We start from the raw sequence: 284,197 nt of genomic DNA, 5'->3' as shown, positions 1-284,197 counted from the left end.
CATGTCTTATTTTTTTCTAGTTTGCGGACAAGGATAGGCATTATTACAATGGAAAAAAAATGCGCAAAAAAAACGCCATACGGAACTAGAAAAAAATAGGATATGCACAATTTTTTTGCAGAACAACGGAACGGACATACTGATGCGGACAGCACACGGTGTGCTGTGCGCGTTTTTTTTGCGTACCGATTGAAATGAATGGGTCCGCATCCTATCCGCAAAAAAAACGGATCGGACACGGAAAAAAAATATGGTCGTGTGCATGAGGCCTAATACAGAGGATAAATGGGAGAGCTTCAAATCCACATTGAGTAATTGCACTAAAAAATGTATCCCTTAAGGTAACAAGTATAAACAGCTAAAATTTAACCCCCCTATGGCTTACAGCTACTGTAAAAAGAGCAATAAAAGACAAAAAGAGGGCATTTAAAAAATACTAATCTGAGGGGTCAGCTGTAGCGTTTGAAGATTACAAATGGCTTAATAAAATCTGCAAAAAGGAGATAAAATTCGCAAAGATACTGTCACGGAAGGTGTACAGGGAACAAGACAATACAAAATACAAAATACAAAAATATATGACTCACTGGATCCAAAACTAAGGAACAAAAAGGGAGACCCCTGCATAAGACCTGGCACCCTGACTGCTCAGCCTATGCGAACATCCCAATGGTAGATGATCGCATATCCTCGTACCTCGACTGTATAACACCTGAACACCCTATAATAGTGAGGGGACACGACCACCGCTCCCTACACTAGACACGGAGGGATACAGGGTCACCTGGGATCCAGCAAACATAAAATCACAAATGAATGTACAACACTTATCTTGTAGAAGACTGGGAAATAGGATCAGCATGCACACACACTCCAGGAAGTTGTATAAACCGCACACTAATGCATTATGGGGAGGAATTTAAAGGGATGCAATCAGTCCAACTACAAGACAGCTAAGAGAGGCTAACGAGATGAGGAACTGAAAACCAAAACAAAGAAAGCTCAAGGAGGAGGTTCTGAAAGGCATCTGTCAGAGCTTCTCAGATGTCTGGTTGTGACAGATACAAAATGAACAGCAGGTAGCAAAAGAAAGCAAAACAAATCCCAAAATGTTTTTTAAATATATAAATGCTAAAAAACCTAGGTCTGAGCAGGTAGGTCCCCTAAATAATGGTAAAGGGGGGTAGTCACTGAAGATAAGGAAAAGGCAGAGTTACTAAATAGTTTGTATATGTTTTTTATGTATATACAAAAGAAGAGAAATGAGCTGATATCTGTGGCACCGGGGCTGTTAGTACATCTAGTGATATACTCAATTGGCTAACTGTAGATATGGTCCAAGAGAAGTTAAATGGGGTAAATGTGAACATAGCTCTGGGTCCAGATGGAGTACACCCAAGAGTGATTAAAGAGCTCAGTTCAGTCATTGCTGTGCCCCTGTTTATAATTTGTAAGGATTCTCTAGGGACTGGTACAGTGCCAAGTGATTGGCACAAGGCAAACGTGGTGCCCATATTCAAAAAATGATCAAGGTCCTTCGCAGGTAATTATAGACCAGTTAGTTTAACTTCTGTTGTGGGAAAAATGTTTGAAGGAATCTTAAGGGACTATATACAGGAGTATGGGACTATAAATAATACTATAAGTGATAACCAGCATGGGTTTACCAAGGACAGAAGTTGTCAGGCTAACCTGAGGAGGTGAGTAGTATCCTGGACAGAGGGGCGGCTGTGGATGTAGTGTTTCTGGATTTTGCAAAGGCTTTTGATACTGTCCCTCATAGACGCTTAATAAGTAAAGTAAGGTATATTGGCTTGGAAAGTATAGTTTGTAATTGGATTGAAAACTGGCTGAAGGACAGTGTCCAGAGAGTTGTGGTCAATGATTCCTATTCAAAAGGGTCCCAGGTTATAAGTGGTGTCACCCAAGGTTCAGTGCTGGGCCCTTTATTATTTTATTTATTTATTAATAATATTGAGGACAGGATTAATAGCACTATATCTATTTTTGCAGATTACACTAAGCTGTGTAGAACTGTACGGTCTATGGAAGATGTCCACAAACTACAAGCTGACTTGAACACTCTGAGTGATTGGGCATCAACTTGGCAAATGAGGTTCAATGTGGACAAATGTAAAGTTATGCATCTTGGTAGTAATAATCTCTGTGCTTCATATGTCCTAGGTGATGTAACACTGGGAGAGTCACTTATGGATAAGGATTTGGGTGTCCTTGTGGATGGTAGATTAAATTACAACATTCAATGTCAATCAGCTGCTTCTAAGGCCTCCAGGATATTGTCATGCATTAAACGAGGCATGGACTCGCAGGGCAGTGATGTAATACTACCACTTTTCAAAGTGCTAGTGCGGCCTCATCTGGAATACACAGTCCAGTTTTGGGCACCAGTACATAGAAAGGATGCACTGCAGCTGGAAAAAGTACAGGGGAGAGCGACTAAAATGATAAGGGGCATGAAGGGTCTTAGTTATGAAGAAAGATTAAAAATGTATTTAGTCTTGAGAAGAGACATCTAAGGAGGGACATGATTAACCTATGCAAGTATATAAATGGGCCATACAAAAAATATGGCAAAAAGCGGTTCCATGTAAAATGTGCTCAAAAGACAAGGGGGCACTGCCTCTGACTGAAGAAGAAAAAGTTCAGTCTCCAGAAGCATCAAAGCTTCTTTACTGTAAGAACTGTGAATCTATGGAATAGACTTCCTCAGGATGTGGTCACAGCAGGAACAGTGGACAGTTTCAAAAAGGGTTTAGACGAATTCTTAAAAGTGAAAAACATAAATGCTTATGAAAATGCTTATGAGTCTCACTTTCTTCTGAGATTCACATCCCCACCTATCCCTTGGATGAACTTGATGGACGTTTGTCTTTTTTTAACCGTATTAACTACGTATGTAACTATAATACTGCACTCCATGTACAACAATATAACTACTATAATTCTGCCCCTATGCACAAGGATATAAATACTATAATACTGCTCCTATGCACAAGGATATAAATACTATAATACTGCTCCTATGAACAAGAATATAACCACTATAACATCACTCCATATGTACAACAATATAGATACTATAATACTGTCCATATGTACAAGAATATAACTACTATAATACTGCCTCCTATGTACAAGAATATAACTACTATAATACTGTCCATATGTACAAGAATATAACTACTATAATACTGTCTCCTATGTACAAGAATATAACTACTATAATACTGTCCATATGTACAAGAATATAACTACTATAATACTGTCTCCTATGTACAAGAATATAACTACTATAATACTGTCCATATGTACAAGAATATACAGTCCTGATCAAAAGTTTAAGACCACTTGAAAAATGGCAAAAAAATCATATTTAGCATGGCTGGATCTTAAAAAGATTCCAAGTAGAGCTTCAACATGCAACGAGAATAAATGGGAGTGAGACAAAACATTTTTTGAGCATTCAATTGAATAAAAACAACTAATTAACTGAAACAGGCTGTTTTTCAGCTGATCAAAAGTTTAGGACCACACCTCCCCAAAAAAACGAAACCCCCCCTAAAACAGAAATCCAATTTCCAAAAATGAACTCAGTAATGAGTAGCTCCGCCGTTATTGTTTATCACTTCAAAAATTTGTTTCGGCATGCTTGATGCAAGCGTTTCCATGAGGTGAGTGGGAACATTTCTCCAAGTGGTGAAGACGGCCGCACGAAGGCCATCTACTGTCTGGAACTGTTGTCCATTTTTGTAAACTTCCCTTGCCATCCATCCCCAAAGGTTCTCAATTGGATTTAGATCAGGGGAACACGCAGGATGGGCCAAAAGAGTGATGTTATCCTCCTGGAAGAAGTCCCTTGTCCTGCGGGCATTGTGTACTGTAGCGTTGTCCTGTTCAAAAACCCAGTCGTTACCACACAGACGAGGGCCCTTAGTCATGAGGAATGCTCTCTGCAACATCTGGACATAGCCAGCGGCCGTTTGACGCCCCTGCACTTCCTGAAGCTCCATTGTTCCACTGAAGGAAAAAGCACCCCAGTCCATTATGGCGCCCCCTCCACTGTGGCACGTAGAAAACATCTCAGGTGGGATCTGCTTGTCATGTCAGTAACGTTGGAAACCATCAGGACCATCAAGGTTACATTTTTTCTCATCAGAGAATAAAACTTTCTTCCACCTTTGAATGTCTGATGTTTGGTTCTCTCTTGCAAAATCAAAAAGAGCAGTTCTTTAGCGTTCAAGGAGACGAGGTCTTTAAAGATGTTTTTTGTTTTTGAAGCCCTTCAGTCTCAGATGCCGTCTGATGGTTATGGGGCTGCAGTCAGCACCAGTAAGGGCCTTAATTTGGGTCGAGGATTGTCCAGTGTCTTGACGGACAGCCAATTGGATCCTCCGGCTCAGTGCTGATGAAATTTTTTGGGGTCTTCCACTTGACTTTTTTGTTCATTAACCCTCAGGATCATTTAAGAATTTAAGAAATTCCAAATGATTGTCTTACTGCGTCCCACCTCAGCAGCGATGGAGCGCTGTGAGAGACCCTGCTTATGCAGTTCAAGTTTAACAACCCGACCACGTTCAAAAAGGGAGAGTTTTTTTGCCTTTGCCATCACAACATGTGACTACCTGACAGAAAATGACAATGAATCCACATCTTTGCACAGATTTAGCCTTTTAAAGGCATGTGGTCCTAAACTTTTGATCAGCTGAAAAACAGCCTGTTTCAGTTTATTCGTTGTCTTCATTAAATTGAATGCTCAAAAAATGTTTTGTCTCACTCCCATTTCTTCTTGTTGCATGTTGAAGCTCTACTTCGAACCTTGTTAAGATCCAGCCATGCTAAATATAATTTTTTGCCATTTTTCAAGTGGTCTTAAACTTTTGATCAGGACTGTATATACTATAATACTGTCTCCTATGTACAACAATATAACTACTATGATACTGCCCCCTATGGACAACAAGATTCATGATAAATTAGATTATTTGATAAGTATGATGAAAAGGAATTGGAGCTGCTGATCACATTGTTCACTGTAATTCTATTGGTTGGTAAATCTGGTATATTGGGAGAATCAACTAGAAAATAGGATTTTTCATCCATATTGGGCCCACTCTGCTGTAGATTTTTATTCACTATAAATATATTGATATATAAATATACTAGATATTCTTATCAAGAATTTTAACACGTCTCTATGGACAGCTATGTTCTCTGCATTTGTTTGGTGACCTCTTGTGGTCGTAGAAGGATCACTGCAAATCTACAAACTGCTGTAAACTCTGTTATCCATTGTGACATCAGGCGCTGTAGAAGTTTCCATCCTTCTACATTTTTCTCTACGTTCATACGTTTTACCAGTGTTCCTCACAGTGTACAGCATGCACTACATCTATATCAAAGTCTTATGAAATGTGTGCACACGTTCTGATGCTGATAGCTGCCCCCGATATACAGTCCCTGAATAAATAATAATGTATCGTCAAGTACTAGACAAATAGTGCAGATACAACACTCATATAGGGATGCATTACGCATGCACATCATCAGCACAGCAAAGCGGTCCTATAAAACTATATCTACTTTATTGCAGCATATCCATAAAGCGCAGTACACAATACAGCAGACTAGAACCTGCTTACGCATTTCAGATACTAGTTATCCTTAATCATAGCCATAGTCTAGTACAGGAAAAGGTGCCTTAAAAAAAACTCATGGGAAATCATGTGACCCTGGTACCTTCCCTTGGGTCAGGGGGCTAATCATGTAAAATGCCATAACACATGCTTAAAGGGGTTGTCTCACTTCAGCAAATATAATTTTTTATGTAGAGGAAGTTATTATAAGCCACTTACTAATGTATTGTGATTGTCCATATTGCCTCCTTTTCTGGCTGGATTCATTTGTCCATCACATTATACACTGTTTATTTCCATGGTTACGACCACCCTGCAGTCCTTTAGCAGTGGTCATGCTTGCACACTATAGAAAAAAGCGTCAGCCTCTCTGGTGGCCGGGACCTTGGGAGCACACATAGGCTGGTGATCTTTCCTATAGTGTGCAAGCACGACCACCACTGATGGATTGCAGAGTGGTCATAACCATGGAAATGAGCAGTGTATAATGTGATAGAAAAATGAATTTAACCAACTTAGGAGACAATATGGACAAACTAATTTATTGCGAAAGTGCCTTCTATTAACTGTCTCTACATGATAAATGCCATTTGCTGAAGTGAGTACTTCTTTTAAAAAAAAAGGCTTAAAAATCAGCTAAAGACGCATGAACAGATATTATCAAAATACATATTATTAATGTAAATAACAGAGGGGCTTAGACATACATAGTGCATGCCTATACGAACCAACCCCCCATGAATAATACCATAATATACTTATGTAATATATCATAATAATCATGAATCTTTATTATTACAAAAAAATTAATGGACAAGGTGAAAACTGAAGAAAAATGGGAAGGGGACAACTAGATCTCCTCACTCCTGATACCCCTGATAGAGGGAATCGCACAGGTACTCAGCTGAATGTAATAATGATTCACACTGTGCATTGTGGGAGCTATCTATGCATGTTTTACCCAGGGATATTTTACATCATTATTACATTCAGCTGAGTACCTGTGCGATTCCCTCTATCAGGGGTATCAGGAGTGAGGAGATCTAGTTATCCCCTTCCCATTTTTCTGATATTATCACGATCGGCGTAACTGTCACATACGTGACACAGAGGGAGGAAAAGAGGGAGGCCCTGCCCTAGTGAGAGGGAAGGTGGTGACCCCTGACTCACCTTGCGACTGGCGCCTGGCTGCCCTGTCGTCCCTAGACGGGTTCCTCACCCGTACGCCGATCACGTGCCTAAAACCCTGGCTTTCCCTAGGATGAGCCCTAGATAGTGAACAGGGCGGTGGGAACACTAGTCCGCACCACTAGCTCTAAAGGAAAACACCAAGGGGAGGACAGACAATACAGACTCAACATATAATCCCAGGTGGGCGACAACAGGAGACAACAAAAGCCCAACAGGGATCCGGAGGGTAGCACTCTGGAACAACAACCAGATTCTCAGCTCCAGTGGGTCAGTATAGATGTCCAGGCAGGAAGCTCTATAACTGGCAACAAGAGAAGTGTGAGAGGAGAATATAAGGAGTTTGGGAGTGGCAGACAAGAAACAGCTGAGGAGGAGAAGCTACGGATCCCTGAGTGAGACAAAAAGGATAGCAAGGCAAACACAGAAAACAAACACTAAGAAACACCGTGATCTTTAGACATAGAGCGCGCAGCCACCCGCTGCGACTTCCTGACCCCGGGTATAACGGAGTCAGACGTGGCTCTTGACACCCTCATGACAGTACCCCCCCTTTCACGAGGGGCCTCCGGACACTCAGGACCAGGTCTCTCCGGATGAGAGACATGGAAAGCCTGAATCAACCTGTTGGCGTTTACCTCTGACGCTGGAACCCACATTCTTTCCTCGGGACCGTAACCCCTCCAATGCACCAGATACTGAAGAACAGCGGGTGGGGATTGTTATTTCCCTGCTTCAGGGGGACCCGCAATCCTGGGCGTTCTCGTTACCCCCTGGTTCCCAGGCTCTCCGGTCAGTGGAGGGATTTTTTGGGGCTTTGGGTCTCATATATGATGACCCTGACCGTGTCGCCCTGGCTGAGTCGAAGTTACGGAGACTCCTACAGGGAGATCGGCCAGTTATAATATCACGATCGGCGTAACTGTCACATACGTGACACAGAGGGAGAAAAAGAGGGAGGCCCTGCCCTAGTGAGAGGGAAGGTGGTGACCCCTGACTCACCTTGCGACTGGCGCCTGGCTGCCCTGTCGTCCCTAGACGGGTTCCTCACCCGTACGCCGATCACGTGCCTAAAACCCTGGCTTTCCCTAGGATGAGCCCTAGATAGTGAACAGGGCGGTGGGAACACTAGTCCGCACCACTAGCTCTAAAGGAAAACACCAAGGGGAGGACAGACAATACAGACTCAACATATAATCCCAGGTGGGCGACAACAGGAGACAACAAAAAGCCCAACAGGGATCCGGAGGGTAGCACTCTGGAACAACAACCAGATTCTCAGCTCCAGTGGGTCAGTATAGATGTCCAGGCAGGAAGCTCTATAACTGGCAACAAGAGAAGTGTGAGAGGAGAATATAAGGAGTTTGGGAGTGGCAGACAAGAAACAGCTGAGGAGGAGAAGCTACGGATCCCTGAGTGAGACAAAAAGGATAGCAAGGCAAACACAGAAAACAAACACTAAGAAACACCGTGATCTTTAGACATAGAGCGCGCAGCCACCCGCTGCGACTTCCTGACCCCGGGTATAACGGAGTCAGACGTGGCTCTTGACACCCTCATGACAGTACCCCCCCTTTCACGAGGGGCCTCCGGACACTCAGGACCAGGTCTCTCCGGATGAGAGACATGGAAAGCCTGAATCAACCTGTTGGCGTTTACCTCTGACGCTGGAACCCACATTCTTTCCTCGGGACCGTAACCCCTCCAATGCACCAGATACTGAAGAACAGCGGGTGGGGATTGTTATTTCCCTGCTTCAGGGGGACCCGCAATCCTGGGCGTTCTCGTTACCCCCTGGTTCCCAGGCTCTCCGGTCAGTGGAGGGATTTTTTGGGGCTTTGGGTCTCATATATGATGACCCTGACCGTGTCGCCCTGGCTGAGTCGAAGTTACGGAGACTCCTACAGGGAGATCGGCCAGTTATAATATCACGATCGGCGTAACTGTCACATACGTGACACAGAGGGAGAAAAAGAGGGAGGCCCTGCCCTAGTGAGAGGGAAGGTGGTGACCCCTGACTCACCTTGCGACTGGCGCCTGGCTGCCCTGTCGTCCCTAGACGGGTTCCTCACCCGTACGCCGATCACGTGCCTAAAACCCTGGCTTTCCCTAGGATGAGCCCTAGATAGTGAACAGGGCGGTGGGAACACTAGTCCGCACCACTAGCTCTAAAGGAAAACACCAAGGGGAGGACAGACAATACAGACTCAACATATAATCCCAGGTGGGCGACAACAGGAGACAACAAAAAGCCCAACAGGGATCCGGAGGGTAGCACTCTGGAACAACAACCAGATTCTCAGCTCCAGTGGGTCAGTATAGATGTCCAGGCAGGAAGCTCTATAACTGGCAACAAGAGAAGTGTGAGAGGAGAATATAAGGAGTTTGGGAGTGGCAGACAAGAAACAGCTGAGGAGGAGAAGCTACGGATCCCTGAGTGAGACAAAAAGGATAGCAAGGCAAACACAGAAAACAAACACTAAGAAACACCGTGATCTTTAGACATAGAGCGCGCAGCCACCCGCTGCGACTTCCTGACCCCGGGTATAACGGAGTCAGACGTGGCTCTTGACACCCTCATGACAGTACCCCCCCTTTCACGAGGGGCCTCCGGACACTCAGGACCAGGTCTCTCCGGATGAGAGACATGGAAAGCCTGAATCAACCTGTTGGCGTTTACCTCTGACGCTGGAACCCACATTCTTTCCTCGGGACCGTAACCCCTCCAATGCACCAGATACTGAAGAACAGCGGGTGGGGATTGTTATTTCCCTGCTTCAGGGGGACCCGCAATCCTGGGCGTTCTCGTTACCCCCTGGTTCCCAGGCTCTCCGGTCAGTGGAGGGATTTTTTGGGGCTTTGGGTCTCATATATGATGACCCTGACCGTGTCGCCCTGGCTGAGTCGAAGTTACGGAGACTCCTACAGGGAGATCGGCCAGTTATAATATCACGATCGGCGTAACTGTCACATACGTGACACAGAGGGAGAAAAAGAGGGAGGCCCTGCCCTAGTGAGAGGGAAGGTGGTGACCCCTGACTCACCTTGCGACTGGCGCCTGGCTGCCCTGTCGTCCCTAGACGGGTTCCTCACCCGTACGCCGATCACGTGCCTAAAACCCTGGCTTTCCCTAGGATGAGCCCTAGATAGTGAACAGGGCGGTGGGAACACTAGTCCGCACCACTAGCTCTAAAGGAAAACACCAAGGGGAGGACAGACAATACAAACTAAACATATAATCCCAGGAGGGCAACAACAGGAGACAACAAAAGCCCAACAGGGATCCGGAGGGTAGCACTCTGGAACAACAACCAGATTCTCAGCTCCAGTGGGTCAGCATAGATGTCCAGGCAGGAAGCTCTATAACTGGCAACAAGAGAAGTGTGAGAGGAGAATATAAGGAGTTTGGGAGTGGCAGACAAGAAACAGCTGAGGAGGAGAAGCTACGGATCCCTGAGTGAGACAAAAAGGATAGCAAGGCAAACACAGAAAACAAACACTAAGAAACACTGTGATCTTTAGACATAGAGCGCGCAGCCACCCGCTGCGACTTCCTGACCCCGGGTATAACGGAGTCAGACGTGGCTCTTGACACCCTCATGACAGATATATCACATGAGTATATTCTGGTATTATTAATGGGGGCTATTGGGCTGGTTCGTGTAGGCGTTACATATTATTAATACATATATTTGATAACTACAGATGAGACTGTGACAGTAATGCATACCATGGGGCTGTTTTGAGTCCAAAAGGAAAATCCCTTCCAAGGAGTTTTTTTTTTTATTCGCAGATCACCTCCACAGACTGGTCACTTCCCATAACTGAGAGAAAACATCCCCCCCCCCCCCCCCCTGGAATTTATCTAAAATGTTTTTTTAATATGAAGACATTAATTACATTGTTAGGCTACTTTCACACTAGTGATAATGCTGGATCCGGTTGTATTATCTTTAACATACCCAAGACGGATCCATCATGAACTCCATTGAAAGTCAATGGGGGATGGATCCATTTTCTATTGTGGCAGATTGTGGCAGAGAAAACGTATCCGTCCCCATTGACTTACATTGGGGGTGATGACGGATCCGTCTTGATCAGTTTCACAGGACGGAAAGCAAAATACAACATGTTGGGGTTTGCTCTCTGGTCTGGGAACGCAACTAAATGAAACGTAATGCATTTTGGAGCACTCCATATTGTTCAGGTCAGTTTTGTCCCCATTGAAAATGAATGGGGACAAAATTGGCAACATCATTCAAATGTTCAAATTCAAATGAATAAAAAAAAGAGAAGTTGATCTGTCCTTTATACAGTCTCTTTTTATGATTAGCTCCTAATTTTGGCTTCCAAAACCAAATGCAGAAACCTGACCGTTTGGCCGTACCCTAAGAAGTAAACTCATTGCGAGTTTGGATACGATTAGACAGTTTACATCTAAGACACCAAACTGTGGAAAGCCAAGTTTTGTGCTTGACTAGATCTTATAGAAAGTAGACTGGGAGATAAAGTTGAAGCCAGAGTAGGAGCTTTTCTGGAACCCACCGTAATACCCAGTACAATCACTTCTCTCATGACGTCATTTGCATTAAAGGGTATTCTGACTTTTTTTATACTGATGAGTCCTATCCTCAGAATCAGTATCTGATAGGACCCCCACGAATCAGCTGTTTGAGGAGACCGGGGTGCTCTGGTTAGCGCCACTGCCTTCTCTCAGCTCCAAGAGCACAGTGTCGTCCATTGCATAGCAGCTGTGCCTGGTATCGCAGCTCAGCCCCATTCACTTGTATAGGGCTGAGATGCCCCTAGGCTACGTGACCGATGAACGTGATGCCATATGGCCTAGGAAAAGCTGTGAGAAGACCTCTGAGCGCAGCGGCCTTCTCAAACAGCTGAACGGCAGAGGTCCCTGGTTTCGGACCCCCGCGATCAGATACTGATCACCAATCCAGAACGTACAACTCGTATGAATACCTCTTGATTATAGTCTGTTTATTAAATCCTGCAAAAAAAATAAAAAATAAGCAGTTCCAGAGCAATTTCTACACAGTCGTGTCATTTCCCTTCAAAGGGCATGCTGTTGAACATGACGGGTGCCTTGATGAAGCTATCAGTGTGGTATTATAGTGTAGTATTGGTATTGTGGAAGGGGTTGAAGGCCGATTACAATTAGTGCAGATTTAAAATAGAAAACTAAAGGCGCATTTACACGGTCCGACAATCCGCCAGATAATAGCTAACAAGCCTTTATAGAAGCAGTGTAAATGTGCCACCGATCACCCAATAAACGAGCTAAACGCTTGTTTATCGGATGGTCCTGTCGTTCATGCAGTCACCACTGATCATGGCTTCTGGCAGATTGTGGGGTCTAAACAGCGATACCATGATTCTGTACGAGAACGAGGGACTGCTATTGGAAGGAGATCGCTGCATGTAAATGTGTGGTGTCCTTCATTAAATGAGCACCTCATTCTCGGGAAGGAATGCCCATGTAATTCCAGCTTTAGTCATACTCACCTTACCGATTCCCTGCCACTTCAGTTCCAACACTTCATGGTCCTTCACTGGTTTCTACTTCCTGGTCAATCTTGACACCCAGGAAATTACCACTTAGCCAATTACAGGCTGAGGCGGGTCATCGCTAAGGCCAATGATTGGCTGCTGAGCAGTTTCTTCCTGTTTGGAAATGCTACACCTTACTACACTCTCTCTCCAGACAACAGAGGAAATGCATGTTTCCAATATGGCTGCCCCCAGGGACGTTTCTAAAATGAAAAAAATAAAATGTTTAGCTACAATATTTTCAAAACTTCATTTTTTCTCTTCTACAGACTGATCTCTATTAAATGGTACTAAAATTTAGCATGAAACGTGCCTTTGTCGTTCAGCAGTGCAGTTATATGTCCTAAAGCCCTTTTTGCCATGTGTTAGTGGCACAAAAAAAGTATTTGCCGTTGTGGGGTGAAGGGAGAAAATTACAGCCCTTTTTGGCGTGTATTAGTGGTAAAAAAAAAGGGATTATTAGCCGTTGTGTCCGTTTTTTGGGGTGTTTTAATTTCCTTTTTATTTATTTATTTGATCTAACAGCATGTCAGACAGAGAAGTGCCAGGTACTTCACAGGTGAGTGGCAGAGGCCTAAATGTTTCTGGCACAGGCAGAGGTCGCAGCAGAGTAAGGGGGTGTGGCAGCAGGGGTCGCAGCGAGAGGCCTGAGCTCCCAGTGTCATCTAGCGGTTGTGTCTTGACCAGCAACTTAGCGGTTGTTGAATGTTGACTCGGTCATCCACTTAGTCCCAAGTGACATCAGACACCCCCAGCCAAGAGTCGGTGGGTTTCTCTGCCACAACGTTTATTTGGCATGGCCCGGGAGCAGGCCCTGTGCCCCCACCTGTCCTGAACCTTCCTCTGTCATTTTCAGTTCCCTCACCGCGAGAAGTATTATATGCGGTAGGACGAGCTACTAGAGGACAGTCAGCATCTACTGCCCAGCCAATATCTGGAGGAGACATCTGCCGCTTCCTCCGGTAGGTGGGCAAGTAGTGATGAGAAGAGTGGCATTGAGGAGGACATCAGTGACTTGGAGACAGTACTCGATGATAATGTAGCTGATGGCACTTGGGAGCCGTTTGATGAAAGGGTTTCATCATCGGGAGAAGAGTGTGGCAGCTTGCACATGAGGCAGCAGTGGAGCCAGCAAGTCGCTAGCGTAGCCGGAAGTAGACCACCCGCTTAGTGGGAGCCTACTTGCCCGGGAAGTAGCAGTGCACAGGTCCACAGAGGCAGCAGCAGTAGCAGTCAGTCAGTGGGTAGTGTTGGGGGTAAAATTACCTACTAGGCGGTGTGGCAGTGTTTTGTTAAGCCACCGGAGGAGGTGAACACCGCCATATGTAGAATCTGTGGGCAGAAGGTGAAGCGTGGCCAGAGTGCCAATGTTGGCACTATGGCCCTGAGTCAAAATATGCAGCATCGGAACCGTGGCTCTGATGTGGAGGTCCAGCCTGCCACAGAAAATGCTGCATCACCCAGTGGCACACACCCGGTTTCAGACAGTCAAGGCTCCCCCATCTCAGCCGAAGGGAGCTGTCTGTCTTTCCAATCTTCTACTGGTCCTGATGCTCCTGCTCTTCCTCCTCAGTCATTCCATCAGCAACCGATCACCGAAGCGATTGCCAAGAGACAACAGTATGCGTGCACTCATCCAACTGTGCAGAAGCTGAACGTGCTCCTGTCCAAGTTGCTGGTGCTGCTGTCCCTCCCTTTCCAAGTGGTGGACTCTGCACCTTTCAGAGAACTGATGGCTTGTGCCAAGCCGAGGTGGAGAGTCCCAAGCCGTCATTTCTTTGCCAAAAAGGCAGTACCAGCCCTGCACATGTATGTAGAACAGAAGGTGGGCGAGTCCTTGAGTCTGTCGATGTCTGCCAAAGTGCATGGCAGCGCTGACGTGTGGAGCTATAACTACAGTCAGAGACAATACATGTCCTTTACAGCCCACTGGGTGAATGTGGTTCCTGCACAGCCACACCAGCAACTTGGCCAGGTGACGCCACTTCTGCCTCCACGTTCTCACGCCGTTGGTCCTGCGACAATGTCCGCTTCTGCCTCCTCATCCTCCATCATGTCCTCAGCCTCCACTGCAGGGACAATTCACAGTTCTCCTCCAGCATACCACATGTGCAGGGCACGGCGGTGTCACGCTGTTCTGCACCTCGTTTGCCTGAGTGAACTGAGTCACACAGGGGAGGAACTGATCTGTGTTCTTCAGCAAGAAATAGAATCTTGGCTTTCTCTGCAAGAACTCAAAATCGGAACCACGGTGACCGACAAAGGGGAGAACATGGTGTCGGTGCTGCGTCAAGGAGGGCTGAGCCATGCGCCCTGCAAGGCACACGTGTTCAATCTGGTTGTCAATAAGTCTTCCACCCATCTGCAAGACATCCTAAAAATGGCCAGGAGACTTTGCAGGCACTTCAGCCACTCGTACACCGCAAAGCACAGCCTCCTTGAGCTGCAGCAGCAGAACGACATCTACCAACATAGGCTGATATGCAACATTTCCACCCGTTGGAATTCCACCCTCCATATGTTGGACCGACCGTACGAACAGAGAAATGCCCTAAACGATTTCCTGATGATCCAAGCGGACAGGAGTACTCCCCTGTGTAACTTCGAAGTCAGCCAGTGGCAGCTCATGTGTGACACCTGCCGTTTCCTCAGGCCCTTTGAGGAGGCCACGTTATTTGTCAGTCGCCAGGACTACGGGATGAACAATGTCATTCCACTGCTTCATGTCCTGTAACAGATGCTGGTAAATCTGGCTGGTCAGAAGCATTCCGCTGTGGGAATTAGTGGCATCAGGGTTGGCCTAATAACTAGGAGGAACTCACTACATGCATCAGTTCCTCTTAGTAATGGCTGCATGCTCCCAGATTTTACCATCTAATTAAAATAAGGAAGATTATAAAATCATCATCTGTGTAGCCTAATGACAGTCTGTCAGCAATTTTGACAATGCGAAAATGCTGCAGTTAGGGGCTGGGAAGAGAAAAAAACATACATTTTATGAAGCTTTTATTATCAGGAGTGGTGTGAATATGAAGTTTTATTCTATCAGATTCTGCTCCTGCAATTGCACTGGAGGTAGTGTTTCATTGTGACGTGCTCTCTGCTTTCATCTGTTTCTCAGCCACTGTTCTCTGCTCTAAGCGATACTTGTAGTGGTCTCCTGGTTGATGCCACAGTTTATTAGTCAGAATAGGGAAGGCCTGTGAAGCAGCTCAATGCTTAGAACAATTTACAATGAAACACAATCTCCAGTGCACTTTCAGGAGTGGAACCTGTCAGAATCAAACTTAATATTCATAAAAGGCAGACATACTGCCATAGCGGCTGCCACGGGGTCCATAGTATCACTGGACCTGCCAGTACACAGACACTTTATGATTACTGTGTTTGTGTGTGTACTGACAGGCGAGGGCTGGGCCATAATAGATGAAAGACACATTTGGTCCCGAGTCTGGCTGCTGTGTCTGTAATCCATTATGGCCTAGGCCTTACTCCTTGCAGTGACATCATTGTGTCTGCTGGGCAGAGGATCATCCCCCCACCTATGCACTCTCCTGCTTAGCTTAGCAGGCACAATGATGTCACTGCATCATGCCTGGTGCTGGGGAGGGCATGATGTGCTCAATTCATTGGGGGAATGGGGCTAGGTTAGTATTACTTATTTTTATTAATACTGCAGAGGCTTCACTTCTGTAAAGGGGCAGCATTACTGTAAAGGGGCACTTAAGGGGCATAACTACTGTGTGGGGCATTAAGGGAGCATGACTACTGTGTGCGGGCACTAAGGGGCAATAACTACCATGAAGGGGGCTCTTAGGCTCCTTTCACACTAGCGTTCGCAGGTCCGCTCGTGAGCTCCGTTTGAAGGAGCTCACGAGCGGACCCGAACGCAGCCGTCCAGCCCTGATGCAGTCTGAATGGAGCGGATCCGCTCAGACTGCATCAGTCTGGCGGCGTTCAGCCTCCGCTCCGCTCGCCTCCGCACGGACAGGCGGACAGCTGAACGCTGCTTGCAGCGTTCTGGTGTCCGCCTGGCCGTGCGGAGGCGTGCGGATCCGTGCGGATCCGTCCAGACTTACAATGTAAGTCAATGGGGACGGATCAGTTTGAAGATGCCACAATGTGGCTCAATCTTCAAGCGGATCCGTCCCCCATTGACTTTACATTGAAAGTCTGGACGGATCCGTCCGAGGCTATTTTCACACTTAGCTTTTTTTTTGCCATTTTAATGCAGACGGATCCGTTCTGAACGGAGCCTCCGTCTGCATTATTATGAGCGGATCCGTTCAGAACGGATCCGCCCGAACGCTAGTGTGAAAGTAGCCTTAGAGAGCATTTTAATATGGGAGGCACTAAAGGGTCATACAGGGTCCAGGCAGCATACTGTTAAGTAAACTAATGACTAAACTAATATTTTTTTCATGACTGAATGGGTGGGGGTTGTATGGCAAGCATAGGTTGTATGGGGCAGGTGGGGCCGTTCAATAATTTTCTATGGGGCCCAGCCTTTTCTAGTAACGCCCCTGATATTCATACTAGTCTTGATAATAAAAGGTGCACAAAAAGTATATTTGTCCTGCCCTCCCCGTCCCCTACTTTTCATGATGAAAACTGCCACCTAGTCCCCTAAATCCCCCCAAATAGTAATCATTCCCCCTTTATGCCACCACACAGTAGTTATGCCAGCATTGTGCCCCCTTCACAGTAGCAATACCTACATATGTGCCCCCTCACAGTAGCGATGCCCAGATATGTTCCCCCTCACAGTAGTTATGGCCAGATATGTGCCCCCTCACAGTAACGATGCTCAGATATTTTCCCCCTCTCAGTAGTTATGACCGGATAGGTGCCTCCTCACAGTAGCGATGCCCATATATGTTCTATTTCACAGTAGTTATGCCCAGTTATGTGCCCCCTCACAGTAGTTATGGTCAGATAGGTGACCTTTCACAGTAGTTATGGTCAGATAGGTGCCCGCTAACAGTAGTTATGTGTCCTGTTAGTAATATGCCCAGTAAAGTGCCCCCATACAGTAATATGCCCCCTGATAGTAATATGCCCAGTAAAGTGCCCCCTGACAGTTATATGCTCAGTAAAGTGCCCCCTGATAGTAATATGCCCAGTAAAATGCCCCTTTCACGGGCAGTAAAAAAAAAAATATAAACTCCACATACTTACCTTGTTCCCCAGCAGCAGCATGACACACGGAGCTCCTGTACGCAACCCCCCCCTTCTCGTCCCCCTGTCACGTGCCCTACCCAGACCCTCAGTGTGGAGCGCCAGCAGGGGGGAGAAATGATGAAGCAGAGAGCTGACTGATGGCTCTTGCTTCATCATTACAGGCAGCTGTTTCTGAGGGGCAGCTGTCAGAAAGTGGGACATGCCTCCACCATACTGGGACCGCGGGACAGCCACTGAAATCCGGGACTGTCCCACAGGATCCAGGACAGTTGGGAGGTATGTTTACAGGGTACCAGGCCGCCCTCCCCCATATGACTTCTTATGTGGCAAAGGTGCCTTTAAGACTTGCTCAGTCACCAGGAACCAGGTGCAGCTGCACCCCCTATAGCTACATATCTGCGTCATTGTGATGCCTCCCCCATTCCCCAGGCAGCTGCTTCTCCCTCCTACCCCTTGTCCCTTCCCTGATTGTCATCAATAAGTAATACTGCATCCCTGGTTGCAATTTATAGGAGCCTCTCGGGATAGCTTGTGTTTAGTGAATGTCCCCTAGTCATTAAATGTCTGTCCCCATAGGCTAATGACAAGTGCTAAGTGCTGATTACTGCGCTTACCGACTCCCCCTCCCCCATCACCCTCGTTCCCCCTTTACAAATTAACCTGTGTATTAATCATCATTGTGCCCTACATAAAGAGACCTTTCAAGTAGCTCATTAAAAAAAATAAGCTTGTTTATTAATCATGCTTTTCAGTTCAATTACCTAGTGGAAAATCCCAGCCCTTTGTCAAGTTTTTATTTTATTTTATTTTATTGTTTTAACACTGTCAGTTCCAGTCTAGCAAGGGGAGTCTCAGATTGTATTTCTAACACAATAGGCCTGACCCAAGCGAGGTCAGAATGTGGAGATAAGGAGGAAGACTGGAGCAGCTGGTCTGCAGGGACAGAGGAAAAATGCATAATATCTGCGAATAATGAAGGCGAGGAAAATGCTTTCAATGCAATCACTCTGACACTTAAGACGCAATCATAGGCTGATTCTGCCTCCTTGCAGAACAGCTTAAATCCTTTATTTGTTAAGGGACCTGTAACAATTCACAGCAAGGTTCAGCCGCTCTATTGAATATTAAATACCTGGAACAGCATCTGTTGCTTTGAACAAAAGCCTTGCGTGCAGCCGTAGAAATCTACCGGCAGGTTCTCTGTATCAGGTAATGCAATGTGAGAACCGGCGCATGGGCGTTCTTAAGGGATAGCACTACTAAAAAATGAAAGAGCGTCTTTAGCTAAAGCGGAAAAAAAAATGCATTACTAGAAATATATTTACCATCCAAGACTCTGTGAGTGGGTGCTGAGATGCTACGTAGGTTCAATCAGCTTTTTCCCACTTCTGTCTACCTTCACCTTTGCCTAACACCCTACCCGTGCCCTACGTTCTGCCAGTGGTCTAAGATTAAAGGGTTTATCCCATGATTAATGGAGAGAAAAAAATAAATGAAAATCGGACATCATATAGTATATGACAACCAGAGATCTCCCCATTCATTGCTCCAGTTGCTCTGTTAGATTTATCTCAAGCCGGCAGCCTCGGTGGAGTGTCCTTTCTGCTGAATCTTTCCCTGTTATAGCTCAGAAGATACAGTTAGGTCCAGAAATATTTGGACAGTGACATACGTTTTTTCCATTTTAGCTGTTTACCAAAACATATTTAAGATACAATAAAAACGGAAGGAACTGGGCACTCTCAGATATTGAGACCAACAATGAATTTATTATACAACCAATGAAGAAATAAATAAATAAAACCTAATTCTTGCCCCACATAAGGGGTAGATTAATAAACCACAATCAATATAAAATAGTGTAAAATCAGCAATATGGTATAGCAGCACAATGAGCGGCGCAATCAGGAGTCCAGCAAATCAGGATAAAATGCACCTAGTGCGTGATTGCTTGTATTGGCTTGGTCGAATCACCAATAGCAACAATGTCTCATCATTTGAGAATGCTTCACAATACAGATGGAAAATGAGCCAAAACATATTGTGAAAGCAAGTTTTTTTAAGGCCTTATTCACACGTTCCCATGGAGAGCCCGGTACATCACCAGAACTCCATAAAATGCCTTTGCCCTGCACGATTCAGCGCAGGGCAAAGGAGAGCATTGGAGCATGAAATGCTCCGATGCTCATATTAGTGGGGCTGCCTGGGTGAAACTGTGGGTATGTCCGGGTTTAACCCCTGTAAGACAAAACTTAACGCAGAGAGACCCAACTGCAGTAGAGTGCCGTAAAAGCATCGCAAAGGAGGAAACTCAGCATTTGGTTTCCATGGGTTCCAGACTTCATACGGTCACATCTACAAGGTATTAAAAATTAACATTTTATGTATGGTAATGTTAATTTATCCAATTACTTCTGAGCCCCTGAAATGAGGATATTTTGTAGAAAAATGGTTGCAATTCCTAAACGTTTGACAGGATATTTTTGTGCAACCCCTTGAATTAAACCTGAAAGTCTACACTTCAATTACATCTCAGTTGTTTCATTTCAAATTCAATGTGGTGGAATGCAAAGCCCAAATCATGAAGATTGTGTCACTGTTCAAATATTTCTGGACATTACTTTATGTCCTTTCCTAGGGAGGAGGAGACGGTTGGGTCTCTCAAGGGGCGTCTCCTTCTCCCTGGCTGTGAGCTGCCCAATTGCAGCAGAGAGCATCACAGCCAGGGAGAAGATGAGCTTTTTTGTCTCCTTGAGAAACCCAGCCATCTCCTCCTCCCAGTACAGATGCTGCTAAATAGCATACATGGCGGCAAAAGTGAACGGGGCACAGCAGGGGGAACGGAGCAGCCAATGTGAAAAAGAAAAAGCAACCTGACATCTCCTAATAAAGTTCTACACTGTCAGGTAATAATATTGTAATGTTAGGACCAGTGAAAGGGCCTCTTTAAGGGGTGTGTCTTTTCTGCTGGAGCTCTCTGCCTATCACAGCTCAGGAGGCAGTTGAATGATGAAACTGAGCATGTGCTGCCATCTCAGTGAAACGGACAAAGAAATAAGAAAAAGAACAAAGAGCGGGTGATGCTATACAGATACATTTTATTGAATAACTCAATAGCTATAATATGTTTTTAATTACATGCAATTACAAAAGTATTCAGATCAGGAGCTGGTTTAAAAACTGTCGAATATTTTTCTTGGGACAACTCCTTTAACAACAAAAGATTGTAGAGATGTCTGAATTCTTGGGCTTTATGCTTTGGATCCCACACTACCTGGGAACTTTTGACGCACGCATACTGGTAAATTGAGGGTGTACAAGGCCCAATGGCAAGTTTTCCTATGGGGCCCATGAGATCTGTGTATGCCCCTAATTACATGCAACTACAAAAGTATCCAGAGCCAGACACTGGTTTAAAAGATGTAGACTTTTCTCATGCTTCACCATTTGTCTGCACTGCACTACCCCCCCAAAAAAATATTTCAACATCCACAGTTAAGTGGGCCTATCATTTCATCCATTGACTCCTGTCCTTTTATTACTTAGTCCTCAGACTCTGATGCCTTCATTGATGAGTATCCTCATACTCCTTGCACCCTAATGAACTTCAATTCTGTATTCAATCACAGATACTGGCTGGCTCATCCAGCTTTATGTGTAGAACCATATTTGGAATAAAAGATGGAAGGACAAGACAAACATTTTACGTCTTGTGTCACTTCTATTTCCTCATAAATTGTGAGCTCTTTAGAGCAAGGCCCTCATTCCTATTCTCTGAAATATTAAAGGGGTTTCAGGGTTCTGGAATCGAACGGGTCCCACAAAGCCACCTACACCATTTGGATGGTGAGTGAAATTTCAGGATGAACTTAAAATGCACTCTAACCTTTACTGGTGAACATAATGTGACCATCGCTAAACTTTTGAATACACATGCCCAACTGTTCAATGCTTCAGTACTTTTTGCACAATTTGCTGTTCTTTAACAAGGACCTTAATGGCTTGATCCATGAATTGCCCCAAAAATGTCTTGGTTCAATTAGAATTGGTATTTAAACAGTCCTCCTCATCATGCTGTTCACATTTTGACATCATGAGACCAAGACCACACCTAACAATTAATAAACAGTACTTTGCCATTGCGGGGCTTCAAGCAGGATGTTCAGATGGGAGTAGCCACTGAGCTTAGAGTGCAACAGAGTGTCATCAGCAGGTTGTATCAGAGATACAGAGAGACTGGAAGAGTCACAGAAAGGCAGAGAAGTGGATGTCCTTTGGCCACATTCCACACTGATGACCGCTTCATTGTGAACAATGCCCTGCGGAACCGGATCATGAATTCCACACAACACCACACTTTTAAGGGAGGTGAGAGGCACCCAACTATCACGTCAGACCATTTGAAACTGTTTACATCAGCGTGGTCTGCCTGCTAGGCGACCTGCTAGGGTACCTGACCACACCACCAGGCACAGGCATCATCATCTTGCATGGGCCAGGTCCGACTTCAGGATTCCCCAGTGATCCTATAGAATCTTACCTCTCGTACGCCAGGTCATATGTCCCTTTGATCCATACTTTGTCATTCTCTGTATCCTGTTTCTTAGGATGTAGCAAACTGTCCCTGTTACATCTTGCCACGTGCTGATATGCCCTCTTTAGGGATAACAGGATAACCTCTTTATGTATTCTTCCTTTGGAGATCATTTGCTGCCACCTTAAAGTCTGTACATTCCGAGCAGTTCTGCCGGGCCCTTAAGTATTAGCCCTTGGGGATCCCCCATTTAAGTGTAATCGGGTGTCCACTATCCCACTGCAGTAAGGTATTGATAGCCGTAGATTTGCGAAATATCTTAGTTATTATTTTTCTCGATTGATTGATACTGATGGAGAGGTCCAGGAATGTGAGGTGGGTATCACTGATCTCGTATGTGAAATATAACCCCATCTCCTTCACATTCAACGAGGAGATGAATACCTCAAATTCAATGTTTGTCCCTTTCCAAAAGATGAATACATCATCATTGAACCTCATCTATAACAATATGGATGATCTCCATTGTTCCATTCCTTCCCCAAATACTATCTCCTTCTCCCACCAGCCCAGGTAAAGGTTGGCATATGTCGGGGCACATGGAGTGTCACGAATACAGAGGAGGGAAGATGCGTTTGCACATCTCTATATATCCTATATTGTCAAGACCACTACATTTTCCCCCTTGTCGGAGGGCTTAATGACAATAGTCTGATCCTTCTACTGGGCATCCAGAGCCTCATATTCATTTTGGGCCAGGTTTGAAACATTTGAGCCACTCAGATATAAAGATCTGGGTCTCTCAGTAATTACAGTCAGAAATGCATCTACAGGCGAAATAATTACTAATCGGGGCGTTTTTTCTGGAAGGTAACCGTAAATCGGTAAATAGTGCCACCCCTATATCCCGTTGTCCTTCCTCAATAAGCTTACCTGTATGTAAGGAGCGGCATGCGGCGGCCACGCTATGTTAAGCTGCGAGCATGTTATCAGAGACGTGTAGCACTTTGCTATTTTGTTTCACCTCTATGCTGGCTGATGAGAGGCTGGCTTCGTCCAGCAGGTAAGGCTACTTTCACACCTGCGTTTAGGTGTCCGCTCGTGAGCTCCGTTTGAAGGGGCTCACAAGCGGCCCTGAACGCAACCGTCTGGCCCTAATGCATTCTCAGTGGAGGCGGATCCACTGAGAATGCATCCGTCTGCCAGCGCTCAGTGAGCGGACACCTGAACGCTGCAAGCAGCGTTCGGGTGTCCGCCTGGCCGTGCGGAGGCGAGCAGATCCGTCCAGACTTATAATGGAAGTCAATGGGGACGGATCCGCTTGAATATGACACCATATGGCTCAATCTTCAAGCGGGTCCGTCCCCCATTGACTTTCAATGTAAAGTCTGAACGGATCCGCTCAGGCTACTTTCACACTTAGAAATTTTTCTAAGTTATAATGCAGACGGATCCGTTCTGAACGGATGCAAACGTCTGCATTATAGGAGCGGATCCGTCTGATGAAACATCAGACGGACCCGCTCCGAACGCTAGTGTGAAAGTAGCCTAAACACGTCGAGCGAGCAGAGTACTACATAGGAGACAGCCTGCAGAGTAACTTGAGAGGGACGCAGTAGGGACCCGGAATAGGGAAGCGCTCTGCAACTGTGAGCAGGGTGAGGCTTTGATGTGTTTATCTAGCAAGCCAATATTGCCGCTGATTTAAGTGGGCGAGTTTACAGGCTCATGATATCAGAGCAGGACAGGTGTTGGCGGCTTATCATATACACATTAGGGTCTGAGTGTGCATATTTTTTCTGACATTTTGAGATTTCATTAGGGAAAAAGCGCCAGAAAAAAAAAAAGGTGGTTCAAAATGTGCTAAGAAATGCTATAAAACTGCAAGTGGTATAGAAGAAAATGCAAGCGGTTTCTATTTCTCAAGAAGATGCTAATAGCGGCTCTCCCAAATTTCCCAAATAAGATATTTCATACAGTACGATTATTTTAATATAATCTAACTCTTAACATACATTTTATCACAAAATTATAAGAGGAACCTGCACACAATAATCAAAATGCGAGTTGGATCACCGATTGACATTTACAACCCTTTTATTTTATATGTGCCATTTACTCATTTTACCGTATTTAAATAAATATAATCTGTGTGGTAACCAGATGTAGAGTGCCTGTCTATTAGGTTTCTATCTCTATGGTGTGTTTTTTTAGTGTTAATATAACGCTAGGCAGATTCATATGTGTACGGATCCTTGGAGGCCAGACACATCTGCCAAGATACATCCAATTTTTTCGTATGCATGACTAGGACATATTACGTTCAGGATGTACAGAAGGCTGGATGTCACCCCCTTGTCGAACTATAATGGTGCCTGTTTTGGTTATGACTCAAATGACTTCATATTCATATCTAACTAGAAGAATCTGGAACTTTAAGAAAGCTGGGTGACAAAAACTCATTAGCCTCATGAGGGCTTGTTTTTTACAGGACAAGTTGTTCTTTCTAATGGCACCATTTACTATTACAGACAAAGTAGTGGGACGATGCGAAAAATTCCAAATGGGGCGGGATTAGATAAAAAACACAATTCTGCCAAAGTTTTATGGGTTTTGTTTTTATGACTTTCCCTATGTGGTAAAACTGACCAGTTACCTTCATTTTCCAGGTCAGTTTGATTACGGTGATACTACTTTTATATAGTTTTAATACTGAAAAAAAAAACAAAAAAAAACGTAAATTTAATTTCTTTAAAGATCGGAGAGTGTTAAAGGGGTTGTCCAGACTACAGATCAAAATCAGATTGGCAGGGATTACGAAACTGCGATCACCTGTTTCAGGCAGCGGCGGCGCTGAAGACTATACAGTGTACAGAGCTGAGGGCAGAAGGCTTTATACATTGTAGTGGCCATGTCAGGGTACTGCAGTTCAGGAGTTTCAGAAAGCTGTGTGACAACCTGTGTGGGGGCAGTTTTAGGTTATCACTCAGCTTTTCCAGACTCCTGAATGACACACGTGCTTAGTACTGTAATGTTGCCGCTTTATAACCCTAGATCCCCTTTAGACCTACATAGAGCTCTGGCAGGGACAGTACTGACATCAGGAGGTTTGATATATGTTATCGCTAATGCCCTGTCTTAAGGAATTGCTGTCTTGGTGTTTTTCTATTGAAGGTTTTGTGCTCGCGCTTATCTGAGCTTCACAAAATTTGACATTCACTTCCCACTGGATCACACTGCTAATCTTAATGGACGTTGCTGGTAATGAGATGTAAATGCTGTAATAAGAGAACTCTAATATATTGACATTTCCCATCTGACCTATTTATGAAAAACGGCCCCCGCAGCTTAATGTGCCTTAAACATGGCCGAAGCGTGACCTGGTGACATTGACTCCTGACTAGAGATGAGGGAATTTTTCAAAAATTCGATTTGCCGAATAAAAAAAAAAAAAGATTTGGTTAGATCCGAATATATTTGCGGCGAATTTCGTAAAAAAAACTGCTATTTCCTGGCTGCAGAGAGCCTTTAGAGTGGTGTAGAACACTGTTCCTTGCAGTAACATGCATAGGGAGTCTGCTTGGGTAGTGAAATAATAGTATGACATGCAGATGACAGGCATCACTCTTAGAATCACTGCACACTTCACTTATTAGCGCAGTCACAGGGCCAAAACTGCCCAAATAACTCAAGTATGAACTCAGCCTTACAGGTCGATGCTAGCGCCAAGAAGAAGCGCACTCCTTTTACACCGTCATCAGCGGATTCCACATAGATGTCCACAGAACCTGTTCTATTAAACGCTTATACAAGTAGAGCCCCCCCGACAGAGTGGAGAGGGTGTCAGCAGTAAGTTTGTGTTGACGTCACTGATTATTTTGCCCTTCCTCTGATTCGTCAGAACAATAAATAAAAAAACGTATCCAAAAAATGCTTTAGAACATATAACTGCATCGCACAAGGGCAAATAAGACGTATAAATATTTCCTTGTAATAAACCCTGTTCATGCCTGTATCAAACAGCACTTGCACCTAATAACAAGAACGGTTTGCTGGATCTTCCGAGCTGTATAATGGCATTTTGGATCTCCAGTCAGTGCAGCAAGGTGTAATCGGATTGTTCCTATTACCCAGGCTGTAACCTCCCCTACTGAACCTTGTTCAACATACATTATGTGGAATGATTCCTCCCTATCTTTTCCCTACACCTTGAATAATCTTTCCCTGCAAATTGTTTTTTTTAGCAAAAATGACGTTTTTTCTATCACTGTCCCTAGCGCCTGCAGACGTCTCTCCCTGCACTAAGTACACTGGAAAATGGAATCTACAATAACTGCCACTATTTTTAGGGCTGTGACATCACAGGGCTGGTTGGATACTGATTGGCTGCATGCATGGCATTATGGGTGATCCCGCCTTCCCAGTGTTCCTTTCTCCATGTCCTTACACGTGGAGCAGCCATTTTAGGAAAAAATCTGATTCGTTACTGCGAAGTGTGAGAAAATTCGGCTTTGGTGCAAATGACATTTTTCCTGAAATGCGATTTGAATTCTACTTTGTCAGCTTCGATTCGCTCATCTCTATTGTAGACATTCTCTTTGCTTTTTTCACCATCTGGCCCAAACCACCATGACGATTTTGAGTGACAACAGCGGTGTTTGTTGCGGAGACATATTTAGCTCCTTACTTCTGTAGCCATCCCTAGTTATTATAGCAACACAAATAATAGGTATATACATTACATCAACATATAGGTAGGTACATGTAGACAGAAACATAGGTACTGTATATGTGATATTTAAAGCTCACTACTTACTACTTATGAAGTGTGACAACTCGGGGTCACTTAGATCTCCAGGATAACCGTCTTCTCAGCTTTGACGGTTGGCACACCTCAAGAAGCTACTCCAACACTGCAGACTTGGGTGCAAACTGGCCACGACCAGCTTTATTGTCACTTTTACAGCAGACCAAAAACATAAATCCTCGACCATCTGGCCACTGACTACACAGTAGTTCTCCCTCTCTATCAGGATCTGGGTTTACCACCCAGCTCCCCAAAACACAACTCAGTGTTTACCCCACACAGGGTTAAAGGGTCCCGCCTCCCACAGGCCTTGGCGCAGCCTGCTCCTTCCCCAGACGGGGAGCCCTGATTGAGGAGCCTAGCCCACATTTACCTGAGCTCCTCAGCTGGCTGCTAATTACCTCTCATTAACAGCCTGGCTGATACACACAGAGGGAAAACACTATTTTCCCAGCCTTTATTCTTCTCACCCAGCTTCCTCTGGGTGAGATGCACCATTTTAATGGCCCTCATATGGTCCTTCTGCCACAGAAGTGATAACAATGCCACCATACATTCCAAGATAGCGTTTTACACATCATGGGGCAAAATGTTTGCAAGGTAAAAAAAAAAGTAAAGCAATTATTTAGTTTATACCTATTTACAAATGTGCAAAGGTATAGTATATACCTACAATGGTGCATGAAAGTTTTTTGAACCCTTCAAAATTTGCATGCATTTGACTTTTAACTACATCAGATTTTCTAAGTAGAAGTCCTAAAAGAAGGTAAAGGTAATCGAATCAAACAAATGAGTCAAAAGATTAGGCATGGTCACTTATTTATTGAGGAAAATGATCCAATAGCACATGTCTGTGAGTGGCAAAAGTATCTGAACCTTTACTTTCAGTAGCTGGTGTGACCCCCTTATTAAGCTATAACTGCAACTAAACATTTCTGGAATTATTGGTTAGTCCTGCACATCGACTTGGAGAAATGTTAGCCCATTCCTTCATACAAAACACCTTCATCTTCAAACATCTTCAACAATGTTGAGCTACTCACTTCATGGCCTTCCAGAACATTTATATTGGAATAAGGTCAGGAATGTGACTTGTCCATTCCAAAACTTTACTCTATTCTTCTTTGACCTTTTGCCTAACGCCGCACAACTTGTACATTGTGACAGTAGGCTCCTGTAACCTGATGTATAAAAGTGCCGGGTTACATTGCGATCTGCTGATTGGTGACCCATGCTGCTGCAGATCTCTGTGACCACTCTGTCATTAGTCAGCTGCGGTCACAGGGTGAACTCTTAAAATGTCCAAATTTCCCCAAATTTAGTGACTTTGAAGGGTCTTGTAATGTTTTGGTGCTGTGCAACAGTTTTCTGCCAGTACAGTGCCATGGAACCAGCAATAGAAAAATAGGCCGCTAAAATCCAAAATACGCACTAGTCTTTTGAAGTCTTGTGGTGGGCCCAGCCAGCAGATAAAATAATAAATAGCGTCAATATTCAGGGTTCAAGCTTACAGTAATGGTTCTAGAAAGGTTTTGTCTTGAAACCTTTTGTAATTGAATTTTTTTTTTAAGAAAGGAAAAATATAATTATTTTCATAATTTTCACAGTTTTTTCTTAAATATTTTATAAAAGTATTATATCCACCATCCAATGGCACAAAAGAAAGGTCTAAAGTGTTCAGTGATAGATAAAATCAAATATAAGTAGGTTGGCTCAAAATGAATCAGTTATTTGCAGTTTAATAAGCCCATTGCTACAACTAAAAAATGGCCTGGTAAGGAAGGGGGATAAACACTCCAGTAATGAAGCAGTTAACCATTCTTTAGTAGAAGGACTTGTGTGCTTTGGGTCGTTGTCTTGCTGCATGAACCACATTCTCTTGAGATTCCGCTTACGGACAAATGTCCTGACATTTTCCTTTAGAATTTGCTGGTATAATTCAGAATTCATTGTTCTGTCAATGATAGAAACACGTTCTTGGCCAGATGCAGCAAAATAGACCCAAACCATTATACTAGCACCACCATGTTTCACAGATGGGAATTCAGTGTTTTCCTTTCCCTCAAGTATAACGCTTTTCATTTAAACCAAATACATAGTTCTACTTTGGTCTCATTCGTCCACAAAACAATGTTCCATTAGCCGTCTGGCTTGCCCAGGTGATCTTTAGCAAACTGCAGACGGGCAACAATTTTTTTGGGGGGGAACAGTAACTTTCTCCTTGCAGACCTCCCATGCACACCATTGTTGTTCAGTGTCCTCCTGATGGTGGACTCATGAACATTACCTAATGTGAGAAAGGCTGGTAGTTGCTTAGAGGTTACCTTGGGTTCCTTTGTGACCTCACAAACTATTACAGGCCTTGCTCTTGGAGTCATTTTTGTAGGCTGAACACCCCTAAGGAGGGTAATAATGGTCTCAACTTCCTCCATTTGCACACAGTCTATCTGATTGTGGATTGCCGGAGTACAAACCTTTTAAAGATAATTTTTTGTAACCATTTGTAGCCTGATAAGCATCAACAACTCTTCTTCTGAGGTCCTTAGAAACCTCCTATGTTCGTGCCATTAAACACTTTCACAGATGTCTGTTGTGAAGATCAGACTTTGATAGATCCCTGTTCATATATATCTATGTACTGCACTTGTGTGTATTATATATATATGTATACATTGTACTTTCGTAACACAAGTACAATATAAAAGTACTGTTCATAAATATATGGTAGGTGGACTAGCCTGTAGCTGGCCAGCTAAGACTTGTCATAGTTTGCTAATATGCCTTATATGTGTATACAGCTAGACCTGCTAATAACTTTAATACAGTTCCTATGTTTATGTGTTAATGACACAAGCAGAGTTATTTACTGTGACATCATGTTTTGGATGTCATATAACTGTTATATATTGTCTTCACAGAAGCAGAAAAAGACAATATGCCTTTAAGATTCATTTTGTAATGTAAGGTAAGCTCAGTGACACAGCAGAAACAGAAAGCATAGTGTTAATCTGTTGTTGTTGGGCAGAGGTCTAGACCAATCACAGCCAGCTTCTCACACAGCAAGAGTTTTCACCAATCACAGTCAGCCTCACACACAGCCTGTCAGGGAATTCCCCTAGCAGGAGCTGCTGGGATCATTACTTACCAGAGAGAGGAGCTGAACAGACACACAGTTCCAGTCAGAGTCCAGTTTTATGGGAAGAAGAGGCCAAAATAGGTATTTAGAACAGTTATATAATGTTCATAATGTTAGTATTGTGATTAGAACTGTATACTGAACCAGTTATATATGTTTTTACCTACAGTTCCACCAAATTGCAAGCATACAAACCAGATTCCATACAGATTGCATACAAACTGCAAACTGCTCATACCAGATCATAAGCCATTGCATACTGCAAACCATATTGAGCAAGCAGAACTATTAGTTAGACCTCAGATATACCTCTCAAAGAGAGTGCTTGAATAACTTAACGTGAGAGTACAGATACTGAAGAGAGAAATATATCCACCATTTTACGTTGAATGACAAGATTGAACAGTTGAACCACCATCTTAATCGTACTGCCATTTTGTGATATATTGTACATGGACTATCTGCTGCTGAGGCGGCAGTGTTATATGAATAAAAGTTTAAGTTAATAAAGAAGTTATTTCAAGCATTTGGTGTGCTCTTTAAACCTACTGATTCCATAGAACGGCGCTAGAGGAATTACACAGTAATAGTCTGGTTAGACTAAAAGTCAGAGATACCAAAATTCTTCTAATGCCACAGCGCAAAAGGCCCTTCATAGTGTTGTGCCTGCCATATAGCCCCCCTCCTCTTTATCTAAAGGGAATATCTCATGTCCAGTATTATGGGGGTCTTCATGCTCCTGGTGTCACCCCTTCCAGAGGAGCATCCTTGTTTCCATAATGGTGGCACTTGTAACAAGCATCATAGAGTAGGTGCTCTGCAGTGACTGAGGAGAGACCTTTCCTTCCAATGTTAAAGATAGGGAAGCTCTTTGCCAGGACACCACAACAATGTAAAGAAAGGAGGAGCTTCAGGGGGCCTGATGAGAAGAGAAACCTCTGAAGAGATAGGAAGTTTGGAAGGAGCCATTCTTCCTCTCCAGCCCTAAATAGCAGATTATAATATGGACAATTTGAGTGGCCATGGGCCCCCCTGCGAGCCACAGGCCAGATGGCCACCCAAACTATAATCCACTACTGGGCCTGAGCACTAAGGGTATATATATGGAGGGTCCATCTTGTCAGTGGTTGGCTGCTTCTGATAGCGTCTAATGAGCAGAGAAGGTTGTGGCACCACTAATGATGCGCCTGCTTCTATGTCAGGGATTTTAAAATAAAAGCTCATAAAGAAATTTATCAGGCTGTGTCCGGAGTGTTGGTCAGGGTGTGGGGGCATAAAAACGGAGTGATTCCTGGAAAAACCAGGTGAGTTGACATTGAAGGGAATGGGAGGAGCACTGCAGTAACCACCTTTGTCCAATACACAAAGGAAGGAGCTGTAGTTCTGGAACTGCTGACTGGACGAGGCATGGGTAGTCAGACCCCCACTTATCAGATATTGATTACCTATCCTGAGGTCTGGCCTTAAATATTAAAAGAACTAGAAACCCCCTTAAACCAGGCACAATGCCTTGTAGGGCTACCTTAGCTGAATGTAGTCACACCTTTTACTTAGTGATCTATCGTCTCATTATGAAGCCAAGCAAGATGACTATGAAGGAACCTGGCACTGTCAATCTCCCTCTTAACTTCGTCTTCTACCTTCCTAGGGCTAAAAAAAATGTCTGTTCACATAGACATATAAGGTCTAGTTTTATGCACATCTGCGTTTTGCTGTCCGGTTTTGAGATCGGTCACAGGATCTCAAAACCGCAGCAAAACGATTCAGTTTTCTCCCGATTCATTTTCAATGGAGACAAAACTGAACAAACTTGAACAGAATGCACTCCGTTCCGTTTTGTTGTGTTCCCATGACGGCGTTTACGTGTGCTTCATGGAATACTGAGCAAGACGGATCCGGCACAATGTAAGTCAATGATGCCGGATGTTGTTTTTTTTCAGACACGGCTTGTTCATTTTGGAGATAATACAACCGGATCCATTCTGACGGATCCCCTGACAGATGCAGAAAAAACGCAGATGTAAAATATCCTAAGTTGTACCTTCTAATGACACCAATTAATATTGCCTATGATGTAGTCGGAAGCTGGAGAAATCCAAATGGGGTGGAATTAAAAACAAAATCCAATTCTGCCACAGTTTTATAGATTCTGTTTTTACGGCGTTAACTATGCGGTAAAGATGAGGAGTTCACTCTATTCTGCATGACAGGTCTGACCCCCTTAGACTTTTATCTTTGGGGTCATCTGAAGGCAATTGTCTATGCTGTGAAGATACAAGATGTGCAGCACCTGAAACTACGAATACTGGAAGCCTGTGCTAGCATTTCTCCTGCGGTGTTGCTATCAGTGTGTGAAGAGTGGGAGAAGAGGGTTGCATTGACAATCCAACACAATGGGCAGCACATTGAACACATTTTATAAGTGGTCAGAAACTTGTAAATAACTCATGAAAGAATAAAGTTACGTTAAAACCAAGCACACCATTGTTTTTCTTGTGAAATTCCAAATAAGTTTGATGTGTCACATGACCCTCTTCCTATTGAAAAAACAAAAGTTGGATTCAAAATGGCCGACTTCAAAATGGCCACCATGGTCACCACCCATCTTGAAAAGTTCCCCCCTCACATATACTAATGTGCCACAAACAGGAAGTTAATATCACCAACCATTCCCATTTTAGTAAGGTGTATCCATATAAATGGCCCACCCTGTAGTAATATCATATGTTTATAGTCTTTCTTGTGTTGTAATACTTTAAAGAAAAAAACTTTGAAAAAACTAGATTTTTATTTGCATCATCAAATACTCTGTCGTGCCAGTATACGATTCCCCCTGTAGTGCCAGTATATAATGTTCTTCCATGGTCCCCCCTGCAATGCCAGTATATAAATGCTTTTCCTTTCCCCTAGTTGTGCCAGTATATAATGCTCCCTTTGTACTGCTAATATATCTCGTGATCCCCCTGTAGTGCTACTGCTAGAAGTTATGAATGAATTACTAGTAGTTTGCAATGAAGGTCCAGATGGGTGTCACCAGTTGGGGGGGGGGGGCTGTCCCTGTACAGTCTGGCACTGGCAGCACTGATTGGGTCATAAGAGAAGATGTTCCAGAATTGTTATTACATGAGGAATGAAAGAAGTTACTAAAACAGATGTGTCAGGAGAGGTGACAGGTCTCCTTTAACCCCTTCCCACAAAATCACGTACATGTACGCGGAGGAATGTGGTGCCTTACCGCATTCCCACGTGCATGTACGTGATGGGATCGGGCGGGTGCAGGAGCTGCACCCGCCTGATCCGCAGCACAGGCCCGGCTGTTACCGATAGCCGGGTCCCTGCTGCATCCGCCGGCATCGCTGTATGAGGTGATTCCGGCGGATTAACCCTTTCACATGCTGCGGTCAGTGCTGACCGCGGCACGTGCAGGGTTTACAAAGAGAGGCGGCTCGCAGGCATTGGAGCCTGCCAGCTACGGAAGCCCAGGAGATCCAGCCTGAGGGCTGGGTCTCCTAGGCAACTGTCAGCGTCTTACGCTGGGTTCAGACCTGAGCGTTCGCGATGGAGCGCTCTGTATGCACGATTGTACGGGCGTTTGCAATCGCGCATACAGAGACAAGCGAACGCCCATTGTCGCGCGTTCCCGCTGAAGTCTATGTACGGGAACGCGCGACAAGACGCCCCAAAGAAGCTCATGTACTTCTTGGGGCGTCGGGCGTTTTACAGCGCGATCGTACGCGCTGTAAAACGCTCAGGTGAGAACCATTCCCATAGGGAATCATTGGTTCTTGCCTGTTGAGCGTTTTACAGCGCGTAGGAACGCGCTGTAAAACGCTCAGGTCTGAACCCAGCCTTACTGTGTAAGGGCTCTTTCACACTTGCGTTCTTTTCTTCCGGCATAGACTTCCGTCGTCGGGGCTCTATGCCGGAAGAATCCTGATCAGTTTTATCCTAATGCATTCTGAATGGAGTGAAATCCGTTCAGGATGCATCAGGATGTCTTCAGTTCCGGACCAGAAAGTTTTTTGGCCGGAGAAAATACCGCAGCATGCTGCGCTTTTTGCTCCGGACAAAAATGCTGAACACTTGCCGCAAGGCCGGATCCGGAATTAATGCCCATTGAAAGGCATTGATCCGGATCCAGCCTTAAGCTAAACGTCGTTTCGGCGCATTGCCGGATCCGACGTTTAGCTTTTTATGAATGGTTACCATGGCTGCCAGGACGCTAAAGTCCTGGCAGCCATGGTAAAGTGTAGTGGGGAGCGGGGGAGCAGTATACTTACCGCCCGTGCGGCTCCCGGGGCGCTCCAGAGTGACGTCAGGGCGCCCCACGCGCATGGATGACGTGATCGCATGGCACGTCATCCATGCGCATGGGGCGCTCTGACGTCATTCTGGAGCGCCCCGGGAGCCGCGCGGACTGTAAGTATACTGCTCCCCCGCTCCCCACTACTACTATGGCAACCAGGACTTTAATAGCGTCCTGGCTGCCATAGTAACACTGAACGCATTTTGAAGACGGATCCGTCTTCAAATGCTTTCAGTTCACTTGCGTTTTTCCGGATCCGGCGTGTAATTCCGGCAAATGGAGTACAACCCGGATTCGGACAACGCAAGTGTGAAAGAGCCCTAAGACGCTGAAAGTTCAATTCAGTACAATACATAATGTATTGTACTGAATGAAACAGGGATCACACCCTAAGGGCTCATGCACACGACAGTATTTTGCGTTCAGTATACTGGACGTTTTTTGAGCTCAGTATACGGAACATATACTGAACCATTCATTTCAATGGTTCCGCAAAAAAAACGGAATGTACTCTGTATGCATTCCGTTTCCGTATTTCCGTTTTTCCGTTCCGTTTTAACATAGAACATGTCCTATTATTGCCCGCAAATCACGGTCCGTGGCTCCATTCAAGTCAATGGATCCGCAAAAAAAACGGAACACATACGGAAATGCATCCGTATGTCTTCCGTTTCCGTTCCGTTTTTTCCTGAACCATCTATTGAAAATGTTATGCCCAGCCCAATTTTATCTATGTAATTACTGTATACTGTATATGCCATACGGAAAAACGGAACGGAAAAACGGAACAGAAACGGAAACACAACGGAAACAAAAAACGGAACAACGGATCCATGAAAAACGGACAGCAAAACACTGAAAAAGCCATACGGTCGTGTGCAATAGGCCTAAAAACGTGAAGTCCCACAGTAGGACAAATCTAACAAGTAAAAAAAAAATAATTGGGAAAATAAGAAAAGTAGACATAAAATATCACATGACCTAACCCGGAAAAAAAAATAAAAAAACGTGCAAAATTATATTTTTTTGTAAGCTTACATCACTAAAAGTGCAACACCAAGCGATTAACCTGCTCTATAAAAATAATACATGACCCAACCCCTCAGATGGACACTGTAAAAAAAAAAAATAATTATTATTATTATCCAAGCTACCACTTGGAACCGAAACCGAGTTCGGGAAATGTTTTTTTACAGTACAAATGAATTTATGAAGTTATTACGCCCTCGCTCTGCACAGTATTGTAACAAAGTTTTATGCAAATCGACTTAGTTTTACTGAGCACTAAAGATACCCGTGTGTAAGACCCAGAGGCCCCCATCCGCCTCTTCTCACCACCCCAGACCCCGACTATGGGTATGTGTCCTAACTATCACTGTCCATTACCCTGCCTATCGGACTTGTCACAAGCAGGCGTCTTCAGCGCTCAGTAGAACTGAAGACAGACTCTAAAAGTATATTACAAAAAGGTACACTATATTAAAAATAAATCAAAATGTCAGTTACACCTCATGCACACGACCGTTGTGTGCATCCGTGGCCGTTGTGCCGTTTTCCGTTTTTTTCCGCGGACCCATTGACTTTCAATGGGTCCGTGGAAAAATCGGAAAATGCACAGTTTTGCAGCCGAGGCCGTGATCCGTGTATCCTGTCCGTCAAAAAAATATGACCTGTCCTATTTTTTTGACGGACAACGGTTCACGGACCCATTCAAGTCAATGGGTCCGTGAAAGAACACGGATGCACACAAGATTGGCATCCGTGTCCGTGATCCGTGGCCGTAGGTTGCTTTCATACAGACGGATCCGATGATCCGTCTGCATAAAAGCTTTTTCTGATCTAAGTTTTCACTTCGTGAAAACTCATTTCCCACAGTATATTCTAACACAGAAGCGTTCCCATGGTGATGGGGACGCTTCTAGTTAGAATACACTGCAAACTTTGTACAAGACTGCCCCCTGCTGCCTGGCAGCACCCGATCTCTTACAGGGGAATATGATAGCACAATTAACCTCTTCAGTTGCGGCACCTAAAGGGGTTAATTGTACTATCATATTCCCCTGTAAGAGATCAGGGCTGCCAGGCAGCAGGGGGCAGACCCCCCCCCCCCTCCCCAGTTTGAATATCGTTGGTGGCACAGTGTGCGCCCACCATCGCCCCCCCTCCCTCCCTCTATTGTAATAAATCGTTGGTGGCACAGTGTGCCCCCACCATCGCCCCCCCTCCCTCCCTCTATTGTATTAAATCGTTGGTGGCACAGTGTGCCCCCACCATCGCCCCCCCCCTCCTCTATAGCAGTAACATTGGTGGCAGTGTGCGGTCTCCCATTCCCCCCCCCCATCATTGGTGGCAGCGCCGCAGCGGAGTTCCAATCGGAGTCCCAGTTTAATCGCTGGGGCTCCGATCGGTAACCATGGCAACCAGGAAGCTACTGCAGCCCTGGTTGCCATGGTTACTTAGCAATAGTACAACAGTAGAAGATTCATACTTACCTGCTTGCTGCTGCGATGTCTGTGAACGGCCGGGAGCTCCTCCTACTGGTAAGTGACAGTTCTTTAGCAATGCGCCGCACAGACCTTTCACTTACCAGTAGGAGGAGCTCCCGGCCGGACACAGACATCGCAGCAGCAAGCAGGTAAGTATGAATCTTCTACAATTGTACTATTGCTAAGTAACCATGGCAACTAGGGCTGCAGTAGTGTCCTGGTTGCCATGGTTACCGATCGGAGCCCCAGCGATTAAACTGGGACTCCGATCGGAACTCCGCTGCCACCAATGATGGGGGGGGGGATGGGAGGCCGCACACTGTGCCACCAATGTTACTGCTATAGAGGGAGGGGGGGGGGGGGCGATGGTGGTTGGCACACTGTGCCACCAACGATTTATTACAATAGAGGGAGGGAGGGGGGGGCGATGGTGGGCGCACACTGTGCCACCAACGATATTCAAACTGGGGAGGGGGGGGGGCTGCCCCCTGCTGCCTGGCAGCCCTGATCTCTTACAGGGGAATATGATAGTACAATTAACCCCTTTAGGTGCCGCACCTGAAGGGGTTAATTGTGCTATCATATCCCCCTGTAAGAGATCGGGTGCTGCCAGGCAGCAGGGGGCAGTCTTGTACAAAGTTTGTAGTGTATTCTAACCTGAAGCGTCCCCATCACCATGGGAACGCCTCTGTGTTAGAATATACTGTCGGATCTGAGGTTCACGAAGTAGCTCATATCCGACAGTATATTCTAACATAGAGGCGTTCCCATGGTGATGGGGACGCTTCAAGTTAAAATATACCATCGGATTGGAGAAAACTCCAATCCGATGGTATAAAAGAACTCCAGACTTTACACTGAAAGTCAATGGGGACGGATCCGTTTGAAATGGCACCATATTGTGTCAACATCAAACGGATCCGTCCCCATTGACTTGCATTGTAATTCAGGACGGATCCGTTTGGCTCCGCACGGCCAGGCGGACACCAAAACGACTTTTTTTTCATGTCCGTGGATCCTCCAAAAATCAAGGAAGACCCACGGACGAAAAAACGGTCACGGATCACGGACCCACGGACCCCATTTTTGCGGACCGTGAAAAAAAAACTGTCGTGTGCATGAGGCCTAAAGAGGACCTGTCACCAAAAAATGCAATGCAATCTGACCGCACCATGTTGTAGAGCAAGAGAAACCGAGCAGATTGATTTATAGTTTTGTGGGAAATGATTCCGTTAAACCTATAATTTACGGTATACATTTCTATCACTGCATTTTTTGCAGCCTTGTGGAGAGCATTGGTACAGGAGGGAGGTGTTATCAGTGTATATACAGAGATAGCTGTCAGTCACTGATACCTCCTCCCTGTCCCGAGGGGTAGTCACAGGGCTGCAGATATAAATGTATAAATTACACCGTTTACTGAATCTTTTCCCTCAAAGCTCAGCTCCTCCTGCTCTATAACATCTTACTGTCAGATTCTCTTTAAGTACCGCTCCCTGCAACTTTTTCTATTACTTGGGATAAGTGTCCTTAAAATTCATTTAAAAAATCCAAATGATGTGAATAAGAAACTAACGAATAAGAAACCAACTTCAGCCTCGTGATCAAACCACTAATGTCGAATTGCACCCCTTGTTATCCCATACCATCAAAATCACACCTACTGTTCACTTGGTAACATGTATTTTTTGTTGGGAAAGGGGGCAATCTTTTCCATGGATGGAATGGACTGGCAGGGGCAGATGAGAATGGATTTCTTCACCGCTGGTTGGAGTCTATATATTGTGAGGGGTAGCTTTCTTTCAGGGGATCATCATCATAGATTCGGCTTCAGGACACCAGGTTTAACCCGTAGAGGACTGGCACCGTACATATATGGCGCAGATGTCCGTGACTTAAGGACCAGCGCAGTACATGTACGGCGCTGTGATCGGGCTCGTGCAGGAGATGCGACTGCACGATCCGCGGCAGGGGTCCAGCAGTCACAGATAGCCGTACCCCTGCTGCATGTGCCGGCATCGGTGAAATCACAGATGCTGATACATTAACCCTTGATGTGCCGGGGTCAGCCTGTAAGCGTATTACAGTGGTAATACACTTACAGCCAATGCATCACAATACAGAAGTATTGTGATGCACTGTAAAGGGGATCAGACCCCCAAAAGTTGAAGTCCCAGAGTGGGACAAAAAATAAAGTGTAAAAAAAAAATTTTTACAATTTTTTTTTTAAGTTTCAAGTAAAATAAAAATAAATTGTAAAAAAAATAGGAAAAAAAAGAAAAGTGGACAAATTAGGTATCGCCGCGTCCGTATCGACTGGCTCTATAAAAATATCACAACCTAACCCCTCAAATGAAAAAAAAAAACGGTGCTAAGAAAAAAAAAAAAAAAAGCCATTTTGTCACCTTACATCACAAAAAGTATAATAGCAAGCGATCAAAAAGTGTTATACACCCCAAAATAGTGCCAATCAATCTGTCATCTCATCCCGCAAAAATTAAACCCTACCTAAGACAATCGCCCAAAAACTGAAAAAAACTATGGCTCTCAGAATATGGACACACTAAAACACTTTTTTTTTTCAAAAAATGATATTATTGTGTAAAACTTACATAAATAAAAAAAATATATATACATATTAGGTATTGCCGCATCCATAAGAACCTGCTGTATAAAAATATTACATGTGTAATAGCAAGTGTAATAGCAAGCGATCAAAAACTCATACACCCTAAAATAGTACCAATCAAACCGTCATCTCATCCTAAAAAAAGACAAGACAGTCGCCCCAAAAAAATCTATAAAAAGCTTTCAAAAAGTGGAGACACTAAAAAACTTTTTTTTTTCAAAAATGCTTTATTATGCAAAACTGAAACAAACAACCAAACTTTTTCCAATAATGTTTATTATGTAAAATTGAAACAAACAACCATAGTCATATTTGGTATTGTCGCGTCCATAACAACCTGCCCTATAAAAATACCACATGATCTAACCTGTCAGATGAATGTTGTAAATAACAAAAAATTAAAACAGTGCCAAAACCTTGCCTCACAAAAAGTGTAATACAGAGCAACCAAAAATCATATGTACCCTAAAATAGTACCAACAAAACTTCCACCTCATCTCGTAGTTTCCAAAATGGGGTGACTTTTTTGGAGTTTCTACTCTAGGGGTGCATCAAATAGGACATGGGTCGAAAAAACAGGCCAGCAAAATCTGCCTCCCAAAAACCATATGGCAATTCCTTTCCTTTTGCGCAATGCCATGTGCCCGTACAGCAGTTTATGACCACATATGGGGTGTTTCTGTAAACTACAGAATCAGGGCGATAAATATTGAGTTTTGTTTGGCTGTTAACCCTTGCTTTGTAACTGGAAAAAATGGATTAAAGTAGAAAATCTGCCAAAAATCTCTATTTAAAATTAATTCTTGTGGAACGCCTAAAGGGTTAGCAAAGTTTGCAAAATCAGTTTTGTATACCTTGAGGGGTGTAGTTTCTAAAATGGGGTCACTTTTATGGAGTTTCTACTCTAGGGGTGCATCAGGGGGTCTTCAAATGTGACATGGCACCTTAAAATTATCCCAGTGAAATCTGCTTTCCAAAAACCAAATGGCGTTCCTTTCCTTCTGAACAATACCGTGTGCCCGTACAGCAGTTTACGACCACATATGGGATATTTCTGTAAACTACAGAATCAGGGTCATAAATATTGAGTTTTGTTTGGCTGTTAACCCTTGCTTTGTTAGTGTAAAAAAATTTGATTTAAATGGAAAATCTGCCGAAAATCTCTATTTTACATTAATTCTTGTGGAACACCTAAACGGTTAACAAAGTTTGTAAAATCAGTTTTGAATACCTTGAGGGGTGTAGTTTCTAAAATGGGGTCATTTTTGGGTGGTTTCTATTATGCAAGCCTCACAAAGTGACTTCAGACCTGAACTGGTCCTTAAAAAGTGGGTTTTGGAAATTTTCTGAAAAATTTCAAGATTTGCTTCTAAATTTCTAAGCCTTCTAATGTCCCCAAAAAATAAAATGGCATTCACAAAATATGAAGTAAACAAATAGGGAATGTAAAGTAATAACTATTTTTGGAGGTACTACTATTATAAAAAGTTGAGAAATGTAAATTTGGAAATTTGCTAATTTTTCCAAATTTTTTGTAAATTTGTCATTTTTTTTATAAATAAAAATACATTTTTTGACTAAATTTTACCACTGTCATGAAGAACAATATGTGACGAGAAAACAATCTGAGAATGGCCTGGATAAGTAAAAGCGTTTTAAAGTTGTCACCACATAAAATGAAAAATGGCAGGGTCCTGAAGGGGTTAAGGTCCGAATAGTGCATTTATTGTGGCACACCAGCAAAAGCAAAACCGATGCGACTTTCCCAGCCAATGTCCCACAGCCTCCTGGCTGTACAGAGCACAGTACACCCACTGTCCAGTCCAGTGTCCCGTGGGGGATTGGGGCTCAGTAGACCGCCTGACTATGGCCCTGCGACCCTCCTAGGAGTCACTTCGTCCCCCAACTCCAGGCTATCTCTTAGCCTTGTGGTCCCTCAACCTTGCCCAGCTGAGACCACACTCACAGAGCTCCCAGGCCTCTGTCCACGGGTAACACACTCCCCCCTTACTGACACACTGGGAGGTGCTTTATGCCAGCCTGAGTACCTCCAGCTGGCTTCACCTGTGGTGGAATAGGGGTGTGGACCGCACTATCCACCCCTTCCTTGCCTCTAACCTGTGTGAGATCTGTCACTGTCTCACACTATCTATTAGGCCCCTTTCACACGGGCGAGTATTCCGCGCGGATGCGATGCGTGAGTTGAACGCATTGCACCCGCACTGAATACCGACCCATTCATTTCTATGGGGCTGTTCACATGAGCGGTGATTTTTCCGCATCACTTGTGCGTTGCGTGAAAATCGCAGCATGCTCTATTTTGTGCGTTTTTCACGTAACGCAGGCCCCATAGAAGTGAATGGGGTTGCGTGAAAATAGCAAGCATCCGCAAGCAAGTGCGGATGCGGTGCGATTTTCACGCACGGTTGCTAGGAGACGATCGGGATGGAGACCCGATCATTATTATTTTCCCTTATTTTCCACTTGATCGCGCTGCCCAGCATCTCGTCTGTCTCCTTTGCTGAACAGGACCTGTGGTGACGTCACTCCGGTCATCACATGTTCCATCACATGATCTTTTACCATGGTGATGGATCATGTGATGGATCATGTGATGACCGGAGTGACGTCACCACAGGTCCTGTTCCTGAAATGAATGCTCACCACAGGTCCTGTTCAGCAAAGGAGACAGAAGAGATGCCGGGCTACGCGATCAAGTGGACTAAGGTGAGTTACATTATTTTTTATATTTTTTTAACCCCTCCAGCGCTATTTTACTATGCATTCTGTATTCAGAATGCTATTATTTTCCCTTATAACCATGTTATAAGGGAAAATATTACAATCTACAGAACACCGATCCCAAGCCCGAACTTCTGTGAAGAAGTTCGGGTTTGGGTACCAAACATGCGCGATTTTTCTCACGCGAGTGCAAAACGCATTACAATGTTTTGCACTCGCGCTGAAAAATCGCGGGTGTTCCCGCAACGCACCCGCACATTTTCCCGCAACGCCCGTCTGATAGAGGCCTTAATCTATCTATTCCATCTATCATCTATTCAATCTGTCTATCTATCTAATATATATACAGTATATATATATATATATATATATATATATATATGCTAAAGGTACACTGTCCCCTGGATTTCACTTACTGAGCTGTTAACATAACATCAGTCTCCATGATTTACATTAAAATATACTAGTATTACTGCCCTGTGTCTTGTAATTTGTCTATAAGGCTGGTTTCACACGGGCATTGCGGGTGTGTTGCAGGAAAAAATGCAGGTGCGTTGTGGGAAAATGCACGATTTTTCCGCGGGAGTGCAAAGCGTTTTAATGCGTTTTGCACGCGCGTGAGAAGAATTGCCATGTTTGGTACCCAGACCCGAACCAGGACTTCTTCACAGAAGTTCGGGTTTGAGATCGGTGTTGTGTAGATTTTTTTATTTTCCCTTATAACATGGTTATAAGGGAAAATAATAGCATTCTTAATACAGAATGCTAAGCAAATTAGGGATGGAGAGGTTAAAAAAATGTAAAAAAATTATTAAACTCACCTCATCCACTTGTTCGCGCAGCCCGGCTTCTCTTCTTTCTTCTCCTTTGAGGACCTGGGAGGAAAAGGACCTTTGGTGACGTCCCTGCGCTCATCACATGGTCCATCAAATAAAGTTTAAAAAAAAGTTTAAAAAATAAAGTTTTCCCAAATAAAAATGAAAAGTTTCAAGTAAAAAAAAAATGTAAATATCATTTTGCCAAAGTAAAGGGGAAAAAAATGTAAACAATAGGGGAAAAAAGAAAAGTACACATATTAGGTATCGCCGCGTCCGTATCAACCGGCTCTATAAAACTAACACATGAACTAATCCCTCAGGTGAACAAAATAAAAACTGTGCTAAATAAATAATTTTTTGGTCACCTTACATTACTAAAAGTGCAACACCAAGCTATCAAAAAGGCGTATACCCCCAAAAATAGTACAAATCTAACCGTCACCTCATCCTGCAAAAAATAAGGCCCTACCTAAGACAATCACCCAAAAAATAAAAAAAACTATGGTTTAGAATATGGAGACACTAAAACATAGTTTTTTTTTGTTTAAAAAATGCTGTTATAGTGAAAAACTTAAGTAAAAAAAAGTATACATATTAGGTATTGCCACGTCCGTAACAACGACATGACCTAACCCCTCGGATGACCACCGTAAAAAAATAAAAAGTGTCAAAAAAGCAATTTTTTTATTTATTCACCTTACATCACAAAAAGTGTAAAAGCAAGCGATCAAAACTCATATGCACCACAAAATAGTGCCACAAGCCGTCATCTCATCCCGCAAAAATCATACCCTACCTAAGAGAATCGCCTAAAAACTGAAAAAACAATGGCTCTCAGAATATGGAGACACTAAAACATGATTTTTTTTTTGTTTCAAAAATTATATTATTGTGAAAAACTTACATAAATAAAAAAAGTAGACATATTAGGTATCGCCGCATCCGTAATGACCTGCTCTATAAAAATATCACATGACCTAACCCCTCAGGTGAATACCGTAAAAAAAATTACAAATAAAAACTGTGTAAAAAAAAAAAGCTTTTTTTTTCCACCTTACATCACAAAAAGTGCAATAGCAAGCGATCAAAAAGTCTTATTCACCCTATAATAGTACCGATCAAAGCGTAATCTCATCCCGGAAAAAAAGAGACAAGACAGTCGCCCAAAAAATAAATAAAACTACAGCTTTCAAAATGTGGAGACACCAAAAAAATTTTGTTTTAAAAAATGCTGTTATGTAAAACTGAAACAAACAACCCAAAAAATTTGTCATATTTGGTATTGTCGCATCTGTAACAACCTGCTCTATAAGGGTACATGCACACGTTCAGGATTCATGTGCGGAGAATCCGCACTGAAATCCGCAGGTGTTCGCAGGCAAAACTGTGCGGTCAATCCGCATTAATTGATGCGGATTTGCGTGCGGATTCGGTGCGTATTTTCCGCATGCGTATTTCACTAATTGAATGAAGAAAATCTGGTCAGGAAAAATAAAATAAATTGACATGCTGCGGATTTTAAAATCCGCACCGCAGGTCAAAATCCGCGCGGAAAAAATCTGCATCATGGGCATTGAGAATTTTTAATTTTCATAGAATACAATGTACATGACCTACGGTGCGGATTTTCCAAACGCAAATCTGCGCGGAAAATCCGTACGCAATCCTGATCGTGTGCATGTAGCCTAAAAATACCACATGATCTAACCTGTCAGATGAATGTTGTAAATAACAAAAAAAAAAACGGTGCCAAAATAGCTATTTCTTGTCACCTTGCCTCACAAAAAGTGTAGTTTCCAAAATGGGGTCACTTTTTGGGAGTTTCTACTGTATGGGTGCATCGGGGGGCTTCAAATGTGTCAAAAATCCAGTTCAGCAAAATCTGCCTTCCAAAAACTGTATGGCGTTCCTTTCTTTCTGCGCAATGCCATGTGCCCGCACAGCAGTTTATGACCACATATGGGGTGTTTCTGTAAACTACCGAATCAGAGCCATAAATATTGAGTTTTGTTTGGCTGTTAACCCTTGCTTTGTAACAGGAAAAAATGTATTTGAATGGAAAATATGCCAAAAATGGCAGTGTCCTAAAGGTGAAAAATGGCAGGTTTTAACCTGTGTGCTGACTTCTGTCATATTCCTCCGTTGAGGTCATTCACCTTAAGCATGTGGCTCGATCCTCACGTAAGATCTATCTAATATCTATCTATTCCATCTATATATCATCTACCGTAATATCTATTTATCTAATATCTATCTATTCCATCCATATATCATCTACCGTAATATCTATTTATCTAATATCTATCTATTCCATCCATATATCATCTAATATCTATCTATTCCATCCATATATCATCTAATATCTATCTATCTATAGATATATCTATATATCGTCTATCTTTCATCGAATCTGTCTATTTATCATCTATCTAACAAATAATGAGGCAGCACTCCAAATTAGGTCCTAACACCCTTCACATAATTTGGAGGGCTGCCTCATTATTTATTTTTTGGATATAATACATGGATTTTTGATTTTTTTTTGCCTGAAATCCAGGAGTAATTGCACCAGTTTCCATGCTGCTGTTTATTTTTGTAAATTGTATATTATCTATCTATCTATCTATCTCATATCTATCATCTATCTCATATCTATCTATCTATCTATCTCATATCTATCTATCTTTTATCTATCTATCTATCTATCTATTATCTATCTATCATCTATCGATCTCATACCTATCTATCTAGCTATCTATCTCATAACTATCTATCTATCATCTATCTCATAACTATCTATCTAGCTATCTATCTATCTCTCATATCTATCTATCTCATATCTATCTCATATCTATCTATCTATCTCATATCTATCTTCTATCAATCTATCTATTATCTATCTTTTATCTATCTATCTATCATCTATCGATCTCATACCTATCTATCTATCTATCGCTGTACATACGCGTCACACATGGTATGGAAAGCGCCAATCAAGAGATCGCCCTGTCTGACGTCACTTCGGATATGAAGCAGCTTCGTAAGGCAAAGCTGTTGCCCAGCAACCCCGGCCGCCGCCGAGTGACAGACCTGCGCATGCGCACTGCTGAAAATCCGGTCAGGAAAGCACTTCCAGGGCAGGCTACATGTGAGGCTGTGGAGAGGTCACCCGGGTAAGAAGTGGTTTTAGGGCAGATGATTAACCCGTAGCTTGCTGGTGTAAGGCATGCAGCAGTGGTGAGTGTGACGGGCTTATAATTGCAGGGCGGACTGAGCAGTTTATGAGAGGTGTCATGGTCGTTACTAGACTGTCATGCCGTGTTACTACTTGCAGAGCCGGGCACTCCTAGCACACAGACACAATGGTTCCTCCGTCCTCTCTACTGATATAAAGCTGAAAGGATTGCATCCGTCAGGTGTGCTTTACATATGGACTTCTAGGGGTTAAACTAGAGGGCACCCGCTACCTTACCCCTCAGCCATATAGGCTGCCGATATGGAACCTATGTCAGGATTGCAACCAATCAGCATTCTGGAAAACCCTCACGGTGATGCTGATTGGCCAGTAGCCTTGCGTCCGGCACCTAAATGGTGGTGTCGTGGACGTACATAGTGTGGCCAATTCTGTATAATGTCCTTTCATGTCTATATTCCCTATGAGAACATTGGGGAGCTGCCATAGTAGTGCTAAGGCCCTATTCACACCTCCGTGTCTGTGGTGACACGCGTGACAAGATGGTCACTGGTTCATCCATGCTGAATCTGTGTCATCCATTAGGCCTCATGCACACGACCGTTGTGTGTTTTGCGGTACGCAAAAAATGGATGGCGTCTGTGTGTGTTCCGCAATTTGTGGAACGGCACAGACAGCCATTGATATAACTTCCTATTCTTGTCCGTGGACAAGAATTAGGACAGGTTATATATTTTTTGTGTACCACGGAACGGTGCAACGGATGCAGACAGCACATGGAGTGCTGTCCGCATCTTTTGCGGCCCCATTGAAGTGAATGGGTCCACACTCGAGCCGCAAAAACTGCGGCTCAGATGCGAACCAAAACAACGGCCGTGTGCATGAGGCCTTACCCACAGACACTGCTAGGATAAAAACTAGTTTCCAGAGCCCCTCCTGCAAATGAGCCATGAAAACAACTGACCAAACATGGATGGCATCCGTGCTGTGCCCATGGTTTTCATGGACCAGTAGAATATAATGTGTGTCAGGGATCCATGGTGTCACCAAGGTCTGTGGAAGAGCTCTGAAGTGTGAATGCGCACATTAAAGTCAATGGATTTGTGTGCTGTCCATGGAGACCACACCTGTGATTTACTGATGTGTGAAAGAGGCCTAAGGCTGTGTTCTAATATTGCAGCGGTCGCATCATGATCATCGCGGGTGAGTGGGGTCCTGTCTGCATGGTCCGCTGCGTCATACCCTGAAGGTGGCCATACAATTCTTACGTGGCCAGTGGCTGTTCTTCTCGCCCACCACATACACATGCATGCTGGGCCCTTTCCGGTCACCACATACACATGCGTGCTGGGCCCTTCCTGGCCACCACATACACATGCATGCAGGGCCTGACTTTGGCCAATAGCTATTCTTCCTTGCCACCACATACACATGCATGCTGGGCCCTTCCTGGCCACCACATACACATGCATGCAGGGCCTGACTTTGGTCAATAGCTATTCTTCCTTGCCACCACATACACATGCATGCTGGGCCCTTCCTGGCCACCACATGCATGCAGGGCCTGACTGTGGCCAATAGCTGTTCTTCCTTGCCACCACATACACATGCATGCTGGGCCTGACTGTGGCCAATGGCTGTTATTCCTTGCCACCACATACACATGCATGCTGGGCCCTTTCTGGTCACCACATGCACATGCATGCTGGGCATGACTGTGGCCAATGGCTCTTTTTCTCAGCTACCTCATACACATGCATGCTGGGCTTCACTGTGGCCAGTGGCTCTTTTTCTTGGCTACCTCATACACATGTATGCTGGGCCTGACTGTGGCCAATGGCTGTTCTTTCTTGCCACCACATACACATGCATTCTGGGCCTGACTGTGGCCAATGGCTGTTCTTCCTTGCCACCACATACACATGCATACTGGGCCTGACTGTGGCCAATGGCTGTTCTTTCTTGCCACCACATACACATGCATACTGGGCCTGACTGTGGCCAATGGCTGTTCTTCCTTGCCACCGCATACACATGCATGCTGGGCCTGACTGTGGCCAATGGCTGTGCTTTCTTGCCACCACAAACACATGCATGCTGGGCCTGACTGTGGCCAATGGCTGTTCTTCCTTGCCACCACATACACATGCATGCTGGGCCTGACTGTGGCCAATGGCTGTTCTTCCTTGCCACCACAAACACATGCATGCTGGGCCCTTTCCGGCCACCACATACACATGCATGCTGGGCTTCACTGTGGCCAGTGGCTCTTTTTCTCGGCTACCTCATACACATGCATGCTGGGCCTGACTGTGGCCAATGGCTGTTATTCCTTGCCACCACATACACATGCATGCTGGGCCCTTTCTGGTCACCACATGCACATGCATGCTGGGCATGACTGTGGCCAATGGCTCTTTTTCTCAGCTACCTCATACACATGCATGCTGGGCTTCACTGTGGCCAGTGGCTCTTTTTCTTGGCTACCTCATACACATGTATGCTGGGCCTGACTGTGGCCAATGGCTGTTCTTTCTTGCCACCACATACACATGCATACTGGGCCTGACTGTGGCCAATGGCTGTTCTTCCTTGCCACCACATACACATGCATACTGGGCCTGACTGTGGCCAATGGCTGTTCTTTCTTGCCACCACATACACATGCATACTGGGCCTGACTGTGGCCAATGGCTGTTCTTCCTTGCCACCGCATACACATGCATGCTGGGCCTGACTGTGGCCAATGGCTGTGCTTTCTTGCCACCACAAACACATGCATGCTGGGCCTGACTGTGGCCAATGGCTGTTCTTCCTTGCCACCACATACACATGCATGCTGGGCCTGACTGTGGCCAATGGCTGTTCTTCCTTGCCACCACAAACACATGCATGCTGGGCCCTTTCCGGCCACCACATACACATGCATGCTGGGCTTCACTGTGGCCAGTGGCTCTTTTTCTCGGCTACCTCATACACATGCATGCTGGGCTTCACTGTGGCCAGTGGCTCTTTTTCTCGGCTACCTCATACACATGCATTCTCAACAGGCAGAGGCGAATAAGCAGCTGCTAGACACATCCATCATGCCTGACCCCATGGACACATTTAGGAGGCAGAATAGCACCTTTCCCAGCATACACCGTAAATGAACATGACAAATGTAATATGAGCATCACTACAGCAAATAGCATTTATCATGTAGAGGAAGTTAATACAAGCCACTTACTAATATATTCTTATTGTCCATATTGCTTCCTTTGATGATTAGATTATTTTTCTAATACATTATACACTGCTCATTTCCATGGTTACGGCCACCCTGTAATTCATCAGTGGTGGACGTGCTTGTATAATGTAGAAAAAAGTGCTGGCCTCTCTGGTGACCGGGACCATAGGAATGCACATAGGCTTGTGCTTTTTTCTATAGTGTGCAAGCACGACCATTGCAGGTTGGTCATAACCATAGAAACGAGCAGTGTATAATGTGATGGAAAAATCAATGAAGCCAGCAAAGGAGGCAATATGGATAATCACAATACATTAGTAAGTGCCTTGTAGTAACCCATTTAAAGGGAACCTGTGATCACCTTTATGCTGCCCATACTAACGGCAGTATAAAGTAGAGACAGGCGAGTTGATTTCAGCGGTCTGTCATTTATAGGTTAAAAATAAGGGGTTGCCGAGAACCAACATCACAATCATTACAGACTGGGCCTGGGAAAGAGCCACGGCCACCTGAGAAGAGTCATGGTTATCCATGAATTCCTGCTCTCCTGACCACCTGCTGATGGCTGACAGTCTTCTACCTTCCTCTCTAGGAGAGAACTGCCAATCATCAGCAGGTGGGCAGGAGAGCAGGAGATTATGAATAACCAGGACTCTTCTCAGGTAGATTTGACTCTATTCTAGGCCTGTGCTGCAATGGTTATCATGCTGGTTCTCAGCAACCACTTACTCTTAGCTCATGAGTGACACACCGCTGACATCAGCATTTCTGTCACTATTTTATGCTGCCCTCAGTGAGGTTACCATAAAGTTGATGACAGGTTCCCTTTAAGTAAGGTCTAAAGTAAGTGGTCCAACTAGTCACATGACTACATTATACAGCGCCTCTGTGGATGGCATGTCACCCACCAGTGCATTGACTGCCTTTTACACTCCTCAGTAAAAAAAAATGTGCCACCATTATAACATTTCTGGGCAGGTCGCTGGCTGGCTGCAGGCATGTTCAGCTTTATGTGGCTCTTGATCGCCATCCCTATGATCAGGCTGGTCATGGGGGATACACAAGCTGCAGGCTTCACTCTGTAATTTATAAGCGCTGATGAGAAGAGACACTGACTGTATGAGCTTACACTCTAAATTAAGGATGTGTAAACTCCAGCCGTGATGAAGCTACAGCTCCCAACATGCCCTGACAGCTTGTGGGGCAGTAGTGCTGGTGGCATGTCAGCAATGCACAGTGCCAATACTTCAGTGATATAAGCGGTGACCATGTGGGTTTCCACATGCTCAAGGAGATCCAGCGCGGTCTCCTCTAGGTGTAGGGGCCCTCAGTTTATTCTAGATGGACGGTGTGCTTCCTTGTAGCGCCCCAGGTTGGCATCTCATGGCATCATGTTTCTGTCCACAATTTTATGTGTTGCAGAACAGATTTATTCACTCTCCCATCTGAATATGATTTATTACTATCCACCTAAACTTCATGGTTGATGACTATAATTCCAGTACTGCAGTAAACACTGACACCTGCACAGGCAGAAAGTGAGTGTCACATTGTAGATCTATGACTTGCAGAATGTGTAGAAATCTGGATTACTCCCTCAGTAGGGCATTGTGATCAGTTTGAGGACCCTGTGATGAGCTGTGCCACGTTGTGAGGCTGTATTCAGCATGTACAGACCTTCATGGCTGACCATTCATGGTCTTCTGCATTGCCCTTGTGACTAATAGTCTGTGACTTGGTCTTTAAAGACCTCATAATATAATAAACGTCAATTTGGCTTCTTTTTGACATGGCAGGAATGTCTGTTAATCCCATCCTGGGCTCCACCTGGTCCTCCTCACTCCTCAGTCATGGCCGTACTGCTCAAGTGACTTTTGAAGGATTAGTGACTATCTGACAGGTTATAATTGTCAGCGTTCTTGTAAATGACTCATCCTATAGTTCACGAGCTTGAAATCCACATTGAAATCAAGAGCCTGAGCCTTAACCTCCACCAAGGCCTTGTAGGTCTGCATGGAGGGAATCTGCATGCTAAGATGGCTTCTCCTCTACATAGGGCACCTGGAAGACTCCCAACTGTAGAGGAAGCTCTATTAATATAGACCCCCTGCATTCCCAAATAACATGTTCTAGACAGCTGTTTCTCAGTTGTATCTCAGGATGAAGATGGGTGCCAACCAATATGGCCGTCTTTACAACTTCCTGGAGGATGCTGGGAATGTGCCATGTATACTAAACCAAATTTGCCATTACGTAGAGCTGTCCGATTGATGCAAGTCCTACCTCTGGGAACCTCGCGAGTTTCCAGAATGAGGCCCCCCCACATGTCCCACATGATGAGTACCTCAGGTGTTAAGGACTTGTGTTTACTGGTAACATTTAGGGAGCAATGCTCCTTTTCTGCAGGTTTCAAAGACTTTGGTCATACGGTATTAGATGTAAATCAGTTGAAGCCTCCATTTTCAGGAGGACAGGCCAACCATCTAAAGTGTATGGGGGCCTCCAGATTCTCCCCAGTTGGCAGATGGCAGGGGAGATAAAAAAAACCGGCTGTGGGAGTTAAACATTTCTGACCCTTTAGTAAAGACCAACTGCAAATATGATTTTTTTTAACATAAAATGAAATAAAAGATGCCCCCTCCCTCCATTCAGAACACATGCATCTTGGCCATGACTAGTGTATGGGGGACGCCTGGTGAGATAGGTGTTTGGCTGACGGGTATCTTGTTTATGGCCAGGCTGTGGTGCCTTTACATAGATCCCCCATTTTAAGGGGTTTTCCCACCATTAGAATGTGTGGCATATTGCTAGGATTGGTGTTGCACCAACAGCCAGAACCCCCAATGATCCAACCATAGCAGTAGTTAAAGGGATTCTCGGGACTTTAACATTGTTGGCCTATTTTTTTAGAATAGGTCATCAGTGTTTGGTCGGTGGGGGTCCGGTCTCAACACAGACACAGCAGCTCATCAGTCAAGTCACTGCATACTTGCCAAAATTGGGACATTTAAGCCCTGCCCTCTCCAAACTGCCTGGGAACACCCACTTTGCATAAACCCCACCCCTTTTTGTGTTCCTGTTTATTAAATTGCCATTTATGGTAATTGATGGTATTCATGTTCACTGTCCCCGATACTGCAGCTTTCTCATGCAGGTGAATGGGGTGAGCTGCAGAACCTCCTACACAGATACCCGTGCCCGTGTAAGAGGTGACGGGGACACCATCACTTCACCGTGCTTACCGATGAAGCCCTGGATGGCTAAACATTGCTGGCCTATCATAAGACCTGAATAATCTCAGCTTGGTTCAAGGAGTTTGCTGCGAGACAATCTGTCAGTGGTTGTTAGGCAGTGTCTCCCTAGCAACGAGACTGTCAGGCTTGCCTAAGCTGTCTTGTGACGTCACACCCCATTCTCTTCTCACTCTACTTACTAGATATCATTAGTTTTGAAGAATTACCCTTAGGTTAGAATATCCGGTGAGAGACTGTTTTATGTGTTGTTCCTCAATAATGCAGTCTCTCTTCTGCAGACACAGCTGCTTCGCCATGTCTTCCCTGTCAAGTTACGCCATCCGAATGTCTCGTCTCAGCGCCAGGATCTTCGGAGACGTAGTTAGGCCTACAAATACTTACTCAATGAAGGTAGTGAAACTTTTCAGTGAACAACCCCTGGCAAAAAGGAAGGAGGTCTACGACTGGTACCCTGCGCACGATGTCTACGCGCCACTCATGCGCAATCTGAGATTTCTTGGGCTTTACAGGTAAATTCTTAGCCATAGGGGTTGCAGTTAGCAGTTGTCCCTGGAGCCTGAGGAGACCCAAATGAGACACCAATATTATGAATGGTAGATGGGGCCTACATTACATATTCTGTATTGGGACCAGAGGCAGGAGCCCTCCCTCTGACATCCATATGCCCTAATTGAGCATATCAAATGACCTCTTTTCCAGGATGTGGTAACTTTTAAATTAGGACCCCCAGACTGTCGTACCTAGTGAAAGAATCCTATTCACCTGCTTCCACCTATCTGGTCCGACACCCTAGCTCTTTTCAACAATCTTCCAGCCCCTAGCTGGTTTAATTCCAGCTAGGCTATGGATGGGGTCACGTGCACCTCTACAGTCAATCACTGGCCACAGTGGTGTTGTGTCCCCGAGTGGCACATCACTGCTGTCTCACATGTCACCACTGAGGCTAGTCATTGGCTGCAGTGACGCACATGACCGAATGAAGCCAGGGCGTCAGACTGGAGCGGCGGGAGCTAGTAGTATAATTCCTTTATTAGGTACCACACGCTAGGTGACCAACGGGATCAAATCCCTTTAACACTGCTACACAACTGATGAGGTGAGCACAAAAGCTGGCATTTTGTTTTAGACAGTCTTCCTTAACCACCTCCGGACCGCCTAACACAGATGTGCGGTCCGGAGGTGGCAGCCCTGCGCAGAGTCACGCATATATGCGTCACCTCCCGAGGGCCGGGATTTCCTGTGAACGCGCGCACACAGGCGCGCGCGCTCACAGGAACGGAAGGTAAGCTAGTGGATCTCCAGCCTGCCAGCGGCGATCGCTCGCTGGCAGGCTGGAGATCCGAATTTTTTAACCCCTAACAGGTATATTAGACGCTGTTTTGATTTTTACGGATACATGGATCGGATCCGCAAAACACATGCGGACGTCTGAATGGAGCCTTACAGGGGGGTGATCAATGACAGGCGGGTGATCACCCATATACACTCCCTGATCACCCCCTGTCATTGATAACCCCCCTGTAAGGCTCCATTCAGACGTCCGCATGTGTTTTGCGGATCCGATCCATGTATCCGTAAAAATCATACGGACGTCTGAATGGAGCCTTACAGGGGGGTGATCAATGACAGGGGGGTGATCAGGGAGTCTATATGGGTGATCACCCCCCTGTCATTGATCACCCCGCTGTCATTGATCACCCCCCCCCCCCCCCCCCCCCTGTAAGGCTCCATTCAGACATTTTTTTTGGCACAAGTTAGCGGAAATTTTTTGTTTGTTTTTGTTTTTTCTTACTAAGTCTCATATTCCACTAACTTGTGTCAAAAAATAAAATCTCACATGAACTCACTATGCCCCTCACGGAATCCAAATGCGTAAACATTTTTAGACATTTATATTCCAGACTTCTTCTCACGCTTTAGGGCCCCTAAAAAGCCAGGGCAGTATAAATACCCCACATGTGACCCCATTTCGGAAAGAAGACACCCCAAGGTATTCCGTGAGGGGCATATTGAGTCCATGAAAGATTGAAATTTTTGTCCTAAGTTAGCGGAAAGGGAGACTTTGTGAGAAAAAAAAACAAAAAAAAATCAATATCCGCTAACTTATGCAAAAAAAAAAAAATTTTCTAGGAACTCGCCAGGCCCCTCATTGAATACCTTGGGGTGTCTTCTTTCCAAAGTGGGGTCACATGTGGGGTATTTATACTGCCCTGGCTTTTTAGGGGCCCGAAAGTGTGAGAAGAAGTCTGGGATCCAAATGTCTAAAAATGCCCTCCTAAAAGGAATTTGGGCCCCTTTGCGCATCTAGGCTGCAAAAAAGTGTCACACATCTGGTATCGCCGTACTCAGGAGAAGTTGGGCAATGTGTTTTGGGGTGTCATTTTACATATACCCATGCTGGGTGAGAAAAATATCTTGGTCAAATGCCAACTTTGTATAAAAAAAATGGGAAAAGTTATCTTTTGCCAAGATATTTCTCTCACCCAGCATGGTTATATGTAAAATGACCCCCTAAAACACATTCCCCAACTTCTCCTGAGTACGGCGATACCAGATGTGTGACACTTTTTTGCAGCCAAGGTGGGCAAAGGGGCACACATTCCAAAGTGCACCTTTCGGATTTCGCAGGCCATTTTTTACACATTTTGATTGCAAGGTACTTCTCACACATTTGGGCCCCTAAATTGCCAGGGCAGTAAAACTACGCCACAAGTGACCCCATTTTGGAAAGAAGACACCCCAAGGTATTCCGTGAGGGGCGCGGCGAGTTCCTAGAATTTTTTATTTTTTGTCACAAGTTAGCGGAAAATGATGATTTTTCTTTTTTTTTTCTTTTTTCCTTACAAAGTCTCATATTCCACTAACTTGCGACAAAAAATAAAAAATTCTAGGAACTCGCCGTGCCCCTCACGGAATACCTTGGGGTGTCTTCTTTCCAAAATGGGGTCACTTGTGGCGTAGTTATACTGCCCTGGCAATTTAGGGGCCCAAATGTGTAAGAAGTACTTTGCAATCAAAATGTGTAAAAAAAAAAATGGCCTGCGAAATCCGAAAGGTGCACTTTGGAATGTGTGCCCCTTTGCCCACCTTGGCTGCAAAAAAGTGTCACACATCTGGTATCGCCGTACTCAGGAGAAGTTGGGGAATGTGTTTTGGGGTGTCATTTTACATATACCCATGCTGGGTGAGAAAAATATCTTGGTCAAATGCCAACTTTGTATAAAAAAATTCTATTTCTATATTAGTGAGAAGAAAAGGAGGTAAAATTCATTTGGGTGGTAAGTTGCATGACCGAGCGATAAACGGTGAAAGTAGTGTAGTGCCGAAGTGTAAAAAGTGCTCTGGTCATGAAGGGGGTTTCAGCTAGCGGGGCTGAAGTGGTTAAAGGGGTCGTCTCACTTCAGCAAATGGCATTTATAATGTAGAGAAAGTTAATACAAGGCACTTACTAATGTATTGTTATTATCCATATTGCTTCCTTTGCTGGCTGGATTCATTTTTTCCATCACATTATACACTGCCCGTTTCCATAGTTACAGGCCACCCTGCAATCTATCAGTGGTGGTCGTGCTTGCACACTATAGGAAAAAGCATTAGCCTATGTGCATTGCTATGGTCCCGGTCACCAGAGAGGCCAGCACGTTTTCCTATAGTGTGCAAGCACGACCACCACTGATGGATTGCAGGGTGGTCGTAACCATGGAAACGAGCAGTGTATAATGTGATGGAAAAATGAATCCAGCCAGCAAAGGAGGCAATATGGATAATCAAATTGCATCTACTTTTTATGATATAATCCAAAATATCCCATACTTTGTTATTCATCCAGATTAAAGTGGTTAGCCACTTACTTAAAAGAATCTCTAAAACCCCTTAACCTTGTTGGCACTAACATAGGAAAACCCCAAGCTCCCCTCATTTCTTACCTGAGCACCCCCTCTGATTCTGGAGGCTGGGTGGATGCGCCCTCTGTTGTGCTTTCAGCGCCTGCGCAGATACAGAGGATATTACAGTGCATGTATCTGTGCATGCACTGAATGCTTTCAGCACAACCGCAGAAGTGGCTGCATCCAGAGCAGGGATCAAATGGTTAAATCGTTATCACGCCATCTTGATGACCATGGAGGCTACAGGCGTCACTGTCCACTGTTTACAGACCAAATCCATGGGCAGCCGGGGCACTGAACCGGGTGCTCTGGTAAGAAGTGAGGAGGCTTGAGGTTTCCTATGCTAATGTCCACAAGGTCATGGAGTTTTAGAAACTTTAGTTTTTTTTAGAAAGTGGCTAACCCCTTCATAGGAACTGTAGCTATATGGGAATCCATAGCAAACCATGGCATTTCCCCCATTTTTTTATTTTTAGCCAAGTGGTAATATAACTTGATACCATTTGCAGGGATGAACACGAGGACTTCAAAGAAGAAATGAAGCGCTTGAGACGACTGCGTGGTAAAGGAACGCCCAAGAAGGGTGAAGGCAAGAGGGCAAAGAAGAAATAGGCTGCACACGACTCAGATGCTGCAGTGACTGAAACTTAAAGGGGCGGTACTGAATGTACATATAGCCATGAAGCCGAGCTGAACGGAGTACACAAAGCCTTTAGGTGGACGAGGCGGTGTAATATTGTACAGATGTCACTTTTCTGGGCGTCCTCGTGGGGTGAAAAATAAATAAAACCATATTTGAATATTCTTCTCATTTCTCATTATAGCTTCTATTTTACAATATACATTATCTTTTTCTTTCATTCACCCACAATTACCTGACAGTTCTGTACACCCCAGACCCAGACACCAGCAGGGGTGGGGTATATGCAAATGTTCTTATTTGGGGACGTCAACTGCAGTACAGGGACAGAGCTTGGTTTCTTTCTCTAGGAGAACTCAAACCTCTGTACAGTCCTCCGTTGGGTGCTGCAGGCCCTTCCTTGTTTATACAGGCACAGCTGGGCGATAACAGCGATGCTACATTTTATATAGTTTTGCTTCAATTATTCAATTTTTTAAGGGAGGTAAAGCAACGAAAAAACTGAATTACCCATGTTTTTCATTCTTTTTCCGATGCGGCGTTCGCCGTACAGGATAAATAGCATTATAACTTGTTTGGGTATTTTAGGATGCCGCAGTGCCTATGTTTTATATTTTTTATTGTTTCTTTTTAACCTCTTATAGACCTTGCCATTTTTCACCTTAAGGACCAGGCCTTTTTTTTTTGCTAATCGGACATGTGTCACTTTATGTGGTAATAACTTTAAAACGCTTTTACTTATCCAGGCCATTTTGAGATTGTTTTCTCGTCACATACTATACTTCATGATAGTGGTATAATTGAGTAAAAAAATTTAATTTTTATTTATAAAAAAAATAGCAAATTTACCAAAAATCTGGAAAAGTTGCACATTTGCAAATTTCAATTTCTCTACTTTTCTAATAGATAGTAATAAGTCTAAAAATAGTTATTACTTTACATTCGCCATATGTCTACTTCATGTTTGGATCATCATGTGAACGCCATTTTATTTTTTGGGGGACGTTACAAGGCTTAGAAGTTTAGAAGCAAATCTTGACATTTTTCAGAAAACTTCCAAAACCCACTTTTGAAGGACCAGTTCAGGTCTGAAGTCACTTTGTGAGGCTTACATAATAGAAACCACCCCAAAAATGACCCTATTTTAGAAACTACACCCCTCAAGGTATTCAAAACTGATTTTACAAACTTTGTTAACCTTTTAGGTGTTCCACAAGTATTAATGGTAAATGGAGATGAAATTTCAGAATCTCACTTTTTTGGCAGATTTTCAATTTTTTTTCCAGTAACCAAGCAAGGGTTAACAGCAAAATATAACTCAATATTTATTACCCTGATTCTGTAGTTTACAGAAACACCCCATATGTGGGCGTAAACTGCTGTACGGGCACACGGCAGGGCGCAGAAGGAAAGGAATGCCATACGGTTTTTGGAAGGTAGATTTCACTGGAATAATTTTAAGCTGCCGTGTCACATTTAAAGACCCCGATTCACCCCTAAAAACTCCCAAAAAAGACCCTATTTTGGAAACTATTGGATAAGGTGGCAGTATTTTTGGTACTATTTAAAGGGATATATGATTTTTGGTTGCACAATATTACACTTTTTGTGAGGCAAGGTAACAAAAAATAGCTGTTTTGGCACCTTTTTTTATTTACAGTGTTCATCTAACAGGTTAGATCATGTGGTATTTTTATAGAGCAGGTTGTTACGGACGCGACAATACCAAATATGACCTTTTTTTGGTTGTTTGTTTCAGTTTTACATAATAAAGCATTTTTGAAAAAAAGAATTTTTTTTTTAGTGTCTCCATATTCTGAAAGCCCTAGTTTTTATTTTTGGAGACTGTCTTTTTATGTAGGGGCTCATTTTTTTTCAGTATGAGATGACGGTTTGGTACTATTTTATGGTACATATGACTTTTTGATCGCTTGGTATTTGTCATGCCCATGGTATGGTCGTGACTCCTTGGGAGCCGCATGCAGTTGCCCGCGGTCTGGGTGTTGTGTCAACTGCAGCTGGGGGCACTTAGTTGTTTGCCTCAAGTGCGGTTGCCGCGGACAGGTATGCATGCGGTTGCCTTTGGCTTTGCGTGTGTGTTTGTATGCACTTTCCTTGTTTGATGTGCACTGTGTCATTCCCTTCACTGGTGGCTGTCCGTGGCAACGTCTGGGTGTTGTACATGTGGTGGCAGTGTCTCAGCCTTCTGGCTGTTTCCCAAGACATAGTTGCCACGCATGTCGTTGCCTGCGGTAACAGCTGCAGTGTAAGGTTTGTTTGGACATTTCCCCTTTAAGTGGCTGTCTTCCCTTCCCTGGTGTGAGAAGGGTTAATTCCCTTCCTAGTCTGTGAGCACTGGGTGTGTCTGCGTGGGTGTGGCTACATGGGCTATTTAGCCTCAGTTGAGACCTGATGTCTGAGGGGTACTCCAGGCATGTTGCTGGAGTCATCCTCCTTGTGGTCTACCATCCTTCCAGTAAAGGCCTCCCTTGCAGTCATAAAACTTTGTCTGATGTTAGATGATGTCTTCATGGTCTATCTGTTTATTGCAACTATGGATGTCCTGGTTAGGCTACTTTCACACTTGCGCTTGATCGGATCCGTTCTGAACGGATCCGATCACATTAATGCAGACGGAGGCTCCGTTCAGTACGGATCCGTCTGCATTAATAACTTTAAAAAAATTCGTAAGTGCGCAAGTAGCCTGCGCGGATCCGTTCAGACTTTCAATGTAAAGTCAATGGGGGACGGATCCGCTTGAAGATTGAGCCATATGGTGACCTCTTCAAGCGGATCCGTTCCCATTGACTTACATTGTAAGTCTTAACGGATCCGCACGCCTCCGCACGGCCAGGCGGACACCCGAACGCTGCAAGCAGCGTTCAGCTGTCCGCCTGTCCGTGCGGAGGCTGAACGCCGCCAGACTGATGCAGTCTGAGCGGATCCGCTCCATTCAGACTGCATCAGGGCTGGACGGCTGCGTTCGGGTCCGCTCGTGAGCCCCTTCAAACGGAGCTCACGAGCGGACCGACGAACGCTAGTGTGAAAGTAGCCTTACCTGTGTGATATGTGTTGTGTGCTGTGTCCCTTAGTGTTTTGTGGACCTCAGTAGTCATGCACGGGTTCCAGTCAGCATGGCTGTGGCAGGTAGGTTTGGAACTGCTTTAGTTCTCCTGCCATATCTATATGTTGTATTTGTTCCCCTTTAATTGCAGCTTGGCCTGTGAGACTCCTGTTCGTCTGCACCTAGGAGGAACAGGTCGTCTTACCCTGCTCCTAGTTCAGGGCCACCCTGAGGGCTAGTAGGGACCCCAAGGTTTCCGGTGTATGAGCCCTCCCACCATCAGGGTTGGCTCATACGGCTAGGAGTCAGGGTCAGCATTAGGGACGCGATAGGAGGTGACCTGATCCTGTGGCCCTGGCCAAGCAGCGACCAAACATCTTCTGGTACCACATGGCTGAGGGTTTCCCCCATCATCAGCCGTGACAGTATTACACTTTTTGTGATGTAAGGTAACAAAAAAATTGCTTTTTTGACTCGCTTTAAAAAAAAATATATTTTATACTGTCCACCTGAGGGGTTAGGTAATGTGATATTTTTATACAGCAGGTTCTTATGGACACGGCAATACCTAATATGTATACTTTTTTTTTTTTTATTTAAGTTTTACACTATAACAGCATTTTTTTAAACAAAAAAAATTATGTTTTAGTGTCTGCATATTCTGAAAGCCATAGCCATTTTTATTTTTTGGGCGACTGTTTTAGGTAGGGTATCATTTTTTGTGGGATGAAATGACGGTTTGATTGGCACTATTTTGGGGTGCATATGACTTTTTGATCGCTTGCTATCATACTTTTTGTGATGTAAGGTGACATTTAATTTATCCTTTTTTTTTTTTTTAAACAAAAAAAATCATGTTTTAGTGTCTCCATAGTCTGAGAGCTACAGTTTTTTCTTTTTTAGGCAATTGTCTTAGGTAGTGGCTCATTTTTTGCGGGATGAGGTGACGGTTAGATTGGTACTATTTTGGGGGCATATGCCTTTTTGATCGCTTGGTGATGTAAGGTGACCAAAAATTGCTTTTTAAGCAAAGTTTTTATTTTATTTTCTGGTGTTCACCTGAGGGGTTAGGTCATGTGATATTTTTATAGAGCTGGGCGATACCTAATATGTCTACTTTTCTTTTCTTTTTCTCCCTATTTTTTTACTTTATTTTGGGAAAAGGACGTTTTTTTGTGTTGTGTGTTTTTTTTTTTTTTTACTTGAAACTTTTCATTTGTTTTGTAAAACTTTATTTTTTCACTTTATTATTTGTCCCACTCTGGGACTTTAACATTACAGGGTCTGATCCCTGTTTCAATGCAGCACAATACATCTGTATTGTACTGTTAGGCCTCTTTCACATGGGTGTCACGTTTTGGCTCAGGATGCGTCCCGGGTGCATTGCGGCAAACCCCGTGAGTAGGTACGCAATTTCAGTCAGTTTTGATTGCGTTCCGTTGTTCAGTTTTTATCGCGCGGGTGCAATGCGTTTTGCATGCGCGTGATAAAAAACTGAATGTGGTACCCAGACCCGAACTTCTTCACTGAAGGTCAGGTTTGGGTTCAAGGTTGTGTAGATTGTATTATTTCCCCTTATAACATGGTTATAAAGGAAAATAATAGCATTCTTAAAGGGAATCTGTCATCAGGTTTTAGCATATTAAGCTGTTACCATTGCAATGTACAATAAACTACCTTCTTTCTTTTTTTCATGTTGTCATTTAGATAAAAAAGTGATTTTTTGGTTATGCAAATGAACCTTCAAGGTGCCCAGAGGGGCGTTATTCCTCTCCTCTAGAGCCCAGTAACGCCCCCCTGCAGTGCCCAGCCTGCCTTAATTTCAAGCCCAAGCACGCCTCCTCATAAATACATTTCCTCCCACAGCCGAGATGAACAGCGCCGCCTCCTCCACTACATCATATAATATATTCAACATACGAACCTTGCTTCATCCTTTCTCGCGCAGCCGCAGTATCGCCGACTGCCTGCGCCTGTCCGATCCGACGGCTCCTGAGGGCAACAGCCTCAATAGTGTCACTGGGCATGCGCCGAGCCCAGTGACGTAATCAGAACGCTGTTGCCTCAGGAGCCGTAGGATCGGACAGGCGCAGGCAGTCGGCGATACTGCGGCTGCGCGAGAAAGGATGAAGCAAGGTTCGTATGTTGAATATATTACAGGTCCTTCTCAAAAAATTTGCATATTGTGATAAAGTTCATTATTTTCTGTAATGTACTGATAAACATTAGACTTTCATATATTTTAGATTCATTACACACCAACTGAAGTAGTTCAAGCCTTTTATTGTTTTAATATTGATGATTTTGGCATACAGCTCATGAAAACCCAAATTTCCTATCTAAAAAAATTAGCATATTTCATCCGACCAATAAAAGAAAAGTGTTTTTAATACAAAAAAAGTCAACCTTCAAATAATTATGTTCAGTTATGCACTGAATACTTGGTCGGGGATCCTTTTGCAGAAATGACTGCTTCAATGCGGCGTGGCATGGAGGCAATCAGCCTGTGGCACTGCTGAGGTGTTATGGAGGCCCAGGATGCTTCGATAGCGGCCTTAAGCTCATCCAGAGTGTTGGGTCTTGCGTCTCTCAACTTTCTCTTCCCAATATCCCACAGATTCTCTATGGGGTTCAGGTCAGGAGAGTTGGCAGGCCAATTGAGCCCAGTAATACCATGGTCAGTAAACCATTTACCAGTGGTTTTGGCACTGTGAGCAGGTGCCAGGTCGTGCTGAAAAATGAAATCTTCATCTCCATAAAACTTTTCAGCAGATGGAAGCATGAAGTGCTCCAAAATCTCCTGATAGCTAGCTGCATTGACCCTGCCCTTGATAAAACACAGTGGACCAACACCAGCAGCTGACATGGCACCCCAGACCATAACTGACTGTGGGTACTTGACACTGGACTTCAGGCATTTTGGCATTTCCCTCTCCCCAGTCTTCCTCCAGACTCTGGCACCTTGATCTCCGAATGACATGCATCAGTCCAGTGCTGCTTCTCTGTAGCCCAGGTCAGGCGCTTCTGCCGCTGTTTCTGGTTCAAAAGTGGCTTGACCTGGGGAATGCGGCACCTGTAGCCCATTTCCTGCACACGCCTGTACACGGTGGCTCTGGATGTTTCTACTCCAGACTCAGTCCACTGCTTCCGCAGGTTCCCCAAGGTCTGGAATCGGTCCTTCTCCACAATCTTCCTCAGGGTCCGGTCACCTCTTCTCGTTGTGCAGCGTTTTCTGCCACACTTTTTCCTTCCCACAGACTTCCCACTGAGGTGCCTTGATACAGCACTCTGGGAACAGCCTATTCGTTCAGAAATTTCTTTCTGTGTCTTACCCTCTTGCTTGAGGGTGTCAATGATGGCCTTCTGGACAGCAGTCAGGTCGGCAGTCTTACCCATGATTGCGGTTTTGAGTAATGAACCAGGCTGGGAGTTTTTAAAAGCCTCAGGAATCTTTTGCAGGTATTTAGAGTTAATTAGTTGATTCAGATGATTAGGTTAATAGCTCGTTCAGAGAACCTTTTCATGATATGCTAATTTTTTGAGATAGGAATTTTGGGTTTTCATGTGCTGTATGCCAAAATCATCAATATTAAAACAATAAAAGGCTTGAACTACTTCAGTTGGTGTGTAATGAATCTAAAATATATGAAAGTCTAATGTTTATCAGTACATTACAGAAAATAATGAACTTTATCACAATATGCACATTTTTTTAGAAGGACCTGTATATGACGTAGTGGAGGAGGCGGCGCCGTTCAGCTCGGCTGTGGGAGGAAATGTATTTATCTGGAGTCGTGCTTGCGCTTGAAATTAAGGCAGGCTGGGCACTGCAGGGGGGCGTTACTGGGCTCTAGAGGAGAGGAATAACGCCCCTCTGGGCACCTTGAAGGTTCATTAGCATAACCGAAAAATTAGTTTTTTATCTAAATGACAACATGAAAAAAAGAAAGAAGACCCTTGCTGGAAAGAAGGTAGTTTATTGAACATTGCAATGGTAACCGCTTAATATGCTAAAACCTGATGACAAATTCCCTTTAATACAGAATGCTTAGTAAAATAGGGCTGGAGGGGTTAGAAAAAAAAAATTATAATAATTTAACTCCCCTTAATCCACTTGTTCGCGCAGCCGGGCTTCTCTTCTTCTTCTTTGCTGTGCAGGAGGAAAAGGACCTGTGGTGACGTCACTGCGCTCATCACATGGTCCGTCACATGATCCATCACCATGGTGTTGGATCATGTAATGAGCGCCGTGATGTCATCAAAGGTCCTTTACCCAGGTCCTGAAGAAAGAAGAGAAGCCGGGCTGCGCGAACAAGTGGATTAAGGTGAGTTAAAAAAAATGTAACCCCTCCAGCCCTATTGTACTATGCATTCTGTATTAAGAATGCTATTATTTTCCCTTATAACCAACCATGTTATAAGGGAAAATAATACAATCTACACAACACCTAACCCAAACCCGAACTTCTGTGAAGAAGTCCGGGTTTGGGTCTGGGTACCAAACATGCCGATTTTTCTCACGCGCGTGCAAAACACATTACAATGTGTTGCACTCGCCTAGAAAAATCATGCATTTTCCCGAGACGCACCCGCATCTTATCCGGCCCAAAAACATGACGCCCGTGTGAAAGAGGCCTTAGTGTCTTACACTCACTTGCCTAGCAGACCCAGCCAGGGGGCTGGGCCTCTTAGGCCTCCGTACATGCCGGGCCCCAAGCTTGGGGCTGTCATGGCAACCATCGAGTTCAATACAGATACCATTTGAATAGTCAAGTTATCCCTTGTCATATAAGCTTGTTCAATGTGAAACTACAGCTCCCAGTATGGCCATCCAGTTCAGACCACCATGATGACATCTCCCAGCCACAACTTTTGACCTTATGCACACAGCCGTTGTGCGGCCGTTCCGTGCATTGGGGACCGCAATTGTGGTCCCCAATGCACGGGCAAAATCCGTGCAGCGGGCCGGACCCATTCAACTTGAACAGGTCCGCGGTCTGTCCACACCGCAAAAAAAATGACACGTCATATTTATTTATTGTGCGGAACAACGGAAAGAAACACCACGGAAGCACTCCGTAGTGCTTCCGGTGTTCCGTGACTCCGTTCCGCATCTCCGGAATTGCGGACCCCTTCAAGTGAATGGGTCCGCATTCGTGATGCGTGGTGCACACAGCCGGTGGCCGTGGATTGCCAACCCGCCGTGCATGAGGCCTTTCTCTGCAGATTTTGCTGACCAGTTCTCTTCTATTTCTTGCTTTGCCAACACATCGGACCCTATATATTAAGACAAACTCTTCTTAATGCCACATGCTGTGCCCTAAATATAATAGCACCATACACTGTGCCCCTGAATAATGTCATTGTACATACTATGCCCCCTGAAAATAGTGTCACACACATTATGCCCTCTGTATATAGTGCTACATGCTTGTTGCCCCCTACAGATAGTGCCAACACTAAAAATAAAATAATATGGTTGCATAAGTGTGCACACCCTTTAACTAATACTTGGTTGAAGCACATTTTGATTTTATTACAGCACTCAGTCTTTTGGGGTCTGATTCAATTAGCATGGCACATTTTGACTTGGCAAGATTTGCCCACTCTTCTTTGCAAAAACACTCCAAATCAGTCAGATTGCGAGTGCATCTCCTGTGCACAGCCCTCTTCAGATCACCCCACAGATTTTCATTCAGATTCAGATCTGGGCTCTGGCTGGGCCATTCCAAAACTTGAATCTTCTTCTGGTGAAGCCATTCCTTTGTTGATTTGGATATATGCTTTGGGTCGTTGTCATGCTGAAAGATGAAGTTCCTCTTCATGTTCAGCTTTCTAGCAGAATCCTGAAGGTTTTGTGCCAATATTGACTGGTATTTGGAACTGTTCATAATTCCCTCTAGCTTAACTAAGGCCCCAGTTCCAGCTGAAGAAAAACAGCCCCTTGGCATGATGCTGCCACCACCATGCTTCACTGTGGGTATGGTGTTCTTTTGGTGATGTGCAGTGTTGTTTTTGTGCCAAACATATCTTTTGGAATTATGGCCAAAAAGTTCAACCTTGGTTTCATCAGACCATAACACCTTCTCCCACATGCTTTTAGGAGACTTCAGATGTGTTTTTGCAAAATGTAGCCTGGCTTGGATGTTTTTCTTCGTAAGAAAAGGCTTTCGTCTTGCCATTCTACACCATAGCCCAGACATATGAAGAATACGGGAGATTGTTTTCACATGTACCACACAGCCAGTACTTGCCAGATATTCCTGCAGCTCCTTTAATGTTGCTGTAGGCCTCTTGGTAGCCTCCCAGACCAGTTTTCTTCTCGTCTTTTCATCAATGTTGGAGGGACGTCCAGTTCTTGGTAATGTCACTGTTGTGCCATATTTTCTCCACTTTATGATGACTGTCTTCACTGTGTTCCATGGTATATCTAATGCCTTGGAAATTCTTTTGTACCCTTCTCCTGACTGATACCTTGTAACAATGAGATCCCTCTGATGCTTTGGAAGCTCTCTGTGGACCATGGCTTTTGCTGTGGGATGCGACTAAGAAAATTTCAGGAAAGACCAACTAGAGCAGCTGAACTTTATTTGGGGTTAATCAGAGGCACTTTAAATGATGGCAGGTGTATGCTGACTCCTATTTAACATGTTTTCGAATGTGATTGCTTAATTCTGAGCACAGCTACATGCCCAGTTATAAGAGGGCGTGCACACTTATGCAATCACGTTATTTTAGTTTTTTTGTTTTCTTCTATTTTATTTTTTATTTTTTTTCCCTGTGCCCCCTGTATATAGTGCCGCTTAGCGCTCTTTCACACCTGCGTTCTTTTCTTCCGGCATAGAGTTCCGTCGTCGGGGCTCTATGCCGGAAGAATCCTGATCAGTTTTATCCTAATGCATTCTGAATGGAGTGAAATCCGTTCAGGATGCATCAGGATGTCTTCAGTTCCGGACCGAAACGTTTTTTGGCCGGAGAAAATACCGCAGCATGCTGCGCTTTTTGCTCCGGCCAAAAATCCTGAAGACTTGCCGCAAGGCCGGATCCGGAATTAATGCCCATTGAAAGGCATTGATCCGGATCCGGCCTTAAGCTAAACGTCGTTTCGGCGCATTGCCGGATCCGACGTTTAGCTTTTTCTGAATGGTTACCATGGCTGCCGGGACGCTAAAGTCCTGTTTGCCATGGTAAAGTGTAGTGGGGAGCGGGGGAGCAGCATACTTACCGTCCGTGCGGCTCCCGGGGCGCTTCAGAGTGACATCAGGGCGCCCCACGCGCATGGATGACGGCATCGCATGCCATGTCATCCATGCGCATGGGGCGCTCTGACGTCATTCTGGAGCTCCCCGGGAACCGCACGGACTGTAAGTATACCGCTCCCCACTACTACTATGGCAACCAGGACTTTAATAGCGTCCTGGCTGCCATAGTAACACTGAAAGCATTTTGAAGACGGATCCGTCTTCAAATGCTTTCAGTTCACTTGCGTTTTTCCGGATCCGGCGTGTAATTCCGGCAAGTGGAGTACACGCCGGATCCGGACAACGCAAGTGTGAAAAAGGCCTTAGCTGTGCAATATATATTCCGTCCTAGGGGCTCTATACCGGGAAAAAACTGATCAGGCATATCCCCATGCATTCTGAATGGAGAGTAATCCGTTAAGGATGCATCAGGATCTCTTCAGTTCAGTCTTTGTGACTGATCAGGAAAAAAATAGAACCGCAGCATGCTACGGTTTTATCTCCGGCCAAAAAAACTGAAGACTTGCCTGAATGCCGGATCTGGCATTTTTTTCACCACTCCTCATTACCTCCACATCCAAGAACTGAATTTCGGTTTCAGATGAAACCAATGTAAACTTTACTTCAGGGTATATATTGTTAAGAAAGTCCCCAAACTGATGCAATTCCACTAATGTACCTGTCCATAACAAGAAGATGTCGTCTATGTACCGCCACCACCCAGAACGTGTCTGAAGTTGTGGCTCACATAGACAAACTGCTCCTCCAAGTATGACATACAGATATTTGCATAATTTGGCGTGACATTTGATCCCATTGTGGTTCCACGCATTTGAATAAAAAAGTCATCTTGAAACGTAAAATAATTGCAGGTGAGTACTATCTGTAAAAGTGAAATCAGAAACCCTTTGCAATGAGCAGAATAGGGCGAGTCAACCAGACAGCCCTAACTGCATCAATGCCTCGCACATGGGAAATCGATGTGTATAAACTAACGACATCAGAAGATGCCAAGACAACATGTTCTGGAAGCTGTACCTCGCTTATCACGTTTAAAAAAATGTGTAGTATCTCGTATGTACGATTTCACTGTGTTAAGAAATGGTGACAAAACCCTATCCCAAAAAATGGCTATTTGTGAAAAAAGAGACGATAGGGTGTCTTGGTGGAGATGTAGGGGTTTATGTATTTTTGGCAATATATATATTACAAGCGTTCTCGGGCGATCCACATACAGAAAGAAGTACAATTTATCATCAATTATATCCCTGTCCTTAGTGGAATCAAGTACCGTCTGTATACATCTCAGGATCACCAGTTACCTACGGTACACTTTCATTTATGTAATCTACTGTATTCATGACAACCTGTCACGGCCTATGGTATGTTGTGTGACACTTTCCTTCACTTGGTTGTCCGTGGCAACGTGTGGTGTTGACTGCATGTGGTGGCAGTGTCTCAGCCCTATGGCTGATCCCCAGGACATGATTGCCACACATGCCGTTGCCCGCGGCAACAGGTGAAGTGTGTTTGTTTATGTGTGTATTCCCCTTTAAGTGGCCGTCTTCCCTTGCCTTGTGTTTGAAGGGTTAATTCCCTTCTGTGTGTGTGAACACTGGGTGTGTCTGTGTGGGTGTGACTACTTGGGCCTATAAAGCCTCAGTGAATAGCACTTGTCTGAGGGGTACTTCAGCCATGGTTAGCTGGAGCATCCTCCTGTGTATTCCATCTGCCAGTGGGGGCCACCCTTGTGGTCATAAGTTTATGTGTGATGTTTACTTGATGTTTTCCTTTGTTATTCGGTGCAGCTATGGATCTGGGTTCCTGTGTGTGGATGTGTGTGTGCTGAGTTCATTTTGTATTGTGTGGACTTCAGCTTGCCAGCACAGGGATCCAGTCAGCAAGGCTGTGGCAGGTGGCTGGAACTAGTGCAGTTCACCTGCCATATCCATAGGACTGTTTGTGTTCCCCTTTTCCCTGCAGCTTGGCCAGTGAGACTCCTGTTCCTCCGTGTCCAGAAGGAACAGGTCGTCTTACCCTACTCCTAGTTCAGGGACCGGCGGAGGGTGAGTAGGGATCCGAGGTTCCTGAGCATGGGCCCTCCTACCTTCAAGGTCGGCTCATGCAGCTAGGAGTTAGGGTCGGATTAGGGATGCGTTAGGAGGTGACCTGCTCCCTAATTCTCTCGTCCTGGCCGAGCAGCCGTTAACATCTTATGGCATCGCACGGCTGAGGTTTTTCCCCATCCTCAGCCGTGACACAACCACTGCCCCACCATTATCTGCCGGTTTAATGGTCAGATGAGGGTTATCAGAAAGCTCCTTAACCGCCTCCGGACCGCCTAACGCAGATTCGTGTTCCGGAGGCGGCAGCCCTGCGCAGAGTCACGCATATATGCGTCATCTCGCGCGAGCCGAGATTTCCTGTGAACGCGCGCACACAGGATCGGAAGGTAAGCGAGTGGATCTCCAGCCTGCCAGCGGCGATCGTTCGCTGGCAGGCTGGAGATATGATTTTTTTTTAACCCCTAACAGGTATATTAGACGCTGTTTTGATAACAGCGTCTAATATACCTGCTACCTGGTCCTCTGGTGGTCCCTTTTGTTTGGATCGACCACCAGAGGACACAGGTAGCTGTGTAAAGTAGCACCAAACACCACTACACTACACTACACCCCCCCCGTCACTTATTAACCCCTGATCACCCCATATAGACTCCCTGATCACCCTCCTGTCATTGATCACCCCCCTGTCATTGATCACCCCCCTGTAAGGCTCCATTCAGACGTCCGTATGATTTTTACGGATCCACGGATACATGGATCGGATCCGCAAAACACATAGGGACGTCTGAATGGAGCCTTACAGGGGGGTGATCAATGACAGGGGGGTGATCACCTCATATACACTCCCTGATCACCCCCTGTCATTGATCACCCCCCCTGTAAGGCTCCATTCAGACGTCCGTATGATTTTTACGGATCCACGGATACATGGATCGGATCCGCAAAACACATAGGGACGTCTGAATGGAGCCTTACAGGGGAGTGATCAATAACAGGGGGGTGATCACCTCATATACACTCCCTGATCACCCCGCTGTCATTGATCACCCCCATGTAAGGCTCCATTCAGACGTCCGTATGATTTTTACAGATCCACGGATACATGGAACGGATCCGCAAAACACATACGGACGTCTGAATGGAGCCTTACAGGGGGGTGATCAATGACAGGGGGGTGATCACCTCATATACACTCCCTGATCACCCCCTGTCATTGATCACCCCCCTGTAAGGCTCCATTCAGACGTCCGTATGATTTTTACGGATCCACGGATACATGGATCGGATCCGCAAAACACATACGGAGATCTGAATGGAGCCTTACAGGGGGGTGATCACCTCATATACACTCCCTGATCACCCCCTGTCATTGATCACCCCCTGTCATTGATCACCCCCCTGTCATTGATCACCCCCCTGTAAGGCTCCATTCAGACGTCCGTATGTGGTTTGCGGATCCGATCCGTGGATCCGTAAAAATCATACAGACGTCTGAATGGAGCCTTACAGGGGGGTGATCACCTCATATACACTCCCTGATTACCCCCCTGTCATTGATCACCCCCCTGTAAGGCTCCATTCAGACGTCCGTATGATTTTTACGGATCCACGGATACATGGATCGGATCCGCAAAACACATACGGACGTCTGAATGGAGCCTTACAGGGGGGTGATCAATGACAGGGGGGTGATCAGGGAGTCTATATGGGGTGATAACCCCCCTGTCATTGATCACCCCTCTGTAAGGCTCCATTCAGACGTCCGTATGTGTTTTGCGGATCCGATCCGTGGATCCGTAAAAATCATACGGACGTCTGAATGGAGCCTTACAGGGGGGTGATCAATGACTGATCACCCCCTGTCATTGATCACCCCCTGTCATTGAGCAGCCCTCTGTAAGGCTCCATTCAGACGTCCGTATGTGTTTTGCGGATCCGATCCATGTATCCGTGGATCCGTAAAAATCATACGGACGTCTGAATGGAGCCTTACAGGGGGGTGATCAATGACAGGGGGGTAATTAATGACAGGGGGTGATCAGGGAGTGTATATGAGGTGATCACCCCCCCGTAAGGCTCCATTCAGACGTCCGTATGTGTTTTGCGGATCCGATCCATGTATCCGTGGATCCGTAAAAATCATACGGACGTCTGAATGGAGCCTTACAGGGGGGTGATCAATGACAGGCGGGTGATCACCTCATATACACTCCCTGATCACCCCCCTGTCATTGATCACCCCCCTGTCATTGATCACCCCCATGTAAGGCTCCATTCAGACGTCCGTATGATTTTTACAGATCCACGGATACATGGATCGGATCCGCAAAACAATATACGGACGTCTGAATGGAGCCTTACAGGGGGGTGATCACCTCATATACACTCCCTGATCACCCCCTGTCATTGATTACCCCCCTGTCATTGATCACCCCCCTGTAAGGCTCCATTCAGACGTCCGTATGATTTTTACGGATCCACAGATACATGGATCGGATCCGCAAAACACATACGGACGTCTGAATGGAGCCTTACAGGGGGGTGATCACCTCATATACACTCCCTGATCACCCCCTGTCATTGATCACCCCCTGTCATTGATCACCCCCCTGTCATTGATCACCCCCCTGTAAGGCTCCATTCAGACGTCCGTATGATTTTTACGGATCCACGGATACATGGATCGGATCCGCAAAACACATACGGACGTCTGAATGGAGCCTTACAGGGGGGTGATCACCCCATATAGACTCCCTGATCAACCCCCTGTCATTGATCACCCCCCTGTAAGGCTCCATTCAGACGTCCGTATGTGTTTTTCGGATCCGATCCATGTATCCGTGGATCCGTAAAAATCATACGGACGTCTGAATGGAGCCTGACAGGGGGGTGATCAGGGAGTCTATATGGGTGATCACCCCCTTGTCATTGATCACCCCCCCTGTAAGGCTCCATTCAGACATTTTTTGGGCCCAAGTTAGCGGAAATTGTTTTTTTTTTTTTCTTACAAAGTCTCATATTCCACTAACTTGTGTCAAAAAATAAAATCTCACATGAACTCACCATACCCCAAATTTTTTAGACATTTATATTCCAGACTTCTTCTCACGCTTTTGGGCCCCTAAAATGCCAGGGCAGTATAAATACCCCACATGTGACCCCATTTCGAAAAGAAGACACCCCAAGGTATTCCATGAGGGGCATATTGAGTCCATGAAAGATTGAAATTTTTGTCCCAAGTTAGCGGAAAGGGAGACTTTGTGAGAAAATACAAAATAAAATCAATTTCCTCTAACTTGTGCCAAAAAAATAAAAAATTCTATGAACTCGCCATGCCCCTCATTGAATACCTTGGGGTGTCTTCTTTCCAAAATGGGGTCACATGTGGGTTATTTATACTGCCCTGGCATTTTAGGGGCCCGAAAGCGTGAGAAGAAGTCTGGTTATCCAAATGTCTAAAAATGCCCTCCTAAAAGGAATTTGGGCCGCTTTGCGCATCTAGGCTGCAAAAAAGTGTCACACATCTGGTATCACCGTACTCAGGAGAAGTTGGGGAATGTGTTTTGGGGTGTCATTTTACATATATCCATGCTGGGTGAGATAAATATCTTGGTCAAATGCCAACTTTGTATAAAAAAATGGGAAAAGTTGTCTTTTGCCAAGATATTTATCTCACCCAGCATGGGTATATGTAAAATGACACCCCAAAACACATTCCCCAACTTCTCCTGAGTACGGCGATACCACATGTGTGACACTTTTTTGCAGCCAAGGTGGGCAAAGGGGCACACATTCCAAAGAGCACCTTTCGGATTTCACAGGTTATTTTTTACACATTTTGATTTCAAACTACTTCCCACACATTAGGGCCCCTAGAATGCCAGGGCAGTATAACTACCCCACAAGTGACCCCATTTTTGAAAGAAGACACCCCAAGGTATTCCGTGAGGGGCATGGCGAGTTCCTAGAATTTTTAATTTTTTGTCACAAGTTAGCGGAAAATGATGATTTATTTATTTATTTATTTTTCTTACAAAGTCTCATATTCCACTAACTTGTGACAAAAAATAAAAAATTCTAGGAACTCACCATGCCCCTCACGGAATACCTTGGGGTGTCTTCTTTCCAAAATGGGGTCACTTGTGGGGTAGTTATACTGCCCTGGCAATTTAGGGGCCCAGATGTGTGCGAAGTAGTTTGAAATCAGAATCTGTAAAAAATGGCCGGTGAAAGACTAAAGGTGCTCTTTGGAACGTGGGCCTCTTTGCCCACCTAGGCTGCAAAAAAGTGTCACACATCTGGTATCGCCGTACTTAGGAGAAGTTGGGCACTGTGTTTTGGGGTGTCATTTTACATATACCCATGCTGGGTGAGATAAATATCTTGGTCAAATGCCAACTTTGTATAAAAAAATGGGAAAAGTTGTCTTTTGCCAAGATATTTCTCTCACCCAGCATGGGTATATGTAAAATGACACCCTAAAACACATTCCCCAACTTCTCCTGAGTACGGCGATACCAGATGTGTGACACTTTTTTGCAGCCAAGGTGGGCAAAGGGGCACACATTCCAAAGAGCACCTTTCGGATTTCACCGGTCATTTTTTACAGATTTTGATTTCAAACTACTTTGCACGCATCTGGGCCCCTAAAATGCCAGGGCAGTATAACTACCCCACAAGTGACCCCATTTTGGAAAGAAAACACCCCAAGGTATTTCGTGATGGGCATAGTGAGTTCCTGGAAGTTTTTTATTTTTTGTCACAAGTTAGTGGAATATGAGACTTTGTAAGAAAAAATATCAAAAAAAAAAATCATCATTTTCCGCTAACTTGTGACAAAAAATAAAAAGTTCTATGAACTCACTATGCCCATCAGTGAATACCTTAGGGTGTCTACTTTCCAAAATGGGGTCATTTGTGGGGTGTTTGTGCTGTCTGGGCATTGTAGAACCTCAGCAAACATGACAGGTGCTCAGAAAGTGGAAATTCACATTTTTGTACCATAGTTTGTAAACGCTATAACTTTTACCCAAACCATTTTTTTTTACCCAAACATATATTTTTTTTATCAAAGACATGTAGAACAATAAATTTAGCGAAAAATTTATATATGGATGTCGTTTTTTTTGCAAAATTTTACAGCTGAAAGTGAAAAATGTCATTTTTTTGCAAAGAAATCGTTAAATTTCGATTAATAACAAAAAAAGTAAAAATGTCAGCAGCAATAAAATACCACCAAATGAAAGCTCTATTAGTGATAAAAAAAGGAGGTAAAATTATTTTGGGTGGTAAGTTGCATGACCGAGCAATAAACGGTGAAAGTAGTGTAGTGCCGAAGTGTAAAAAGTGGCCTGGTCATTAAGGGTGTTTCAGCTAGGGGGATTGAAGTGGTTAAAGGGACACTGACAGGCCCTATAAACATATTTAGTTATTCCTATGCAGTCATAGGTCTATTAAAGTGCATTCCAATGATATAACAGTACCCCCTGTCCGCATTGTAAACCATGTAAAAACAACTTTATATTCATCTGTCAATCACATTTCTTTATGCCCAAGGGGCGTTTTTTCACATTTCTTTATGCCCAAGGGGCGTTTTTTTCTCATACCTTTGTGCCCAGTCGCGCCCCAACTGTCGTTTCCTACCGCCGCCCAGCTCATCATTATTCACTGCGCTGGGCGGCTCTTACATTCCCCGATCCTGTCAGTTCCCACACATGCCCGATAGATAATTATGGGCATCGGCCTCAATCGGACCATCTGCGCATGCGCCGCCACCCTCCCAAGCCTGTAATTGAATGCGCCTGCGTCCGATCTCTCCTCCAAGGCACTCATATCCAGCGCTTCAGAGCGCTGATGTCATCAGAAATTCAGATGGTTAATGCGCCTGCGCCGGCCAAGCAATTCTTCTCTCGGGTGACAGGATCGGGGAATGTAAGAGCCGCCCAGCGCAGTGAATAATAATGAGCTGGGTGGCGCTAGGAATCGACAGTTGAGGCGCGGCTGGGCACAAAGGTATGAGAAAAAACGCCCCTTGGGCATAAAGAAATGTGATTGACAGATGAATATAAAGTTGTTTTTACATGGTTTACAATGCGGACAGGGGGTACTCTTATATCATTGGAATACACTTTAATAAATCTATGACTGCATATGAATAACTAAATATGTTTATAGGGCCTGTCAGTGTCTATTTAAGAATCCGAAAAAGAGAAGATGGAGGCAGCATAACCGGTAAAAATCCCTTTAATGCGGGAACCGCCAAGTGAACAGACGTGCAAGTTTGTGACGTTTCGGCTGCAGCACAGCCTTTATCAAACACAATGTGCAATTAACAGATATCTCTTTAAATATATTAAGACACTCCCCCTCACATCGGAGTGGCCAATCACATTGTCAATACAGTGTTGAGGTCATCGCATGTGCGTCCTCAAGTGCTCGTGCTACATGTGTCTAATATTAACAATCATACATTTAAGATCCATTCAGCCACATACCCGACCAGCAAACATGCGCCACAGCGTTCCTAGATTCGCGGCGCGCATGTCAGGAAAGTAGGGGTCACGTCACTTCCTGCATGACGTAGGGTCAGTTGATCGCGAGTGGCTCCGCCTAGCCGTCTCGCGTCATCCCCTCTTTCACGTCACGCGCTCCGTTGCTAGGGACGCTGCTGGGCCGGTCCGCCCTTCGCCACCGGATATGTGTGGCTACTCCACCCCACCATCCACCGTGTTACCGATCGGGCCCTAGATCGAGTTATGCGACTTATAAAAAAGTCGCCGGCCATACCTTCAAATATTCTGGCATGAACGGGGGACGTGCATGTGGAGGCAGATAGCGGCACCATGTCATCAGCCGAATCTCGGCCCTGATGACATCACAGTCCCGCCTCTCCAACATCAGCTCCACCCCGTCATGCCAGTACTATAGCCACGGTCCAGTCCCGATCTCCGCTGCAATACGTGGAGGGGAATATACACACTCACCCCAAGGCTGTAGATTGGACAAAGCCCTAAAGTCTATATTGTGCCATGTTGCATATGGGCTGAAAAGGAATAGAGTGTACATTAATAAACAAAAGAAATTTTTGTTAAAAACAATACACAGAGAACAAGTTTCAAAGTCACACAGGCTAATTACACGTTTGTTACTGCAAACTCTATGTTCATACCAAAGGGTTGGAGGGCTCGCATTTCGAAGATCCACCTAAGTTCTTTCTTGCGCAAGATTCTATCTTTATCCCCCCCTCGTCTCAAAGGGCCAACCGAATCTATGATTCTAAATCGGAGTTGGTTGACCGAGTGTCCACGCTCCAGGAAATGTTTCGCCACCGGCTTATCAATTTGGGCCCTACGGATGTTGCTCTTATGGGAATTGATACGTTCTCTGGCCTCCATTGTTGTCTCCCCGATGTAAATGAGGCCACACGGGCACGTGATCATGTATATCACGTCCCGGGACCTGCATGTAAAAAAGTTTTTGATCCTATAGGGCTTGCCGCTGTAGGGATGGGCAAAGGTATCACCCTTCAGCATGTTGCCACAGTTACAGCAACCAAGGCAGGGAAAACAGCCCAACTTCCTTGGTGCCAGATACCTTTGCCCATCCCCACGCGGCTCCCCAACCTCGGTCCCCAACCTCCGATTTAGAATCATAGATTCGGTTGGCCCTTTGAGACGAGGGGGGGATAAAGATAGAATCTTGCGCAAGAAAGAACTTAGGTGGATCTTCGAAATGCGAGCCCTCCAACCCTTTGGTATGAACATAGAGTTTGCAGTAACAAACGTGTAATTAGCCTGTGTGACTTTGAAACTTGTTCTCTGTGTATTGTTTTTAACAAAAATTTCTTTTGTTTATTAATGTACACTCTATTCCTTTTCAGCCCATATGCAACATGGCACAATATAGACTTTAGGGCTTTGTCCAATCTACAGCCTTGGGGTGAGTGTGTATATTCCCCTCCACGTATTGCAGCGGAGATCGGGACTGGACCGTGGCTATAGTACTGGCATGACGGGGTGGAGCTGATGTTGGAGAGGCGGGACTGTGATGTCATCAGGGCCGAGATTCGGCTGATGACATGGTGCCGCTATCTGCCTCCACATGCACGTCCCCCGTTCATGCCAGAATATTTGAAGGTATGGCCGGCGACTTTTTTATAAGTCGCATAACTCGATCTAGGGCCCGATCGGTAACACGGTGGATGGTGGGGTGGAGTAGCCACACATATCCGGTGGCGAAGGGCGGACCGGCCCAGCAGCGTCCCTAGCAACGGAGCGCGTGACGTGAAAGAGGGGATGACGCGAGACGGCTAGGCGGAGCCACTCGCGATCAACTGACCCTACGTCATGCAGGAAGTGACGTGACCCCTACTTTCCTGACATGCGCGCCGCGAATCTAGGAACGCTGTGGCGCATGTTTGCTGGTCGGGTATGTGGCTGAATGGATCTTAAATGTATGATTGTTAATATTAGACACATGTAGCACGAGCACTTGAGGACGCACATGCGATGACCTCAACACTGTATTGACAATGTGATTGGCCACTCCGATGTGAGGGGGAGTGTCTTAATATATTTAAAGAGATATCTGTTAATTGCACATTGTGTTTGATAAAGGCTGTGCTGCAGCCGAAACGTCACAAACTTGCACGTCTGTTCACTTGGCGGTTCCCGCATTAAAGGGATTTTTACCGGTTATGCTGCCTCCATCTTCTCTTTTTCGGATTCTTCATTAAGGAGCCCTGATGAATCTTGGACTCCAGGTAGGCTGTTGCATACCGGAAGACCTCAAGTCCTGGTGAGTGCGATTCCACTTTTATATTTTTTGTTAGTGTCTATTTAAGGGCACTGGTCTCAATGGATGATAAATTCTTTTTGATCAACACCCTATCGTTATCAACTATTTTCAATTCCTCCAGATCCAGCTAAGGCTACTTTTACACTGGCGTTTCTGGGTCCGCCTGTGAGATCCATTTCAGGGCTCTCACAAGCGGTCCAAAATGGATCAGTTCAGCCCCAATGCATTCTGAGTGGATAAGGATCCGTTCAGTCTCCATTCCGCTCTGGAGGCGGACACCAAAACGCAGCTTGCAGCGTTTGGATGTCCGCCTGAAGATACGGAGCCAAACGGATCCGTCCTGACACACAATGTAAGTCAATAGGGACGGATCCGTTTTCACTGACACAATATGGTGCAAATGAAAACGGATCCTTCCCCCATTGACTTTCAATGTAAGTCAAGACAGATCCGTTTTGACTTAGACTTAGGTCCAATTCAAGCTGAAACCAGTCAATGTTCTTGGAAGGACAAAAGGAAAGCCCTTTTTCAAGGACAGACAATTGTGGAGAAGTCAACATAGTAGATGAAATATTTACCACTATTGTCTCTTCCGTGGAGCTCGCTGTGATTTCATCTGTTTTTCTTTTAATTATGACTTACATGGGGGTTTACATGTACCTCGGTTAACACTGGAGCGCCGCTGCCTTCTCAAACAGCTGATCGGTGGGGGTCCCGGGTGTCGGACCCCCGCTGATCAGATGCTGATGATCTATCCAAAGGATAGTTCATCAGTTTAAACAAAGTGTCACGTTTGTTTGTGTTTGTTATATTCCCTATTGTTGGTATCTGGGCCTGAGAAAGAGACTTCCTTTCATCCATCTGGGGAGGAATTGGTTGTCTCTGGTCCTAACCTTACTCCAGGGCCTTATAGGGAATAAAGGGCCTAGGTATCCTGCATATGAATATTCCTACCTTCAAGGTCTATTCATATTGATAGGTAATTAGGGCCCGGATCAGGGTTGTTTAGGAGGTGTCCTGTTCCTTCCCTAGTTTCCAGGCCCAGTTACTGCTCCCCTTCCCTCCTGTGTTCAGTGTAGAAGTTTTCCCCCACACTGACTGTGACAGTGGGCCAGTCCTTGAGCCTGTCGGTGTCTGCCAAAGTGCACGGTCAAGGACAATATATGTTACTTACGGCCCACTGAGTAAATGTGGTTCCTGCCCAGCCACACCAGCGACTTGGCCAGGTGACAGCGCTTCCGCCTCCACGTTCTCAAGCCGTTGGTCCTGTAACAATGTCCCCCTCTGCCTCCTCATCCTCCGTGTCCTCAGCCTCTACTGCAGGGACAATTCACAGTGCTCCTCCAGGAACTGCTCCGCGTCCTTCATCAAGAAATCGAATCCACGCTTTCTGCTTGACAACTCAAAATTGGAACCATGGTGACCGACAACGGGGAGAACATGGTTTAGGCGCTGCGTCAAGGAGGGCTAAACCATGCGCCCTGCATGGCGCATTTGTTTAATCTGGTTGTAAAGGGGTTCCTGAAGTCTTCACCCCATCTGCAAGATATCCTGAAATTGGCCAGGAAACTTTGCATGCACTTCAGCCACTTGTACACCACAAAGCACACCCTCCTTGAGCTGCAGCGGCAGAACGGCGTCCCCCAACATAGGCAGATATGCGACGTTTCCACCCTTTGGAATTCCACCCTCCATATGTTGTACAGATTATATGAACAGAGAAAGTACAAAATACAAATTGGCGTGGTATTAAAAAGCTTGGAGGACATGTCTGAGCCCGAGCACCGCGCCAAGGTTTCTCAACTATCTCGGGACCTAACGCTAAACCTACCTGGGCCTTATGGGCAATACCAGGAGCCAGTGGGCGAATTACAGGAGCGCAAGGTCCGACTCACAGCAATCTCCCAGTAACCTCCAACATGTGACCATGCATACAATGGGAGGAGGGAAAAAAGCTCTGAGCCCCACCCAAGACTGGATGATATAGCCCGGGCCTCAGCCAGTCTTGAACAGAGAAAGGCCATAAACTATTTCTTGATGATACAGGCAGACAGGTACTCCCCTGTGTAACTTTGATGCTAGCCAGTGGCAGCTCATGCGTGACACCTGCAGTTTGCTTTGGCCCTTTGAGGAAGCCACTTTATTTGTCAGTCGCTGATTCATGTCCTGGAACATATACTGCTAAATCTGTCTGGCCAAGGGACAGGAGACATGGCAACTACATCTCATGGCCACATGAGCCCTGTGGGGGCTGAACTAGAGGAGGAGGAGGACATTCGAGCACAAGCAATGCATAGAGAAATGGATGGTTTCAGAGGAGGAGCAGGAGCAGCCGGGGGAGCTACAGGGTGATGAGGAAGATGAGGCAGATGACCCAGACACACCAAGGCAGTATGCAGTGGAGATGGAGGCAGGGAGTCCCTCCGCGTCACTTGCGCAAATGACCCGATACATGCTCAATTGCTCACCACTATGTCACTGGACCACTCTGTGGTCTACTCATGCTGCTGACAGCTCACCACTATGTCACTGGGACACTCTGTGGTCTTATCATGCTGCTGCCACCTCACCATTCTGTTGCTTGGCCACTCTGTGGTGTACTCATGCTGCTGCCACCTCACCACTCTGTTGTCTCCTCATGCTGCTGCCACCTCAATACTCTGTCACTGGGCCACTCTGTGGTCTCCTCATGCTTCTGCCACCTCAATACTCTGTCACTGGTACTGGGCCACTCTGGGGTCTCCTCATGCTGCTGCCACATCACCACTCTGTGGTCTCCTCATGCTGCTACCACCTCACCACTATGTCACTGGGCCACTCTGTGGTACCGATCTCTTACAGGGGGCATTTCCCCATGAGCATGGATTTCAGGATCGTCCCTACTTCTGCCTCTTTGACTGGAGCAAGCAATGAACCCCCTTCTTCTGGGTTAAGCTGAGGCAAGTTTAAATGTTTTAGGAAGTCATCTATTACAGAATCTGCAGCTAGGTCTGGGTGTTTATCGCGGTTGTCTAGCCCATAGAGATCCTGATAAAATTTCTGAAATTCCCTAGCTATATCTGCAGTCTTATGTAATGATTTTCCTTCTCTGGATGTTATACTATACATAGAATATTTCCTTTGTTTTTGAGAGAAAAAGCGAAACTGGGCATACTGGTATGCTCTGGCGTGGCAGACATTAAGATGGTCTTTCAGTTTTGCTGAAGAAGTTCTTGCTGCGCCTTCAGAGCTTTCGATCTTTTATGGATAGTTTCTATCTCAGTGATTTGTTTAAGGAGGGAATGTAGTGTTTGTTGTCTCTCTCTTTTGACTTTGCATCCTATGGCTATAAATTCTCTCCTCATTACTGATTTGTGCGTTTCCCACACCGTTAGTAGTTATATTCTTGTACATAGGGGCAGTACTGTAGTAGTTATATTCTTGTACATAGGAGGCAGTATTATAGTAGATATATTCTTGTACATATGGCTCAGTATTATAGTAGTTATATTCTTGTACATAGGAGGCAGTATTATAGTAGATATATTCTTGTACATAGGAGACAGTATTATAGTAGTTATATTCTTGTCCATAGGAGACAGTATTATAGTAGTGTACATTCTTGTACATATGGCTCAGTATTATAGTAGTCATATTCTTGTACATAGGGGGCAGTATTATAGTAGCTATATTCTTGTCCATAGGAGACAGTATTATAGTAGTTATATTCTTGTATATAGAGGACAGTATTATAGTAGTTATATTCTTGTACATAAGAGGCAGTATTATAGTAGATATATTCTTGTACATATGGCTCAGTATTATAGTAGTTATATTCTTGTACATAGAAGGCAGTATTATAGTAGATATATTCTTGTACATATGGCTCAGTATTATAGTAGTTATATTCTTGTACATAGGGGCAGTACTGTAGTAGTTATATTCTTGTACATAGGAGGCAGTATTATAGTAGATATATTCTTGTACATATGGCTCAGTATTATAGTAGTTATATTCTTGTACATAGGAGGCAGTATTATAGTAGATATATTCTTGTACATAGGAGACAGTATTATAGTAGTTATATTCTTGTATATAGGAGACAGAATTATAGTAGTGTACATTCTTGTACATATGGCTCAGTATTATAGTAGTCATATTCTTGTACATAGGGGGCAGTATTATAGTAGCTATATTCTTGTCCATAGGAGACAGTATTATAGTAGTTATATTCTTGTATATAGAGGACAGTATTATAGTAGTTATATTCTTGTACATAAGAGGCAGTATTATAGTAGATATATTCTTGTACATATGGCTCAGTATTATAGTAGTTATATTCTTGTACATAGAAGGCAGTATTATAGTAGATATATTCTTGTACATATGGCTCAGTATTATAGTAGTTATATTCTTGTACATAGGGGGCAGTATTATAGTAGATATATTCTTGTACATAGGAGGCAGTATTATAGTAGTTATATTCTTGTCCATAGGAGACAGTATTATAGTAGGTATATTCTTGTACATATGGCTCAGTATTATAGTAGTTATATTCTTGTACATAGGAGGCAGTATTATAGTAGTTATATTCTTGTACATATGGCTCAGTATTATAGTAGTTATATTCTTGTATATAGAGGACAGTATTATAGTAGTTATATTCTTGTACATAGGAGGCAGTATTATAGTAGATATATTCTTGTACATATGGCTTAGTATTATAGTAGTTATATTCTTGTACATAGGGGGCAGTATTATAGTAGATATATTCTTGTACATAGGGGGCAGTATTATAGTAGATATATTCTTGTACATAGGGGGCAGTATTATAGTAGCTATATTCTTGTCCATAGGAGACAGTATTATAGTAGTTATATTCTTGTATATAGAGGTAGTATTATAGTAGTTATATTCTTGTATATAGAGGACAGTATTATAGTGGTTATATTCTTGTATACAGAGGCAGTATTATAGTAGTTATATTCTTGTATACAGAGGCAGTATTATAGTAGGTATATTCTTGTACATAGGAGGCAGTATTATAGTAGATATATTCTTGTACATAGTTACTAGTAATATAGTAGATACATTCTTATACATAGATACTAGTATTGTAATAACTAGATACGTTGTTATACATAGGGGGCATTTAATGATGTATTTTTACTAACAAATCTAGAGTACATCAAGTAGTAAAAAACGATTGGGTGTCAGCATGGAAGTATTAATTCTATAAATCTTTATATAATAATTTGACTACCCTAACAAATTAGAAATGGAGACAATGTTGATTTATAAAGCCCTTCCTCTATACTCTAGCCTGACATGGGGTTATCTGCTGTGGAATCATCTATCCTCATCTTATGCTCAGTCAGGAAGCATAGTAGAGAACCGTGACGTCACGGCCGCAGGGTACAATGACGTCAGAGCCGCAGCGGGGACGCGCTCACTGCACCTGAGTAGGGGGTTGGACCTGCAAGCAAGGGTTCCCCCTGCGTGACGTCACCAACACCGCTCTGGTTACGCCCCACTGCGTTCAGATTGGTCTAAGGGCAACGAGTGCGCGTACGCTGTCTGGTGGCCCCGCCCCCTCAGGTGACGCACTGGACAGCTGGGCCGCCTGTCTTTCGTGCTCGCTCCCGCGGCTCCGGATCACTTCAAGATGGCGGCGCTAAGCGGGGGATCGGCCGAGGGGCCCTCACTGCTCAACGGGGACCTGGAGTCCGAGGCCGGGAGCCTAAGCGGAGCCGGGGAGATGTCAGCGGCTGGGGGCTATCCGGAGGAGGTGAGGCGACAGCCTGTGGGAGACGCAGGGGAGAGCACCCCCCTAACCCAGCGGGGACCTGTCTGTCAGATGCTCCACACATACAATGTCCGTGCACGTCGTGACATGGGGGGTACGGAGCACTTGTGTGTCGTGATATGCCAGTGTCGTCACCAGGATTTCCCTGCCTGTGACATCTTCCATCATATTATGCGTCTCTACAGTGTAGCATTGTGTGTCTCAGATGCTATGGTGACATTGGGGTATTGTTTGCTGTATAGGTCATGACATAATAGGTGTTCATGTGCAGATGTCATGACAGTGCATGTCCTGATATTGAAGTATTGTCTGTTGACAGTATGTCTTGCCATTGTAGCTCTGTGTGTGGGTCGTGATATAATTTATTTGTGTGTGCATGTCATGATACTGCAGTCTCTGATGCTGTTGTGTCTTATCATGACAGTATTATATTGTGCTTCATTTGTCACGACATTAGAATGGCTCACCTGTTAGTGTCAGTATCCTAATGGTGATATATTAATGTTGTATCTTGTGTCATATATTAGTATATTTGTATGTCATGACATGATAGTGTTGTGTTTGTGACAAGCCTATGTTGTCATGCCATGAAGGTATAATGCAGGGGATAGAATAAATAATGCCATGTCACGATAAGCTGCATATCGTGGTATTCTGGCCACATTATTGTACAGAATGTTATAGTATTCCGAAGCTCCATATATCGTGACATTAAGTGCGGTTGTGTTCATGTCATGACATTTAGTATGGTATCCTGTATTGTGCTCCCCTGCTTTGTCATGCTATTGTATGGAGATGATATTCAGTCCTGTGACAGAACTGTTCATTTGAACCCCTATGATGCCCCCCAAAATGCCCAGGCACCACATACAGGTTATACTTACCCTGCTCCCTGGCACCCATGTTGTTCCTGATGCCTGCATGGCCGCCGCTGCATCTCCCTGTCCTATGAATCAAAACATCCAGCGATTTAGGGGGTGGCCAATAACGGGCTGCAATGGGCTAAACTTCCGCCAAACAAGCGGGTTGTTTTGATCCCCATTTCTGGGAGATGCGGCGGCTGTTTGGGCATCAGGATGTGGTGACTGGGCATTTTGGGGGGCATCATAGAGGTTGGATAACTCCTTTTTTTAAACTTGTAAAAATGGCAGCGATTACCTGATTGGTGTAGTCACTTGTAGATCGATGCTCATTCCGTGCTTGGTGTGATTGAAAACTACTCATTCTGCTGGGGGTGAAGCAGAGCTGCACTGTAAAGCATGGAAAAGAGCCACAGCCATGGACCTCAGACTACTTCAGAGGGCAGTTAATGCTGATTTCACACAGTCACTGTTGGGTCAGTGATTGTGGAGCAAAGCCTACATGGAGACCAGGTAGAAGGGAAAGTTCTCTGGTTTTGGATCACAATCCCTGACCAAACACTGTGTGACAGTGGCCTAAGGGCTGTATTACACCAACAGGTTATCTGACCAATATCCGTCCAATCAGACCAATAGTTTGTGTGTGTGTAAATGGCCATCTGACCAATGATTGGACAGATATCTGTCAGATAATCTGTTGGTGTGATACAGCCCTAAGCTGTAGATACTGATCGTAGCTAAAAATTGTGAATGCTATAGAAAATAAATGGCTTAAGAGCTTGTGCACCTTTTGCGGAAGAGGGGGGGGGGGGGACCCCCCACCCCTTGGGCAGACCAGTGAAGAGAAGACTACTTGATTCCTGGTGCTGGCTCCCCGCTCCTTCTCTCGCTCCCACAGTGTCAGCTTCCCCTTTGATGCAGCGGTGATCTGCTCCCCTTGCGTCATGTGACTTACGGGGAGCAGGTCACCTCTGTAGCTAGTGATTGGCTGCAGCAGTGTCAAAATGGAAGTTTACATCTTTGTAGCGGATTGGCCGGGAAGCGGGAAAGTATGCGTCTCTTCGCAGGTCTGCTCAACTTGGGGGTTTGACAACTGACCCCTATTTAAAGGAGTCCACCTCAGTGATTAGCTGACCCCGAAACCCCCAAAAGAGTGTAATGTGATATGCAGCCATGGCAGCTCAGTAGGTAATCCATTGGTATTCTGTAGTGCCAGGTGGTCTGCTGTCGAGGGTCATGATGTCTGCCATTAGTTACCTGATCTGTCCTAATATAACGACTTCTCATTACTACCCCTAGCTACCAATCATAGCACAGCTTTTGGGTTCAAAGCTGCTCTGCAGGGATGAAAGCTGGGCTCTTATTGGATGTCTGTGTTCATGAGGCGCGTTCTGAGACACGTAGCCTGTCGGCCAGAGCCACAAGTGTCATCTCTTGATTTTCATCACCCCATCACTAGAATCAAGGGTTTGGCGACATTTTATATCTAAATCAGCCGTACTTAGGGTCAGCTTTGTGGCCCCCTCTCAGGGTGCACTAATGGCTTCCAAGCTGTGCTTCTCCACTGCAATTCCCAGATGCCAGGGGTGGTTGTTTTACAGCGTATAATTTAGGGATAAGGGTTCAGGATGAGCTAAACGTGGTCGCTTTTTTTCTAATCACAGCACCACACTTGTCTGCAGGTTGTCTGTAGTATTGGAGCCAAGTCCCATTCACCTCTGGAGCTGAGCTGCAGTACCAGACACAACCATGGACAGGTGTGGTGCTGTTTCTGAAATAAAGCGGCCATGTCCTGACCACCTGCTTACAGCAGGCCCTGCACGGTGGTCTGATGAAGCACCTCTACCGCAATGCTGTGTACCCTAGGCTGTCAGGAAGGTGGCTGACTTCTCATGGCAGCCGAGTGGTTGCACAATCTCACCCTACAAGAGTTTAACCTTTCTAAAACGGTCTGATTTCGAAAACACTTGTTCTCTTTTTTTTTTTTTTTGTAAACTCAGGGCCCTCATCCATCAGGGAGAGTGGACCCAGTACCTCCATGTTACCTGGATAGTCCATTCATTTCAGCAGGAATGTGTAATGTTTCACTTCTCCTGTGGTGGCGCTGCAGGCTTCCTGCACTCATTACATCTGATTGTTGGGGAACTTCAGCACGAGACCCTTTTTAAAGGGTTCTTCCCATGTTCCTTTATAAAGTTATCCCTTACCCACAGGATACTATTAGATTGGTGGGGGTGCCATGGCTGGGACTCCCACCGATCATGAGAACAAAGGGCTCGTAGACAGTGGAGCAGTTGTCCCATCATATTGTTATGGCTGCCATTCACTGGACAATAATGGAGATATTTTGGACCCTTGCATGCTTGGTTTATATTGTGGTCTCGTACACCCCCAGGTCATAGATTACAATGTCACATGTACACGTCTCTGAACCTTCATCTATTAAAAGACTTGCTAATAGTTGTGAATAAGACTTTGACCATGATTGTCATTCTGACGAGTCTTGTACCTCACGCCCAAGGTGCTGGGATCAGGGTGATCCAAAACCACAGCAGCTTTAGAGGTTTTGATCATTGAGCTCTTAAAAACTTGGCTCAGCATGACGTTGGTTCTTGTTCCTATCCATTGCTATGGATTGCTGGGCAGTTACATCGTGTCTGAGGTTTATTTTGGATACAGCTGAGATGTTTTCTTATTCTGCCCTAGAGGATTAAGAAAATGTATTTGCTGAAAATACTTAAATATTACGAATATATTCCCCAATACCTTTCGTTATAATGAATCGTTTTGTTTGTGGCGCAATCAGGGGAAATATTATGGCACCCGTCCTATTAGTACACACAAAACCTGTCCTAATCAGACAGCAGGACAAGTTACTTAACAACCCTGAGCTAAAGAGCTGCCTCATCCTCCTGTCTGCTCTACTTGTCAGGGGTTATGGTCCTGAATACAGTTTAATATGATCTTCAGCTGCATCTCTGTAGGAATGGCGTTCATGAGGAGACATGAAGTACAGAGAGGTCGGACAGGACAGAGTACGGCAATGTGTGATGAAGGAGAATGGGTACAAAAGCTGCTGCTCATTACCACATCCCCGTCTCCTCATGAACTCTATTTCTACAGAGATTTATCTGAAGATGATATGTATTCATGAGAGGAGGACGAGGGAGCTCTTTAGCTCAGTGTTGTGAAGTAACTTGTCCTGTTGTGTGATTAGGACAGGTTCTGTGTGAACTAATAGGATGGCAGCCATTTTATTTCTCCTAATGATTGCTCCCCAGACACAACTAGCCATTATAACTAATGAAATGTATTTGGGGAATATAATTATAATAAAGTAATATTTACATATTTTCTTAATTCCCAGAGAACCTCTTCTTAAAGGGGTGTTCTGACTCCTGAGACCACTTTCAGTTGGTCAGCGCTACACTCGTGCTTGAGGCTGTACCTGGTGCTGCAGCAACCCCTGTTGGGTTTTTATAATATCTTGGTAGCTATAAAATGTTTTTGTGATGGCTTTACAATTTTCAGATCTACAGGTGAAACTCGAAAAATTAGAATATTGTGCAAAGTTCATGTATTTCAGTAATGCAACTTAAAAGGTGAAACTAACATATAAGAGACTCATTACATGCAAAGCGAGAGATTTCAAGCCTTTATTTGTTATAATTTGGATGATTATGGCTTGGGCTACTTTCACACTAGCGTTGTTTAAATCCGGCGTTCAATTCCGACACTGGAACTGCCCGCCGGATACGGAAAAACGTGTGAAAACGGATTACATTTGAATCCTGATCAGGATTTTGATCACAATAAAAAATGCATTGGGAAAAAAACGGATCCGCCATTTATTGACTTTAACTTTTTTTTTTTTTTTCCTTTTTCCCCATTTTTCGGGTTTGACATGCAAAAGCCGGATCCGGGTTGACTGAACACACGGGCCGGATCCGGCGTTAATGCAAGTCAGTGCGAAAAAGACCGGATCCGGCGTTCAGTCAAAGTGTTCAGGATTTTTGGCTGGAGGTAAAAATACAACATACTGCGGTTTTCTAAAAAGCCTGATCAGTCAAAAAGACTGAACTGAAGACACCCTGAACGGATTGCTCTCCATGCAGAATGCATGGGGATAAAACTGATCAGTTCTTCTCTGGATTTGAGCCCCTAGGACGGAAGGAAAAGAAAAAACGCTAGTGTGAAAGTACCCTAACAGTTTATGAAACCCCAAAGTCACAATTTGAGGTCCCCTTTGCTCAGGAGATAATGATTAATTAGATGACTAGAGTGTGACACTTTGAGCCTAGAATATTGAACGTTTTCATAAAAATTAAATTTTAAGCTGCAGTAATGCAATTCCTTTTAATTTGCATTACTGAAATAAATGGACTTTTGCACGATATTCGAATTTTTCGAGTTTCACCTGTATAGGTTAGGACACTTGTCGTCTTGGGGACATGTTAAAGCATGGCTTTCCATGAGCTTTTCAGATTCTTACTTAGCGATGAATGCATAAAGTGGGTTTGCACCCGTGTAAAAATCCTGTGCCGATTGTTGCTCCATTTTTCAGACACAAGACTTCCCATCCCCACCACTAGAGGGAGCTTGGTGTAGACATTGAACTGGATGCTATGATGGCTTCTGGAATGTTACTGTAAGGTTTATGAAACGCTTGAGAAGTATCATGTATTTCTGTGTAGTGGAAAGTATGACTGCTGGAAGAAATGGGTAAAAATACTGACAATTGATGAATGCCAAATAGTGGAACATTTACAACTCTCCACTTAGAAAAGCCTCCAATAAGGCCTCATGCACACGACCGTTGTTGTGTTCTGTTCCGCAAAATGGGGTTCCGTGATCCATTTCAGTGTGTCTTCCTTTTATTTTTGGGGGATCACCAGACATGAAGGAAAGTTAAAAAAAAGTCTAAGTCAAGTTTGCCTTGCAAATGATAGGAAAAAAAACGGACGCGGATGACAGTCTTGTGTGCCTCCGCGTTTTTTCACAGACCCATTGACTTGAATGGGTCCGCAGAAAATCACGAAAAACGGAACAACGGACACAGAATGAAACAACAGTCGTGTGCATGAGGCCTAATGCAGAACCTTCTAAAAGAACATCTTTCCCGCTGTTTCCCTGGACAGTCCATCAAAAATCAGGATTGTTGGCAGATTGAGTTCGTAAATGTTTATCAGCAGTGACTCCTTAAACGACTTGAGCTTTACATACCAAGTGCAAAACTAGATATTATGTCAGTGGATACTCCTGCCATGTCTGAAGGCTGGGAAAAGCTTTTGGGGCTGTATTGTTAACACCGAAATTAACTTATTTTTCTAAATTTGTACCAAAAAATAATTATAGAATTTACACAGTACTTCTCCAAAACTATTTCTTCTGCGTAAACTAGGCCTCAGTCAGGCTACTTTCACACTAGCGTTCGTCGGTCCGCTCGTGAGCTCCGTTTGAAGGGGCTCACGAGCGGACCCGAACGCAGCCGTCCAGCCCTGATGCAGTCTGAATGGAGCGGATCCGCTCAGACTGCATCAGTCTGGCGGCGTTCAGCCTCCGCTCCGCACGGACAGGCGGACAGCTGAACGCTGCTTGCAGCGTTCGGGTGTCCGCCTGGCCGTGCGGAGGCGTGCGCATCCGTCCAGACTTACAATGTAAGTCAATGGGAACGGATCCGCTTGAAGATGTCACCATATGGCTCAATCTTCAAGCGGATCCGTCCCCCATTGACTTTACATTGAAAGTCTGAACGGATCCGCGCAGGCTACTTGCGCACTTGCGAAATTTTTTAAAGTTATTAATGCAGACGGATCCGTACTGAACGGAGCCACCGTCTGCATTAATATGATCGGATCCGTTCAGAACGGATCCGATCAAGCGCAAGTGTGAAAGTAGCCTCAGGTCAGTGAAAAAATGAGAAAGAAGTGAGATGAAATGGGGTAGGTCGTGAAAGGTAGAGCAAAAAACAAAGCAAAACTGGTAATTTGGGTCAAAACAGGTGTAAGTAAACCAGACAGAGAGGTTGGGCACATTCTGCCGCCATTGTCATGTAATTATATGCTTACGGTTTTCATGAGCAGGTGGCCGCCACATTTGCATGTTACAGGTAGTTTGTGGCCCAATTATTCTCCGTTATGAGGCCGCATTCCTTTTTGTATCCATGTTGCTTCCACAGATACTCCCCTCAGAGATCAATTGGCACTTGGGAGTAAGGCTTGGTTTAGAAGTGCCAACTGCAGGGACTCGTGTCTCCAGGAGGTTGTGTGTTCAGCTTTGAGGTCTTTTAATAAAAGTCATCATGGGGAAACTTGCCGTGTGTGACTGAAATGAGAACTTCTGAAGACCAAGAAGCTGTCTCAATCTAATATGCCACACATATGGGCTCTGTAAAGGCTGTATTTAGGGGGATCTGGGGATGGTGCTGTTATGGGGAGGGGGGGCATCTGGGGATGGTGCTGTTATGGGGAGGGGGGGGGCATCTGGGGATGGTGCTGTTATGGGGAGGGGGGGGCATCTGGGGATGGTGCTGTTATGGGGAGGGGGGGGCATCTGGGGATGGTGCTGTTATGGGGAGGGGGGGGGGCATCTGGGGATGGTGCTGTTATGGGGAGGGGGGGGCATCTGGGGATGGTGCTGTTATGGGGAGGTGGGGGGCATCTGGGGATGGTGCTGTTATGGGGAGGTGGGGGGCATCTGGGGATGGTGCTGTTATGGGGAGGTGGGGGGCATCTGGGGATGGTGCTGTTATGGGGAGGTGGGGGGCATCTGGGGATGGTGCTGTTATGGGGAGGTGGGGGGCATCTGGGGATGGTGCTGTTATGGGGAGGTGGGGGGCATCTGGGGATGGCGCTGTTATGGGGAGGGGGGGGCATCTGGGGATGGCGCTGTTATGGGGAGGGGGGGCCATCTGGGGATGGCGCTGTTATGGGGAGGGGGGGCATCTGGGGATGGCGCTGTTATGGGGAGGGGGGGCATCTGGGGATGGCGCTGTTATGGGGAGGGGGGGCATCTGGGGATGGCGCTGTTATGGGGAGGGGGGGCATCTGGGGATGGCGCTGTTATGGGGGGGCATCTGGGGATGGCGCTGTTATGGGGAGGGGGGGCATCTGGGGATGGCGCTGTTATGGGGAGGGGGGGCATCTGGGGATGGCGCTGTTATGGGGACTGGGGGCATCTGGTGATGGCGCTGTTATGGGGAGGGGGGGGGCATCTGGGGATGGCGCTGTTATGGGGAGGGGGGGGCATCTGGGGATGGCGATGTTATGGGGAGGGCGCTGTTTTGGGGAGGGGGGGCATAAGATGCTATATGTGTCATCCACAGATCCTCTTCCCTATAGCAGTGCCATACACAGATCCCCCTCCCCATAACGGCACCGCTGCTCACAGCAGACTATTCTGGCAGTAACTTTTTTACTCAGAGCATCTTTATTACCTTACAATGAAGCTCAGGTAACGGGCAGAGCGGGCGGCGGCGTAACATCGCTCACTCACGTGATGCACCTGCTCTGCCCACTTTATGAATAAAGGAGGCGGAGCAGGCGTGTCATGTGAGTAAGTATCTGGAGGTGGTTATGTTGAAATCCAACATTTTCAATCCTTCTTTCACCCCGATATCTGCAGTTGGTGGAGTAAATACATCGAACATACACATTGGACGGTCAATTTATGTAATGAGTATCGTCACCTTAAAGCCTGAAACTTTTGATATCCGTGACAATTCAAAGGTTTGAATGTCTTGCTGAAACGAGGAGCAATAAATGCAGACACGGAGGCTCAATAGAAAACCTCTGCTCCTGTCTCTAGCAGTGAGGACAGGAGAAGTACGGTAGTCCTCTGTGCTTGTGACTTGCCTCTCCCTTTTAGTGATTGGTGCCCCTCAGTACTCGGACCCCTACTGATCAGAACCTTTGTCACTATTGGGGCTCATGCACAGGACCGTATGTATTTTGTTGGCCGCAAAACACTGATCTGCAAAAAATCCGTATTGCATCCAGTGTTTTATTTTTTTTTTTTTCTGAAACATTGTAAAAATGCCGGTGCTTGTCGGAAAAAAACAGACAAGAATAGGATATGTTCTATATTTTTTTTATTTTTTTTTGTGGAACGGACCATCGGTTACCTGATGAACTAGCAAAACACTCGTTCATCGGCTAAGGCCTGTTAAACACTTGCATTGCTCATTCTGGTTTTGAGATCCTCGCCTCACCTTTCCAAGAAATAGCCTAAACAATTATCAAAAAAGTATGTACCCCATAATACCAATAAAAACTACAGGTCACCCTGCAAAAACCCTCTTACAGTTCTGTAGATGGAAAATATATAGTTCTCATAATATGGTGACACAAAAGTAATATTTTTTTATTCGCAGGATTAGGTCAACTTCCTTTTATTCTACCCTTCACTTCGTTTTGTGGTACATTATTTGACTCTTCCACGAGAAAGGGCTATTTGTTAATTCCGAATTCATAGAAAAAAGTGTTATTTTATTTTTTATTTTTATTTTTTTTCCAAAATTTTTTGGGGAGGTTTCTTTTTCATTTCAGCGTACATTTGCCTTTAAAAATTTAATGCAAAATATTGTCCAACTATAGAAGTCAAGACAAATGATAAGAATGCCAAAATAGATAAGTAATCCGTTATCAGTTTACTGCTGCTGTGAATGAAAGATGTATGAGGATTATCTTTCAGGTAACATCATTGATGCAGACCTGGGATATGAGTGACCGCTCTATTCTCCTGATAGGCCTGGATAAGGAGGTCCACAGAAAAGCATTGGTTTGTGTGATGCTCCAATTGAGTTGCTACAGGAGGGATATCCATGGCCGCAGTGGTGGTCTGACTGAGCGAGTGAGAGGAAGTTGAAGAATCAAGACAGGAAGTAGAATTCATGGAGTGACTTTTTAAAATGATATCCAGGAATCCATACACCCGTTTATTAAAAATACTTACAATATTTACGTATAGGTTGTTGAATATGGCTAAAAACAAGCCCTTACAGCTACGTCAACAGAAAATAAGTTATGGCTTTTTGGTAGGTGGACAGGTGAACAACTAAAATATTTTTGCCAAAAATTGTCTTGAAGTATAACTGATTAAAGCCAGGGGGCTATTGTTACTGGCTAGTGACAGCAGGCGGGAATAGCCTCAGGGAGAGGGCAGTGGCGGCCATCTTAACTGAATAGTGAAATTGCAGTTTTATGCAGATTGGTTGCTAAGGGCGGAATCTTATTAAATATGGGGCAAGTCAGTCTAATAGTAACTGATTCTGGAATATCATGTTATTAGTAACTACATATATGAAAACTGAAATTGGGTCTAAGTGTGACAGTTATCCTTTAAGTTTCAGTCTGTGCGCTGCTCACCTTGAAACAGTCATCAAGCATCTGGTGACAGATCTTGTCATGGATTGGCTCCATGGCTGAATGTCTGTGGCTCCTTAATACCCAGAAAGTCTGAGTGTTAATACGGCACGTATTAACACTCAGACTTTGTGGGTATTAAGGAGCCACAGACATTCAGCCCCAGTGCAAATACCAAGTGTCCACATGTCAGTCTGACTGATGGTTCATGAGCCTTTCCATAGTAGTCACACAAGCTGTAAAAAGATCTGTCAACATCAGGTAACCTGCTTGATGCTCGTTTTCTGCCTATAAAAAATAACAACAAGATGTTAATGATATAAAGATATTAGATGATTGTGTAGCCAAAGTTCATCGACCATGGAGCTTCCCTAAAGTTAGAGCTTCCACTCAGAGAGCTTTTATATCCCTTCGGGTCACCTGGATTTCATAGAGGAGCCCCCCCAACTGAGAGTGAGTCAGGCCATCCTTAGGTTGGATGATGTCATGTGCAGCACCCTCTATTGACACCCCATCCTTATGGTGTACCGTACAGTGTCCTAATAGCATTGGTGTATAACGTGCAGCTGCGCATCGGCTCTAAATTTAGGATTGGGGATGAAAGCTTCAGGGCCCATGGCACACCTTTCAGAAGTGATGTCATGCACCCCTAAGACTGGCAATACCCTATGCATGGATCCTTAGGAAACAGGTGCAGAAGATCCACATAAATGTCCGTGTAGATTAATGTGTATTTCTGCATCCAAACCATACCAAAAACCGCAATTTCTAAAGTGTTTTTTGGTGCGGATTTGATGCAGTTTTGACACAGATCTTGCCCTTCCTTTCTTCCTTTGAAAAGGGTGAAATTCACCGCTAAAACCGCAAACATAATTGACATGATGTGGATTTGGTCAGTTTCCAGGCAGAAAAAAAATGTGCAAAGTTTACATAAGTGGTCTAATCTCATACTTTGCTGGTAGTATGCTATGTCGCGGCTTTTCCACTTTGGAGTATGGGCCGAAAATGCCCTTAATCTGCTACATGGGCATGTCATTTTAAAGGGCATCTGACACTGGCTAACCTGTTACATGTGCGCTTGGCAGCTGAAGGCAACTGTGTTGGTCCCATGTTCATATTTGCCTGCATTGCTGAGGAAAATGATGTTTTAATATATGCAAATGAGCCTCTAGGAGCAACGGGGGCGTTGCTGTTACACCTAGAGACTGCTGTGCCCTCTGCACTTTGACAGGGTCGTCTGTAATGATGTTTCACTGCCTGGACAAACTGCAGAGGGGGCAGCAGTTACAGAGAGCTGAGCTTCTATGTGTAATGGCAACGCCCCCATTGCTCCCAGTGGTTCATTTGCATTAATTATGCCTTCAGCTGCCAAGCGAACATGTAACAGGTCAGCCAGCTACATGGGTACAAAACTGCTGATAGATGCCCTTTAAAGTCGCTGAGTTTTTTCCCCAAAAACCTCTGGCATGTCAACGACACATCCAACATTTTAATTGGTGGTCTGATTGCTGAGACCCTCACAATCACTGGAACGAGGAGAGACGCTGCAGGAGACGCAGGGAAGTCTATGGGCCTCTTAGTTCTGTCTTGAGCAGTGAGGAAAGATGGTGCGATACACAAGCAGTTCTCGTCTATTTCTTGGAATCGGTAGGGATCTCGGCAATCACACCCCCGTCAATGAAAACTTTTGATATGTCTCTGACAAGTGGACAGGCAATTGTTGAGGTTGATCTAGTGGAAGCAGGAAAAATGGACACGTATAAGGCTATGAGTGACTTTGACGAGCAAAATTTTGATATCTTGACGACTGGGTCATGGCATCACCAACACGGCAGGGTTCCTCCCAGTATGCAGTGGATAATAACTACTAAAAGTGGCCCAAGAAAGGACAACTGACACCCAAGGCTTTTTGATGCATGTGGGCAAGGATCTGCTGCTATTGTCTTGGAGCCAAATACCCGAGGACAACTTCAGAGGTCTTTAGTGGTCAGAGCTATTCTGGCAAGGTGAACCTGCACAAAATAAGGCAGGTGGTTATAAAGTTAGGGCTGATCGGTGTATTCTCCAAGCATAAAGGACATTTCTCACCTGTTGATAAGTCTTGTTCTACTTGGCAGGTGTTATTTAAAAACGATTAATCCCCATGACGCCCACAATGCTGCAGGGCCTGAAACCTGCAGCACGGAACTAGTTTAGCTGGTTAGTCTCATCGGCCCGGTGTGTGAGGATGACCCTAGGAATCTGAAGAACTCAACCATTTCAGCTCACGCATGAAGTTGACTGCTCGTAATGATTCAGTTTTGGCTCCTTCGTTCTAGGCATCAGTGGGAGTCCCAGCCGTCGGACCCTCCCTGAACAGATGGCGATGTCCTTTCCTAGTGATCTGTCCTAAATGTTATATCACCTGCTCAAAAGGGTATTCCGGTCCTTCTCCCTCCCCCTTTTATTGATGGCCTATCTTAAGGATAGGCCTTCAATATCTGATTGGTGGGGTCCAGCACCCTGCTGAGTAGCTGTTCTGCAGCACTGTCTATTGTGTGTAGTGGATGGCGCTGGTTACTGCAGCAATGCTCCCTTTAAAGGGAGTCTTTCACGCCGATTGACCCTATTAACACACTTATGTCCACGGCATCCCCCCTATTAAAACTGTTCTTACCGTTAGTTCCCTGCTAGCATCATTCATCCAAAAAACACTTATTCCGTATGCAAATGAGGCTGTGAAGGTGCCCAGGGGCGGCCTTACAACGGCCGGTGCCCAGGCCCCTGGGTCATTTTCATACCAATTCACTCCCTCTCCTCCGCGTCTGCCCGCCTATGGTCTCTTCTCTATCTTTCCTCCTACTGTCCGTAATCCCGTGCATGCGCCGATGACCGCGATATCGGCGCGTGCGCATTGAATGACCACAGTCTGGCCAGGGCATCACAGTTTACTGTGCGCATGCGCATGCACCGGCCTAACTTACGTTCTTGCTGTGATCACAGCATCACGGCAAGAACGCAAGTTAGGCCCGGTCAAGCGCATGCGCACAGTAAACTGTGATGCCCCGGCCAGACTGTGGTCATACAATGCGCACGCGCCGATATCGCGGTCATCGGCGCAAGCGCGGGATTACGGACAGTAGGAGGAAAGATAGAGAAGAGACCATGGGCGGGCAGATGCGGAGGAGGGGGAGTGATCCGGTATGAAAATGACCCAGGGGCCTGGGCACCGGCCGTTGTAAGGCCGCCCCTGGGCACCTTCACAGCCTAATTTGCATACGGAATAAGTGTTTTTTGGATGAATGATGCTAGCAGGGAACTAACGGTAAGAACAGTTTTAATAGGGGGGATGCCGTGGACATAAGTGTGTTAATAGGGTCAATCGGCGTGTAAGACTCCCTTTAAGCTGACCCTGTTAATCACATATTCATGGTCTATCCTAAAGGACTGGGATACCATTTTAATCACTTGCCTACCGCCGCACGACTTTCTACTTCGGGTTACAGATAAGAGCCTACCGCCGCGAAGTATAAAAGTGTCGGGTTACATTGCGATCTGCCGTGGCCCGTGATTAGACAACTGCAGTCACAGGGAGATGTGCCGTGGCCAGCAGGAGCGGTGTGGTTGTAATACACTCTTGTAGCACTCTGCTACAAGAGTGTATTACATTGAAGTTGAAAGATGGCAGGGGACGCTTCTTCTTATGTAAGCGCTCCACCTGCTGGCTTTAAAATTAAATGGCAGCCTGGGAATTAACTTCTTCCTGCCATGACTGGCAGAAAGGGGCTACCGTAATTCACTTCAAGTAAATAAATAAAAATGAATTTAAAAAAATGTAAAAGGTATAGCAATAGTTACTAGTAATAGCAATAGTAATTAGACTATGTACACACCCATACAAACATCTCGTCCCTTTTTCGTTCATAAAAAAATTATATTATATTTATTAGTTTTAGCAATAGTATAGTGGAATTTGTGTGTAAAATATACAAACATACACACATTAGTTTATTTTAAAAATCCTAAGTATTTGTTTTAGCTATAACTTGTATAGCAGGTTTGTGTTTTTTCTGCGTAAAATATACAAACGCACGCAAAAGAACAACAAAACATAATGTCCAGATTTCCCCAAGATGAATACCTTAGGCATAGAACGTAAAAAAAAAAAGTCACTTTGAAGGGGCGTGTACCGTTTTGGCGCTGTATAAAAGTTTGCATGACACTATTATGGGGGGATCTTTGGATGGCATTATGATGGTGGGGGGGGATCTTTGGATGGCATTATGATGGTGGGGGGGGGGGGATCTTTGGATGGCATTATGATGGTGGGGGGGGGGGATCTTTGGATAGCATTATGATGGTGGGGGGGGATCTTTGGATAGCATTATGATGGTGGGGGGGGATCTGTGGATGGCATTATGATGGTGGGGGGGGATCTGTGGATGGCATTATGATGGTGGGGGGGGGGGGGATCTGTGGATGGCATTATGATGGTGGGGGGGGGGATCTGTGGATGGCATTATGATGGTGGGGGGGGGGGGATCTGTGGATGGCATTATGATGGTGGGGGGGGGGGGATCTGTGGATGGCATTATGATGGTGGGGGGGGATCTGTGGATGGCATTATGATGGTGGGGGGGGGATCTGTGGATGGCATTATGATGGTGGGGGGGGATCTGTGGATGGCATTATGATGGTGGGGGGGGGGGATCTGTGGATGGCATTATGATGGTGGGGGGGGGGATCTGTGGATGGCATTATGATGGTGGGGGGGGGGGGATCTGTGGATGGCATTATGATGGTGGTGGGGGGATCTGTGGATGGCATTATGATGGTGGGGGGGGATCTGTGGATGGCATTATGATGGGGGGGGGGGAGATCTGTGGATGGCACTGCTATATGCGTCATCCACAGATCCTTAAAGAGGGTCTGTAGTAGGCGGGGAGAGTGGAGTTACAGCTGCCTGCTAGTGCTTACTACAGGAGCGTGACGTGTACTGGTAAGTACGGTACACAGGGGGAGCGCAGTTTATATCTGATGATTAACACTACGTATACAGTACATACTGAGCGGCGGGGCCAGAGTACAGTGCCTGTACGGCCCCGGCTACTACAGACCCTCCTCACTAATACATCACAGTCTGCAATGTAAATTGCCAGCATTCGCCCCATAAGACGCAGGGGCACTTTTCCCCTGCGTCTTATGTGGCGAAAAATTATATATATAAAATCATCTAATGGCACAAAAGAAAGGTCTACGCTAAGGTGTCCCGAGAAAAATATCAAATAAATGTAGGCTGGCTCAGAAATGTAATAACTTATTTGCAGTTAGATATACGCATTGCTACAACAGAAAAACTGGCCTGCTAAGGAAGGGTATAAACATGTATATTTTTGCAGTTTCTTAGGATATTGTGTATACAGCTCCTATGCAGAACGATGTGGTTTGATTTCAGACCACAAACAAACCCTTAATAATCTGACCCTGTGTTCATATGCCCATTTATCAGTACCCTTCATGTTAACATGCATTCTGTGTAGGCTACAGAAAGCATGGGAGAGACAGAGATTGTAGTCTGTAACCATGGAGACACATAAGTCTGCATATGAGCTGTAGACACAAAGTAGATTTTTAGTTATTTTTTATTGTTGTAGATTAAAGGGTATATCTACATTTTTTTTTTTTTTTTTTTTTTTTTTTTAATTCATGTTTTTGTGCCCACTATTTCAGGCACGGACCTTTTCGGTTATCCCTGGGGGAAGCCTTTTCTGGCCAGACACTTGCGTTGCAGCATTGTCGTTCGAGTGATGACCGTCTGTTTATAGATGGACCTGGTCCACCCAAGGAGTGGTCCCTACCTCTCTCTGACCGGGATGTCCTCTTAAGACAACCCCTCGAAGAGCCTTGAGACGGGATATGGATAGCCACAAATAGGTGACACGACAGCACTTCTGCATACTATTTCCCCGGGACCACTGCCTTAATAACTCACTACTTGTTGGATCTCACAAGGACCGGTACCTTTCTCTTAAGCAGGACTGGATACGTGTTTGCACGCAATGTACTGAGTTATTGGTCTGTGTAAATGCCTCTTCTCTGTCGGGGCTAGTTGTGCGTGTGGACCCCTCGGGATGAGACTGCTCCGTGATTAATGTGTTTATTGCTTCCCTCCGTTCTGCAGATCTAAACATGGCGAGATGTCTCTTTGGCTTCAGTTTTATTTATATTGACCTTTAATCCTAGTGATTCCTATCGTGCATAACAAAGATCAAGGGTACTTGTCTTTCTACGCACAACTGAACGAACATCTGTGCAAACAGTCTTCTATTAATGTCCTTCCAAGGCTTTCATATTAAAACTTGTGTTTTAGAAGTGTCGGGAGGGGGAGACGAGTATTTAATTTCCCCTTAAAGCCCCCCACGCACACTTCCACTGATCATCCCAGACAGGGTTCAGTCAAGCAGAAAGGGACACTACCATTTTGGGGGACGGGGTGCAGGGGATTTGCTCCTGAGGGTTCTTTTTCAGACCCAGAATGCAGCTGGAGGAAAAAAAAAACGCCACAAATACAATCTGCAAAGTCGCAATCTAGCTTGAATTGGGGCATTTACTGTAACCCTTGTAGTCCGTACAGCCAGCATCTCCCTGCGGTTATGGCTGCTGTAACTCTTACCTAACCCCGTTCTGCAGTCTCTCCGCTTCTTCAGTGGGCATGGCCGCCCGCATAGTGCTGCTCCTGATACGCCACAATAGGCTTCGGCCTTCTCCTTGTTTGTAATGCCTCTGTCTTCTCGTAGGGAACGTGCTTTTTCTGGCTCTTTAAGGCTATGTACACCTTCAGAGGCACTTTTTTCTGATGGCATTTTACTCATTTTTGGCCAAAAATCATATTTTCATTTGGCCTTTAATAAAAATATTGAGCCATTCTGTCAAAGGGTTAACTGTGTAACTAGTACTTCAACTTTTAGGGTCCATTCAGACGTCCGTAGTGCATTGCGGATCCGCAATACACCCGGCCGGCACCCCCATAGCAATTGCGGACAAGAATAGGACATGACAGTGTGCTCTCCGCATCCATTCCGTCCCCATAGAGAATAAATGGGTCCGCACCCGTTCCGCAATTTGCGGAACGGATGCGAACCCATTATACAGACGTGTGAATGGAGCCTTACTTTGTGCAGCCATCTAATAAACCTCATCTCTAAACTACTGAGAGTCAGAAATACATATTTAAGCCACAAATACATTCTTATCAGTTAGATAAGAACTGAGCTATAAACTGTTTATAATGTCAGGGAGCAGAGATAAGGAGCCGGTCTGCTCCCCAAATGACGAAAAAGACAGAAGATCCACAGGCTGCTACTACAGTATCTCAGCTCTGTACAGAAAAAAGGACTTCATATTTTTAATTAAGACCAATTGAAAAATTTCTCAAAATGAGTACAACGCAATAATAATTTACAATTGGCCCCCCCTCCCCCACAAAGGTGTACATGGCCTTTAAAGGTCCAGCTCTTGGGCATTCTAGTCTTGCCAGCCTGTGGGTGGCCTTACCAGGGTATTCAAACCACCTTTACTTGTGGGGAGTGCCTGAGCAATAGGTACCCTAGATAGCTAGTTCATGCTATTTTCTGACTCTACCTCTGTCTCACTGTATTGACCCTGTGCTACCTGCCTGCCCCAACCTTAGGCCTATTAACCACCTTGAACAAACTCTGCCTGCCCTGATCTTGGCCTCTCCATTGACCACAATTTTGCCTGCCCCCTTTGTTGCCACACATCGGTGCAACTTGAACCACCAGGGACAACTGTCGCTGAACAGAGACTACTCCAAGAGGTAGCTGCCCAGGGGTTTCCCTCCAGTGGAGATGGGGTGGCCAGACGTCCAGTTTTCTGGCTTCCTATCCTCCGTCTGACGCAGGGATGTCCTCCTTTTCTGTGGCTCCACACTTGGACAGCAGTATTGCGATGTCTGGCCGTGAGCTGCAGCAACAAATTGACTGACCTGAGGCTTTTCTCCTCCCCCCACCCCCAGTCCCTAGAGCCAGTGGACATGGCTCTCTCTGACAGACGAGAGAGAGAGAGAGAGAGAGAGAATCTCCATACAGCCTTAAAACGGATCTAGGATCCAAAACGTGCTTTGCTCATCCCCAATTATAATGGTACTAGGTGGACTGCCCATAGGGTGACACCCTGCAGGGAAACTTGTGTAGCGCTGTGTCCTGATTAAACGCTGCGCATGCTAAGTGCAAAACTGGTGACACACACATGGACACAGCGCACTCACACAGGGATTTTATTATTATAGATGGAGGGGGGGGGAAGGGGGTGAAAGGGGATGTTATCTCCCTCTGTATCAGTCGTGGAGCATACCTGCTCTTTCACTGTCATATATGACTTGGGAGGCTGCCCTCTTAGATGTTGTAGCCAATATATATATAATTTCTCCCATATACAAATGTTCTGCTATTGAAAAAAATAGATTAGATACTCTACATCTGTAGTGACAATAAACGTAATACATTATCAGTCACAGTAAGCACTATAAAACGACAATTGTTTTTATTTTTTAGTTATCTTACCTGCAAAAAAAATTAAAAGAATTTAATCAAACATGGTACCGATGAGAACTACAAATTGTCCCGCAAAAAACAAGCCCTCACACAAAATGCTATGGGTCTTAGAATGTGGCCACACAAAAAAATAATTGTGTTTTATTTTTTTACACTAAACAATTTAAATTTGTTATAGTCATAATCGTACTAACCCCGAAGAATAAAAGTTTACATGTTAAAACACAGGTAATGCTGTAAAACAGATTCCCCAAAACAATGTTGAAATTGCAGTTTTCTTTAACCACTTCAACCCCGCTAGCTGAAACACCCTTACGCTGGGTTCACACCTGAGCGTTCTGAAACGAGCGCTCTGTATGCGCGATTGTACGGGCATTTACAATCGCGCATACAGAGACTGGCGTTCACACATTGTCGCGCGTTCCCGAATTTCTATGTGCGGGAACGCGCGACAAACGCCCAAAAAAAAGCTCAAGCACTTTTTTGAGCGTCGGGCGTTTTACAGCGCGATCGTACGCGCTGTAAAACGCCCAGGTGAGAACCATTCCCATAGGGAATCATTGGTTCTTGCCTGTTGTGCGTTTTACAGCGCGTAGGAACGCGCTGTAAAACGCTCAGGTCTGAACCCAGGGTTAATGACCAGGCCACTGTTTACACTTTTGCACTACACTACTTTCACCGTTTATTGCTCGGTCATGCAACTTGCCACCCAAATGAATTTGACCTCCTTTTCTTCTCACTAATAGAGCTTTCCTTTGGTGGTATTTCATTGCTGCTGACATTTTTACTTTTTTTGTTATTAATCGAAATTTAACGATTTTTTTTTGCCAAAAATTAAATTTTTCAAATTTTGCATAAAAAACGACATCCATATATAAATTTTTAGCTAAATTTATTGTTCTAAATGTCTGATAAAAAAAAAAATGTTTGGGCAAAAAAAAAAATGGTTTGGGTAAAAGTTATAGCGTTTACAAACTATGGTACAAAAATGTGAATTTCCGCTTTTTGAAGCAGCTCTGACTTTCTGAGCACCTGTCATGTTTCCTGAGGTTCTACAATGCCCAGACAGTACAAATGACCCAATTTCGGAAAGTAGACACCCTAAGATATTCGCTGATGGGCATAGTGAGTTCATAGAACTTTTTAGTTTTTGTCACAAGTTAGCGGAAAATTTATTATAGTGTATATATATTTTTTTTTTCTTACAAAGTCTCATTCCACTAACTTGTGACAAAAAATAAAAACTTCCATGAACTCACTAAGCCCATCACAAAATACCTTGGGGTGTCTTCTTTCCAAAATGGGGTCACTTGTGGGGTAGTTATACTGCCCTGGCATTTTAGGGGATTTCACAGGCCATTTTTTTTTACACATTTTGATTGCAAACTACTTCTCACACATATGGGCCCCTAAAATAAAAAATCATTTTCCGCTAACTTGTGACAAAAAATAAAAAATTCTAGGAACTCTCAATGCCCCTCACGGAATACCTTGGGGTGTATTCTTTCCAAAATGGGGTCACCTGTGGGGTAGTTATGCTGCCCTGGAATTTTAGGGGCCCATATGCGTGAGAAGTAGTTTGTAATCAAAATCTGTAAAAAATAAATAAAATGGCCTGTGAAATCCGAAAGGTGCTCTTTGGAATGTGTGCCCCTTTGCCCACCTTGGCTGCAAAAAAGTGTGACACATCTGGTATCTCCGTACTCAGGAGAAGTTGGGGAATGTGTTTTGGGGTGTCATTTTACATATACCCATGCTGGGTGAGAGAAATATTTCGGCAAAAGACAACTTTTCCCTTTTTATTATTTTTTTTTTTTTTATACAAAGTTGGCACTTGACCAAGATTTCTCTCACCCAGCATGGGGGTATATATATATAATGACACCCCAAAACACATTCCCCAACTTCTCCTGAGTATGGCGATACCACATGTGTGACACTTTTTTGCAGCCTAGATGCGCAAAGGTGCCCAAATTCCTTTTAGGAGGGCATTTTTAGACATTTGGATTCCAGACTTCTTCTCACGCTTTAGGGCCCCTAAAAAGCCAGGGCAGTATAAATACCCCACATGTGACCCCACTTTGGAAAGAAGACACCCCAAGGTATTTAATGAGGTGCCTGGCGAGTTCATAGAATTATTATTATTTTATTATTTTATTATTTTATTATTTTATTATTTTATTATTTTATTATTTTATTATTTTATTATTTTATTATTTTATTATTTTATTATTTTATTATTTTATTATTTTATTATTTTTATTATTATATTTTTTTTTGGCATAAGTTAGCGGAAATTGTTTTTTTTTTTTTTTTTTTTTTTTCTCAAAGTCTCACTTTTCGCTAACTTGGGACAAAAATTTAAATCTTTCATGGACTCAATATGCCCCTCAGCGAATACCTTGGGGTGTCTTCTTTCCAAAATGGGGTCATTTGTGGGGTGTTTGTACTGCCCTGGCATTTGAGGGTCTCCGCAATCATTACATGTATGGCCAGCATTAGGAGTTTCTGCTTTTCTCCTTATATTGAGCATACAGGTAATGAGTTTTTTTTTTTTTTTTTCCGTTCAGCCTCTGGGCTGAAAGAAAATGAACGGCACAGATTTCTTCATTCGCATCGATCAATGTGGATGAAAAAATCTCTGCCCAAAAAAAAGTGGGGAAAGGCGTCTGCCAGGACATAGGAGCTCCGCCCAACACCCATACCCACTTAGCTCGTATGCCCTGGCAAACCCGATTTCTCCATTCACATCAATCGATGTGGATGAATAAATCATTGCCGGGACTTCCATCAGTGCTGCAGCTAGTCGATCGGTTGGTCCACCTGGAAGGTAAAAAAAAACAAAACAAAAAAGAAAAAACCAGGCCGCAACGCAATAATTTTAGTAACTTTTTATAATAACTTTTGAACAGAACATATAAACTTTAACTTTTTGAACTGAACGTTAACCTTTTTGCTTACTGGTGATTATTTTATTTTCCTTTTTTTTTTTTTTTTTTTTTTTTTTACCTTTTTATAGGACAAACCTCTCCTTCCCCATGGGACAATGTGCAAAGCGCAAATCGCCCAAAGATGTGGCGAAGTGCGTTATGCACTTTGTCCCAGGTGAAAGGAGAGGTTTGCAGCTGCTCTGTGTGAATGGGCCTTAATAGCCCTGTGTGCCTGTCCTGGTGAGATGTGATCCCTATGCTAGGTGTACCTGTGTGTGTGGTATTTCCGGAAACACTCCCCCTAAGCATAGGGCAGGGTGGTCAGGGCAGTCAGGACAGAAATAGCGGGTGTCACGCCTTATTCCACTCCTGCTACAGACACGACATCTTTTTCGGGGTGACGGTTGGGTTGAGGTACCGGCAATGACATTGGGGGAATGTCGCTCGGATGGGGCCACGGAACCTCCTGGATACAGGAGGTTCTCGATGATCTCTTCCTGAAATTTGAGGAAGGATCCTGTTCTCCCAGCCTTACTGTAGAGAACAAAACTATTATACAGAGCCAATTGAATTAAATATACAGACACCTTCTTATACCAGCGTCTGGTTCTGCGGGAAACTAAATATGGACACAACATCTGGTCATTGAAGTCCACCTCTCCCATGTGAAGGTTATAGTCGTGGACTGAGAGGGGCTTTTCAATGACATGAATTGCTCGCTCAATTTGGATTGTCGTGTCTGCGTGAATGGAGGAGAGCATGTAAACGTCACGCTTGTCTCTCCATTTCACCGCGAGCAGTTCTTCGTTACACAAGGCAGCCCTCTCCCCCCTTGCAAGACGGGTGGTAACGAGCCGTTGGGGGAAGCCCGCGCGACTAGTTCGCGCGGTGCCACAGCAGCCAATCTGTTCTAGAAACAAATGCCTGAAGAGGGCAACACATGTGTAGAAATTGTCCACATAAAGATGGTTCCCCTTGCCAAATAAGGGTGACGCCAAGTCCCAGACTGTCTTTCCACTGCTCCCCAGGTAGTCGGGGCAACCGACCGGCTCCAGGGTCTGATCTTTTCCCTCATAGATCCGAAATTTGTGGGTATAGCCTGTGGCCCTTTCACAGAGCTTATACAATTTGACCCCATACCGGGCACGCTTGCTTGGGATGTATTGTTTGAAGCAAAGGCGCCCGGTAAAATGTATTGGGGACTCGTCTACGCAGATGTTTTGCTCTGGGGTATACAAATCTGCAAATTTCAGGTTGAAGTGGTCTATGAGGGGCCGAATTTTGTGGAGCCGGTCAAAAGCTGTGTGGCCTCTGGGACGGGAGGTGGTGTTGTCGCTAAAGTGCAGGAAACGCAGGATGGCCTCAAATCGTGCCCTGGACATGGCAGCAGAGAACATGGGCATGTGATGAATTGGGTTCATGGACCAATATGACCGCAATTCATGCTTTTTGGTTAGACCCATGTTGAGGAGAAGGCCCAGAAAAGTTTTAAGTTCGGAAACTTGGACTGGTTTCCACCGGAAAGGCTGGGCATAATAGCTTCCCGGGTTGGCAGTTATAAATTGTGTGGCATACCGGTTTGTTTCTGCCACGACTATGTCCAAGAGCTCCGCAGTCAAGAACAGCTAAAAAAAAATCCCAAGGCCGAACCGATCTGAGCTGTCTCAACCCGAACTCCAGACTGGGCGGTGAAAGGGGAAACGAATGGTGCGGCTGAAGTTGGGGACTGCCAATCAGGGTTTGCCAGCACCTCAGGGATTCTAGGGGGTCTACAGGCCTGTCTGTGCGGGGTAACTACTGCACGTGCCACCGTACCAGCTTCAACTGCCCTTCTGGTGCTCGCCACTTCACCATGTTGTACGGCAGTGCTGGTACTAGGTCCAGGGAGGGCTGCGCTGCTGGTGTATGCCTCACCACGTAATCCAGCCCCACTCTGCTGCCCTTGAAGCGGATCCTGCGCAACCTGTGGTCTAGCGACACAGGGCCAGGTACGCCTGGTGCTATCAGGGACCTCAGCCTCCTCGTCCGAACTTTGGGTCAGAGAGCCACTGCTTTCTACAGGTTCGTATTCTGACCCGCTGGATTCGTCAGATGAGGGTTCCCATTCCTCATCCGACTGGGTCAGAAGCCTGTAGGCCTCTTCAGAGGAATACCCCCTGTTTGACATTTGGGCAACTAAATTTAGGGGTATTCCCTGAGACTACCCAAGAAAAAAAAGCAAGCCTGTCTTACAAATGGGAGGCTAGTGAAGTACCGGAGGCCGCTGCGGTTGATAAAAAATATCAAAACAGATTTTTATATCGCTGCAGCGCTTGTAAAGTGATTGTGCAGTGATCAAAAAAATAAATAAAAATTGTCACTGGGGCGGGCGTGGGTGAACGCACGTGTGGGCGACCGATCAGGCCTGATCGGACAAACACTGTGTTTTGGGTGGAGGCCGAGCTAAGGTGACACTAATACAGGTCCTTCTAAAAAAAATTAGCATATTGTGATAAAGTTCATTATTTTCTGTAATGTACTGATAAACATTAGACTTTCATATATTTTAGATTCGTTACACACAACTGAAGTAGTTCAAGCCTTTTATTGTTTTAATATTGATGATTTGGGCATACAGCTCATGAAAACCCAAAATTCCTATCTAAAAAAATTTGCATATTTAGTCCGACCAATAAAAGAAAAGTGTTTTTAATACCAAAAAAAAAAATCAACCTTCAAATAACTATGTTCAGTTATGCACTCAATACTTGGTCGGAAATCCTTTTGCAGAAATGACTGCTTCAATGCGGCGTGGCATGGAGGCAATCAGCCTGTGGCACTGCTGAGGTGTTATGGAGGCCCAGGATGCTTCGATAGCGGCCTTAAGCTCATCCAGAGTGTTGGGTTTTGCGTCTCTCAGCTTTCTCTTCCCAATATCCCACAGATTCTCTATGGGGTTCAGGTGTCATGGACGGTGTACAGGAAATAAGGCAAAGCAACATGTATAAACGACTCGCTGGATCCAAAAACTAAGGAACCAAGGGAGACCCCTGCAGAAGACCTGGCACTTTCCCTGGCTGCTCAGCCTATGCAAAGATCCGAATGGTGGAGGTTTGCATATCCACGAACCTTGACTATAAAGCCCTGAGCACCCTACAATAGTGAGGGGACACGACCACCGGCTCCCTACACCAGATACGGAGGGAGTCAGGGTCACCTGGGATCCAGCAAACAGATATTAACAGATAAAGGTACACTTAGCTTTGAAGCAAACAGGAGGACAGATCAGCGTGCACACACACTCCAGGAAGTAATATAAGCCGCTCAGAAAAGCCTTCTGGGGAAGAATTTAAAGGGAAGCAATTAACACATGACAGCTGAGAGAGGCTGACGAGAGGAGGAGCTGAATACCACAACACAGAAATTCAAGGAGGAGGTTCTGAAAGGCCTCTGTCAGAGCTTCTCAGCTGTCTGGTTGTGACAGTACCCCTCCCTCTACGAGTGGACTCCGGACACTCAGAACCCACCTTCTCAGGATGGGACCTATGGAAAGCCCTGATGAGACGAGAGGCCTTAATGTCCGTCACTGGGACCCACATCCTCTCCTCAGGACCATACCCCTCCCACTGAACAAGGTACTGAAGAGAACCGCGGACAAGACGAGAATCCACAATCCTAGATACCTGAAATTCAAGATTCCCATCAACCATAATCGGAGGAGGCAAAGGCGAGGGTACAATGGGTTGAACATAAGGTTTCAATAAGGACTTATGAAAAACATTATGGATCTTCCAAGTCTGAGGAAGATCAAGACGGTATGCAACAGGATTGATGACAGACAGGATTTTGTAAGGCCCAATAAACCTAGGACCCAACTTCCAGGAGGGAACCTTCAATTTGATATTCTTGGTAGACAACCACACCAGATCACCAACATTCAGGTCCGGACCAAGCACACGTCTCTTATCAGCCACACGCTTATATCTCTCACTCATGCTCTTTAGATTATCTTGAATCTTTTGCCAAATAGATGACAAAGACGAGGAGAATCTGTCCTCATCAGGTAAACCAGAAGACCCCTCTCCCGAGAAAGTCCCAAATTGTGGATGAAACCCATATGCACCAAAAAATGGTGACTTATCAGAGGACTCCTGACGACTGTTATTTAAAGCAAACTCAGCAAGGGACAAAAAAGAACACCAATCCTCTTGATTCTCCGCCACAAAACAACGCAGATATGTCTCCAGATTCTGATTGACGCGCTCTGTCTGACCATTCGACTGCGGGTGGAAAGCAGAAGAGAATGACAACCGAACCCCCAAGCGAGAACAGAAAGCCTTCCAGAATCTGGAAACAAACTGCGTGCCCCTATCAGAGACTATGTCTGAAGGAATACCGTGCAATTTGACAATGTGATCAACAAATGCCTGCGCCAGCGTCTTAGCATTGGGCAAACCAGGAAAAGGGATGAAATGCACCATTTTGCTAAAACGGTCCACCACCACCAGAATCACAGTCTTCCCCGAGGAACGAGGCAGGTCCGTGATAAAGTCCATGGACAGATGTGTCCAAGGACGGGAAGGAATGGGTAAGGGAAGGAGAGGACCTGATGGCCGTGAATGAGGGACTTTGGCACGAGCGCAAGTCTCGCAGGCTGCCACAAAACCCTCAACCGACTTACGAAGCGCAGGCCACCAGAATCTCCGAGCGATGAGATCCAGTGTGGCTCTTACCCCCGGGTGCCCAGCAAGGACCGTATCGTGGTGTTCTTTAAAAATCTTGTGTCTTAAAGCGAGAGGCACAAACAACCTCCCAGGAGGACAAAGATCAGGAGCCTCTGACTGGGCTGCCTGCACCTCTGCCTCCAATTCAGGAAAAAGAGCAGAGACCACCACACCTTCAGCCAAAATGGGACCCGGGTCTTCAAAATTCCCGCCTCCCGGAAAACAACGTGACAGGGCATCTGCCTTCACATTCTTAACTCCAGGGCGGATCGTGACAACAAAATTAAACCTAGAAAAGAACAACGACCATCTGGCCTGTCTCGGGTTCAGACGCTTGGCTGACTCCAAGTAGGCCAGATTTTTATAGTCAGTAAATACGGTAATAGGGTGTCTGGCTCCCTCTAGCCAATGGCGCCATTCCTCAAAAGCCAACTTGATGGCCAACAATTCCCTATCTCCCACATCGTAATTTCTCTCTGCGGAGGAGAGTTTTCTTGAGAAAAAGGCACACGGTCGCCAATTGGCAGGAGAGGAACCCTGAGACAAGACCGCCCCCACACCCACCTCAGAAGCATCAACCTCAACTATGAAGGGTAACGAAACATCAGGTTGCACCAAGATGGGACCGGAAGCAAAACTCTCCTTGATATCAGAAAAAGCCTTACGCGCCTCTACTGACCAAGAAGAAGAAAAATCTACCCCCTTTCTGGTCATATCAGTGAGTGGTTTAACAATAGAAGAATAATTCAAAATGAACTTCCTGTAATAATTGGCAAAGCCCAAAAAACGCATCAGCGCCTTTTGATTCTCAGGAAGCTCCCACTCAAGCACAGCGCGGACCTTCTCGGGGTCCATGCGAAAACCAGAAGCGGAGAGAAGAAACCCCAGAAATTGAATTTCTGGAACCGCAAACACACATTTTTCCAGTTTCGCATATAATTTATTCTCCCGCAGGATGAGCAAGACCTGACGTAAATGTTCCTTATGAGTTTTGAAATCGGGAGAAAAAATCAAAATGTCATCCAAATACACCAATACAAATTTTCCCATCAAATGATAAAAAATGCTGTTCACGAAATGCTGAAAAACGGCTGGGGCATTCATCAAACCAAAAGGCATAACCAAATTCTCAAAATGGCCCTCAGGGGTATTGAAGGCAGTCTTCCATTCGTCCCCTTCTCTGACCCTGACCAGGTTGTATGCCCCTCTTAAATCTAATTTGGAAAAGACTTTAGCCCCAACAACCTGGTTAAATAGGTCCGGGATCAGAGGAAGCGGATAAGGGTCACGAATTGTGATATTGTTCAGCTCCCTGAAATCCAGACAAGGTCTTAAAGAACCATCTTTTTTCTTAACAAAGAAAAAACCAGCGGCAACAGGTGACTTTGAGGGTCGTATGTGTCCCTTTCTCAGACTCTCAGAGATATAAGCACGCATAGCGATCCTCTCAGGTTGGGAAAGATTGTATAAACGAGATTTAGGCAGCTTGGCGTCTGGGATGAGATTAATAGGGCAATCGTACTCCCTGTGCGGGGGCAAATCCTGAACTCCACTCTCAGAGAAGACATCCGAAAATTCAGAGAGAAAAGATGGTACAGTCTTAGTAGCAACCTCAGAAACAGATGTCGTGAGGCAATTCTCTCTGCAAAAGTCACTCCAACCATTTATTTGCCTCGCTTGCCAATCAATGGTGGGGTTATGTTTAGTGAGCCAGGGTAGCCCCAACACTAGAGGAGTCGGCAAACCGCTAAGGACGAAACATGACACATCCTCAACATGAGCATCACTCACAATTAAACGGATATTGTGAACTATGCCCTTTAATGACTTCTGAGAAAGTGGAGCGGAATCGATAGCAAATACAGGAATATCCTTTCTCAAAGCGCACACCTGGAAACCATGAGTTATCGCAAAGTGATGATCAATGAGATTGACCGCTGCTCCACTATCCACAAAAATCTCACAAAAAATGTTCTTGCTCTCTAGCGCCACCCTAGCCGGCAGGACAAAACGGGAACTACAAGCAAACGGAAAACCTTCAATCTCCGCCTCAACCCTGCCAATAGTAACAGACGGAACATTTTTCAAAGATATTTTTTCCTCTTTGTTTCTTTATTATACCCAGAGAACTGCCTGAATCTCCTAGAGGGACAAATATTTGCCAAATGATTAATACCTCCACAACAAAAACAAACCCTCCCATGCGGGCTGAATCTTCTATTGTCAGAAGCAATCAACCCCAGCTGCATGGGCTCCTGCTCAGAAGGGGCTGACAGCGACTGAGACCCCTGCGCAGAGAATGGGACCGCTGCACAGTCCTGGGACAGAGTATGACAGGAAGGAGAGATCTCTCCTCTCTCTCTAAGACGCCTGTCAATACGAACGGCCTGAGACATAGCAGAGTCCAAAGAAATAGGCCTTTCATGAAAGGCGAATGCATCTTTCAATCCCTCTGAAAGACCATGGCAAAATTGACTTCGGAGTGCAGCATCATTCCAACCAGTATCAGCTGCCCATCTCCGAAATTCTGAGCAGTATATTTCTGCGGATTGTTTACCCTGGCATAGGAGACGTAATCTAGACTCCGCCAGAGCAATACGATCCGGATCATCATATATCTGACCCAGGGCTAAAAAGAATTCATCCACTGAATGGAGGGGCCGTGCCCCCTCCGGCAGCGAAAAGGCCCACCCTCCGTTCCTCATCACCAGAAGAATGGGGAAGAAGGCGAAAATGGAGTTTGCAAGCCTCTCTAAAACGCACAAAATTCTCACTACCCCCGGAGAACGTATCCGGGAGCGAGATCTTAGGCTCAGAGCAAACTCCATGAACGCCAGCTGAACCGGTCACTTGAAGCTGAGAAAAAGTCCTGCGGAGATCAGCTACCTCCAATGAAAGACCCTGAAGGCGTTCAGCCAAAAGTGAAACCGGATCCATGCTTGAGACGGTTATGGCGGCTTATAATGTCATGGACGGTGTACAGGAAATAAGGCAAAGCAACATGTATAAACGACTCGCTGGATCCAAAAACTAAGGAACCAAGGGAGACCCCTGCAGAAGACCTGGCACTTTCCCTGGCTGCTCAGCCTATGCAAAGATCCGAATGGTGGAGGTTTGCATATCCACGAACCTTGACTATAAAGCCCTGAGCACCCTACAATAGTGAGGGGACACGACCACCGGCTCCCTACACCAGATACGGAGGGAGTCAGGGTCACCTGGGATCCAGCAAACAGATATTAACAGATAAAGGTACACTTAGCTTTGAAGCAAACAGGAGGACAGATCAGCGTGCACACACACTCCAGGAAGTAATATAAGCCGCTCAGAAAAGCCTTCTGGGGAAGAATTTAAAGGGAAGCAATTAACACATGACAGCTGAGAGAGGCTGACGAGAGGAGGAGCTGAATACCACAACACAGAAATTCAAGGAGGAGGTTCTGAAAGGCCTCTGTCAGAGCTTCTCAGCTGTCTGGTTGTGACATCAGGTCAGGAGAGTTGGCAGGCCAATTGAGCACAGTAATACCATGGTCAGTAAACCATTTACCAGTGGTTTTGGCACTGTGAGCAGGTGCCAGGTCGTGCTGAAAAATGAAATCTTCATCTCCATAAAGCTTTTCAGCAGATGGAAGCATGAAGTGCTCCAAAATCTCCTGATAGCTAGCTGCATTCACCCTGCCCTTGATAAAACACAGTGGACCAACACCAGCAGCTGACATGGCACCCAGACCATCAGTGACTGTGGGTACTTGACACTGGACTTCAGGCATTTTGGCATTTCCCTCTCCCCAGTCTTCCTCCAGACTCTGGCACCTTGATTTCCGAATGACATGCAACAGTCCAGTGCTGCTTCTCTGTAGCCCAGGTCAGGCGCTTCTGCCGCTGTTTCTGGTTCAAAAGTGGCTTGACCTGGGGAATGCGGCACCTGTAGCCCATTTCCTGCACACGGTGGCTCTGGATGTTTCTACTCCAGACTCAGTCCACTGCTTCCGCAGGTCCCCCAAGGTCTGGAATCGGTCCTTCTCCACAATCTTCCTCAGGGTCCGGTCACCTCCTCTTCTCGTTGTGCAGCGTTTTCTGCCACACTTTTTTTCCTTCCCACAGACTTCCCACTGAGGTGCCTTGATACAGCACTCTGGGAACAGCCTATTCATTCAGAAATTTCTTTCTGTGTCATACCCTCTTGCTTGAGGGTGTCAGTGATGGCCTTCTGGACAGCAGTCAGGTCGGCAGTCTTACCCATGATTGCGGTTTTGAGTAATGAACCAGGCTGGGAGTTTTTAAAAGCCTCAGGAATCTTTTGCAGGTGTTTAGAGTTAATTAGTTGATTCAGATGATTAGGTTAATAGTTAGTTTAGAGAACCTTTTCATGATATGCAATTTTTTTTTAGATAGGAATTTTGGGTTTTCATGAGCTGTATGCCAAAATCATCAATATTAAAACAATAAAAGGCTTGAACTACTTCAGTTGGTGTGTAATGAATCTAAAATATATGAAAGTCTAATGTTTATCAGTACATTACAGAAAATAATGAACTTTATCACAATATGCTAATTTTTTTTGAAGGACCTGTACTATTATAGATCTGACTGATCAGTTTTGATCACTTACAGATACTATAAAAGTACAAATGCTGATTAGCGATATGCTAATCGGTGACTGCGGTGCTAACCGATCGCTAAACTATCCTAAAACCTAACAGTCAATACCAGTGGGAAAAAAATGTGACAGTTTACACTGATCACTTTTTTTTCCTTTCACTAGGTGATTGACAGGGGTGATCAAAGGGTTAATTGGGGTGCAGGGGGTGATCTGGGGCTAAAGTGTAGTGTTTGGTGCTACTCACTGTGATGCCTGCTCCTCTGCTGGAACCAACCGACCAAAAGGACCAGCAGAGGAGCAGGGAAGCCATTTAACACCTCATATTTACTAATAAGATGTGTTAGATGGCTTCTGATTGGATTTTTTAAAAATCATCAGCTTGCCAGCCACGATCATTGGCTGGCAAGCTGATGACGTGACCCCCCTCGAACAAATGCCGGCCCGCGATGCGCGTGTGCGGGCCGGCTAATCGCGTCATCTCGCGTGACTCTGCCTGCAGCTGCCGCCTCCGGACCGCGATCCTGCGTTAGGCGGTCCGGAGGCGGTTAAGGAGCTCCTGTTTAGGAGCAGGAGAACGGAAAGGACTGAGAAGACACATAACTGAGCCGAACGGAGCCCTTAGGACCACATAGACTATAATGGGGTCCGTTATGTTCCGCTCAGAAGATGATTTTGAAGCAGAGACAAAAATCCTGCATGCACAACTATTGTCTCCACTCCAAAATCATCTTCTGAGCGTAAACATAACGGACCCCATTATAGTCAATGGGGTCCTTTAGGCTCAGTTCGGCTCAGTTAGAAAGGCTGAACGGTGATTTGAATGAAGCCTAAAACATTACTTTTAATACGAATAGGTAAAAATGAAATTTAGAAAAAAAATCACAAAATTGGTCCTCACAAACAAATAAGCCAAATGTAAATGTATATGTCAAGAGACTTCGGGGGTGGGGGGGAGCACCCCCTACCCCTAAATACAAGGAAACACCCTGATGGGACATTATAGGGTATACCCACCAAGTGTTAGTTATTCAATAGTTTTCAAACCAGCAATTGGATTTAAATCATTCTGTAATTGCATGTAACTAAAAATCTAGCATAGCCACTGAGATATTCTCAATAAAATGTATCTGTATAGGACCAGCTGCCCCACCCCCTTAGTTTTTTGTCCTGCTCACTGAGAGGGCCGCACATGCTCAGTTTCATCCTTCATCTGCCTCCTGAGCTGTGATGGGTAGAGCTGAGACACGCCCCCTTATCTGCAGCAGAAAAGACACTCCCCTTGATCTTCAATCTAGCAGCAATGTATGGGGAGATCTCTGGATCCATGTGAGGTACAGGGCTGGTTCTAGCTTTGTTAGAAAGAGGTTGTCATGTACTAATGTCCGATATTTTTATTTTTTATTTTTTTTATTTTATTTTTTTTTTTTCTTCATAATTCATGGGAGTTTACCATTAAAGAGGTTGCTGTCCCATAGACTGCCGCAGCAGAGCAGAAAGAGAAACGGGAGACTGCACATGCGCAGTGATCAGCTGATCATTGTGGGTTCCTGGTTTCGGACCCCCGAGAATAAATAGAAATAAATAGAAAAAGCCCAGATAATCCCTTTACCTAACTGTAATACCTTTGCATTTTAACCCAGGACCTTGGGGTTTTTGTTTTTCTCGTTCACATAGCTGTATAAGGGCTTGTTTTCTACAGGACAAGTTGTACTTTCTAGTGGCCCCATTTACTATTGCATACTTTTATATATAATTTTTTTTGTGTTTTTAATATTTAAAAAATGAAATCTTTGAAGAAAAATAAAGATTTATTTTCTTTGCAGCTATATATTCTGGCCTTAGTCCTTTTTTTATTTTTTTTTTATTTTTTTACGTAATGGCTATTGCAGGCGTGATGACGTTTCCACAGCCTGGTCCTGTCAATAAAGTGACAAGGGTGTGGCAGTTGCAGAGCCTCGAGGAGTAATGGTAACTCCCCCATTGCTCCTAGAGGCTCATTTGCATATTTGAAAACTTAATTATTCGCTGTAATGCGGACAAATATGAACATGGGACCAACACAGATGCTTCAGCTACCAAGCACACATGCAACAGGTCAGCCAGTTTCATAGGTACAAATCTGACAGATGCCCTTTAATAGATAACTGTCGTATATTAATAATAATAATAATAATCTAAATATATATATTTTTTTTGGGAGTATTGCATTGTGGTGATTTAATATCTCCTTGGTGACCCTATTTCAACTTTTCACTGTGTATTCAATAACCCCTTAATTCCACAGTTTTGTTCCCTGTACTGCCTACTTTTACCTGTGCTTTAAAATAGGGTTGCTAGGCATGGTCCGTCTGTGTTGGAGCACACAGCATGCAGAGTCACATTACAGACAGCCAGGGACTGTAAGTAAATGATTAAAGCCAGGTCCTCCCCAGCAGCTGATAACAGTGCCTGGGCTGTGTGCACTTCTCCCTGTCCCTGCGCTTGGCAGACGCTCCCTCACTCAGCAGACTGGGACAATGCAGAGTTAAAGCAGCGCAGAGCAGGGAAGGGAGATCTGCCGTCTGCTCAGTATATAAATGAAAGCAACATGTGGTAAGAGGACCCCTTTGTGCTGCAGGAGATTAACCCTTCAGGGGGGGAGGGCTATTATTACTGGCTAGTGAGGGCAGGCGGGATTAGCCTCAGGGTGAGGGCAGTGGTGGCCATCTTAACTGAATAGTGAAATTGCAGTTTTATGCAGACTGGTTGCTAAGGGCTGAATCTTATTAAATATGGGGTAAGTCAGTCTAATAGTAACTGATTCTGGAATATCACGTTATTAGTAACTACATATATGAAAATTTAAATTAGGGTCTAAATGTGACCGTTATTCTTTAAGTGAACAACTGCAGCGGTTTATACGTCAAAGTCCGCCATGTGAACTTTCCCTAAGAGGGTGACTGGTTTAAAGTGGTGTCTCGCGCAGCTTTTTGCGACAGTTTGATTCAGTTTTCTGCACCAGTCAGATGTGGATCCAGGAGGCCGGTGGGTTGGAGTGGAATGAGAAATATAAAGGATGGACTTCTCCTTCCTGCTGGATCCACTTCTGCTTTGGTTCAAATACTGCCACAAAAAGCAGTGTGTGACACCAGCCTTAGAAAAATACCATATTAGTTCTACTTAATTTACCCAATCAGGACATCTGTTACAAAGAAGGTCTCTTGCTCTGGAGGACCAGACATGTCCATGCATTATACAGAGGACCATGTAACAAACTTTTCTCATGATTGTGTTCCTTGATTCTTAATCCTTTTTGTTTTTTCTTTTTCTTTTGTAGATCTGGAATATCAAGCAGATGATTAAGTTAACGCAAGAGCACATTGAAGCCCTCCTCGACAAATTTGGAGGCGAGCACAACCCCCCCTCAATATATGTTGAAGTAAGTTCATGAAGATTGGCATCTTCAGTGCTTCCATATTGTGAAATTGGGGAATTATTGTTCCATAATGTAAGGAGGGGTCATGTTTCTGTTCTAGGAGTGGTTGATATACCCTATAGAGCCCCCTTTTCTCATGAGCCATTTGCAGAGACCAATTGACAACCTCTGGCTTTCGCCGTGGTGGACTCTGACCGTCCATACATTATATGGATAGCTATCATGTAATACTGCTTATCCTGGGTTACCCACTGCAGGAAGAATGAGCAGCTAGTGCTTACGTCTCCCACAAAAGTTAGCTGTTTGCTTCAGGTCTCAGGAGCCAAACCCCCTGAGCACTTGGGCTACTTTCACACTAGCGTTAATATTTTCCGGTATTGAGATCAGTCATAGGATCTCAATACCGGAAAAAAAACGCTTCCGTTTTGTCTCCATTCATTGTCAATGGGGACACAACATAACTGAACGGAATGCTCCAACATGCGTTCAGTTCTGTTCTAATACCGGAGAGCAAACCACAGCATGCTGCAGTTTTCTTTCCATCCTGGGATGCGGAGCAAAACGAATCCGTCATGACCCACAATGCAAGTCAATGGGGACGGATCCGTTTTCTCTGACACAATAGAAAACGGATCCGTCCCCTATTGACTTTCAATGGAGTTCATGATGGATCAGTTTTGGGTATGTTATAATACAACCGGATCTGTTCATAACGGATGCAGATGGTTGTATTACCAGTAACGGAAGCGTTTTTGCTGAACCCTGCCGGATCCAGCATATTCACTAGTGTGAAATTAGCCTTAGTAAAAGCCTTGTATGTGATGAGACAGCATCTATGTATTAGGGCACGTTCCATATCAGTGGGGGTTCATCAGTCTGAATATGAAACCCAAGTGCAGTAGTCTGCAACCTGCAACTCATAGCATTCTGAGAGTTTTTTTAGCTTTGCAGACCAATGCCTTATGGAAGACCACACTAAAGAGTCCTTTAGACAGCCTTAGAATTGCATAGATCATCGCTAACGAGCGTTCATAGTAACGCTCATTAGCCATGGTCTGGCGGTGTAAATGTGCCGCTGATTACTAATTGGATTGTTTGTGCGAATGCAAAAATCCTTGTTTCCCGACAGCAGATCGTGCTGTGTAAACACTATCTGCTTCCGGGAAACAAGTCGTTATGGGAAAGGGCAATGGCATTAGCGATCGCTCCTCCCCATCTCTGGAGGAGATCGCTGCATGTAAATGCAAATGTCTCCTCCGCTAGCTTCCTTCATCCCGATTTTCCTCGCCCTTCTTTCACCATTTCATTTCATAACCTGACTGTAACCCTCTGCCTGACTTTCGCTGTACAATAATGGTGGAGCGGCGGATAGATCTGTAGTACATTTGTTCCCTCAAGATACATTATTCTAGATTCTGGGACAACCATAGTATGTTGAAACCATTGCAGCTAGTCTCCAAAACTGGCCCTACGTTGAGAATGGTAAGTTCGGCCGACACACGGAATATTTTCGCCCAATCCTTTTACAATTTTAATGTGTGTCTGTTTGTGTGTCTAATAAACTTTATATACATTTTAATATTCATTGTCGGATGTGCATTCCTGGGGTGGCTCTTCTGACTCTCTCTTGGGTCAGGTTATTTGTTATGAGTCTAAATCTCTTGCCGCAGCATTAGAGACATTTAGATTCACACATGCGCTACAGGTTCTAGCTCCAAGCTAGTTTTGGCATGTGATCCTGTTGTGGCCGCTGCACGGGATCAAAATGCTACTAGATAACTCTTTTGAGGCCTCTTTCAAAAAAAATGCGCATGACGTCTGTGTGACATCCGTGTTGCATGTGTGGTGTGTTTTTTTTTTTTTTTTTTTTTTTAACATACGAGCTACATACGGATGCGGACAGCAACCTTTCTTTGTATCCTATGGGTTCGCATCCTATCTGCAATAAAAATGCGGGTCGGATGCGGACCAAAAATACGGTCATATGAATGCACCCTAACACTATGGAAAACTAATAATTGGTTCCAAAGCCTGAAAATGTCATTCAAGAGATAAGGGAAAAAGAGAAAATAAGCAGAACGAAGACAGATAAACCAACTCCTTACATATGGCAAATAGTAGATAATTTTCTATTGAGGACGGGAGCTTCTTCAGGGTCCTGTAAAATGCATACAATATACCAGAAAAATTGTATGGAGCCACCCTTGCCTGATGTCAGAAGGAGAAGTTCATCCCGGCACAGACAGATGGCAGTACACGAGATGTAGTACTGCACTGTACTGTAAAGAAAAACTACCAATACTGGTGTTTCCCCTTAGGGCTCATGCACAGGACCGTATGGCTTTTTTCATTGTTTTGCAGTCTGTTTTTTACGGATCCGTTGTTCCATTTTTTTTTTTTTTTGTTTCCTTTCCGTTTTTCTGTTCCGTTTTTCTGTTCCGTTTTTCCGTATGCCACATACAGTATACAGTAATTACATAGAAAAAATTGGGCTCGGCATAACATTTTCAATAGATGGTTCAGCAAAAACGGAACAGATACGGATGCATTTCCGTATGTGTTCTGTTTTTTTTGCGGACCCATTGACTTGAATGGAGCCAAGCACCGTGATTTGCGGACAAGAATAGGACATGTTTTATCTTTTCACGGTACAGAAATACGGAAATACTGAAACCGAATGCACACGGAGACACTTCAGTTTTTTTATTTTTTTTGCTGAACCATTGAAATGAATGGTTCAGTATATGTACCGCATACTGAACTAAAAAAACGGCCAGTATATTGAACGCAAAATACTGTTGTGTGCATGAGCCCCTAGAAATGGCCATGCTGACTGGCTGGATCTGAGACGTTGTATGTTGTCTAGTTTCACCATACGATGGCCCTGGAAAGACCATTGCAATTGAATATATTGTATCCTGAGGCTATTGCGTCTCATGGGGCCACCGTATTTCTTTTAAGTGACTGCTCTTAAACCCTGTTTACCCTACCTCCGGTCCTGAAAGCCGTTACGAGTCCAGGATTTCTCCTCTGGTTTCTTTCTCTGCATTGTGTAAACTCCGGAGCTTCCCAAACAGTTCTGCCTTATCCTTTAGCTTTACTATCTCCCCTGACAGCTTGGCCAAGCGGCCCGTTGACTGCTCACCTCCCACCTAGTCCACTGTTTTACCGTGGATTTAAAGGGCCATTACACCTCAAATCTTTCTAAAAGCATCTGTTCCAGAACCCATATGAGAGGTTCTGGATGAGTGACATAAATCATAACTGGGGACAATGGACTTGGCTTTACCATAAATAGAAATGCAGGCTGCAGGTTTACTGTCCCCATAAAGGACATTTCGGCTTGTTAGAAGTGTCTTTTGAGAGTCTTTCGCTGCCGGAAACCCCTAGATGCCTGTGGGGGAATCTAGTGGTGAATGTCCAACATCCCTGCACCGCCACCACAGGCAAAATAAAGCATTACACAGAGCCAGTTCACGTCAATGGATCGTCTATGTAATGCAGGTCAGAACGGGTCCTCCAGAGAAAGCCGTACATTGTATAGTGGCTGTGCTTGGTATCGCAGCTCAGCTCTGTCCACTTAAATGGCCCAAATAGGCCACGTGATCGATGACCGTGTTGCACTGGCCTAGGAAAAGCAGAGAGGAGGCTGCGTACCCCACCGGTTTAGTAAAAAAAAAAAAGTCTCAAACACTTTTAAAGAGTTTTGTCATGAGAAATAATGTTATGTAGCTGCGATGTGCTAATGTCAGCAGTACATAACAGTATGCTTTATAACTCCTTGTCTGCTGACGTTCTGTTAATTAAAGACTTTAACAAATATGCTAATGAGCCTCTAGGTGCTATTAGGGCGTTACTTCAGCACCTAGAGGCTTGGTCTACTCTCCCTTTGGCACGCCCAGGTCCAGTTGATTTGACTGGCGAGTTCTCCTCCCCTTCATCCAATAAATCCTGCACATTCCCGTTTTAGTATTCAGCACAGTGCGCCTGCGCCAAATACTAAAAGGGATTGCGCAGGCAGCAGGAGCGTGTCCTTCACTCACTGCGCTTGCGCCGAATACTAAATGGGACGTCGCGGGGACGAAGTAAAGGATAGGTGTCTGATAGGTGCGGGTCCCACTGCTGGGACCTGCACCTACAATGAGAACGGAGCCAGGAAATGAACAAAGGGCGCACTGCGCATGCGCAGCCGCCCTCTATTTATTTCTATGGGGCCGCCGAAAATAGCCGAGCACTGGCTCTGCTATTGCCGTCTGCCCTATAGAAATGAATGGGAGCATGGGCCGCACATGCGTGGTGTGCTCCCATTCCCTTCTATGGGAGCAGTGCTTGGTGGTGGACGGACCTTGGGAAATCCAGGGTCCTCCAGCCACAGTGCTCCCCGCTTCGTTCTCGTTGTAGGTGCGTGTTCCAGCGGTGGGACCCGCACCTATCAGACAATGGGGGCATATCCTAGCGATATGCCTCCATTGTCTGAGATGAGAATACCCTTTTAAGGGGTTAAAGATAGGAATATTCTTGCAGCCTTTCTCTCCATTTTACCTTGCTACTTTTAGTATTGGTGATGGTTTTGTCATTTCACATTAAATTAACAGGTGTTATGCATTACATTTGTTTTTGCTCCCATCTCAGGCTTATGAAGAGTACACAAGCAAACTTGATGCCCTCCAGCAGAGGGAGCAACAGTTACTGGAGTCAATGGGGAATGGAACGGACTCTTCTTCCTTATCTTCAGAAATGACTCTTTCATCAGTCCCCTCCAGCCTATCTCTAGCTCCTTCATCTTTATCCGTCCTACAGAACCCCTCCGATTTTTCCCGAATGAACCCTAAATCTCCTCAGAAACCTATCGTTAGAGTCTTCCTACCTAACAAGCAGCGCACAGTGGTGAGTGTTCCTCTGCCTTCAAACCTGCTTTCTAGTCATATGGCCAGCATAGCAGAAGACCTTGGTCTGGAGAACTCACAGTGCTGTAAGAATAAAACCATGGTGGCCAATCACTAGGGTCCTAAACTGCAGCTCTTGACCATGACTAGCTCCAGTGGATGATGCCACCTCTTCACATTATCCATGTTTGCAGACATGACAAGGTAGTGAGGAATTTGTTTGTCTTTCCAGGTACCAGCTAGATGTGGCGTGACCGTACGGGACAGTCTAAAGAAGGCACTAATGATGCGAGGTCTTATCCCAGAATGCTGTGCGGTGTACAGGATCCAAGATGGGTAAGGGTTTCTATTACAAGCAATTCATTTGCCCAAGGCTGGATGAAAAAGCGCAGTGGCCAGATGTTACATTAACCTCTTCAGGACACAGGGCGTAAAGGTACGCCCTTATGTCCTGGTACTTAAGTACGCCCTGTACATTTCTGATCACCGCTGCCTGATCAAATTATTGAGCAGGCACCTCGGCTAAATGCCCGGGGGGGGGGGGGGGGGGCGGCGGCAATCTAACCGTCACCTTATCCCGCAAAAAATGAGCCCCTACCTGAGACAATCGCCCAAAAAATAAAAAAGCTATGGCTCAGAATATGGAGACACTAAAACATCATTTTTTCTTTTGCTTTAAAAAAGCTGTTAAAGTATACATATTAGGTATCGCCGCGTCCGTATCGACTGGCTCTATAAAAATATCCTAAATGACCTAACTCTTCAGATAAACACCGTAAAAAAATAAAAAATAAAAACTGTGCTAAATAAACCATTTTTGTCACCTTACATCACAAAAAGTGTAATGGCAAACTATCAAAAAGTCACATGCACCCCAAAATGGTGCCAATAAAACCGTCATCTCACCCCGCAAAAATCATACCCTACCCAAGGTAATCGCCCAAAAACTGAAAAAATTATGGCTCTCAGACTATGGAAATACTAAAACATGATTTATTCATTTTTTGCTTCAAAAATGAAATCATTGTGTAAAACTTACATAAATAAAAGTATACATATTGGGTATCTCTGCATCCGTGACAACCTAGTCTATAAAATACCACATGATCTAACCTGTCAGGTGAATGTTGTAAATAACAAAAAATAAAAACTGTGTCAAAACAGCTATTTCTTGTTATCTTGCCTCACAAAAAGTGTAATATAGAGCAACCAAAAATCATATGTACCCTAAACTAGTATGTATGTGAAGGTTCTCATTTATCCAGGTCATGGTATATCTGTAAAGAATAAATCAAAGCAACTGGACGTACTGTAGATTTCTTGAAAACGTTTCACTCGTTCTTCCAACGAGCTTTCTCCATTCTGAGTGACTGTACAGAGAATTCTTGTACAGTCACTCAGAATTTAGAAACTTCGTTGGAAGAACGAGTGAAACGTTTTCAAGAAATCTACAGTATGTCCAGTTGCCTTGATTTATTCTTTACGGATATACCTAAACTAGTACCAACAAAACTTCCACCCTATCCCGTAGTTTCTAAAATGGGGTCACTTTTTTTTTTTTGGAGTTTCTACTCTAGGGGTGCATCAGGGGGGCTTCAAATAGGAAATTATGTAAAAAAAAAAAAAACTGTCCAGCAAAATCTGCCTTCCAAAAACCGTATGGCATGCCTTTCCTTCTGCGCCCTGCCGTGTGCCCGTACAGTAGTTTACGACCATATATGGAGTGTTTCTGTAAACTACAGAATCGGGGCCATAAATATTAAGTTTTGTTTGGCTGTTAATCCTTGCTTTGTAACTGGAAAAAAATATTAAAATGGAAAATCTGCCAAAAAAGTGAAATTTTTGAAATTGTATCTCTATTTTCCATTAATTCTTGTGGAACGCCTAAAGGGTTAACGTTTGTAAAATCAGTTTTGAATACCTTGAGGGGTGTAGTTTCTTAGATGGGGTCATTTTTGGGTGGTTTCTATTATGTAAGCCTCCCAAAGTGACTTCAGACCTGAACTGGTCCCTGAAAATTGGGTTTTTGAAAAATTTCAAGATTTGCTTCTAAACTTCTAAGTCTTGTAACATCCCCAAAAAATAAAATGTTATTCCCAAAATGATCCAAACTTGAAGTAGACATATGGGGAATGTAAAGTAATAACTATTTTTGGAGGTATTACTATGTATTATAGAAGTAGAGAAATTGAAACTTGGAAATTTGCAATTTTTTACTTAATTTTTGCTAAATTTGGTATTTTTTTTTTTTTTATAAATAAATTATTTTTTTTTACTTCATTTTACCAGCGTCATGAAGTACAATATGTGACGAAAATACAATCTCAGAATGGCCTGGATAAGTCAAAGCGTTAAAGTTATCACCACAAAGTGACACTGGTCAGATTTGCAAAAAACGGCCTGGTCCTTAAGGTGAAATAAGGCTATGTCCTTAAGGAGTTAAAGTCTGTAGTGAAATCTAAAACCTGCTACATACAGTGGCCCAGGTTTCCCAGTTCCTGTAGATAAACGTAGGCGGACTGCCTTGACCTGCACCAGATTTATCACAGGGGCTCAGGCTTTTTTTTTACCCCAGAATTGTGCCATATTTTTGGTGCAAAAAGTCATCTTAGGCCATAGCCATTTCTTACTAAGTCTCATCCCTTTTGAGGAAGTCCAAAAAAGAATAGTAAACCTATTCGTGCCACAGATTCTCACTGCAGACAAGTTGGTAAATCTCCCCCAAAGTGTTTTTTGGGTTGTGACCTTTTTGGGGTTAGTTAGGATTCCTTTTTTTACATCCAATGAGAATGTGAAAAGCACCAGAAAAAAATGCATAACAAAATAAAAACACTATGTATAGAAGTTGCTTGAATTAACTGTTTAGTTTTTTTGTAACTACCATTAAACATCCTTAAAAAAAAAAAAGTGAATAAAGAAGGCCTAAAAGAGCATCTGTCAGCAGATTTGCACCTATGACACTGGCTACATGTGCGCTTGGCAGCTGAAGACATCTGTGTTGGTCCCATGTTCATATGTGCCTGCATTGCTGAGGAAAATGATGTTTTAATATATTCAAATGATACTCTAGGATCAAAATAGGAGCTGGTTTGGACTCCTGCCATATGTAGATGCCACCTCAGCTTCCCAGACTGATCACAGGCGACCTCCAGGACCCTCCTCTATTATAAATGTATAATTTATTTAGTAGATAAGCAATGTGTGTCTTGCACATGTATAAAACTTCTACTTTATCTCAACAGGGAAAAGAAGCCTATCGGGTGGGACACGGACATCAGCTGGCTGACCGGGGAGGAGCTGCACGTAGAAGTTCTTGAGAACGTACCCCTCACTACCCATAACTTTGTAAGTACAATGGTGGCATGTGTAATGCGTATAATACAGATCAATGGAGGTTTACCATTGAAGTGTCTAATACGGTTTGTTCCTTTTTTCTGTTTGGTTGTTTGTTCTCTTGGCCGCCTCCTCTCCCTAGATGCTGCCTGCTTATAGCCCCCCTCCTTCTCCACATAGGTGAAGTGTAAGCTGCAAGTGCAGGAAATGCAGCTCTCACTTCACCCTCCTGGAATTTAGGCTAGATCATGACTAGACAAGGTTATTGGCTTTAAAACAAGACTAAGATGGCTGCTGTAGATCAGTTGTGGTCTAAGAGGCCTCAGAAGCAGTCCTCCCTATGCAGCCGCACAGAGTGCTTTACACTGCCTGATGGTCGGGCAGAATATAAAACTGCTGCTGAATACCCATTCATAGGCCTATAGGATGGTTGGTGCGGTAATCTAAATCATTTTCCAGCAGCAGATCATGTCGTCTAAACTGTGCTCTGCTGCCGGCAAACAATGATTCTGTATGTGGACGAGCATTGGCGTTAGTGATTGCACCTTCCCATACTGTGGAGGAGATTGCTACATGTTATAGCAGCGGTCTTCTCCACTGACAAGTAGGCAGTTGTTGGGATGGAACGCTTCCCGACAATCGTCTGCTGAATTGAGAATTGTAAAGGGGGCTTAAGCAACAGCCGCTCGCAACAGTATTGTTCTTTTGTGCTTGAACAAACCCTGCACAGATCACTCGGGGTTAAAGTGAACCTGTCACTTAGAAAACGCACATTAAACCACCCGCATTACCTTACAGATGTCTTCATCTCGTAAAGTTGGTTTCTTTGCTGCCTGACGTACCTAATCACAAAAAAAACCTTTATTCCCTCCCCCCTCAGGCGGTATGTGAATTGGGGTCTTGAAGTCAAGGGGCAGTGGCAGTCTTCCTTCAGGTCAAGCTCGCCGTGCCCCCACCCCCCTTTTCACCCCCTAAGCATTTGATTGATAGCCCAAAATCTCGCAAATGCGCTGTCATTGTCATTTCCGCGTATTTTTCCCTACTGCTGTGGGCTTGATTTCAGCTGCTCAATGTGCAGACGCCGCCTCACCAAACATTGAGCCACAAGCACACAGCAGCGGGGAACAAGATGCAGGAATGACGAGGACATGGAGTGTGCGTGAGATTTCGGGATGGAATCCAACATGACAAGTAAACAAGGGCCATCAATCAAACGCTAAGGGGCAGGAAAAGGGGCGCAGAGCTTGACTTGAAGAGAAAAAGCCACTGCCCCCTTAACTTCAAAACCCTAATTTCCAGTCTTTTTTGCAGGGATTAGGTACATCAGACAGCAAAGACAAAACTAACTTTAGTTACAAGATAAAGACATCTATGGTCATGCAGACGGTGCATTTTGTAGGTAACTGGTTCCATTTAAAACATTAAAATATGGTGAGGTGAGTATTACAATCTGATCTATTCTTATTCCAGTGCTTCTCGAGTCCCTCACTGGACTCTACTTCCTGGTCCCTTTCGACACAGGCATGTTACTGCTTAGTCATTGTCTGAGTGGTCACATATCCGTTTCTTGAGGAGCAACAAAGTACAGAGACTGCTGTTTGACTCGGGAAACATTGGGGCAGAAGTGGAGGGATAGGCAAGCCGAATATTACTATTTTATTCAATTGGAATTTGGAAACATTCAAAGTGTGTTTACAGAACATTTTAATGGGCAGACAACACCTTTTTAAAATGGTTTTCCGTGATCTTAATATTGATGACCTATTAAACACCCAGGACCCCCCTCTGATCAGCTGTTTCAGAAGGCATCAGAGTTCCTGTGATTGCCGCAGCCTTCTGGCCGCTTACCAAGCACACCACTGTACATTGTATTGTGGTTGTGCTTTCTATCGCAGCTCTATAGGGCTGAGCTGTGCCTAGGCCATATGACACATGAACGTGTTGTCACTGGCCTAGGGAAAAGTGAGAGTAGGCTACGGCACTCATAAGAGCGTTGCTGCCTTCTCAAACAGCTGATCAGCGGGCGGGTGTCAAACTCCCACCGATCAGACACTGAGGGCAAATCCAGAGGATAGATCTTCAGTATTAAAATCTTGGAAAAGCCCTTTAAAGCCAAAATTACAGTAACTGTCTACCAGGTTCTATGGAATTCTTTATGGGGAACGCCGAACATAGCAAAGTGCAGGCTCGGCTAATTCTGTAAAGCCCATTGAAGTGAATGAGAGTGGTGGCCGGTCATGCGTGGTGTGCTCCCATTCACTTCAGCGGCGAGAGTGCTTGGTGGTGGCTGGACTGGATTTCTCCAGCCACCACTTTGCCGGCTCCGTTCCCAATATAGGTGCGGGTCCCAGCGGTGGGACCCACACCTAAAAGGCAATGTAAGCATATCCTAGCAATATGCCCCAATTGTCTGAGATGACACAACCCCTTTTATTAAATGCTTTACCTGACTTAACAGCAGTAATGTTGCCTCAGTAGCGAAGTCATGTGGCTGTGTTATCCACTGTCTTTGGGCTGTGGTGCTGTTTCATGCTGCCATTAAGCGCTACCATACCATTTTTTTTATTTTTAAGGTACGGAAAACCTTCTTCACTTTAGCATTCTGTGACTTTTGCCGGAAGCTGCTATTCCAGGGTTTCCGCTGCCAGACATGCGGGTACAAGTTCCACCAGCGATGCAGCACAGAGGTGCCACTCATGTGTGTCAACTACGATCGACTAGAGTAAGTCACTAGGAGGAGCATGCTGCTGCCAGTGACGGCTCAAAGTTCTTTTTATTTTCTTTCTATTTGTTAGCATGGAAGAGACGCTAACAAAATTTTTCTTTTCTTCTTTTTTTTTTTTTTTTTGTTTCAAATTCTGTGCTGATTCATAGTATCTTTGTAATGGTCAGAGCTCCAAATCACCTGCATAGACAGTTAAAGGGCATCTGTCAGCAGATTTGTCTCTATAAAACTGGCTGATCTGTTACATGTGCGCTTGGCAGCTGAAGGCATCGGTGTTGGTCCCATGTTCATATGTGCCCGCATTGCTGAGAAAAAGGTTTTAATGTAAGCAAATGAGACTCTAGGAGCAACGGGGGCGTTGCCATTACACCTAGAGGCTCAACTCTGTCTCTGGAACTGCCGCGCCCTCTTCACTTTAACACTGCCAGGTGTGATGACATTTTCAATGCATGGCTCTGTCAATCAAAGTGCAGAGGTCACAGCAGTTGCTGGGAGAGCAGAGCTAGAGGCTCATTTGCATATATTAAAACATTTTTTATTAGCAATGCGGGCACATATGAATTTATGACCTACACTGATGCCCTCAGCTGCCAAGTGCACATGCAACAGGTCAGCCAGTTTCGTAGGCAAGTCTGCTGACATGCCCTTTAAATGATAGAATTCTGACTGGCTGCTGCTACCACTAGAGGGAGCTTGGAGTAGGTTTCACACACTGTACTCAATAACACTATGGTATGCAGTAAGCACCTGCACTTCCCCTAGTGGTGACTAGAGGCAGCCAGAGTTTGATCACTTACCTCTGTCAATTTAGATTTATGCTGATTCCATGTTACATTACAATTCAGGATACCCAGTGATTTTCCACAACTTAGTTGAGTCTCTTCATTTTGTTTTGTCTCTCAGTTTGCTATTTGTCTCAAAGTTCTTTGAACATCACCCAATATCTCAGGATGAAGGTCCTTTTGAGGAGGTCACCCCTGCTGTTGAATGCTACTCACACTCACCCCCTCCAGATATCAGCGGGTAAGGTTTGACCGTGTTCTTTTAGAATATAAGGCATAGATAATTGGCGGATCTACCCTGTCTCCTTTTGGGGGGGTCTCGGACCACCATGATTCTGTGTGGCAGCCATCCTCCCTTTTTGCAGCTGCCAGTGTTTATTTTACAAAGTGCTCCTTGCGCATCTTAAATAATTCTGCTGTCTTAATATAAGGAGCAGCCAAAAAGGCAATGAGCTGGAAATACTGTTACGTCTAATCTGTCACAAGCCTGGCTGCTGTTGTATAATTTGGGATTATTCCTGGCTATCGGCTGAGCTGTGATCTGTTAATAGAGCTGTGTAAATGTTGGCTTTTCTCTAATCCTTGTGAAAAAAAGAAATAATCTTGTGAACCCGGAGTTAAAACTGAAATTTCACCTTGACCCCATACTCGTCCCGCTGACTTACTTTGAATGTTCCAGAACTGAAGGTCCATCTTGCATGTCTGAAGGGTATAAAGCTGAGCTTAAATGCCTCCATTAATACTGTTTTACAGAGAGACGGATATGGGAAATTGGAGGCATACAGAAGTACAATATTGCCCATAAACTACTGTGGATGGTGTATTATGGCTCTGTGCAACATGGCATGTAAAGTAGGAGTTCTCTGCTAAAGACAAAAGGGGTCTCCCGCTTTGGACCCCATTTTAGTAGCCAGAATGGAGAGCAGACTTGAGCCATCCTTGTGTGACATGGAGGACTAAATTCCAACCACGGCAGCCCTTTTACACTTGACCATATAACTTAACCCTTAGGCTAATTTCAGACTAGCCTGTCCTGTGCAGGAATCCCATTCAGTGTGTGAGCGTGATTCCCCGTTATGGACGTTGATCACTTCGCAATGGCACACTGCATTATACTGGTTTATAATTTATATATACTGGACTTTTACAGAACTATATTGACAGCATTATGTCATTTTAATTCAGTAGATACAGGTCATGCAGGGACACACAGCATTATAAATCACTAGAATGCTGTGCGCTGCTGAGAAATGAGCAGTGTCCTTAATGGGAAGTCACACACGCACAGGGAATGTGATTACCACACAGGATGCTCTCGTCTGAAAGAGCCCTTTAGATGAGTGCACACCTAAGCTAAGTTTTGGCCAGTCCCAGGATTGCTTAGCTGTATAAAGCCCTGTTCACATCTGCATTCTAAATTTTGATATTTTGATCATAACAGAAACCAGCAAGCAGTGCCACTTTTGACTGGTAGACCAACAATGGACCCTGTTGACTTATTTTGGCTTCCTTCATGGTTTCTGTAGTTTTGATGGAAAGAATAGTACTTCATACAGTCTGTTTATCAAAACTTCTCGGTTCTGCCTACCATGTATGGGGTCAACGTCCCTATGTGTTGTTTCCTGACAGATGTCGGAAAGAAGAATTGGGCTTTTTGATTTTCAGCATGCCTAATCCCCAGGGAAATCGTCACCCCCATCACCATCATGGCATTGTGTTTTTTTTTTTTTTTTATGCGTGCAAGTTATAAGTATCGCCAGCGTTAGAACTTTACCAACATTTAAAGGGGTTGTCTAGGAGTTAAATTATATCCTGAGGATATGTCATCAGAATTAAGTCCTGGAAAACCCCTTTAAAAATGGAATAATAAAACTCTGTTCTCATTGTTCTGCTTCCCCCTTTTGTTTAGTTTGTGGTTTGGTTTTTTTCTTGTACATCTGTGTAGTGTGTAAACTGTGAAGCGATTGATCCCTTTCAGCTGCTGCCGCTCCTGTAATCCCGGCTTGTGTGCACCTGGCTCGGCAGGCTGTGGTTTGTAAAGATCAACTTCAGATGAAATGCAAATTTATTAATGCAAATCTAGATTCAACTCGTGTTGGCCATACATGCTCTATACAGGCGATCTCTTGTTTTATATTTAAATGAGACTTTTTTTTGACAGTTTTCCTACAGTTACAAAAGTATGTCGCTTTACAAAAATGTTACAGAACTGTGGGAAAAAAAGGCTCCTATGAATATACCACAACTCTAGTGATGACATCAGCGTACAGTGTCCCTATGGGGTCTGTATTTCAGATCCTTAAAGGGTTGGATAGAGATACTAATACAAAATGCAAATCTCACAGCTTTGAATCCGATGTACCGAATTTTCAAGCCCTGTCTGTTGGGTTTCTCCTCCGATTTTGCAGTTGAGATTGAGAATTACAATCCTTAGTTGACAGATCACAAGTAGTGTTTGGGAGGCTCTAGGATATTGGCACATCATGTGCGCAGTCTGTCCTCATGTAGCTCATAGTACAGCTCAAGAGATTTATTTTTCTCTTTCTAGAAAGTTTATGAAAAGCAAAAACGGATCGCTATTAGGATCCATTCTCTATCCGCAGCGGTTCCACAATTTTGCGGAACGGGTGCAAAAGATGTGGATAAGATAAGGCATTTCTATCATAGGGCTGACCATATGTGGTCTGCAAAATGTGGAACGCACACGGGCCGGTATCCATGTTTTGCGGATCCATAATTTGCAGCTGGTAAAACACTTACGGATATGTGAATGCTACTTTCTCATTATCGGCAGGCTTTTCCGGTGGGTGAACAGCCTGACTGATCCGTGCTGCTGCTAGTGCATGTGTGCCGCCGGACGTCCGCTCCAGCCCCATTCACTATAATGGGGACGGGGCTGAGGTCCGGCTGCAGCATGGGAAACATGCGAAGAGGCGGCTGGAATAAAGCTGCGACAAACCTGCCAAGAGGCGCCCGAAATAAAACTACTACAAACATGACACGTCGTAGTTTTGTTCTGGCCTCCTCTCTGCATGTTTTCTGCCCTGCTGCTAGACCTCCAGCCCACCCGCATTATAGTGAATGGGGCCGGAGCGGACTTCCGGCGGCACGCGTGCACTAGTGGCAGCGCGGATCCGGCAGGCTGTTCACCCGCCGGAACAGCCTGCCGCTAATGTGAAAGTAGTTTAAGGGGTGACCACCATTATTTTAATATCATTCAGCATGCAAAATTTCACTTTTGCACTTTGCTTTGTTACAAAAATGACCCAGTTGTAATGCTATCCATTATCATGGTGCCCCTGGTGTTTAAAGTGGTTCTCTGGGAATGAAGAAAATATAAATACTTGAATATTACTTTTATTATAAATGTATATCCAAATACCTTTCATTAGTTATAATGGCTCGTTTTGTCTGGGGAGCAATCATTGAGGGAAATAAAATGGCCATTGTCCTATTAGTACACACAAAACCTGTCCTAATCACACAGCAAGACCAGTTACTTCACAACACTGAGCTAAAGAGCTGTCTCATCCTCCTCTCTGCTCTGCTAGTCAGGGATTATGATACTGACTACAGATAAGATCTTCAGATGAATCTGAGTCCATGAGGAGACATGAAGTACAGAGAGGAGGTGGGGATGTGGTAATGAGCAGAAGCTCTTGTATACAGCTTCCGTTATCAGTCTGTCCTCTCTGTACTTCATGTCTCCTCATGAACTCCATTCCTACAGCGATTCAGCTGAAGATGATATTAAACTGTGTTCAGGACCATAACCCCCGACAAGCAGAGAGGAGGATGAAGCAGCTCTTTACCTCAGTGTTGTGAAGTATCTTGTCCTCCTATGCGATTAGGACAGGTTTTGTGTGTACTAATAGGACTGCGGCCATTTTATTTCCCCTGATTGCTCCCCAGACAAAACGAGCCATTATAACTAATAAAAGTTATTTGGGAATATGTTTAATAAAGTAATATTAAAGTATTTTCATTTTCTTAATTCCTGGAGAACACCTTTTAATCTACATAGCAATGCGCACGTCCACCTGCTGAGGTGCTAGCACATGCTCGGTTTCATCCTTTAACTGCCACCAGCCAAATTTACTGTTAGAAGCTGTGACAGAGGAAGGGAGCTGCAGCAGAAAGGACACACACCCCGAGCTGCCAGCTTGAAATAAATGTAGCAGAACTGTTGGAGCACTGTATGCAGAGATCCATGTGAGGTACAGGGCTGGTTCTAAGAAAGATTGCCATGTGCAATATGATGTAGAAATGAAAAGCATAACCCCCTTTTAAAGAGGACCAATCGCCTCTCTTACTTCAGTGAATACTTACATTCCCCATGAAGGAACACTTCTGAATCCTTGTGACTCAGAACGCTGCACTGGCATGAATGCATTGGCAACTAGGCGTTCCCTTGTCAGTAGACTGAGTCCCTTCACCATCTGACACTATTGGGCAGTGTGTAGAGACCTCTCCCAACTGAATAGTAATGCCAATTTTGTGACTTTTTTTATATGTTTTCGGGGGGCATAAAAGAAAAAAAATGCCCAAATGTAGAGTTCTAAGAAACTATTTCTAACTTTCTGGTTTATCGGTAATATGAGTGTTTACAAAAATGATGGCGGGTGCTGATCACTGCACCTTTTAAGGGGTTAAAGGGGATTATATTTGCACATCCAGATGAAGACACAGCCCTCTTGCTTTTGTTTCCTTATTCTTTCCCCTTTCTGAAACTTTCTTCTGAAGTTTCCTTTCTTTCTGTTCAGCATGAAGCCGTTAGTTTCCCCAGGACAGATGTAATGAAGTGCGGCCATTATGGGGCCGATCAGATTTAGTTTGAATTATTGCAGCAGAGTCCTAATTTGTCACAGTGACAGCTCGAGTTCCTGCTCTCGTTATTTCATTAGACAGTGCAACCTGCAAAGCCGTGTCTCATGTTTCACGTTGCTGACAAGGGCCTGTACTCCATTGCAGTCTCTTCCATGCCACAGCGCTCTGTCCTGCTCCGTTCTCAGGAGTTAGGACTTCATGCCCTCAGTTTAATTGCATCTTGAGGCTGCTGCTTTACTGCGTCTTGTCCTTGCAGTTTTTAGCGCCAGGGTTAGGGGTTTGTTGTGTGTGTGTGTGGGGGGTTTATAGCACAACTTGCTCTGGGTACAGAATTTTTCTTCTCGTTTTCCCATAGGTTGCTCTATTGGACTTGAAAGTAGGACATTTGTTGTCTCGCCAGTGCGACCCTGTTAACCCTGTAAATCAATTGCCAATTCATTCAAGGGGTTGCCTGCTTTTTACTATTGATGACCAATCGTCAGGGTAGGTCAGTATCAGTTCAGGGGGGGGTGGGGGTGGGGGGGGGGTCAGTGTAATTACAAGTATGGTGTCCCCATAAACTTTTATGGGATGGCTCCTGTCTGTTCAAGTGAACAGGAAGGATCTGTCCTATTGAAGTGACTGGATACGCCATACTTGTAATGACACTGCCCGCCACTGCTGCTAGCAGGTAAACAGAGCAGAGAAGGCATCACTCATAAGACCGCTGCCACCTCTGCAATCAAATGGTCTGCGGGGGTGCCGGGAGTTGGACCCTCGCCGATCTGATATTGATGACTTATCCTGTCGACAGGTCAGTAATAGTAAAAAGTGGAAAACCCCTTTAAATAGTTTTTCCGTGTTGGATTGAACATCCTTACCAAAAAATCTCCATCAGTCCGCTTCCGGCAAGTGAGTAGGAGCTGAGCTGCAGTAACCTGGGTACTGCTCAGAGAAGGGGGCTGCAATTTGGGTTGATTGGTGAGGGTGCAAAAAAATGGTCTGATATCGATGACCTATCCTGTCTAATATCTGTAATCCAAAAATATGGGAAATATGAATCTGAGTATAGTCAAGTTCTTTGACTTACATGGCAGCTACCTATAGGTGGCACTAGAGATAATACACTCATTTCTAAATGAGAACTAACTTACATACTTTTTCCTAATGCGCCTTGCCTGTAAGAATCCCTTCACTGCAATTGCATTTTGTAAAGCAAAGAAAAATAGTGAATTAAACCTAAATAGGATTTCCAGGATTGGAGAAACATGACAGCTTTTTTTTTTCCAAAAACTGCGCCACACTGAGCGCAGGTTGTGCCTGGATTTGCAGCTCAGCTGTGGACAGGTGTGGCATGGTTTCTGGTAATTGGTAGCGATTTTTCTTTTTCTTTTCACCCAGGCACCAGTGGTCATGATAGCCGTGGGTGCGTACATTTTGGTACATTGATATATTTGACCACTATACACCTGTTTTTGTTTCAGTAGTGCAGCCTGAGGCTTTAATCTTGTAATGTCAAGCAGTCAGATGCGGTGAGATTTTTTGTTCGGTAAGTCTCCCTTAACTCGAAGGCTGTGTGACTATTAAAGGAAACCTGTCCCCTTGAAAATGCAGTGTAATCTGCCAGCAGCATGTTTATAGAGCTGGTGGAGCTGAGCAGATTGATGTATAGTTTTGGGGAAAAGGTTCAATATAATTTTTACGTCAGTCACTTAAATTCCTGCACATTCTGGGCTTTGAAGTCATATCAGTGATTGATGTCCTCCCCTCTGACTGTGTATACAGAGAGAGCTGTCAACCGCTGATAGGACCGCCTCCTTGACTTCAAAGCCCAGAATGTGAAGAAATTTAAATGACTGAAGTACAAATTATATTGAATCTTTTCCCATAAAATTATCTATCAATCTTCCCAGCTCTGTAACCTGCAGCTCAGACACCATGTTCAATGTGACCGGGTCCCTTTAATGTAGGTACGATATACCTAATATCCCCTTAAACCCCCACAAATATAGGGGTCATTTCCAGTCTTGGTTTCTGAAGGAACTAGTGCATTTCCTTGTTTTTGTTCTTTAGGTGTCTAAACACAGTAAATTTTTCTTCTTTTCCCTTCTAGCCTCCCAAGTAGTTCTCCGTCCAAGTCCATTCCCATTCCCCAGCCATTCCGACCTGCCGATGAAGACCACAGAAACCAATTCGGCCAGCGAGACCGGTCGTCATCTGCTCCCAATGTTCACATCAACACCATTGAGCCTGTTAACATTGATGTAAGTGGCCATTGTGGACTGCTGCATTGCCCTCAACCAACAATAATTGGTTGTGTTGTGACCTTAACCATGACATCTGCTTCGATAAATACATTATATACAATTGGGTGGAAAGGTTGGCGTGCTCAGTCACTGGTAATAGCAAGATCCACCATTGAGGGTCCTCAACAGAACAGGGTCTGGTGGCTGTTTTAGAGGGACTTCTCTCATTGGTATCCAGCTCTTGATAGGAGATGTGGTTTTGCTATAGCTGAAGAACTACTGGTTGGAGATGGGTGGTGTAATACATTTAAATGGAGTCCCAGTATTAGAGCCCCTGTGGTTAACTTCTCACTGGGGTTCTGGCAGTATGAAAAATGGTTTATCCAGCAACTTATGTTCAAGGGGTTCTCCATTCTGACCAGTCACTACTTCTTGATTCTTTGATAATAAGTACATTAATAATGTTCTCCATTCTGGACACCCCCCCTCCCCCCTGAGTTTCTGTGAAGTGCTACCTCAGGGGGAATGGAAGAGCACCTGTCAGCAGGACCAACCTTATTAATACAGGCATACCAGATGGTGGGGTTGATCTTGCTGATCAAAATTATACAACACCATGTCTTGTGAAAATCGGTTGTGGCATTCTAGAGAAAAATACTTATTCTGTACGCAAATGAGGGTATAAGTGCACTTAGCCAGTGCACGAAAGATGAGGTGAACCAAAGGGCTAGGGCCTTCTTCTCGGTGCACTGAAGCCCTCAACTGCATAAAGAATAAAATTATTTTCTCTATGGAAGATTGCAACCAATTTTTACCAGTCCGGTCTCATTTTAAATGGCAAGATCAACCCTACTGGGTATATGCCTGGTTGAATAGGATTGATCCTGTCGACGGGTGCTCTTTAAGCCTTACACAGTGCTCATATAAATCAGTGGCTGCTGCTTTGAGAAATGGGCACTGATGGCGATTTTCCCCAGCCAAATTAGATGTTTGTTGGGCGTCTAGGGATCTGGACCCTCTGTGCTCAGCTAACCACTGCACCTCTGTTTCTGGATTTGCCCCTCAGTCTTATGAAATGCTCAAGAACCTTTTCTAGAACCACAAGGAATTCATCTGCATCTTTTTCACATATCTTATAGGATTTAATCCGTGACCAGGGCCTTCAGCGCAGTGAGGGAGGTAAGGACCTGTCTGCTCTTCTGATATTTCTGTCTGAAAATTTTTCTAAACACTGAATTCCTCTGTTAATCCTCCTTGAAATCTACGAGTAGTATGACAAGTGGGTGTTACCATTATCTTTTTTTTTTTTAATAGGGTTTATCGCTATACACTGTTAGACACTAATAATAAATACCTCACAAAGTGAGTGCTAGGCTTAGACGCCAAGTATGAACACCAAAAAGAGAGGCTGGCACAACTGGCAATAAATATAAACTTTATTATAATATCAGAGAAGAAAATCTCTGATATTATAATGAAGTTTAAATTTATTGCCAGTTGTGCTACCCTTTTTCTCTTTTTGGTGCTCTATACACTGTTGTGGCATAAGGCAGGCACCCTTAACAAGGACCGGTTGTCACTTTATTCATATATTTCCAGGAGAAAGAACCAAGGGACGGCACAACACAAAGTTGTGAGAGATGTTTCAGAATTACTTAATGAGGAATCAAAGTATTTCCCTAAACCAGATATGTCAGGAGAGAGGACCGTTCCTCTTTAATTATAACTAAATCTGTACAACCCACGTGAATTCACCTCCTCATGCATATTCTTCATTAGCTGTTAAATGAATTGTCTTTGTCTGCGTCCTCATGGTCTGATGCACATCAGAGGATTTATCATGTAACATTGCATTAGTCTAGGTTCCCAGACTTCCTGCCAGTCATAACCAACATATACCTGCCATTCTGGTCATATTATTTACTATTTAATCCCTTTTAAAGAAATTCCTACATTTAATTTTTCTTTTTTTTGTTTTATACCCAATTCCTTAGTTCAGAAGTAGACATTTTTACACCTTATTTACCCCACAAAATAGACTAGGTGAGCCATCAGGTTATTCTTTTAGAAAGGCAGGGTGACAGTTGGTGTGGCCACTGTGACAGCTCCCTCAGAGGAAGTTTGCCAGGGACTGTTACGGTTTTCCCAGACGCACAAGGCCGATCTGTCTAGCTAAAGGTCTTGTTGCACAACTAACCTTAAGAATTAATTTGACGTTATTAGCAGTGTTGCTAGGCAACAGTGATGCTCCTTGTCTGTCAGGAAGAAGTCTTCTTTCCGCCAGGTCAAGGACGGTCTTAAAACTTGTTCAATATGAAATGTGTTTTAGAGTCTTTTATGAAGGAGGCGGATGTGTGGTTGGCTTTCAGAGTCTGGGAAAGCTGGGAGCTGTATGGTGGCCATATCTGTTGTAGCTTGCCCTATCCAAAATCAAATGAAACAAGCAACTGATTGTAAATTTTAAAGGGTGTGTAATATTTGGCGACCAATTTGTCATCATTGCGCCGTAAAAAAAAAAAATGACCCAACTTTGCAATTGACCTAGATTAAAAATCTCCTAGTGTTTGGCATATACAACTATGTAGACCTAGGCGTCTCCATGGTAACAGACTACAACAAACTATGTGTAGTCTGATCCCATAGTCATGTTTTACTTCCATGTGTACTCTTGACTTTCAGCTTTTCATATGTATGATGGCAACATCTAGTATGACTATGACTGCAGGTCAGTCTGTAGTCCTGGAGACTGATATGGTATCTGTCAGCAGATTTGTCTTTCTCTCTGCCCTCTGCATTTTGACAGGGCCAGGCAGTTTAGATGTTTTCACTGCCTGGCACTGTAAACAAAAAATGTGCAGAAGACGCGGAAGTTGCAACGAGAGCTGATCGTCTAGGTGTAATGGCAACGCCCTTGTTGCTCCTAGAGGCTTATTTGCATATATTAAAACTTCATTTTTCTCAGCTATGCGGGCACATATGAACATGGGACCAACACAGATGCCTTCAGCTGCCAAGTGCACATGTAACATGTCAGCCAGTGTCATAGGTACAAATCTGCTGACCGATGCCCTTTAAAGGTCTGCATAGAAGTTGTATATGCAAAACTGTATTTGCAAAGTAATTAATTAATTATATATATTTTTTTAATGGATTGGACTTTTAAAATAAATGCGGACTTGCCCTTAAATTCCGCAAAATGCAGTCTTTTCTAACCCTTTGCTTATATATAACAAAGTAATTGACCCCAATTAAAAACTGTAAATATTAATGTCTGTTTATTAGGAATTTTTTGCTAATTATGTCTTGTTAATTCTGCCCTCCCACTCAAACTTCTTCTCCCCCCCCCCCCTTTCCACTACTACATTTTAATCCCCTTTTCTACTCTAACCCCCCCTCCCTATTCTCCATTTTTTTGTTTTTGCCTTCTTTACGCCTGTGTTTCTCCCGCAGCCCCCCAGGTCCAGCCGGCCCGCTGCCTTCGGAAATACCACTCTCGGAACCCCAGCCCACTCCTCCATTCTCTCCCCAGTGAAATAGTCTTTGATTTTGAGTCTGACCCGGTTTGCAGAGGTAGTTGGGCTGTGTTTTTTTATTTTATTTATTTTTTATTAGTATATTTATTTTTTTACTTACCCCCTAAAATTGTTTCCAGTCACCCCCTGATCTAGTGCTGTTTATTCCTCTGCCTCCACATCTTGCACATGTGTGCAGCACACAGGAGATGCTGGATCTTACTTTTCACTGTGTGTGCACAATCTGTAGTTTTGTGTTTTAGCCTTTTCTTGTATCCTATACACAGTGCATTATTAGACACACTCCCGCTGTATTCACCTGCATGAGTAATCTGACATTACCACGTTCACCTTTCATTTTACTAGAATGCATTTTCACTTTTTTATTCTGTCACTAACTTTCCGAGTTACTTGTCATCACTGTCGGTATTTCCATTGTGCATACTGGTATGTCCCGTGATAATTTGAATGTTGGACTGTAATGTAGGCTGCATGCCCAGGGAAGCATTACAATCCATAGCCCTTAGGTGCACCTCTATGGACATTTCGGGGTATCCGAAGATGTGGACATCTGATCGGTGGTCCCCAAGCTTCAGTAGGACAATGACCCCAATGTGGAACTCTAAACAGTTTTCTGTACAGATAGCGGGTTTATTCCACAGTCCGGAGTGGGCCCTTGTGGCCAGGTGATGTCATCAGTATAGACAGTACACAAACGCTAAACTAGAAATCAAGCACCACCAAGAAATGTATTTGTACTACACCCCACCACAAAGTATAGCTCCTATTATCAGCTGCGCTTACCTGCGCAGCGAATGGTACCCATGCATTGCAAACTGGCTATAGTTACCAGACCTCAGTCCAAGGTGTCCCTGAGATCCCACCAATGAATCCTGTGGTTCTGCAGAACTTTGCCAACCCCTTGACCTATTGACTAGAGGGATGGCTATTTTACATAGTTCACACCTAGCGCTTGCCCCAGGTAGCATGACCTTCCTATAAAGAGCAGTCTGCCAGCCATGACAGAGTCTTGTCTTTTAGTTGCAAAACGTATTTGTCACGAAAAGTTATGCAGCTCTAGAATACACCCTCTGCTTGCTTTTATTGAATTGTACTTCAATTTATGTCTACTGGCTGCAAAACTCACCATGATCACATACTGCTAACACACAGCTAGATTGCTCATCACATGATCGGGATTGTCTCTGTTCTCTGACAGCAAGCAAACAAATTGTATGTTATGAAGTTGTTGAACTTTTCGTTGCATCATTTAAAGATTCTGCCCAGTCCTACCACAAGGTGGCAGCAACACCTGATGTTAAGCCAGTCTTGCCCGCCCTTGCTGCCAGTTTTTTTTCTAGTAGCTGATGACTGGGGGTCTCCCGCTTAGGATCAATTATTGTCTGCTAGGTACTATCACACATGCAGGTTTAGTAGACCCCCACCCCCTACTAGTTGTTAATTCATCCTATTTTATATCTTCCTTATCAATTCTTTTTTTTTATTTTTTTTTTATTCTGATTCTTATATTTTTATTTTGTGATGACAGGCACAACCCCAGGCTTATCTGCTACCCCTCCAGCTTCCTTGCCCGGATCCCTCACAAATGTTAAGGCTCTTCAAAAATCCCCCGGTCAACAGAGAGAGCGCAAGTCATCCTCTTCCTCCACAGAAGACAGGAGTCGGATGGTGAGTCTGCGTGCAAATGAAAAAAGAAGTGGCCATGTTGTGGTAACCAGTGGGGCTGCTGGACTGATTGGAATCTCTTGTAGAAAACACTTGGACGCAGAGACTCCAGTGACGACTGGGAAATCCCAGATGGGCAGATCACAGTCGGACAACGGATAGGATCTGGTTCCTTTGGGACTGTGTATAAGGGAAAGTGGCATGGTAGGTACATGAGGTTTAACAGGTTTACATCTGCACTGGTAGGAATATTTCTGATCCCATTGACTTCTAAATTGGTCTAGTCGATCAGTTTTTATTTTTCAGGGCAAGAATAGCGTTGTTATTGGATGTCTGTTCTATTTTTTTTCCTCCATTGTTAAAGGGGTATTCCCGTCGTTGATCATTGGGGTGCTCTCCTCTAGAACTCCCAACGGTTCTGAGACTGTAGTGCTGCCATCCCGTCACAGTTAATTTTCGGCACAGCGAAGCTGTGGCCACCTTCTGTGCAGGGAGCTACAGTATGTCACAAGACGCCAAGAGAAGTGAAAACTAACAGAAGCTGAAGAAAAAGAGCAATGAAAGATGAAAACACGTTGAGAGATGGGGAAATGAAGAGAAAAAACATCTAAAATAATTACAATCTGAGGGGAAGGACTCGGGCCAGGCATAGAAATAGTCAGGTCCATAAATATTGGGACATTAGACACAATTCTAACATTTTTGGCTCTATACACCACCACAATAGATTTGAAATGAAATGAACAAGATGTGCTTTAACTGCAGACACTCAGCTTTAATTTGAGGGTATTTACATCCAAATCAGGTGAACGGTGTGGGAATTACAACAGTTTGCATATGTGCCTCCCACTTGTTAAGGGACCAAAAGTAATGGGACAATTGGCTTCTCAGCTGTTCCATGGCCAGGTGTGTGTTATTCCCTCATTATCCCAATTACAATGAGCAGATAAAAGGTCCAGAGTTCATTTCAAGTGTGCTATTTGCATTTGGATTGTGTTGCTGTCAACTCTCAAGATGAGATCCAAAGAGCTGTCCCTGGTGAAGAAAACGCCCTTCACAACAGTTGGCTAGATCAAGAACACTCTGCAGGGGGTAGGTGTATGTGTATCAAAGTCAACAATCAAGAGAAGACTTCACCAGAGTGAATACAGAGGGTTCACCACAAGATGTAAACCATTGGTGAGCCTCAAAAACAGGAAGGCCAGATTAGAGTTTGCCAAACGACATCTAAAAAAAGCCTTCACAGTTCTGGGACAACATCCTATGGACAGATGAGACCAAGATCAACTTGTACCAGAGTGAGGAGAAGGAAAGGAACTGCTCATGATCCTAAGCATACCACCTCATCAGTGAAGCATGGTGGTGGTAGTGTCATGGCGTGGGCATGTATGGCTGCCAATGGAACTGGTTCTCTTGTATTTATTGATGATGTGACTGCTGACAAAAGCAGCAGGATGAATTCTGAAGTGTTTCGGGCAATATTATCTGCTCATATTCAGCCAAATGCTTCAGAACTCATTGGACGGTGCTTCACAGTGCAGATGGACAATGACCCAAAGCATACTGCAAAAGCAACCAAAGAGTTTAAGGGAAAGAAGTGGAATGCTATGCAATGGCCAAGTCAATCACCTGACCTGAATCCGATTTGAGCATGCATTTCACTTGCTGAAGACAAAACTGAAGGGAAAATGCCCCAAGAACAAGCAGGAACTGAAGACAGTTGCAGTAGAGGCCTGGCAGAGCATCACCAGAGATGAAACCCAGCGTCTGGTGATGTCTATGCGTTCCAGACTTCAGGCTGTACTTGACTGCAAAGGGTTTGGAACTAAGTATTAAAAAGTGAAAGTTTGATTTATGGTTATTATATCCCATTACTTTTGGTCCCTTAACAAGTGGGAGGCACATATGCAAACTGTTGTAATTCCTACACCGTTCACCTGATTTGGATGTAAATACCCTCAAATTAAAGCTGACAGTCTGCAGTTAAAGCACATCTTGTGCTGTAGAAATCACAGGGTCAACAGGAAGTAATCGGCTAATGTAACTGAAGCAGGTAACGGCCCACTCTTGAAAGAGGTCCAGAAGAGCCAGGTGTGCATGACTGCATTTAAGTTGTCACGATGCTCGGCAATGATTGTCTCTATTCCATGCAAGAGATCATCTCACTGTTCCACTGTTCAGTTGAAGGGGAGTCACTAGACTGGTCATTCCAAGATCTTGTCAATCTGTCAAAAAGTGATGCAGTAGGCCCTTTTTAATCAGAGAGGTCCAGGTATAAGCAAGAGCAAAGCCTTCTGGGGGTGGGGGGTGGGGGTCGCCTATTTGTAGATATTAAATCTGGCCTCCCAGCAAGGATGGATGAGAGAACGAGACCGCCACATGCTGGTGTGGCCAGTACAATTACTCACAGTAAGTGTCAGGGACTGTAGGATATATTCTGTGTAGTATTTGAGGGCAACAATACTGCCAAGAAAGGATTAAGGATTGAAAATCATCTTCTGAGCATGGCAAGCAGTAGGCATTTTGTATGTCAGACTGGCAAAAGATTTTATCTTGTCTTTGAGAAGCTGATTCTCCCTCCCAAGTCTGAGTGAATGCAGACTTGTTTGCAGATACCCCTAGCAGGCAAAGAAGTAGCAGGGGAAGGAAGTGTTATTTGCCGCAAAAGGAATTCAAAGGCAAATAACGTGGAAAAATCTGTGAAGCAGAGCTGTGTAGACCCCAAGCAAAGCTTAGAAAGAAGGGACGTGGGAGGAATCTGTCATCACCTGCCGGATCCTTCAATTATCAGAGGGTTTTCATACCAGGAAAGATTCCTATTTTATAGGGAAATGCTATGTTGTTAGTTAAATAAAGGGCTCATTGGGGCAGACGTATGGAAAATTCTCCCTTTAGGTCTAGATTTGTCCCACTATGAGATGAGGTGGTGCATCAGAAAAGGGAAAATCTGACAGAGGTGGTCTATCTGGCAAGACCCAAGGTATTGAAGTGGGAACTATTGTAAGATGAGGCTCTCCAATCCCACCCATTGTTTGCTGGAGCCTTTTTGGAACTAGTCGATGATTTTGTGCAATAGGGCTGCCTGGTGATAACTGTCAAATTTGTCAAATTCTGTGAGCATGGAGCGCAAGTTCTTCTTTTTAAAGAAAAAAAACTGGACTGTGGTATATTAATCGGAATTGTCTGGAATACTGTTCATACATTCAGCCCACCAGAGTTGTGACCTATTTTTTTTTTTTTTTTTTTTTTTTTTATCGAGATAAAAATTAAGTGATTATCGAGAGGAAGAAGGCAGTTTATTTTGCCCTGCACCACTGTAACAATGTAGACTTCAGGTAAACATTGAAGAGCACTTGCACGAGCACAGTGGACCCTTCAAACTGCTAATCGGCAAGGGGGCCGGGGGTTTGACCTCTACTCATCTGGTATTGATGGCCTATCCGGAAGACAGGTGATTAATATTGGGAAACTGGCGTACTTGATCTCGTCATAGACACACCTGGATGGGCCACTCATCAGAACGTCTGCAAATCACAGAGCAAAACTGACCACGACACATAGAATAATAACACAAAATCTCAAAAAGTGGTGCAAACTGAATAACATTCCACACTTGGAAAGGTGTCTGTGAGGAGAGGTTGGAAGATAACACAATTCAGCTGTAGGATATGAACTGTTCCTACTTATCTCTTGGCTCATTGTGGGAAGGCACCCTATAAACTAAATGTGGGTGTGAAACAGTCGAGCCTGTAGCAAGGTATACAGCTCTAGGTACAAATGCAGAGAAACATGATTAACAAACCTGTAGTTTGGAGCTAGCATGAACTCCAGTAACATCAGGGAAGCAGGTGACAGTACCTCTTAAACTTAGAATTGCAGAATCTTTACAAGAGTAAAGGTGTCAAAGTCAAGATTTGGAAAGTCAGACTACCCCTTAAGGTTCTGCCAGTATCGAGAAGTGATGGAGTTACTGCTGCCTGGCCAGAGGAGTACTTGCAGTGCCCCTTTCTCCACGATTAGGTAGGAAAAAGCTCTGGGATAGCCACAATGTGCTGATCGAAGACCGATGTAAACGCTGTTATATCCACTGGTGTTGACCTCTGCAGACCTGCAACATAAAGGGGTAACCTCAAGAATTTGGTATGTTCGGTCCTTGATGCTCAAAGACTGGACAATGGGCTCAGCATTTGACTATCTGGCGAGGTCTTTAAATTTCTGCTCCGTCAAAATTAACAGTTCTTGTTGCAAGCCTGGTGTATGATCTCCTTCACGTGAACGAAATGAATACAGAATGTCATATCGCGTCAGCGCACCTTAAAGTCCACACATGCAGCACATAAATTGTCCGCTACAGTGCCTCACTGTGCTCCAATACACTTAACGGCACAAAAGCAGAAAAATCTAATCTTGTGGTAGAAGTGAGTCAACAGTAACTACTCACTCCATCCAGTACATAAAGTGTCTTCCTACTTTTATTACAATTTGCATATACAACAGCTCACAACTTAATCATGAGTTTCGGAGTTTCTTTATCATATCCTGTGCAACGTAATCATGCTTGTTGGCTCGCATTTCCACAAGTGATATTGGATAACATTGTCCTGCATTTGTGCTGTGAAGTGTATGGCAATCCATATCCAACGGTCTGGCTGGATCAGGGGTGCCGGGCCCCAAGGTGCAACGTGCTTTATCAGTTTCTTCAGGAGGTATGCACAAAAGGGTGTTGAAAATATACTGTAGATTAGGAGCAAGGTCTAGAGGGCCTTTCGCGTTAGGGAGCCCCCCGAACACAGATGATGTATTGTTGATTTCTGTGGTTGGCATTATGAGCCATGTCAAAGAGCAGTGGAATCTGGTGGAGATGAAGCTCTATGGCTAAATGGCTATATTTTTTTTGGCTTCTTTGACCCAAAAATTAAACACACCGGGGCTGAAACGGTGTGAAGGAACCCTTAGACGCATCTTTTTTTTTTTTTCCTTCCCCATTTGGGGAAAATCAGTGAAGCCAAGCTACATGTTTAACCCTGTGTAGGAGAGCTAGTTACAGATTCTGTTAGATTAGGTGTTGACAATAGTCTGATGGACTCCATCATAAGTAAATGCAAACTACGACATCTGAACAGAGCTTTGCCTAAATTGAGTTTACCACTCTGCAAAACTGCTGCCATTCATGGTAATGCATGTTTGGTTTTGCTTCATATTAATTCTGTGGTGTCCACAATGATGACATTTGTAGTGTGTGAAAACCACACTGGCATTTCCTACAATTTCTCCCTCTCCCTCTCCCTCTCCCTCTCCCTCCCTCCTCTCGGTGACGGCAGCAGGGGAAATATATTGTACACTGCAAATCAAAGTGTGAATGGGGCAGGAAACATTTGGCAAATCACGCAAGCTGTAGAATAAGATAGTAATAGATGTAATAATAGGCTGGGTATCAGTGTACAGAGAGATCAGCTTGAGAATGAAGCTGTGCAGGTACGTGAGAGCTAGTGAAGATGACAGCATCCTGGGCACACAGATCTGTCATGTATTATGGTATGTTCACATAGAGATGTTTACACTAGGATTTTGGCATGTGTTCCACATCCAAATCTGTCATATCCGCACCCCATTGTTTGAAAAGATTCTGCGTTGCCATTTGTGTGGAAAACAAGGCATCCTAGCCCCGTTGCGGCCTGAAACATTAGTGCTGGGTAACCACAAACATATGTAAAATCATTATTTTTTACTTGTTTCCAGAGCTGTTCATATATTTTAAACAAGTGCTGAACAGTCTGGATCACAAATTTTTATGTTGATGCTCCACCTCCCTCCCATTCCCCTGCTGTGCCGCACATAGCGCTGCTGGAATTCATTGAGATAATTTCTCCTTGAGTCCTCTATTATACGCACACTGCTCCAAAGTCTTGTCAATGTATTCTAGCATCGGGTTGTGGTAAAACTGGGGGTAGGGAGAGAGGATCAGCATAGAAGGTAGTAATCTAGGTTCAATGCAGTACTATTTATGTAATACTGCACTTAAAGGGGTTGTCGCATCTCACTTGGGAGTATGTTCTGCCATGCTTTTTGCGTAGCTCCCTTTCACTACAATGAAAATGTGAGCTGGGACCGCTCCTTTGATAGTGCTTGGGGTAGGTGACAGATCCTGTGATCAACTGATTGTATCTACATGAATTCCGAAAACATGACAAACTTTTATTATTTATATCCGAATAAAAAAGGGAAGTTATCCCAAATCTGGAACACAAATAATTACGAAATATAGAAACCAATTGGATAAAAGGGTGTAAGGTAGGCAAGGCTCATAGAAAGGGGAGCGGTGGAAAAAGGATGCTTTCCCTAATATTTAGTAATAGTCTTTTGGATTTGGGATGACTTCCCCTTTTTTATTCTGAGGTGACAGATTCCCTTTAAATATTGCACAACCTGGTGCCTCCTATACAGTGTACAGTAGGATACCAAACACACCCACAATTCTTCGCTGTCTAGCTGCTTCCACCTTGTTATAACCATTTCCATTGTTTCCTTTTTTATAGGTGATGTAGCTGTAAAAATGTTGAATGTAACTGCACCGACACCTCAGCAACTACAGGCCTTTAAAAATGAAGTCGGAGTGCTCAGGTTAATATGTCCGGCCTGTAATTTTATGTACTTCACATTATCGAACAGGGTTGTGCGGATCCAGGAGCCATGACTTGGTCCGATGTCAGCAACAGACACTTTATAGCTTTGTTCATGGAAGCTAATGTAGACGTGGGGCAGTGCAAAACCTGCAAAAAACTTTGTTCTAGCGGCCAAGTACAGGACGTGGTCTATCCTTTTGCGAATGGACATCCATGTGCTTTCTGCATCCGTATGTCCATTCCACGAAGGATAGAACATGTCTCATTCTTGGCGACAAAACGCAGACCACGGGGCCATTCAAGTCAATCGATCCGCCAAACAAATGAACGCAACATGGATGGTCATTTAGATTTTGCGCACCACAAAATCACCGTTGTGTGCATGAGGCCTTAAAGGGAACCGGTCACCGGGATTTTGTGTATAGAGTTGAGGACATGGGTTGCTAGATGGCTGCTAGCACATTTGCAATACCCAGTCCCCATAGCTCTGTGTGCTTTTATTGTGTAAAAAAACTGATTTGATACATATGCAAATGAACCTGAGATGAGTCCTGTCCCTGACTCGTCTCACATACAGGACTCCTGTGTTTTTATTGTGTAAAAAAAAAAAAAAAAAGCACAGAGCTATGGGGACTGGATATTGCGGATGTGCTAGCGGCCATCTAGCAACCCATGTCCTGAGCTGTATACACAAAATCCCAGTGACGGGTTCCCTTTTAAAATAACAATTCTATTGCCTTTCTTCGGTTAGTCCACCTGGAAATGTATGGGGAAAAAGTCATTTTCAGGAGGGACAGCACAATGCTAATTTTTGACAAGATTCTCCAGCTTTGTTTTTTAATATGGAATACAAGTATTTACTGAGACGGCAGGAGTGCTGTCATTTCCTCCTCTCAAGGTCTCTGCTTGCTGTCAGTAAATGGAGAAATGACTATTTACAGCTAGAGACTGAAACCTCATTCTGCTGATGTATAGCTTCCACCACAGTATCATTCAGAGATTTCCAATCACATTTTCAGGACAGATTTTATAGGCATCTGTTTGTTTTCACTGAATGGAAAGAAGCACTTGGAGATGATGAATTGTCCTTACAAGACGTAATGCAGGTTCAGATCACCCAAGCATATGCATGTCTGGTCTGGCCAAGCTAAATAGGCTTCTCTTTCTGTTCCCCCCCAGCATTACTGTTAGCAACTCACGATTCCAGATTAAAGAGGCGTTTTCCCTTGATCCGCTTCCCCAGCACACGGGTAAACCACCCTATTATCCTCTATACTTTAGAATGCCGCCACAAGGATTTTCCCTAATTTCGGTAATGTAGCCACATTTTGGCTCCAATATTACAGCGATATTACCTGGATCTCCCATGGTTCTGCCAAGAGATCTAGAGATTACAGCCCTAATGTATGAATGCTACCATGGCTGCATAATGCATTTCTGAGGACACCTAGGTAGGTAACCGTAGTTAAGTGGATTGTCCCTCCCTAAAATTTTTTAGGAATTTACCCGATTTAGATCAGGAAAACTTAATTTCATAGTTGTAATCATTTAAAAGAAATGCCCCTGTGTTTAGATGTTGCTGTTGCAGGCTTTTTATGTCTTCTCTCCTGCCCCCCCCCCCCTAGTGTCCAGTGCTGGTGGTCACACATGCTTAGTAGTTTAGTCGTGTCATGCACAAGATACATAGGGCTGGGTAATTCCTGCTATGGTGCAGGTTATCACACTGCAAGGAGCTTCTTCTCACCAGCACTGGACACGTTAGGTTCTAAGGGGGAGCTACAATAAGTGAGTGACGGCAATGGCTCCAGGCAGTAGCATTTTTAACATGTTAACCCCTTGGCAACATCCGCCTTACATGTCCGGTGGCAGTTGGGGTATTAAAAGTGGCTTCTGCTCAGGAGCTGAGGTGGTGAATTAGCTGGCAGGTGACTGGTCTCTTATACTGCAGTCACCTCCACCAGTGTCCATGATTAGAGACACCTGCAATCATGGACATTTGCCGTGGTCATTTGCAACCAAAGCAAAGTGGTCGTATACCAGGAGTGGACTACTCCAGGTGACCAAACGGCCTTCCTTTAGGATAGCGGGAGCCATTCGGTTGCTGACACGTGCACAATTCACTTAAGCTGATGCCAGCAGAAGATGGCAGCCTGCGCACGTGCACTTTACCTTACTGCTGGCATTTGTGCAGCTCAGTTAATGAGGCCACTGTTGAGGCATCTTGTATCGGCACAGACGGATCCGCACCAATAATGCAAACGCTTGTATCCGTTCATAACTGATCCGTTTGCACTATTCATAAAAAAAAAAGTAAGTCAAAACGGATCCGTCCTGACTTACATTGAAAGTCAAATGGGGGACTGATCCGTTTTCAATTGCACCATATTGTGTCAGTGAAACCGGGTCTGTCCCCATTGACTTACAATGTAAGTCCGGACTGATCCGTTTGGCTCCGCATCGTCAGGCGGACACCAAAACGCTGCAAGCTGCGTTTCTAGCGACCGTCTAAAAAACGCAACGGAGACCAAACGCAGCCAAATTGATGCATTCTGAATGGATCCTTATCCATTCAGAATGCATTGGGGCTTAACTGATCCGTTTTTGGCCGCTTGTGAGAGCCCTGAAACTGATCTCACAAGCGGACCCAGAAACGCCAGTGTGAAAGTAGCCTTAGCAGAAGGTAATAGACTGTGTGGGCACACACAACAGAATCGTGCGCCTGCACAAGATTTGGAGCGGCAGCATGATGACGTCACCGCAACTAGAAGGTGGAGAGAAGGGGAGGAGCCTGCTTCAGCTTTATTGCGTAGAGCTCCTTGGGCGCTCTTCAACCTAATTTGCTTATTTATAAAAACGTGTTTTGGGGGGATCGTGAACCTTGTTCTGGACATAGAGGTATATTTGAAAAAGGCTATCGGAGAAACAGTGCTGTATGAACAGTCTAGGGTGGTGACAGATTCCCTTTAATATTTTTTCCATCTTCCCAATACATTGTATGGAATATTAAACGGAAAGTATAACTTGTCCCACAAACTACAAGCCGTCATATGTCTACTTGAACTGATATGTAGACAAAAATATGGCTCTTGGAAGGCAGGGAGGAAAAAATAAAAAAATTTGGGCTGGTTCTTTAAGGGGTTGTCCTGTTTCAGAAGGGAACCAGACAGTACATGTGATCCTCCTGCAGTAAGGAATAGTTGCAATACTTGCCCAGCTGATCCCTCTTCTCTTCTCCCAGTTGCAGCAGTTATGACATGTTGACAAATTGTGGCCATGGCAGCCAATCCCAGGCTTCTTTGATTCACTGCTGAGGCCAGAGACTGGTGCAGTGGTCACATGTTGTCGATGTGCCGTCACCACTGCAGCCAGGAAAACAGAGCCCTGCTGGGACAACCACATTGGCATTGTGGGAGCTGTTAAGTAACAATATATTCTTTATTGCAAGTGGATCACATGTGTTCAGTTTGCTCCTGAAACTGGACAACAACTTGAAGTGGTTAAAGGTATAGGCCACTATGTATTCCCAGCTTCTAGGAACAGCACATACATGCAGCTAGTAATATTATTATGTAATATTCCTAACTCTTGTTTTTTAGAAGGTCCTCTTAACTCCTTGCTGGCCCTTCAGTCCCACAATAGCTGCTGATGGTGGGGGTTGTGTGACCAGTCCCAACCATTGGTGGCGGACTTCTCATGTGCTAGTTTCCCTGTCCATCCACAATGTAAGTGAATGGATACCATTTATGGGTTTGACTAGTGTCATGACCCTCCATCAGTCATTTTGGGACTGCAGCACCAGCAAGCAGGTAATGGGCCCTGCTAATAAACATGAAATAGGCATCATAGACATCATTGAGCATGCTGATGGTTTAAAAAAACGCACGTTACCTACTGCATTTATGTGCTGTTCCCAGTACATGTGCAGCTAGTAATTTATGGTGGCCAACCCTTTTTAATATGTTGTGGGACAAGCCCTTTGACTAGTACTGTTAGCTGATTTTATTATGTGCAATGGTTTGTACTGATTCTTTGACTCTCTTGCTTTCTAGGAAAACTCGGCATGTAAACATCCTGCTTTTCATGGGATATTCTACCAAACCCCAGTTGGCAATAGTGACCCAGTGGTGCGAGGGCTCCAGCCTCTATCACCACCTTCACATCATTGAGACCAAATTTGAGATGATTAAACTGATTGATATTGCACGGCAGACAGCACAAGGGATGGAGTAAGTGCCTCTGCCAAGACGTCTCCTGTCTCCTCTGTTGGATCTTGTAGTAATTAAGTCCTTCTCTCTTCTCAGCTACTTGCACGCCAAGTCGATCATCCACCGAGATCTGAAAAGCAATAGTATCCTTTCCCCAACATGCCAGGACTTTAAGAGCTCTCGTAGAGTCCTCAGACATCAGCAGGTTAAATTGGTTTAGTAGCCACAACTCATACAACTGTCTGTCCTTTAGGAGAGTATTAGCCTCCCCCTTCTAACAAGTGGGGCTATAATATCACCAGTGATCACATAGTCTTTCTCCTGTTTGGTTTGTATCTCTCCTTAACCCTATACTCTAGATATTTTTCTTCATGAAGACCTCACAGTAAAGATTGGTGACTTTGGCCTAGCCACAGTGAAGTCTCGGTGGAGCGGCTCTCACCAGTTTGAGCAGTTATCAGGCTCCATTCTGTGGATGGTGAGAATCTTATCATATGTAGTAATATTGTCAAAGGTTAGAAAAAAAGGGTATTTTGTCCCCCAGAGACTGTGCCGCTCTTGTTTATAGGCTGAGTCTAGTATTGCAGGTCATCCACATGCAAGTGAATGCAATACCAAACCCAGGCCATGGCCAAAAATGATGCTCTGTCTGGGGAGAAGGAACACATTCCCTTTTATTACAACAGTGCTAATTTTCAGAAACAGAAACTGCTAATTATTGCTGCTTAACTCTTTTTAAAGGCAATGCATATGCTTTGAAATACCAGTAGATTTTGTACAAAAAAAATAATAATCTACTACAGCTAATGTGTACACCTGGGCATCTCCATGGTAACAGACAACAAACTAACTCTGTGTAGTCAGATCTTGCAGTCAAAGTCCATCCTGTCACCTACTTCTGGCTAACCTACCAAACGTACATTAGCATAAAGTAGGATAATAATGGAAGAAATCATGAGACTGCAGAATTTGTTTGTCTCCTGGCACTTCTGCTGATCAGCTGTTTGAAGAGATTGCAGTGCTGCCTTCTCTTCACTGTGCGATGTAGACCGCGAGCAGGAGTAATTAGTTCCTCCATCCTCATTCAGTTCAATGGGAAGGAGCAGTTGTTACGTTCAGTCTGCTTTCCATTGAAGTGAACGGGGACAGTGGAGCTGCAATTGCACCCGCAATGATATGTCAACAATATAGGAACATAGCCTTTAACCGTTTTGCTACTGGAGCGATGGGCAAACATGGTGCCTCCTCACACATTCAGTAGGCGTCATGCGCTGCAGGTCTCTGCTGTTTCAAACAGCAGAGACCTGCGACTAATTACCGCGACCGACAATAATGCCGATCGCGGTAATTTAAAGCCTTTTAGATGCCGTGAGCAAGTGAGATCACTGCATCTAAATGCGCAAAAACCCGGACAATCGCGCTTCCGGGGGTGTTACCGGCATCCTCTGTGGCCATCCTCGCTGAAGAGGCTGAGAACATTCAAACTGCAATTCTTATTTTAGCTAGGTGGCAGGCCAACATAAGAAATGAGCAATAGACAGTAATAGTTATTTTAAAAATACATGACTGTTTGAATTAAAAAATAGATTTTGCAGGCTCAAATACGAGCTTCAAAATCATGACAAAATATATATATATATATATATATATATATATATATATATATATATATATATATATATATTTAAATCGCTCCCTTTCCGTATAATAAAAAAAATGGATACCTAAATAACAAAAAATATAAACATCATGGGTATCGCTGCGACTGAAAACTCCTATACTATTAAAATATGTAATTTTTCTAATATGGCGTAACGGAAAAGTGTCAAAATGGCCAAGCTGCCATTTTTTCATTGCTTCTCTTAACCCCAAAAAATGTAATAAAATGTGATCAAAAGTTATGCGGGTCAGAATATGGTGATGTAAAGTTTAAATTAATTTTTATACTATCTAGACAGAAAAAAAACTATACATACGGGGTATTGTTTTAATCGTATTGATAGAGAATGAATGGAATGGGTCAGTTTTGCCTCAAACGGAACGCCGTGGGAACAAAACCCATAAAACTGAGGAATTGCATTTTTCCAATTCCAGCCCATTTGGATTTTTTTTTTACCGCTTCCCACTACATTGTATGCTATAATTAATGGTGGCATTAGAAAGGACAACTTGTCCTGCAAAATATAAGCCCTCATACAGCTATGTAAGCGGTAATATAAAAAAGTTATGGCTCAAGGAAGATGGGGAAGAAAAATGAAAACGAAAAAACCCTCTGGTATCCTAAGGGTTAAGCACTATGATCAGCACTGCTATCTGAAGTCTGCATACTTCTGCTATTACTAACATCTTTTCTTTCTGTAGGCCCCTGAGGTGATCAGAATGCAGGACAAGAATCCCTACAGCTTTCAGTCAGATGTCTACGCTTTTGGAATAGTTTTATATGAATTAATGACGGGGCAGCTACCTTATCAGAATATAAATAACAGAGATCAGGTAGGAGTTTACTCTGAGAACTTATCAGGGAAGATTACGGTACCTTGGTATTTAAAACAGACAATGTGACTTTTTAGTAAAATCATTATTCTGTTGCGAGGAAAATGATTGGTAATGCGCCACCCATCTTAAAGGAAACCTGTAACTCGCAGAGACCCACTGCTAACGTCACGCAACACATGCATTCACCACTAGAGGGAGCTAGCTCCCTGCAATGGGACTTGATTAGCTCCAAATGAACACAGTAAGGGTCCATTTCCACGTCCGTGTGTGTTTTGTGGATCCACAAAACAGATATCGCCGGCACTTAATAGAAAATGCCTATTGTCCAAGAATAGGACATGTTCTATTTTTCTCGGGATAGGAATTGCGGACCCGGAAGTCCGCATCCGCAATTCCAGATCCGGGCAGCACATTGTGCTGCCCCATAGAAATGAATAGGTCCGCAATTCTGTTCCGCAAAATGCGGAACGAAATTGCGGACGTGTTATTGGACCCTAAGGGCCAACCATGCTCGTATTGCGGCCCGCAAACGGAGGGTCTGCAATATACGGGCACTGGCATTCTTTGCACCCCATCATTCACTTGAATGCGTCCGCAGAACAGGGGCACGGAAGCGCTACAGAGTGCTTCCGTGGGGTTTCTCTCCGTGCCTCCACACCGCAAAAAATACCTGTAGAACATGTTCTACTTTTTTGCAATGCAGTCAGATCACAGACCCATTTAAGTTGAATGGATCTGGATCTGGATCTGCAGCTGCAGGGCTGTTGCACAGGCAACAAATTGTGGTCCTCAATGCACGGAAAGGCCAGGCAACGGCTGTGTGCATGAGCCCTAAATCATTATGTAGCAAGCTCCCTCTAGTGCAGGGATGTCAAACACGTAGCCCTTCAGCTGTTGCACAACTTCAATTCCAGCATGCCCTGATAGCTTTAGACTGTCTGGACATGATGGAAGTTGTAGTTTTGCAACAGTTGGAGGGCTATGAGTTTGACATCCCTGCTCTAGTGGAACGAGAAATTATTTTATCATTTAACTTGAGCCCCTCTAAATGCACTAATATATATAAATTATGCAATTTTTTCAGATTATATTCATGGTTGGGAGAGGATATTTATCTCCAGACCTCAGCAAAGTTCGGAGTAATTGTCCAAAAGCAATGAAGAGGCTTATGGCGGACTGTCTAAAGAAGAAGAGAGACGAGCGTCCCTTATTTCCACAGGTAATTGCTGTTTGATCAGGAAGGTTTTTCTGCGTCCTGTTTTATAGGATTGATAATCTTAAAGTATTAATGAGAACAAAGGTGAGATGAATTAAAGGGACTTATTCTCCATAGGCTGTGCATTTGAATCAGTCATCTCAAGCTTGCAGAATTCTTTTAATAATAATAGGGGAAATTTATCATAACTAGTCCTGGCAAAAGTGGAGCAGTTTCCCATAACTGGTTGCTGCTATCATTTTCTGGAAGCATCTCATTGGTTATTCTGGTTTAGGTTAAGTGTTCTGTGGTCATATAAACCGACTCTATATTCGCCACTGACCTGTGGATGGAAGATGTTTTACATAGTACTTACTCGTCCCTCGCTCTGCCCTATAACCTGTTAATGGAAGATGTTTTACATAGTACTTACTCGTCCCTCGCTCTGCCCTATAACCTGTGAATGGAAGATGTTTTACATAGTACTTGCTCGTCCCTCGCTCTGCCCTATAACCTGTGGAAAGAAGATGTTTTGACACCGGTTACTTACTGGCTTTTCTGCCCGGGTCCTGACCAGATGTGGCTGCTTCTTTTCCCGTTAAGCTGCAATCACTACTATGCAGATGCTCTGGAAAGGAAGCGGGCCTATCCGGTCAGGACCCAAGCGTAAGACACCTCATTCTGTGTCGGCGCAGCAGAGACTGCAGCATCAGCAGACAGAGGGAGTAAGTACTATGTTACAGAGCTTCCTTCCACAGGTTAGGACTGAATAGCAATTAGGTTAAATCAGCGACCTCCACATCACATTCTAAGGATGTTTTCACACATCACTGGTTTGCCTATGGCATATTCAACATATCTGCTCAACCCTGAACAATCTGTTGCAGAAAAGCGAAGGCTGACACTTGGGTTTGTGCTGTAGATGCACCAGCAGATTCACATGAGTATTAACCTCATTCATGGGATCTGCGTGAGGGTACTTTCACACTTGCGGCAGTGTGATCCGGCAAGCAGTTCTGTCGCCGGAACTGCCTGCCGGATCAGTCAAAATGTATGCTAAGTGTTCCCGATTTTGGGCCACAGTTAAAACCGTAGCATGCTGTGGTATTATCTCCGTCCTGAACAGTCAAAAAGACTGACCTGAAGACATCCTGATGCATCCTGAACGGATTGCTCTCCATTCAGAATGCATTAGGATAAAACTGATCAGTTATTTTCTGGTACAGAACTCTATGCTGGAAAAGAAAAACGCTAGTGTGAAAGTAGCCTTATATGTGCAGAATTTATTTTTATTTTTTTCCACTGGGACATAGATTTTTTTTATTTTTTTTCCTCTTGTACATCTGAATGGGGTATAACATATCCCATTTATTTGCACTGGAAGCAGAATGTTAGGAGACTTGAAGAGAATTTAGGTGGAATCCACAACTACATTCTCGTGAAATTCTGAACGGGGCCTAAACATCTCACGTCTACTAGTTTTGTTGCTCCATGGCAATTGGTTGTAGTTGTCTTAGCTATGTTTCTCGTAGGCACAGCTTTCCTTGCACCCTTCTATGGATGAATGGAAGTATGCCCACCACTGGTCTACACAAAATGTAAGCAAGCCTTTTCTGAATAATTACCCTGTTATTGTCTTCCTTAGATTCTTGCCTCCATTGAACTCCTGGCCCGGTCATTGCCAAAAATTCACCGCAGTGCATCTGAGCCATCGTTAAACAGAGCTGGCTTCCAGACAGAGGACTTCAGTCTGTACGCATGTGCTTCTCCAAAAACGCCCATTCAGGCCGGTGGATATGGTGGGTTCACGATACACTGACCATACAAGCCTCAAAGTTCCTCAAGGAAAAAAAAATATATATATAATTACTTGCACCCCCTGCTGGCAGGAATTTGTAAATGTCTGTGTGCCTGTTTGGTGTATTGTTTTGTATGGATAATGTATATTGTATAAATAGAATGTTGTAAGACTATATGTTCTGTAAGATTGCGGTCTTCAGTATTAATGAATATTTTTATTTTTTTCTGTTCTTTTGGGCTTAATGTGACATAAATAAAAAAAATAATAATAATAATTTGGCCAGGGTCACTGCAATTCCACTACTACTTACACCAATTAGAGTTCAAATCATCCACTCTTAGGGGGGTGATTTATAGAGTTTGTGCTGTGCTGTGAATTGGTTTGTTCGTTCTTACTGCTTTTTCCCCCAAATCAGCGCAACACCTGTCTACAGGTTGTGTCTGGTATCGCGGCTCAGATCCATAGTACTGAATAGGACAAAGCTGTAGAGCAGTGATGGCGAACCTTTTACAGACCAAGTGCCCAAACTGCAACATAAACCCACTTATTTATCGCAAAGTGCCAACACGGCAATTTACCTTGAATACTACAGTCCAATATCGAATATCTTCCATGTACTTTATTATTTATCTACAATATCCTGCCTACATTCAGTGCGCTGCCTGTGCTGTTCATGGTGCGCCCTGCGCTAATGACTGACAGGAGAAGTATAAGGCATATCGGTACAACATAGATGTTTTCCAGGGTGCGGGTGCCCACATAGAGGGCTCTGAGTGCCGCCTCTGGCACCCGTGCCATAGGTTCGCCATCACTGCTGTAGAGTAACACACGCCATGGATAAGTGTGGCAATTTATTTTTTCCTTTTTAATGAAAACTGCTATGTTGTTCCAGTGTTGTACAACCCTTTAAAGTGTACCTAAGCATATAGTTTGTTAAGCTAATGTAAATGCCGTAAAACAATTTTTTTTATTATGGACTTGATTATATTTTTTTATGTGATATAGGCACCTGAAGTTCAGGTACGGACTCCCCTGTGGCCAGTTTGAGCACTGTATAGGCTGGAGCATTGCTCCTCCTGCCTGTCCCAGAGCTGCTGTCCTAAAGCCTGGCATGGATGTGCTATGCCAGGCTTTAGCAGAGCGGGCACAAGCATAGAAGTGATGTCCTATGCTGAGCTACTTCCCTGCACCATGCAAGGCTTCAGGAAAGTGGCATAAATGGGAGCAGGGCAGGAGATCAGCATAGCACATTGCTCCTGTGCCCGCTCTGCTAAAGCCTGTCCTAGCACTTCACTGCCAGGCTTTAGGAGAGCAGCGCTGGCACAGATGGGGGCAGCAATGTCTATAAAGCTGCTACTTGTACAGCGCTCAGTGCGGCCACAGAGGAATCCATACTTCCATACACAGCAGTGTACGGGAGTATGGATTGTAAAGGGCTATAGGCAGCTGAACATTTGATGCCTATATTGCATGGAAAACAAAATATATAAGAAATAAGTTATTTTATGGTGTTTACAGTAGGTTTTAATAAACTTTATTTATAAGGGTAGGTACACTTTAAGTTCCCCTCTGAAACCAACACCTTTCCATTTCCTTTTGTAATTCGTACATGGGTACAGGAGAATTAGGTACACATTTGCGACTGGAGTATTCTTAACTTCTAATGCAAGTAACGCTAGTGTATCCAAAGCTCAGCAGGTAGGCAGCCTCATTATCCAGTAGAGACAGAGGTCATGAAAGATGGCATGGAGCTCCTTGTACAAGAGCCAGTGCATAGTCCCTTTGTTTGCCAGAACCGCTTTTTATCTATCTATCTATCTATCTATCTATATCCCCCCCCCCCCCCCCTCTCTCTCATTTGTCCGGTTCCTTTTTCCACTGGACCTTGACATTTAGTAGATCCCTGGTATCTATGACAAAATGCTATAATTGTTACCTGATCTGTAGCGGGTAACCAAAACTTTAACCACTTAAAGGGTAAGGGTGGCTGCTTTAAAGGCTATATACACCTTTGGGAGCAACTTTTTTTAAAATTTCATTTATGCATTGTACTTATTCTGATCTAAAAAAATAAATAAAATTTATTGGTCTTTATTAAAAATATGAAATCACTTTTTGTGTACCTAGCTGAGATGCTGTAGTAGCAGCATGTGGATTTTTTTTTTTGTCTTTTCCGTCATATAGGGAGCAGACTGACTCCCTATCTCTGCTATCTTACCTCCTAAACACTCATTATAGCTCAGTTCTTATCTTACTGATAAGAATGTGGCTTAATTAAGTGTTTGACATCTTAGTAGTTTAGCGATAAGGGTTATTAGATGACCTGCACAAAGTGAGAGTAGAATGCACACTGCTAGAAAAACTGTTCACCCTTTGTGACAGAATGGCTCAATATTTTTAATAAAGACCAATTGAAAAAATGACTGACTTTTTCCAAAAATTTATAAAATGCAATCCTTAAAGGGGTTTTCCCATCTCAGACAATGGGGGCATATCGCTAGGATATGCCCCCATTGTCTGATAGGTGAGGGTCCCACAGCTGGGGCCTGCACCTACAATGAGAACGGAGCCAGGAAATGAACAGAGGGCGCACTGCGCATGCGTCAGGACGGATCCGTTTGGCTCCGCACCGCCAGGCGGACCCCAAAACGCTGCAAGCTAATTCCACAAACTTTTCTGCTTCTTTGATCTTCATAACACAAGACACTTGCGGCAGAACTGCAGTTATTTGAGATCTGCTTCCTACTTTGTGATTGGCAGTGGTACCGCATCAACACTAGTGAGGTCTAGTGAAGTGAGCCTGCCTATTGATAAGTCCCATTCATGGCGTTTCCACTGGGCTCATGACCCCTTTGCGGATTCAGAGCAACTACCATAGGCTGCTTTTCTCTTCAGTGGAGAGGTGGTTGCATTTGGCTCTCTTGAAGTCTATGGAGGGGGGCAGAGTTGTTATAAGGAAATGGCAGCGCAGGTAGTGATCCACCTCTGGGACCCTCGCCTATGAGGCGTTTACAGCACATAATAGAGAATACCCAGGTCAACACAGTGGTCTATATTTTTTATTTTATTTTTGTAGTTTAGTAAAAAGAATAATTCTCAAAAAACTCCTTTTGTAACCCTTCAGTTTTAACCTTGTGTATAGACTGTTTTACACCTCACTGTTTGAATATCTGTTGTCTCTATATGTCTCTGTATTCTTCGTGCTTGCACTAACCTGTCTAGCTTGTGGTTACAACAAGCATCAGACCTGTTCTGCTTTTTTTAATAAACTTGATTTCTTTTGTACTCCCTCTGCAGGAGAATTTACAGCCTTCAAGTAACGGCACAGTCAGCACAAGCACCTCTGTTACTACTTTAAGTCTCGTGTTCCTCTAGTTTCTTAGCACTGGGACTACTTTACAAAACATGCAGATAATGCACCCATATTGTAAGAGGGAGCAGCATGAACCATCAAAGAAAAAATAAATGGGGGGAGGGGAAGGGACCAGCTGAAACACCTGTGTTCCTCTAGGGAGTGGCCCAGCACTGCTCTTCAGCATGCCCCTACTGGTGCACACACTGCTGAGGAGAGGCCTATCTTGGCAACGAGAAGGCGGATCTTCGTTATTGCAGAGACTCCTTTTGTCTAAAATACTAACACCGATTTCCCTCACATTCTTTGTGGATCTTGCGCCAATCATGATGGGGACTGCCTGCTAAGAATCCTCTTTGTCTTTTGGGAAATAAAATGCTGGATCTCCATATCCCCACACAAGTAATTGCCTACTAGTATGGTACAAGTTCACCCATTCATACGGTTACACATCAGCTAGACCAGCAATTAGTCCTTCAACTGATTAAGATCTAAGTCGTGGCACCATAAGGCCACGGAGTGAATATAGCGGAGCTGCAATACTAGATACAGCCCATGGACAAGAGTGGTACTGTTCCTCGGAGGCCAAAAAAATTTAAAAATCTATTTTTCTAATCTCCTACAAATTCATTAATTACTCTCCAAGGAGAGGAGGTATGAGATTAGATTTCATTTGGAATCATTAAGCTGCTTCCTCAACCCATCCTTCTGTGCACTTAATGTATTAATGCTTCCAATCAACTATCTTCAAAATTGCAATTTGCGGTCCCGAATTCATGGGCCACGTCCGTGCGGCAGCCGGGACGGATCGAGACACATTCAACTTGAATGGGTCTGTGATCTGCCCGCGCCGCAAAAATATTTCTATATTTTTTTTTGTGGTGCGGAGGCACGGACAGAAACAAGACTGAAGCACTTTTGTAGTGCTTCCGTGGGGTTCCGAACCATGCTTCCGTTCCGGATCTCCGTGATTGCGGACCCATTCATGAGTGCACACAGGCCGGTGCCTGTCTATTGCAGGCCACAATGCGGCCACGGGCACACAACGTTCGTGTGCAAGAGGCCTAAACTTGTGGTCTGGAAGATCATGTAATGGTTTACTACTGTATGGAATGGAGATTCTGCATTTTATTTGGTCTAACACTTTATAAAAGAATGGAATGAACATTATTGCATTAATGTCCATTAGTTTTTTTCCTTTAGGGAAGGGTCTGGGAGGAGTCTGTGGCCAACCTTCTCTTCTCTATTCTGCTCTGGTATTTCATTCCTTTTGCTGAGGCCTTGCATGGACTGAAACTGAACTGTTTGTGTTTCTAGACTTTTTGGAATTTAATTTATTTCCTACATGGTTAATGGGTGGCACCAAAAAAAATAAATGAGTTTTACATATCTTGCTGCGCAGCACATGATCACAATAAACTCCTCCGCCACTTATGTTCTTTTCCTGGTCAGCAGCACCGCTTCTCTGTCTTGTGCTGTTACTTTGGAATCTCTAAAAGTTGGACCCTGCTAGAGTAAATCATGTAATTCCCGCTTCAGTCCATAATTCAACCAACAGGAAAATGTTTTGGCTTGGTGAATTTCACCTGTAAAAGACTGGCCAGATTTGAGCGCGTGTGAGCGTACGTTTGAGTGTTCACGCTACTGGTATTAATGTTACAACTAAATGTTTATACTCCAAAGCCTAAACCAGTAGCTGCTGACTAGGTCATATTTTCTTTTATTTTTGTACAGTTAGGTTTTTCATTTTTTTTTCTTTTTGTTTTTATTAATTGCTATTTATTTAATTTATTTTGCTATGTAAATGTGGAATGCTTTGGAGTTTGGCCAGAGTTTTGTAAATGAAAACTAGACCAGTGGCTTGTGTAATGAACTACCGACCCCCTCCCCTTCCACACTGTGCTGTGGCCATGAAATAAACTAACCCAGTAACTTATGTACATATCTTTTTTAAATATTCAGATATTCACTACATTGAAACACATTTTAGGAAGAAGAATCTATTTTTTGTTGTATTTAATCCACCAAAACGCCAGATTATTATTTTTTTCAATACCAAATTGTTGGATGAGTTCACATAATTTTTTATTTTTTTTTCCAAACCCCTCTGAAAATTTTGAATCTTTTTGTTCTGTATAATTCAATATTGGGGATGTGTTCAGATGTTTGTTTGTTTTTTTGTTTTTTTTGTGTCTTTTTTTTGTTTTTGTCTTGCTAATAAAATATTAGTAGATGGGCTCATATTCTATTTCTTTTGTTTTTCTTTATTCCTCCCCATCCCCAAAATCTATCCTTTTTGTAGAGAGACTGGTTTCAACAGTTTTTATTTGGTGGTGCACCAAAACATTTGCCTAATGGCTAGTGTCATTACCAGACAGTGATGTTTGATATAAGAAGCATAGCCAAAGACTGGGCTTGAAAATTGGCTCAGTGCAAAAATATAATTGACCCTATGGTTCAAATAGTCTGTAGGTACTATAGATCAAATCTACAGTTAAAGTACATCTCTTTATTCACTACGGTTGGGGGGGGGGGATCTAACATACTAAAAATTTCCATCTGTTTGGTCATTCTTATATACTTATTTGTTTTTGTTTTTTTTTGTTTTGTTTCGTTTTGTTTTTTTTGGACAGTCCTGTAGATTTGAAACCAGAATTTTTTATTTAAAATTGTATATTTCTCTGGAAATTCTGTATAAATTATTTATTTTATAATTTTAAATTCAAACATTTTGCAGTCATATCCCCTAGGCTTCATAGAATAAATAACAAGTTCTACAGTCTTCTTCCTGTGTGTATCTACATAAAGCACGTCTCCAGCACTGGGGCTTGTATCAGAAGGTTCCAACAGTAGTACTGATGATGATGATAATAATGCACCCATATAAACCTAATGCTATGTTGCTGTACATAACTGTCAGTCACTGACTTACAGTGCACATTCAGGTTGGAACTACCGTGGGGGGGGGGATCTGTAAAAAAAAAAGTGGTGTGTAAATTATAATAAAGACCATATTTCCAAATGTTTACACTGTGTCCATTACCCCACAGTTTAAAGTGCACTCTTCTCGAAGCTGAAGTTTTTTGCTTATATCATTTCATGAATTAATATATTTTTTCAGGTATAGGTTCTTTTCATTCAGCGAACATCTAACAATAAACATTCCAGATGGATTCTTGTGCTTTTGTACGTTCTTTGCTTAATTTTTTTATTTTTCAATTTATTTTTTTTGGTAACTTTTTCTCCTTTTTATTTTTGGTGTGTGTATATATATATATATATATATATATATATATATATATATATATATATATATATATAATATTTTTTTTTTTTTTCTTCGTTATGTCCTTTCCTATTGCAATCTGCTAGATTTTTTTTTTTTTTGGTGAAAAAATAAATAAAATAACTGCTACCAAGCTGACTTACCCCTTCTCTGCTGTCGGCACAGAGTAAATCAGGTAAAAGAGTGGTTGCTATATAAATACTGCCTAACAACCTTTTATATTTTTTAAGCCTGTTATATGGGGTCGTCAAGTATTGCAACCAATTTTTCCCACTTATTGCACTGAACTAAAAGCAGAGAAGGGCCAAGAAAAGCCACAACTGCAGATTTTTATCTGTTAGGGCTTGTTCACATTTGTGTTGGAGGCTCTGTTCGGGTCCTCCATGGCAGATTCCATTAAAAAGAGTGGACAAAAAAGTCCTTCATGCAGGACTTTTTTGTCCGGATAAGAAAAACAGGATTTCGAACGGAAACTGAATGCACTCCATTGTAGTCAATGGAGTCTGTTCAGCTGCACTTGGTCAGTTATGTGCCCGATCCAGCACTCGTTATTTCCATGGTTTTACTCCTCTAACAAAGCTAAACAATGGAAATAAACAACGTTGATGTGAATCCGGCCTCACTCCCAAATTATTTTAAATGTGTCATATTCTGCAAAATAAAATCTGTACGCAAATGCAATTTATAACAGTTTATCCACTACCACCTAAGCCCATCATGCTTTGCTTAACCGAGAGAATCAGAAGAGAAAAATTTGTAGTAAAAAAAATAATAATTTTGATCCACAAATTATGCAAAAAGCTTGTAGAAAGATGTAGTTAAAAGTGACTTGTGCCGTTCTGTTGAATCCAAGCTATTATTCTATGTTATCAGTCGTTTCAGGCCTCATGCACACAACCATGTTTTCGGTCCACATCTGACTCGTGGCCGTGCAGCAAACTATAGAACATGTCCTATTCTTGTCCATTTTGCGGACAAAAATAGGTATTTCCACAGTGGGGCCCGCTATTAAAGTGCAGGATGCACACAGACTGGATCTGTATTTTGAAAATCAACGATTTGCAGACCGCAAAAAGGATATGGTCATTTGCAGGAGGTCTAACTAGGGAGAGGCTACATTATGTCTGCCACCCTGATCCAGAAAAATTGTGAATTAGTAGAGACCATAGGTACCATAGACCTCTCATGTAGTCATGAACGATAATTGGTATACCTCTGGTCAGCTTCTCTTCTCCTATGTAAGCCTAAGTAATACCAGCTCTTGGGCAGCAGCCTGGCATTGATCACTAGTATTCATTGTACTTTTTTATGCATTTATATATTGTTCAATCACCCCTTCACTACAGTGGTCAAAAGTCTTGTGACAGAAGGGTCCCTGCAAGCAACTGCAAGGAAGTTGTTACATCTTTTGGTTTTCTTTACTTTTCTAGTACAATTGTAAAATGTGCATAGGGTGTGGTCTGGAGTTCCTAATAATTTTTTAAAGCATTTTGGTTGCTATGGATTATGTTACATAATTTTGTATGTTCTCATTGTTCTGTGTACATTTGGCCTTCTGTATCATAAATGGTCTCAGGGAGAAGCACCTTTATTGCTCACAGCAACCAAGTAGAATTTGGATTAGCAACAAGGGTTGAAAAAAAGACCTGTTTTTCTTTTATCCTTGATGCCCATTCACACATTTTTCTTGTATTTTATACGTCTACATTACCATCACTTTCTATTGCGTCCATTAAGCTGTACTAGTGATTGATCATGCTCTGACTTTAATATATGTTGGAAATTTTTTACATTTTGTCTTTGGAATGTATTTGGCCCTATAGAATCCTTTTAATTTATACTCCTTTTATTCCTAATATTGTGTGTTTTAGGAAAGCTGGATGACAACTAATATGGCTGCCTTTTCCTACTGGTCCATGCAAGAGCTAATTATTTTTTAGTCTCTGAAATTAGAATAGGGCATATAATCACTGCATAGCAAGATAGATTTTCTTTCTGGAAGTCTGTTTATGTTGTTATAGCAGTCATATTGCTTATAACCCAGCTTTCCCAGCAACAGAAATAAGGACATTTCATGAAATGTTTACTGTTGATTCATTGTAATTTTTTTTTTTTGTTTTATGAGGAAAAGTTCTTAAAAGCACCTTGACATGGGGGAGGTAACCCTTGTTACCATTATTTTACCTTTTATTTTTTTTTATATCAATGTAAAATGTGTATATAGTTTTCTCTGTTCATACAGTGAAGTTTTAGTTTAGCACATTACTACAGCAAGTGCAATAATTTGCAAAAAAAAAAAAAACTGTGAACAATTAAACATTCATGTGCACCATCACCATTGCCGTCCATTCTTTCTCATTTCATGTAATAGAATTTTTAAATAATTTTTTTCTTTTTTGTTTTAATTAGTTTTGAACATCAAGGTCAAACATTTATTAGAAAGTGTTAGAAATCCAATCTAAGCAAATAGAGTGATCTGAATCGCAAGTCTCTTAATTTCATAGCAAAGCTATATTGGTGTTCTTTAAATGGTCGTTTCAACAAACTTTTGCATTAATCAATACAACCGATGCATTTATAATATATTTTTTCAGAGAAGAATGTTTCTTTGTCCCCCACTCCCTACTAAACTAACATTTTCTGCTAAGTCCATCTTGAGCAAAAAGAGGACTTTCAGCTCACTGAAGGATCGTATTACATGCTGCCCATGAAAGACTGAGAAGAGGTCAATAGCAATAAGCTTCAGTGAGAGAATAAAGACAGACGCATGCTGCCCATAGATGGCTGTGGGGAGAGGAGAAAGAATGCTGATATTGTGAGCAAAATGCATTTTTCTCTGATTAGATATATTATAAACTTTCTTTTATTCACATGTACAAATGATTTTATGCAAAATTTGTAGGAATGATTGTGACAATTTAACATTCGTATTTATACTGTGCAGTAGTACTGTTTTAGCCTTATGTAACAATGAGTCTGCCATTGATCACCAGGGTCCAGCTGCAACAGGTATCTCAGCAAACCCCCCCCAACCCCCATAAAAAACAACAATCTGTGTCCTGGAGAGCTTAAAGGCTATGTACACCTTTTGGAGGCAATTATTTTATTATTCCATTGTACGTATTTTGAGCTAAAAATATTTTTCATTTTTTATTAAAAATATGGAATCCTTTTTTTGTGTACATAGCTGCCTGAGGATTTTTTTTTGTCTTTTCCTTTATCTGGTGAGCATTTATCTCTGCTCTCACATTATAAACACTCATCAAAGCTCAATCCTTATCTTACTGATAAGAATGTGGCTATGACCTTTTAGTATTTTAGAGATGAGGGTTATTTGATGACAGACACAAAGTGAAAGTACCAGTCATGTAGCTAGAGAAACGGTTAACCCTTTGTGACAGAATAGCTTGATATTTTTAATAAAGGCCAATTTAAAACATTATTTTTAGCCAAAAATGAGTAAAATGCAATCATAAACAAAAATTGCCTCCATAGGTGTTAATAGCCTTTAACTGATACAACCTGACTACATGTGACTGTAGTCAAAAACCACTAGTTCAAGGATATTAGACTTAAAGGAGTTTTCCTATCGCAGACAATAGGGGATATCGCTAGGATATGCCCCCATTGTCTGATAGGTGGAGGTCCAACCTCTGGGACCCGCACCTACGTTGAGAATGGAGTGGGAAAAGGTGGTGGTGGTGGGTGCATGCGCAACCCTCCTCTTTCATTCGTTTCTATGGGGCCACAAAAACAAATGGCTGAGCACTGGCTCAGCTATTTCCGTCCGTCCCATGGAAATGAATGGGAACGGTGTCTGCGCAAGCGTGGTGCTATCCCATTCACTTGTATGAGGAGAGCACTTGGTGGTGGCACCCCCGGAAACCTCCTGGGGTCCTCCAGCTACCACTCTCCCCGATCCGTTCTCGGCATAGGTACAGGTCCCAGAGGTGGGTCCTAGCGATATGCCCCCATTGTGTGTGATGGGAATACCCCTTTAAGCTTAACATTATTCAAGTTTCACATTTGAGCTAAAATCTTCCTCTGCCAAAACAACATGCTGGAGTTCATTGTATCCAGTATAGCCAGACACTACCTTTCCCTGATGGAACCCATCGACTATAATGGGGTCTGGCATTAGTGCTGGGATTTGGATGGACAAAAACTGTTGCTAGCAGTGCTCCAGCCCTTTCCGGCTATGCTGGATACGATGAACTCCATAAAGCTGTTCCTGTGCTGAAACAACCCGCCGGAAGATTTTAGCAGATTTACTAACCCTATAAATGGCGTAAACTTTGCACCAAATTGCAAAACAAAAAGGGCCAGTTTGCACCAAAAATCTATTTGTACCACGTTTTGATTCAATTTATAGCAAGTTCTAAGTGTACTCGTTAGTATAATGAATATTGCCATTAAAGGGAACAATACAATGTAAGTGTATTATTTAAAGGGTTGTCCAGCAGCAGAAAAAACTGCTTATAAAATGTAACAAATTTAACTTACAAATATACACTCACCTAAAGAATTATTAGGAACACCATACTAATACGGTGTTGGACCCCCTTTTGCCTTCAGAACTGCCTTAATTCTACGTGGCATTGATTCAACAAGGTGCTGATAGCATTCTTTAGAAATGTTGGCCCATATTGATAGGATAGCATCTTGCAGTTGATGGAGATTTGAGGGATGCACATCCAGGGCACGAAGCTCCCGTTCCACCACATCCCAAAGATGCTCTATTGGGTTGAGATCTGGTGACTGTGGGGGCCATTTTAGTACAGTGAACTCATTGTCATGTTCAAGAAACCAATTTGAAATGATTCGAGCTTTGTGACATGGTGCATTATCCTGCTGGAAGTAGCCATCAGAGGATGGGTACATGGTGGTCATGAAGGGATCGACATGGTCAGAAACAATGCTCAGGTAGCCCGTGGCATTTAAACAATGGCCAATTGGCACTAAGGGGCCTAAAGTGTGCCCAGAAAACATCCCCCACACCATTACACCACCACCACCAGCCTGCACAGTGGTAACAAGGCATGATGGATACATGTTCTCATTCTGTTTACGCCAAATTCGGACTCTACCATTTGAATGTCTCAACAGAAATCGAGACTCATCAGACCAGGCAACATTTTTCCAGTCTTCAACAGTCCAATTTTGGTGAGCTCGTGCAAGTTGTAGCCTCCTTTTCCTATTTGTAGTGGAGATGAGTGGTACCCGGTGGGGTCTTCTGCTGTTGTAACCCACCTTTCTGTCCCATTTTGATAATCAGTTTGGAGTTCAGGAGATTGTCTTGACCAGGACCACAACCCTACATGCATTGAAGCAACTGCCATGTGATTGGTTGACTAGATAATCGCATTAATGAGAAATAGAACAGGTGTTCCTAATAATTCTTTAGGTGAGTGTAGGTATATATAAAATCTGCTGGGATTTCAGATTCCTTTACCCACCATCCTGGACCTGGACCCTCTGTTCTGCGTTTTATTCTGGCACAAGCTCAGTCAATGAGGTTAAAGAGGGCTGTGTGTCTGGCTGAGCAGTAGCTAAGCAGCAACCATTACAGCTGATGCAGAGCAAGAATATTACTAACCGCTTTATTAGAATGACATCAGAATTGAAAGTTCTAGGACCAAACCAGGGACTGAGTAAATTTTGAAAAAGTAAAATAGTAAATTCAGTTTTTTAATCTCATAAACTTTTATTTATTTATTTCAAAACAAGATTTTTCAACCTAATATCGGAGGCAAGAGTCTGTTCTTGTGAGAAACAAAAATAGACTGAGCTGAATACATTTTTTATGTTTTAAATTTATTTTGGTATCCCATTCATTGGGAATGCAAACATAATAATAAAATGAAGTACTTTGTAAGGTACCTTTTGTATAGTATATGTATGTTGTATTTCTATGGCAAGACTATTTAATCTGAGAAGAGGTACTAAGCTACGAGGAGTTCAGTTTGTGCAATGTTTTGGGAGTAAATCTACAAGTAATGGAAATAGGGACTGTAGTAGGGTATTGCATTTTTTTTCCTGGCTACAAAAAAAAAAATATATATATATATACAGGTCCTTCTCAAAAAATTAGCATATTGTGATAAAGTTCATTATTTTCTGTAATGTACTGATAAACATTAGACTTTCATATATTTTAGATTCATTACACACCAAATGAAGTAGTTCAAGCCTTTTATTGTTTTAATATTGATGATTTTGGCATACAGCTCATGAAAACCTAAATTTCCTATCTAAAAAAATTAGCATATTTCATCCGACCAATAAAAGAAAAGTGTTTTTAATACAAAAAAAGTCAACCTTCAAATAATTATGTTCAGTTATTCACTCAATACTTGGTCGGGAATCCTTTTGCAGAAATGACTGCTTCAATGCGGCGTGGCATGGAGGCAATCAGCCTGTGGCACTGCTGAGGTGTTATGGAGGCCCAGGATGCTTCGATAGCGGCCTTAAGCTCATCCAGAGTGTTGGGTCTTGCGTCTCTCAACTTTCTCTTCCCAATATCCCACAGATTCTCTATGGGGTTCAGGTCAGGAGCGTTGGCAGGCCAATTGAGCACAGTAATACCATGGTCAGTAAACCATTTACCAGTGGTTTTGGCACTGTGAGCAGGTGCCAGGTCGTGCTGAAAAATGAAATCTTCATCTCCATAAAGCTTTTCAGCAGATGGAAGCATGAAGTGCTCCAAAATCTCCTGATAGCTAGCTGCATTGACCCTGCCCTTGATAAAACACAGTGGACCAATACCAGCAGCTGACATGGCACCCCAGACCATCACTGACTGTGGGTACTTGACACTGGACTTCAGGCATTTTGGCATTTCCCTCTCCCTAGTCTTCCTCCAGACTCTGGCACCTTGATTTCCGAATGACATGCAACAGTCCAGTGCTGCTTCTCTGTAGCCCAGGTCAGGCGCTTCTGCCGCTGTTTCTGGTTCAAAAGTGGCTTGACCTGGGGAATGCGGCACCTGTAGCCCATTTCCTGCACACGCCTGTACATGGTGGCTCTGGATGTTTCTACTCCAGACTCAGTCCACTGCTTCCGCAGGTCCCCCAAGGTCTGGAATCGGTCCTTCTCCACAATCTTCCTCAGGGTCCGGTCACCTCTTCTCGTTGTGCAGCGTTTTCTGCCACACTTTTTCCTTCCCCCAGACTTCCCACTGAGGTGCCTTGATACAGCACTCTGGGAACAGCCTATTCGTTCAGAAATTTCTTTCTGTGTCTTACCCTCTTGCTTGAGGGTGTCAATGATGGCCTTCTGGACAGCAGTCAGGTCGGCAGTCTTACCCATGATTGCGGTTTTGAGTAATGAACCAGGCTGGAAGTTTTTAAAAGCCTCAGGAATCTTTTGCAGGTGTTTAGAGTTAATTAGTTGATTCAGATGATTAGGTTAATAGCTCGTTTAGAGAACCTTTTCATGATATGCTAATTTTTTTAGATAGGAATTTTGGGTTTTCATGAGCTGTATGCCAAAATCATCAATATTAAAACAATAAAAGGCTTGAACTACTTCAGTTGTGTGTAATGAATCTAAAATATATGAAAGTCTAATGTTTATCAGTACATTACAGAAAATAATGAACTTTATCACAATATGCTAATTTTTTGAGAAGGACCTGTGTGTATATATATATATATATATATATATATATATATATAATTTTTTTTAAATTTATTTTTTTTTAATGGAGACTGAGGTTCTCATTGTTAACAGGTTTAACTGCTTGCTGACCACCCATTAAATACATTTGTCCAGGTGGTTGGCCCTTTTCTCTGCAGACATTTTTGCATGTCCTTGTAGAGTTTTCAGCTACATGCTAATCATGCATCTGTGGGACTTTTTTTTTTTACCACCCCGCCTTCTCCATCAATGTGCACTGTGTATACAGATCAGGAAGTGGCAATGCCACTCCCTGAAAAGAGCCTGGCCATGTGATAGCATGTGTATCTGTATGAGCTGTTGGGTCATAGCAGAGCCAGATCAGCTATGCAGTGAGGTTGATGAGCCTTGTAGAGCCTCTCTGGGGGGGGGGGCTGTATTTCCTCTATAACTGGGGCTAATACTGTATGTCAGCCCTAGTTACAGAAGAAGGCAATAAAAATAAATATTGTATGGCAATATGGGGTAGGGTGCACAAAGTAAAAAAAAAAATAGACATAAAAAAACACTACATATTCCACTCCAAAGCTTATAGCCCCTATAACCATTAAACCCCAATATCCAAATGGGGACATAATAAAAAAAAAAAAGTAAAATAAATAAAAATGACCTTTTTATATCACTGAAAAAAGTGCAAAATTATTTACAAGCTGTAAGTGGGTTATGGCTTGAAAAGATGCATGTACTAAAAAAAAAGCTTGTCAGGAAGGGGGTAAAGACGGATTTGTTTTGAACACCATTGAAAGTCAATGGAGGACAAATCCATTTGCTATTGTACCACATTGCGTCATAGAAAACTGATCCCTCCCCATTGACTTGCATTGTGTGTCAGAACGGAACAGTTTGGCTCAGTATCGTCAAACGGATACCAAGCAGCACTGCAAGCGACGTTTTTTGTGTCCGCCTCCAAAGCGGAATGGAGATGAAACTGATGCATTCTAAGCGGATCCTTTTCCATTAAGAATGCATTAAGGGCAAAACTGATCCGTTTTGGACCGCTTCTGAGATCCGTTCAGGGCTCTCACAAACAGAAAGCCAAACTGCCAGTGTGAAAGTAGCCTTAATTAGTAATTGATATTTATGTGCTCCAGGGGTGTTTCTTAGGAGCACATCCCAAAACGTACTGTACCCCAACACGATAGGCTTATATACGCTGGCTCAGCAGTAAACTGCCCCTTGATATTACTTTGTAATAAAGTTAGTTCTGTAAGTACCGCAACCTTATATCAGTCCTTAGCGCCCAATAATATGCCCCATCATTAAAACTAATCAATGCATGATAATATGTGGCTCAATATATACAGTAATACAATTACCACATAGTGTCTGAATAACACCACCCTAATGTTACTATATAAAAATCACTATACAAAGATGAACAGCTAAGCTATACAATGACCATATAGTGGTGGATATAGCGGAGGCGTTCCTCGGATCATACTTGTGATTACTAGGACGAGACTACAATGACAACCACTTCATGACTTGAATCTGCAGTTTGCTGCAGCTTTGAGTTTCTTGCACCATCGCCACCTATTCCTCCTTTTCTACCCACATTTCCCATCCTGAAGTCCCTGTACCATCCTACTACCCAAAGTTACATAGTAACAGAGGGGGAGATTTATCAAACTGGTGTAAAGTAAAACTGGCTTAGTTGCCCATCGCAACCAATCAGATTCCACCTTTCATTTTTCACAGCTCCTTTGGAGAAAGGCAAAAAACATTCATGAGGTAGAAGCCAATTGTCCTCATTTTAGGGGAAATATTTCCCAACTCCAATCGGAATAAGGCCCCTTTCACACGTGCGAGTTTTCCACTCGGGCGTGATACGTGAAGTGAACGCATAGCACCCGCACTGAATCCTGACCTATTCATTTCAATGGGTCTGTGTACATGAGTTATTTTTTTTTTCCTGCATCAGTTCTAAGTTGCATGAGAATCGCAGCATGTTTTATATTGTGTTTTTCACGTAGCCCTGGTCCCATAGAAGTAAATAGGGGGCTTCAGTGAAAAACACATTGCATCCAGCTAGCGTAGTTGCTCGGAGATGTTTGTTGTTTGTAAACCTTCCGGTTTTTTATCACGCGCGTGAAAAACGCATCAAAACGGATTGCACCCTTGTGGAAAAAACTAAACCACTGAACGCAATCGCAAAGAAAACTGACTTGCTTTCAAAATGGTGCGAGTTTCACTGGACGCATCCTGAGCCAATCCATATAGTTCATGTGAAAGATGCCTAAGGCTGGGTTCACATGGGCGTTGCGGGAAAAGATGTGGGAACATGCAAGATTTTTCACCGCAAGTGCAAAGTGTTTTAATGCGTTTTGCACGCGCGTGAGAAAAATCTGCATGTTTGGTACCCAGACCCGAACCCGGACTTCTTCACAGAAGTTCGGGCTTGGGATTGGTGTTCTGTAGATTTTATGATTTTCCCTTATAACATGGTTGTAAGGGAAAATAATAGCATTCTTCATACAGAATGCTTAGTAAAATAGATCTGGAGGGGTTAAAAAATTAAATAAAAAATTAACTCCCCTTAATCCACTTGTTTGCTTCTCTTCTTTCTTCTTCTTTGAGGAAAAGGATCTGTGGTGACGCCACTGCACTCATCACATGGTCCATCACATGACCCATCACCATGGTGATGGATCATGTGATGGACCATGTGATGATCGCAGTGACATCACCACAGGTCCTTTTCCTCCTGGACAGCATAGAAGAAGACAGAAGAGAAGCTGAGCTGCGCGAACAAGTGGATGAGGCAGCGGTGGATACAGAGTGGGGGCAACGGGGCACAGGGATATGAGCGCTTACATTCTGGAAGCGCTCATCTCCATAGTCATATGTATCGTCGTCCTCAGGACAGCGATACAGAAGGCTGTGCGGAGGAGCAGGGGAGAGGTGTGTCCCTTCCCTGTTCCTCTGATAGGCTGCCGGCCTAGTGCCTGGAGCCTATGAGAGGCCGGCGCAGGCGGCACGTTGATGTCATCACGCCGCCTGAGCCGTACAGCGTGGGACACAGGCCAGAAGAGGCCTGCATCGCATCGCTGCCAAGGAGATAAGTATAAGTGTTTATTATTTTTTGTATATATATATATTACTTTTACTGGCACATTTGGGGGGGGCTGTTATTACTCGCACATGATTGGGGGGCTGTTATTACTGGCACTTGATTGGGGGGAGTGCTTTTATTACTGGCAAATGATGGGTGGGGGGTTATTACTGGCACATGATTGGGGGCACTATAGGGGCATCTACTGAGGCCACAAAGAAGGTGTATTTTATATGGGGGGCTCTGTACAGTAGAATTTTATACTGGGACACATTATGGTGGGTACTATGGGGTCATCTACTGGGTATTTTATACTTGCAAATGATGGGGGACACATCTACTGGGGCATTTTATACTGGTACATTATGGGGGCACTGGGAGGAAGGAGGGAGAGGAGCACTATGGGGGCACTGTATAGGGGTATTTTATACTGGCACATTATTGGGGCACTATGGGGACATTAGCTCAAATGGGGGCATTACAAGGCGAATTATCACATTATAAGGAGAATTATTTCTACTGGGGGGGTCATTATGGTGGGCTTTATTACTCCCCCATGGTATGACCCCCTAGTAGCAGCACCATCCTCTCCCTGCTCTGCTATCCCTCTGCCCCTTCTCCAAATCCTTATTATGAAATCTTTCTCATTAGGATAAAACGCATCAGCTGCGCCGAGGCCCCCGGCCAAGTGTTGAAGTGGTGTCGGAGATCCCCAAGGGCCAAGCCAAATAATTGTAAGTTTTCATGTGAAATATGTTTGTTATACACATATAGCATACACTGTGCCACACAATATACAGTATACCTCTACACTGTGCCACACAATATACAGTATACCGCTACACTGTGTAGTCTGTTCTATAAGCACTATTGTTTTGTGGCGGCGGACAGAAAATAATCTGGAAGTGCCCCTCTCGAGACCAGGCACTGGATCCGCCACTGGGATGAGGTGAGTTAAATTATTATTATTATTTTTTTTAACCCCTCCAGCCCTATTTTACTTAGCATTCAGTATTAAGAATGCTATTATTTTCCCTTATAACCATGTTATAAGGGAAAATAATAATGATTGGGTCCCCATCCCGATTGTCTCCTAGCAACCATGCGTTAAAATCGCACCACATCCGCACTTTCTTGCGGATGCTTGAGATTTTTACGCAGCCCCATTCACTTCTATGAGGTCTGCATTGCGTGAAAAATGCACAATATAGAGCATGCTGCGATTTTCACACAACGCACAAGTGATGCGTGAAAATCACCGCTCATGTGCACAGCCCCATAGAAATGAATGGGTCCGGATTTAGCGCGGGTGCAATGCGTTCACCTCACGCATTGCACCCGCACGGAAATCTCTCCCGTGTGAAAGGGGCCTGACTTCCTGGATCAGCGACCTTTCTCCAGAAATCTAATAACTATTACCTGTAATATTATCATCCTCTAAAAATGCATCCAGGGCACTCTTGAACTTTTTTAGGGAGTTTCACCATCACAACATCTTCTGGCAGAAAGTTATGTAGTCTCACTGCTCTTACAGTAAAGAATCCTCTATGTATGGTGATGTAGAAACCTTCTTTCCTCTAGGCACAGAGGATGTCCCCTTGTCATGGTCACAGTCCTGGGTATAAATAAATAATGGGAGAGATCTCTGTACTAATAGTTATTAGATCTTCACTTAGATGTATTTTTTCTAAAGTGAATAACCCTAATTTTGATAATCTTTCTGGGTACTGTAGTCCACCCATTTTATATATCCATTTAGTTGCTATCCTCTGAACCCTCTCCAGCTCTGCTACGTTTGTCTTGTTCACAGGAGCCCAGAACAGTACACAGTACTCCATGTGTGGTCTGACTAGTGGCAGGACTATGTTCTCATCATGTGCATCTATGCCCCATAATATTATAGGCCTTGGCAGCAGCTGCCCGACACTGTTTTTTACAGTTTAGTTTGCTGTCCACTAAAATTCGTAGGTCCTTTTCCATGTCAGTGTTGCCCAGTGTTTTACCATTTAGTATGTACGGGTGATTAGCATTTTTCCTTCCCATGTGTAGAATAGAGCCCAATACTGAGTACTTACTGTTAAAGGGGTTGTCCACTTTCTGGTTACTGTTGACCAATGTGTTTATGAGATGATTATATGGCACTTACTAATATAGTCTCTGTTGAAATTCTGCACCATTTTCTATATTTCTAAGGTATACAAAGCCTTTTGTGCTGTCTACACAGAGTTCCTGTCCATAAGATGGCCGCTTATGGAGGGTCATGTGACCAGGCAAATCGGTTCATGTGATGCCTCCTCCGTTCAAATACACTGCACCTGTCATTTGGACTTGTTCTTTTGAGAGTTTAGAGCAAGTGTAGTGTGTTTAAATAGAAGAGATGTCACATGAAGGTGATTTACCTGCTCACATGACCCTCCGTCAACAGCCATCTTATGGACAGGACCTCTGTGTGGACAGCACAAAAGACTTTGTAAACAAGGGGACATATCTGATAAAATATAGAAAATGGTGCGGAATTTCAATGAAGACTATATTAGCAAGTGTCCTATAATCATCTCACAAACACATTGGTCAACAGTAACCAGAAAGTGGACAACCCCTTTAATAACCACCTTCTATTTTATTTCACTAAGACAGTTACTTACCCACATACAGACATTTTCTCCCAGTCTGAGCATTCTCATTTTGTATACAAACCTTTTTATGTGGCACAATATCAAATGCTTTGGAGAAGTCAAGATATGACATCCAGTGTAGGGATCGACCGATATTGATTTTTTAGGACCGATACCGATAATTTGTGAACTTTCAGGCCGATAGCCGATAATTTATACCGATATTCTGGGAATTTTCATTTTTGAAAAAAAAATAAAAATTCCCACAAATCTGCTGAAAATTTATGTTTATTGTTAATGTGTATTTTTTTTTGTAAATCTTTCTTTTTCATTTATATTTAATATTTTGGTGGTTTTATTATTTTTTTTTGTAACTTTTTTTTTTTTAACTAACTTTTAGCCCCCTTAGGGACTAGAACCCTTGTCCTATTCACCCTGATAGAGATCTATCAGGGTGAATAGGAGCTCACACTGTCCCTGCTTTGTGCTTTGTGCACACAGCAGCATGGAGCTTATCATGGCAGCCAGGGCTTCAATAGCGTCCTGGCTGCCATGGTAACCGATCGGAGCCCCAGCATTACACACTGCTGGGGCTCCGATCGGAGGAGCAGGGGAGGAGGGGATCCTGTGGGGGGGGGGGCGCACTGCGACTGGGGTGGGGGGGGGAGGGCACTGCGACTGGGGTGGGGGGCCCTATGCGCCACCACTGCTTAATACTGGGGGGGAGGGGGGGCGCACTGCGCCACCAATGCTTAATACTTGGGGGGGGGGGGGGAGGGCGCACTGCGCCACCAATGTCTGATACTGGGGGTTTGGGGGGGCGCACTGCGCCACCAATGAAGCTTAATCTCACATTTATTCATATACAGGAGGCGGGAGCTGCAGGATCACATAGCCGGCTCCCGACCTCTATGAGCAGTAGCTGCGATCCGCGGCACCTGAGGAGTTAACTACCGCAGATCGCAGCTACAGCTCATAGAGGTCGGGAGCCGGCTATGTGATCCTGCAGCTCCCGCCTCCTGTATATGAATGAATGATAGATTAAGCTTCATTGGTGGAGCAGTGGCCATAGCTCCTCCCCTCCTCCTGTCCCCTCTCCTTTCATTGGCGGCAGCGGCAGCAGCAGCACAGGGGGAGGAGACACTGCTCCTTCTCCCCTGTGCTGCTAAGGGGAACACGGAGAGCGCTGTCAGCAGCGCGATCTGTGTTCCCCATACACTATCGGAATATCGGCAAAATAGATGCCGATACCGATAGTGTTCAAAATCCTGAATATCGGCCGATAATATCGGTAAATCCGATAATCGGTCGATCCCTAATCCAGTGACTCACCCTGGTCCAGTCTAGCACTTACCTCCTTATGGAAACTGATATAATTAGTGTGACATGACCGATGCCTAAACCCATGCTGATACGGTGTTATACACTTATTTTCATTCATGAACAAGCGAAAGGAAGCAGCACTCCAGTGCAACCAGAATGTTTATTCACCCATTGACATTGGGTACATAAACATCCTTGTTCCACTGGAGTGCTGCTTCTTTTCGCTTGTTTATGGGCTGGTGAGAGTTTGAGTTGGGTCTTCTGCACCCACTATCTGCTTTGACCACAGTGCTGCTTCATTTTCATTAAGATAGTACAGGATAACATCTCTTAGAAAAACCGTTAAGCAACCACAACAGAAGTTAGACTTACTGACTCAGAGTTTCTCCATTCCTACAGAGATTCAGCTGAAGATCTTCTCAGCTGTATCAGGATCATAATCCTGACACATGACATGCTGTCTCCATCTTTTGTGGTCCCACTGAAATGAATGGGTTCACATCCATTCCTCAAAACTGCAGACCCATAAATACAGTCATGTAAATGTAGCCTAAGTATTTTCATTTGTATTTTAATAATTCCCAGGGAACCGCTTTAAGTATCAAAAATAAGGGTCTGTCTCTATTACATGACTTAATTCCCTTAGAATCTGGGGGTGTATGCCATCTGGATGAGGTAAATTGTATAGTTTAATCTTTTAATCCCTTTATGATGCTGGTGCACTTGTGGCCTTGTCTGACCCAGGAATATTTAATGGGGAGTTTATTTTGACACTGCATTTTATCTGAAATTTACTTTTCCTCAGTGAATACAGGTCATCAGTACACATTTCTGTTTATTATAATTTTAAATTTTTTAAAAAATATGTATACTAGGATAAGAGCTAAGCCAAAATTTGTGTTTGCTTTTGAATCTTTTAGATTAACAGGTGTTTTGCGCTGTGTCTGTTCCCAACATTTACTTTTTCCAATACACCAGCACCATTAAGTGGGTTGTTTGGTGTGGAAAGTCAATTTTTATTAGACTGGTTCAACAACAATTCACCATGATCTATGAGGGAACATGGCAGCAAGTGTTCAATTGCAATGTAGCACCAACACAAGGTCAATGAAGCATTTTACAGTTCATAGTTGGAATAAATGGGCTGTCTGGGTAATGTACAGATGGGCTGTGTCTTCCAGGGAGAGAGAGATGCCCTTTGTAAGCACTCTCAAGAATAAAGGGGAGTCGGGTAGGGTAGCACGGCTACACAGCATGTATCCCTCTTGAACCCTGCCCAAATTGAGTTGTCCCTTAATGAATATGTACATCAATCAAACATAACATTTAAACCTCCTCTGTTGAGTAGGTAGTCCTCATTCTGCCAAAATGTCTCTTACACATCGAGGCCTGGACTCCACAAGACCTCTGAAGGTATGCTGCGGTATCTGCCACAAAGATACTGCAAGGTGGAACTTCCATAGGTCAGATTTGTTTTTCAAATCCTACAGATCATTTGGACTGAGATCTTGAAATTATGGAAGCCGAGACAACTAGAGATGAGCGGACCCGTGGATGTTTGGGTTCGCCGGGTTCAGCTGAACTTCGAGTCAAAGTTCGGGTTCGGGACCTGAACTTGACCCGAACCTCATTGAAGTCAATGAGGACCCGAACTTTGGTGCACTAAAATGGCTTTAAAATAGTCGTAGTAAGGGCTAGAGGGCTGCAAAATGTGGGTAAAAGCAGGACAGTTGCACTGCAAACAAATGTGGATAGGGAAATGACCTAAAATAACATAGAATACATAAAAAAAATAATTATAATCTTGAACTAGGAGGCGGAGGTAAAAGTGGAGTATTAGGTTGACGTGGCGGTGTAGATGGAAGCGGTGGTGTGGTGGAGGAGGTAGCCAACACTTCTTTTTTTTTTTCCTTTTTTTTTTATTTAATTTTTTTATAAATTTGTCACCCACTGAACTAACAGACGGATTAACTATATTAATTTCCCTGTCACAGATGCAGTGAAGGTGTAGCTCACCCCAAAAATGGGTATATGTCACCCATCGAACTAAGACAAATGAACTATTATATTTTTATGTCAGGGGTACAAGGATGGTGCATTGCACCCACAAAAAATCGCTATAGATCACCCACAGAATTAACAGCCAGATTAATTATTATATTTCTTTGTCAGGAGTGCAAAGCTGGTGTATTGCATCCACCAAAAAATCACTATAGGTCACTCACAGAATAAATAGCCAGATGAGATTCCTAACACTCTCCCTCTCCTCAGCTGCCTGCTTCCTGTCCCTGCACTACTCAGAGCTGATCTCACCATCCACCGTTGCAGGGATCAGCAACCTCCGGCACTCCAGCTGTTGTGAAACTACAATTCCCAGCATGTTCCATTCATTTTTAGGAGAGCAGAGCAAGTATGCATGCTGGGAGTTGTAGTTTCACAACAGCTGGAGTGCCTGAGGTTGCCTACCCCTGCACTATAGCTTTGAAGGTGAGACTACCATCATTTTATAGACAATCATCTTGGTTATCTGATATAAATTGGGCTTGCAACTATTTAGCATACTCACATATAGCTCAGCATTGAGACCACCATCGATCCTGGTCAAGTATTCAACGCCTTTGGCTATGAAACAACCCAATATCATCAGGCTTCCACCACCGAATTTGACAGTTCCTTCAATTTCTCTATCCGTTAGCCCCCTTTTCCCTTGTTTCTTCCAGACTATTGAACCCATCAGAGTCCAGTCTGTTTACATTTGTCTCATTGCTCCAAATCACCCATTTCCAATTTTCTACCTCGCTGCAATATGTCCCGATTGTCTGATAGGTGTGGGTCCAACCTCTGAAATGAAGCCAGCAAAGTGGTGGCCGGCAGTGCAGTGCCGGGTCCGGCCACCACTAATCGTTCCTATTGGCAGCCCAAAAAAGCCGAGCAGCGTACTCTTCTATTTTTGGAATCCCCATAGAAATTAATTGGGGCACACTGTGCTTGCACGGCCACAGTTTTCACTCACTTTTATGTGGCCAGCGCTTGGCTATTTTCGGTGGCCCAATAGAAATGAAGGTAGGAAAACCGCGCATGCGCAGTGCCGTCCTCTTTCACTTTGCCAACTGGATTTACGAGGTACGGGTCCTAGAGGTGGCGCACCCATAAGACAATGAGGGGCATATCCTAGTGATATGCCTCCATTGGCTGTGATGGGAAAAACCCTTTAATCCCATCTCACCTTAGTAAGGGCAATATAAGACCACCCCTTTAGGCCCCATTCACACATCCGCAATTCAGTTCCGCATTTTGTGGAACGGAATTGTGGACCCATTCATTTCTATGGGTCCGCATTTCCGTTCCCGAAAAAAATAGAACATGTCCTATTCTATTAGTGCCGGCGATTGTGCGGTCCGCAAAATGCGAAACGCACATTGCCGTGTCCATGTTTTGTGGATCCGCAAAACACATTACGGACGTGTGAATGGACCTTTAAGGTGAGAGTTAGTTGGCTGTAGCTCTCTAATCTAATTCAGTGGATCAATATTTACTGACCGGACAGCCCTGGATTAATTACATTGGCAGCTCTGATTTGGAACATCTGTTTGAATGTAATAGTTGTCGCTTGTCGTCTTTTATCGCCTTATGATACATTGCTCCATGTGTACGGATGCTTTGATGTATGAACACATTGTACTCTTAAATATTCTGCTTTCTATAAAGCAGATATTTTGTTCATTGTTTGTGTATTCCTTTTTTTCTCATTTTTTCTGTAAAACAACGATCCCCTTATTTGGGGTATACGTTCTAGCAGTTTTTGATACTGTTCTTGAAATAAAAATTCAATAAAAAGTTTTGAAACGAAAGTCCCTCAGATCCCCATGCTTACCTGTTTTTCCTGCTTCTAATGCATGGGAGGACTGATGCTGAACGCCTTTCTCTTCACTATGTAAAAACACTGCATTGTCACACAGCCACCGTTGATTCTCCCTAATTTTGGCTTCTAGTAAATTGTAACTGCATAAGTTCCTATCCGCTGAGCTCCCCCTAGTGGTGGCTGCAGGCAGCCAGCTTTATTATAAACGGGAAGAGAGAGACTTATCATTGTATTTTGACAGTTTTTGCCATATTGAAAAATATGGTGGTCAGAATGAGCATCATATTTTTTAAGCACCTGTTCCACTTTTGCTATAAAGTGGGTGCGGTGGTGGGAGACTTTTTTATTAAAATATTTTTAATTAAAATTTCTTAGGCTTATAAAAAAAACTAACATAAATTTGTCAGGAATTTGGAGCATTGCACTTTGCATTGCCTGGGAGTGATTGTCGCACACATTCTGAGAAACTGTATGGAGCAGGGGGGTCCATGCTACGTTTTGCTATGGGGCCCTATGAGGTGTAATGCTGTTTTTGGAAGAAATCAGCCATATTTTTATGATCCTGGACATCCCCTTTAATTGTGTCTACAAAGACTAGAGACATATACCAGTGGTGCTCGGTGTTAGCAGTGTCACTGACAAGGACGTTGTTTGGGTCTCAAAAGATCCGTGGCCTAAGCCCCAATGAATATGGCCCAACTCTCTAAGTCAACCAACTGCCCCCCCATCCCCCCCCCCTGCAAATACTAGCACTGAAGACATTTTACTGTACTTGCTATACAGCAGCACATAACTCTCACATCCAGTACCTCTCAGGTGACGTCTCTGATGTAGATCTTCTCTGTCATCATATTCTCCATTCAGTTCGTACAACTTCTCTGCGCCGCCTCGTCTCTGCAGAGTGCAACACACGGACATCTTAGCTTAGTTACATTTCTATCTTCATCCCCCAACATGGAGCAGTGTTATCCTGTTGCTCGCTGTGCTCCCCAATACCCCCAAATACTATTCTGAAGAATAATGAGTGCCAGACAGATAATCTCCCCCATAGTAATAGTGCTTCTCATAGTCCCACCAATAGTAATTCCCTTCTAGAATGCCCTCATTAGCCCCCCTACAGTGCCCCCAACCGTGACAGTGCTTCCCAAAAGTGCCTCCATTAGTAGAAGAGCCCTCCAGTATTCATAATACCCTCACAGAGCCCCCAATAGAAATAAGGCCCACTATTGTTCCCCCAGTGGGCTCTCTACAGAGCCCTCAGTAGTAATAAGGCCCCCATAGTGCTCTTAGTAGAAATAAGGCAGATCTATAAGTCCCTCCTTTAGAGCCCCCAGTAGTGATAAGAACGTCTAGTGCACCCAGTATTTATACTGCCCCCTACTGTTAGTAATAATGCCTCTACAGTGCCCCCAGTATTTATAATGCCCCCTACTGTTATAGTGCTCTCCTTGAAGCTCCCCCAGTATTTATATTGCCCCCTGCTGTTATAATGCTCTCCCTGAAGTGCCCCAGTATTTATATCGCCCCCTACTGTTATAATGCCTCTACAGTGCCCCCAGTATTTATAATGCCCCCTACTGTTATAATGCTCTCCCTGAAGCGCCCCAGTATTTATAATGCCCCCTCCAGTCCCCACTGTAGTTATATTCCTCCCTTTAGTGTCCTCAGAAATTATGATTCCTCAGCACCTCCACCATACAGTCCAATGTAAATAACATTATTTCCCTCCCTCCGCCATAGAGTCCCATGTAAATACCATCACACCAACTCTCCAGCCCACTCCAATATAGAGTCCCATGTAAATAACATCCCTCTCTATCTACAGCTTCCTCCAAAATACAGTCCTATATAACTAACATCACACCATCTCTCCTGCCCCCCTCCAAAATACAGTCCCACATAAATAACATTACCCCCTCCCCAGCCATCTTCAACATTACAGTCCCATGTAAAGAATATCACCCCCTCAATATTCAGTCCCATATAAATACCATCACTCTCTCCCCCAGCCACTTCCAACATGCAGTCCCATGTAAATAACATCACTCCACCCCACTGTCCCATGTAAATAACTTCTCTCTCTTCAGTCCTAACAAACAGTCCCAGTTAAATAACTGCAACTCCCAGCATTGCTCTGCCTCACCCTTAACTTACCTCTCCTCTTGTAGCAGACATCACCACAGCTTCTTCCCAGGAATTCTCTTCACTGTTGATCTGTCCTCCCCTGTACTGGTCACATGATGGTGACATCGCTGGTCCTTTTCAGCTACTGCATTTAGAACTGATCACATGACCTGTGATGTCACCACAGGTCCTTCAGCTCTTTCAGGGCATTAGATTCAATTGTATTGCCCTCCTGAGGACGGCAACACACTTGGATCTATCTGGCAGGCAGGATATTCGGGGCCTGCGACAAAATATCAGGGGCCCAGGCCCCGAATGTTTTAACCTAGCAAAGCCCCTGGTCACTGATATATACATCTCAAGAAATATATTTGGTTCTCCCATATACGTAATTATCTGTAGAATAAAAAAAAGTCTACATGATGATTGATGAATGATGCTCCCATACTTTTTATCACTCTTAGGCCTTTTTCACACTACCGTTTTTTGTTTCCGTTTTGTGGACCGTTTTTTGCGTTCCGTATGCTGAACCATTCATTTCAATGGTTCCGCAAAAAAAAAACTGAATGTACTCCGTATGCATTCCGTTTCCGTATTTCCGTTCCGTTGAAAGATAGAATATGTCCTATTATTGCCCGTAAATCACGTTCCGTGGCTTTATTCAAGTCAATGGGTCCGCAAAAAAACGGAACACATACGGAAATGTCTTCTGTATCTGTTGTTTTTTCTGAACCATCTATTGAAAATGTTATGCCCAGCCCAATTTTTTCTATGTAATTACTGTATACTGTACAGTCGTGGCCAAAAGTTTTGAGAATGACACAAATATTAGTTTTCCCAATGTTTGCTGCTAAACTGCTTTTAGATCTTTGTTTCAGTTGTTTCTGTGATGTAGTGAAATATAATTACACGCACTTAATACGTTTCAAAGGCTTTTATCAACAATTACATTACATTTATGCAAAGAGTCAGTATTTGCGGTGTTGGCCCTTCTTTTTCAGGGCCTCTGCAATTCGACTGGGCATGCTCTCAATCAACTTCTGGGCCAATTCCTGACTAATAGCAACCCATTCTATCATAATCACTTCTTGGAGTTTGTCAGAATTAGTGGGTTTTTGTTTGTCCACCCGCCTCTTGAGGATTGACCACAAGTTCTCAATGGGATTAAGATCTGGGGAGTTTCCAGGCCTTGGACCCAAATGTTAACGTTTTGGTCCCTGAGCCACTTATTTATCACTTTTGCCTTATGGCACGGTGCTCCATCGTGCTGGAAAATGCATTGTTCTTCACCAAACTGTTGTTGGATTGTTGGAAGAAGTTGCTGTTGGAGGGTGTTTTGGTACCATTCTTTTTTCATGGCTGTGTTTTGGGGCAAAATTGTGAGTGAGCCCACTCCCTTGGTTGAGAAGCAACCCCACACATGAATGGTCTCAGGATGCTTTACTGTTGGCCTGACACAGGACTGATGGTAGCGCTCACCTTTTCTTCTCCGGACAAGCCTTTTTCCTGATGCCCCAAACAATCGGAAAGAGGCTTCATCGGAGAATATGACTTTGCCCCAGTCCTCAGCAGTCCATTCACCATATTTTCTGCAGAAGATCAATCTGTCCCTGATGTTTTTTTTGGAGAGAAGTGGCTTCTTTGCTGCCCTTCTTCACACCAGATAATCTTCCAAAAGTCTTCGCCTCACTGTGCGTGCAGATGCGCTCACACCTGCCTGCTTCCATTCCTGAGCAAGCTCTGCACTGGTGGCACTCGGATCCCGCAGCTGAATCCTCTTTATGAGACGATCCTGGCGCTTGCTGGACTTTCTTGGATGCCCTGAAGCCTTCTTAGCAAGAATTGAACCTCTTTCCTTGAAGTTCTTGATGATCTTATAAATTGTTGATTGAGGTGCAATCTTAGTAGCCACAATATCCTTGCCTGTGAAGCCATTTTATTGCAACGCAATGATAGCTGCACGCGTTTCTTTGCAGGTCACCGTGGTTAACAATGGAAGAACAATGATTTCAAGCATCACCCTCCTTTTAACAGGTCAAGTCTGCCATTTTAACCCAATCAGCCTGACATAATGATCTCCAGCCTTGTGCTCGTCAACATTCTCACCTGAGTTAACAAGACGATTACTGAAATGATCTAAGCAGGGCCTTTAATGACAGCAATGAAATGCAGTGGAAAGGTTTTTTTGGGATTAAGTAAATTTTCATGGCAAAGAAGGACTATGCAATTCATCTGATCACTCTTCATAACATTCTGGAGTATATGCAAATTGCTATCATAAAAACTTAAGCAGCAACTTTTCCAATTTCCAATATTTATGTCTTTCTCAAAACTGTTGGCCACGACTGTATATGCCATACGGAAAAACAGAACGGAACGGAAACACAACGGAAACAAAAAAAACGGAACAACGGATCCGTGAAAAACGGACCACAAAACGCTGAAATAGCCATACGGTAGTGTGAAAGAGGCCTTAGGCTAACAACAATGAACAACAATAGGAAGTAAATACGATTTTCAGGAGGGAACCCAGTAGCAGATTCTGACTTTTTACAGTTAATCCATTTTCTCCAGTCTAAATACATCCACAATTCTGTACTGTATTTTTTTTATTTTTTCATACTTTCCCTCATACAGCCATAGAGTGAAATAATTAAATTCTGCCTGCCTAGAGCCATGACTAGGGGCCGCTTAAAGCACATATCAGCAGGATCAACCCTTATCACACTGTATAGGCTACTTTCACATTCGCGTTTTGGCTTTCCGTTTGTGAGATCCATCATGGGCTCTCAGAAGCGGTCCAAAACGGGTCAGTTTTGTCCTAATCCATTCTGAAAGGAAAAGGCTCCACCCAGAATGCATCAGTTTGCCTCCGATCAGTCTCCATTCCGCTCTGGAGGCGGACACCAAAATGCTGCCTGCAGCGTTTTTCTGTCCGTCCTGGGATGCGGAGTCAAAGGGATCCGTCCTGACACACAATGTAAGTCAATGGGGGCAGATCTGTTTTCTCTGACAATAAAAAAACGGATCCGTCCCCCTTTGACTTTCAATGGTGTTCATGATGGATCCGTCATGGCTATAGAAGACATCACACAACCGGATCCTTTCATGACTAATGCACGTGGTTGTATTATTGTAACGGAAGCGTTTTTTCAGATCCATGATGGATCCGCAAAAAACGCTTATGTGAAAGTAGTCTTATGCAGATCAGTTGCAGATCATACGCAAATAAGCAGTTACGTGCACCAAGGGTGGGCCAAAGCCAATCTGTGCACCCTTGCTCCTCCTGCTTCCTTGGCTGGCTCTTCCCACTTCTTAATTAACAGGGTCAGATTCCGGCTTTGTCATCTCATCTGACCGTATTGATTAGGAAGGAGAAAGAGGGTCTGGCAGGCGAAGCAGGAGGGCCAAGGGTGCACAGAGTGGCTTCTGTGCACTTAACTCCGCAATTGCATATGGATTAAAAAAGTACTTTTTCACAAGAATGAAGCAACCGATCTGCATAACAAAGGTATGCTTTTAATCAGCAGGATCAGTCCTAATGGGAATTATACCGTTAGGCCTCTTTCACACTTGCGTTGTCCGGATCCGGCGTGTACTCCACTTGCCGGAATTACACGCCGGATCCGGAAAAACGCAAGTGTACTGAAAGCATTTGAAGACGGGTCCGTCTTCAAAATGCGTTCAGTGTTACTATGGCAGCCAGGACGTTATTAAAGTCCTGGTTGCCATAGTAGTAGTGGGGAGCGGGGAAGCGGTATACTTACAGTCCGCGCGGCTCCCGGGGCGCTCCAGAATGATGTCAGAGCGCCCCATGCGCATGGATGACGTGCCATGCGATCACGTCATCCATGCACGTGGGGCGCCCTGACGTCACTCTGGAGCGCCCCGGGAGCCGCACGGACGGTAAGTATGCTGCTCCCCGATACACTTTACCATGGCTGCCAGGACTTTAGCATCCAGGCAGCCATGGTAACCATTCAGAAAAAGCTAAACATCGGATCCGGCAATGCGCCGAAACGACGTTTAGCTTAAGGCCGGATCCGGATCAATGCCTTTCAATGGGCAGTCATTCCGGATCCGGCCTTGCGGCAAGTCTTCAGGATTTTTGGCCGGAGCAAAAAGCGCAGCATGCTGCAGTATTTTCTCCGGCCAAAAAACGTTACGTTCCGGAACTGAAGACATCCTGATGCATCCTGAATGGATTTCACTCCATTCAGAATGCATTAGGATAAAACTGATCAGGATTCTTCTGGCATAGAGCCCCGACGACGGAACTCTATGCCGGAAGAAAAGAACGCAGGTGTGAAAGAGCCCTAAATAGTATTGATCCTGCTGACAGGAACATATTATAGAGTTCAGTGAGAGCTGTATAAATCTGTCCTTGGTGGTCTCCCCCTAGTGGAAGCATATGGCAAAAACACTAAGTAATCCCATATGCTGTATACTGAACATTACCATAAACTTTTAGGCAAACGGTGTATTCAGCGAGTACAGAATATTAATACACAGCTCAGTTTAACCTTCACACTTGGCCAGATATCATTATTGGCACTGATGACTGAAGGACGACTGGTTAATGTGTAATAATCCACCAGGTCTGGTGTGTATAAACCACCTGGAGCTCCGATCCGCAGGCAGCACCTCTACCGCCCACGATTCTTTCGAGTGCCCCCTCCAGCCTTGTCACCATGCAGGGGATTCTGGGCCTGCTACTGTGGATCACTGTGGTTTCTGCAGATCCTCCAGGTAATGTTCATGCCTCTTCTATGCTCCCTACATAGCAACGATAATAACAGTATATTCAACAGTGTCCCAATTTCAACAGGAAGTGATCCCTTTACACACTGCAGATATGCGATGGATGTTCCATCATGGAATTACAGGAAGGAAATCCACAGTGGAGATTGACCCGCAAATCTGCAGCATGACAATTTATGATGCTGATTTCCACCTTTGCAATGCATAGTGTAAGATGCGTGACCTATCTGCATGTAACACATGCAGGTTTTTCCACAGATTTGGTGTGTAATTCTCCAGCGGAAAATCCACTTCATATGGCCGCACCCTTGAGGTTGTACACGTGCCGTTTACGGTAGTCTGTATTTTGCATACCTCCCAACTTTTGAAAATCGCAAAGAGGGGCAATATGTGCGGCGTGCATCACAATTTTTTTATACTAGGCCACGCCTCTAACTCCGCCCAAAGTAGAATTACTGACTCTATCAGAACTGCAGCAGCCGGGGATCGGTTAGGCGAGTATAAGTTCCTTTATGTTTTTTTACAGTATTCGGAGCCCCTGGGACAATTTTTTTTCTTGCACTTTAATATTCATTTAAATATCAGCACATAAATCTTCAGATTATAGATATTTTAAGGTCCAAATTATCACCAAATAATGAAGTTATGGCCTACTATACAGGTAGAAACAATGCAGACACTTTATTAAGGAGCAATTTAGTAAATGTATGAATGCACATTTATGCGTTATTTTCCCAGGTCAAAAAGAGGGACATTTAAGGATCAAAGAGGGACTGTTGGGAGGCATGATTTTGCAGTGTGATAAAACAGTCCATATGGGCTTACAGATCATTTTTGGGAAATTGAATTCACTGTTGCTGATGCCCTGATTTTGGGATCAATTAGGGAATATATTAAGGAATTATTATTTATGCAGTTTCCTAATATATGAGTAGGTTTACCTCAAGTATATTCTCTATGTCTTTATTGGATCCCAATTTCAACAGGACGTGATCCCTTTACACACTGCAGATATACGATGGATGTTCCATCATGGATTTACAGAACCAGTGTTTGCTACCAATGCAGTTGGAGAGTCCTGCACAGGGTTCATCCAGGACTAGTCCCCCTGTCTTCAAGCACTCTATAGTAGCCCCTCATACACATTCACCTTAATTGGAAGCAGTTACTAACCCCTAGGATTTTTCGACTTTTTCAACATTGATGTTGCATTGTGATATCTCCATGACTTTGCTGCAAATCACTGGGGATCCCAAAGAGTGCTATTTATTACAATGAATATGATGAACTTGCTTTATTTCCTTTAGAACCAAGGGCCAATGACTTTGATCAAGTTCTTCACTATGAGTGTCAGAGTCATCAAAGCATCAACCTAATTATCAGGTAATAAAACATAGATGTTCTCTGTGCAGATTGTCCTGGGGGTTAGCTACGGTGAAAAGCTGGTAGAACATGTGCCCTAAGTGCTGGGTGCCAGAGGGGTTGCCAACAAGTCACTCTGCCTCACCAGGGTATTTGCATACAAAACTGGGGCAGAACACTACAGTATATCTTTTCCCCAACTATTAGGAATGTAACTTGAATTCAAAGAATCCCAAGGCTTGTTTAAGAATTAGACCCCCCAAGTGCAAACAGCGGCAGATGGGTGCCTACAGCGTTCAATGCCCCATGCAGTTACGATGGCTTTTGTTACAAATATGGATAGGTGGATTTGCTGGGTGCAACCTCTCAGGAACTGTAGTAGAGCCCTCCTTCTAGATTTATTACCATTATTTACCATTATCAACCACTGTAATCATTCAAAAATATTATCTAAATGCTGCCAAAGAACTTGTTAACACCCACTTACAGTATACTTTCCTCCAGTGTCCATGACAATAAACGTGAGGATCGTGTCTGGGATTTTGCCTGTCAGGATACCTTTAATGAGCCAAGATCCTGTTACTGGACAAGTTATGTCAATGACTTTGACCAGGAGTTCACGTTTGCCTGTCCATTTGGAAGTGTTCTAAGTGGAATGGATAGTTACCATGATGATCAAAAAGAAGACAGGAGGTAAAAGCAATGTTATCCAATTGAATGGGTTCATAGTTGAACTTGAAACACATGACTGCTCCTACTTTTTATTTATTTTTTAAATTCACGTATATATTTCTATGATCAAGTAGTGAAATGCATTAGCCTTGATTCTAATTTTGGGGTAAAATAATTCTAAGATAACTTAGAGGGGAGGACTCCCCTGCATAACAGAAATGGGACGGATCCGTTTTGCAGCCCATAGATTTCTATTATGATGGAGTGAATAACGGAATGCCTCTAAAGGCATTCCATTAAGCATTCCGTCATAGAATTGCGTTATGCTCCGCGGTAACGCAATCCATAACGCAATTCACCTTTTACCAACAAACAAAGTGTGAACAAATTTCATAATATGAAATTCGCTCATCTCTACTTATGACTAATCACCTCCACTTGTTAGTTACCTACATGCAGGAATAACGCTGGCTATGTTTTGGCAGCCACTTCCCAGCCTACTTTCCAATCTCCTGTCTGCTTCTGACATGAGACCCATAGAGCACTGCCATTTAATATCTTTCTGTTATGTGCTCGTACTACATACATTACGGGGTATTCCCATTGCTGCCTTTCACTATATAGGTGTATTGTCCAATACAAATGATGCCACTATATCAGGCCCAAATAGTACTGCCACACCATGACCACATACATTATTACCACCATATAATACTGTCAGCAATATTACTGCCAAATATACATCACAAGTGAATACATTTTAAATTAATGGTACGCAGTTCACATCATTCAGTATCCCCCCCCCCCCCTTTTTTAAAATTCTATAAACACTTCTTTAAGCCATGACTTGTACTAGCGGAGCGATCTCTCTAAACATCTTTGGATCTTTCCTTTCCAAGCAGTCTTGTTTCTAACCTATACAAGTTCCCCATACTTTTTCTACCCCCAGGTCTATGTCTGTTGCTGCCCTAATAGTGCCCGGTGCCCCTAAATACTGTACTTCAGAATAATGGTATTGTAACTATGGTTAGCCCCCAGAAAATAGTGCCACTTCGGCAGCATCCCTGAAAACAATGGTGCCAGTTAGGTTGAGCTCTAAATAGTGCAGTAATAAAGCACCACACAGAATAGTGATCTTCTCTGTGCCCCCGAAAAGTAATTGCACCCCCTTGAGGTTCCACACAGTAATATAACTCCTCTTAGTGCCCTACACACAGTAAAAAATGGCCACCTTTGTGTCTCCTAAAAGTAATAATGATCCCCACATGACAAGAAATCATCCTGTACATCTTCCTGGCATTTAATAAGGGGATGGTTGAGCTGAGCCGTTTGTAACTCTGAACTGTATTGCCGTGTCTGTAGCATCCCAGTAAAGTTAACTAGGCACCTCTGTTCAGTTCACGCGTCCCCTAGTGTTTGCTATGCCTTATTTTATATCGGTGCATTACCATATATTGATTTGCAGGTAGTGGGCCTTTAACGGTGACTGACATGACATAGAACATGCATGAGGACAACAAACTATATAGCTGCTTAGGCTTTATACAAGGAAAGAGCCGTACTATATTTGTTGCCACCTTGAGCACCTCGTGAAAGGAGCTAGTAAAGAAGTCTCCCTGGTTTCTGAGTGCAGTTGCGTCTGGCCAATGAGTCATGCTTAATCATGAGATGTTGATGGGTGATAAGCTGGCACGCTATTTGTCTTGACCTAAGCTAGGCTGCAGCCTAATTTGAACCAGCCTAATTGGAGGAAGCCTCTTTTCCAGAAGTGTCCCTGGATATACTGCAAACAGTTCCAGACTGTTTCCTGACAGCACCTGTACCTTGGTGTGACCCTAGACAATTCTGCTGTGTGACTATAGACTGATGTTCCCACCCATAGCAGCCCGACAAATTCCAAAATTGTCACATGCTTTGAGATGTTGTTGAGAATGTAACCAATATACAGTTTCCCTGCCAGAGACTGTAACTAGAGATTCGTTCCCGCTTCTCTTTGGTGGTAAAAGCAGAATTGCGTTATGGATTCCGTTACCACGGATCATAACGCAATTCTATGACGGAATACATAACGGAATGCCTTTAGAGGCATTCTGTAACCATTATACTGTGTGCCCACCAAAAAACTGTAACCATTATGATATGTGCATCCCAGAAATTGTAGCCATTATGCTGTGTGCCCCCCAGAAACTGTAACCATTACGATGTGTGCCCCCCAGAAACTGTAACTGGTTTTCCTTGTGTTCGTCTAAAAATCATGACTGCTAAGCTCTGTGCTTGTAAAAAGACTGTAACTTCCAAGCCTTGTACCATGTATGACTGTAATTAATAAGCTTAAGTGCCTTGTATTTAAAGGGACAAAGACTTGTAAAAAAAAAAAATTGCCAGGGGGCCCACACACGGTGAGTGTTTTTTCTTTTTCTATTTACACTTGGTCAGTGTCCAGGTTTAAGTCCCTGGGGATTGGAAGCAGCAGGGACCTGAGTCATGGCGCTGGAACTGGGACACTCAAATCAGGTGAGTGTTCTTTTGGGGTTATTTATCAAACTGGTGTAAAGTAGAATTGCTTAGTTGCCCATAGCAACCGATCAGATTTCACCTTTCATTTTCCAAAGGAGATGTCAAAAATGAAGGGTGGAATCTGATTGGTTGCTATAGGCAACTAAGCCTGTTCTACTTTACACCTGTTTGATAAATGATCCCATTTGTTTTTGTTTTTTTACATCATGTCCACCATGGACAATTTTTATTAGTTTTGGACAATCTTTTTAACCATCAAGTGTCTTGCCCCTTGATGGAGTAAACTTTAATTCCAGCTCATTGCTACGTGCCTGCCTGTTACTTCTGCTCCATCCTTGAGTGGGGTCCAGACTTAAGGGTCAAGGAACAGACACAAAAGTGACCCTCTTACAGTCTTGTAGGTAGCTGGCCTAAAGGGCTTGTGGCCTTTGGAAGAGAGGACAAGTCATTGAGCCTTCGGTGCCCTGCTCTACCGTAGGTTATCATTACATAGTTGCAATTGTACAGTTGAAAGTGGAATCTGGGCCAAAAGTCCTGGATGCTCGCTGCTAGCAACATCTCGGCTTATTTCGGAATATGGGTGCAGCTCTGAGCTCAAGGAGCAGCACCAAAGTCATGTCTATGTCATAAGTGGATTCCTGAATATTAAGTTTAAAAAATGCTGAAAATAATTTTCTAGATGGAGATTCCTCTGCTGTCAAGGAGAGACGGCTGTTCAACATAACTGCGAGTGGAGCGGCTACGTCAATGACTTTGACATGTACCTAAGATGGGATGCACCTCCAAACCATTACCTAGTTGGGGCTCACAGTTACCATGACAACAGCAAAGAGTAAGTACATGCACACGGGATATAATCTTTATTTTGAATTTTCATTATAGTACTGTAGATGCTGGCATTTTCTCGCATTTGATATTTAACCCCTTACTTTTAGTGTTTTTCATATCCACATTTGAAAAGCCATAACTTTTTTTTTCTTTTTAAATCAGCATAGATTTATGGTGTACATGTATAACTTTTAAACATTGTTTGGTTGATAGTAATTTTAGTTTTTTTTTCGGTGTTCACTGTGTGGTAAAAATGTGTGACATTTATTCTGTGGGTCAGCAGACATATGGACATACCATTTGTCATGTTTTACGACTTGGTAACCAATCAGATTACACCTTTAATTTTTCACCGCCACATTGGAAAATGAAGGTGGAATCTGATTGGCTGCTAAGTCAGTTCTACTTTACTTTACACCAGGTTGGTAACTCTCCCCAATTGGCTTTTTTTTTTTTTTTTAAGTTGCTTTGTGTTGCTCTATTCTGACACCCGTAATGTCTGCTGACAGAAGAGAGGCTATTTTTTTTTTGCAGGAAGAGCTATTTTTTTTTTTGCAGGAAGAGCTATTTTTTTTTTATTGATACTATGCAACCTTTTTTTTAAAAAAAATTTTGGTAAGTTTTTTTATGGCATTCACCACACATGATAAATACTATGATATTTTAATATTTCGGATGCGGCAAAATCATTATGTTTCGCTTCTTAAATATACATTGTGTGTCTAAATAGATAGATAGTTACAGTGTCCTGAAAAAGTATTTATACCCCTTGAACTTTTCCACATCTTTTCATGTTACACCCACAAACGTAAATGTACGTTATTGTGATTTTATGTGATAGACCAACACAAAATAGCAAGCATGTGTGAAGTGAAAAGAAAAATGATACATGGTTTTTCAAAAGTTTTAATCAAAATAAATCTACAAATAAAAAAAAATCCCAATAAAATACATTTAGGCCCTTTTCACACGAGCAAGTTTTCCGTGTGGGTGCAATGCGTGACGTGAACGCATAGCAGCCGCACTGAATCCCGACATTCATTTTAATGGGGCTGTGTACAGGAGCGTTGTTTTTCGCGCATCAGTTCTGCGTTGCGTAAAAATTGCAGCATGTTCTATATTCTGCGTTTTTCACGCAGCCCTGGCCCCATAGAAGTGAACGGGGTACATGAAAAACGCATTGCATCCACAAGCAGGTGCGAATACAATGCGTTTTTCACTGATGGTTGCTAGGAGATGTTGTTTGTAAACCTTCAGTTTTTTTAACACTCAATTGAAAAACGCATCAAAGAGCCTTGCACCCGCGCGGAAAAAACTAAACAACTGAATGCAATCGCAGACAAAAACTGACTGAACTTGCTTGCAAAATGATGCAAATTTCCCTGAACGCATCCGGTGCCAATCCGTCACGCTCGTGTGAAAGAGGCCTTAGGTTTGTGGGTGTACAGTGAAAAAATGTGGAAAAGTTTAAGGGGTATGAATACTTTTTCAAGGCACTGTGTGTGTATGTTTATATATAATATATCTGCATTATTGCTTTCCGGTACCCTGTTCTAGCAGTGAAGCCCGCCAGATCTCTTTATAGTCAATGTTGCTGGCGGACATGCGTTACACCTCACATCAACTCTCTCTCACTCTCAGCTGCTGGGACCATCACTGATCATGAGAACAGATGTCCTCTACTCCTGCTTGAGAATGTTCACTGCTTCATTTAATCCTTGCCAAAATCAGGAGAGTACATAGGTTGGCTGTTTTCAGCAGGCCCATAGAGCTTGAATGCAGTTACATGTTCGACCACTGCTCCATTCAAACAGGAGAGATGGGATTGTTCTCATGATCGCTGGGGGTCCAGGCAGGCGATAAGTGTCAATCTTGGTACAACCACTCTAAGGAGATGGCCTCAAGTGGACAGTCACACATTTTGTTTTGCAGAGGATGGTAGCATTACATGACTTTCAAGAAGAAGCACAGTTACATGGTCCTTCAGAAAAAGCTAAACTACATGGCTCCCTAGAGAGAGCTCAGTCACATACCACATCACCAGGATCATTTCTGGTACTGATATGGCATGAGATTGCAATAGCTTCACTGTATGATGATGCCACCTTCCTGCCACATTAATTATGCCTTCTGTAAGACAGAAAAAATTATACTAATGCTCGCAGAGCTGAGTACTCGACAGTATAGGGCAGGGGAGATAGGCACCACATGGCTTCCAGTTGCACATCCCTGGTAACAGGGCTCAAAACAGTGCCTCACAGAACCACGATATGCCGTTCATGCCATTATGTAGTAATAAGGACCCATAAAGGGTCCCTGCAAAGTCCAATTGTCTGTTTTACTGAACAAATATTTTTATCATAATTTTTTTTTTCTTTGCTTGACTATCCCTCTGATCTTGTTTGTAGGGACCGGCGCTGGAGCTACTACTCATGTGAGAAGAACTAAACCAAATCAACATCACATCAGAGCGTCTCCTGTGTTATGTTCTTATTATCATTGTGATACTGCACTTATCCTGTATATGCCCTGTTTTGTACTACTGTCTTGGACTTGTGTGCTTGCGAGACAAAATCTGCTATAATCTGGAGAAATTGACATCTTAACCCTTTCCGCCCTTGAGTATTTTTCGTTTTTGTGTTTACGTTTCTTTTTTACTCCCTGCCTTTCTGGGCCATAACTTTTTTTTTATTTTTCTGTTCACATAGCCGTATGGGACTTGTGTTTTGCAGGACAAGCTGCATTTTCTAATTCCACCATTTAATATTGCATATGATATAGTGGGGAGCTGGAAAAAAAATTTTAACGGGATTCCGCAACTGTTTTCTGGGTTGAGTTTTTACAGCGTTCGCTACACGGGAAAAATGACCAGTTACTTTCATTTTCCAGGTCAGTATAATTACAGTGATACCCCAAAAATTAGCAAAAATTTTTTTTTTCTTTTCATTGCCATATTCTGACACCTATAACTTTTTGAAGGTTATGTGTATGCAACTGTTTGGGGGCTAATTTTTTTGCGGGGGCGATCTGTGCTTTCCATTGATACCATTTTAGAGTGTATACAACATTTTGATCATTTTTTTTTAATTTTTTTGTGGGAAAAGAAGCAACCAAAAAACGTTGAATCAACCATTCTGACTTTCATTTCCATTTTTATTTTCCCCAAAAATTTTTTACACCTTTTATTTTCTGTATTTTACTCCTGACCTTCCTGGAGCCATAACTTTTTTATTTGTCTATTCACATGTCCTGTAAAAATCAAACCCTCATACTTTGTAATGGAACCATTTAATATTGCATACAATGTAGTGGGAAGCTGTACAGAAAATGGAGTGGATTTGGAGAAAAAATAAAGAAATTCCATCACAGTTTTATGGATTTCATCTTTACAGCATTTCCTATGCAGTAAAACTGACCCATTCCTCTCATTCTCTGGGAGAGTACAATTAGAGTGATACCACATTTGTATACTTTTTCTTGTGTTTTAACCCCTTCGCTACCAGCGACGTACATGTAAGGAGCGGGAGCGATGGGCAGACATGGCCATGGCCAGCGGGTCTCCTCTGTTTCAAATAGCAGAGACCCATGACTAATGACCGCGACCAGCAATACTGCCGATCGTGGCCATCAAAACTTGATCACAGCATCTAAATGGTGAAAAAGCTGCGCTTTATACCAGCATCCTCTGCGGCCAAATGAGGATGCTGGTAATTGATTTCAATACGCTGGGTCTCTCTGAAGAGACTCAGGGTATTGAAGCTGCAATTCTTATTTCGGCCAGCAGGTCAGCAGGCCAACATAAGAAATTAGCAATATGGATATATAATAAACATAATGGTACAGAATAAAAAAAAGTTCTGCGTTTTGTAGCCTCAAATACAAGCTACAAAACCATAAAAAAAGTAAAAAAAAACTGTTAAAAAATATATTAAAAAAATTAAAAAGTATACGTTTAAATCACCCTCCTTTCTGTACATAACATAACACATAAATAACAAAAAATATAAACATCATGGGCATCACCGCATCCGAAAAAGCCCATAAAAATATTTTTCCAATATGGTGAATGGCGTAAGGATAAAAGGGTTAAATTGTCCGATTCGCCATTTTTTCATTGCTTCTCTTCCCTAAAATTTTACAAATTGTGATCAAAAAGTCACACATACTCCAAAATGGTAAAATCAATAAAAACTACAAATTGTTGTTATTGGGGTCAGAATATGGTGATGTAAAAATTTATTTTTTTTGTTTTAATTTATTTTTACACTATTTAAACATAAAAAACCTATACACATGTGGTATTGTTGTAATCATACTGACCCATAGAATGAAGGGCACAGGTCAGTTTTGCTGCAGAGGGAATGTCCTAGGAACAAAACCCATAAAACAGTGGAGGAATAGTTTTTTTTTCCAATTCCACACCAATTGGAATTTGTTTCCTGCTTCCCTCTACATTGTATGCCAAATTAAATGGTGGCATAAGAATGTATTCAATTGAAAAAAGAGAGGCTCCGGCAACAAGCGTGGACGTAGAAAAAATTCCCAATCTTTATTCAGCAATCTTCATATATACAGCAATCAGTGGCACAGGCTCCCGCTTAATCCCAGGCAATCAACGCGTTTCGGACACTAGTGTCCTTAGTCATGATCTAAGGACACTAGTGTCCGAAACGCGTTGATTGCCTGGGATTAAGCGGGAGCCTGTGCCACTGATTGCTGTATATATGAAGATTGCTGAATAAAGATTGGGAATTTTTTCTACGTCCACGCTTGTTGCCGGAGCCTCTCTTTTTTCAATTGAATTTATCACACGGACTGACTTGGGTCCGCCCCGTGCACAGCTACATTGGACATGTGAGGTGAGCTGGCTTTTCTTCCTTTGCACATAAGAATGTATAACTTGTCCCGCAAAAAATAAGCCCTCATATAAATACGTGAAGGGAAAAATAAAGTTATGGCTCAAGGAAGATAGGGAAGAAAAATGAAAACGCAAAAACCTCCGGTATCCTAAGGGTTAATACTAAAAAAATATATAAACATTTGAATAAAACAGAATTTTGCTTTACATCGCCATATTCTGACCCCCAAAACTTTTTTATATTTACATCTATGGAGCTATTTTTGCGGAGTGATCTGTAGTTTTTATTGATCCCATTATGGAGTGTATGTAACTTTTTGATCACTTTTTATTCATTTTTTTTGAGGAGGTAAAGTGCCAAAAAATTGTGAATCAGCCATTTGACTTTTTCTCTTATGTTGTTTGATATATGGGATAAATATTTTTGTATTTTAATAGTACAGACATTTTGGGACTTTGGGGTGCAAATCATGTTTATTTTTTGTTTGTTTTTTGTTTTTATTATGAAAAAGGGGGTTATTTTAATTGTTAAAATATTTTTTAAAACTTTTTTAAATACATATTAATTTCTTTTATTTAACACATATCAATTTAGATTGCTTGTCCCTTACACTGCAATAATGAATATTGCAATGTTAGGAAGTTGCACTATTTTCCTATTTTCCTATGGAGCACTGCCATCAGCAGGGCTCAATAGGAAGGACCTCTCTATTAGGGCTCGTTCACACGACCGTATGGCTTTTTCAGTATTTTGCGGTCTGTTTTTAACGGTTCAGTTTTTCAGTTTTTTGTTTCAGTAGTGTTTACGGTTCCGTTTTTTCCGTATGGCATATACAGTATTCAGTAATTACATAGAAAAAATAGGGCTGGGCATAACATTTTCAATAGATGGTTCCGCAAAAACGGAACAGATACGGAAGACATATGGAGTACATTCTGTATGTGTTCCGTTTTTTTGTTGTGGACCCATTGACTTGAATGGAGACACGGAACGTGATTTGTGGGCAATAATAGGACATGTTCTATCTTTGAACGGAAAAACTGAAATACAGAAACGGAATGCATACAGAGTACATTCCTTTTTTTTTGTGGAACCATTGAAATGGATGGTACCGTATACGGAACAAAAAAATGTTCGTGTGAACGAGCCCTTAGCCTGGAATTCTTGAAAAAGATCCAGGCAATTAGAGAGACTGAACCTCCACACGTGGAAGCCATTTGGGCCCCACTGTGATCCTGGGGAAAGCAGTCTCAGGTGGCATGGTCCCAATTGACAGTCGCCGACCTTAGCCCTGGGACTCTGCTGATTTAAAACAGCAGAAACCTAGTGGCCATGGTGCCCACTGCACTTAAAAATGCCATCTTTAAAGACCTGACCAGTGGCATACATGTAGTAAGAGATATAGGATATAGAATTAAAAAAATGTCATTACTTTTCTCCTTAGGCTATAATTTATAATCAGAAGGGCTTATCTTTGTAGTGATAGGGGTCCATGCCCAAAAGGATGTTACTGGTGATCCGTGAATGCCGACATCACCCCACTGATGCCCGGCGAGCTTGGGTGCCGGACTGTGTGTCTGCTTGTTAAATGTTGTAGGTCTCTTTTGGCCTCCTGCCCGCTGTTCTCTTCTCTAGTATGGTGTGTGTCTACTAGCTCTTAATGGGCCAGTGCACTGCCTAATCAGTGCCCAGCCAATGACCTCCTTTCTTAGGTTATTTAAGGGCACTTAGGGCTAGTCCTAAGAGTGTTGTCTAAGTTAAATCTGTTCAGTGATATAGTGGGACCATGTCCATTGTATTACAGTCTTTTTGTGAGTTGGGAAAGTGGGTAAAGATGAGAGGGAGTCAAGTAGTTAAGAGAGAATTAGCTAGAGGCCATATAATCCAAGGGGTCTACAACTCCAAAATTGATTTTGGGACATATTCCCATCTACAGAGTTCCTCTAACCAATAGATTTGTTGCATTGTATTGAGCCACATAGGAATATTTGAGGTTCTGTGCTACTCCCTCTAAGCGGTATTTGGACAGCCATAAATTAGTAGAGATTGTAATTCAATAACGTACAGATCTTTGAGGGTAAATTCAATAAGGCCAATATGGGTGTAGGCTTAATATCAGTGAAACAGATAATGTGATTTACCACCTCTCACAGTTCAGCCAAATGTGAAACTGAGAACCTTGGTTGTGGCCACATCTCCAACACGTGAATCTAGAAACATTCTGTCAACAACATCAGGTGTGCAGTACTATCTGGTGACAAGCTTAACAGTTTTCCTGGATTCTTGAAAACCCATGTGAGTGTCCCAATATAGTTTTGACTTTAGAATGGGAAAAGCAATTTATTTAAAGAAGAACTCCCGCCAAAATTGTTATTCTCTGACCTGTTAGAAAGGTACATGTAGTATCCCCATGATTCCTTTCAACATCTGGACTACATATTTGTCTCAGCAGCTGCACTTACCCTCTTTTCCTCAGCTCAAATAGGTTCAATCGCGATCTCAGACCATGCACCCTGCATAGCGACTTGGATTTGGAGACTTAACAAATCATTGCTTTACACAAAAGATAAACAGACATATATTAGACAACATCTCAACTCATTTTTTTAAAATAATAACTCCCCACAAACCTCACCCTCACTGCTATGGGAATCACATAAGGCCTATATATGAGGAGTACTAGTCGCAGTGGGTTCCCGGGTCAAAAGAGAGGCAGAGCAGAATAGATTCGATACTAGACCAAATATCTACAATAGAAATGGAGACAAGGGAGGGAAATTGATGTCCTCCCTAATCAAAAGCACAACAGAAAAAAAACTATATTCATAAAATAAGGGAGAACCAAGGAACACTCTATACTCAGACAGCAGATATAGCTATAGCCTTCCACTCGTACTACTCCGGACTTTATATCCTCTGAACAGAACCGGAGCCCTCCCTCAAATCACGCATACAACACTTCCTAGATACTCTAAACCTCCCCACTATTACACCAGCTGATACCACCAATCTCTAATCCCCAGTCACAACAGACAAACTGAGGGCTATACTATGCAGCTTCCCCCCAGGAAAAAGTCCTGGACCAGATGGTCTTCCTCTGCTATACTACTAGATATCCTAGTACCCCAGTTAGTCTCCTTCTGTAACCATTTGCTTCAAGGTGGCACATTATATCCACAATCACAGGAGGCACACATCACGCTGATTCACAGTCTTGTGGAAATTACCGTCCTATCTCGTTGCTAAACCTTGATCTAAAGATATGGGCCAAACTCATAGCAATTCGTATAAGCCCCCTACTCACGCCTTTGATTGGGAAGGAACAGGCAGGTTTCGTCAAGGGCAGGGAGGATAGGGACAACACCTGCAAGTTGCTACACGTTGTACATCTAGCACACAAGCGTAAAATGCCCCTAGCACTGTTAGGAATCGACGCAGAAAAAGCATTTGACCGGGTTAATTGGGTCTTCGTGGAAGCCACTTTACGCAAGTTCAACTTCCCCCCTGAATTAATTATGACTATATTCACACTATACGCACAACCCTCAGCCCGCATCAAAATAAATGGCCCCTTATCCTCTTCCTTTAAAATCACAAATGGAACAAGACCAGGTTGCCCTCTCCCCCCTTCTCTCTTTATACTAGAACTCCTCTTTCATAGGCTTTAAAACTGGCTCTCTGCAAATCAAATGTGTTACATTTGCGGACGACTTGCTATTTCTGCTGTCAAACCCAGTCTCAGATTTACAACTCACAAAAATATTAAAGGAGTTTGGTCTTCTATCTAATTTCAAAATTAATGTGTTAAAGTCAGAAGTACTTAACAAGTACTTAACATCACTATCCCTGCAAAATAGGTCTCGCTAGCAAAACAATTCTCCTCTTACCCATGGGTCCACACCTCTTTGAAATATCTGGGTATTCATCTCCCGAACAAACTATCGGAACTATATATACTTAACTACCTTCCCCTCTTGTCTGAAGTTAAGTCTTTCCTTTCATCTCGTGGATGGGCCGCAGGAATCTCCTTAAGAGATATATTGTGCCAAAAATAATATATACACTCTCGATGATCCCAGTCTATTTACCAGCCAGCTTCTTCAGCACTATTAGGTCCATTTTTTCCAATTTCCTCTGGAAGGGACGCAGACCTAGACTACCTTACACTTTACTTGTGAAAAAGCGAGAGAATGGGGGTATGGGTCTATCTGATATAGCATTATATTATAAAGCCATACACTTCAACAGATGGCTAGAGTTACTCAAACCAAACAAACAGCTGGGGTTGGATATCTTAGCACAACATTCATTGGGATCCTTGTTAACGAAAGCCCTCTGGTTGCCAACAGAAGGAGCCCTAAAGAGCTCTGACTTTTATCCATTATTAAAGGGCACATACAAGGTATGGCTTTCTATGAAAAATATCTTAGCACCTTTCCCATCACCACTACTTCCATCTAGCCTACTACCTGTAGCTATTACCAACATTGACTCACCTTACTCAGACTTTTGGGAAAAGTTCAAAACTATCTCGGTAGTGGATCTCTTCCACTCAAACAAAATACCATCACGAGAAACACTACAAGAATAACTGCACCTCACACTTATCAACCCACTCCATCTAGCACACTTCCAAAGAGTAGCAGAAAGATTTTTTACAAACATTCTCCTTTAAAAGACAACTTACCGCATTTGAAGCAGTCCTGTCCACTGATTTACCAGCACTGAAAAAAGTGGGTAAACTTTATTCTCTACTCCTCACTCCACAAACCCTTTCTAAACCCTCTTTTATCACCTCCTGGGAGATGGAGCTGAACATAACTCTCAAAGATGAAGAAGTTCAGACAATACTACGCTCATCACATGCATTCTCCTTGAAAGAATATTATCCTTCTCTCTATGCACCATGATTTCTTTCTGTGTCCCCGAAGACAGACGTCTGGAGAACGTGTCAATGACAGATGCAGAATGATGTCAGAAACAGTTCTATTTATTGTTCGTCGTACAGGGCCTTATATACATCCAGGCATACATACAAGAATAGCTGAGCTCTCATTACAATAATAGCAGTTCCTTATACAGCTCTCATTATAATAATGCTGACGAGAAACTTCTCCTTATAAAGACAGAAGGTAAATGTATACATAGTCACCCTTCAATATGATGTCACCCAACCTCTTGTCCTTCATACAGATCACACAGCTAATTCTGTTTAACCCTTCAATCCCCTCTTTAGTCATAAATATGACTTATCTTTTCTCTCTCATAGAGAGGTAAGTAGCATATGCTTGACCAGGATCTGTGAGTTTTGGACACATTTCACAAAACATCTGTATGAGGGAAGGGATACATTGGATGCAACATCATATAACAATCAAGGAAGCAATAATAATTATAATACTGATCAATAATGTCCTAAACCAGCTCAAATCCGGCAGCCAGCTCAATAACCAGTCCCACCAAGAGGATGACTCAACATCTTTCCTTTAAAATCCTGACATCCTATATTATGTTTCAGTAACAGATAATCTACAGCAAATCTAGTTTCTAGCACTACTCCTCTTATGCCTTGTATATCTAAAAGCATGTCTGGTAAGGCGATAGAGGTATGATTCAGGGATTTTGCTAAGTCACATGCAATAGAATTTATAGTACGAGTATTATATATAGCCAGTCCAGGCACTCCTAATATAGAGGCACCCAAACTTATATATTCTGTACGGCTGAGAAGGGGTAAAGTAGAGTCATAGTCTTCTAATAAAGTCTTGGTAACCGATCTTTAAGCTCTCCTGATAGGGGGTTGACTGGGACGAGCCAAAGTCAGCCTGGATAACGCACAGGGACCTCCAATAACATTAGCAGGAATGTAATTGTAGGTGCTGTTACCACAAGACAAAAACCATCCTTTAGGGAGCATGACATTATAGATAAAACTGGGAGTCACAATGGTCTTATTGCAACTCATGGAATTATCCAGGGAGCTAGCAAGTCTACTATTCTTTTTACAGGTGTCGTCAATATAATCATATACACTATTCCTAGGTAATTCACTTTTTTATGTCTCTATTATCACAATATAAAGTCATATCCTGGGAAAAGGTAAAACAAGTTTCTGCTGTAGTCATATTAATAGTAGTTATTCTAATATTATCCCTGCTATTTCCTATTTTCTGACATTCCCCACAGAAGTCATACAAGGGAATAAAAGATTGTGTATTGTTCGCCTTCGCCCAGACTTCAAGAAGGGATTCATCGGGTGTAGGCACAGCAATAACACATGTTTGTATAAGATCCCGTGGGCTCTGTAAGTCTTTAAGGCACAATGAACTAACATTTAGGGCATTTGCCATCCTGACTATACTATTCTGTTCAGAATAAAAGGGGACGGGAGCCAAGGGATCTTGCTCCAGAGCTCTTTTATATACTGGCTGATTATTTGGTGCATCGCAGAAGAAACTCATCTCCTCTGGGTGATAAATACATGTAGTTATAAGCCAGACTAATAATTATCAGCAGACAAACAAATCTCCCAGAATATTGTGGGGTCATCATCTTCAGCTTGTGGCAAGGCACTGTTCAGGGAAACTTCTTCTGAGTTCCCCTCTTTGTTCAGGGATTTCACACCTGCTTCACCCTCTTTATCTTTGTCCATCACCGGAGAAGAAGCCTCAGGGACACTTTTCACTCTGCTAGCGTGAATCCAGATTGGAGCCTCTTCTGTGAGAATCGCTGTTCTGGTGACTACTACCACTCGGGTGGGTGGTCCAAACAGGAACTCAGTCTGTTTTCATCCTTTTGCCAGGCGCTGGACTTATCACCACGTCTCCTGGTTGGAAAGATGCGTAGGTTCCTGTGGAGAGAAAGGAGAGGCACGAGCAATATCTTGTTCAATTTGATCTAAAGTTTCTATAAGTTTCCTCACATACTCTGCTTGTACCACTTCTAGATCCCTTTTTTCTATCACAGGGGCCTTTGACCCCAAGGGTTGGGGAAGGTCTTTCCATTAGGACCTCAAATGGTGAGTAACCAGTATCCTTGTTAGGCTGCATCCTAATTTTTGAGACATATAATACTCTGCTAAACATAAGATTGTACCTTTGATCTAAGACCTGGTATAAAAAAAATCTCTCTGAATGAGGTCAGTGGTTGCCTGTGTTCCCCTATGGCCAAGACCATGATACTGTTCAATTAAAATCGGGGCGCTTGCAACTGGGATACATGGCTTCCCCTCTTTGCAGAGAAGACCCATATTAGGGTCTTGTACTGCACCTACCGACCGCCATGCCAGTTTGTAGCTACTGATAGCCAAATCCGGGAGGCTGAGCAATAGATTGTCAGTAAGGGTAATGTCCGGAACCAGGGAAGGCATTCGAACTGTTGCTGCCGTCCTAATAGCAGCCTCCTTTGCTGCCTGATCAGCTAGGGCATTCCCTATAGCTATGTGCGTCTGTAGACCAGTATGTGCCCTACAATGGATAATAGCAACTTTGCTTGGTAATTGGATGGCGGCCAGGAGATCATGTACTAGGGTGGAATGTGAGATTTGTTTCCCAGCTGCAGCTATGAAGCCTCTCCTCTGCCAGATTACCCCATGATCATGGACAACCCCAAAGGCATACTTGGAATCAGTGTATACAGCCACATCGTTCCCCTCAACATTAGGGCGGGAACAGGATCCATCCACAAATATATCAGGTGCTCCATCAATGGGTGTGGACTGTAAGTCAGGCCTAAGTGAGGTATGTCCATGTATAAGTTCAGCACATGCACGGGGAGGAGGCAAATCACCCTGCTCTCCCTCGTAGCCAAGTAGAGCATTCAGTATAGCCATTGGACCGAACGTGGATGCTGAGTATTTGATATGAAGTTGAGGATTAGATAGCAACAAAACTTCATATCCACTCAGTCTTTGTGCTGACATATGTTGCGTATGTATGTTCCTCAATAGGGCCTGAACATTGTGTGGCATGCAGAGTAGTGGGGTGATAGGCGTGACCATCTCAGCGACCATCGCACAGACTGCCAAACTCCTGAGACACGCAGGCATGCCCTGAACCTGTACGGGAACCACTTTTTTTTAAAAAAAAGCAACAGGGTATTTTACCTCCATGATCCTGCGCCAGGACTCCTGCCATGGTTTTACAATTGTCCCTGGCAAATAAGTGAAACATCACGCCATAGTCGGGTAAGCCCAAACCAGGACTTGAAACCATTGCACATTTCAAATGACTAAAAGCTTGTAACATGTCATCAGACCATCTAATGAAGTCAGGCATCTCAGTATTAGTGGCTTGTCTCAGAATATTATCATAGTAGGAACAATCAGCAATCCATTGGCGGCAGTAACCAATCATACCAAGAAAGGTCAACATGTCTTTCTTGGTTTGTGGGCGGGGCAGACCCAGTATGGCGGTAATTCTGGCATGGCTGATTCTCCTCTCACCTTTACTGAGAACAAAGTCCAAATACTCAACTCTTTCCATACACCATTGTAATGTGTCACATAACCATAGTAATAAACTAACACAGTCTGCCTGGCAGGCCTCCCGAGTAGAACTACATATGAGGAGATCGTCCACATATTGTAGAAGGACAGAACCATGAGGGGCAGTCCAAGGGCGCAGTGTAATTTGGAGGACAATGGAGTAGACTATTGGGGAGCCTACATAACCCTGAGGCATTCTACACCAAGTATACTGGCGAAATCTAAACGTGAAAGCAAAAAGTGGCCGTGTCTCCTTGTCAACTGGGACAGAAAAAAATGCATTCATCAAATCAATAACAGAGAAAACCTCTGCATGGGCAGGAATAGCTGATAGCAGAGATGGTACGTCAGGAACCTCAGGGGCTATGGGTATAATAACAACCTTATTAATATCAACCACTTCAATAGGTCCCTTTAACAAAGTGACCCCTACAGTCATAAAAGTGAACTGTTCCTCAAGGTCACTGTCCTCATCATGAGGAGGTATGTGTTCAGGTTTGGGAAAACATTTTTTGTGATCTAAGGCGCATGGGAGAAATGACATCTCTAGTGTTAGAAATGTGTGAATTGCATTCTACATGTTCTCGTATTCCCAGGACAACAACTGGTCTATCCCAAACTGTCAGAAACTGCATTTTTAGCTCAGGAGCCCTCCCCCCCCTCCCTTCACTGCTGTCACTCGAAGCCTTGTGTATGTAATGGACATGAGGAGAAGGGGGGCAGGGAGCTGCGGGCAGCGTCCAAACTATCTCCCAACAGATGCTTTGAAGAAGAAGTGTGTACTGTAAAAGGACTCTAGAGTGTCAGCTCTTCTCCTCCTATCTTCTTCCCTTTTGAGCCAATTCAATAATGCCTGGGCCTCAAAGTACTTTTAAATCTAAGTCACCTGTTAGAAGGGACGGATATATCTGTGGGATATTTCCTAAATAAGGAGGAGGTTTTTTTTGGAGTGAACTCCTTGTCAATTCTTTATCTAACTCATGTTTCTTTTATATACATCCCTCCTGGTTCCCGCCTACTGCTTGCGAACCTCTTTCATTTGGTCTATCATACCATTATGGTGCATAAGTAAGGCAATTTTCCTTACTTGACTGCATACACTGCATGTCCCACTGGGGTCTGGACCATAATATGGGTAAGCTTCAGTGTCACCCAAACATAATCCTGATCACCATATCCATATGGAAGACGTCATTAGCCCCTTCCCGAGGGAACAAATTCATACTCCTCATTCACTCTGTCCATACTGCCAGATTATCAACCCAGGGAGTAACTAAACAATAATCAGTCCCACAGACCCGGGCTACATAATCCTTACACTTTTCACCTACATTCGGAGGGGGTGGAGAGACCTTTCCTTGCTTTGCACCCATGTCATATAACTTAATTGAGATGGAGGCAGAGCTAAATTGACATCAAAACAGACCGTACAGATTCGTGAAGGACTTATGTTTACACACAACCACCTGCTCAGCTGTCTATTAATAAGATCCCAGAAAACAGTTACTTGCGTTCACCAGTTGCTGGGTTAAAAGGTCATTCAGGACACACACAATAAAGTTAGTACATTTGTCACAGTATCAATTGCTGCTCACCTTCAGCATAAAAAAAATTACTTAATGCTTTATAACATCAGAACATAACAGAAAGCATAAGAAAGCGACAGAAAAGAAGCAACAGACAGGGGGTGACAAAAGAAATCAAGGTGCAGACACTATATGAAGTCTTCCCAAAAGACTACCTCTGGTATATCCTTCCCTAAAAGATATAACTATAAAATACTTCCCTAAAGTATCTGTGACCTGGCCAGGAGTCTATTTACAGTCTATCTTCCCTAAAGACAGACACTATCTTTTTTCATTCTATCTTCCCTAAAGACAGATTCTAATCATTCTACCTTCCCTAAAAGATAGATTTTAATATTCTACCTTCCCTAAAGGTAGCTTCCCTATTTCTTTCAGAGTGTCTAAAGCGGATTCAAAATAGAAGTAACAGAAAATTTTACGGAAAGCATCGGAATGTCCCCAGTCGTTAGACAGGAATGTTCCAATACTTACCGAATTCCTGTGTTTTCTATCCCGAAGACGAGCTCCCAGCTGAAAGAATATTATCCTTCTCTCTATGCACCATGATTTCTTTCTGTGTCCCCGAAGACAGACGTCTGGAGAACGTGTCAATGACAGATGCAGAATGATGTCAGAAACAGTTCTATTTATTGTTCGTCGTACAGGGCCTTATATACATCCTTATACAGCTCTCATTATAATAATGCTGACGAGAAACTTCTCCTTATAAAGACAGAAGGTAAATGTATACATAGTCACCCTTCAATATGATGTCACCCAACCTCTTGTCCTTCATACAGATCACACAGCTAATTCTGTTTAACCCTTCACTCCTCATGCATAAGACTGCAGGAAAACCATTACAAATTATTAACTAGATGGTACAAGACCCCAGAATTCCTCCATGCACACAACCTAGTTCAATAAAAAAAACTGCTGGAGATGCGAGGCTCATGTTGGCTCCCTTTCCCACATTTGGTTTCATTGTCCCCTCATCACCACATACTGGAAACAGGTTGAGGGGACCAGTCAGGAAGTCTGCTCAACCTCCTTTATCTTGAAACTAGACCAAATTACTCTGGCGAGAACAAGCCCATCATACACACCTTCTAAGAACAACCTGATCACATATCTCTTAGCAGCAGCCAAAGCGCTTTTCCCCCTCCACTGGCTCAGCAAAGATCCTCCTTCTATACAGGAATGGTTCTCAAAGGTTACCAAATATGCCAATATGAAGAACTAGCTAGCATGGCAAACAGAACCAGAGATAGATACTTGAAAGTTTGGTCCCCCTGGTGACAGTTCCAAACAAAGAGCTTAAGTTAGTCTGCCACAAGAGACCGGTACACAAATGATGTCCATCTTCACACCCTCGTACCCCCTCCCTCCTCCCACATCCTTTCCCCTCCTCCCCTTAGCAGAACCTTCCCCACTGAGTTACTCCATTCCCCCTACCATACAGCCATGTTACAAAGACTTTGTCTTTCTGTACATTATATGCAACTATTGTAATTGCTTATTGACAAAATTGCACTGATGTAAAAATGTACTGGATAATGTTATTATTCACTGTTATAATTGGAGAAAATAAAGAATTTTACAAAAAAAGAAAGGTACATGTAGTGAATGTAATTTTCTTACCAGGGCTGTATTTGTGAGTTATACCTCCCTCATGCTTCTCACCTGTCTCATGTAACCAGCAATCAGACTCACCAACTGACACAGCATCTTATGTGTGGACAGGAAGTCAGTTTCTCTATGTATTCCTATGGGAGCCTCAATGTCAGTCTCATAGGAATGAATAGAGAATAACTGACTTCCTGTCCTGTGTCAGTGGGAGATCAGAGACATCACTTTCTAGCAGGTCAGAGAATAAACATTTTGCCGGGAGTTCTACAACAAAAGAAGGTTTAGTTGGCGTGTCATAGTAAAGTCTGATGTAATTCATAGAAAACAAGAGGCTTAGAGGTGTGAGTTACATTTATTAACATCACCATTTTGAGGTTCCTATACATAGTTACATAGTTACATAGTACATAAGGCCGAAAAAAGACATTTGTCCATCCAGTTCGGCCTGTTATCCTGCAAGTTGATCCAGAGGAAGGCAAAAAAAGAACACAAAAAAAACCCTGTGAGGTAGAAGCCAATTTTCTCCACTTTAGGGGAATATAAAATTCCTTCCCGACTCCAATCAGGCAATCAGAATAACTCCCTGGATCAACGACCCCTCTCTAGTAGCTATAGCCTGTAATATTATTAAGCTCCAGAAATACGTCCAGGCCCCTCTTGAATTCCTTTATTGTACTCACCATCACCACCTCCTCAGGCAGAGAGTTCCATAGTCTCACTGCTCTTACCGTAAAGAATCCTCTTCTATGTTTGTGTACAAACCTTCTTTCCTCCAGACGCAGAGGATGTCCCCTCGTCACAGTCACCGTCCTGGGAATGAATAGATGATGGGATAGATCTCTGTACTGTCCCCTGATATATTTATACATATTAATTAGATCTCCCCTCAGTCGTCTTTTTTCTAAAGTGAATAACCCTAATTTTGATAATCTTTCAGGGTACTGTAGTTGCCCCATTCCAGTTATTACTTTAGTTGCCCTCCTCTGGACCTTCTCCAGCTCTGCTATGTCTGCCTTGTTTACAGGAGCCCAGAACTGTACACAGTACTCCATGTGTGGTCTGACTAGCGATTTGTAAAGTGGTAGGACTATGTTCTTATCACGGGAATCTATGCCCCTTCTGATGCAACCCATTATCTTGTTGGCCTTGGCAGCAGCAGCCGGACACTGGTTTTTGCAGCTTAGTTTGCTGTTTATTAAAATTCCTAGATCCTTTTCCATGTCAGTGTTACCGAGTGTTTTACCATTTAGTATGTACGGGTGACTTGCATTTTTCCTTCCCATGTGCATAACTTTACATTTATCAGTGTTAAACCTCATCTGCCACTTACCTGCCCAAGCCTCCAATCTATCCAGATCCCTCTGTAGTAGTATACTGTCCTCATGAGTGTAAATTACTTTACACAGTTTAGTGTCATCTGCGAAAATTGATACTTTACTATGCAAGCCTTCTACAAGATCATTAATAAATATATTGAAGAGAATAGGGCCCAATACTGACCCCTGAGGTACCCCACTAGTGACAGTGACCCAATCTGAGTGTGTACCGTTAATAACCACCCTCTGTTTTCTATCACTGAGCCAGTTACTTACCCACATACAGATGTTTTCTCCCAGTCCGAGCATTCTCATTTTATATACTAACCTTTTATGTGGTACAGTGTCAAATGCTTTGGAGAAGTCCAGATATACGACATCCATTGATTCGCCGCTGTCAAGTCTAGAACTTACCTCCTCATAGAAACTGATTAAATTAGTCTGACATGACCGATCCCTAACGAAGCCATGCTGATATGGCGTTATTTGCTTAATTCTGTTGAGATGCTCTAATATAGCATCTCTCAGAAAACCTTCAAACAGTTTACCCACAACAGATGTTAAACTTACCGGCCTATAGTTTCCAGGCTCTGTTTTTGGCCCCTTTTTGAATATTGGCACCACATATGCCATGTGCCAATCCTGTGGGACATTCCCTGTCAGTATAGAGTCTGCAAATATCAGAAATAAGGGTCTGGCTATGACATTACTTAATTCCTTTAGGATACGGGGGTGTATGTCATCCGGTCCTGGCGATTTGTCTATTTTAATCTTTTTAAGTCGCTGATGTACTTCCTCCTGGGTCAGACAGGACACTTTTAATGGGGAATTTATTTTTGCATTCTGCATGTCATCTGACAATTTATTTTCCTCAGTGAATACATTGGAGAAAAAAATATTTAACAGCTTTGCTTTCTCCTCATCGCTCTCTGCGACTTTCCCCTCATTACTCTTTAAAGGGCCGACACCTTCAGATTTATACTTTTTAACATTTATATAATTGAAGAACATTTTAGGGTTAGTTTTACTCTCTTTGGCAATTAATCTCTCGGTCTCTAGTTTGGCCGCTTTTATTTGTTTTTTACATGTTCTATTTTTTTCCTTATAGTTTTTCAGTGCTTCCGTGCTCCCCTCCTGTTTCAGTGAATGATATGCTTTCTTTTTGTCATTTATTGCTTTCTTTACAGTTCTATTATCCACATTGGTTTCTTTTTGTTCCTTAACCTTTTATTACCATACGGTATGTACCTCTCACAATGAGATTTTAGGATGTTTTTAAAGATATCCCATTTTGTGGCTGTATTTTTATTTTTGAGGACTTTGTCCCAGTTAGTTTGGCCTATGGCCTCTCTTAGTTGGCTAAATTTAGCTTTTTTGAAGTTTGGTGATTTTAATAATAACTTTTCTATTTTTGCAGGCTCTTTTATTCATCCGACTAATTGATTAACATTTATTGCTTTTTTGGGGAGGGATAAACAAAAACACCATTCCATCATTGTGTCTCTGAATGTTCACCTGGAGGAGAAATAACACATTCATTTTAAAGTATAGTAGTAGGGTCATTCTGGTAATACCAATCATTCATGTTTGTATATACCCAGTCCATTTGCATTACTATGACCACTTCACACTTTTGACATCGGCAGCGTGTAGCTCATGAAGGAAGTCACATGTCAGGAGCTGGCTTGGTGGGTATATAAGGTGTGCAATAATCTGTTTACACACATATCCCTCATTTACAAGATGGGATGATTATTGGCTTTTGGGCCAAGGGTGGCAGTATTTCTGAAACGTGCAGTTTGTGAACTGCTGTGGTAAAAGTGTATTGTGAGTAGACAAATGGCACCATTGCAAATAAGCTACCTGGAAACTGCAAAACACCTAATGCCATTGTGACAGGTGAACGTCGGCTACAAAGATGCACTAGGGCAGATCAACACACTACAGTGGAGCAGCTTACCTCCAAAATAAACCAGAGGGCTACCAGACATGTGTCTACAACAACAGTTCGGCAAACCCTACTGCGTATGGGACTCCCAAGCAGATATATGGTCATTGCACCTCTGCTAACAAAGCTGCATCCCCAGAAAAGGCTTACATTTTTTCAGCAGTATCGTAATTAGACCTCTGCTGATTGGCAAAGGGTTAGCTTCTCTGATGAGTCACGTTTTCTGCTTCATGGAACAGATGAAAATTGGCATGTCAGGTGAGAAACATCAGAGAACAAACACCCTGCAAACATTTCTGAAAGAGCAAAAGCTGGTGGTGGCAGCGTTATGGTCTGGGAAATGTTTTTTTGGGCATTCTCTGGGCACTCTTTTCCATGTTGGAAGGCACTCAACCTATTTGGGTATAAATACATCCTTGCAGATCATGTACACCCATACATGCTGATTGTATTCCCTGAGGTGGATTGGATCTTCCAGCAAGACAATGCAACATGTCACATGGCTAGAAATGTCTGACACTAGTTGGACGAAGACTTCCAAATACTACCCTGGCCTCCTTATTCCCCAGACCTAAACCCCATTGAGCATCTGTGGAACCACCACAATCATCGCGTTCGCTCTATGGATCCTCCCTCATGCACCCTCCAGCAGGTGTGGGATGCACAGAAGTCAGCATGGCTCCAGATACCTGTGACAACCTACTAGGACCCTATTGAGTCACTCCCAGCCTGTCTAGCTGCTGTCCGTGCTGCACATGTTTACTGTGGATATTAGCTGGTGGGCAATAATTTTTTCATTTATTCTATTTCCACTAGAGGACTTGGCCAAATGATTGTTTGGACGCTCATATAATACAATGCTATACTTGTGTATGTTATGTGTGTACAGTGCTTTGCGGTAACTACATCATTTCTATAAATATGTGGCATTTTGTGTTAAAGGGTTAAAGGGATGTTCCTCATGAGGACAATCCCTTTATGTTAGAGTATGTTAACACGTTTAGGACCTTGGACAAGAATGCTCATCCTAACTTGCAGGTACTTAACGCACTAGGACGAGCATTCTCGTCCTAGGGTTAACGTGCTGCCACGATCAGGAGCAGGGGCCCGGCAGATACTGACAACCAGACCCCTTCTGTATCTGCCAGCATCGGTGAATACCCCTGTATGCTGCGGTCACGCTGACCGCGCCATACAGGGGGTTTGCGGCAGCTTGTACATCCCCATCGGGGAGTACATCCCCATCGGGGTGTATTGTGCTGTATTGAAACAGGGATCAGACCCTGAAATCTTGAAGTCCCATAGTAGGACAAAAAATTAAGTGAAAAAAGAAGTTGTTAAAATAAAGTTTTACCCAAAAATTTAAAGTTTGAAGTAAAAAAAAAAAAAGCACCCTTTTCCCAAAATAAAGTTTTTTGTTATTTTTTTTAAATAGGGAAAAAAGAAAAGTAGACATTAGGTATTGCCGCGTCTGTATCAATAAAAATATCACATAACCTAACCCCTCAGGTGAACACCGTCAAAAAAATAAAATAAAAACTGTGTCAAAAAAGCCATTTTATGTCACCTTACATCATAAAAAGTGTAATAGCAAGCGATCAAAAAGTCATACATACCCCAAAATAGTGCCAATCAAACCATCATCTCATCCCGCAACAATAATCCCCTAAGACAATCGCCCAAAAAAATAAATAAATATGGCGACACTAAAACGTGATTTTTTAATGTTTTAAAAATGCTTATATTGTGGTAAATGTAAAAAAAAAAAAAAAGTTTACATATTGAGTATCACCGCGCCCGTAACAACCTGCTCTATAAAAATACCATATGACCTAACCCCTCAGGTGAACACCGTAAAATAATCAAATAAAAACTGTGTCAAAAAAGCCATTTTTTGTCACCTTACATCCCAAAAAGTGTAATACCAAGCGATCAAAAAGTCATACGCACCCTAAAATCATACCAATCAAACCGTTTTTTTGTCAGAAATGCTGTTATTGTGTAAAACGTAAATAAAGTAAAAAAGTATACATATTAGGTATCGCCGCGTCCGTAAGAATCTGCTGTATAAAAATATCACATTACTTAACCCCTCAGGCAAACACCGTAAAAAAATAATAATAAAAAGTGTGTCAACAAAGCCATTTTTTGTCACCTTACATCACAAAAAGTGTATAAGAAAGCGATCAAAAAGTCATATGCACCCTAAAATAGTACCAATCAACAGTCATCTCATACCAAAAAAAATGAGCCCCTAAATAAGACAGTCGCCCAAAAATAAAAAAAAATATGGCTTTCAGAATATGGAGACACAAAAAAATATTTTTTTCAAAAATGCTTTATTATGTAAAACTGAAACAAACAACCATATAGTCATATTTGGTATTGTCACGTCCGTAACAACCTGCTCTTAAAAATACCACATGATCTAACCTGTCAAGATCATGCAGGATACCAACAGCTGTGTTGCTACACCACGTATCATGAAGAAAATTGAGATAAGTGATCAATTTAAAACTTAACTTTTAATAATCTATTCATAGAAAATTGGCCCCAAGATAAATAGTTAACATATACATGGAAAATGCAACAAAAAAGAAGCACGGAAGGTCACCCCACAAATGATTGTGGCACAGATTGTGACCAGAACACACTTAGGTAACAATAGGTGCTCGGCGGCACCAAAAAAGGTAACCAGGTGGTCCTACCGCTCTGATGAGATGCTCCTTGTTACAGCGATTGCCTCACCGGTGTTAGATGATGAACGTACACCGTAGCTAGAGGCAGTTGCCAAACGCAGGGTTAGGGATGCTAGGCTATCTAGCCCAAGTGATGCCCTAGGGAACCTACACTGGCCTAGGTGACCTGATCACGGACCCCCATGACCAGGCACAGTCAGTAACCTAACCCTGGAATTAATGCGCCCTATAAAGCCCTCTCCTGCCTAGTCCCTACATGCATGTTTCGCTAAAAAGATGAGTGTAAAGCTCATCAAGGGAAACAAGGGAGCTTGGGCTATTTAGCTGAGCGGGTACACAGGCAACGATGCCAGCCGTGTCCCCTTAACAGCAAAGTAGTATGTCCACGATCCTGATATGGACTCAAGTGGACAAGCTGGCAGTAAAGAAGGTAGAGGACCCCTGATACTCGACCCCCCTCCTCCTACCAAAGTACTGGCGCATGGACTGATGTAGCCTGAGGCAGCGGTGAATACCGCCACCTTTTGAAACGCCAGCCTCAGAATGAGTCTTGGCTAAGACACTCCTACTTCACATGATGGTGCGGGTCAGGCCCGCACATGCGCGGGGAAGTATATCGCATTGCTAGAAGGGGAGGTTGCTGGGCGGATGCACGCGAGTATGGTGACGTCACTGCGTCCGATCTCGTCCATTCTCGTGAGATGACGTGACAGTTGCCAGGCGATCGGGACGCTACCCCTGGATCCTGTCAAGATGCGCAGCTACTGATGTGCAGTTACGCTTTATTAATGTGAAAGGCATTTTTGGCATGAAAGATAAACAAGGTAGAATGAATATGCTGGCCAGCCAGAGACACCTGTCCGAAGGGCGAGGGATGAGAAAGGTGGGACATAGCAGATGGTAACTGATCCCAAACCTGGACAGGTGGAGGGGAAGGGGGGGGGGGGGTGAAAGGGGACAAAATAAAAAACTAGTGTAATTTGATGTATATATTAATAAGGTGATAAAAATACACGAGCTGGTAAGATATTATAGTATGCCCGCCGGTATGGGCAATCTAGATGAAGTAGCTGTAGTTGAGCTGCTCATTCAGGCCCATGGGTGAGACCATACGCAATGTATAAATCCAGCGGGATTCACGCTGGAGTAGAGTGCGATCCCAGTCCCCACCGCGGATTGGGCGCCCAACTTTTTCTATTCCCATGGCCTTTAGGCATCTAGGATTGCCCTGGTGACAATCGGGAACATGCCTGGACACAACTGTGTCCCTTCTGTTGGCGATGTCACCCAGGTGTTCACCCAGTCACCTGCGCATTTCACGTCTCGTCTTACCCACATACTCCATGTTGCAGTCACAGGTGATTTTATAAATTACACCCTGGGTTCTACAATTAATGAAGTCCCTGATAGGGAATGTTCTTTGCAGGTTGGAACTATAAAAGGTTTTGCCTGTTTGGACGATACTGCAAGCTATGCACCCACTGCACCTAAAGCAGCCAGTAGGCCTACGGTCAAGCCAAGTGCCCTGTCTGGGAGCAGGGGTAAAATGGCTGTGTACGAGGAGGTCCTTGAGATTGCTCCCTCTTCTGAAAGTTATCTGGGGATAATCGTGTATTATATCCCTAATGTCCGGATCCATCAGAAGAATGGGCCAATGTTTCTTGAGGATCCCCCATCTGCGATCAGCACAACCATCAAAGGTGGCTAACAACCGGATCTTTTGGTCATCCACTGTTTTCACTTTGGGTACCAAAAGATCTGAACGGGCCGTGTCGGCTGCCCTATGGTAGGCTTGCTTACCCCCTGAAACCTTGCCCTGAGATCATTCGCTTTCTTCCTAAACTCCGGCCCCTCGGAGCAGTTGCGCCTAAGGCGCAAGTACTGGCCGCATGGAATACCACTCTTAAGTGGGGTAGGGTAGCTACTGCTCCAATGTAGCACAGAGTTGGTGGAAGTTGGTTTCCTGAAGATGGTAGTTGACAATTCATCAGTACCCTTTCTAGAGATAGAGATGTCAAGGAAGGGGAGAGTATTTGGATCGGACTCGTATGTAAATCTGAGTCCTATATTGTTGCTATTTAGCTCATCCACAAAGCCTGAAAAAGATGATTTGGTGATTCCAGATGACAACGATGTCGTCGATATAACGGGCCCATAATGCTATAGGCCCGGTATTCGACGACATCTCATCAGAGAAAACACTGGTTGCTTCCCACCAGCCCAGGAGCAAATTAGCGTAGGCCGGTGCACAAGAACAACCCATCGCCGTGCTCCTGAGCTGGTGGTAAAGCTTTGTACCAAAAAGAAAGAAATTATGCGTGAGCAGGTACTCAAGAAGTCTCAAAACAAAATCGTTATGCAAAGAGTACTGACAGCCCCTCATGCTGAGGAAATAACCTACTGCTTTGAGTCCAGCTGCATGTGGAATAGACGAATATAAAGCTTCGACATTGATGCTCCCTAAGATGGCCTGAGCCTCAATGGTGACACAGTCTAGTCTCTTGAGCAGGTCCATAGTGTCCCTGACATATGATGGCAGGGACACTACGAAGGGCATTAGGATTTTGTCTATATATACCCCAAGGTTCTGGCTGATGCATCCAACCCCAGAGACAATTGGCCTCCCTTTTAGGGGGGTCATCCCCTTGTGGACCTTCGGCAGGCTATAGAATGTAGCATTCACTGGGTATTTAAGGTACAGAAAGTCAAATTCCTCTGCGGAAATTAACTTTGTAAATCTCGCATCCTGAAGGATGTCCCTGAGTTCTAACAGGTACGGTTTGGTCGGATTTGATAGTAATATTTCATAACTATTTTTATCCCGTAGAATCTGCTCACACATAGCTCAATAGTCAACGGAATCCAGGATCACTGTGTTACCCCCTTTATCGGAGGGCTTCACAGTGATTGAAGGGTCACCACGCATCATACAGCACAGTGGTAATCCATGCTTGATATAGTGTATCAGGGTGCCGTATCACCAAGGCACCCTGATCTGCACCTAACCTTGTCCTTCCTATCCTAATCACCACAGCTGGTTAGAGAGCGCTGGGACATTATAGTGTCTATTACACAAGCACAGTGTTGTCTCCTAGTTCTCTAGCTGCCATTGCAGTATCAGCTGCGAGTGATTAGCTTCCATGTGATTCCCATCTCACCTCTCCATAGTTGTACCTGGATTACCTTTCCAGGCCAATGGAGGCGATTTGATACTGGGACACATTTTTCCATATCCCTAATTGGTTACAGACTGGTGGTGGCGACATTACACACATGGTGGTTTTCACATGCCACTTTTTTGTTGAGCACTTTGGTTAGTGCCACCCCACCTGCCTCATATTTACTAGGGATTTTTTAGGTCACGTTGTTCTTCCCCTGTTTTTATTGACATATCAATAGAAGTTACATTTTAGCGTATCCCACACTCACAGTGATTAAAGTTTCTATTATGTAAGCCTCACAAAGTGACTTCAGACCTAAACTGGTCCTTAAAAAGTGGGTTTTGAAAATTTTCTGTAAAATTTTAAGATTTGCTTCTAAACTTTAAGCCTTCTAACGTCCCCAAAAAATAAAATGGCATTCACAAAATGATCTAAACATGATGTAGAAATATGGGGAATGTAAAGTAATAACAATTTTTAGAGTTGTTACTTTCTATTATACAAGTACAGAAACTGAAATTTGCTAATTTTTCCACATTTTTGTTAAAATTTGTATTTTTTTATAAATAAAAATTACATTTTTTGACTCAATTTTACCACTATCATGAAGTACAATATGTGACAAGAAAACGATCTCAGAATGGCTTGGATAAGTAAAAGCGTTTTAGAGTGATTACCAGTGATGGTCAGTTTGCAGTGTTCGCCAGCGAACACATGCGGGCTGCCATCTTTAGTAAGGTAGACTCACCGTCCGGCAATGCACAGGTAAGCCCTTACCTGTGCCTGTGCCATGAGCCGGTCTGAAATCAAATGTGGTCACCAGGAGCAGGCAGTACCGAGAACAGCCCGATGAAGGCCCCCGACGGCTGTTCTCGGAACTGCCTGCTCCTGGTGACCGCATTTGATTTCACACCGGCTCGCGGCACAGGTAAGGGCTTACCTGTGCATCACCAGATGGGTGAGTCTACCTTACTAAAGATGGCAGCCCGCATGTGTTCTCTGGCGAACACTGCGAACTGACCATCACTGGTGATTACCACATAAAGTGACACGTCAGATTTGCTAAAAACAGCCTGGTCCTTAAGGTGAAAAATGGCTGGGTCCTTAAGGGGTTAAGACTTAGCATTTTGTTGCCATTTTGCTGTTATTACAGCAGCAGACAGTGATGTGACTACTACGTCCGAATATAACCTTAGATGGTTCCCCTTAAAATAAGCTGAACTCAGTTCCTAGATGCTTTCACCAAACCCAGATACAGCTATCAGACTGCAAGATTCATCATTGCAGAGAACATTTCCATTGCTCCAGAGTCCAGTGATGTAAAGCTTTACGGCACTCCAGTAGATGCTTGCAGTGCCAGATTATAATATGGAAACTTTAATTTGCCACTAAGGACTTCGGGGTGGATGTAACTGCCCAAAGTGTCCACTCAGAATTCCAATTTGGAAAGGAAGACGCAGGTAATCAAACCAGGAACCATTCCATCTGATCTCAGACCATATTTAAGAGTCAAAGTTGCATCTCCTCTAGTTGATTGGGCATCTCACATCACGGCTGACTAACTTCAGCTTCTGCACTGCAGCGTGTTGCAGTGTATGAGACTTGAGCCAAGTAGGCAATCAAGTGAGGACAAAAATAAGACAAAGGCCACTTTCACGGAGTCAGTATTTGGTCAGTTAGTTTGCATTAGTATTTGTAAGCCACAGCCAGAAATCATTAAAGAACATGTAAGAGACAAATCATTCCATAATAGTTTTCTCTGGGTAGTTTCCACTCCTGGCTTTGGCTTAATACCAACACAAAATCCTGACCAAATAATGACCGTGTGAAAGTGACCAATGGGGAATAGTCATTAGTCTTTAGTCATTAGTCTGCAGTCAAAAATGCACACATACAATTTAAAAACAATTAACTTTGTTTCCCACGATTTGTTAGACCTTGATCCCCATTGCTCGATGGATGGGTTTTTCTGGTCCGACCACTCTCCTGTATATGGCCACCTCCGAGCCCGTCCACCACTCCCCCGCCCCTTCACGTGGAGGCTAAATGACAACCTCCTAAATGACCTGGTCTGCATGACAAACGTTCGTACCGCCATTGCAGACTTTATCAATAACCACCAGACCGACTCGTCCTCACCTCCTATTTAATGGGATGCCCTGAAATGCGTCCTAAGGGGGCTTTTCATATCCCATGGCACTAGGCTTAAGAAGGAGCACTCTGCAAAGCTCTCTGCCCTCCTCTCGACTCTTGACGTTTAAGAGGCACTTAACAAGCTCACCCCATCAGACCAATTGAAAGCTGATATCTCTCTTCTCCGCCAACAGATACTTAAAATTCTAGACCAGAGAACCCTGTGTCTCTGAGACAAAATTAAATATGGTTTTTTCGAGTATGGGGATAAGAGTGGAAAATGGTTAGCTAGAGCACTCCACCCTCGTCTCCCGCAGACCCATGTGCCCTCGATTAATTCCCCCAGTAAAGGCCTTGTACATTCTCCCTCTGACATATCGTCAGAATTTCAATCCTACTATGGAGCCCTCTATCACCTTAACACAGGGAGTGACCCTGCCTCTGATCAGCTGGTGTCAGACACCCGTGACCATATCCATCAGTTTGGCCCTACGCGTCTCCCTGCTGAGGCGTTATCAGAATTAGAAGATGACTTCTCTAAATCGGAACTCATATGTGTTGTGAATAATCTCATGAATGGGAAAAGCCCGGGCCTGGATGGTCTGACAGCCAGGTTCTACAAGCTTCTCATTGAGGAATTATCCCCTGTCCTACTCCGGGCTTTTAATTTCATCACATCGGATGTTCCGTTCCCGCCTCAATCCCTACAGGCACACATAGCAGTAATACCTAAACCCGACAAAGATCTCTCCCATTGTGCCAATTACAGACCAATTTTCCTCCTAAATGTGGATTTAAAAATCTACGCTAAGCTAATAGCCCTGCGATTAAACCCCCACATTACGAAATGTATCCACCAAGAACAGGTGGGTTTTGTCCCCGGCAGGGAGGCAAGAGATAGTACCCTGAAATCTATCGCCATTGTGGCCAGAGCTAGGTCTACCGGACCTCCTATGTGTCCACTCAGTGGACGCAGAGAAGGCCTTTGATAGTCAACTGGAGATTCCTGGCTTTGACTCTGGAACACATAGGTCTGGGCCCTAAAATGCTCGACCGCATTATGGCCTTATATTCCTCTCCCTCAGCCCAGGTCCGTGTCAATGGCCTTTTGTCGCAGCCCTTTGTCATAAAAAACGGAACACGCCAGGGGTGCCCTCTCTCCCCCTTTCTTTTATATCCTAACCATGGAATCCCTCGCTGAGGAATAATCAGTCTATAAAAGGAGTCACTGTTGACTCGGTAGAACATAAACTTTCCCTTTTTGCGGACAACCTGCTCCTTTATCTCTCCTCCCCGAGGATTGGGCTTCCTTCAGTCCTTCGGGAATTCAAGATATTTGGGAGGTTAAGCAACTTCAAAGTAAACATTCAAAAATCCGAAATCTTGAACATATCGCTCACGCAGCGGGAAGTCGTCCACATTCGAGACTCGTTCTCATTCAAGATTGCAAAAGATTCGATCCGACATTTAGGCATTGTTCTCCCTGCCAACCCTAGTCACCTTTTTAAACTTAATTATACACCGCTTCTTTGGTCTATTGAGTCGGACCTCCGGAAGGAGTCTCCTCTCCACATATCCTGGTTCGGCAAGATAAACGCCCTAAAGATGGATACCTTACCCAAAATACTTTATCTATTCCAGACGGCCCTGTGCAATATTCCAAATAGATTTTTCTCTCAACTTCGATCCATAGCATCCCGTTTTATTTGGAACGGCCCTAGAGCCAGGATTAGTTATAAAATTCTCTCTAGGGCAAAACATCTGGGGGGGCGGGTCTTCCCAATTTTCTGTCTTATTATAGGGCGTCTATAGCAAATTGTATACTAGACCTAATCCACAACCGGGCTTCAAAGCTGTGGGTTGACATTGAGCATACCCTGGCTCCACACCTTATACCTGGGATCTTTTGGCTCCCTAGCGGCGCGAGTGGTACTGTCACACAAACCCTGCAATCACCATTACTCCAAACATTGGTGAATTCCTGGGAGAGATTTGCTTCTAAAACTGCCCTAGCCACGGTGCCAGGCCCTCTCACAGTTATTGCCATATATCCTGGACTACCTTCTTATATTGGGTCCTTACCGGCCTTCCAGGCTTCCTCCCCTTCACAGATCTTAATTAAAGACATATACAGGGATTCTGCCCTTTTACCCCGTGGTGATCTATCGCCTATCTCTCCCGACTCCCCAGGCCGCTGGTTCAGATACCTCCAACTCCGCAATTTCATAAGGCTTCTGGATCGCAACTATCCGCTCCTCTGACTGATTTTGAAAAACTCTGCACAGCAGCATCAGGCCCTGGTCATGGCATATCCCTGATCTACAGTCTGATTGGTGCCTGGGAGGTAGGGGATGGCACGTTAACCGAACAGCTACGGGACGTGGGGTTTGTGTCTGGTTGGGAGAGTGACTTGGCGGTTACCATTTCCGCTGAACAATGGAATCCCTCCCTTCTGTTCACTCATAAGTCGACAGTATCTTGCCGCCTACAAGAGTTGAACTATAAAATCCTTACACGGTGGTATAGGACTCCTGTCAAGCTACATCAGTTTCATACCTCTGTTCCCAACAAATGCTGGCGATGCCACGCTGCAGTTGGCTCCATGCTCCACATCTGGTGGGACTGTCCTGGGGTTGCCCCCCTGTGGCAGGATGTTTTTGCTCTCTATAACGCTTTGTACCGGACTACTATACCACCATCTCCTCAGATAGCTCTGCTTTCTATCTATACGGGTAGAATTCAGCATGTCAAGAAAGGAGCCCTTAGGCTATTTGTGCAGGCTGTGAGACAGATCATACCGCGCCAGTGGAAATCAGCAGATTGCCTGCGGAGACTCACCTGGGTCCACGCACTGGACACCCTGGTCCGGATGGAAGAGCTGAGAGCTGAGGCTCACAATCAGACGCGTTCCTACCTGCAAACATGGGACCCCTGGCTGCAATTCAGGAGCTCACCCCGATTTCACACTTGGCTAGACACTGGTAGTTGTACCTGGTGAAGTTCAGTTTTTTTTTTTACATATCCCTCCCCTTCCCCTCCCCGTATTTCCTTCCCTCCGTTTTCCAGTCCCTTGTCTTGATCTTATATGTTCAGATTCATTACACCTACTTACATGCATATAATAGCTATGTTTTCCCTTTTTTTTTTTTTTTTATATCTGGGCACATGTTATATTGTCCTTTTCTTCACTTGCTTTGTGACTATGTAACTCGGTTTCATCTTTGCCTTAATAAAATATGATTGAACCATAAAAACAATTAAGAAGGCCACAAATATGGAATACAACACATTCTCTTGATCCATATGCAAATAAATTCAATCCAAATCAAAACCGATCCACATTGGCATGAAAACTGGTGTATGATTCTAACGTGCCTTATTTTTCTCTCTTTTACTTTTTTTTATTAGAATTTTTTTTCTCTTTCTTTCCTTTCAAGCTCTTTAACAATGACAGCAATAGTAAATAATGTCAGAGTGTGTTTAAAAACACACTGGATGAGACTTATCAAAACTGGTGCAACGGGAATCTGGCTTAGTTGCCCATAGCAACCAATCAGATTCCACCTTTCAATTTTCAGAGCTCCTCTGAAAAATTAAATAATTAATCTGATTGGTTGATAGGGGAAACTAAGACAGTTTTCAGTTTCGCCAGTTTTAATAAATCCCCTTCACTGTGTCATCAGATTTGTTATGCTTTTTAACCCCTTAAGGGCACAATCAATTTTGGCCTTAATGTCACCGCCCCATTTTTCATATTTGATGTGTTATGTTATGTTATGTGGTAATAACTTTGAAATGCTTTTACTTATTCAAGTTATTCTGTATTTTTCATGACTTTATACATCATGGTAGTGGTAAATTTTGGTTGATATGCTCTGTTTTTCTTTATTTTTTTATCAAAATTTAGAACACTTGGAAAAAATTTCTATTAACAAAATGTGACGTTTTCTGCTTGTAATACAGTCCTGCCACACAAATTAGTTAAAAACTATCATTTTCCATAGGTCTACTTTATGTTGCAATCATTTTTATATTGTTCTTTTATTTCTTTAACACACTAGAAAAGTTTAACTTGAACGTTTAACAGTTACGTATTTTCCAAAAATACATTTTTCAAAACCTATTTTTTAGGGACCAATTCACGTTTAAAGGGACTTTAGAATGACTATGTATTAGAAAACCCAACATAATTCAGCACATTTAAAAAACACTTTCTAACTATTGTTAACTTCACAATAATTAAAGATAAATGGAGGTGAAATACTTTGGCAGATTTTCAATTTGAATAATTTTTTTTTCTCTAACTCAACAGCTGTTAACAGAGAAACAAAAGTCAATATTTATTATCCAGATTCTGTCGTTTTTAGAAATATCCAATATGTAGCCCTAGTATGCCAACTTACCCATACACAGGTACAAACCGGATTCCCAAAAAGTTGGGACACTATACAAATCGTGAATAAAAACTGAATGCAATGATGTGGAGGTGCCAACTTCTAATATTTTATTCAGAATAGAACATAAATAACGGAACAAAAGTTTAAACTGAGAAAATGTACCATTTTAAGTGAAAAATATGTTGAATCAGAATTTCATGGTGTCAACAAATCCCCAAAAAGTTGGGACAAGGCCATTTTCACCACTGTGTGGCATCTCCCCTTCTTCTTACAACACTCAACAGATGTCTGGGGACCGAGGAGACCAGTTTCTCAAGTTTAGAATACAGGCCTCTAACTGTTCAATCGTCTTGGGCCTTCTTTGTTGCACCTTCCTCTTTATGATGTGCCAAATGTTCTCTATAGGTGAAAGATCTGGACTGCAGACTGGCCATTTCAGTACCCGGATCCTTCTCCTACGCAGCCATGATGTTGTTGATTGATGCAGAATGTGGTCTGGCATTATCATTAAAATGCAGGGTCTTCCCTGAAAGAGATGACGTCTGGATGGAAGCATATGTTGTTCTAGAACCTGAATATATTTTTCTGCATTGATGGTGCCTTTCCAGACATGCAAGCTGCCCATGCCACACGCACTCATGCAACCCCATACCATCAGAGATGCAGGCTTCTGAACTGAGCGTTGATAACAACTTGGGTTGTCCTTGTCCTCTTTGGTCCGGATGACATGGTGTCCCAGATTTCCAAAAAGAACTTTGAATCGTGACTCGTCTGACCACAAAACAGTCTTCCATTTTGCCACACTCCATTTTAAATGATCCCTGGCCCAGTGAAAATGCCTGAGCTTGTGGATCTTGCTTAGAAATGGCTTCTTCTTTGCACTGTAGAGTTTCAGCTGGCAACGGCGGATGGCACGGTGGATTGTGTTCACTGACAATGGTTTCTGGAAGTATTTCTGAGCCCATTCTGTGATTTCCTTTACAGTAGTATTCCTGTTTGTGGTGCAGTGTCGTTTAAGGGCACGGAGATCACGGGCATCCAGTATGGTTTTATGGCCTTGACCCTTACGCACAGAGATTGTTCCAGATTCTCTGAATCTTCGGATGATGTTATGCACAGTTGATGATGATAGATGCAAAGTCTTTGCAATTTTTCGCTGGGTAACACCTTTCTGATATTGCTCCACTATCTTTCTGCGCAACATTGTGGGAATTGGTGATCCTCTACCCATCTTGGCTTCTGGGAGACACTGCCACTCTGAGAAGCTCTTTTTATACCCAATCATGTTGCCAATTGACCTAATTAGTGTTAATTGGTCTTCCAGCTCTTCATTATGCTCAAATTTACTTTTTCCAGCCTCTTATTGCTACTTGTCCCAACTTTTTGGGGATTTGTTGACACCGTGAAAATTTGAATCAACGTATTTTTCCTTTAAAATGATACATTTACTCGGATTAAACGTTTGATCTGTCATCTACGTTCTATTACAAATAAAATATTGACATTTGCCATCTCCACATCATTGCATTCAGTTTTTATTCACAATTTGTTTAGTGTCCTAACTTTTTTGGAATCCGGTTTGTATTAGAAATGAAGGAGCAGCTTATGGAATTCAAGACCTTTTCACTAGGATGCTTTTCAGGCAACATCTCAGGTTTGCAGAGACCTTGAGGTAGCAAAACACAAGAAACAACCATCAAAAGACCATATTCTAGAAACTACACCCCAAAAGGAATTCATTTAGGGGTGTGGTGAGCATTTTGACCCCACAGGTGTTTCATAGAAATAACATTGGGTGTGAAAATAATAAAAGGCATTTTTCCAATAGTAAGTTGACTTAGTCCCAAAAGGTTTCATTTTAATGAGGAGCAGAATTAGAAGGGATGGCGCATCATTTGGCTTTTGAAGCGCCGATTTGGCAGGAATGGGTTTAGGCACCATATTATTTATCCCCCCCCCCTCAAGGAATTCAGCTAAGGGTGTATTGATGGTTTTGACCTTACAAGGGTTTTATAAACTTTATTAACATCTGACCTTGACATTTTGAATTATGTTTTTTTCAAATAAGTATGTTGTTCTAGCCCCAAATTTTTCATTTTCACAAAGGTAGAATGAGAAAATACATCTCACAATTTGTTATACAATTTCACCTGAGTACAGCAATACTCCATACTCAGTCTTAAGCTGTTGTATGAGGACATGACAGGGCTCAGAATGGAGTGCAGATTTTTCTGGAATGGTTTTTGGGTACCATGTCACATTTGCAACACCTCTAAGGTACCAGTAGAGTATAAACCCATTTGGGAAACAGCACACCCATGGAATTCAGCTAGTGGTGTAGTAATGGTTAAGTTAAGTTTTTTTTTCCAATAGCATGTTGCTTTAGCCCAAATTAAATGAAAGTGAAGATAATAAGCACTATCAAGAGAATAAGTACCACCATGCAATCTATTTTTGGTGTTAATATGTTCTAAGAGCCATAACTTTTTTGTTTTTCTATTGAGGCAGCTGTGTATGGGCTTGTTTTTTGCAGGACAAGCTGTAGTTTTTATTGGTACCACAATTTTTAAGAGATGAGGCCAAATGTTAGCAATTCTATCAGTGTTTTTATTATTTTGATTTCTTATGGGGTTCACCATATAGAGTAAATAACAAAATAACTTTATTCTGTGTGTTTATACGATTATGAGAATACAAAATTTATATATTATTTTATGTTTTACCTTTTTATTTACAATCATCTTTTTGCATTGCCAAATTGATTCTAAGACCCATACTATTTTTATTTTTCCTTTGAGACAGCTGTATGAAAATTTGTTTTGTTGTTCAACTTGACAGTTTTTATTGGCATTTTGTACCATTTTGGGATACATATGATTAATATGATACATTCTGATTAATTTTCATACCATTTTTGGGGAGGTGAGACCACCAAAACTAGCAATTCCAGCATTGTTGTTTTTTATTCACAGCTTTCATCATGTGGGATAAGTAACATGATCATTTTATAGACTGGGTTGTGGCAAACGTGGAAATACCAATTATGTGTAGTATATTTTATGCTTTTCATTTATGTTTCAATAAAAAGTAACTGGATATGGGGGAAATGGGCTATTTTTGCTTTTTTATTTTTCAAAATATATATTTTTTTGCTTTTTAAGTTCCGCTAGGGGACTTGAACCTTAAACACTTTGTTTGCTGGTTTAATACATGGCAATAGTTATCTATTGCTTTGTATTGTACCTGTCAGTTTGACATCGACAATTTGCCTGACAGACTCTTCCTGTGGCAATCATGTCAGAGAGGGCCTGATGGTGTACAGAGGGAGCCTGCTCCCTCCATAAACCACTTCAGTAGCTATTGGCCCCACCATCTAAAGGGATAAATGCTGGAGATCAAAAGTCCCTTTGAGCAGGGCCATTGTTGCATAGTTTAGCACCTTTCCCACTCTTGATCATGCATTTCATGCTGTGAGAGCATGATCAGGAGCATGAGTATGCTCGTTCAAATGTGGCAGCTAATGCTGCCTGACGCTCAGGACAAGCATACTCTACTCATCCTGCCTGTGTTTCTACATACTGAGTATTGGATAAAGCAGTGGCTTTTATGAACAAAAGCCATGTCTGTCTTTATACACACATGGTAGTATCAGAAAAAGCAGTGGCCTTGTTCCGAACTAGTGTCCAAAAATTTCTCATTTTTTTGGAGCAGCAGCAGTACACTGTGGAACCTCATTAACAAGGCAGGAGATGGGCAGCTGTGTAGGGGTAGTAGTAGCGACAAGGTAGGTGATGTGCAGCTGTGTAGGGATAGCAGAGGTGGCAGTAGGATCCGTGACTGCAGCACTAGGGTATGGGACTTGACAGACAATGCAGTAGATGTGCGGCTGTGTAGTGTTGGTAGCATCCTTGGCAGCAGCAACAATACAGTAGGGAACATGTTGGACAGGCAGACAGCGTCAGTGGCATCATTGGACCGGCAATAAATAGCCACTGTCATCAATGGCAGATCTATTCATTGACGTCGGCCAGAGGCAGGGCCGGTTCTAGGTGAAATGGGGCCCTGGGGCGAAAAACAATAAGGGCCACCCCCATCCCACTTGCTGACTTTAACATCCTGTATTGACTCTGGAGATATAATTTGTGGACGTTCATACAGAAGAAACTGTATATTGTGTGGCACAGTGTATGCTATATGTGTATAACATAAACATATTTCACATGAAAACTTACAATTACTTGGCTTGGCTCTTGGGGATCTCGGACGCCACTTCAACACTTGGCTGGGGGGCTCGGCAGAGCAGATGTTGTGTTTTATCCTAATGAGAAAGATTTCATAATAAGGATTTGGAGAAGGGGCAGAGGGATAGCAGAGCAGGGAGAGTCTGGTGCTGCTTCTAGGGAGAAATACCATGGGGGAGTAATAAAGCCGACCATAATGCCCCCCAGTAGTAATAATTCTCCTTATAATGTGACAGTACAAAAAATACCCCCTTGTAATACCCCTATATAGTGCCCCCAGTAAATGCCCCCATAGTGCTCCTCTCCCCCCTCCCTCCTAGTGCCCTCTGTAATGTACCAGTATAAAATGCCTCATATATAGTGCCCCAGTAGATGCCCTCAGTGTCCCCCATAATTTGTAAGTATAAAATACCCATTCTTAGTGCCCCCGTAGATGACCCCATAGTACTCCTCTCCCCCTTCCCAATAGTACCCACCATAATGTGTCACAGTAAAAAAATGCTACTGTACAGAGCCCCCATATAAAATACCCCTTCTTTGTGGCCTCAGTAGATGCCCCTATAGTGCCCACCAATAATGTGCCAGTAAGAAGTGCCCCCATAGTGCCACTCAATAATGTGCCAGTAAAATGTGCCCCCATAGATGCCCCCGAATCATATGCCAGTAATAAGAGCCCCCCACCATCTTGTGCCAGAAACAAGAGCCCCCCCATATCATGTGCCAGTAGCCAGAGGCCCCCCATATTATGTGCCAGTAGCCAGAGCCCCCCCATATCATGTGCCAATAGCCAGAGCGCCATGTGCCCGTAGCCAAAGGGTCCCCCATCATGTGCCAGTAGCCAGAGCCCTCCCATATCATGTGCCAGTAGCCAGAGCCCCATGTGCCAGTAGCCAGAGGCCCACCATCATGTGCCAGTAGCCAGAGCCCCCCCATATCATGTGCCAGTAGCCAGACCCCTCCCCATATCATGTGCCAGTAGCCAGAGCCCCCCTCATATCATCAGGGCGGGCTAGTACACTGGCTGGGCCTGGGCCTGGCACTACTGGGACGGGTGAGATGGTGGGAATGAGATCCGGCAGTAACTTGTTATAATTAACCAACCTAGTACCTACCAGAAAGTTTCTGTTGTACTTAATTGGAACTTCGCAGGTAAAGCAGGGCTCAGAGCGGTCGCCAGTGGGAGGCCCCCTCCTTTCCATTAGTCTGGACCACGCGCCACTCGGGAGTACTCCATGTGCTTAGCGTAGGTAGCTAGCAAACTTAGCAGCGCCGCCAGGTCACAAAAGAATTATAGAATAGTATTGCGGGCGCTGGGGGCCCCTAAGGACTCGGGGGCCCAGGGGAAATTTCCCCCCTTGCCTCTATGGAAGTGCCAGCCCTGGCCAGAGGTTTATATCCTCATGCATCCAGCGCAAAGAAATCACCGAACTTTTTACTGAAATGTTCGGGTTCGGGGTCCAAAAATCCTAAAGTTCAGGTTCGCTCAACCCTATATTCCACTTCTATGCCTCCCTGAAAAAACGCTGCTGGCGATGATGGATGTGGCACAGGAGGAGGAGGAGGAAGAGGGATCATTTTGCCAGTCATTCCCAAGTGGCTCAGAGGGTGGATTCCTGCACCCACAAATTCCAGGTACACTATTGTCCATCCGGGGTACAGTTCTGGAGGATGACGAGGTGGAGGATGAGGAGATGGAGGAGGAGGAACCATGTTCACAGCAGGGTGGCACCCAGACCAGCTCATGGCCATCACTGGTGTGTGGCTGGGGGGATACAGAAGACACAGACGATACACCTCCCACAGAGGACAGCTTTTTATTGCCTCTGGGCAGCCTGGCACACATGAGCGATTACGTGCTGCAGTGTCTCCGCAACGACCGCCGAGTTGCCCACATTCTAACTTGTGCTGATTACTGGGTGGCCGCGCTGCTGGATCCCCGTTACAAGGACAACGCACTGTCCTTAATTCCCTCACTGGAGCGTGATCGGAAGATGCGCAAGTCCAATTAATTCCCACCTGACAGCAGGGGCACAGTGGAAGCACAAGGCAAAGGCAGAGGACGAGGAAGAGGTCGCCAATGCAGCTGGGGCACAGCCAGCACCTCAGAAGGCAGGGTTAGCATGGCCGAAATGTGGAAAAGCTTTGTCAGCACGCCACAACAACCAGCACCACCAGCTGATATGGAACGTCTTAGCAGGAGGCAGCATTTCACCAACATGGTGGAGCAGTATGTGTGCACACGCCTACACGTACTGAATGACGGGTCTGCCCCCTTCAACTTCTGGGTCTCCAAATTGGGCACATGACCTGAGCTTGCCCTTTACGCCTTGGAGGTGCTGGCCTGCCCTGCAGCCAGTGTATTATCTGAACGTGTGTTTAGCACGGCAGGAGGGGTTATCACAGACAAGCGCAGCCGCCTGTCCACAGCCAATGTGGACAAGCTCACGTTCATTAAAATGAACCAGGCATGGATCCCACAGGACTTGTCCGTACCTTGTGCAGAATAGACATGTATACCGGCACTAACCAGCCATTGTTATACTACAGCGCATGTGCTCATTCTTGTATTTTGGATATTTCACACTCTTTTGGGGTGTACCCTAATTAAAAAAAATATAAAAATTTTAACCAAAAACCAGTGTTGGCTACCTCGTCCTCCTCCAACGCTGCTTCCACCTACACCGCTATGTCCACCGCCTCCTTAAACTCCTACTCCATATGGACCCTAACCTCATAAATTACATTTTTTTTTTTTTTATTTGTACGTATTTTATTTTAAGTAATTTCACTACTTTGTTACATTTTCGGGTGAGATTCACAAAGTTTTGGGTGTGATGTACCACTGCTATATCTAGTAGACAGGTTAAAAAAAAATAAAAAATTGTCAGTTACATTTTCGGATGAAATTCACCAATTTCTGGATGTGATGTACCACTGCTGTACCTAGAAGACAGGTAAAAAAAACAACACAAATTTGTCAGTTACATTTTTGGGTGAAATTCACAAATTTTTGGGTGTGATGTACCACTGCTATACCTAGTAGACAGGTAAAAAAAAAAAACTAATTTGTCTGTTAAATTTTCAGGTGAAATTCACCAATTTTTGGGTGTAATATACCCCTCCTCTGCCTAGTTGACAGCTTAATAAATTTCAATAATTTATTTTTACATTTTCGGGTGACAATAAACAATTTTTTATGTCATAGACCCCTGCTCTACCAAGTAGACAGGTTAATACATTTCTGTAATTTTTCTGTTACATTATTGGGTTGACATTTTACAATTTCGGACGTGAATAAACCACTGCTCTGCATAGGTGACAGAGAATAACATTTCAGAAATTCTACTTTAATTGATGCGCGTCACCTCCTTTCATTCAATGCTTAAACTTTAACAAGTTGTACCACATTTGCGCTTCAATAATTTTCCCCACATTTGCGCTTTAATAATTTGTCACACATTTGCGCTTCAGTAATTTGTCCCACATTTGCACCTCAATAACTTTTCCTATATTTCAGCTCGATACAAAAAAAATGTAATACATTTATCTCCCTTGGATGTGGTCTCTCTTTCTCATGCCGTGATCAACATGGTAGGCTCAGAAAAGAACATCGAAAGTTGATAGAGAAGATATCCAAATGAATGGTGGACGTCACAGGGACGTGCGATCAGGCAGAAGTTATCTAGAGTCAACAAAGCGGCAACAGGGCCTCTCCTGGCTAAAGTTTCCAAATCCAAAATACCACGGTGACATTCCCTATAATTTTTTATTAATCATTCCAATAACAGGGCATCTTAAGAGTCTTGTATTGTTATTTCTTGTCACTACCTCCCCGAGTTGGGAGTGGGTAATTGCTGCGCACCCCCTAATTTCCTCAAAATTCTTCAGTTTTAATAGCTTCTCCCACATTTCCGATCTATCAAAATAAAATTTCATCCATTGATCTCCCTTGGATGTGGTCTCTCTTTCTCACGTTCCCTCTCCGGGGTGGAACCCTGATTCGCCGATAACCGTGATCAACATGGTAGGTGCAGAAAAGAACATTCCTTTATGCCTTGGAGGTGCTGGCCTGCCCTGCAGCCAGTGTATTGTTTGAACGTGTGTTTAGCACGACTGGAGGGGGTTATTACAGGTTATATTTCCCAATGTTTTAGGGTGAACCCTAATTAAAAAAATATATAAATAAATTTGAAACAAAAAAAAAACTGTGTAGGCTACCTCCCTTCTCCACCGCCGCTTCCACCTACATCACCACATCCACCGCCTCCTCAACCTCCTACTCCATATGGACCTCGTCCTCCTAGATCGCGATTATTATTTTTACGTATTTTATGTTATTTAAAGTCATTTTCCTATCCACTTTTTGTTTGCAGAGCACTTGCCATGCCCTTAACCACATTTTGCTGCCATTCGCAGCCCTCTAACCCTTTCCATGACATTTTTACTGCCATTTTAGTGCTCAAAAGTTCGGGTCCCCACTGACTTCCATGGGGTCGGGTTCGGGTCCCGAACTTGAACTTTTTTGTGAAGTTCGGCCGAACCCGTCAAACCCGAACATCCAGGTGTCCGCTCAACTCTACTCGGATGGTACCCTGTTATGGGTCAGGGGTATTGATCGAGTTATAATTTCCCCAAGGGGAGGGAATTGGAAAAAAATATTAGCTCAAAAGGAAACAAAATGGATTTTTTTTCTCAGTACAGCCACACCTTTGGGGTTAAATAAGGGCATTAGTTTTGCCCTATTTATTTAGAGATCTGTCAGCACATAATGTTCCTTTCTGGTGACTGTGTAGGTGGTGCTCTCTGGCTGTTGCTTACTCCATGGTGCTGTATGTTCATCTTTTCGTCCTGGGTCCAAACTTGATGCTTGGGACTGTTGGTTTTAACTGGTATTATCTTAATTTGTATTTATGTGGTAATTTTAACAGTTCATGTATATATATGTCCTATCCTGCTATCTAATGATCTTATGTATTTCAGAAACACAGCTAAGACCTAGATGCCCCGTATAGTTGGTATTACGTCTAATCATGGTTGCTGGCATGGAATGGAGTAAACTGGATGAACTTCCTGATAATGGATGGATTGGGTTGGGAACCAGGACTTTTGGGTTATTAAGTGGGTTTGTGGTCTTTCGGCATATAATCATGTGATTTTTTATATGAATTGTATTTTGTATGTAATGGAATTTTGGGTCATATAATATTAGTAGAATAATTTTTTGTCACTTTTTACACTGCATGGTCACTTTCACTGGGCACTTGCACTTTTGTGGCACTTTTTTGCACTCATCACTTAATATGCCTTATTATTATAAAAAAAATATTATTCATTATGCATTATTTATTATTTGTTTTTTTTTACACTGTTTTATTAATTGTATTGATGATGGCGTATATATACAATAATGTTCTTTTACAATTGCTTGTTTGCACTTGATATGTCCAAACTATGGTTTATATGGATATTCATCCGCACCTACTGTGTCCTTCTCCCATACCATGTAGACTGTAAGCCCTCATGGGCAGGGCCCTCTCTCCTTCTGTACCAGTTTGTAACTCGTCTTGTTTATGATTAGTGCAATTGTCTGTATTATGTATGTATACCTCTTCTCATACAGAATGAATGGCGCTTTAATAATAAAAAATAATATGGATATATGCACATGCACTTTTTTTTTGTTTAATGCACGTCCCCTTTTTATGTTTATTTATGATAATATGATTTATGATTTTAGTAACATTTGTTGACAGGTCCCCCCACTATTAAATGTGGATTCTGGGGGTGTAGCCCCTTACATTTTTATATTTCTTCATATATTTTCATATATATCAGTACTGTACCTTCGTGATCGCTCTATGATGACACAAGATTTTGCCGTCCATCTTTGTGAGGTGGTACAGGCGGATGTTACGATATCCGCTGATCTGGATACATTATTGTGAGACGTGAGCGTTCAAATGTACCAATTGGATGGGGTATTTAAGGGGATCATTGGGGCAGGTTAGGCACGCCCCTTGAGAAAGCAGAGCAAAACGCACGTCGGGGTGCGCTCCCTGCAGGTCCAGGCTTGATCTCCCTACTCATATAATTGTATCAGGTATTTGCTGCTATTTGGCTGTATTTAGGTTGGAATATTTGTGGTTTGTTCTGTGCTGTAATATCTCCTGCCTATCGGGTTTATGTAATTTTGGTGGTTTTACCTGTATTACTAGTTGGAGTGTACTTCCTCTCTTTGGGGGAGTCCTTTATGTTCTTCTATGCATTATGCCTATAGTCATACAGGTTACTCCCAGGGGGGGATCCATAACCTTGTGTACCCGTTGGGGAGCTGCTTTTTCACAGCGCTGACCGCATTGCTGCTACATACTTATTTATTTACATGTTATCTCATTAATGACGTTATTTAATAAAATATGTCATTGCATTATATGTGTCTTTGTTTTTCATCTGATTGATGATTATATTGGTTGTACAATACAAATGCACTATATGGTAAGTATATTCTAGGTATATAACACCCCTGCCTCAATCAGTTTTTTGGGGGGGGGCAAATGTTTTATCACACCAGTTGCAATTATTTGTTCAAATAGCGTTTGTCACTCTGTATAGCTGCGGTATCTCAGCAGAACCCCACACAACTGCTGCAAATTACAAATGTACTATATGGAAATTATATTATAGGTATATCACACCCCTGCCTCAATCCGTTTTTTTGAGGGGCAACTAGTATATCACACCAGTTGAAATTATTTGTTCCAATAGCGTTTGTCCCTCTGTATAGCTGCGGTATCTCAGCAGAACCGCACACAACTGCTGCACAATACAAATGCACTATAATATACTTTCTATGTTAGAAAGTATATCATAAGTATATCACACCCCTCAGTAAGTCACACCTATGGATAGCACACCTATACCAGTCCTTAAAAGGACTTTTGTGGTCCTATTAGCTAGCATTTGGTGTCCCTAACAGTCTGTCCCTGCTCCACACAGCAACCTCTCCCTACACTGGCAAAAGAATGAATGTAAAATGGTGGCCAGACTGGGTTTATTTATAGGGTAGGGGGGTGTCCATGTGCTGAAATGTCTCAATTAGCTGTCCTGTCCCACCTGATGGATGTGTCATGGGTCAAAGTTCTGCACTATGTAAAAGAATATGGCGCCGGTGGACATCGCCATATGTTTGCCTGTTCGGTGAACCGCGAACGAGCAAAGTTTGGAGCGAAACAACCGCAGGCCGAACCGCAAGGCCATCTCTAATGACAAATATAAGCACATACATCTTTCCACTTTTCTTTTTCCAACCCTACAATGAAAGAATCATACTACCATATATCTTCAATTTGGCATAGTTTTCTTTCTTTAACAGAGCAAGTTCTCGGTTCAGAAGTGAGTTAAGAGCTAATTAGTTACAGAGGAAAAATACATGAGTATAGGTTAGTACACTCGTAAGTTTATACTATACCAATCCTGGGTTTCCGTCTTTTGCTGGAACCTTGATGTCTCTTTACTCCTCATCCTCCGGTAACCCTTCCATTTTGCGAAGTGGTGACCTAGGATGACAAACACGTAACTGATTAATATGCACCCATTTCTCTATAAATTCACCCCCCTTAGGAATTTTGATCTTGTAGACCACAGGTGACAATTTCTCACTGACGACATAGGGTCCCTTCCAGGAATGCAGGAACTTCCTTTCTTTCACCTGATCCCGGGCAAAGTTATAGAGATAAACCTGATCGGAAATCTGGTACTCCTTTTGAGTAGTCTTCAGATCATAGTAGGTTTTGAAGCTTACTGCTGCTTTCTCTATATTCTTCTGGGCAAACGCAAAAGCCTGCTGAAGGTGCTTGCGTAGATTCTCCATGTATTGATTAGTTGTTGAAGCATTTATCAAATTGTGGTCTGTTGTCCGGTAGAGTAAATGCTGGGGTAACACCATCTTCCTGCCCGTGATCATTTCAAAGGGAGAAAGTTTGGTTGCCAAGCTTGGGGTGGCTCTGATGGCCATGAGAACCAAAGGCAACTTCACATTCCAGTCCTTACCGGATTTATTAACAAATTTCTTTAGAATGTTGACAATGGTTTGGTTGTAGCGTTCTACTCTACCACTAGAGGTTGGCCGATAAACTATATGTAGCTTTCTTTTTACCCCCAGTATCTCCCTTATTTTCGTTATCACCTCACTAGTGAAATGATTTCCGCGATCGGATTTGATGCGCTGGGGAAGACCAAACCTGTAAAATACGTGATTAATGAGTAGAGACGCGCACACACTTGAACTGCATGTTTTGCAAGGCAAACATTCCACCAATTTTGTGAAAAGACAAGTCACGGTTAACATATATCTGTTGCCTTTTGATGAAGTTGTTACTGGTCCAATAAAGTCAATTTGGAAGTCTGATCATGGCATGGACATCCCCCTTTTTATCAGCGGTGGCTGGAATTGAGGACAAATTAAACATCCTTGACAATATGTGCAAAGCGCAATCCTGTGATAATTCCTACGTTAACTTTTCACCTCAATGACCAGCCTTTGGGGCGTCATAGGCATACTGTTACATCAAACCTCAGAATACTGCGAGTACCACCCATTGTGAGATACCATTTTTCGAGGTTCTTACCAACAATCCATCCTGTAACGAGAATTGGGACTTACCCTTTATCAAAATTTGTAACTCTTCTTTGCCTACACAGTCTTCCACAGTTATGGGACAATTCTGTGGATCTTCAATGTGTTTGTAAAAGATACCAATGACTAGATCCCCAGTTTTACTCGCAATGAGATCCTCACTAGGGGAATCTTGGCTCCATTGCACCACATTGGCTTTGGCCTCCTTTTGGGCCTGTCTTGTTGTTGTCTCCACTTGAACAGTTCCCATAAGGTCATCAATGTTCAAGAATTCTCCATTAATGACTCCTTGTTTGGCGAGGGAATCTGCCAAATCATTCCCTTCCTTATCCACACCTAGATATTTTGAGTGGCCTTTTACCTTTTTCCAGTAAATGGTGAGACCGTGGGCAATAACCATCTCGTCGATCCTACAAAACATTTTACCATGCTTGGCAGGCTTATTAATGCTTCTTACCATGTTAGACCTTTTCCATCCAGGAAAGTACTCCACAAAGCTGTTGCGAACATAATTAGAATCGGTGATTATAGCAAACTATTTAATACCAGATTCGATAGCCATTTGTATGGCTTTATACACAGCGGTAAGCTCTGCGACCTGGCTACTTTTAGGACCAATTTTGTACCCCACGGACACATCTGGCAATACATTATTCCACACGACTCCGATACCTGCAACCAATGTACTTTCAGTTCCTATATTGGTATGGAAATAACAGCCGTCTACATATACACATGGTAAGGATTTGCAATACTCTTCTTCATAAGAATGGAGATAAAGATTGTTCTTCCAGGAAATTATTTCCGGTTAATTCATCTTTATGTCCTGCATTACTACAATAGTGAAGTTCAGCTAATCCTTGAGCAACTGGATTCTTATTATTTTGTTTGTACTTGATTTTCCAATGGCCATCCCATTAAGGACATCGTCCAGGCGGTTAGCCTGCTGTTTGACAGATTTCCATCCTTGATTCTATCACTTTGCAAATATTGCAGTGGTTGGTGTGCGGTTTGCACAATGATCTTTTCGCCTTCGATAAAACTCCTGAAATATTGCAAAACCCACACGGTTGACAGTAATGCTTTTTCACAGTCATTGAATTTTACCTCAACCGGTAATAAGGACTTGCTGGCATATGTGATGATCTTATTCAGGTTGTCCTGTTTCTGGAAGAGGACTGCACTCACGCTTTTGTCGGTGAAGCCTGTTTCAATGAAGAAAGGTTTCCCACCTTCTGGGTAAGCAAGGCATGGAGCTTGGGTGAGTCTGGCTTTGAGCTCATTCACAGCTTGCTCGTGGCGTTCACTCCATTCCCATTTCACTGCTTTCTTCAGTAATGCTTTAGTTTAAATGTCAGTTCTTGTTCCCCTGTCCATGGCATCTAGGATTGCTCCAAACAACATTTCATTGTATTGTACATCATATTACATTGTATTGTACAGTGACAAAAAAGGCATCTTATCTTAAGAGGTTTCGTAATCTCAGCATAGTTGTCTATGAACTTACGTGAATAGTTCATCATACCCAGAAAGGATCTCAACTCCTTGATAAGTGTAGGTGACTTTGTATTGATCACTGCCTCCACCTTCTTTTTCTGTGGGTTGATTCCATCAGCAGTGATTTCATGACCTAGGAAATTAACCTTGGTACGACACCATTGAGCCTTCTGCAAAGAAAGTTTCACACCAGCTTTTCTCAGTTGAGTTAGTACATGCCTCAGTTTCACAATGTGTTCCTCAAAAGTCATGCTTTTTATCAGGACGCCATCCACATAGAATAAGGTGCCTCTTTCAGTGGCATCAGGCATCTCCTTATGCATGAACACGGCAAACTCATGGCCCGCATTAATGTACCCGAAAGGCAATCTGGTCCAGGCATATTGATGCTTCCCAAATGTGAAGGCCAATTTGTATTGATCCTTTTTAGCCAATATCCTTGCGCACAGTCAAGAGCAGTGAAAATTTTGGATCCTTGTATTTGCGCCAAACACTGGTCAATATACGGCAAGGGCCATCCGGACATACAGTACAGACCAAAAGTTTGGACACACCTTCTCATTCAAAGAGTTTTCTTTATTTTCATGACTATGAAAATTGTAGATTCACACTGAAGGCATCAAAACTATGAATTAACACATGTGGAATTATATACATAACAAAAAAGTGTGAAACAACTGAAAATATGTCATATTCTAGGTTCTTCAAAGTAGCCACCTTTTGCTTTGCACACTCTTGACATTCTCTTGATGAGCTTCAAGAGGTAGTCACCTGAAATGGTTTTCACTTCATAGGTGTGCCCTGTCAGGTTTAATAAGTGGGATTTCTTGCCTTATAAATGGGGTTGGGACCATCAGTTGCGTTGTGGAGAAGTCACGTGGATACACAGCTGATAGTCCTACTGAATAGACTGTTAGAATTTGTATTATGGCAACAAAAAAGCAGCTAAGTAAAAAAAAACGTTACTTTAAGAAAAGGTCAGTCAGTCCGAAAAATTGGGAAAACTTTGAAAGTGTCCCCAAGTGCAGTCACAAAAACCATCAAGCACTGCAAAGAAACTGGCTCACATGCGGACCGCCCCAGGAAAGGAAGACCAAGAGTCACCTCTGCTGCGGAGGATAAGTTCATCCGAGTCACCAGCCTCAGAAATCGCAGGTTAACAGCAGCTCAGATTAGAGACCAGGTCAATGCCACACAGAGTTCTAGCAGCAGACACATCTCTTGAACAACTGTTAAGAGGAGACTGTGTGAATCAGGCCTTCATGGTAGAATATCTGCTAGGAAACCACTGCTAAGGACAGGCAACAAGCAGAAGAGACTTGTTTGGGCTAAAGAACACAAGGAATGGACATTAGACCAGTGGACATCTGTGCTTTGGTCTGATGAGTCCAAATTTGAGATCTTTTGTTCCAACCACCGTGTCTTTGTGCGACGCAGAAAAGGTGAACGGATGGACTCTACATGCCTGGTTCCCACCGTGAAGCATGGAGGAGGAGGTGTGATGGTGTGGGGGGTGCTTTGCTGGTGACACTGTTGGGGATTTATTCAAAATTGAAGGCATACTGAACCAACATGGCTACCACAGCATCTTGCAGCGGCATGCTATTCCATCCGGTTTGCGTTTAGTTGGACCATCATTTATTTTTCAACAGGACAATGACCCTAAACACACCTCCAGGCTGTGTAAGGGCTATTTGACCATGAAGGAGAGTGATGGGGTGCTGCGCCAGATGACTTGGCCTCCACAGTCACCGGACCTGAACCCAATCAAGATGGTTTGGGGTGAGCTGGACCGCAGAGTGAAGGCAAAAGGGCCAACAAGTGCTAAGCATTTCTGGGAACTCCTTCAAGACTGTTGGAAGACCATTTCAGGTGACTACCTCTTGAAGCTCATCAAGAGAATGCCAAGAGTGTGCAAAGCAGTAATCAAAGCAAAAGGTGGCTACTATGAAGAACCTAGAATATGACATATTTACAGTTGTTTCACACTATTTTGTTATGTATATAATTCCACATGTGTTAATTCATAGTTTTGATGCCTTCAGTGTGAATCTACAATTTTCATAGTCATGAAAATAAAGAAAACTCTTTGAATGAGAAGGTGTGTCCAAACTTTTGGTCTGTACTGTATATACCCGTTTATTTAACTGTCTTAGGTCCAAACAGAGGTGAAATTGACAATTGGGTTTGAGAATCCCAAGTATAGGATGGTTGAACAAGCTGTGCATCGGGCAGATGATTCCCCGCTTCTCCAAGTTCTTGACAATTTCCGATAGCGACTCGTAAGCTGCTAGCGGAAGTTGGTACTGTTTGACATATACAGGGGGTGCATTGTGATCCATCTGGATTCTTGCAACATGTAGGTCAGTTCCCCACAGTCATAAGAATCCTTAGTAAACATGTCCTGGAATTCTGCAAAAAGCCCATTTAGTTGTTGACGCTCTGACTCATCGGAGCATGCGTCAGCTATAGTGATTTGCTCTTCCACCCATTCCTGAAATTCTGGAAAGATTTCAGGTTGACTTAACTCGTAAGCTTCTTCAAGCTCACTAGGTAAATCATTTTGAGTATTGCGTACCTTCTCTTTTCCTTGTTGGCATGACTTAAACTCCTTCTCATCGATCTCTTAGTTGAAAACCAAAGATGATTCTTCAATGTGGCATGTACCTTCTTCAGGACTGAAAGGATAAACAGAGTGGATATTGAATAACCCCTCAGGTGTTGAGGAAAAATGTTGTTCCACTACTCAAGTATTCATCGGGAATACAGTTGCAAGAAAAAGTATGTGAACCCTTTGGAATGATATGAATTTCTGCGCAAATTGTTCAAAAAATGTGATCGGATCTTCATCTAAGTCACAACAATAGACAATCACAGTCTGCTTAAACTAATAACACACAAATAATTAAATGTTACCATGTTTTTATTGAACACACCATGTAAACATTCACAGTGCAGGTGGAAAAAGTATATGAACCCCTAGACTAATGACATCTCCAAGAGCTAATTGGAGTGAGGTGTCAGCCAACTGGAGTCCAGTCAATGAGATGAGATTGGAAGTGTTGGTTACAGCTGCCCTGCCCTATAAAGAACACACACCAGTTCTGGGTTTGCTTTTCACAAGAAGCATTGCCAAGACCTACGATTAAGAATTGTTGACTTGCATAAAGCTGGAAAGGGTTATAAAAGTATCTCCAAAAGTCTTGCTGTTCATCAGTCCACGTTAAGACAAATTGTCTATAAATGGAGAAAGTTCAGGACTGCTGCTACTCTCCTAGGATTGGCCATCCTGTAAAGATGACTGCAAGAGCACAGCGCAGACTGCTCAATGAGGTAAATAAGAATCCTAGAGTATCAGCTAAAGACTTACAAAAGTCTCTGGCATATGCTAACATCCCTGTTAGTGAATCTACGATACGTAAAACACTAAACAAGAATGGATTTCATCGGAGGATATCACAGAGGAAGCCACTGCTGTCCAAAAAAGCCCTTGCTGCACGTTTACAGTTTGCACAAGAGCACCTGGATGTTCCACAGCAGTACTGGCAAAATATTCTGTGGACAGATGAAACCAAAGTTGAGTTGTTTGGAAGAAACAAACAACACTATGTGTGGAGAAAAAGAGGCACAGCACACCAACATCAAAACCTCATCCCAACTTTGAAGTATGGTGGTGGGGGCATAATGGTTTGGGGCTGCTTTGCTGCATCAGGGCCTGGACGGATTGCTATCATCGAAGGAAAAATGAATTCCCAAGTTTATCAAGACATTTTGCAGGAGAACTTAAGGCCATCTGTCCACCAGCTGAAGCTCAACAGAAGATTGGTGTTGTAACAGGACAATGACCCAAAGCATACAAGTAAATCAACAACAGAATGGCTTAAACAGAAGAAAATACGCCTTTTAGAGTGGCCCAGTCAGAGTCCTGACCTCAACCAGATTGAGATGCTGTGGCATGACCTCAAGAAAGCGATTCACACCAGACATCCCAAGAATATTGCTGAACTGAAACAGTTCTGTAAAGAGGAATGGTCAAGAATTACTCCTGACCGTTGTGCACGTCTGATCTGTAACTACAGGAAACGTTTGGTTGAAGTTATTGCTGCCAAAGGAGGTTCAACCAGTTATTAAATCCAAGGGTTCACATACTTTTTCCACCTGCACTGTGAATGTTTACATGGTGTGTTCAATAAAAACATGGTAACATTTAATTCTTTGTGTGTTATTAGTTTAAGCAGACTGTGATTGTCTATTGTTGTGACTTAGATGAAGATCAGATCACATTTTATGACCAATTTGTGCAGAAATCCATATCATTCCAAAGGGTTCACATACTTTTTCTTGCAACTGTAAGTCCAATGACGTCGTTCTGGAATCCAAAAGTGTAATACTCCGAATCCATACCTAGACCAATTATGCTACTTTTTTTGTAAAGATATGCTATGGGGAGCCATATTATGAATTACCATAGGCAATGGATTTTGATGGATGTTTACCTTAGGAGTTAGCTTTACCTTCTGGCCGAGTTGCTGTATCCGGTTAGACAAACAGATCAAAGCATCTGCATTGTTCAATTTTTGCCCCTTCTTTACTTGAATGGAAAGAAGAAATGGCTTGCATCCTTCAGGGATTTTATCCTACGGCATAGGGCATCTTTTGTCCCCATCTCAAGGCTTGCTCTTCATCCTGGAATCCCTCCGGGTCTCCAGGTAATCTGGACCATAGAGTATTGTTGACCAGATCAATCTGCACGGCAAATCGGTGTAGAAGGTCGTTACCTATGTACATCTGGTACCATGGTTCATTCAACAAGATGAATAAATGTTCCATAGTCTTATCTCCTATGGAAATAGACAATAGACATCTCGCAATCACATTATGACTTTGAGAATCTCCATCCAGATCATAAATCTATTGGTCCTGTGGAGAGGAACCTTTTATCGCCGTAGGGTTGGCTACCTGTTTTAAGAGACTTAGGCTTACATAACTGGCTTCGGATTTTAGCCAACTTGGCATATTTCCCCCGGGCCATATTGTTCACCTGTACGGGAATCAAAAAGTCATCATTAACCTTCTCAATCCATACCATGGATTGAGTATGCTTGGTCAGGTCCGCAACTTCGTAATTTCCTCCTTGAAGAGAAATAGTTAATACATCCCCATCCAAGGTTACCTTTTGAATTCTGTCCCTCTGGATGTTTATGGTATGAGCGGTTCCATTGACATCTTCCCCAGGCTTACCATTTTTCAGGATTGTGACATCCGGCATCCGGTTGTTCCTAAAACGAACTTCAACAGAGTTAAGCCTTTCTTCTATCACATAACAAGAATGTAAGAAAACTCATAGGCAATAGGTGCCTTTATACGAGTCCAGATTGCTTCATTGATGAAGTCTACTATGGAACTCAATATTTTCAGGAGGTCGATTCTTATGATCAGCCGATCATAGCGAAGGTCCACAATGAGTGTGGGATGTCTCATTACTTTCTTGCCTATTTTAAATTTTAACCATGCTGTAACTCTTACTTGCAAAGTGTCTCCGCCTACACTTATCAAATAGCCATCAAACAATTTCAATTTCATTCTCCCTGCTGTCGCATCCAGAACCTGTTGGAAGTAACTATATGACAATATAGTGGCTTGTGATCCCGTGTCAAGTAAACCCCCTAATTGGCCCGACAAGTTCATATTGGAGATAAGAATCAATCAAATATCGGCTTTCAACCTGAAACAAATCACATAAGAAATTAGGATATTCACTCATCTGACGCTTTTTGAGGATTTGATCCTTTTGCAGCGATGCGACTTCTGGAGAAACCTGAACAATCTTACTGGACGTGGCAGCAGCCCCCACCTTTGGGAAAAACTGAATAATATATCAGTTTACAGACGGCGGCTCACAGATTGACGCTGAGATGATGAGATCACTCATGGGAGAAGACACATTAGTGCACGAATTAACATGGTTAGGCTGCAAAATGGAAAACACGTTAGACACCTCCTCTTTGGCCTCAATTTTAGGTTCAGGAACGCTGCAAGGCAATATAGGATTAGAAAGCATATAAAATTCTTCTACAACCAGCTCTGTAGCCTTGTATTGGCCTGGGCTCTGAACCCGACCTGCCTGCTTTATAGGGCTGAGCTGGGCCCTGCAGCCGCGTCTAAAAAAGGCTCAGGTTGTTTTTCCATGGACACCTGGGACATCTTATTAACTATTTCAGTTGATTTAGCCACTTGATCTGCCAACTGATCAAACCGATCATTTGATTTGCGCACAGTTTGATTTTGTGGTGTACCCTTACTAGAGTGGGAGACCGACTTCTAGGTGAAGTAGAGGGTTCAGGTCTACCTCTCAGCTGTTATTTCAGCACCTGTATCGGGGACGGTAGTTAGACCTTTTATCACCATTATTATCCCCCTCTGACCCGTTAGGGCTATGAAGTTTTGTTTGCTCGGGTCCTACCTGTTGCCGCTGGGGTTGTTAGGAAGGTTCTGTAGACGAAGGGTAGCTTCGTGGCTATGTTTCAAATCCCAGGTTGGGGTTTATTTTGGCTTCTGCTACGTTTTGTTCTGGGGACCTTTTGTATCTCCTCTCACCTTGTAGCATGGCACTTACTGATGTTATACAGTGAAGTGGCGGCCATCACCAATCTGTCCAAGGGAGCTTCAAAACCAAGATCTCTAGCTAGGCTAAATTTAATTTGCATAGGCATTGTATCGTAAAACAGTTGTTTAAATTCCCCAGATTCCCAATTTGGGGACCTATATGCTAACCCATAGGCATTTTTAAGGATAGAGAGGTCTGTGAGTTTATAAATATCATGTTTTGCAGCAGTAATAGTCTGGTAAGGGCCAAATTCCAATTTTACCTCGTGCAAAGCATTCTGCCAATCCTGGATCCCCCTGTCCTTGAAGTAAATAAAGTAATGGCTATACTTATTTTCAAATGCCCATGGTAGGAATCTGATCCTGTCCGCATCAGAATACAATTAAAAAAAATCCATGGTGGACTGGTACAGTTCTAAGTGATCAGCAATTTCAGGAGAACCTTTCTTAAAGAATTTAGGTACAGTGGCATTGAGAAATTTAATGATATTCGAGGAACTCTGATCCCCTTCTGCACACAGAGCTTTTTTCTTTCCAGATACCACTTCAGCATATGACGGTCGCCTGGAACTCTCATCCCCCTTGTTGGCAAACTCATGACTGCGTGGTGGGTAATAAGCCACATGCTTCTCCACATCACTGTCATAATAGGTTCAGTAGGACGTGTAGCTGTGGCAGAACGGCCACGTCCTCTCCCTGCACCAGAGGCTCCACCAACGCCACCACCACGACCATGACCGCGTCCCTTATTAGATGTTTGCCTCATAGTTAGCGTTCACAAAGCAAAGTAAAAAGTGGCTAAGTCTGTTAAAAATAATTAACCGCCAATAAAAACCCTGATGTAGGGTATTGCACTCCAAAAAAAAATTTAAACTCTATATGACAGCGGTATTTGTGGCCTAAATTTCACAGTAACTTATGCACGTCTAATCCCAGAAGTGCAGTTTATCAGAGGGTTTTTTCACCCCAGTAACCAAAAAGCTGTATTTCTGGCCTAAATGTGACAGTCACTTATGCATGTCTAATCCCAGATGTGCAGTATATATTAGATGTTTTTTTTCACCCCAGTAACCAAAAAGCCGTATTTCTGGCCTAAAAAAGACAGTCACTTATGCACGTCTTATCCCAGATGTGCAGTATATTAGAGGGTTTTTTCACCCCAGTAACCTAAAAGGCGTATTTATGGCCTAAATATGACAGTCACTTATGCACGTCTAATCCCAGATGTGCAGTATATATTAGAGGGTTTTTTCACCCCAGTAACCAAAAAGCCGTATTTCTGGCTTAAATGTGACAGTCACTTATGCACGTCTAATCCCAGATGTGCAGTATATTAGAGTGTTTTTTCACCCCAGTAACCAAAAAGCCGTATTTCTGCCTAAATAAATGTGACAGTCACTTATGCAGGTCTAATCCCAGATATGCAGTATATATTAGAGGTTTTTTTTCACCCCAGTAACCAAAAAGATGTATTTCTGGCCTAAATGTGACAGTCACTTATGCACGTCTTATCCCAGATTTTGCCGTATATTAGATGTTTTTTTCACCCCAGTAACCAAAAAGATGTATTTCTGGCCTAAATGTGACAGTCACTTATGCACGTCTAATCCCAGATATGCAGTATATATTAGAGGGTTTTTTCACCCCAGTAACCAAAAAGATGTATTTCTGGCCTAAATGTGACAGTCACTTATGCACGTCTTATCCCAGATTTTGCAGTATATTAGAGGGTTTTTTCCCCCCAGTAAGCAAAAAGATGTATTTCTGGCCTAAATGTGACAGTCACATATGCATGTCTAATCCCAGATGTGCAGTATATCAGAGGGTTTTTTCACCCTAGTAACCAAAAAGCCGTATTTCTGGCCTAAATGTGGCAGTCACTTATGCATGTCTAATCCCAGATGTGCAGTATATTAGAGGGTTTTTTCACCCCAGTAAGCAAAAAGATGTATTTCTGGCCTAAATGTGACACTCACTTATGCACGTCTTATCCCAGATATGCAGTATATTAGAGGGTTTTTTCATCCCAGTAAGCAAAAAGATGTATTTCTGGACTTGCAGACATGCAGATAGCCTGTGCTGGTGCACTATCGTTGCATAAAATGGCTGCCGATTATGTATTGATATTGACAAACTGAAGTAAAAAAGTTTGTTTTCAGCAGTAGTTGGCTCAGGGCTGGCTTAAAAAAATTGTGCACTGCACCCACAAAACACATTTGCTGTAGATCGCTGAGTAAAAAAAGCAGTTCTTGATAAGATTTCTCCCTGATCTCTCCCTCACAGCAACTGCAGCCTCTCCCTACACTAATCCGAGCAGAGTGACGGGCGGCGCTACGTGACTCCAGCTTAAATAGAGGCTGGGTCACATGCTGCAGTTGGCCAATCACAGCCATGCCAATAGTAGGCATGGCTGTGATGGCCTTTTGGAGCAAGTAGTATGACGCTTGTTGATTGGCTGCTGTGCAGCCTTTCAAAAAGCGCCAAGAAAGTGCCGAACACCGAACCCAAACTTTTACGTAAATGTTCGGGTTCAGGTCCGAGTGCCGAAAAACCTAAAGTTTGGTACGAACCCAAACTTTACAGTTCGGGTTCGCTCAACTCTAGGTACGATGTCACTGATGGCGCCCTGGCTGCGACTGACCAGTTTGGTGATCTCATCAAATGGCCGCAGAAGTCTGCATGCGTCGCGCATGAGCAGCCACTGGCGCTGTGAAAAAAAAAACAAGCTCCCTAGAACCTTTCCTGCCGCAGAGTTCGTACCGGTAGTTGTTAATGGCACGTTTCTGCTGGAGCAGCCTATCAAGCATATACAAGGTGGAGTTCCAGCGCATCGGGCAGTCACAAATCAGACGTCTGACAGGCAAGTGGTGTCACCGCTGAATGTCAGCAAGGCGAGCCATGGCCGTGTAAGATCTTCTAAAATGGACAGAGATTTTTCTGGCCTGCCGCAAGACGTCCTGGACCCCGGGGTATTTGGCAACGAATCGCTATAAGACTAAGTTCATCTGGCAAGTCGAATAGGTTCTGGGGAGCTGGGGGGAGGCGGTAGCAGTGGAAAAGGAGGAGTCAGCCAACGAGGAGACGGAGGATGGAGTAGGAGGAGAAGAGGCAGGCCTGCATGCAATCCATGGCGGTAACACCAAATCCACACGGGTGCCATGGGATGCATTCTTGACAGCCGTCAGAAGGTTCACCCAGTGGGCAGTAAAAGTTATGTACCTTCCCTGCCCGTGTTTGCTAGACCACGTGTCTGTGGCCAGATGTATCTTGGCACCGACACTGTGTGCCAGAGATACATTCACTTGCAGCTGAACATGGCCATATAGCTCTGGGGAGTGGTGTAGCATGGGGGGGCCGTTGCCCCCTCCTCTTCCTCTCTTGTGGGCACCCATGTGAAGTCCATCGACATGTCATCATCGTCACCTTCACCACCACTGACATCAGAGATCTCGGAGTAGGCAGATCTCTCCTTGGGCTGATCTGGGTACTGTCGTCAGACCGCTGGGTGGCGGCCGTTGCTACCTCCTCTTCCTCATCCGATGCCAAGAATGGCTGCGCATCGGTAAGGTCTGGGAATGGATGGGAAAATAATTCCTCCGACTCCAGTGGAGGGGCTATGGTAGTGGTGGTCGTGTTGTCTTTGGGGGTGCACACAGCAGAGAGTGAAGAGGGTGCTGATACAGAGGATAAGGAGGGTGCAGAAACGGAAGGCTGAGTGAGCCACTCAACCAACTCTGGTGCGTCCTTTGACGTAATCACATAGGCCTCATGCACACGACCTTTGTTTGTTTCCGCGTCCATCCTGCAAATTTTGACGTTCTGATGTGGACCCATTAATTTCTATGGAGCCGTAAAAATTGCGGATAGCCAACCGTTTTGTATCCGCGTCCAAGGTTCCCTTCCGCGGAAAAAATATCACCTGTCCTATTCTTGTCCGGAAAAAAACGTTTTGCGGACCCATTCAAGTCAATGGGTCTGCAAAAAATGCAGATACACAACAGAAGCCATCCGTATGTCATACGCATCCGCAATTTTTGCGGATCAGTTGCCTGGCAACCTGTCTCCAAGACCTTTTGGCAATAAAAAAATATTAAAATTGTACAGGAAGTTCAAACGACCAGATTGGCAAGCCTTGTGTGGTGATTGCACATGTTGCAGAGTCTTCAGTGCTTGTTATCTGTTCAAACCAAAAATGCAACGGTGGAATGTTGAAAAATGTATAAATCTAGTACAGGAAATGCTCGAGCTATGGGACGCCCGGTCCCCTGTCTATCAGGATCGTGTCCGAAAGGAAGAGTCCTGGCAGGAAGTGGCCCGTCGCTTGAGACCTGGCGAAAGGGATAAAGCGGATCTCCGAGGTCGTGCTGAATTAGGTTAGTGCAAGCTATGTAGTTTTGGTGTTCTGCCCCTGTTTTGTCCCTAATGATTTTTCTAGTACTTCCATAAGTTCAGAATCATGTCCCTTTTGTGGCCAGGCTTAATTCTGTAGTGATATGTACATGTAGGGGTGTAGCTATATAGGGGAAGCAGCTGCTTTGGGGCCCTGATCCAGAAGTGGCCCAGCCAGGAGGAGGAGGACTAAAAGATTGTGGCGGGGCCCCCTCAACAGTATTAACACAATTATATACAGTGACAGTATAGACAGTGTATAAAACTGATGGAACAGCTGCCAGGCCTGGTATAAGAGAGTGATCTTTACTAGCCACAGGAATGGGGGCGGCGTGAAAGGAAGGTGTAGCGAAAAAATTACTGAGGGAGGGGGGCCCCATTCACAAATTTGCTGTGGGGCCCAGTCATTTCTATCTACGCTACTGTGTACATGTTTTTTAGTTTTTAATGCACTTTTTACCACACACCACCATGTTTTAATGGCTGTTCCGATCTTACCTACTGGCCACAGTCGTAATGTCTACTCATCATGTGATCTTTAGACACATGTGGCCCTGTTGGAATTGATCAGCAAACATCTGTCTACTTCCCATATTATAAAGTAGTCTTTTTCCAAGGCATAGCACAAATAATTTCCTACTTCGATGTGCTGTGCAATCTCCCCTTTTGCCACTTTTTCAAAGCGATTTATTTGGCTTTTCATTTGTGGATGTTAGCTTTCGTTTTTTATTTTTTCATAATTTTTATTGTGTGTTGCTTTCACAGTGAAGAACACAAAGACGAGGTGGAACAGCTGTAGGGACCAGTTTTGCCGTGAGCTGAATTAAAGGAGCCGCAGTGGGGGAATCTTCCAAAAAGCGCCCATATTTGTATATGGAGCAACTGCGCTTTCTACGCCATGTGATGGAGTTGAAGCCGCAAGTATTGTTTATTTTAAATTAAATGTATGAAACTGTATAGGTCATTGTCCACGATGAGAATATATATAGCAGACCTTTCTTCCAGGTTTGGTCTGCTATGATGGTGGCGTATTTCAGATTGTTTTGGTTGCTTTTACACAGGATGCCCGGTTCGACCCATTTTTGCGGGCAATATTTTATAATCTGGCTTCACGATTGTTGTAGCTCCTTTTTTATTTTTATTTTAGGCACATAATCATGCATTGTTGGTAGTTCATTTCAACACGTGTTAAGGGGGTTTTCTCATCTCAGACAATGGGGGCATATTGCTAGGATATGCCCCCATTGTCTTACAGGTGCATGTCCCACCGCTGGGACCCGCACCTATATCGAGAACGTAGTCCCAAAAGTGAAGGAGGGCCTAGTGCGCATGCGCAGCCTCCCTCCATTCATTTCTATGGGGCTGCAGAAAATAGCTGGGCGCCGTCTGCCCCATAGCAATTAATGAGAGCAGGGGCCGCGCATGTGCGGCACGCTCCCATTCACTTCTACGGGAGAGGCGGGGATTAGCGCTTGGTGGTGGACGGACAGCCACAGCACTCCCTGCTCCGTTCTCGATATAGTTGCGGGTCCCAGCGGTGGGACCCGCACCTGTCAGACAATGGGGGCATATCCTAGCGATATGCCCCCATTGTCTAAGATGGGAATACACCTTTAAGTTTTCTACAGTTCAATTGGACATGCGATTGATGTGATTTTAATTGTTTTTGCAAATTTATGGGGTTTGGATATATTCCATTACTGTTTTTTCCTTTTACATATGTTCAATGTTTGCTTCACACCCACTAAAGTAAAAATACACTAAATGTCTGTTTTTAATTGTTCACAAACAATGCCAATCTCCCTCTCTCTTTTTTAACTAAACCAGGGATGCTCAACCTGCATTGCTCCAGCTGTTCGAAAAATACAACTCCCACCATGCCCTTGTGTAGGCTGATTGATTTAGGTCAGGCATGTCCAAACTGCAGCCCTTCAGCTGCTGGAAAACTACAACTCACAGCATGCCTGGGTAGCTTACAGCTATGTCTTCATCTTAGCTGTGTGCAGTAACAGGACCTGTGGTGACGTCACTCCGGTCATCACATGATCCATCACCATGGTAAAAGATCATGCGATGGATCATGTGTTGACCGGAGTGACGTCACCACAGGTCCTGTTACTGCACACAGCTAAGATGAAGAGAGAAGGAGATGCCGGCTGCGCGATCAAGTGGATTAAGGTGAGTTAAATTATTATTATTTTTTAACCCCTCCAGCGCTATTTTACTATGCATTCTGTATTCAGAATGCTATTATTTTCCCTTATAACCATGTTATAAGGGAAAATAATACAATCTACAGAACACCGATCCCAACATGCTAAATTTTTCTCACACGAGTGCAAAACGCATTACAATGTTTTGCACTCGCGTGGAAAAATCGTGCGTGTTCCCGCAACGCACCTGCACATTTTCTCGCAACGCCCGTGTGAAACCAGCCTTTATGTGCAGTTTCAGTTCTCTTAAACATAGATGCACAACTGCATAGGTAGGTATAGAGTAGGACCTCCCTGACCTGAGACCACCGTGACGCTGGGTAGGGGGGCACAGATGTGTTTTGATCAAAATATATTGGCTAAGAGTCTTGGATTTTATCATTAGAGGGAGGGCTTAGTCCATATATTATGTTTGCATTTACTGTTTTACTTTTTTTTTTTTTTCCTGTAATTTTTATATATGTAGCCATGCACATCAGCATAGTTATTATCATATTGTGCAGGATATTTATATATTTTTTCCGTGATTTTTTCAAACAGCAAAGGAGGCGATATGGACAATCACAATACATTAGTAAGTGCCTTGAATTAGCTTTCTCTACATTATATATGCCATTTTCTGAAGTGAGACAACCCCTTTAAGCCTGTAAATACCATCTGCATGAGACCATATTACAAAATGTGGTACATAGTAGCCAAATAGTATCCTATAAAATATCTTGCTTCCCAAGAGTTGGATTGAGATAATAAATTGGTGCATCAATACCGTCATAAAATACATTCCAACAACTAAACAAGACATTAAGGCTAGGGCTACACTATGACATTTGTCACACGACAATTTTTATAATGGTAGTCTATTGTGTCGCACTACGGCATGTTGCCACTGCAACACAACAGTCACAAAAAAACAACAACATTCAAGATGGATTTTTTTCTGCGACTGTCGCATCGCAGTGCGACAACATACCATTATAAAAATTGTTGTGCGACATATGTTGCAGTGTAGTTGTGCCCTATGTGTCGCGTGACACATGTCGTTGTGTGGCCCTAGCCCAACACCGAAGACTTTATAGTGGGTGCATTTATTATTCATGGGGGCAATATATACTTTTGTTCACAGCTGCATAAGTGTCCTTACATGTAGACATATAGGTGTGTACATTTAGGTTATTTTAATTGATTCCAGTATCTTTGGTTCTTAATCCATTATAATCTATTACATTTTATTAATGTTTTATCTGCATTATATATTGTACACAGCCTGTGCCTGGAGTGTCTCAACTATCTATCTATCTATCTGCCATGTGCATGAGGCCTTGTATTGTTGTTGTATAGTGTACATACAGTTTAGAGTAGTCTGTAAAACCTATTTTATTATTATTCACAATCTTTTTTAACCTGTGAGTTTAGTAGTCATTTGTGATATGTAAGGGTAAACTAGGATCGGCTTTAAGCAATCTCTTGATCTTTCCTTCGTGTTTCCTCAATCTCACATATTACGCCATTTCTATATTACATCTCAAAAACAATTAGTTCTGAGAAATATGCATAAATATGAGTAAGCAGGTGTTAAGGGAAATATTAATTATTGATAATGCCAATAATTAATCAGAAATAGGCGTGAGTCGTCTAGTGATGACTCTGCCTATTTAAACTATAAAAGGAACTAACTCTCTTAACTAGCTAATTGTCTAAGGGCTCTTTCACACTTGCGTTCTTTTCTTCCGGCATAGAGTTCCGTCGTGGGGGCTCTATGCCGGAAGAATCCTGATCAGGATTATCCTAATGCATTCTGAATGGAGAGAAATCCGTTCAGGATGCATCAGGATGTCTTCAGTTCCGGAACGGAACGTTTTTTGGCCGGAGAAAATACCGCAGCATGCTGCGCTTTTTGCTCCGGCCAAAAATCCTGAAGACTTGCCGCAAGCCCGGATCCGGAATGAATGCCCATTGAAAGGCATTGATCCGGATCCGGCCTTAAGCTAAACGTAGTTTCGGCGCATTGCCGGATCCGACGTTTAGCTTTTTCTAAATGGTTACCATGGCTGCCGGGACGCTAAAGTCCTGGCAGCCATGGTAAAGTGTAGCGGGGAGCAGCATACTTACCGTCCGTGCGGCTCCCGGGGCGCTTGAGAGTGACGTCAGGGCGCCCCACGCGCATGGATGACGTGATCGCATGGCACGTCATCCATGCGGGCGCTCTGACTTCATTCTGGGGCGCCCTGGGAGCCGCACGGACGGTAAGTATACTGCTCCCCCGCTCCCCACTACTACTATGGCAACCAGGACTTTAATAGCGTCCTGGCTGCCATAGTAACACTGAAAGCATTTTGAAGACGGATCCGTCTTCAAATGCTTTCAGTACACTTGCGTTTTTCCGGATCCGGCGTGTAATTCTGGCAAGTGGAGTACACGCCGGATCCGGACAACGCAAGTGTGAAAGAGGCCTAACTAACTAGCTACCTCTGTTGCCTATACACTACACTGAACTACGTGCGACACACTACTACTACTACTACTACTATGGCGGTCACTAAAAACATTATACACTGTATGTTATGAATAAAGAAATATTTATTACACAATACAAATAGCTATTACGCTATATATATTTATAGATCAATGGTTATAAATATATATACATATAGATGCACACACCACAGTACAGTAATATCACTAATAATAAACACAATTTAATTCTCAATTCCACCCTACACACGATCTATACATTACAAGGGATCCTTTGATCCCCCTGCCTGTGGAGATATCGCATACCCCATGTGCTGTAATTACAACGCCGGAGGTAAGCGGCATACAGGGGCAGGAAAGCTTTGTTCTCCTATCCCTGTTATGCATAACATCTCCGGCGCTGCAGGAAATGTTATCAAAGGGCAGAGGATCTTTATTGATCCTTTGTCCTTTTGCAGTGTCCCAGGGGGTCAGTAGTGTATGCTGGGCTTTGTAGTGCAGATTGACTCACTAACCTGGGATCCACTGTCGTCTTCAATTGGGGCAAATACTGGAACAGGCAGGTATTTAAAAGTTCGTGACGCCAGTGTCAATTAAACGGTGACACGCCGTGTATGGTATTGTAGAAGAATGAAGCAAGCATAGGATAGCCAACAAAAACTGGAACTTTACTGAATATCAGTGATTATAATACATGGACGCAGTTGGAAGCGCCGTTCCATGAAAGACAGTTGGTTACTTTTTGAATACAGCTGGTTCTTGGAAGTACAGAATGGCCGGTCTTAGCAATGTATTATACAGAGTGTTGATTACAGGAGATGCAGTACAGGCGGCTTGCACACTATTCCTGACTGGTCCTGAAACATGTGACTTTCTCTCCAAGGTCTAATGCCCTCTATCTGGCGTATCCTTGAAGCTGTCCTTATCTAGTACCTCCTCTGTTATCTTGAGTACCTCTTGCTTTATCGGATCGGCCTCTGTGGTATTCTGTGTCTTCAGGCTGATTAGCTATGCCCTTCTGACTTCTATGCATACGGACTCAGGAGGGAACCCTCTCTGCACTGAGTCTGGAAACTTCTAAACTTCCTGAGCTAGGCCCTAGCCTATTTATACTGAACTGGGGGCTCCCTCTGCTGGCTGTGATAAGGATTGCCGGTAACCGGCCTGACTGGCTTAAAGGGAACTACACATTCAAATCTAGCAGTGTCGGGTAGCCTACCCGTATGCTGCACACCCCCAGACTTTGACGTGAGTAAGGCCTCGTACTCACACACATGCCTGAACCACCATAAGCTGATGCATAAGTTAAACATGGCATTATAAATATAATAAACAACTATTTCACACAAAAATATAACATTTGCAAAAAAATGACGCAAGAAAAAGGGGCGTCTTCTTTCTTCTTAGGCACGGCCGCTGACCTGGCGCAGCGGACTTAAGGTGAACCAGGTTAGTCTATTTTTCTTGACTGAAGTATAATAAGGAACTACACAGGGTTTCCCCGTGGGTGTAGAACAGGCAAGGGCTCACGTGGAGGAGTCCATTCTTGCGCACAAACATCAAGCAGGCTATTTCCGATAGTAACTGTTCGGGAGGAGACACCACCAGCATAGTCAAAGTCTCTTAAATGGACTGGCGGACGTCTCCTGGTCATCCGGGTGGACCTTCTCAACACAGGGGTTTCCTCTTCTCTTAGCACCGAGGTAGAAGAGAGAGTAGCAACAGGAGGATCTCCATCCGTGAGACCTTGGTCAGGAACAACAGGGACAACAGGAACCACTAGAGGGGGAACTGGATCCGGGGCATCTTGAACCGGCTCTTCTGGAAGTAAAGGTACTGTAGGTGCCGGAGCGGGCACCAACAAGTTCAACCATGGTGTCAGAAGCCAATGCATGGGATCAGCGTCATACCTTAGATTACGGACAGCCTGCATAGGATCCTCGGGCTGTATTGATGACTCTGACACAGGGGGTTCAGATATAGAACTCTCGGCACTGGGTTCTGGTGTCAGGCAGAGCTTTAACCGGTTTCGGTGTACAATTTGGGATCCCCTGCCCTCCCGGGTGATCTCATAAGTGTGAGTTCCAACATTTGGGATTGCAGTGACAACATAAGGACTTTGCTCCCATTTACTGTCCAGTTTACTGGTACGGCGGTTATTTTTTAACCATACCACAGCCCCTATCTCCAGGGGTTCTGCATGGGCTGCTTGGTCATAGTCTCTCTGCTGCCGGTCTCTAGCATAGTCCATACGTTCCTGAACAATAGCTTGGGCTGTATTCAATCGCCTTTGGTGTTCAGCAACCCAGTCGGTATTAGGTAATGGGTTGATGCAATCAGGTACGAGTACGTCCAAGGAGTGGTCAGCAGGCAATAACCCTTGGCGCCCAAACATCAAATAAAAGGGGGTATACCCGGTGGAACAGTGTATGGTATGATTGTACGTGAACATGAGCTGTGGCAACAGATTAGGCCAATCTCCCCTGGTTTCAGGAGGCACGGTCCTCAGCATCTCTATCAAGGTCTGATTCATTTTTTCACATAATCCATTACCTTGCGGATGGTAGGCCGTCGTCCGGATCTTCTTACAGTTGTGCAGGCGGCACAGTTCATGGAACAGATGGGACTCAAAAGCAGGACCTTGATCGGTGAGGATCTTTTCTGGACAACCGTAGGGCAGGAGGAAGTGTTTCCAGAACAGTTCGGCTGTAGTCTTGGCCGTCTGGTCTCTCACAGGCACCGCTACAACAAACTTAGTGAAATGGTCAATAATAGTCATAGCGTACCCATACCCTGAGCGACTAGGTTCCAGTTTCACATGGTCGATGGCGACAAGTTCAAGAGGACGAGTACTTACAATGGGTCTCAGTGGTGCCCTCTGATCATGGTGTTCACCTCGTTTCAAGGCACAGGCTACACACTCCCGACACCACTTCTCCATGTCTTCTCTCATGCCCACCCAGTAAAACCGCTGGCGGATATTTGCCTCAGTCTTTTGGACCCCAAAGTGACCGGATTGATTGTCGTACATCTCCAACACCATACCTGCATCTCGTCGGGGTATGAGAATTTGATGCACTCTTTCGTTGGACACTGGGTCTAGGCTTCTCCGTAGCAACAGGCCCTTTTGTATGAAGAGTTGATGGCGCTGTCTCCACAGTTTGATGAGCTCAGGATCTGTACTCTTATGCCGAATCCTCTCAGGGGCTCTGCCACTGGTAATGAAGTCCAACAATTCACCCAGCACTCTACTTTCAGACTGTAGTTTCACCCACCTTTCTTCTTTGAGTTCCGGCCTACTGGAGGGTGAAGGAACTGCAGCTCTGTTACTGGTAGCCCGAGCCTGATCCTGTTGAGCAAATTTACGGTAGAAGGCCGTCATTTCTACATCTTCCCAAGCATCTCGCACATCATCAGAGCTGTCTCTGTGGGAAGTCTGGATAAAGCATCAGCATTGTCATTAGTACGTCCAGCGCGATATTTTACAGAGAAATCATAGTTGGCGAGGCGAGAGGCCCATCTTTGCTCCAAAGCCCCCAATTTAGCTGTATTTAGATGTGCCAGAGGGTTATTATCAGTGAATGCAATGAATGGGGTAGCGGCTAGATAATCTTTGAATTTTTCCGTCACTGCCCACACTAATGCCAGGAACTCTAGTTTGAAGGAACTATAATTCTGGTCATTCTTCTCAGCTCCTTTCAGGGAGCGGCTTGCATAAGCTATCACTCTTTCTTTTCCCTCTTGAATCTGGGCTAACACAGCCCCCAGGCCCCGCTTGCTAGCATCAGTATACAGATGGAAGGGCTTGCTGTAGTCGGGATAACCTAACACGGGAGGCTCGGTCAGTTTCTTTTTTAACAACTGGAACGCTATCTCTCTCTCTTCATTCCACTCAATGAGCACTGGAGTTCTAGGACTTTTCTTGGGCTGCCCCCTCAAGAGTTCCTGGATAGGATCGGCTATTTGAGCAAAATGGGGGATGAAACGTCTATAGTAGCCGGCAAAACCAAGGAAACCCCTCACCTCTTTGACGGTAGTGGGTACCGGCCAGTTACGGACAGCCGCTAACTTATCAGGGTCAGGTTGTACGCCCTCTCCGCTTACCACATGCCCCAGGTATTTTACCGCAGGTTTGAGCAGGTGGCATTTAGATGGCTTTACCTTCAGGCCATATTTGACAAGGATTTCAAAGACCTCTGCTAAGTGTTTCAGGTGGTCTTCATATGTTTTTGAGTATACAATGACGTCGTCTAGATACAGCAGCACTGTTTCGAAGTTTTTGTGACCCAAACACCGCTCCATTAGTCTCTGGAAAGTTCCTGGGGCATTACATAGCCCGAACGGCATACAATTGAATTCGAACAGGCCCATGGGAGTGGTGAAAGCAGTCTTTTCCCTATCTGCCGGGGCCATGGGTACTTGCCAGTAGCCACTGGTCAAGTCCAATGTGGAGAAATAGGCAGCGGAGCCCAGAGCAGTTAGTGACTCTTCAATGCGGGGCAGTGGGTATGCGTCTTTGTGGGTTATTTGGTTAATTTTTCTATAGTCCACGCAGAAACGGATACCACCATCCTTCTTCTTTACAAGGACCAGGGGTGCCGCCCACGGGCTACGACTGTCCCGGATTACATTAGAGTCTTTCATCTCTTGGATCATTTCTTTTACAGTCTGATATGAAGTAGGCGGTAAGGGTCGGTATCTCTCCTTGATAGGAGGATGAGAGCCAGTAGGTATGGTGTGTTGTATGGCACTAACCTCTCCATAATCAGCAGCATGTTTACTGAAGGCCTGGTGGTGCTCTTTGACAAGCCTTAGTATCCCTTCTTGTTGATGTTGGGGGGTAGTCTCGTCCCCGACATGTAGCTCTTCCCACCAGGGTACTTGTGACTGGGGCACCGGCGGACATCCGCTGACTGCAGCTGGCGGCTTTTCTGTCACTGGAAGACGGATGATGTCTTGGAAGAACACCTGAGAAAGCTGGGCAACAGGGTAATGCTTAGTAAGCGCAACAGGATGATCACTCAGGTTAATCAGACGGACAGGTACTTTACCTTGGGAGACGTTCACCAGGCACTTGGCAGCTCTCACATAAGGGTAGTTCTCCATCTGGATTGGTTCCACCAGGGCTGGATAATCTTGGCCTTGGACTCCCAGGACAGCACGAAACCATAAGAGAGTTTGGGAATTAGGAGGCAAAGTCACAGGCTTATTATCACGAATCTTGGCAGTACAAATTTCTCCTTTCCCGTTAGCAAACCTCTGCTGGGCACTTAACACAGTGATAGTCTTTTGAATCACCCTCTTGGATGCAGAGGAAGCGGTGGGCAGAGTCTGGTGTAATACGGCAAGGATTTCTGCATAACAGTTTTTGAAGACATTGGTGCCTAGAATGACAGGATGTCCTCCTCTGTTCGCCGGCCTGTACTACTATCACCCCCTGTTGAGGCAAGGTTACTTCTCCCACCTGCAGGGTGGGTTCCCAGTATCCATGGATCTTTACCGGTTTGCCATTGCTGGCGATAATCTCTACCCAGGATTCAGGCGGCTGGGTCAATTGGTTGGTGTCCCAGAATCTTTCAAAGGCGGGCAGCTGAATAGTAGTGACCTGAGACCCAGTATCTAATAGGGCTTCAAAGGGGACCCCGTTAATCTCTACATTGATTTTAGGATGGGATCCTACATACCGTGGCATCCAATTTGGATCTTTTGGACCTAGTGTTCTACCTCCCGAGGGGTGGTCCTCAGCCTCAGGGGTTGCCCGTTTAACTGCCAGCAAGTGGATTCTGTGTGTCCCATCTTTTTGCAGTATGTACACACGGGCCGCTTGCGATTCCCTATTGCGCCTCCCAGGATCCCTGGGGTGAGTCTCTTGGTATGGAGGTGGGAACGGCTTAGAGGGTGACAGGAACTCCTCTTCTGACATCATAGGTTTTTCCCATTCCTCCATTTTTCTGCACACTCTCTCTAGGCTTTTAGTGAGGTGATTTACTTGCTCTGTCAGCATGGCGATAGTATCGGTAGCTGTAGCTTGAACAGCTTGACCGGCCTCAGCTCGGTTAATGATAAACGGTTTTGACCTGCAGGCTGATAACTCAGGTGGGGTGCTCAACTCTGTAGATACTGCTGACCCCAGAATTTTTATAGCCAGTTCTTTAAAGTCCAGAAAGGTACTGTTAGGGTGTTGGGCGGACAGCATCTTTAATTGGGTCCTTATTTGCTCACTAGACACTCCGGTAATAAATTGTTCCCTCAGGGTCTGATCCTGGTTATCAGCTTCCTTGGGATCTATCTGAATTACAGCCCCCAAAGCCTCCTGAAGTGATAGGGCATAGTCACGGAGGGACTCACCGGACTTCTGTTTCTTGCCAAAGAAGTGCATCTTTATCTCTGAGGCAGTCCTCGTTTCAAAAGTGGCCCTGAGGCGGGTGAATATCTGCTCCAAAGTACTCCTTTCAGCAGCAGGCCAGGATAATACCTCTCTGCGGGCAGCCCCCTCCAGTTGCGCTAGCAAGATTTCCATTTGCTGATCGGCATTTATGGGGTACAGTTTGAATAAGGCCAGCAACTTTTCTTTAAAGTCTCTTAGGGTATGGGCCTCTCCGTTATAGCGGGGAAACCATGGGGCCCCAAAATAGTAAGGCATGGTAAAGGGCATCATGCTGGGGGCTATAGGATGATTAGGAGCCGCAAGCTCTCCCGGGTCCGGCCGCTCGGCAACTCCCGGATCTGACATGTTAACTTATTATGAGGTGGCCGCTGGTGACTAAAGGGGCCGGAACAATCCCCTTCCCTCCGGATACAAGTTCTTACCGGTATCACCGGGTTCGCGCAGGCCAAATCTCGTGAGACTCCGGACGTCCTGTGTACGCGGTGACGTTGCTGACGCAGGAAAAGCAGGGCCGCGGCGGTGCGATGATGAAGAGGGGCGGGATTCTCTGTGTCTTTGAAGAGATCCGCCCACGGAGGTCCTCAGCAGCGCGGGAAACTTTACTCCAGGCGGCCGGTGGCCATCTTGATCACGATTCCCTGACAGCAAGCAGGGTGTTGCAAAGTCCAATAAATCACAGTCCACAAATACGATTTTCTCTCTGGGGGTAGCGCAACACAGTACAGCGTCTCTGATTCCTCCCAGGCACAATTGTAATCCACAGATTTAGGAATAAAGGTTACAGTCTTTGCAATACGGTGGTGGAATAGTTAAAGCACACAGTTCACACTTCTCTGCACTTCAGAAGTATGCGGATCCTGTTCGTGACGCCAAAAAGAGCGATGCAGAGTCCCAGGGGGTCAGTAGTGTATGCTGGGCTTTGTAGTGCAGATTGACTCACTAACCTGGGATCCACTGTCGTCTTCAATTGGGGCAAATACTGGAACAGGCAGGTATTTAAAAGTTCGTGACGCCAGTGTCAATTAAACGGTGACACGCCGTGTATGGTATTGTAGAAGAATGAAGCAAGCATAGGATAGCCAACAAAAACTGGAACTTTACTGAATATCAGTGATTATAATACATGGACGCAGTTGGAAGCGCCGTTCCATGAAAGACAGTTGGTTACTTTTGAATACAGCTGGTTCTTGGAAGTACAGAATGGCCGGTCTTAGCAATGTATTATACAGAGTGTTGATTACAGGAGATGCAGTACAGGCGGCTTGCACACTATTCCTGACTGGTCCTGAAACATGTGACTTTCTCTCCAAGGTCTAATGCCCTCTATCTGGCGTATCCTTGAAGCTGTCCTTATCTAGTACCTCCTCTGTTATCTTGAGTACCTCTTGCTTTATCGGATCGGCCTCTGTGGTATTCTGTGTCTTCAGGCTGATTAGCTATGCCCTTCTGACTTCTATGCATACGGACTCAGGAGGGAACCCTCTCTGCACTGAGTCTGGAAACTTCTAAACTTCCTGAGCTAGGCCCTAGCCTATTTATACTGAACTGGGGGCTCCCTCTGCTGGCTGTGATAAGGATTGCCGGTAACCGGCCTGACTGGCTTAAAGGGAACTACACATTCAAATCTAGCAGTGTCGGGTAGACTTCCCTCTACAGCAGGAAAACCAGTTTCTAGCTAGTTAGGATTTCATACTGGAATGGCCCTATGCCAGTTAAAGTAACCATTGCCTCTGACCCTGCTGACATCAGCCCTGCCCATGGCAGCCATCTTTTCTCATGATCAACTGAAGGACAGCGGCACATCTTATCCTCCTCACATCCAAACTATTGGTATCCCTGTTACATTCAGCATAAGGCCCAAATAACCAAGATCTGGTGAAAAGTCCCATATTTCAGCAGGTGTCCCATTGTTGCAAGACATCTGCGGTATGTCCTGCTCTCAACTGTCTCTGCGTCCTTGATTGCAATAGTGAAGCAGGGAGCTGTCTGCCCCCTGCTTCACTATTCATCTCAACTGCCAGCGCTCCCCAGCAGACACGATACGGTCACACATCACACCTGCTAGGCTGTGTAGGAGGAGAGTACAGGCCTGGGAATCAGCTGGTCTGCTTCCTCTACACATCTTAGCAGGTGTGTGGTGTAAGGGTACTTTCACACTTGCGTTGCTGGATTCCGGCAGTTATATGCAAATGGACACCATTTGTAGACTGATCCGGATCCGTCTCACAGATGCATTGAAATACCGGATCTGTCTCTCCGGTTGTCACCCGGAAAAACGGATCCGGTATTTATCGTTTTTAAAGGTCTGTGCATGCGTGTTTCCAGAACACTTGAGGCACTAATGTATTTCAATGTAAAATAATGCCAGCATTCTGGCAAGTGTTCCGGAATTTTGGGTGGCGAAAATACCGCAGCATGCTGCGGTATTTTCTCCGTTCAAAAACCGTACAGTGACTGAACTGAAGACATCCTGATGCATTCTGAACGGATTGCTCGCCATTCAGAATGCATTAGGATAAAACTGATCAGTTTTTTCCCGGTATTAAGCCCGTAGGACAGAACTCAATACCGGAAAAGTTTAATGCAAGTGTGAAAGAAGCCTAAACGTATCATGGCTACTGGAGAGCACAGGGTGTACTCCGATTATCGGGTGAACGCCTAGGTGAGTATTTAGTGTACAGGGGGATGGGCACTACTGAAAGGGGAGAATAACTACTGTGAAAGAGGCACAATGAGGGCCTTAGTAATGTGATGGGGCACATTATGAGCGTAAATATGAAGGTGGCACAATGTGTGTATAATGACTGTGTGGGGCACAAAAAGAGAATAATTACCTTTTTAGGCCTCATGTGCACGACCGTTGTTTTGGTCTGCATCCGAGCCACAGTTTTTGCAGCTCGGATGCGGACCCATTCACTTTAATGAGGGCGCAAAAGATGCGGACAGCACTCTGTGTGCTCCCTGATTACATTGGCCGTACCCACAGGGGAGACGCATTTAGTATGCGACTGCAATGGATGCGTGTCGCCGATCTGTCACGTTTCTGGACATGCGCATCCGCGATATGGGCACGCCGGTACACATGTGGCGATGATCATGGGAGGTTCGCTCAGGTGAGTGAGAGAGGCATTCATATGTCAGCAGGTGCTTTTTGTTATCAATCATTCTGGGATTGGCCATGCCTCGGCTGTTGCAGCTTTCTCATGTTGTTATTGGATGTACAAATGTGGGAGTGAATTTATTTTTACTATATGTATGCTGACACTTTTATTGATGTTGTATGCTTGACACAGGCTATACTTAGCCGAAACGTTGCATCATTGCACTGTATTTTTGTACTGCACTTTGGATAACCGAATAAAAGAAGTTGGTGGAGATGCTGCTGTAGCCTACATCTATTTACCAAGCACTCTGTGTGCTGTCTGCATCCGTTGCTCCGTTCCGTGGCCCCTCAAAAAAAATATAGCCTGTCCTATTCTTGTCTGTTTTGCGGACAAGAATAGGAAGTTATATCAATGGCTGTCCGAGCCATTCAGCAAATTGCGGAACGCACACGGACGCCATACGTGTTTTGCGGATCCGCAATTTGCGGACCGCAAAACGGCCGTGTGCATGAGGCCTTAGGTTAATGACTGGTTCCAATTGGATATGCATAAATCAACATTGGGCAGATTTAGAGATGTGGCTTAGTATTTTAAAAACTGCTGCTATTGTCCATTTTTTCGCTTTTAAAATATTGGGAGGTATGCCTTCAGAACGTTAGTTAACCTTGCAGAATTGTATATTCATGCATGTTCATATGCTGTACGGAATGTATCCTGTATTTCACGCTCATGTTGCACTATAATACATTACCCCCCCCTAATACTGACTTAGACCTCTCATCCAGTTAAGCCAGTACTCTCTGCTCTGCACTGATTAGGGGCATTCACCCCGAAACAGCTGTCTGCAGATGAGATGCTGGCTTATTTAATATCTGAGTCATGTCTCCAGGTCTATTTAAAGGGTCGAGCATTGACTTATAGGATAGCTTACATCAGGTAGCATTCAGAGGCAGAGCTTGTTAAGAGCTCATTTGCATCCCTTTCTTTACTGCATAGTGCCATGTGCTCATTCACTACAGTAAGTGCATTCTTTCATTTCTTTCTATTGCTCAGTTTCACCCTATCCTTATAATAAAAGTTGAAGCTGGATTTACCGCAGTGTGAATGAGATATTAGGAGGGAGATTAGTTACCTGTCTACTATATATTTTTCACATATAGTTGTGTATAAAATTGATTTGTCCAATCAGAAGGGCTTATGCAAATGAAGAAAACCTGCTGATTGTGTAGTGTCCCACTAGGTATGGGTGGGCACTCCACAAGGGTCAATTGGTGTGCGCGTTACTCCTACTCACAAGGAACAGAAATGTCATATTTAATTCTGCATTTAATGTATGTTTTGATGTATTTTTATGTGCAATGTACCCCTGTCTAATGCAGCAGCAGGCCTAGTTGGGTGTAGTTAGACATCCCAGACACTAGAGGGAGATGGGGAGCCCCTAGTATAAATGTCCAGGCCCAGACAGGGGGAGGGTGTGCAGAGTCAGGAGTCTGAGAAGACAGAGGCCAGTAAGCCTGCTCTTGACATGCAGCTGGATAGCCCTGGCTGCTAGTGATGTCCAGGAGGCTGTTGAGAGACTCCAGCCTGCCTGAAGAACAAGAGAGCCTAAGTTAGCTCTGAAGAGATACCCCAGTTGCAGGATTCCACCTCCTGGGAGAAACCGACAGTGATCCACCTGATAGGAGGAGGCGTCCCAGGGTAAGCCATGTGCCCCTGATAGGCAGAGGAACTTAGGAATCGTTGCAAGCAATATAATACCTGAGGAAGGAAGTAACCAAGGATATAAGCCACCCTTTTAGGCATCCGGGCCTTGGGAATGATCAAGCCAGAGTAGGAGTTCTATAAGGAACAGAGTAAGAATACAACCTGCTGCTGAGTGCTTGTAGAGTTTACCCTCAGTGTAACTTGCATGTCTATTGCCTGCCATACTTGTGAATAAGCCCCTTTTTGTGGAACTGTCATAATCTAGAGACTATACTACTCCCTGCTGTACAAAGTTGGATTGTCCAGTAAAGTTTACGTTTGGTTCACTGCATACTTGTGTACCGTTATCCTTCCAACCACCAACCGGCGTGCCACCGTCCAAAGGCACTGGCGTCACGAATACCACAGGGACCTTGCCCCAGGCACACAAAATACCTGTAACATCCAGGGCACCTCAACTACCATCAGGCCTGGTCCCTATCTACAGAGCGTGCCCCAGAGGAACTGTGTCTACCTCTCCTTCACTGCCACGCGCCTGCCCAGGGTTCTTCAAATATAGTGAGTACCCTCGATTGCCCATAACTGTGACCTCACGTCGTCATACCCTGCAGGTCTGGCGTGTTGCATAAATTGGCGTCACGAACAGGATCCGAATATTCCTGCGCCATTGCGGATTTAAAAAACTGTGTGCTGAAGTTTATCTTAAAGTGACATGCCCCAATTGTTTTATTGAAAATTGCTGGGCCAAAGTGAACTGTAATATTTGCGGTGTGAAGATTGCATTGTATGGACTGTTTTCTACTTATTTGAGCCACCGCTTGCTGTCAATGAATAGACAGCTATTTTGCTCAAAGATGGCCGCTGAGCTTGCTTGAAATTGTTTGCTGCGTCATCTTCATCATAAATTGGCGGTAAAAATTGGCGCCTTCTGCTAAAAGTGCGGGAAGGCTGTATGCTGGCGCCACCGCCCTGTCTGGACATTTGCATGTCTGCTGTGATGGACTCCGCCTCCCCAATACTGGAGTACCTGGGGGGCGGCCTCCCAGTGCAATGGGAGGAACTGTCTGAACTTGTTGGCGCCACCCTGTCGCTCTCCAGAGAAGGATCGAGCATGTTGAGGAGTGAGGACTTTCCTACTGATATGTCCGCGCCTGACTTATTAACCATGAATGTGACTGGTGTTGAGCAAGAGGACGCTCCACCGGCCTACTCTCCGGGACCGGAGAGACCCGCCTGCCCGCCACCGAGGACGCAACCGGAGACCTATTCTGGCTCCTGGAGAGACTTCTTCCAGCCCTCGTTCAAGTGGTCCGCATTGATGGCAGAGATCCGGGAGGCCGCAATTAAGAAGACGACTAGAACCAAGATTTACTATGAAGAACTGGCAAAGACCGTTCACGAGTGCCACACTGACACACAACCCCGCCTGGAAAGGAGAATGGGGTTGGTTGTGGCCTTTGACAAGGACCGAGGCTTCGGTTTCATAAAAGACTACCTGACTGGACGAGACTTATATGTCAACAGGAGGTCCGTCAAGCGGAGCTACCTCCCAGAACGTCTACACAACCTCCGCGAGGGAGAGGAGGTTGAATTTACCCCTGCTGAGGGCCTGCGAGGCCCCTACGCCACTGCCGTGTCCCGTCCTAAGAAGAAGACAGAGGACTGGGACCTTGATGAGGACTACTCTGGCTGCGAGCGTGAGTCTGTGCGCTCTCCGGAGGACAACCCTGGCTGCGAGCGAGATTCTGAATGCTCTCCAGGACCGGCCCATCACGCCTTCCAAGAACGGGGCTCTTTCATTGGCCCAAATGTGTTCTGGCAGCCGACAGTGGTAGAGAAGAGGGTTAGCCCATGGCCCTCACCTGAGTTGCCTCGCAGGGAGAAAACTATCCGTGAGCTTCAGGATGCAGAGAGATTTAAAGCTGCCCTGGAGAATATCCGCAGAGGGAGGAAAGCGGACGCCTCACCTGAGCCTGCAGCGGCTGCGCAGGACGAACCACCCACCGCCCAAGTGCCGACGACAGCAGCAGAGACCAGCGATCCCGACTCCGAAAGCCTGGACGACCAGATCGTGCGGCTGGAGCTGAAACTACGGGAGCTACGCCAGCTTGCCACCGCCAGGATCCGGACTCCACCTGGACTACAACGTAAGGACCCGGACGTCTCCGGGCCAAAGGTGAGAGTACCTGTCCCTGCCAGTCGTCCCTCCTTAGTACCGGCACCCGCGGTGGGATCCTCATACGCTGTGCACCGGCGCACAGAGCCAGTCGTCCAAGAACCCACCGGACCGCTTGCAGCAGCGGTACCCAGGCCAGTGCAGCAGCCTACGATTGTTATGCCTGCTCCGGTGAGGTCAGCGACTGTGATAACCCCTAGGCCTATGGGGCCTATACCTATTAGGGGTCCATTTGTGTTACAGTTGCCCCCCAATACGGTGTTGTGGGCACATCCATCTGTTGAATCGCAGTACAGGCCCAGTATACAGGTGGAGCCAGGGAGCACCACGGAAATGCAAAGTGGATATGATATGCCCCTGTGAATTGGCCTGCTAGGCCCTTGATGTGTGCTTTATTTTGCCAAGGGATCCTAAAGAAGATTTAACCCTTTCAGGACAGGAGTCCTTCGTTGTTTTGGCCCTCTGTTGCTGCTGCCAGTTACCCACGGCTCAGTGGAAGGCGGCAAGCCACTGAAGTACCACATGCAGCAAGGCCATCTTGTTTACAGGACCTCCTGCCTGCTTTCTCAGAGTGAAGACCCAGTTGTGCCTGTTTTCATGTTGCACCTTTTAACCCTTTAACCCCCTTTTCAGGTTGATTAAGGGTACTACAGCACTTATTTCTATATGTATGCCATTTAAATAATGTGGACTATTTTATGTGCTGTTATTTTATTATGCAACTGGAATGTAAAGGAATTGGGCCCAGGGATAGACTCAAATGCACATGAGCCTCTGAGATTTTGCTATTATTTTAAAGTATTGTGCCCAGAGATGGACTCCACCCCGTGCGAGCCTCTGTGATTCTTGCTATGGTTTCAAAAGGTCTTATATCTCTACTGAGCTGAGGAATGAACGAAAAGAAAAGAAACTGGGTACGGACTCATTTTAACTGCTTTGAGCCTCCAAAGAACTGTTATTTAATGTTTACATTTTTCCATGGACAATTTGCACTTAAAAAGTATTATATGGACTATCCTGGTATTTATTGTTACGCTGTGCCAGGTCAGCGCCCCTGTTCCCATTGTTTTATCCTGAGAGAAGAGAACGACGCCCCTTTTCACCATTACTTGCTCCTATTCCAGTGGAACTGCCTAATATATGTATACATATAATGTATATTTTGCAAATGTAGATGTGTTTTCCTGCTTTGCTTTATTTGTCCTCATTACAGGTGCAGTATCCAGCTGTGCAGGTACCCTCCATGTTGCGCCGAGGACGGGCAACGTTATAGCGTGGGGGTATGTAGTGTCCCACTAGGTATGGGTGGGCACTCCACAAGGGTCAATTGGTGTGCGCATTACTCTTACTCACAAGGAACAGAAATGTCATATTTAATTCTGCATTTAATGTATGTTTTGATGTATTGTTATATGCAATGTACCCCTGTCTAATGCAGCAGCAGGCCTAGTTGGGTGTAGTTAGACATCCCAGACACTAGAGGGAGATGGGGAGCCCCTAGTATAAATGTCCAGGCCCAGACAGGGGGAGGGTGTGCAGAGTCAGGAGTCTGAGAAGACAGAGGCCAGTAAGCCTGCTCTTGACATGCAGCTGGATAGCCCTGGCTGCTAGTGATGTCCAGGAGGCTGTTGAGAGACTCCAGCCTGCCTGAAGAACAAGAGAGCCTAAGTTAGCTCTGAAGAGATACCCCAGTTGCAGGATTCCACCTCCTGGGAGAAACCGACAGTGATCCACCTGATAGGAGGAGGCGTCCCAGGGTAAGCCATGTGCCCCTGATAGGCAGAGGAACTTAGGAATCGTTGCAAGCAATATAATACCTGAGGAAGGAAGTAACCAAGGATATAAGCCACCCTTTTAGGCATCCGGGCCTTGGGAATGATCAAGCCAGAGTAGGAGTTCTATAAGGAACAGAGTAAGAATACAACCTGCTGCTGAGTGCTTGTAGAGTTTACCCTCAGTGTAACTTGCATGTCTATTGCCTGCCATACTTGTGAATAAGCCCCTTTTTGTGGAACTGTCATAATCTAGAGACTATACTACTCCCTGCTGTACAAAGTTGGATTGTCCAGTAAAGTTTACGTTTGGTTCACTGCATACTTGTGTACCGTTATCCTTCCAACCACCAACCGGCGTGCCACCGTCCAAAGGCACTGGCGTCACGAATACCACAGGGACCTTGCCCCAGGCACACAAAATACCTGTAACATCCAGGGCACCTCAACTACCATCAGGCCTGGTCCCTATCTACAGAGCGTGCCCCAGAGGAACTGTGTCTACCTCTCCTTCACTGCCACGCGCCTGCCCAGGGTTCTTCAAATATAGTGAGTACCCTCGATTGCCCATAACTGTGACCTCACGTCGTCATACCCTGCAGGTCTGGCGTGTTGCAATTGGACAAATCAATCCTGTCATCTCTATAACATATCTACTGTTCAGCCGCACCCTGAGTATAAATAGTTAAACCTGCCCTATGGATTTTGAACCTCAGAGAACTGCAGTTTCGTTTCTGTCTTCCTCTGTCAGCCGCACCCTATGTGCACACATGTATAAACCCGCCCTCTGGATTTTGAACCTCAGAGAACTGCAGTTTCGTTTCTGTCGTCCTCTGTCAGCCATGGCGTCTGCTGATCTGAGAGCTGAGCTGGACTGCTCCATCTGTCTGCACACCTATACAGATCCTGTAATGCTGAGATGTGGACACAACTTCTGCCGGGTCTGTATTGATCGTGTACTGGATACACAGGACGAGTCTGGGGTTTATACCTGTCCTGAATGCAGAGAAGAGTTTCAGGCGCGGCCTACACTGATGAGGAACTTAGCTCTGCGTAACATTATGGAGAATTTATTGGTTACTCAACATAAAGAGACGGAAACTGTGATCTTCTGCACTTACTGTGTGGACTCTCCTGTACCTGCTGTTAAATCCTGTCTACACTGTGAGGCTTCTCTGTGTGAGAAACACCTGAGCGTTCACAGCAAGTCATCACAACACGTCTTATCTGACCCCAACACTTCCCTGGAGAACAGGAAATGTTCTGTCCATAAGGAGGTCTTGAAATATTACTGCACCGAGGACGCTGCTTTTATCTGTGTGTCCTGTAGTTTGGCTGAAGAACATCAGGGACATCGGGTGGAGATGCTGGATGAAGCCTCTGAGAAGAAGAAGAAGAAACTACGATATGTTCTCAGAAAACTGACTGCAAAGCGAGTAGAGCCTGAGGAAAGAGTCCAGAACCTGGAGGAACGCTGGAGAAAAGCACAAGAAAAAGCATCTGGGGAAGCAGAGAGAGTCACTGTCCTGTTTACAGACATCAGGAGAAGACTGGACGACCTGGAGAAGAGGGTCCTGAACGAGATCTCTAAGCAGGAAAAGGAAGAGTCAATCTTACTCTCTGCTCTGATGAAAAAGCTGGAAAAAAAGAAGGACGAGCTGTCCAGGAAGATGAGACACATTGAGGAGCTGTGTAACATGACTGATCCACTGACTGTCTTACAGGAACCAGATACAGGTGACTTGTGTGATCCTGAGGAGGAAGGAGGTGATGAAGACATAAATAGATGTCTCCATGATGTAGATGATCTGGATGTGGCTGTGATCTCAGACAAATTACACACATTATGTGACATAATAACAGATATAAGGAGAGGGATCTATATGGAGGGTCCTGCACACATATTACTGGATGTAAACACAGCTGCTAATAACATTCTTATATCAGACGACCTGAAAACTGCAACCTGTACACACAAAAATCAGAATCGTCCAGAAAGAGCAGAGAGATTTCAGGATTATCAGGTGATGAGCAGCAGGAGATTTACCTCAGGGCGACATTACTGGGATGTGGAGAGCAGTGGATCAGTGGATTGGAGGGTGGGGATGTGTTATCCCAGTATAGACAGGAGGGGGCGTCAGTCATACATTGGAAGTAATAACAAGTCCTGGAGTTTGAGGAGGTGTGATAATCAGTATTCAGTGAGACATAACGGTAAAGATATCCAGTTACCTGACAAGATCTCCAGTAATAGAGTCAGGATATGTCTGGACTATGAGGTCGGGCAGCTGTCCTTTTATGAGCTGTGTGACCCCATCAGACACTTACACACCTTCACTGCCGCCTTCACCAAGCCCCTTCATGCTGCATTATGTGTATGGGGAGGTTCTATAAAGATATCAGGGGGAAGCAGAAACTGGGAGAAACCTTCATAACCTATGAAATCTGTCCTGAGACTGGTGACCTCACAGAGAGCGCCATGATAAGGATAGATAGGATAAATGACCAGGTCAGGTTACATCTGGGCTCTGTTTTACACCTGATATAATGATTTTCAGGGATTGTACATAATAACCAATGTATAGACTAAGGCCCCTTGCAGACGAGCGTGTCCGGATGTGTTGGGAATGCGTTCAGTGAAAGATGCGCGATTTTGCAGGCAAAGTCATTAAGTTTTGCCTGCGATCGCGTTCAGTTTTTATTGAGCAAGTGCAATGTGTTTGAATGCGTTTCTGCACACGCGTGATAAAAAATGAAGGTATACAACCATCTGTGAAAAATGCACTTGCTTGCAGATGCAATGCGATTTTCGCACAGCTCTATTCACTTCTGTGGGGTCAGCGTTGCGTAAAAAACGCAGAATATAGAACATGCTGCAATTTTCACGCAGCACAAAAGTGATGCGTGAAACATCGCTCATGTACACAGCCCCATTTAAATTAATGGGTCCGTATTCCGTGCGGGCGCAATGCGTTCGCATTGGGCATTGCACCCACGTAGAATACTCGCTCGTGGGAAAGGGGCCTAAGGGTCGCTACATACAGGAATTTGCACTGGTGTGTTTTTACCATAAACAATACTCTATAGACACCACATACAGCTATTTCCATACCATATGTGTTTAGTTTTTTTTCTGGTGTTTTATTTATTTTTATTTTTTTTTTGTAAATGACTGCGTGAGCCAGGTTTTTCCCCTATAGAGATATCCAGAAAAAAACAGCAAAGGCTTCCGCATGGTGCATTTTTCAAAAAACACCAGAGAGCCAAAACACAGTACCCAATTAATATAAATTGAGCAAAAAAAAAAATTAACGTTTGTACAGTATGTCCTGCATTTCATATTTCCCATAGACCTTCTGCTCACATTTGAAGCTGGTGTTTTACCTAAAAAAAATACACTCCACTAAAAACTAACATGCAAAAAACAAACAAACACTGTTTAAACTTATGTATGCACCTTTACGCTGGGTTCACACCTAGGCATTTCTCAAACGCGCGTTTCTATGCGCGTTTTTGTCGCGCGTTTTATGTGCGTTTTTTAAGGCTGGGTTCACACCTGAGCGTTTTACAGCGCGTTCAAACGCGCTGTAAAACGCTCAACACATGAAAACCAATGCTTCCCTATGGGAATGGTTCTCACCTGGGCGTTTTACAGCGCGTACGATCGCGCTGTAAAACGCCTGACGCATAATCAAGTTCTTGAGCTTCTTTGGGGCGTTTTGACGCGCGTTTGTGGCCATAGGACACTGCAGTCAATCACACAAACGCGCGTCAAACGCGCGTTTACTCTTACAAAAAACGCGCATAAAAACGTGCGACAAAAACGTGCGTTTGAGAAACGCTCAGGTGTGAACCCAGGGTAATAGTGAACGCGCGTTTGACGCGCGTTTGGGTGATTGACAGCAGTGTTGTCCAAAGAGTCTATGACCCAAACGCGCGTCAAACGCGCCCAAAAAAGCTCCTGTACTTGTTTGAGCGTCGGGCGTTTTACAGCGCGATCGTACGCGCTGTAAAACGCCCAGGTGTGAACCCTTCCCATAGGGAATCATTGGTTCTTGCCTGTTGTGCGTTTTACAGCGCGTAGGAACGCGCTGTAAAACGCTCAGGTGTGAACCCAGCGTTAAGGCCTCTTGCAGACGAGCGTTCCTCCCGCAGCGAGTCTGCGTCGCAGCACCTGGCCTGACCTCCCATCTCTGTCGGAAGTCACATAGCATTTTATTGATTTATGATGATATGTAACCCTTAGGCCCCTTGCACATGAGCGTGTCCGGATTAGGTCCGGATGCGTCCCGGTGCATTGCGGCAAACCAGTAGAAACGCAATTGCAGTCAGTTTTGACTGAGATTGCGTTCCGATGTTTAGTTTTTATCGTGCGGGTGCAATGTTTTTTGTGTAATAAAAAACTGACTGTGGTACCCAGACCCCGAACTTCTTCACAGAAGTTCAGGTTTGGGTTAGTTGTAGTGTAGATTGTATTATTTCCCCTTATAACATGGTTATAAGGGAAAATAATAGAATTCTGAATACAGAATGCATAGTACAATAGGGCTGGAGGGGTTAAAAAATAAAATAAAATACAAATTTAAGTCGCCTTAATCCACTTGTTCGCGCAGCCCGCATCTCTTCTGTCTTCATCGTAGAGCAATAGGACCTTTTGATGACGTCACTGCGTTCATCACATGGTCCATCACATGATCCATCACCATGGTGATGGATCATGTGATGAGCGTAGTGACGTCATCAAAGGTCCTATTGCTCACAGATAAAGACAGAAGAGATGCCGTCTGCGTGAACAAGTGGATTAAGGTGAGTTAAATTATTATTTATTTTTTAACCCCTCCAGCCCTTTAGTACTATGCATTCTGTATTCAGAATGCTATTATTTTCCCTTATAACCATGTTATAAGGGGAAATAATAATGATCGGGTCCCCATCCCGATCGTCACCGAGCAACCGTGCATGAAAATCGCACCGCATCCGCACATGCTTGCAATTTTCACGCAACCCCATTCATTTCTATGGGGCCTGCGTTACATGAAAAATGCACAAAGAGGAGCATGCTGCGATTTTCACGCAACGCACAAGTGATGCGTGAAAATCACTGCTTGTGTGCACAGCCCCATAGAAATTAATGGGTCAGGATTCAGCGCGGGTGCAATGCGTTCAACTCGCGCATCGCATCCGCTCGGAATACTCGCCCGTGTGAAAGGGGCCTTACAGTTCTTGAATGTACTGGATAAAACAGACAGCATTATGAAAGTGTTATCCAGTACACTCCAGAACTGTAAGGGTTACATAGCCTCATAAATCAATATAATGCTATGTGACTCCCGTCAGTGCTGGGAGGTCAGTCGGGTGCTGAGATGCGGACTTGCTGTGGGAGGGACGATCGTCTGCAAGGGGCCTAAATAAACGCTGGGAATCTTCATTATCATATACAGAGGGCTGATGAAAGATTGAATCTATAAAATACCTACTGCTGGGAGTTGTAGTCCACAGTTTATAATTCTAGTTTATGCTTCTGGCTTTGGCTTCAAAAACCGGAATAGGGTAATCCAGCCTGAGGCTAGTTTCAGAAGAGCGTGTTTGGTCTGGGAAGCATACTCCATGTGACCAGACTGACCAGGGCTAATCTGACCAAACCCTCTGCATCAGGGCTCATGCTCACGACCGTTGTTCGTTTGCGTTCCTTTTTTTTCTCTTCTCAGATTTAAGTCCTCTTCCGTTCCGTTATTCCACAAAACATATCCGTATGGTTTCCGTATTTGATCCGTTTTTTGAGGAACGGAAACAGTAACTTATCAATCACCAAACACATGAGCAATGTGGGTTGGGCATAGCTTTTCTACAGTATGGATCCGCAAAATACGGATATGTTCCGTATTTTTTGCAGACCCATTGACTTGAATGGGGCCCGGACTGTGATTTGCGGACAATAATAGTGCATGCACTACTTTTTTGCTGAACAGAAATACGGGAAAGGAATGCACATGGAGTACCTTACATTGTTTTTGAGGACCCATTGAAGTGAATGGTTTTGCATACGGTCCGCAAAAAGAACGGAAGTGGAAAGAAAATAAGTTTGCGTTCATGAGCCCTCATAGTGATTTATGATGCTGTGAGTTACAGGCCACACACAGGTCTACTATCCCATGCTCACAGCATCATTTGAACACAGACTAGTAGCCCCTCAGGCTGGAATTCACAGTGAAATAGATCACTATGAGGCCCCATACACACAGTCGTTGCCCTTCACTAGAATGGGTCCGCAATCCGGAGCTGCAGTGCGGAACGGAGGCATGGAACCCAACGGAAGCACTACAGAGTGCTTCTGTGGTGTTTCTGTCCGTGCCTCCGCACCGGAAAAAAAAATAGAACAGTTCTATTTTTTTTATGGTGCAAACGGATCACGGACCCTGTAAACTGCAAATTGTGGTCCCCAATGCATGGAACGGCCGCACAATGGCCCCGTGCATGAGGCCTGATGCAGTGAATTTGACTCAAATCATGGTTGGTCTGGGAAATGTGGCCGTCAATGGGACGGTGTTTCACACACTGTCTGTAACATCAAGTGCAACCTGTAATACTACTATGTTGATCCAGAGGAAGGCAATAAAAAAAATATTGGATTACACTTATCGTATTCATTTTTCTTTGAGCCTATGACAGCGCCCCTGGAGAGACCGCCTCCTCCTCTGGACAGGAACCAGGAACCAGAACCACCTCTACCTCCAGTCCTTTCTCAAGAACTAAGAGACATAACCTCTCAATAACCTCATTCTCTACTCTATGTATATATAAATTCCTTTAAAAAAAAAAAAAAGTTAATTTTTAATTTTAATGCTCCCAGGAATAAATAATTGAAAAAAGGTGATCGCAATTATGTATGGGGAATGGCGGAAACACATGGCGGTGGGTGTGAGTAAAAGCACATAGCAAGGAAACTTACAAATCTCCATTGCAGCTCGACCGCTGAGAACGGCGTTCCTGGTCCTCCAATGAGCATGCCCCAAGCGGCGCATCATGCAAGGGTCATCACAAACATACGCCTGCGCAGTGTTCAGTACTCCTCAAAAGTCGCCATCTTAGAAGAAGAGGTAAAACATAGGTCAGACGCAGCTAATACACAGCGTCATCACCCATGCGAACCACCAATCAGACAGCAGCAAAACCGTACCATTCATACATTCGACACAGTTACTTATAGGATCATCTATATCCAACTGAAGGTACCGTCAGGCACCAACTGTTGAAACATCTATAGGGAGCACCATGTGGGAGGAGCCGAGTCACCAGCAGTTCCACACAGTATTAACCCTGCTGATCCCATAACATAATGAGGGATCTCTTCATGCCATCACAATCATACTAAGGAGACTGAGCAACTATATTCTTACAGGCAAAAAAGTATGAAAATTGACACCTAAAAAAAATAATAATTCTGGGATTGAAGTTGCGTTGATTGCACATCACACCGCTCATCAGTCATGTGGTCCTTGGCCATTCACCACAATTATTTGTGTATAGAAAAAAGGAAGAGAGAAAATAATTAGTATAAATATACCCTCCACATATTACAATATAATAATTACATTACTTCCTAACTCGAAGGTGAAGGGATGAGTGAACCTACAAAGGGACAGGGCAAGCTGTCCTCCAAATACCTATCCCAAATTAAAGTCTGCATTGAGGCCATGTGGTCTCAAAGAGTTGAGGGTGTATATCTAACGTATTTATTTTTTCTTTAGCAATGTAATCCTATTGCCACCCCTCCTGGGCATTGGTACGTGATCTATAATCCAGCATTTGAGTTCTCTTTCCTTATGATTGAGATCCGCAAAATGCTTGGAAACAGGCAAATCCAATCTTTTTTGTCGAATACTTAACCAATGATTATTCATTATGGATTTAAAATCCGTGGAGGTTTCCCCAACATATAAGATATTACACGGATAAGATAATATTTACACTACATGATCTGAAATGCATGTCAAATAGAAACGAATGGGATAATTCACACCTGTGGACGGATGAGTAAATGTGGTAGATTTGCACATATATCCACAATTGACACAACCTAGACAAGGATAACATCCCAATCCAGGCTGTGTCAAAGTAGACTGTCTCAGTACTTTTTTGGTTCCAACATCTGCCCTAACTAGCTGATCCCTCAAACTCATAGATTTCCTGAAGGAAAACAATGGTGGAGTATCAAATTCTGGTACATCTTTAACCACCTCCGGACCGCCTAACGCACGGATGCGTCCGGAAGGTGGTTGATTTACTCCTCCTGGACGCATCCGTGCGTCATCTCGTGAGACGCGAGATTTCGGTCAGAGCCGGCCCGCGCATGCGCATCGCGGGCCGGCAAAAGTTAAAGCAGTATTTCGTCAGCAACCTGCCAGCCAATGATCGCGGCTGGCAGGTTGCTGATTTTTAAAAAATCCAATCAGAAGCCATATAGCAGATCATATTAGTAAATATGATCTGTTATATGGCTGCCCTGCTCCTCTGCTGGTCCTTTTCGTCGGTTGGATCCAGCAGAGGAGCAGGCTTCACAGTGAGTACACCAAACACCACACACTAGCCCCAGATCACCCCCTGCACCCCAATTAACCCTTTGATCACCCCTTTGATCGCCCCTGTCAATCACTAGTGAAAGGAAAAAAGTGATCAGTGTAAACTGTCACTTTTTTTTTCACTGGTATTGACTGTTAGGTTTTAGGATAGTTTAGGCCCCTTGGTTAGGTAGTTTAGGGATCAGTTAGCGCCCAGCCCACCGCACCGCAGTCCCTTATTCGCTGATTAGCTGTATCGCTAATCAGCATTTGTACTTTTATAGTATCTGGAAGTGATCAAAACTGATCACGGTCAGATCTATAATAGTATTAGTGTCACTTTAGTTCGCCCTCCACCCAAAACGCAGTGTTTGCCCGATCAGGCCTGATCGGTCGCCCACACGTGCGTTCACCCACGCCCGCCCCACCGCAGTGACAAAAAATATTTTTTTTGATCACTGCACATTCACTTTACACGCGCTGCGGCGATAAAAAAATCAGTTTTGATATTTTTTATCAACCGCAGCGGCCTCCGGTACTTCGCTAGCCTCCCATTTGTAAGACAGGCTTGCTTTTTTTCTTGGGTAGTCTCAGGGAATACCCCTAAATTTAGTTGCCCAAATGTCAAACAGGGGGTATTCTTCTGAAGAGGCCTACAGGCTTCTGACCCAGTCGGATGAGGAATGGGAACCCTCATCTGATGAATCTAGCGGGTCAGAATACGAACCTGTAGAAAGCAGTGGCTCTCTGACCCAAAGTTCGGACGAGGAGGCTGAGGTCCCTGATAGCACCAGGCGTACCCGGCCCCGTGTCGCTAGACCACAGGTTGCGCAGGATCCGCTTCAAGAGCAGCAGAGTGGGGCTGGTGCTTTAGGATTACGTGGTGAGGCATACACCAGCAGCGCAGCCCTTCCTGGACCTAGTACCAGCACTGCCGTACAACCTGGTGAAGTGGCGAGCACCAGAAGGGCAGTTGAAGCTGGTACGGTGGCACGAGCAGTAGTGACCCCGTCGCAGCCACCGCAAAGACAGGCCCGTAGAGCCCCTAGAATCCCTGAGGTGCTGGCAAACCCTGATTGGCAGCCCCCAACTTCAGCAGCACCTGTAGTTCCCCCTTTCACCGCCCAGTCTGGAGTTCGGGTTAAGACAGCTCAGATCGGTTCGGCCCTGGGATTTTATGAGCTGTTCTTGACTGCGGAGCTCTTGGACTTAGTCGTGGCCGAAACAAATCGGTATGCCACACAATTTATAACCGCCAACCCGGGAAGCTTTTATGCCCAGCCTTTCCGGTGGAAACCAGTCCAAGTTTCTGAAATTAAAACTTTTCTGGGCCTTCTCCTCAACATGGGTCTAACTAAAAAGCATGAATTGCGGTCATATTGGTCCACGAACCCAATTCATCACATGCCCATGTTCTCTGCTGCTATGTCCAGGACACGATTTGAGACCATCCTGCATTTCCTGCACTTTAGCGACAACACCACCTCCCGTTCCAGAGGCCACCCAGCTTTTGACCGGCTCCACAAAATTCGGCCCCCCCTCATAGACCATTTCAACCAGAAATTGCAGATTTGTATACCCCAGAGCAAAACATCTGCATAGACGAGTCCCTAATACATTTTACCGGGCGCCTTGGCTTCAAACAATACATCCCAAGCAAGCGCGCCCGGTATGGGGTCAAATTGTATAAGCTCTGTAAAAGGGCCACAGGCTATACCCACAAATTTCGTGTCTATGAGGGAAAAGATCAGACCCTGGAGCCGGTCGGTTGCCCTGACTACCTGGGGAGCAGTGGGAAGACAGTCTGGGACTTGGTGTCACCCTTATTCGGCAAGGGGTACCATCTTTATGTGGACAATTTCTACACAAGTGTGGCCCTCTTTAGGCATTTGTTTCTAGA

The 284,197-nt window shown here is 43.9% G+C and overlaps 3 protein-coding genes across 8 annotated transcripts; all 3 read left to right on the top strand.

The window, feature by feature from the left end:
* Positions 1-46,108: 46,108 nt before the first annotated feature.
* On the top strand, positions 46,109-57,410 carry MRPS33 (mitochondrial ribosomal protein S33). Of its 3 annotated transcripts, XM_044272344.1 has the most exons (4): positions 46,148-46,216; positions 47,417-47,439; positions 52,998-53,228; positions 57,116-57,410. In XM_044272344.1, exons 3-4 carry the CDS (start codon positions 53,014-53,016, stop codon positions 57,216-57,218), a joined length of 318 nt encoding a protein of 105 aa, XP_044128279.1. In that variant the 5' UTR covers positions 46,148-46,216; positions 47,417-47,439; positions 52,998-53,013; the 3' UTR covers positions 57,219-57,410. The 3 variants fall into 3 exon arrangements, with proteins under 3 accessions (XP_044128277.1, XP_044128279.1, XP_044128280.1); XM_044272342.1 differs by lacking the exon at positions 47,417-47,439 and having other exon boundaries at positions 46,109-46,216; XM_044272345.1 differs by lacking the exon at positions 47,417-47,439 and having other exon boundaries at positions 46,200-46,280.
* A 26,620-nt stretch (positions 57,411-84,030) lies between these two features.
* Positions 84,031-200,531, top strand: BRAF (B-Raf proto-oncogene, serine/threonine kinase). 4 transcript variants are annotated; one of them, XM_044271702.1, is made up of 25 exons: positions 84,031-84,180; positions 118,525-118,626; positions 123,256-123,510; positions 123,742-123,845; positions 126,752-126,854; positions 129,416-129,564; positions 130,471-130,590; positions 137,269-137,419; positions 138,541-138,580; positions 140,852-140,971; positions 142,463-142,602; positions 142,686-142,803; positions 149,136-149,220; positions 153,272-153,448; positions 153,524-153,570; positions 153,787-153,905; positions 155,789-155,920; positions 157,008-157,142; positions 158,764-158,917; positions 162,761-162,769; positions 183,081-183,087; positions 192,286-192,354; positions 192,838-193,026; positions 196,202-196,354; positions 198,759-200,531. In XM_044271702.1, the coding sequence occupies exons 1-25, from the start codon at positions 84,058-84,060 to the stop codon at positions 198,796-198,798; spliced, it is 2,841 nt and encodes a 946-aa protein (XP_044127637.1). In that variant the 5' UTR covers positions 84,031-84,057; the 3' UTR covers positions 198,799-200,531. The 4 variants fall into 4 exon arrangements, with proteins under 4 accessions (XP_044127637.1, XP_044127635.1, XP_044127633.1 ...); XM_044271700.1 differs by lacking the exons at positions 183,081-183,087; positions 192,286-192,354; positions 192,838-193,026; positions 196,202-196,354; positions 198,759-200,531 and having other exon boundaries at positions 162,217-165,399; XM_044271698.1 differs by lacking the exons at positions 140,852-140,971; positions 183,081-183,087; positions 192,286-192,354; ... (1 more) ...; positions 196,202-196,354; positions 198,759-200,531 and having other exon boundaries at positions 84,040-84,180; positions 162,217-165,399.
* A 73,923-nt stretch (positions 200,532-274,454) lies between these two features.
* LOC122921806 (E3 ubiquitin-protein ligase TRIM11-like) lies at positions 274,455-276,596 on the top strand. Its single transcript, XM_044272055.1, has one exon. The coding sequence runs from the start codon at positions 274,510-274,512 to the stop codon at positions 276,172-276,174; it is 1,665 nt and encodes a 554-aa protein (XP_044127990.1). The 5' UTR covers positions 274,455-274,509; the 3' UTR covers positions 276,175-276,596.
* The last annotated feature ends 7,601 nt before the right edge of the window (positions 276,597-284,197 follow it).

Source organism: Bufo gargarizans, chromosome 11 (assembly GCF_014858855.1).
Source record: "Bufo gargarizans isolate SCDJY-AF-19 chromosome 11, ASM1485885v1, whole genome shotgun sequence".
NCBI lineage: Eukaryota > Metazoa > Chordata > Amphibia > Anura > Bufonidae > Bufo > Bufo gargarizans.
Note: the sequence above shows the minus strand (reverse complement) of the source record. Positions and strands in the feature narration are given on the sequence as shown.

Coding starts and splice junctions, on each gene's coding strand:
- BRAF (XM_044271702.1), top strand. CDS start 84,058: ATGGCGGCGCTAAGCGGGGGATCGGCCGAGGGGCCCTCACTGCTCAAC. Junction 123,846..126,751: donor GTGTACAGGATCCAAGATGG/GTAAGGGTTTCT, acceptor TTATCTCAACAG/GGAAAAGAAGCCTATCGGGT. Junction 155,921..157,007: donor ATATAAATAACAGAGATCAG/GTAGGAGTTTAC, acceptor CAATTTTTTCAG/ATTATATTCATGGTTGGGAG.
- LOC122921806 (XM_044272055.1), top strand. CDS start 274,510: ATGTATAAACCCGCCCTCTGGATTTTGAACCTCAGAGAACTGCAGTTT.
- MRPS33 (XM_044272342.1), top strand. CDS start 46,140: ATGCGCACTGCTGAAAATCCGGTCAGGAAAGCACTTCCAGGGCAGGCT. Junction 46,217..52,997: donor GCTGTGGAGAGGTCACCCGG/GTAAGAAGTGGT, acceptor TCTCTTCTGCAG/ACACAGCTGCTTCGCCATGT. Junction 53,229..57,115: donor AGATTTCTTGGGCTTTACAG/GTAAATTCTTAG, acceptor TACCATTTGCAG/GGATGAACACGAGGACTTCA.